The sequence below is a fragment of the Gymnogyps californianus genome, chromosome 22, assembly GCF_018139145.2.
Source record: "Gymnogyps californianus isolate 813 chromosome 22, ASM1813914v2, whole genome shotgun sequence".
Taxonomy (NCBI): Eukaryota; Metazoa; Chordata; class Aves; order Accipitriformes; family Cathartidae; genus Gymnogyps; species Gymnogyps californianus.
Genome location: NC_059492.1, coordinates 5,407,117 through 5,681,403, shown reverse-complemented (window position 1 = coordinate 5,681,403; position 274,287 = coordinate 5,407,117). Strand labels below are relative to the sequence as shown.

The window sequence follows — 274,287 nt, the reverse complement described above, 5'->3', positions numbered from 1 at the left end:
GCAGAGAGCTGTGAACCCACCACCGCTTTGCTCCACAGTTAGCTGGCTTTGAAACTGTGATCAGCACATGTGCAATGAATTTAGAGGGCTCAGCTCCCACCCAAGCGGTTTGCTGGAAAGCCCTGCGGCAGCAGAGCGGAGGGTCCGGGGCTGAGTGGGTCTGTGGTCCCTTGCTCCCAGAGCCTGGGGCTGCTGCTCCCACACAGGGATCCGGCTGTCGCAGGATGCCCTGGAGAAGAGGTGGAAGTTGGAGGAATATTTAAGCCCTGTCTGCAGCACGCCCTCAAAGCAGGCGGGAGCAGGGAGCTGTGCAGGCTCCTGGGGGCCGGGGAACCCAGGGACCTGCGTGGGAAATGAAGGGGCTCGGCCAGGGGCTGCGTGGCGGGGGGCTGCGTGGCCAGGGACCTTTCCCAGCGGGCACAAAGCAGGAGAGGCTCTTGCATGTGCTCAGGCGGCTCATTAAAAGCCCATCTTCTCTAATGAGCTGGGCACAGAAGTGCAGAGACAGGAGGGATGAGCCCGATGGGAGCCCTGGGGAAGGTCACCCTGGGGCTCCGTGGGCAGTGGAGGTCCCCGCACTGTCCCCTCTGCTCCGTCCTCGTTGCCACCCGAGTGCAGTAGCCAAAAATCAGGAGTCCCAGCTGCTGCCTTGGCTCACCGCTGTAACTGCATCCCCAATCTGTTGCCATGCGATGGGGACAACATTCTGCCATCTGCCTGCAACCCAGCCCTGTCCCCATGCTGCAGGGACGAGCCCACAGCCTCACCAACGCGTCGGCTCCGGAGCCGCTCATCCCTGCACCCTCCACAGGCACCTCCAGCCTGTCCCAGACGGAGTGGCCGGGGAACCGGTCCCCCCGTGCAAGTGTTCATCCCTAACCCAGCCTGACTGCGTTGCACAGGTGGTTTCCATCCATGCTGGAAAGCCCCGACGGGGCCAGCAGCCTGCGGGGAGCAACCGGCCTTGGTGACAAAGCAGCATCCCTGCCTGCCCCGGGACCCCCGGCCCAGCCACCCCACGGAGAAGGGAGATGAGCCTGGGGAGGACAGAGGGGTTTGATGCAGGGTAGAGCCAGGACTGGAGGAGGAGGAGGAGGAGGAGGAGAGGGCAGCCTGGCTCTTTCCCACGCTCCCTCCTCCCCACTGGCGACGCGGCAAAGGCAGCGGCAGCACTTGCACGTCCCAGCTCACCTTCCTGGGATGTTTGATCTTGGTGAAGCCTTGGACCGACGCAGCTCCCTCCTCCCACCACCCCTCCAGCTTTTCTTAGTTTAAACACATGGACGCATGAAAAATAAATGTTGCTCGGGAAAGACAGCGGCAGAGGGCTGGGAAGCAATTAGCATCCAAAGAGGCATAATTAGTGCTCAGAATGCAAGCGGCAGAGAAGAAATAAAGTAGCATTCGGATGCAATCAGGGTCGTGCCTGAATTACAAACCGTTAACTGAATTGCTAATTAAGCACAGTGTGTGAATCACGTCTTATTAAGGGCTCAGTGCCGTCTCTGCCATCCGGGACTGTGGTGGGATGGAGGGGCGATGCGGCTCATGCTGGAGGCTCGATGCCGAGGCGGGACGGCGCTTTCGCCGGCTGCCGGCTCTCCCTTGGCAGCAGCGCGGTGCGATCCTCGGTGACACGGTGCGATCCTCGGTGCTGCCGTTCGCCCAGGAGGGCAGATGCAATGTGCAGAGCACCAGGTTTTGGGGACAATCCCCACCGGGACGGCAGCGGCCACCGTGCTTGCTCTGAGCGTGAGCATGCCTGCGGCAGAGCCGTGGCATGCAGGGCAATGGCTGCCCACCTGGCAGTTAATTAGCTGTAATTAGCAGGATTCGCCTCATTTTAGCAGTCTGGGCAAATATTTGCCCAGAGAGCGCTGGCACGCCGGCTCCCCGCAGACCGTGCTGGCTCCTGTGGAGATGGAGCTGGATGAGCCGGCATGGGAAAAGGCAGGAGCCACATCTGGCCCCCAACGTCCCCCTGCGTCCCCTGTGGCCCCGCAGGCTGCCCTGGCTGTCACCTTCGCTTCCCCCCTTAGCGTGTGGGGGAAGGCAGGCTCCCACGTGGGGCTGCTTCCCTTGGGGGACCCCCCCAGGACACCCCCACACCCTGCAGCCCCAGACCTCGCATCCCCACAGCCTGCATCCTTGCATCCCGCATCCCCATGCCCTGCATCCTCACCTCCCACACCCCCACATCCCGCACGGGGCAGGGGCTCCCCCGTTTATCAGCCCAGCGGCAGCTCAGCACCCGCAGAAACACACGGTGCAGCAAGTGCACAGAGAGCCCAATCCACGGGGGGGGAAGGATGAATTATTCATATTTTATCATATTCAGACACATCGTTATAAAGGTCTAACAAGCTCTTGCTTTGCCCAGGGAGGCAGCTACCCTTGCTGCCTTCTCTTTTGCTTTCTAACCCTTTCTCTTTTGTTCCCCAGGATTGTTTTTATCTTCACCTTCTCATTTCCTTTCTGTTTTCCCCAGCGTTTCAGCAACGCTCCTCCCTGGCGCGTCTCTATATGCCCGTGCCCTTGCCGGGCGCCCCGATGTCCCTCTGCGATGGGTGCCGAGCTGCCAGGGATGTACCGCAGCCCCACTCCATCCATGCTGGGCTCACCAAGGGCCGGGATCCCCCAGCCTTTCCCTGGAAGGTGAGCGGCAGCTCCCGGTCTCCAGCCTGGTGAGCTCCTCATCGGCGCTGGGATGAAAGGCAGACGGCTTTGCTTGAAGCCTCGCAGTGGGGAAAGGTCTTCGGAGCACCGTGGCGATCAAAGGGAGCTCTTAATCTATTTTAATAAGTCTCCGCCGAGGCACTGCAGTCAGTTTGGCATGAGGAAGGGGCTTTCCAGAGATCAAAGCCCTGCGTGAGCGTTGAAGAAGCTGGGGGACTTGGAGGAAGGAGAGGAAGAGGAAGGAGGGGAGGAAGGGAGCAAGGGCTGGGAACAAAAGGAGATGGAGAGGCCAGAGATGTGGCTCCGAGCGCTGGTTGGAGACTCCACTTGGAGCTTCCCCGCTGCCTGGGCAGGAGCAGACCGTCGGGGGAAAGCAGTTGTGGGGCAGCGAAGGGCAGTCTGAGCCCCCCTGCCCTCGGCCACCATGGCAGCCAAGAAACATCCAGGCTGGTGCCTACCACCGCGCTCAGCACCTCCGCCCCGTCCCAGCCACCCCCGAATCCGGGCACCGCAGAGCAGCCTTAGGGCCAAGCAAAGGTGGAGAGGGACGGAGGGCTGAGGCTGGGCGAGAAGGGCAGCTGGTGAGGACACGGGAGGATGTCCCCACTTGCCACGCTGGCAGGAGGCAGAGAGCCAAGGGGATGCTCCTGGGAAGGGACAACCGAAGGGTGTCCCCGGGTGCAGGTGGAGGGAAGGTCCCTCCTGCTCATCAGCGCATCCCCGGGCACCAGGGCCACCCGTGGGTCCCCAAGCCCCTGCCAGCCCTGGCGCAGCCCAAACACCAAATCCTGGCTCGTGAGGGACACCAAAAACAGCAGCATGGCCTTGGGGCACAGCATCCCGCGGCCGGTCCCCAGGCTGGGATCTCTCTGCCAAGCTGCAATAGCAGGAAAAAAATACAGTGAGAACAAGAGTAAATGTGTGCAGCCCGGGCTCCCAGGGAGAAAACGTGCAGCAAATGAAGATGTGCAGTGCCGGAGCGTTTATCACTCATCAGCTCCAAGATGGGCCCTTTGGAGATGAAAGCTCTTTTTCTTTTACGAAGGATTTATCAAGTTTTGTTTAAAAATCACCAAGGAAGATTCCCTATTTGAATAAGCCTCTGGCTTGTGCTGGATTAATGTCCCGAGCCGGAGACTCGCGGCTGCCTGGGAACAAGATAATAAGCAACAGCAAACGGAGTGATAAGGCATGGCACACCACCGAGAAGTGCTCTCCCCGGCCGGGGCAGCAGCCATCTCTCCCCATGTGTGCCGGAGATACCGGGACGATGCTTGGCAGGGAAGCGCGTAGCCCCAGCTGCCCCTTGGCACAGGACGGGCACGATGCCGGATGCTGCAGCAAGTGCTCAGGTGCAGGCAAAGCCCAGGGACCGCTGGAGTAACGGAGATTTCTCAAGCGCTTGCAACTTTTGGATAGGGGATGGGTTTTAGTTTTTTTCAAAGGAGAGAAAACGCGATGAAACCCCCCCCCTCCCGTGCCGCAGGGCAGACACCTGGCTCTGCAGCAGCAGCAGCGCAGCGGAGCTTCCCAGCCAAGCGCTTGTCACGGCACAAGGCAACACGCGGCTGGTGTTCCCCCAGCCCGCCCTGGGAACGGCTCGGCTGCACGTCACTGCTGGCACAGCTCAGCCCGAGCAGAGACAGAGCCGCTCGAGCCTGGCAGGGCAATAAACAACCACAGACCGGCTCCCGCAGTGGGAAATCCTGGCGAGGGGCTCAGGCCGCTGCAGCAAAGGGGATGCACTGCACAGGGATGCTGCTCCTGGTCCCCATGTCTGGTGCATCAATTCATGAGAACATCCTAGGGCGCCTCTGGGAATTCCAGGGCTTCAGGTTGGTCCTCCATGAACGGAGCAGCTACACATCCCCAAGCGTGGGCTGGGGCACCAGTGATGCCCCACGTCCCTGCATCTCTTCCCAAAGCCAGCGGGAACATGCTCTCACCCCAGGGAGGAGCCGGCGGGGAGCCGGCTCTGCCCCATGGTCCTCGGCCTGGCAGCAGCGAGACCCTCCGCTCCCGGGGCTGTGGCCGTCACCCCTGCGAGCCCACGATGTGCGGCCTCGCTGACGGCTCAATTATCAGCATTCAGCTCCTGTTTGCCCGCGGATCCTGTAATCAACGTCTGCGTGTGTATTCTGGCAAAATTAATCATAATTGCTGAAAGCAAGACACATCGCACTTGTAACTTTGGTCCGTTAATTAGGATTCTGTAATTGGATACAGCACTCCCTGTAAATCCAATTACCTGGGATTAGAGCGGTGGCAGCAGGGCAGTGGTGCCTGGGCACCGGGAGAGGCACCACGGGGCCAGGGTGGCCATGCCAGGCTCCTTCCTACCCCTAAAACTTTGTCCCGGCCATTTTCTCCCCCCATGACAATGGGAGCTGGGAAGGTCTAGAAGAGCAAATGCCCCTAAATCAAGAGTCAGTGGAAGGCTGCTTCCCAGAGCCCCGAATCCCAGGGCAGCATAACCCGGAGCCATCCTTGCCCGGTTCAGCAAGAAGCGATGGCACTGACCCAGCCCGGAGCAGCTCCCATCCCAGCCGGCCGGCTCCGCACTGGAGCAGCTGAGGAGCGCTCACGGGCAGCAACGTGGCTCAGCAGCAGCCAGCCCAAACCCTGCTCCAAGCACCAGAGCAGCTTCCTCCAACAATGCCCAAATTTCAGTGGAAAGGCTCTGGAGGCACCCAGCAAGGAGCTGGAGCCCATCAGCCATGGTGCTGCAGGGGTACAGCCCCGGCACGGGTACAGGAGACAGCGATGCTCTGCCAGCCCCGAGGACGTGCATTGCCTGAGCTCTTCGGTGCCTCTCTGCCAGCTTGTTACTGCAGCCGTGCACCCCCAGACCTCCCCAAACCCCTTCTCCCCATCCCTTAGCCCCAGCTCGGGAGCCTCGCCAGCCCCCAGCGAGGCTGGCAGGGCAGCTGCACACCCGCTCTTCCTGGGTCCATAAAGATTAAATTATAAAAAAAGGAAAAGATTTTTTAACTACACTGAACAATCATCTCTTTTAATATCCATAGATAAAAACTGTAATTGTTTCGAGTGAGAGCTAGGTAATTTAGGCTCTGTTTTATGGTGTTTTGGACTATAAAGTCCCTGTGCTGAAATCTCCTGGCAGGCTGGTGCAAAAGGCTAGGTTTGTTGGGGGTTATTTTTATTATTTTATTTAAAGTTAGCTGGAAAATATGGAACAATTACCCTTTAATTCAAGGTGTCCCCAGGGCTTACTCTGCTCCCAGCTCTCAGAATACCTGAGGATCATTTGAAGCACAGAGAAAGCAGATACAGGGGCAGAAGCGGCTGCCCACCGCCCCGAGCCGATGCCCCGCTGTGCTCCCCCAACACCCCCATTTATTTAGGGCCTTTTCAGACTATGGCCAGGCCTCGCTCAGAGCAGAGCTGCTCCGGCCGGGTCCCAGCCCCAGGAAAGGATTTGCAGTCACTAGGCTCAAAATGAGCTTCAGCCCTGGAGGAAGCCACGCGCGGGGAGCGGATGGGCAAAGGGATGGCGCAGCCAGGGCTGCCCCAGGAAAAGGGCATGCCTGTACATGTGTGTACACACGCTGTACACGCCCATACGTGTGTGTACACAGGGCATGCATGCCCATACAGGTGTGTACACACGCTGTGCATGCCCGTACAGGCGTGTACGCAGGGCGTGCATGCCCGTGCATGCCTCCATGGGTACCACTGCCCATGCAGAGCAGAGCCCAGTGCCAGGGAAGAGCTGCAGCCAGCGCTGTGATGAACAAACAGGCGCTTCCCAGGTGGTGATGGATTTGTATCACTGCAAAAGACAAACTCACTCACTCACTCGCACGCTCTGAGCCCTGCAAGGTTTCCTAACAATATCTTCTCCCCTGTCAGGCTCTAAGTGTCAGCCCTAATCTTGACTGACAGTGGCCATTTAACACCCGGATTTGTGGCACTCGTGGAAGGAGCCTCCATTCATCTGCCTGTTAATAAGCTCCATCTTCCCCTCAGACCCAGTCCTGCCTCATTAAACTCCCCATCACACCAAGGTGCTGTTTGGTGAATCCCATTTCCACGCGAGCTCTTTGATCCTTCCCGCACGGATGGCACCGTCCCACGCGTCTGTCACAAATGCCACCTCCGTCCCCCAGCCCTGCCAGGAGCCCCACAGGTGACAGGGATGGTGACAGCCATCTGCACCCCATGGCAGAGTGTATTTTCCTCCCCGGGAAGGACAGGACCTTCCCAGCCACTCTCAGGAGGGGAACAGCTTCCCCTCTCAGCTTTCACCGCCCGTGCGTATCTGATGTCCTTGTCCTCGCGCTTCCCCGCGGGTCCCCGGAGGCCCGGAGGATAAAAGACCGTCAAGCAGGAGGAAAAAGCCGTGCCGGGTCCTCTCCCAGCCGGCACAGGCAGCCACAGAGCACCGGGAGCAGGGCAGGGGGGGTGGGCTGGCAGGGAAGACCCCAAGCCCCATCCTGGCCGTCCCCATCCCTGTCCCTGCTGCCAGAGCTGGGGATGCTGCTGCCTGCACGGGTGGAAAAGGGGAAAAAAGGAGGAAAGAAAGGGGAGGGCAGCGAGGGAGCGCGTTGGAGGTGCCAGCGGCATCCCCAGTGTCACCTGCCAGCCAAAGCCACTTGGTCCTTTGCTGGGGGCTCCCTGGGGATGCAACAGACTCTTCCTCATGGCACCGGGCTGCAAAGCCCATCTCGGCACCTGGATGGCCCCTGCACACATGCACAGATGCAGCACACACATGGTGTCAGAGGCCGGCAGGCACACAGCCCCCCGGCACATCCCACTGTGCCCGTGTCTCTCCTTGAGCAGAAAGGGGATGGATCAGAGCCCCAAGGGGAGAGCAGAGGGAAGCTCTAACTCTCATTTTTCTGCAGTGCTTCGCTCTCTAAGCTGAATTATTCACCTGCCACAAATCCCCTGTGCACCACTTCCAATGCTGGGCTTTGGAAACGCAAAACCCAGCGCATCTTGGGGCGCTCGCCCTGCGTCCCACAGCCTGCACAACACCCGAAACCCATTACACTGCGGGGTGCTGGCTCTGCACCCCAGGTAGGCGCAGCCTGCATGGCACCGCTGCAGCTGCATGCAGCGGGCACCGCCGTGCCAAGCCTGCTGCTGCCCTCTGCCGCCACGAAGCTGCTGCCAGGGAAATCCTCCTGCCAGGGCAGAGCTGCCCGCAATGGGCAGCTCTGCCTGAACCCCATGGGCAGCCTCAGCCTGCTCGTCATGGCCCTGCTCCTGTGTGAGCCCTGGGCTGGCTCCCCGTCCGGCAGCTGGCTCTGCACCCTGGGGCAGGGATGCTCTGGGGCTGGCTGCGAACATCAGCCACGGGGACGGGCAGGAGGGCTGGTGCTGCAGGACTCCCACTCCCGGTGCAGGCAGGAGAGCTGGTGTGGAGCACAGTGACGAGCTGCAAGGGGTAAGCCTGGGCTTGGGGCACCACGAGCAAGGAGATAAAACACCTTGGGGATGGGAAAACTCCCTCAGCTGAGATCCATTGGGATAGGGATGAGCATCCCCAGGCAGACACGATCAGGGCTGTGTCTGCACAGCCATGCAGCGGGCTAAGGACACCGGCCCCCGTGGCAGGAACGGGGGTCCCAGCCACATCCACGCTGCAGGGGAGCAGAGCTCAGCACACCCGGCCGAGGCAGGGCTGGACCACGCAGCCCCGCAGCCCCTCCGCTCCCAACCCCATGCCACGACCTGCTGTGCCGCGTCGCCGAGCCCCTGCAAGCCTTCACAGTGCAGGCGGCCCTATTAACATAATTAATTATATCAGGGACTTGTGGATTATCTAATTATAAATGTGCCTAGTTTTGATTTTCCTTTTAATTAATTTGTATTATTTACACGCAGCAACAGCTGCCCAGGCAGAAGTCATGGTAAACGTCTCCTCGCTGCTTGGCAAAGAGTAGGTCCCAAAGGAAAGGGGTGGCCAGGGCTGACACCTTGGTGACAGCACCCCGCAGCCCAGGGCACAGCGGGGAGACAAGGTGGGGTGCCACGAGGCCGTGGGAAAGGGGGACACAAGCCCAGCTGCTTTGGGGGACAATTAGCTTTAAGCTGGTGACTCGTCCTGCAGCAGGACATGGAGCAGCTACCCAGGGAGAGCAGCTCCCACCACAAAGTGCCACCATCCCTCAGGGACGTGCCCTGCCCTGGGGACCCCACAGGCTGTGCCCCCGCCGGAGGGGCCCCAAAGGGAGGTGTCGGGGCCATGGGGACCCCAAAGGGAGCCCGGCTGCCAGACCTCACTAGAGGGCAGCAAAATGCTGCCGTTCCCAGGGCTGGTGACAGGGGGCCACCGGTCCCAGGTGCTGGTAGCCACATCCTCCTTGGGGCCCCCCACCATTTGCCCCCCCTAGGAACTGGAGGCAGCTCTCCCCATCGCTCCTGGCCTCCACTGAACGGGGAACTGCAAACTCCTGGCTTTGCCTCTCCACCAGCCGGGGGGGATGCTTGGGAGAGGCTCGCTCACGGGCAGCCCGCCTGTGCGTGGCAGGCACGTAGACCCCAGCACGTTTGCTTGGTTGGGTGATGCTAAGGGTGACAGTGGCCCAGCAGCGTGCAGACAGCCAGCAGGTACTGCTGGGGAAACAGGCCAAAAGAGGGGCTCAGGACTCTGGGGACCAGACCTCAGCTCTGCCAGAGACCTGCCAAACCCTCCCTGAGGCTGCAAGTTTCACTCCAAATTCGTAATTTCATGCTCAAAAAGCAGGACCCGTGGCCGAACAAGACAGCGCTGGGTGCTGCCTGTGCCCTGCTCCCTTTGGCTCCCAGGAAAACCTCACCCATGCTGCAAAGCCCTCTGCCAGCAGCACCGGCAGCACCACACACACAAGTGGGACCAAGCGCCGGTCCCCGCCGGCCGGCGGGCTGCGGGTGCCAGGACCCCGGCTGCTCAGAGCAGCCCAGCCACGGGGTCACCGCTGCAGCCCCCAAAGAGGAGAGAGGCAAAGAAGACCAGGATCGACACGCCAAGGACTGCGGCCGAGAAGCACTGAACACCCGGTCAGAGCATTTCCAGCGCCGGCAGGCTGCCTGCTGTGTTTACTACGAGAGGACAGGGAGCCCTGTGCCATCTGGATCCTGTACAAGGAAATGAGATAAATTCAGAGGCGCAGAATTTCCCCAACACGTTCAAAGGCAGCTGGGCACCCGTGGGAAGGAGACGAAGCTCTGCCACTGCCGGAGCAGGACTCACCTCTCACCTCCCCACTCCCCACACGCAGCCCAGCTCTAAATTCAACGGTTACAGCAGCAAACCTCCAAGGCAATTCCAGGAAACACCTTGTCCAGACACAAATTCACCTCCTCCGCAGGAGCAATAAAAGGCTGCCAGATGCATCGTGCTCCAGGGAGCGATAAAAGGCAGCGGGAAAGTCTCTTTGGAGGGTGGGACAGGGCTTGCTGGGGGGGTGCTGGTGCAGACAGCACCCTGTTACACAGGAAGACAAGGGCAGAGCACGCGGGTGTGTGTCCCAGCAGGGTGGATGCATGCATGCAGGCGGGCGATGCAGCTTCACTGCTCCTGCGAGATGCAGGTCTGCGGCAGAGGAGCTGGAGGTGACGGTGCTTGGTCCGGGACAACACCAGGGAGAGGCCAGCCCAGCACCGGCAGCAAAAGCCGCATGTGTTTGGGGCTCGAACACCGGTTAGAAATGGGGAATGCTGTCCTGGGCAGCCCGGGCATCCTGCCCTGCAATCCCCCAGCACTGGCACAGCTTTTGGGTGCCCACCCAGAGCACCCAGCACCTTGCACTATGGTGCCCCGAGAGCCCAGGAGGGGGGAGAGTGAAGGGAGCGACTGGGAAACTCCGCACAGAGCCGGGGAGAGGAAGGGAATTTCCCACAGGCGGTTCATTAGGGCATCACGTGCCTGAGCTCCACGATGCGTGTCCTGCCCCGTGGGCTCTGACGTGGGTGGGCACCACTGTCACCCCACGTGCTCCCGCTCCCCCTCGGCTCCTCTCCTCGGCTCTCCCGGCAGCAGGGATGCCCCAGGACATGCACAGCTCAAAATATTTGGCAGGCACAGCAGCGGTCCCAGAGTTTTCTTCTAAAACCAGCTATTTTGAAGACTTCACAACCATGCAAGACCCACCACGTGCAGCCAGCCAGCCATCCCTCACGCGTGGGTCAAGGCACAGCCCTGCAAACCCCACGAGGATTCACCCCCGGGGTTTCCGTCGCGGCAGCTATCTGGTAAAGCCCCGTGGGCTCAGGCTGACCTTTCCCAGAGCCCTTGAGAGTCTGGCAGGTATTTCTGAGAAACACCGGCACTGCCAGTGCTGAGCAGCAGTGCCCGGCGCTGAGATGATCTGGGTTTTTTTTCCACCCACACCAAGATTTTAACAAAAAACAGCCCCCAGGTGGGAGAACTGCCAGGAAAGTGCTTTGCACTCAGTGACAGAGTTAAAACCTTCAGGGCTGTATCGCATTGCGCAAGTCAGCAAATCCACCTCTATCTGGTGTCTCTGCACTAAAACCATCATCGAAAAAACCTCTATTAAAAGCCCAAAACTTCAACCTGCACCCATGCCAGGTGTAATTAAAATTTAAATCCCTTCCTCTCAGCAGTCTGTTGTTTCCAAATGGGTACATAAGGTGCCTTCGCAGCAAGGCCACAGACTCCACCTGGTTAATGCAGGGAATTTTCCTGCCCTCCCGGGGAAACAGTCAATAGTTATTTTTCAGCTGCTGCAAAAAGCCGAGTGACCAGAAAGCATCCTGCTCCCCACCTCTCCTCGCGATCGGTACCTGGCCACCCACCCGTGATGGGCTCCAAGCCCTGCACGTTATTCCTGCTGTCTCGGGCTCGTGCAAAGCCTCTCACAAGCAAACACCCGACCCCAGGGCTGAGCCTTTATTTCCCCACGAGCCTGGCAAAGGCACGGGCTCAGTGGCCCAAAGAGCCAGCCTGGATCACCGGGAGGAGGTAAAAACACATCAGTCCTCTTTGCTCTCTTGCTCTTTGCTCCCTGTAAAGGGCATTTGCAGTAACAAGTGGGGACGACCCATCCACGTTCTATTAAACAGATGTATGGCATTAGCCTGTGTTCTCCGACCAGGATAACATTTTTTAGCTGCCATCCATCTCATTTGCTAAAGTCACGCCTTTGGCCTGGGGACAGCGGTGTTCCCCAGTGCCACCAGTATGGGATATGGAGCAAAGCCTACAAACCAGCTGAGGAGCTTGGCCACGCGGCCAGCGTTGCCCCGGTACCAGGGGAACACGACCTGCTGCCTTGTGCAGCGTGGTCCTGCCATCCCAGCTGCACGGTGTCCACGGGAGGGGATGCTGTGCCCCCACAGCCCCCCAACCCACGCTGGGTACCCTGCCCGCTCCCAGGCAGGCGGACAAATCCCCTGTGCCCAAAGCTGCAGCCACAGCTTCAAGCACTGCTGCTATTTTGGGGCTTTCTCCTGCTGTATCGGAAGAGCCCATCACTCCGGAGAGGGAATACTGTTTTCCTTCTCGAGTGACACACCAATGCTAATTGTATAAATCACTCCAAATGAGGAGACGTAGCTAATTCTGCATGCAAACATGTCACTGCAGCTCAGCTGTGACTTGAGGCTGACCACAGCTAAAAATAAGGCACCACTGCTGTGGATGGGCAGCAATCTTCAGTCATTGTGTGCTGTGGCAGGAATCACTGGCTGCTTGGAAAGACCAAAAACAAAGTCCAAGCCCTTTCCAATAACTCAGGCGACACCGTCCTTCCTTTTCCCAGCTGATGCTAAAAGGCCTTTGCTGCCCAAAACAGAATCACAACAGTAAATTGATTTTTCAGCCAGGGCTTGGGAGCAGAGGCAGGAGTCATCCCTGATGGGCACTGTCGATGTACAAAGTTGGTTCCGCCAACAGATGCTGCAGACTTGAGAGGTCAGCACCTCTCCGGGCTCTGCAGCCACCGAAAACCTCGGCCGTGCATTAACCACCAGTCACGTCCCTGGGTATTACGGGGAGCACCAGCCACCTCCTCCGCTCCCGTCACTGCCCCTTCTCCAAGGGGCTCCTCAGCACAGAAAGCAAGAGCCTTCGAAGGAATGCCTTGGCTTCGGCTGGCCCCACGCTCTCCAAATAATCCCAGGCGGCCTCAGGGAGAATACAGCCTCTTGACTGCATCTGCAGGGTAAAGCCTGCTTTAGAAAACCTTTTTAAAACCAGCTTTTAAAGCCAAAGGAGCAAAAATACACAAGATTATCATTATTATTTATTTGATAACCTTCAGATTTACTCAAGGCCTACGTATGCAACACGATACTGAGACTGTTATTGCTATTAATCTCTATTATTTACTTCTAACATTTATAAAGTGGCCTTCCTGCGGGCTAGGGCACATGCTTCACATTTCTCAGACCAGAAACAAACACTGGAAAGTGAAATGCTCTTAACCCAAACTGCCGGGAGACTTTTTCCAGCCCCTCTAAGCAAGGCACACAAGGGAAAAACCTCATACATGGGAAAACCCCTCCTCTAGCTCCTCGAGCTGAACCCCGTCTCCCCTGCGCCTCGGGAGCAGAGGTCGGCTTCGGTCCATATTCCCCCACTGCAGTGAAGCCGAAAGCTCATTAATGCCAAATATCCGAGCAGCTCCGTCAACATCGCACCGGGCTCCCGGCCTTGGTCTGCCCGCAGGCAGCGCGCAACCAGAGGGAGGACCGGGTTGCTGCAGAGCAAACCGGGGTGCGATGCCAACCCCCGAGCCCCGCTCCCAGCTCGCTGCCCGGTGCGGACATTCCCAGCCCTTCGCTCAGCAGAGCAGGGACACGCTGGATGTGTCCGTCCAGCTCTGGGAAAGGATGTTCAGCAGCAGTAAGACCGTCCCCGAGGACACCCAGTACAACAAGCAGTTCGGGCTGTATTGGCTTTCCTGACCCTCAAAGGTCCCACCTAACTGGGATCCCCAGCAAGGGACCCCGCTTTCAGCTCCCGGGGAGGGGGACAGGGCACAGACGGAGCAGGAGTTTTGCCTCATCCTCCAAGAAGAGGCGGCCGGAGGCTTCAGGGGAGTTTAAGGTACAGTAACTTCCCCGTGAAGCGAGCCGATTACCCAGAGAAAACACGAGTAGGTTTGTTGTGTTTCGGAACAGCTTGTTCCAAAGTGGCTCTCTCTGACAGCATGGCAATCACATCCAAAACAAGAGTTTCACTGCCTGCACGTTTAAGGAAAGAGGCATCAGACGTGAGAATTTGCCCGGTAATTGCATCCAGCTCATGGAAAACATCAGCACATTCCCCACGATTCTCACCCACGAGCCACGTTACCTTCTCCACACCATCCCTGGCAAAGCTGGTGCCCTTAATCCAACTTTCTTCTTCAGAGAGCCGCTGCTGATGGACAGACACCGAAGCTTCCTCAGAAGATGCCTCCCCCTCCTCTGCTCATCCTTACCATGTTACAAAAGACCAGCCCCGACGACCTCAGCCCCTCTTTCCGATAACGAGAAGGATGCAGGAGCACTGAGCATCCTCTGAGCAGGAGCACAGGGCCAAGGTGCTCTTCAGATCTCCTGCTGAAGGAACGTTTGAGTCTCAGCATCCAATTAAAAATTATTCTTTGCCTTCCCCAAACCTCTCTCCCATTTGTATTGATGTGGACAACAGAAGAAAATCATTTTCCGCCTGAAATCACTCTCAAAACACGAGGTGCAGACAATCATCTCGCCCTGTAAACGACACCGCCTTCTTATTAGTGGCACAAAGGGACCTCACTGTTGCACAAGGCAGCTATTTAATATGTGCACTTGCTGAAAACAGAGAACTTAGACCATCACCTGGCTAACCAAGCTGTGTTTGTCATTATTTTAATTCCTGCCTGTGCCGGCTTACTTAACTATTTCATTCCTCACCCTTGGCCCCAGCAGAAGGCTTTGCTGCGCCTAATGAACGGGCCGACCTGCGATTAACTCGAGTCTGTCTTTAAAGTTAGCACAGCACTCCCAGGATGATGACAGCTCGGGAAAAAGGCACAGGAAAAAAAAAAAAAAAAAATCATCGCTCTGCTAAATTATAAGGTTGTTAAAGTCAAATTCCACACGAAAGGAAACCTCACGTTGCGTAATGGCATTTCAAGGCAGCTGCAGCCTGTGGCAAACACAAGGCAGACTTTTATCTGCCGTGGATACGCATCCTTTCATATCTTTCCAGGTCAGCATATCCACCATCCACGAGCATCGCTGCACGTGACTGCAGAGCGTCCCACCGCCGGGTACCTGAGCCCCGCCGGGGTGTACCCTGGCGTCTCAGAGCACCACGTATGCTAATTACACTTAAAAGAACCAAATGCAGAGGGTGGATGCTCTGGGTCAGGAATAAAGGCTTCGTGTGACAACCCAGCAGCGGGACTGCCACGAAGCGGTGATGCTCGCCGCCTCCGTCCTCCCGCTCCACAGGCTGGAAAATTCCCCCCAACATCGCTTAATCTGCCTGAGTAGCAGCGCTGCTTTATCTTTTTAGGATTGAGGTCTAATCTATTTATAGCGAGCCAAAGCACTGCGCTTCAGGACAGGCCTGCTGCTCATCTGCTACCTGGGGAATTACGGAGCTGTGATCATAAATAAAACAAAGGTCACCTACCCATAGGCCGGGGTGCAAGCGACTGACTGCAGGAGCACTGCCAGCAAATTTGGCTCACCCCGGGCACTGTCACCGATCCCCCGTGGGGACTCCTTCCCCACTGCCAGACAGCTCAAATAAATGAAACAACTCCCCTCTGCACCGCCTGCTACACCAGCCAGCAGCCGAGGCGATGCAGACGCCCTCGCTGATGAAGGTCTGGGCGGCGGCGGTTCCTTCTCCCCTTGCCCAGCGCTGACAGGGAGCCCCGCTGAGCCGGGGGACCCCTTGCCACGAGGCAGGGCTGCAGAGCCGGACTCCAAATCAGCATTTTTATACCCATTTTCCCTGCAGAAGACAGAGGACGAGGGCAGGGTGGGCTGCACCGAAACCACTCGGCTCGCAGCATCTTTATTGTCGGCAATAAAACAGGGGCAGAGCTCGCGCTCAGAGCCGGGGTGAGATATCGGCCAGCAGAGAAATCCCCTTTTTGGCTCCTACACTGCTGCGGAGCTGCAGGAGCAAGAAGAAAAGCCCTCGGCTTGACCCGCCACCCCTTTCAGTATGTAATGGTGCTTGGAGAGTCCAGGAGCCCCAATGCACTTGCCCAGCATCGCGCCGGCACAGCGATAACGACCCGGCGGCACAAAGCCGCTGCCGGCTGGCGGGGAGTGCCAGGGCGGCACAGGTTCAGCCGCCGGCGCAGCGGCAGCGCTAACGAGGCCCTGCTAATTCAGAGGGACGGGAGCAGCGGGCAGAGGTGACGGGCTGCCTGCAGACTCCTCCGGTGATGTGCTGCAGCCGTCACAGCCGCCAAGCACAGGTCTTTGTCGGCAGAGCCGCCCCGGCGGGAGATCACTCGAGGCCAGACCGCAGGCTTTGCTCGGTGTGTCTCGGTTCACAAACCTCAGCCATGACCTGAAACGATGGCTGCTGCTCAGGGATGTTTTCAGCAGCTCCAAAGAGGGCTGGGAACAGGAGACTGTTACAGAGCCACTACATCCACCTTCCCCTGCCTACACCAGGCTAATCCACAACTTTGCAGGAGAAAAAGAGAGGGGCTGAAGAGCAGAAGGCTAAACTGCAGTGCTCTCCTAAGGTCCATCCCTACACCAAAATCCATCGCAGCACAGCACTCCCACAGAGACCTTCGTAATCCAATTGCCCCCTTCTCCCCTGTGCATGCTCATCAAAAGGAACTGAGGATCCGGACAGTTTGCCCAAAAAAAAAAAAAAAAAAAAAAAAAAAAAAAGAGAAGGGCAGTTCTCGCACCTCAGAGCTATTGCCTGGCACAGCTGCGTGCCCAAATACTGCTGCCCGATCAATAAACATTTCATGCTCCGAAAGTTAATATTTCAACCAGAAGGATCATAGACTGGATTGCACCAGCAGCCAGCTTCCCGGACACCAGAGAGTCCTACCAAGATAACAAAACCTGGTCCACCATGGCTCTCTGAGCTAGCGTTGCCCACCTTCACCGTCACATCTCCCCTGCAAGCAACCCCCTGCTCCAAGCCCAGCCTCAGTGGGGACTGACCCCCCTGGAAAAGGGATCCTCCTACGTGGGGGGGGTCGCAGCCACACCACGTTCGTCATCGGGGATACACGAGGTGCCCCCGAGTGCCAGGCGCCCTGGAGCAGAGCCAGCAGCACTGGGTCCCCAGGGCGGTATCACTTCCACCATCGCTAGCTGCTGATGGTGCTGTCCTGCAAAAAAAAAAAACCAGAAAGGGGAACACCGCGGGGAATTTCCACCCCGGCAGGCTCAGAGCAGCCTTCCACAGCCGACTGCAACAAGCAGCACGACCTGACACGGTGAGCATCAAAGGACAGCCGGGCTACCCAGACCCCTGTCCTCCGTCTAGAGGACATGACTGACCTGGGTGCTGCGCCATCTGCCCTGCCGCGCAGGCTGCAAAGGGCTGTGAATCTCTTTTACAGAGGGATGGATCAGTACAGCCAGAACTAGCCACGGTTTTGCACCCAAATCCCCATTAAAGCAAGATGCATTTTTCCAAGGTCAGTGCCCTGGAAAGTTCCCCTTTCAAGGTGACTTCTTAAGCTGTTGAGATCCAACATCTGCAGGATTTTCCCTTACGATAATCCTGCTGAGATTTACCTAATCTCCGAGTGACTCATTTGCGTCCCTGTATCCCCTGTCCTAATTACCACAACACTCCTCAGCCTCTCGCTCGTGGTATCTCTCTGTGCGTCCACATTTTGCATCAAACCATTCCAGCCCATTTTACTGCTTCCCCAGGCCTGGAAACACTCTCTCCCTCCCATTAATACCTCCCAAATACCTGGCCGGTGCATAGCACCCTTGCTATATACAGGGACATCCATCCCCTTGCAGAGCTGGGATTTCCCGGGCAGCTGTGCCGTGGGGCTCCCCGGCTGCTGGACCATGGGGGGCAGCCCCTCTGCCCCACTGCTTATGCAAGGCACTGTCCTGTGGGGGATCAAGATCATCCTCCATCTCATGCAGGAGCCAGCAGCTGGAAACCTTCAGATCTACATGGGACCTTGGACAGATTTGGATGAACCATCGTGAGGCAAAGGGCTCATTTATCCGCCCTCCAAATGCTTTCTCTGTTATTTCATATTCCCCGTTGGGAAGCGACCACCACGTCTTCCGCTGCGGATCACGTTGCTGCAAGGGACAAAGTACCCAAAATGCTTCAAAAATCAGCAAATCCCTCCCAGGGTAACTCATCCAGCACCTCCCAGCTCTGCATCTCAGGTGACTTCTGAATTCTCCTGCTAGGGGCAACCCGCTCTGCCTCAGGCACCTTCTGCTACAGCAAAAATTGCCAGCGATTAAGCTATCTTCAAGGCAGGAGATGAATGCTGAGCAAGGACCAAGCTTCAACCCGCAATTCCCCTGTAGCCAAACCCCACACAAAGCAATAGGCATTAACAACACTTGTTCGCTCGACATGAACCAAATGTGGCCAAACTCCCAGAAGAAGCTGCTGAAGCCAAGAAATTAGCAACACTCCAAGAAGAAGCATATGTTTATATGTGTAACAGTGAATCATCTTACAATAGTTAACTGAACACAGGAAAACAAAGGGAAAAATACCCTCATCCTTCCTGCTTTGGACAAATCTTTATCAGGGGTCAGGCTGAAACATTAACAGTGGGGTCTATCTAGTGGAGGGTCACTTCTTGTGGAGTTCTTGGTATGAACAACTGGAGATCAGACACGAGGGACAAATTCTTCCCATCCTACCACATGCATCTTTTAAAGACGGTAAAACATAACATGGTTAAAAATTCAGGCCCACAGAGATCTACATTTTCAACCATCGCCTCCTCACCCAGGGCACATCTTCCTCCTCGAGCGTGGGAAAAGGCAGGTCTCGAGCCTCGGGCTGGGGCCAGCTAAAAGGAAGTCTTGTTTATCTAAGGCACTGCCAGGCAGCCTCTTCCCCGTGTCCTCACTTCAACGGTGCCTTTCCAACCTCATTCTTTCACTGGCAAAAACAGGTCACCATCTGCTCTCCCTCCTGACGCTGGCTAAATGACAGCGCCTGCCTCTGCAGGAGATAAAACAACCACTCTGCAAAGCGCTTTCCCTAACGCACACTGGGGAGTACAAAGATTCACTCTCCAAACCAGATGACCAACAAGGACGCCAGGCGCAGGGATGATGGCTGTCACAAGGAGGCCTGCAGGCTATGAAATAATGACCAGGAACGTCTGCCACATTCATCAACATGCCCCCAGGAGACAGGAGATCTACAATTTCCACGTGCAAGGAAGGAATTCAACCTGCTCCACTTCCAGCTTTTATTTTCCATCCTAAAGTCCACAGCCACCTACTCCCGCAGCCACTCTGTGCTCCTGCGTGGCTGCACGGTGTACGGACACGAAGCACTCGAGCAGGCAGGTGACAGGCACAGACAAGACCTCCAGCCCTCCCAGGCTCTGCGATCGCCAGCCTCTGGAAGAGAAACCAGAAGGTTTTAACATGCAGAAAGGTTGCAAAAACAAGGGCCAGAGAAAAGCCGCCTTCCCTCTCAGGGATCCTCAAGGGCCTGGCTCAGTCCTGCTGCCCTCCCGGCCGTACCCACATCGTCCCGGGGCAGGGCAGGCAGGTCCAGGCTGGCACCCTTCCACCTCCTGCTGCTTCCCTGACAGCTCTTCCCTGGGAAGAAAGCTGTTCCTAAACCCTTTCCCTGCTTTACAAGGCAAGTCCCTCTCTCACCTAGCGACTATTTCATTGTGTCATGGTCCCCATCAGCGACGCTGCCCTGCCAGCCAAGGGCGACAGAAGCGAGTGTTGGGGTCTCATTCACAGGAGGGACTTCAATCCACATCCCAGACAAGTGCCCGATGCTCTTGGCTACCTGGCGTCAGATGACTGCTCTCGTTCACAGGGATACGATTTTAAAGTGCTGGGTTTCACCTCAAAGCACCACTGCCTGCTCTTCCTGGGGGTGGGGAAAAAAAAACCCAAACAAAAAAAGCCAAACGTCAGCAATGCACACGGGAGCTGTCAAATGCACGATCAACCAAAGGACTCTCTTCCTCCCTGGACAGAAAGGGAACAGAGATTATAACCTCACCGGTCTGCTGGCAGGTGTCTCGTATCCCCTGCTCAATCCTGCACAGTCTTTCAGCTGTAACCCGTGGGAGACAGCAGCCCACGGACCCGCTACCTGCGGTACCGACACAGCAGGCAGCCGAGTTGTGCCGAGCACACAGGTCTCTCCCTCTTCTGTTAGGATGGGACACACAGAGTGACAGCCACCACGATGAAAGAGCTGCTCTGCCATTGCCAGGCTGCTGCAAATTTAGCTCACCTAACCTTGTCCAGCTGCACTTTGCTGCTTTAAGCCTAAATCAATATTCCCCAGACCTCCACCCCTTCCCGGGCTAACCCGAACCTCTGCCGACGGGAGCAAGCCGTGGCAGCAGTGAACCCGTACACACGCCCCACCGCTTCTACGCTCGTTCTTCGCCTTGATGAAGCCATTTAATGCTGCCGCGCTTAAGGCGGCAGCCCTCCTCACAGTGACACTTTGCATCCATCCCTGCATCCTGGCATGTCACCCCGGTTGCCATGGCAATGGACCGTTTGGAGGAAGGAAGGTTTATTATCAGTTTCTCTATTGAATAAAACCTTGGACGAAATTTTGTTTTCTCCCTGCTGATGCAAAATGTCATGGATTTGTTTCTGACCCTGCTGAAGCTCCCTCTGTATTTATAGATTATCCGGGCCAATTTTCAAAGCATATTTTCTACCACTGCCGAGGGAGCCTAACGCACACACCCAGTCGGGGCAGTGTCTGAATCCCCATTAACAACTCGCCCAAGCCCTGGGGTAAACCACAGAGAGCAGCATCCTGGAACAAAGCTCATCTGGACACTTCCCAAACACTCAAGAAACATGCTAACTGTTGTTAATTAAATGGCAATCAGCTGTCGCCAAGTAAAAAACTTTTCTACAGACCAGGGGTCCCCGAGGTTAATCCTGTAAGGTGCAGAGCACTTTCTGCTGAGCTCTTCCATGTGCTCCACAATGGTACAGAGAGGCTGCAGAGCTACAAGACATCCAGCACCGCATGAATTAGGCCCTCAGGCTGAATATCAGAAATGCAGAGCAGCAGGTTTATGAGTCAGTTCTAGGAATGTGAGAAAACTGGGTAGGAAACAGCTAAACAAATTGCAAATTTTTTTTTTTAAAGCTCTCTGTGTTGCAGTGCCAAGGACCCTTCCTACGCAGGCCAATTCTCCTCTTTCCCCTCACATCAAAAGCTCTTCAAAATTTGTTCCCATCACGCTTTCAGGCTGACGCACTCTCCAGCATGTTCTCTGAAGTACAATGATGTGACTTGAGAAATGCTCCAGTGTTTTTAACAGGTTTTTTAAAAGTCAGTCAGGAAGCGGGAACACAGAGAAACCGGAGAGCTGCAGCACAGCACGGTAACACTGGCGAGTTGGACTCCTCTCTCTCAGGACAGGAGATTCCCAGAAACAGGCGTTAGCCTGAAAATCCCATTTCACTGCAGCCCAGCGAGCCCTGCCTCGGCAAAGAGCCCTTCCTGGAAAAGCAGGGAGAGCGTCATAAAATCCTCAGGTTTCATCCCCGCGGAGTTTTGCAAGCTATTTGCAAAGCAGTCTGCTCGAGCACACGGAAAAGCAGCCTGGCCTCCCTCGGATGGCATTTGGGAAGCACAGCCCACACTTTAGGAAAGGGCGGTTGTGTTTCTGCCCCAGGTCCGTGGCAAGCCCAGGGTGCACGTGCCAGGGTTGGAGAGGGCTCACAGCCTGGCCGCAGCAACGCCAAGGCGACCACCGGCGCGCACGTGCCTTCCCCGGTGCCGGCAGCGAGGGGACAGGGAGCAGAGCAGGGAAGCAGCAGCTCGTTGAGCCGCGGCACGTCACTTGCTCCCCGTCCCTGCTCCACGAGCCCAGGCACGTGCGGCTCCATCTGGCACGGAGCAGGAGAGCCGCTCCACCAGGACACAGCAAGAGACGCTGCCTTCGCAGCACACGTGCCAGTCAGCCCCGGCTCCTGCCAGTCATCGCTCATGATCCCCTTCCATCCCCTGGGATGAGTCGGTCCCTGTCTCTCCCAGAGCTGCTGGGATAAATCCCAGGGTACTGCACTATGGGAATCTGCTCTTCACTCCTTGGCAAGGCAAAGGCAGGTGCTCTACCAGATGGCAACAACTAAGCTGAACAGTAAAAGACGTATCCAGCATCAAACCCAAAGAAGTCTGAGCCCACAAGCCTCTCTGTTTGATATACACCATTTTGGACCATAACCAAGAAGGGAAGTTATTTATGGACATGCTCTTTTCGGCCAGGAACCCACCCGTGCTGGGCTTTGCCACCCCTACATCCATCTCGCTTCTCTTAGTTAGCAAAGACATCCCGCTAAGGAACATCTAGAGACCTCGGTGGTCTGGACCTGTCATGCTCAGCCAGGTGACAAATATGTCCCGTCCCCCTCTGGGACTGCATTCAGATTGCGCGAGGCAGGCAGCAGATGGGAGAGTCAGGCTGTAGCTGAACCTGGAATAGCATCTACATCGTTGGTAATCACAAAATATAGCTGCAGAATTCAGACAGGCTGGGATGTCAGCCGGCATACAGGGGATGGATTATATTTCTAATAATACTCTAAGTCTAAGGGCAACAAAGGCATCCAAGTTAAAATACCCTTTGCTCTGCAACACGTCTCCCGTGGCTTGTAAGGGGAGGTTTACAAAGATCAAGCCGTGGAGGAGTCAGCACCCCGGTGAAATGAGAAGGCGGCCTCCGAAACCTCTGCTCTAGCAGCAATAACATTCGGCTCCGGGGCTGCCCTGGGATGATCTCGCCAACACAGGCACGAGCTGATGCCATTTTAACAGTGAAAGTTTGCATTCTGCAAGCTTCTGTGAGGGGTAGTCTGCAACTGAGGGTCCCACTGCCTCAACTGCTAGGAATTACCATCGCTTCACCTCTCCCCAGCACTCTCGCTCCCATACGAGGTTACCGAAGAGCCCTGCCATACACAGCCTGACAACGGCAGAGCATCTCGCCCCGGCGTGCTTCGGGTCCCCACGTGCAACAGGTTCACGGCCTCGGTACAGCATCGCGAGCGACGGGACAGGGAGATGTCCGGCTGCGCAGCCCCATCGCTGCAGAGAGCGAGGAGCCAGAGCTCCTCATGAGCGTAACTTATGTGGAGCACGAGGGCTGCACATACCCGAGATGTTATAGTACAGATTTAGAAGGTCACTGTCCTCAGCATCACTAAGTGTCTGCCCTTGAAACATCCTTGTCAAGGGAACAAGAATCATCTCCTGCCTGAATTCTGCCAAGGCATCCATCTAAAATCCCTTCTTTGTCTCGCACCAAATGCAAAACACTCATTAAATCAACACCCCTGGTGTTTTATGACCCTTTTCTCACTAGAGAGGCAGTGCTGGACTCCAGGCGAGCGGGAGACATTCCCCCAGCCTTTCGCTCCCAGAGCCATTCTCATCCGTCTTCTGCCTCAGCTACACAGCAAACGTGAGGGAGACTCGAGTTTATAATGCAAGTCTCATGAAGCATGGAGATACGACGTAACGATGGGAACGTGGTGACGGGACGGGATTCAGAAGGCAGCGTTGCAGAGCTCCGTGCAGGCGCGTGCCCTGCCAGTCTCCAGCCGGGAAATGGCTTTACGGGACTGCAAATATATTTCTTCCACTTCCTATGGGAGGTCCTGAGAAGGTACAGATTTAATGCTGCTCCAATTTCTACCACGTATTGATCAGATATTGGTGTTCTGGAGCAGCAGAGAGCTCTCATCAATTAGGAAGACACTCCCTGCTGCATTAAGCCCTGCAGACAGCAGTCAGAAGCCCTCAAAGGCTGACTCAAAGAGCAATTGCTTTCTGTATTATGGCATTTTCAATATGAGACTGATCTCTAAGAGGTTACATTTATTCCCATCATCAAAAATTGCTAACGGGGTGAACGACAGCCCCAGCAGTCAAACAGCAAGGGCACCACGGGGATATCTGCAAATAACCCCAGCAAAATGGGACAGAGCAGCAGGGAGACCGTTGCTTTGCCCTAAGGACACGCTACACAAGAGGGAAGAGGCCGCTCTCTAGGGAGCTGCCAGACTCTAAGTTACAAAGCACATGATAAACACAGCCAGATAATAATTCCTGAGGAGGTGTCAAGAGAAGAAGATGGACCGAAGGAAGCTCTCGCATCCTGTGCTGCGTGACCGGCTACCATCAAAGACCATCCTCCAAAGAACCCACTCCCATCTTACCCATGCTGAGTTTCAGACTTTGGGAGGCTGGTTCACACCGCAGTACTCAGCCGGTGGAAATGCAAGAGATTCGTGATCCGAGGCCTCCATCTGCCTGGACTGACAATTTCCCCTGTCACCTGGGATTTTGCACGCTTATTGCAAGGAGTAAAACTGAAAAAGAACAAAAGAAACTCCGGGGAAGGGAAGGGATGGGTGTGAAGAGCAGGAGGGATGGGCATGCAGAGTGCCTTTGCAGAGAGAAGTGTCCTGAGACACAGGTCAGGAATCTCAGACTTTGGGAAGTGCTAAAAGCAATAATTCATCTCCTTTCAAAAACGAGTAAAGGGACAGCTGCAGATCCCACATCCCAGCTCCGGTTGTCAGCAGAATGGCCTGACCCAGCTCCTGCGCTTTGCAGGAAACCAGAAAACCAAAGGTGAGGCCTTGGTGGGTGACAGGAGAGGGTGCAGACAGCCAGAGAGAGAAAAGGCTGAGATATTCCTGCCTCCATCTCACAGCTCGCTGTTACCACCTTGCTGCCAGCAGAGACCACAGCTCCACTGACCTCAAAGGTCGCACGAATGCTCTTCACCCCACAAAATGACCCAGGCTAGCACCAGTCCTGCCTGCAGCTCACACACCGCCCGCCCAGCTCCTCCTGCAGAGCAGAGGTGCACACAGTGCGGCTGGAAGGGACCTGGGCAGCCGTCACCTCCATCAGTCAGGGACATCGTAATCCCCTGCGGCACTGCGCAGTGACTGTCCGAATCCTCTCTCTGACCCGAATCGCTCCCACTTGGCTTCAGTTTGGAAACCGGACCCAAGCTGAGGCCATTAAAGGAGATCAAGGTAAGAGCAGCGAAGGGCAGAACAGCTCACAGCCTGCCGTGGCATCCAGCCAGGACTTTGTGCCTGGCACCCGAACGCCGGTGCTTCAGAGGAAAGAAAAAGCTCCCCGTTCACGTGGGCTGCTCCACACGTTGCTTCCAAACAAACACGTTTCCAGAGCTGAAAGAGCCGAGCTGGAAGGGGCAGAAGGCGGCAGGGGAGGGTGCTCAAAGCAGGCAGGGTTGAAATCTGCTGGAGTGCTTTCTGATGCCTTGATCTACTGAGGCAAGCAGCACACACACGGACCGCCGAGACAGTAAAACAAATCTGCTCATTGCTGTCTAGCTAAGAGGCATTTCTTTCATGCTACAGCAACTGCTTCCTGTAATCAATTCACTGCTGAGGCCATGGGACAACAGAACATGGTTTTTTTCCCCCAAAACAAGGAGCTGATTTCAATTGATCTGAAGGCGGAAACAGCCTCCTGGTATCCCAGTGAGGCCAGGACCCCAGGAATTGCCAGGTAGCCCTCTGAGCCTCTCCTGCTCAGGGCCAGCTTTCTCTAGCCCCCGTGTTTCTGGACCAAGGAGGAATTGGCAGCAAGCACTGCTGTCAGAGGGAAAGCTGGCCCAGTAACTTGCTGAGCAAGCAGAGCCCTGGGTGGGTGCGAGGGAAAGTGCAAGCCGTGCTGCGGGGTGCCCGTGCTGAAGCCCAGATCCATTTGTATTCCACAGGATCCTCTCCAGATCCATTTGTATTCCACAGGATCCTCTCCTCTGCCTGCTAGCACAACAGATGACGGGGTCCCCCTCAGAAGCCGAGGCTGGGATGAACGCTCAGCACTTGCTCTGCTCAGCAGAAATGCTGCTTCTATTTGAGCTCCTGTAGCTATGCCCTCCTGCTGAGGATGGGTTTTGCCACAGCGCTGGTTTGTTAAGACTGCGGTGAGCAGGGTCTTACCAAGATTCGTCACAAGGAGGTGCAGGAGCATCACTTCATGAGCATCCTCTCCGGAGGACGCAGCTCTGCTCTGCAGACTGGAAACCCCAGGGCCTCCGAGGCAGCTGGGCAGCAGCCTGGCGTCAGGAGGCTGACGGCTGGTCACATCACGATATGATATTGCAGTAGGGACAGGTAGGTAGTAGTTTCTTGTCATAAAAGCTTGACAAAATTGCTTTTTAAATCCCTCCATTTTTGAGCTGATCTGATTTTTTTTAACCCTGCCACAATTTTCTCCCCCACAGGAGTGGTAATTTCTTCTTCAATGTCTCAGCAATCCCTCTAGAACAGAGCACAGCGGATTTCCCTAATTCACATTATCAGCACCATTTGCCTCATGAACAACAGAAGGACCACCTGAGATTAAAAGGAAAGCTGTTGCCCTTTGGGTTTTCCCCTCTCATAGGCTACACGATGTCTCTGCTTTTAGCCTCCTGCCTCAAGAGCCATACAGAGTTTAAATCCACTGCCCAGCAAATGAACAGTACATGCAAAACCTCTCTTAAAGAGCAGAAAATCTATTCCCTTCCTAGGCTGTTAGACGCCATGGATAATTGATACATGACTCCATGAGATAAAGAAATAAACCATTCTTCCTTCTGGAGGCCCCTTCTGCCTCCGACTCTCAGGGCTGGGTAGCCTTTGACCTTGAGTTCTTGCATTAATGCCTGCACACAGTCAGAACAGGGATATCGCACACGCACTCAGCTCATCTCCTGGGGTTTCGCTTTCTTCTGCCCCTGAATAATGGCAGCTTTGTCCTCTAGTAAATGAAGGAGCAGCCAGTTTATTGCAGGCCCAGCTTGTTCTCAAAGATAAACCCAGTGAAAAACGTCACCTGCTGATTTGGTCCGCCCCGTGTGCCACTTCAGCAGCTGCTCTATCCCAAACACCCATTACCATCAAACAGGTGGAATAATAGAAGTGTATACAGCATATATACGTAAACACGAGAGCTGGAGGAAAGATGGCATTTTGTCTCATAGCCCTGCAGGCCTGGCTTAGAAAGCTGCTTTGTTTAGGAGCGACAACAGCCCAGATTCACAACGAAGCTCCGTCACTGCCCCGTTGGCACCGCGGCATCCACGGGCAGAACTCACAGCAGCTGGACACCAGGTCCCCTGCAGACCACCCAGCTCAGGGCAGTGATGGGGGTCAGGAGGGAAGCGCCCCGGCAGCACGGCAGAGCTGCCTCGGACTTTGCTCCGGAGGAGTTTAATGCATGTCTGCACTGAGAGAAGCTGTGGGGGCTCTGGTGCTGTATCAGTTATTACAGAGCGACGGGGCAGGGGAAGGCAGAAAAGTCAAGTGCTGTTTGCAAAACAGCTGCCCAGAACCGCCTCCCATCCCAGCCATCACTAGCAGACTCGGCTCTGAGAGCACTAGAACTAATTTAAAGCCATTTCCAAGCAAAGGCAAACGGTTTCATTCTGCTGCCCTTTGGCAACCCTCCTTTGATTTCTTACTGAGGTCCTGAAATAAATGGAAGGCTTGGATTCAGCTTAGCAGAACACAAACAGGAAAGCCATATGATAAATTACCTTTGCAGGCACGAAGGATTCACCTGGGACAGTGCTATTACCTAGTAACCAGGAAGCAACCGCCGGTTATCAGCGTCACATCTAGCTTTTGCAAGTGCAGCTTTCGCCTATGATGTGAGTGTGTGGGAGACACCAGCGCTCTCATTACTCCTGGGCGAAGCAGCTCCAGCAGCCTCACCCGTGGGGTGATGTTAAAGGAGTCGTAGCAGCAGCATCCTGAGACTTGGCAGCTATCCGCAGCCCCCCTGGGGTGTTTAAATTTACTGTCATCATTAAGGACAAAGATGCAAATGTCAAAGGCAAGGCATCCCGTAATGGATTTAACGCAGGCTGGAGAGGAGTTAACTGAAATGCAGAGCATTCGTCTTGCTTTAAGTAATTATCCTTGCAGGAAGAATACTGCTACCAAAATCAAGTCCACTATAATTTCTGTCACCTTCCTCCTGACCCCTTCTCCTATTTAAAATTTCTGGCTAGCTTTACTGAAAGGAAAGCAAGACTGGCTCATTAACGAAGGTACAAAGAATAACTACAGCAGGTTGGGATGGAGTCCACACGGTAATCAAAACACGGCTTTGTAGTTAGCACTGAATTCCTGCTGTCTCAATTACGTTTGTGGAGCCTACCCCGTGCTGCACGCAGCTCTGCTGTGGGGAGACTTTTCTTTGTGCCTTATTGGCTGCGCGCAGTGGTACTGTGAGAGCAGTTTCCTTGACAACATTTTTTTTTTTTTTTTAATAGAATCTTTTTTTTCTTGCCCCACTCCATGGCTGCAAGATCAGGCCTGACTTTGAATCCCAGTTGCAAAGACACGAATTAGCGTTACACGACACGGAACACCCCAAAAGCCTGTCCGTAACGCGAGGTCCCTGTCCCTTGCAGCGAGATCAGTGGCGGAGGAGCTAAAGTAACAGTTGGGAAGATAGTGATGATCATTAAGTTGGGCATTATGCAGCTCTTCCTCCAGATTTTTTCCTGCTAGCCTAACAACATTTTGTTACCCTTCATCTTGTTTTCGGTGCCTAGGGAGGAGAGAAGGGAAGAAAATCTATGGTTTATACCCACCCCACCACGAGCTATTCCAGCACGGGTCACGCAGCAGGTGCTCTGCGGTACAATACACTCCTCCAATGCACCAGCCAGCCCCTCCATCCCCAGGGAGTCCATCAAATCTGCATTTTATCTCCCCTGATCTGACGGCAGGAGACCCACTGACTCACTCACTGCCCTCAAGCAACAGAAACAAAAAAAAGCACGTCTCTCGTTATTAGGACTAGTCAAAGATCTTCCAGCAAAACAGATGCTCCCCTCCCTGCCAAAAGCCGAAATGATGGGATTGAAGTGTTCTGCAGGAACGTATCGATCCCATCATAGTTCTCCAGAAAGCAGGAGGCTCTGCCTGCACTCCTAGCACTTCAAGCTCGCAGGCAGCAGGGCTGAGCAGCAGCGAGGACTGGATGTCAACAAGCTGCTGCTATTTTAACATTTCCCCAAAACCCCACTCAGCGCCAGCGCCCGACGGGTTCTGCTCCCTTTTCTCTAGGAAAATTTCTTATTTCAGACCTAAAGCCGTTTATATTCCATGCAAGAACGTCCTCTTCCCTTTTATTGTTGGAAATTGAAATTTGAAATTGAAATGGCAATAAATCACAAAGTAGCACAATAGTCTGCATGCAGAATTATCTGCTGCAAAAGGTACCCCAAAGCGCTAAGTCTAGTCAATTGGAATAACCAGCTCAGCAAGACCGTGCCACCCAGCAAGCTAATGATCCGACAGCTCTCTGGATAACAACAAGGACAATAAAAAACAGAAACAAAACAGTAGTCCAGGAAGGTCACAAGCTCCACACACACGGCCTTGCCAAAGACAGCACAAGGGCTTTCTGAATATTATTTCAGCCAGGGGTTCACGCTGTGCGCTCCATTCTCTGCAAAATACTGCAGATGTTAGTAGCCCCAGCCTCCCTGCTTTGCTGGGAGCAGGGGGCCTTTCACAACATCCTATCCTCCAACTCGCTGCATGCGCATCCCCTCAGGGTGCTTGTCAGTGAGAGAATTGTTTCAGTAAAGGACTCCAGTCATCAGCATTCAGCCCTGCTTCCCAGCAAAGTGGCTTCAGGAACCACAGAGGATGTCCCACATCCTGGGACCAGACTCGTTCCCTCTGTGCAGGACTTTGTGCAGCCCTAAAGGACTCGCGTTATTACTCAGTGCTTTTGGTTTCCCTTGCAGGACAGAGAAGCAGCAATTCCTTACCTGGTTCATTTCCCCCCCTTGAGCTCTTCTAATCCATCCACAGATTTGGATCAGGGATTTTCCTCTGGCGTTGGCTCCCGGTGTCCCTCGTTTGTCTCCATCTACAGAGTTAAGCCCTGTAAGAAAGGGCACAGACATAGCCACCTCAAATTCTAGCTATCCTCCCAGTATCACTGCAGCCACTGCCACAACAAAGCAGCTTCTCTCACAGCTTCTAAATCTCACCCACCGCCGTTTCTTCAAGAGGCAAGCTCCTTGCCAGTCACACCACTAGCCCCGCAAAGCGCTCAGGTGCTCAGTTACCTGGTACCAGCCACAACCCCGAAATAACAATCTGCTCAGTGGTTCAAAGAGAAGTGCAAAAGCCCAGGCAGGGGAGTTCCTGTCCTGGGTTGTGCAACTGCACCAACCAACAACTTGGTCAGATAGCCCCTAACTTCGTGACATAGCCTAGTTTTCTTTTTGATGTTGTCCCACCAACCAGTAGTAGCAGGACCTAGACTAAATATATGGCATGAAGAACAATTAAGACTTCACTTACATCACTACATTCTTGATGATGGTGATTTAAGTTCTGATGAAACAAGCAGTCAGAAGAAGGGAAGGTCCTAAGATTTAGCTCCATACCAAAGGTTCTGGGTTTTGCAAAAATATTTAACATAGGACTATCAAGGTAACGATGTCTACATAGCCCTTGGACAGCCTAAAATGAAAGGTGTTCCAGATACGCCTGCGAAGAGCATTACCTGTTATGTCCCTTTGGGACTTAATCAGACACAAATCCAGTTCTAGACAGTATTCTCTCACATCTCCATTTTCATAGAAGAGTCCAGGGACTACCTCACACCCCCAACTTTATACCTCTACAAATTCAGCCAAGCCAGCCTCCAGGACACACAGATGAATACAGCAGTCCATTTTTACCAGAGCCTAGTAACTTACTATAGAGCTCGGCTGCAAATAACTGCGTGCTCCGAGTGCCTTAGCCTAAGTATCTCCCTGTCTTTGTTAGGGAACGTCACAACCCAGAGCCAAGGCTCTGGCCATCTTTAGCACACACGTGAACATAGTTGTCTAGAGTGGTGACACTAGACAAATCTAGAGGGACAACAGGTCTGACAGTAACCTTAACATTTTACTTCAAGATCTGTTTACTGACAAAAAGCTATTCTTCCCCTCCCCCAAGAAACACGTACTTAAAATGCTCTCTGGAAGTGATTTGCAAGCATTAAGTTAAATGATTTATAATTTTTTAGTTAAAAGAACATACACTATTATAGAAGTGCCAACCACGATTCCTGCAGTTTCTTTCCCCATGCAGAGTCACTCCACTCTGCTTATCCTTCTTAACTGCTCCAAAAGTAGCATCTTAAGTGGTATAAATATGCATGTGATTAAGTGTTATCTCCAGTTAAAGTATCAGTACCTGAAGCCGCCTAGATGTTAGTGAAAAAAAATTAACAAGAGAAACAAGTAACTCGTATCATACAGGAATATCTCAGCTCCAATTAAGTGCATGATATTTTTCATACTGAGTAGCCTTTGATTAGCAAGACATTTCGCTTCTGTGCACAGTAACCAAAAAGGCAGAAACTTTGACAAACAAACAAAGCAAGAGTTTGGTGTTAAAAAAGCCAAAAAAACCATACAAATACAAAGAGGAGATCGAACTTCAGAGTTGCTGCTGCTGGTCTCACAGTCAAAGTGATTTATTATCTCATTCCCAACAGAGACTAAAAATTTGTTCTAGTACACTAGTGGGAAAAATCTGATAAATATTAGAAACACGATACTGATTTGCAAGTAACATATTTCTTTGATGGCAGCAAAGCAAAGCTGATTGGATTGTTATCTGTGAAGCCCAGAAAATAGCACCTTAGTATTATTTAAATGAATTATACAGATCAACGCAGTGGGATTCCACTACCAAGGAAGGGGAACTGACTGGGATCCAGGACTCCAGAAACTCGCCCCCGGTTACCCCCAAACAATAACCCCATTCAAGCTCTGCCAGGTGGCATGGTGTCTAGTCTCGTCCAGGGCAGAACAGAAAGTTTTGCCACAGATCTTTGACAGTTCTTGGGAAAGTTCAGAGCTGTTGTCTGCTTTGGGGGGTTGTTTTGTTTGTTTAAAGGTAAGTTTACAGGTTTTTAAACAGGTAAATTGAAAGGAAGAGAACTGTTCCTGTCTGCAGCACTGTTCCCTCTTCTCAAAGGTAGAACAGCCTTTCCCACCAGCAAATCCAAGCCACGTCGTACCCAATGGTGATTAGTAATACAAGGGGCATGGACAAACTTGTCCAAAGGCCTTTACAAATCAGATTACGGAAGAGCATTTAACGTTAATGAGCTGCAATAAATTCATCAAGAGCCAGAGGGAAGACATTTTACTGCAAGAACTTTATTGCACTACGTTCAAGTGCTGAACCAAGTATTGTGCCTACTGGACATCGGTCACAATTACACTCCCCCCGTTTGTGTCTACGCTGTATGACAGTCTGCACTGTTCACTATTTTTCCTCAATTAAGGCTGCAGAGTCATAGTATATGACAATTAGTACATTATAAATCAGAGTAAAACTAGGGGGACGAATGCAAAATTATACATATAGCACGTAAATTTTTTTTTTTATTGTTCTTCAGAAGGGCTTGGGGTTTGGTTTTTAATCCAGCTCAACACCTCCCCCTCCAATCTGACTTCCATCATTTGTCAAATCGGCTTTAACTACCAGTATCTCATTTTACTAAAAACATTGATTTTAATCTGCAGAAACAGTTAGAACATTAGGCTTCTAGTTTGCGAGGGGAAGGTAAAGGCCAGAATTAGGTAATTTCAGCATCATCTACCTTCCACGTGGACTCAAACATTACCAGATAGGTTATTTCCCTAATGTACGCATCGACATCACAAACACTTTCGCGTCTCCTTTATCTATTAATCAGAAACGTTACACATCTCAAAGGGAGGAAGGAACTTAGTACAACAATACAGCTTGAGTCAGGGTACAGACCGAGTTTTGTGGAGTTTTCTAGCCACAGACCTCAAACAGGTCTGTCAGCGTATCTGTGAAGTGAGGGGCTTGACAAGTACCATTATTTTTTGCTTCAATTTATAAATCCTTTCCAGGAATAGAATTCCACAAGTCCATTACCTGTGTTCTGAAAATGCTTGCACAGGTAAGCTGCAGACTAAAAGCAGAAGTCTAGAACAGGAAGAAATCCTGTGAAGGCAGTTCACACCACCAGCAACTGAGGTATCGGCAAAAGATGGGTACCAGTCTACACCTACTACAGGCACAGACCAACAAAAGCCTTTGGTGCTCCACAGCAAAAGATCACCGGAGAGTATGACCCTAAACCTGTATTCAAAGCCTTCAATGGCTGAATATTACAGACATAACATCAAGTTGAAAGCACATGAGGTCACTACTGGGGCAGGGCACTAAGTTAACATGTGTTTGGTAGAAATAGCCTGGCTGAAACTCCTTATTAGATGCCCTAAAATGACTTGTCTTGATTAATTCACTGACAACACCAACGGCCCTACAAAGAGAACGTGGTGCCAGTCCACACTCCAAAAATCAGCATATTTATGGTCTGCCAATGGTGAATACGATAGGCATGTTGGTGTGTAACTGGAGACTCTCCCTCCAAAAAAGCCTAATAAAAAAAATAAGAAGGCAATCAGTGGTTAAACTGAACTGTACATGAGGGCTAGTCTGGGAAAATACCCATACTAGGCATTTATTCATGGACCGCATTTCTGTGTGCATACCATCTTTACCTCAGGGATGAGACAAATGAGACCTTCCCCTCAAATCCTGCTTTACTGTGTTCAGCAAGGCAGAGAATCTGGACAGCAGCAAAAAGCCTTTTCTTCTTCCTTATGACAGATAAATTAATTTTAAGTCCTTGTCTGAATTGCCCCTTGCTCACCTAGGACACTTTTGAACATCAGTCTTCTGCCGGGATAGATTTTCTATCTAGCAACAGAAAGACAATTAACATTTCAGCCAAATTCTTTGGAAAAATAAGAGTGACATACACACACACAAAATCACGCACACATGCATACACACACAGCCCCTCACACAGTTAAAAGCACTATCTCCCACCAATCAGAAAAGGCCTTTAGCAGATTCACCAAAGATACCAGGCAGGGAGTCTTCTGTTAAAGCCCACCAGGAAGTTTTTTCACACCTGCAGAGTCTGAACACCACGTAGACATACAACACAGACATCACCGAATCTCTAGAATACGCCCAGGTTGGGCTTAAGGCTGTCAGACTGCTCCCATACAGCAACAACGGCTCCTCCTCATGTCTCTCTGCCAGGTCCCAGCAAGGTTAAAAAAAAAAAAAAAAAAGGCAACTCCATTTAAAAGAGTCCCATAGGATTAATGTATCAGGCCCTAACTGTGGGGTACTTTCCTCAAATCAAGAAAATAGTTTCTGCACAAGCCAATGCTCTGCTGGTTTTCCTTAGACATAAAATTTACTTTATTTCTTTTCTTAAAAAGTGAAAAATACAGAAGGTTCAGAAACTGATTTTCTCCTTGCAGGTGTTCAAACTGCAGCTTAAGGAGAAAACAATCCTTCACTGAAATGTTTCTCTTAATTTTTTTTTTATTTTTATTTTTTTTTTCAATCATCACCACCATTAGGACAGAGGTTGAGGAGCACTGACTCCACCACTAATTTGATGACGTAGTTTGATTCCAGATTCACATTTCCAGGTGCCAAGAGTCCAGAAAACAGCCATGCTAACTTCTGCCTTCGTTTGAGATTTTTTTTTTATTGAACACAGCAGTGACCGTTGGCATCTTTGAAGCGTAATCGCATCTTAGGTCGGTATTTCTCAAGGTAAAGCAGCTGTTTGGAATTGAAAGCTCCCCTCCTTTTCCTAAAACAAAGAGAATGAAGGCTAATATCAATGGAAAAAGTACTGCTTCAATCACCGTATATATTCTAAGGCAGATTAGTCCTCGTTTCAAAGCTTTTCTGTATCTACAAAACAGCATTTTGGCTAGGTTCCGTATCCACTGACACTTTGAGGAAGGATAAACCAGGCCAGCACATGCAGTTCATCACCTACATGCCAATATTAAAATCAAAATCCAGTTAGCAAATTTCAGCATATTTTCTTGGATTGGGAGAGTTTATTTCCATCACCAGCAGTAGTCACCGAACAACATCAAGGTCACCCTTTCCTTGCAGATGCATGTGCCACTTATTGTATCAGCTTAGTAAGACCATGACATTCAGATGCAAATATATAAGAGGTTCTCGGAAAAGAGCTTCTCGGTATAAAATGTACCGTACCCAGGAAAAGAAAAAAGGAATTTAAGAAAGGAAAAATTCAGAAAAATCTGTTGACAGCAATACAGTTTACAAAGATAACTGAAGACCCTGGGAATCCATAAAAGGATGAACGGCTTTTTTGGCAAAGCTCATTCAACATCATCTTACCTGCTGGGCTTCATTTCAAGATCTGATATTATCAGTGAATCAACAGAGCTCTGCAGTCTCATCCTTCACCAGTTTTGTTATTTTCCAGACAAGGTGGTTGCTGACAATTCCCGGGTGGATAATACACTCACCCACAACACCTGTAGGAGTGCTGGTGCTCACCTCCTTGCTGCAGAAATTCTGCTTGGGAGCCCAACACCACTAGAATTTTTTTTTTTTTTTTTTAATTAGGAGCATTTAGTCCGTGTTCAATTCATCCACGATTTTTACAGCCCCAGCCTAGACATTTTTTCCTCTCAAGTGAAAAAAAAAAAAATCTTTGCGTCTTAGGTCAATGGCTTAACATATAAACTCAGATTTAAAAAAAAAAAAAAAAAGAAAAAAAAGGAGGGATCACCTTTTAATCCTCATCTCTGAACAGAGGAAAGGGCACAAGCTTCAGCATTAATGTCAAAGTCATGCCCATTATGGTCAGGATATAGCTACTAGAAAACAAATCAGAAATCTAACAAACTTTGCTGAAGACACACGCTGTTCAAATACAACGTAAACGGAGAGATTTCTTGAGACTGGGGAAGTTTAACTTACTGCCTTATAAACTGAACTGCATCTTCGTACTTCATTCCACATTCAATGAGAGCAAGTGCAACCAGTACAGGAGCCCTAAAGGAGAAATCAATATTTAAGGAAGATCTAGAGAAACAATATATTGAACCCCTCAAAATACATCAAATTAATCTATAAACAGATAGCTTAACTATTTTCTCTATAAGCATTATCTACAGGAAGACACTTGCCTTCTGAGTACCTAATGTAAAATTTCTTTTAGTAGACAGCTCTGCTTCCAGCACACACACAAAAAAATAAAAATCAATAGCTCCTTAGTGTTTGGGGCGTGAAACAATAATTCTAGGTTTTTATGATTTCTCATTTCACTATAACCTAATTTTCTGCTTTGCTAAAACAAGTGTGTAATACCTCTTGCATGCATTTTGCTTCTTATGACACTGTAGATTTAGCTGTACGCGAGACAGATCTATGAAGCACTGAACAGATGACTTACATAGTTTTGGTTTGGGTTTTTTTTTTAATTATATGCTGTCCCTGGAACGCCCAGTTCCATGTACAAGAGAGTAAAACTTTCTACTTTGGGGTCCACATTTTGGAAATCGGTTAAGTGTAAAGAGCTGGCTTTTCAAACAAGCGGAAATCACAGTACACACTGACTTTCTCCTGGATTGATGTTCACCCCACTGAACACATGCAGTTGCAACAGGCACCTCTGACAGTAGAGTAGTGAAGGATAAAACAGGTGCTAGCAATTGGACAACTTGTACTCATGGCTTAATAAAAACCATAGCTCAGGAGAAACAACTCTCACTGTCACTGCTGTGCTGCACCTGCATAAACAGAATTATTCACTTTCCAAAGGAAAGAATTTGAAACTTCAAAAGTCACTTTAACAACAACAACAAAAAAAGCTGTCTCTCTTTACTATAGTTGAAGTTCAATTCCCTACTACAGGTAGACAGTTTTCCAGATTAAAGGAAAATCTGTAAAGCTCTTGCTTTTCCCTCTGCCAGAAGCAGTCTGAGAACAACAGCAAAAAGGTCTTCCATAAGGAATGGATACACAACATGTGTTCATGTGACATACAGAAGATGAGAAGCTTCTGATACCCTTTGGCCCAATATTATGCAAGAAACAGGAGAGTTGAAAAATCACTTGAGTTACACGTGGCCACCTTCCTAAAGGTGTTCCTCAGATAAAAACAGAGCAGAAATGGATAAACAAATGTTAATTGCCTTGGGTTTTTGGCTTTGTGTCTTTAAATATTGGCCGTTTCTCCCTCTACCTCTTCATTTCCCCCATCTCTTCTTCTCTAGAGGTGGAAATTTAAGAACTTGACACACTCCTACTCTGTGCTTACTTGACTTTTAATCCACCTTTCTTGCCCACTCATTCATATCCTTAAATATTAACAGTCCCGTGGTTATTGTAAGAATACTAACACTTAAGCTCCATTTCCTCCTAGCCCATAGCATGAACGTAACATTACATTTGGGAATATGAATGTAGCATTTAGCTTTCCCAAATCAGTCTTTTTTTTTTATTTCATCTTGAAAGGAAGTTCTTCCCAAAGAAGGAAGTTATATTTTGAGTGGTGAGGAGAGAAACATCAGTCTGCATGTGAGCAAGAAATACAAGCCTAACTTCTTGAAAATGAAGTGAAGCCACTTTAGAGTAAGAAAGTAATTGAACCAGTTTTTCTAAATGCTTTTTTTTATTACCAAATGCTTAATGGCATACCAGTTGAAAACAGGAGGAAATTAAAAAACCAACTGTACAGCCTCAGAAATTGTACTATACATGTATACTGCATTTGTCAAGAAGCACAAGAGATTTTATTGTTTTAGCAGAAAGACATATACTTTCAAATTAATAGCATCTCTAACTGCTCGTGTCGTTCATGACTGACAGAAGCGTTCTAAACAATCTCTCCAAGTTTTTCCTCTCATCCTTGATCAGAGTTATGAAATTACGGAAGATTTTTAAGCTGCAATAAGTCTCTCCTGCTTTAATGACACAAACTTGATGCTGCTGCTTTAAAGTGTTATTTGGGAGAAAACAGAGCAAGTGGCATTTACTTAACACCTTCCATGACCTACCTCCCAAACAAATAAATTAACTTTAAGTCCAGTATAAAAACAAGACAGCGGAATACTAACCTTCCCAACCCTGCAACACAGTGAACAGCGACACAGCATCCAGGCTCTTCACGAAATTTGGTTTTCAACAGGTTTAGCCAGTCGTCAACTATCTGATTTGGAGGTGGTGCTCCATCATCAAATGGCCAGTCCTTTGAAGGAAAGAAAAAAAAATTACATTAGCTATATAGATTTCAATCCATAATCAACAGGAAGGTAACCATAACTGGGAGAAGGAAAATACTGCATTCAGCAAGAAGTGCGTATTACACGAACAGTGGGTATTTTTCTGGTTGCACAGAAGTTTGCAAGTCAATATCATAATGCAACACTAAATGTTTAACCACCATGTAATTGCACTTTTTAATAAAATTTCAATAAAACTCTACACTAACTCCTTTGTAGTATAGAATTTTTAGAAAAATAGCTGCCCTTGAAATCTCATTTTATTAAAAACATGTAAAAATCAATAGACATTTCAAATAAACATTTGAAAGATGAGAACTCTGTAGACTTTTGCCTGTGGTTGTGTCAACCTTTTAAAATACTATTTGTACTTCAGACTCTGTAGAGGAGACACTACTTCATAACAATTCAAGGGGATCAGCAGAGGAGAAGGTACTTCATAACAACTCAAATGGATCAGCTTGTCCAGCTGCCATGAATCCAATAAGCAAGACAGTTAAAATTACCTGGGTATTTTCAAGTCAAAACAACACATTCACAAGCAAAAAAGAAGAGTGCTTAGGCAGAGGCAGAGTCAACAACTAAGCAACATTTACAATTACATTTCTGCCTATTAAAGGGGTAGCCGACATTTAAAACTTCCTAGGCCACATTTAATATCATCAACATGGCTGTCAATCAAAATTACATGTGAGAAGCTTCCCATTTTCTCGAGGTCACAGCTCTCTCCTGGAACTCGTGCTAAGTGGAGTACTACATGTCCTACATTTCACGACCAAGCACAATGTCACATGCTTTATAATCTTCTCAGACACAGGGAGTGCTGTAGAAAGAGCACTCCTAGATGCAAGGGAAAAAATAATACTTAGTAGTTATTTAGCACTTTTCATTAGACGAATGCAACGCATTTTACAAGAGAGACTCATAGCCAGAGTTTCATACTATTCAACCCCCTCTCCAAATAGTAAGGAAATTGCTTTGAAAGGAGCCGCCTTCTTCCCTATCGGCTAGAAACAAGTCTTTCATGTAGTATCTTGAGAACAGGTTAACACGAAGTAACATTCTCTGAAGCCTGAAAGCAGGACGCAGAAAATCAGAGCAAGTACAACTACAGGGAAAAACAGCCAGACTTTTCATTTTGAAATGCACTTATTCCTACCCTAATACTTCCCGAATAGCAAGTACAGCTTAGCACAGATCTCAGCCCAAGAGCACCTTATAAGCGTGTTAGCACTTAAAAAAAGCTGCAGGGTGGAAATCTGCATCTTGGAACTACAAAACCAAAAAGCTTGAAGTTACTGCAATAACTTTATATGCGATTAATTCAGAAAGATACACAAAGTCCGAAGAGCGCTGAGAACTCCTTTTCTAAAGCAAATGGGAAATTAAAAATATCTGGGACAACACCACAAAATAAAAGGCTATAGAAACAAGATCATAAAGTAAAACTTCTTTCTAATAAAAGGCTTTTACAAGATTTTCCACTCAATCACACACTGCTAGCTATATTATTTTAGGCCTAGTGTCATCCACTGTCCCAGGAAGAGGTGTATGGGCTGCCAAGAGAAGAGGCATTATCCATTGCAAGATGCTTTCTTTTGAAACTGCCTTGCAAAGAACAGGATTTACATGTCAGTTCTGTGTCCTAGTTTTAGATTAAATTAAATCCTTTCCTTCAGACCAAATACAGGAGCTTACTACATTTCTTTAACTTACATGTTAACCATCATGTCCACACAACTCTTGTGCTGGCCTGAATTAACCACAATCATCATTTCCCCACAGAGCATCACCTTCTCAGGAATGGTACACCACTGACACTAAATTAGCACTGATAAACCACTGCTGCATGCGACACTGCCCAGAACGAGGAACAAGAATAATTCTGGGACTAGAGGAGTAATTGCAGCAAAGTTCTGCAGTTTTTTTCCTGATTATGAGTTCTGCCAGCATCACCTCCAAATTCCTGTCGGACAGCATAGAAAACAAACTGCCAAGCTCCACGACCAAAACAGTCATTAATAACCACGATGATGCACTGAGATTGCACAAACAGAAAAATATAGCTCTTTTGTGCCACCCTGCAGTAGCTGGGAAGGATGACAGGCAAGAAAGGGTTATTCTTATTTACCCTTTATCTGGAGCAGCCTTGCTCAGCAGAACAGCTCTGGGTTTGTCAGTCAGCAATGAGTGCAGGATTGGCAATGCAGAACTGAGATGACCAAGAAGCAGTAACAGGACTTTAAGGTGACAAAGAACCCTTTCTTCAAAACCCATGAGCAACTCGCGCTGAAGTTACAGTGGCAGAACACTCCCAGAACTGCCTGCATCTGCGCAGGATACCAGCATGGAACTTTCCCACCTTCAGTACCAGAGCCCACGGCGATGCAGTAAACATCAAATGGCAATGAAGTCACATCTCTAACACGGGCACTCCTGACTGCCTGCTAGGATTCAGGTGGTGGCCATTCTGGAGGGCACAGAGTGTAAAGAAAGTCTGATCCAGGGATGAACAGTAAATGAAGGACTGATAGAAGCCAAACAATGAAATGTGTCTTCAATCCTGAAGATGAACAAAAGTACTGCAGCCTCCTTGGTTGCCAGCCAGTGCAAAATACTTCCAGAAAAAAACTACCAGTTTTTCTGATGTAACGTTTCTATGTTACAAGACCTTACACATGAACATAACTGTAAGAACGGCAGAAGCCCACAGAAACTAAATCCATCCCCGCCTCCTGTCTCCTGGATTTAATCTCTGTTGATAAACATGCGCATGCAATAGTACTACCTCAAGCATGGAACATCTAATTCTCTACTTTCTCACTGTGCCATCTGCCAAAGGAACTCTGTAGCTGCCACATTCTACCCATCTTGCCAGTACATGATCCTGTATCACAGCATGAGAGCAGGCTTTGCTAAAATGCTCTCATTTTCAGGGGTTTCACTACGCTTTTGACCTCAACAGTTTTAAAATAGACACTAATCTCTCTCAGGCTGTGTTTTTAATCTGAATGTTATTTTTGCAAGCAAATATTAGCTTTAAATAGTGACGTGTTATTTTCTCAGCCAGCTGGTAATTCAATACCATTTCTGAACAGCAACAGGACTCTGCTTTGAAAAAGCATGCATTTGTAGGAAGGAAAAGCTATACAAGAAGTGGTCGTGTCAGTGACTAGTTAAGCTTATCTCAAATAGCAAAACACTATTAGAATACAGTAAATTACAAGACAACCTCATGACTGGGATCATCAGGATCAGTGATGACATTAGCAGCAAACCTTCCCTGTCACCTCCTGCTTTCCGTTAGCCTTAACAGATGCCTGGTGGATTTATGCTCTCTCCTGTTTTGTCTTCTGCAGCAGCGGAATACTACAAACCGGTACATACCAAATGCAGAGAGGCTTGTTAGCCGAGGCAAATGTGTACAGGGACAAGACTCTCGCATGTGTTACTCAAAGTGAAAGGCTCTCCAACAGAACTGTGCTTAGCAGAGCTGGCGGAAACACTGTTTCCAGTTTTTAGAAAAGCTTCCTCAAAAAACTGCTTTCAGTTCAAACCTAGCCAACACCAAGTTTTTAAAATTTCTTGAGAACCAAAATCCCCGAACTATTTCAGAAGCGCAGGCTCCAGAGCACAGAGCACTCCCCGGCTCCTGCAGCTGCCCCGGGGGCCCCAGCCACGGACTGGGGAAGGTGGATTTCGCTCACAGCTGCAGGAGCCAAGGTCAGCTGGCCTCACAGGGCAGCCACCCCAGCAGAGCTGGACACCTGCAACACTGTCCTAAGTCTTCTAGGAAGAACTCAGATCTCTGCTCTGGCACAGGAACACAGAAATACTCCTAAGCCTCAGCTTAAATCAGGGCTCTGAAGGCTTCTACACCAGAAGTTTAATCCTTTCAGTCTGTGGCAACCTTAGGAGTATCGCAGCTAGAGGTTTCACAGCAGCGTGCCTGAAAACGCTGTGATGTCCAACTCCAAGACAGCACTAGAGTGAACAAAAATGCTATTCCAGAGTGCAGCCCTAGGAGCACTGGTAGCCCTGTAATGACTGATTTTTCCAACAACACTGAGGCACACGTGGCTGCCTGGAACTGGAGTAAATGCTTACTAGGGCCAGAAGCCAAGAAACCTGACTGACCTGTACGTGGAGTTTTCACAGATATGCCAGGATACAAGTTTTTCTCCTAATGGAAAACTGTAGAAGTTTTCCTCCAACTGAGCCATAAAAATTAAGAGGCAGTAGAAGACTGACCACCTGCAACAAGAAGGTAAGATGCAATTTCTGGCCTCACAACAGAGTATTACTCACTCCAGTAAAATAAACTGATTCTATCTGACACACTAGAATAATTCAGAAGTATTGCCTGGAAAAATACCGCCTGCAAGCTTAGTATGAGCACACACCTATTAAAAAAACCTCCCCTAAAACACCAAGCAATACTAGACGATCTAGTCAGTCATTGCATAATGTTAACTCTGAGTAGCAGTTAAGGAATTCCACCTGCTGAACAGGGAAGCCACCAGCAGCCAGGCTCCATTTAGAAGAGAGCAGTGATGAGGCCCTGCCACAGCCCGTCAATGGAAGCCTATATCAATGCGTCAGCCATAGTCTCAAAAGGTGGCACTTTTTGAAAGAGCGAGAGAAGGGAGTTTTATCTGCATCCTGAGAAGGTCAACAGTAAAGCCAAGAAGTGCTGTATCTAGAGAAAAGGACAAAAACGAGTTGTATGAACCACAAGGCTGAACACTGGATTAGTATCGAACTAGTCACTGAAAGGCCATCAAAATATCTCAACAAATCCAGAAATCCAGGAATAGACATTTCTATTCCAACTAAAGCACTGAGGCAAGAGTAATGAATCAGCAAGTACCTTTCACAACAGTACAGTGAGTTTCTCAAAACCAGCTTTAGCTGATGCTGGGGATGACGTTGCTTTTGGCCAATCTGAAACAGTCATAAACTCTTGCCCAAAACGTGAAGGTCATCCCCACCACTTCTAGACACGTAATTTTTCATTTTTAGACAGCTTTAAAGGCAACTCACTAGAACCTGGATTCCTTCTTTTTCGATAGGAGCTTGATCATAAGTGGCATCACAAACTCGCACCAAGGTTGTCACTCCATACTTCTTCAGCTCCTTTAAGAAAAAGGAAAACATGTGAGCACACTGACAAAGTTCTTTAATTCTTCACATCAGCTACAAAACTAAACATTTTACACAGAGTTAGCAGTACCGCAACTATCGCACAGCTCCAAGGTGACTACACAATGAAGGAGCAAGGGCCAACGCAGAAAGGGGGGTTTATGGCCTACATTAGGACAAGGGTTACAAGTGACAGGAATAAATGTGAAACTTCTGAATTCTTCTTCTCTAGGGAAATGCCAAGGTGGAAAAGAATTGCATATATAAGAGCAAAATTAAAATAGCTGCTTATATTCTCCAAGCAGCTTCTTCTTCTCTTTAAATAGAAGCCTGGAACTGTTTGCTTCAGCCAGTGTTGACATTTTGAGGCAGGGAGGAACAGAACACACACACACCACCATACTCTAGCTTCCTTGTAATGCACTATAAGTAGCACACTGTGCTAGATAAATAATCAGAACATCAAACAAAAGCTGTTCCAGTTCACTTTGAAGGTTCATACAGCAAGCAGAATTTCCTCTCCTGTTGGACTGAATCACTACAACTTCTAACAATTAGCAATAATATCTATTCCAGAGTCAAGACTCCTGAAAAAGGAAGACAGTCCACAATAATGGGGGGGGAAATACATAAAGACCAAAAGAATGTGGCTTTCAGACAAAATTAACCACTAATATCTGAGCAGATTCATGGTGAAGAGCACACTGCTAAATGATGAAGTCTGTTAATAGCCACAGTCAGACATCAGTATCAGATGACAGGATCTCTCTGGGATGAAAAAGACCTGCATACACAAAATAAAAGTCCTCTAAATATAAGACATAAGGGCACAAAGAAACAGCAGGTTTGGAGCAAACTAGAATGCAGAAATACACTGTACTACTACTTCTCTGTTGATACCATCTGTTACTTTTTCAGAAAACTGAATATTAAATTTTGCCGTATTAAAGATCTTATTGTGCCAGTAATAGCGTGCCCATCGTAACCGACTCTGCCCTTAGTTCGACCCAGGCAGATGTCATTTTTCATGGATAAATTCTGGCACCTGAAAGCTCTGACAGCTCTGGGATCGGTAGGGCAGTTTGATAACACATCCTGTAAACTAAAACATCCGTTTAAGTATTGCACTTAATCCTACTCTAAGGGAGAAGAAAGGTCAGAAACCAGTTACAATTCTGTTAACTACTTCTTTAAAAGCCAAAAGATGAACAATAGATCGATATATTAGAAGCATTGCATTATTTAATGAAAAATAAGATTTAGAATGGTAGAACATGCAGTCCTTCAGACACCAGGACAAGAACGATGGCAAGGGTGCGTGTTTGTATTCTAAAATGGAAGTTCATCCAGCCTCTTGCAATTAAAGGAATGCAAGACTTTTGGAAAAAGTAATCGGTGGATTCTCTTCTCGTACTGTCAAGAGAATGCGAACAATACGTTAAAGATAAAAACACCTTAAGTTTCAAGGAACATGTTAACATATTACAGCCAAAGCACTGAGCAACAGGTGTGAAGAATGACTGTTCAGTACTTCTACAGAAACTGTGAGCATATAAGGACAGAAGGATGATACTTTACCGGACTGCCTTACCTCTATGAACTTGCTGAGGGTTGCATTGGTTGGGTTGTGAGTGATCAGGAAACGCATATTCTCATAAGTAATTTCCACGGGGGCTGGACGGTTCATAATGGCAAACAAAATGTGTAAGGGGCCAAAAAAATAAAATTTAAAAAAAAAAATCAATAACCTTGGAAACGTTTCACAGCAGAAAACATTAAAAAGACCACTAAAATGCCTGGGATTGATCAGAGCTTGCTTTGACGTGTTTGTTCCTTAAAGAATTCGCTTCTAGAAAAGCAGGTTTGCTTCAGAATCCGCTTGAATTCAACTTCGGCCTCAATTACTGCAGGTGGTATCCTTCAGACTCCAAAAATTCTGACTACATGCAAGACTAGGCAGCCTGTTCTACATTTAGGCACTGGTGAGGCAAAAAAGTAAGGGCAGATTTTCTCTCCACTTTGTTTTCTTGATGCTTAGTTTTGCTAGAGTCAGTAAAAGGAATATGCTTCCAGTGTCCAGAAGATATCCCATATATTTGAGTGTGTTCGCTGTGTCTGGAGTCTGCAAGGCAAAGTAATTATGGCACGTAGAACCCCCTGCACTCAGCTCACTTGTCAGCCAGGATGCTGTGCTGGGCCTGGCAGAAGTCTGCCCTCACACTCAGAATCGCCATAAATGTACGACGTATATTCCAACAGAACACCTAAAGAGAAGAAAAATACAATGTAAGAGGATTTGTTGCTTCTGCTTCCAGAAACACCAAATATTGACCCTCCCAGAGGAACTCAAATCAGACTAGGTAAGACTATGTTTAAAAAGCAAACAAACAAACAAAAAAATAAATCAATCTTTACTGGAGTCCCAATAGTTGTAATCCCAAATATTCTTTTGGCACCAAGTATGCTCTAGCCCAGAGACACGGGACTTCTTGTAACTGCTGTTCCTGGCAGCCAGGCACCGGAACCAAGAACAAGGAAACCTTTCTGTGCTCTCTGCAGCCCCTCCCTCCCAACCAGGTGCCCTAGAAGAGGAGAAAATAGCACAAAGCCAAGTACATGCTTGAAAGTGTCTGTCGGTACAGTCATACCTGTTTGGCTTAAGCCCAAATATGTAAAAAATATTGTTGGTATGGCTTTATTTTCTGAACAAAATAAGCAGTACAAGCAGAAGTAAGAGTATAACTAAACTGCCATATATTCGAGCTTTTGCTAGCAGATAAATTTCACCAACACTGTTGTATCACCGAACTCCCAACAGTAGTAGGGACATACCCTCCAGAAATCAGTCATTTCAAAAGCAACCAAATGGTCATTTAGCAGTAATAACTTTTAGTTACTCTCAGTCTTATCTGTGTTTACAGACGAGGGCATTAAGACAGCAGCAGGTTCTAGTCCTAACACACAGGATTCAAAATATAGATGTTTCAGCAACAGCAACAGAAGATGGAACAATGCAATTCTACCATGAAGTTTAGGGGGATGAAAATGGAGCTAACCTAAACTAGCTCAACTCTTTTAAGGCTGAAATACTAAAAAAGCAACATGGCTTTTCACTGCTTTTAAAAAGCGTGAAGCCAAAGAATCACTACTGACACTTCTTTTTTAAGGAAAAACTTTTAAACCAGTTGAATAAAATCCGAACTAGCAGCCAGAAGTCACAAACCTGCAACTCAAGCGGAAAGGTCAACGTGGCATACTCAAGTGAATACAATTAGGGAAAAACACACATGCATGGAAGTTCACACCCCAAACTTATGGTGCACTCAGCATTTTAATGAGATCCTCACTTTGAAATAGTCAAATTAAGTACTACAAAATTACCTTTTTCACTGACATGAAGTAAAAAAATCACCCAAAGAACAGCAATTATTTCCTTAAAGAACAGCTTTCAATGCCAAAAAAATACATTAATTAGGTTGCCAGAGGCAAGAGCAAAGATGTTTTCAATAACCTCCCCCGACCTTAACATAGTTCTTTCTCTGAGTGACTGAAATACAAATTTCAAAAATGAATCCTGGAATATTTTATCAGTGTAATGACTATAGGATTAAGTCTCACCCCAGATGGAAGAGTCCCATCTAAACACATCATACTCAAGTCTTTACACTTGTCAACTCTTGCATATTTGTCACAACTCTCTCATATATACTACTGAATCTCAAAGCAAAGGATTTGTTAAAATGTATTACAGTCTGCTACGGCGATGATGTCCCAGGAACAGAATGACTAAAGTTACAGCATCCACATGTATCCAACACCTGTAAAACTTGATGCAAGAAAGTCTTTTTCCAGGCAAACACTGGCGTGTTTTTCCCCCCATTTGAACATGCACTCCAGTCATCTGACGTGTCCTGGAAAGTGACATGCAGACTCACATTACAGGAACAGTTTCAAAACTAACTTTTGAGGACCTAACAAGGTCATTTATATAAAAACAGTGGTCAAGAGATCTTGGCATAGGAGATCAAAACTTGGATCCAGAGTACCAGAGGCTTACAGCATTACAAAGTACGCTGTCGCGAGGGGAAGAGCTATTGCATCAAATCCTTTAAACATTTTTCTATTCAGCACCAATGATTTGGTTGGAAGAGCCTCATCCCATGCTATTTGCACTGCGAGTTGTATCAAATCAGGTCATTACAGTTACACTTCTCCTTCAAGCAAATCAAAGAGGGAATTTCAACCCTATTATTTTAAAAGTCTTTTGTAAAAACGATTTACCAAGTCATTAAGAAAGGACACATGGAGATGACATGTTCCAGTAAATTAAGTATGGTGGGGGAGTCACCAACTCAAGCCCTACTCTCAGATCTGCAGCTGCTCGTGGTCTGACCTTGGCCAAGCCACTGTCAGTAGCTCAACTCATCTGCGGAACAGGAATGACACCATCTTACCTTCCCCAAAGGAATATTACTGAAGCATTTAATTAGCTAATAGCTAAGGAGTGATTAAAAATGTAAAGTACTGTATTTAAGTCTGGAAAGTGATTTCCAGAAGGATAAGAAGTTTATGTAGCACACAACCCTATTTTTAAGAGTTTGGTTACTGACACATACATCCCTTCCTCCCATGACTTTCAACTGCTAACTGTTAAGCTAAAGTTTAAAAAGAAAAACCAGGCTTCTAATTAAGAAAATGAAAAACAGGAAAAACCCTATTGTCTACAGCTTCTGATCTCCCCAAGTAAATACTTTAAAATTTCTTCCTCCCTGTGTTAGCAAGCAAATTTGCACTTCAAAATCCCAAGAGAACTGAGCACTATTAAACTGACAACAATAAATAGCAACCAGTTCTATGCACAACATAAAACAAGAAATAATTTTTCAGCCAATTAACCTTCAACTTTTTATATGTAGAAAGTGAGATAGCACATGGAGAGAAACCAAAAAATTACAACATGTTTTATGTGGCTGGCCTCAGAAATGGAGCAGAAGTATCCAACACGTCAATGCTACGAATGAGGTGCAATAGCTCCATCAGGAACCAGAGGAGGAAAAAAAAGCAGAGACAGCAGGACAAACAAGCCAAGCAATAACCATTCATGCATCTGAAAAGAACTAGATATGCTTGGGAATCAGTTCCTGATGTTGTTTAACTTAATTATCAGGGAATAATCATCAATCAAGATGCCTATCTATACAACCAAGTTTAGTGAGCTGTGACAGTCTCTGCACCTACAGACATGACTAATTTAAGTTATAACTAACAGCACTGTGAGCTCCCCACCTCTCACGCTCACACAGCCATACACGCCGAGACAGCTTGATAAAGCCTAACGAGACCAATTTGAGAAGAATGTCTTTCAAAATACTATGAACGTGCAAGAATATGCTTAAAACATAAGCAAGGGGCAGTCGTATTAACTAGCATAAATAAATCAGGGTGATTAACTAATTAAGAGGGAACAGTCAAATGAATTCCTGACTTGATAGAAGCTTCACTTGAGATGGCCTTAAGTAAAAATCCAACACACCTACAATACTCACCTCCAGTGGCTGCCTCATCTAGCCTTGCATTGACTCCTAAATTAGATACTTCAATAGGGCAATTCGCTTGCTCTTCTGTATTGAGCCTCTACAAGGTCAGGGAGACAGGTCTAATGAAAAACAACTAATAACATCGTAAGGAATTCCTAGTTCCACCATCTACTTCAAAACACACCAGTAGAAGTGCTGCCTTAGCTACGCTGAGACAGTGAAACAGCTTGCAACAGCTGCAGCTTCCAGAGATTGCAAAACACAGATACCTTTGGAAAGGTCACTTGGATCACCCTTCAAAATAACCCAGTGCACAGGATGCACAGCAAAGCCCGCTAATTTGTCAGTCAGTATTAAAAGAATACTTCAGTGTTTTGAAGACCAGTATTTTCAAATCATCTCAACTAATTTTGTTCCTGTAAGTGGGAATCCACATTCAGTGTTAATGAAGTTAGGTCAAGAGCTGCTGAATTTTCCTCTTTTTCCTCTTCCATAAAACCTCATTCTTGTGGTTCGCACTTACACACGTGAAATCAGCACCACAGAACACTGACGGTGCGCAACTTGATCCCATAAAAATTGCCATCCTGATGGGACGCTGCAGCCCAGCCGGGCTTTTCCTGACATTCTGCATATGTCACATTTCACTTCTTCCTGCATTGCCCCGCTAAGTGACCCACACTCTGTCCATACACTATCAAAATGTCCTGTTTCGTCTGGAGCACAAGGTACTTTTCAAGTGAAAGAATTCACCAAGACCTTGAAAATGAGCCTTAAAACAGTGGAAACGCATGTTAGCAAGAACCGAAGCAACCATCTTTTCTAAAATATACTCTCCTAGTATACAGAGAAAAGAAACTCTGGAACTAACATTCTTGGAAAAAATTCTTGAATGCTCTCTGAAAGAAGCTTGCTCAGAATGACACGTGCCTAGAGAGGGGTGAGGTCAAAAATTTTACTGTTCCACCCTATCCACCCCCGCCGCGGAGCTCCCTCCCAGCCTGCTGACAAGTTCTGCGGGTGACTCATTCGTTTCCTTTTGCACTAACCCAGTCGCTCCGTCCGAGGCCGTAAAACCCACGGCAGCAGATAGAGATCTGTCTTAGCAAGAAAAAAAAAGTCCAGATTAAAGAAGCCTCAACTTAAAAGCGACACATCAGGAAACAGTAAGAATTGTCAAACGTACCGTGCAAGACCACTCAGCGAGAGAACAATCCTGCAGCAAAACTCAAAATTGAGTACTACGCAGAAAAAGTTTAGCTGCCATCCCTAAATTCGGGTGAGGTCAAGCCACTATATCCAACACAGACATCGATGCACAGAGATCATCATCCTGGCGAGAGCTCGGCAGTGGGAAGTCATTAGATACTGCATTAGCGCTCTCAGAAAGAACCGATAGGCATGCGTGCTTTTTGCTTCGGATCTTTTCTTTCCTGTGAAATAGAACCTGCTTCGTAGTTAAAAATGCTGTTCTGACACAGGATTTTTTGAACGCCTTCCCCACCCACCATTTAGTTTTTAAAAACCCTTCAGAGGACACATTTGAATGTTATTTACATATCATACCCAAAAAGTTTAAAGTTACTAAAAGTGTCTGAAGTCAAAACCAAAAGGCCCCGCTAAGAAAAAAAAATTTAAGCTATTATCCTGTTTAAGTCACAGAATTATTTTTAAGTAAAATCAAAAATTACTTTAGACAACAGTTCATGAGTATGTGACACTAATAACTCATTCCTAAACATCAGAATGCGGAGTTGTCTAAGCTGTATCAACTGTTGGTCTTTGAAAACACGGTCCTGCTAGATCATCAGCTCCCCCGATAACTCAGACTAAATAGTCTCGCACTTTAAGTATCAAAAAAAAACCCCAAAAAACCCATTAACAAGTTAAGCAGGACTTAAAAAGCAATTTCAAATCACACAGCAACAGGGGTATTATTCTATGAAGTTACAGAGTTGAATGACTTGCATCTTACTCATCTCACTTATTTGAATTTGCCATATACCTCTGCTGGAAAAATGACTTAGTGGAGAGTTGGCTCCTTTTCCATGCTCCTGTGGCAGTTAAATTCAGTCTGACAACTGAAACTGAAGCTTACTGATAAATTTCACTGCAGGTCCACAAAGTCTCAATTGTTAAAATCCACAGTCCATTATTTCAAGCAGAGCTAGACTTTCAGTGTAAGAGACCGAAAAGAATTTAACTTTTTAGTACAGAACAGAGAGAAACAAGGGGTAACAAAAAGGTGCACGTAACAGTGACCTGAATAGAGACAGCAACGCAGCATCTCAAGTGTTATAACTGAAAAAAGGATCAATTTAAGACTCCTTTACCCCTTCACAATTAGCAAAATGAGCCACAAGATGATACTGAAGTCAACAGCCACTATAAAGGTATTTTATACTCTCTTACGATATGCATCAGCCAGATACTCGCCTAAATAGGTGCCAGCCTGATCTAGCACTGCAATTCACATGCGTCAAAAAGAATAACTTCTAGCCCAGATTCTCAAGCCATTAGGTCTATTTTTCAATGTTTAGACAGAGCTGTTTTAAATCTCCAACTCTTTCACAGGCAAAGAAGCTGTCAAACTAATCCAACTACAACAGACAACACAGAGCTCCTCTCTGCTAGTTCAGTAATGGTACAACACTGACAACATGTTTTCTCCTCCAAAGATATCATCAAAATACACAACCTACACCAGTTACAAAAATTATCTGCTTGCAGTACAGTATCTCAAAAGCTACATTTTCAGCTGTGGATCGTCTTCCTTAAAGAGAGGACAGAAACGTGCCTTTCCGTGAGCCACGCATCACCCAGCTCTCCCCAGGGCCGCACATCAGCGCTCTCCCACCCAGGCCTCACAACAGTTAACCAACACGGCATGCCACCACGGGGCAAAGTCCAGCGGCAGGAGCGAGGAAACCGGCTGCGATCACAGTTCAGCTCCGCTCTGATAGAGGAAGAACGTTTGAGTTCTGCTGTGTGGAAAAGAATGACGGATATTTGCAGGTAATTAAACCTGAAGTCAATCACCTATGTTTATGAGAGACGTACGTAAAAACATCACAACTAGACCCTACGTAAGAAGACCAACATTTCTGCCTGTGCATCCATACGTACACAGATCGTTACTCCTACCTTAACTCCAACCAACCTTTTCTTTCCAACAGTTGAGTTCATTAAATCTAAGTATTTCTATGTGTTGAGTCATAAGGAGATAGAGTTTTCTCGCTGCTGCTAGCGGTGGGTTTATCTTTTTTCTTCTTTAAATACTAACTGCAGTTCTGAGTCAGAACCTGACTGGTTCATTTTGGGAGTTTTGAAGTGAGTTTCCATTTATACAGTAGCCTTTAAAAGCCAACTTTCTGCCTTACTCCTCCTCACGCTGAAACCAACAAGCACACAGCTGCCCTGAGAGAAAAAGCAGATCGTGACTAATCACACCAAGGCACCACGAGGAACCATCATCGCAACTGAGTGGAGGACACTTCTACGATCATCCCCGTACCGTAACACCTCCCAACCTGCAACCTCGCCTGCGCTCCAAATCCCAGACCTCCAGCTCTCAATAGCTAGGGTTCCTCACCCACCAAAGCATGCCCTAAGCAGCAAACCACAGCCATACCCAGTAAGTACACCACTCCCTGTCTCAGGCCTTCCTGCAGGTCACTCTTAGCACCCTCAGCAATACCAGTACTTTCTTTAGCCACTGCCCTGGCCAGGCCAGACTTCTTCAACTCTCCCTTCCAGCCCAGGCAGCTCCAAATCCCACAGGGCAGCCCTCTATCTACACAAACCGGCCTCGGCATTCACAACCCTGCCCCCACTCAAACCCCAGGAAAACCACCACATCCTGGACACCCTTCCTTTCCAGCTCCACATGCCCCCCTCCAGCCTGAGAAAGATCCCCCCCAACGATGCTCCCAGCCTTCCCCCTCCATTTTCCAGCCCAGATCCCAGAAAAATCCTTTACCCTTTACAGACCATCTCCAGGCCCCCCTTGCCCCAAAACAACCCTCCCATCCTCTCTCAAACTCTTCCTCCATCCGTACAGACACACAGGAATAAGCAACACCCCCTCCCCTCAAACAAACCCCTCCAAATGCCCCCCATACCGGGTACAAGACCCCCTCATTCACCCAGACCAACCCCTTTGCAGTCTCCTTATCCTCCCACTGTTGCAATCCCCCAGGCAATGACCTCCCCTCTTGAACACCCCCCCAAGCCCAGGTACAAGGCAGACTCCCTCCCCTACACCATCCCTTTGGGGTCCACTCATCTCAGCCCCACAGCTGGGGGGGGGACCCACACAAACCAGCCATACAGACCTGGGGGGTGGGCACTGTAAGTCAACCCCATCGCACAGGTGAGGGGAGGACCCTCCAAAGGAGCCTCGAAGGTACAAGGGACACCCCACAAAGCAGCCCAACACTGCAGGCAAGGGCTAATACCCTAAAACCAGCCTTACCGGCCATAGGGGTCCCTCGTACCAGTCCAACCCCACAGGCAGGGGGACCCCCAAAACCAAAGCACAGTAGGGACCCCACAGGCTAACAAGCTGCCCCCAAGCCTGCTCCTCAGGCCAAGGGAGCCCCCAAGGCCCGGAAGGATTCCCCAAACAAGCCCCACAGGTCAAGAAATCCCACCAGGCCAGGAAGGACCCCCCCGAACCAGCCCCTCAGACCAAAGAGAGACTCCTAGGCCAGCAAGGACCCCCCCAAACCAGACCCGCAGACCAGGCGGGACCCCTAGAGCACAAAAGACCCCTCTAAATCAGCCGCAGGGACCAAAGGAGACTCTCCAGGCCCGGGAGGTCCCCCCGGACCAGCTCCACAGGCCGGGGAATCCCCTCAAAACCTCCCAAGCAGCCGGGGGGGGACCCCACAGTCCGCCCCGGAGCCACTACCCCCCCTTCCTCCGCAGACCGGGCCCGCCCCGGGGCGGGGGCTCCAGCCTCCCGCGGTCCCTCCTCACCCGAAGCCCCCCGGCTCCTCCCTACCGCGGCCCCTCACCCTGGGCATTGAGCGCGTCGGCGTTCCTCCGAGCGGGCCCGGCGCCTCCCACACACCGGGCCGGGGGACGGGAAGGAGCGAGAAGGGGCGGGAGGGGGCGCGGCGGCGGGCCCGGCCCGGCGGCGGCGGGGCCCGTGACGGGGCTGGGGCTGCGCTGGACCCGGTCCGGCCCGGCCGCGCGGAGAGACCCGAGAGCCCGCGCGCCGCCAGACGGCTCCTCGCGCACAGGCCGCTCCCTCCCCGCCCGCGCCCCGTGGTACGGCCCGCCCGCCGCTGATTGGCACGGCCCGCCTCACACCCACATCCGGCATTGGTACGGTCCGCCCCCCCCCACCTACCGCCCCCGCCCCGGTTCAGCGCGTCGGGCGCGTCCACCCGAAGCGCCGCGGGGGTGCTCCCGGCATGCCGACGCGGCACAAGCGGCGCTGGGGCGGCCTCGCTCCCCATTGCCGCTTTCGTGCGACCAGCCAGGTCCCCCTCCCCGTGCCGCGGGGAACGGCTACCTCCATCCCGCTGCTGTTGGAACAGGCCCTTCCCCCCCCTCCAGAGGGAAGTGGCATTGGTACAGCCCGCTTCCCCCCCTTGGGCATTGGTATGGCCCGTCCCAGCGCGGCCGGAGAGCCCGAGGGCGGCTCGCCCTGCCCCGCCTGCCCGCCCCCGGCTGCCCTGCCGGCGGTGAGCACGGCCCGAAGCGAAACACGCCGCCCTGCTGTCCCCAGTCACCCTTAGTACGCCCCGACCCCCCCCGCCGCTCCGGCGCACTTGGACCGGCCCTCCGGCCGCACGTGCACGCGGGCCCTTCCACGCTAGCACCCCCCCCCTCCCGCAGCGCACAGCAGCAGTGGTACAGCCCGCTCCCCCCCACCACCCACCTGCTCCGTGGTTCGGCCCGCCCGGCGGTTCCCACGGCTTCCGCTTCCCCTGTCCGCACCGGGAGCGGGGCCGGGCCCTGCCCGCCGCCCCGGTAGAGACACGGGCCCGCCGCTCCCGGGCGGGCTGAACGTCCCAGGGGAAAGAGCACTGGTGCTTACAGCCCTGGAAGCACTGAGAGATCGCAGACGAAGTGGGTCCCGCGGGAAGGCCAGCTCACGGCGGAGGCTCCCCGGCTCCGCTCACGGTGAAACCGAAATAAATGAATGAGCCATTGATCCGGTTCCCTGCTCCGGGGTGGAGCACCGGATACGGTGACTCAGAGTTCGGTAGGAGCAGGATCCTGGCCCGCAGGAAAAGCCCCACGCTTGGCCGGAGTCTGTCCCGGCCACGTGGCGTTCAGTGACCCAAGGTGACAGCCCGGGGCCGGAGCGCGCCGTGCCCTGTGACATCCCCGCCTGACGTCACTTTTATCAGCAAGGATGTGACGGTGCTTGTGTAACACGGCTCCAGCACCTGCTTCCCGCCTCGGGGGGCCAGCTTCCTCATCCTGCCTGGAAGACGGGGTCCGTGCCTGTCGCCATCCTGCCGAGAGGCTGAAGGACCCGCTCAAAATCACCGGTCCCAGACGGGGCAACAAAACGCCGCGTGGAGCCGGCACGGAGAAACCCTTAGCTGGGCTGGGCTGCACCAGGCAAGGTCTTCCCCCAGCACGGGGTGACATTTTCTCCCCCAAAAGCTGCCCCGCTGATGGGGAGCGGCCGCGAGGACTGCGGCAGCCTGCCCAACGGCAGGCCAGACCCCGCTAGAGAGCATCGGGACGTGGCAGGGGGCTGTTCCCGGGGCTGCTCCAGCTTCCCGGGAGAAGGAAAGATGTAGCCGTGGGATGCAAATCACTTGAGGCTCCCAAAGGTCCCTAAGAACAGCAGGGTTGGTGTTTATTAATCCCCTGTAACAACAAGTACGTTCATTTGGAGCCACGGACTAACGCTTCCTTTTCTGCCAACCGAGATAAAAATACGAGAGCAAAGGACAGAGCCGCGGGACAGACGGACCGTTCCCGCAGGCATCGCTGCTGCTGCTGCCGGTCCAGCCCAGCGAGCGGCGGCCACGCTGGAAACGGCACCGGCGAGAGCTGGAACAAGAGCTCCTCTGTTCTCGGCTCCCGCGGGAAGCCCTCCACAGGGCCCCTCGCCCGAGCAGGCAGCCGAGCAGGCAGCGGAGCAGGCAGCAGCGGTGCCTCTGACGCACAGCCATTTGCATAACGCACAATATCGAGTGCTCCGGGCTGCCGGGCCTCTTCCTCTTCTGCAGCAAAACAAAGGCATTTTCTCCAAGAGCTGACGAACGGCCCCCTCAGAAGCGATTGCGTCCACACCAGCCATCAGCTGCTCCCAAAAGACGTTGACAGAGGAACCAAACGCTGGGAGGACAGAGCAGGGATGGCCCAAAACACACCCATCTCCTCTTTCAGCTAGAGGAAAGCACATCGCTCCTCTGCCCTCGGCCTGGCGCTATCTGGAAGGGAACCGCATCCATTTTAACACCCAGTGACTCTGTTTCTGAAGCAGCTGGAGACTGCGGCCAAGCTCAGGGCCGCGCTGCTCTCTCCGTAGGCTGCGTAAGGTGATAACAAAGGAATGTCTCGGCCCCTTCACACCCCGAGCAGATCAGACAATATGAAGAAAGAAGGTAGAAGTGGCTTAATTTACAGATGGTGAAGTGACTAGTTAAGCAAAGTGTCCAGGTTCACTCAGGAAGCCTGGGAAGTGTTGGAAACTGGTCCCCGATTTCCTCATTTCCAGTCCAGGGCCCCATCAGGCAACCTTCCTCTAAAAACTGAAACAAATTCTAAAGGAACCACACGCATCTCTTTTTTTGCTGAAGTTCTTTGAGGAATGGGTCCAAATCAAGCAGTTAACGACAGCTGCCACCCACGGCTCCATGAGCACAGCAGAGGCTGTGGGAAGATGGGAGCTGTGTGTGCTCAGGGAGGATGGCTGAGGCAGCAGGTGGAAACCCCGGGGCAATGACAGCCCGTTACCAGGAGCAGAGTTAGTTCATCCCAGCTCTGGGAAGGTGCCATGGCATTTACAAGTGACGCAGCTGTGAGTAAGGACGAGACAGGGATGGCAGGCAGGGAAAGAGAATCTCAATGGAAAATATGCACGAATGACATTGAAGATACACGACGGGGGTGAAGGAAAAAGAGACAGTACGTGAATGAGGAGGGAACTGACAGAGGAGGAGCAGACCAGGCACACGTATCGGGGAGACATGCAGCTCCAAAGCTATCAATAGCAGGAGCTCCCTTATACAGGCGAGATGTTTTGTGCAGCGGAACTGCGCAGCCACGGACCACCGAGTGACGGGTTTGCACAGGTTGAGGGGGGCTGTTTGGAAATGGCACCCTGGAGGCAAGAGGGACAGGACAAGGCTCAGGCTGTGTTACCTGATGACGTCGGAGGCTATGTCTGTCCATGAACATCAACTTCAGCTCTGCGCAGACGGGGCTGCTGCAGACAGCAGTCTGTCACAACATATTGAGAGATCAAATAAGAATCACGTGCTTCCTTAACAGGCTAAAGTATATGAATACTTAGTATATATACTAGGTATAATTTCACAAATTATAAAAGCTGTTGTCTTCCCCTGTTCTCGTGCTATGACTGTCAAATTATTAATAAAAGGCCATGTTTGACACTAAATTAAGGAGCTGCAGTGCCTGAAACACATCCTGTATGCTAGTTATTTAGCTGCTGCTTCCACAAGCCACAATAACAGAAACCCCTGCACACAAGGGTTTTCACATTTGCAATCATCCTGACTGAAAAATTGCTCAATGCCACTTTGCTGGGTTTCAAGACTGTGCAGACAAGCCATCCCCCACTTAGCTCCACCCCGGCACCTTTAACTGGAGTTCCTTAACCTCTGATAATTGTAGCCCGTAAGACTCTTTTTGTCCCTCTCCAACACCGTGTAACATCACCTGCCGCACAGGAGCTAATTGTTCTCTCCAAAGCCCCATACCACAGCACGGGGCCAACACGACAAGTACACCAAGGGCTTGCCTCCCCAGCGGGCACTGCCAAGGCCCTGTACCGCAGGGCAGGGCTGCGAAGGCAGGAGGGGGAAGGCTCAGCTCCCACACAGGCGCTGCCAAGGCCCGTACCGCTGGGCAGATCTGTGAGCACAGGCAGGCCGCGGGCTCAGCCCTTGAGGCAGGCTGTGCTGGCTTACCGTACCTGCGGAGGCCAGGCGGGGGTGGCTGCGCTGCCCCTCTCGCTCTCCAGCCGCAGCCCGGCCCAAGCCCCGCCACAGCCCGGCCCTGCAGCGCGCTTCGCGCCTCAGAGCTGCCGCCTCGAGGAAACGCTGAGAGCGCATGCGCAACAGCCGCTTCGGTCTGGCGCCGGCAGCCTCTACGCATGCGCAATGCGGCGCCTGCTCCTACGCAGGCGCCGTGAGTCCGCTGGAGGCCAATTCTCTCAGCAGCCTGTGACTAATGTCACGCCGGGAGGTTCGCGCGTGCGCAGTCGAAGCCGAGGGGGGGTGATGGCCACTCCCACACACGTGTCCCTTTCCCCTGTCGCCGGCCCGGCACTGCGCATGCGCCCGGGGAGAGCGACTCGGTCGAAGCCCGCCGTTGGCAGAGCGCGCGTGCGCGTCCTGGGGGCGGGCCGCGAGGAGCGCGGCCGGGGGTCGGCGCAAGCGCAGAGGCGCGCGGGGTGGTCGCGCGGGAGCCGGCGCGGGGGGGACAGGGGGCGGTCCTTCCGGCCCCTCACTTCCGGCCCTGGCGCTGCGGCGGACGGTGTGGCAGCGCCGCTCGGCCCGCTCCGCTCCGCGCCCGCCCGCCCCGCCGCCGCCCGCCCCCCTCCCCATGCAGCGCCGCGACGACCCCGCCGCCCGCCTGGGCCGGGGGCCGGGCCCCGGCGGCGCCCGGCAAGGAGCTCCCCCGCCTCGGCGGCCGCCCCGTGGCGGGGGGGGCCGCGGGGCCGCCACCGGGGCGCAGCCGCCGCCGCTCCTGCCGCCCAGCGCCACGGCCGCCGCCTCGGCCGCTCAGGCCCCCGCCGCCGCCCCCACCCCGCTGCTGCCCGGGGCCGCTGTCAAGATGGAGCCCGAGAACAAGTACCTGCCCGAGCTGATGGCCGAGAAGGACAGCCTCGACCCGTCCTTCACGCACGCCATGCAGCTCCTCACAGCAGGTACCGGGGGCAAGCGGGGCGGAGCGGGGGCTGGGCAGGGCGGGACCCCCGGACAGAGCCCCCCCCCTCCCGTGCTCGGTGGGGCGGGCAGGGTCGGAGGCAGCTCCTAGTGAACGCCTTGTGCGAGGAGCGGGGAGAGGGAGCTCCCCCCGGGTGGCTGATGCGGCGGCGGGCAGCTCCCGGCCGCCCCGGGTGAAGCGGCGGGGGGCGGCTGTTGTGCCGACCCGTTCTGGCTCCCCTGCCCGGTGCGAGATGCGACCCCGGGGTTTTGAAGATCAGATATTTCTCTTATTTAATCTCTGTTTAGCCCCGTGCTTAATCCAGGGCCCGGGCCGGATTAAACGCAGACCCAGAACTTTCTTTTTAAAACACGGTGTGCGGTCATATTGGCCCTTGTCATCCCTGGGGAGAGAGGGGGCCAAAGAGAAAGGTAAAAACTGGGGTTTTCCATGTAGCGTCTGCTTGAGTCCCTGTGAGGCATGGTTTGTGATCTCTTTTGATTTTTCCACTCTGGTAATCTGTATTAGAGCTTGTTTCATGCTTCTGATGAACCTCAATAGGGAATGGAAATGGCAGTCTTTGTTCTGTGCCCAGACTAGCCTTCTCCTTCCCCATCACCACTGTCCAATCGCCGGGCGGCTCTGATTTCTCCATATCTCCACAGTGCAGCTGCTGCACCCGCCGTCGGTGCCTCTGTCAAGTAGACTCGGCTGCCTCAAGACGCTGTAGTCAGCTTAAAAATTGGAATGAGTTAAAATATATGCTACCACTTACTGCTTTATGTGCGTGTAGTGGAGAGCTGGGAGGTACCCGGCGCGAGGATATACTCAGATTTAATCTGCAGATGAGCAGAGTGCTTAGCGCTCTGGTACTTATCATTCTGCTTTTAAATGATTCTTTTTTTCTAAGGTCTTTAAAACATATAGTATTGCCGTAGTTGGTGCAGTGCTAGAGATTTTATTGGCTCCTCCTTTAATGTAGGAAATAATTCTTAGGAATTGCTGTTTCCCATTGTGCAAGTAACTGAGGTATATCGTCATGGGTAACTTGGCATCACTCGCGGACATCTTGATCTAAATAAATTAGTTTTATAATCTGATTTGCCGTCAATTTAATGTTTTTCATTAATAAAACCCTTTAGCCAGCTGATGCTCGACAGCTCGGTGATAATGCCTTCCAGTGAAATGAAAGCTAAGGAGTTTGCTAATTCCCGCACAAAGAACAGCCTTCTCAGCCCACTTTGTAAAGCTTCGTTCACTGAGTGGTGTAACAAGGATTTATGAGTTTTTTTCATTAATTTAAAAATTGCTGATAATGGACTGCAGCTTTGTGAGACTTAAAATTGATCATTGGAAGAGCTCCAGATGCTTCCTGCTGGCTTTGGATATTTTGAAAATTGCTGTCCTTTGGGAGCATTCACTAGCAGTCCAAATTCAGGACGATCTGAGCAGGAAGCTCATGAGGCAGAATCCGAAGAAACAGTGGTTTTAGGCAAATAAATCGTTTTGCACAGATGACCCCAGACTGATCTGGATTGCTCAGAATTTCTCTACTGCTGTGGCACCCTTTGGGGATGTCATGTTGGAGAAGCTGCTGTAAAGCTTACTTTGGAATTTAGGTCTGGGCCAAAGACTGTAATGCGTACGGCCAGCACAACTTAAGCAAAATGACTTCCAGACAAAGAAATGACTGATTATTGAATGTCAGCGGTACTCCTATTCCAGTCTTTTTTCAGGAGTGGAAGTTGCTTGTCCTGCCTGCCTCTGGGAGGGAATCCTGCAGGAGTTCTGCATTGAAACTAAGACTTCTTCTTTAAAAACAATATGTAAAAGTAGTCTAAAATACTTCTGTGGTTCTAAAGCTGCTTAGCATTTCTAGAGGAAATTAGCATTATTTAGGAGCAAGGTGAAGGGCAACGCAGTGATGTAATACTGATTCTCGAACGATGTACTATGTGATGAAAAGGCAGTAAAGTGGCTAGATTAAAATCTGTTCTGTTACCCAGCACCCTGAAGAGAAACTGAAAACTGGGATTTCTTGCACCTTGGAATATGATCCACATTTCCTCACTCCTGTGAATCGGGGTCTGTGTGACCTTCCTCTTCCATAGGAACAAGAAAACCCTTTTTCCTCACTTTGATTTATGCCCTCCATCTGCTGCGGGGAGGGCAGGAGGAGATGCTGGTGTTTTGAAAGGCACAGTCCTCTCTGCTTGCGTGCATTGGGAAGACAGGAGACATCCACCAATGTGTTAGCTAGGCGTAGGTTTTTTCCCAAATTCTTGTGGTAATCTTAGCTATTTTTGTTTCATGGAGAAATTCCAAGTGAAAAGAGCTGGTCATCTCTGAGCTTCCTATGCTGCAAACAGATATGTGAGAGCTATGTCATTCCACTAGCAAGTCTCTGTATAGCTAGCATCTAGTCGATCCTTATGTTAAATGCAGCCCTGTACATCCCCAGAAGTGTGGAGCGGTGAGGAGGGATAGAGATGGGTGATGAGGGGTGGATTCAGAGCAGTGGGTAGGATATTAGAGCAGGACCCGTGAAGGGAGGGAGTGCCGAGCAATTGGGAGTTAGAGCAATGTATTGCAAAGGAGGGAGCAGCCTGAGGTGTTGGAGGACTCCTCGACAAAATCCCCTGCTGACCGTGCTGGTTCTCGTGCCAGGTTCACTCGGTCTGCGTGTATTCCTAGGAAGGGAAAAAAGGGGCTGTATGGGAAAGTCAGATGGATGGGCGGTGGCCTCGCTGGAGTGACTTGCTGAGGAACCAAACAGTGGGATTAGAGATGGGCTGAGGTCACGGGGGTGATGAGAAACTGTATGTAACCCAGAGCAATACAACGTCCTGAAGCTTGCTTCGTGTGGAGTTAAGGCTGTCCTGAAATGGAGAAGATTATCTGAATTTCTGTGTTTCCAAGTGTATGCCCTACCTCCCAAAGGAGCTGTAACTGCCGCCTTAAACTTGTGCCCAGATGTCGCAGGCTGTGATATGCTAATACCATTTCACTGTTGCATTTTTAAATGTATATATTGCTAAGCCATGCCAACATTATTAGATGCTGATGCTAGCCTGCCCGTCACTGCTGTGACTCTGCCTCCTCCCACTCCTCTCCCAGGAGTCTCTACTACCTGTGCCATTTCTCATAGCTCACCTCCAGGCTTCCTCCTCCCTGCCTCATGCTTCAGCAGTGTTTCTTTTCTTCCCCATGCCCCTTCTCCCTGTGCTAGTGGCAGTCCCCTCCCTTCTCAGCAAAGCTCCAAAGCAGAGCTGCCTCCATATGAATCCCAGCATACAGGCTGGAGGGTGGGGGGTGTATTTCAGCAGAAAGCGGGAGGGAAATGGTGGGGTTAGGCTTGCCAAATTCTGCAGCTTCCACTGTTGTCAGAGTCCATCCAGGAACAGGTCGCTGCTTCCTCTCCTCTGAAATCAAACCAGCTGGGGAGCAGTAGCGTAGGAGAGAGGGGGCTCTGCTTTCTTCCAGAGGCTCCCATCCCCAAACTCTTTTGGGTTTTTGGTGGTTTTTTGGTTGTTTTTTTGGGCACGGGGTCAGTATTATCATACTCTTAAGATAATACTGTCAGTATTATGAATAAACAGAATGTGTCTCTGCTTACAGAGCACAAGTGTGCTGCAGGACGATGTTTATTATGGTTTTTTTCTGTTAAGGAAGAGCTTGGGCTTAGATCAGGAGTAGCACTGTGGCTGCTTAGCCTCCTCCTTGTAAAGCAGCGGTGTTACCAACCCCCTTTACCTACCCCTTAGGATTTCTTCTGAGACAATGCAATCACTGCCCCACATGAAGTCCTGGAAACCACTGCCACACATGCCGCCAGACTGCTGACATTCCCCGTGGCAAGAAGGTAACCTTCTGCTGCACCTCTGACACGGCTTTAAAAAATCAGCACTGAAATGAGGCATGCTTAATCCCTCAAGGTATACGTACGCTTCTCCTTCATATCAGTAAGTGGTCTGACAAACTGCTACCACTCATCAGTTCATTCAGTACTGCTTCATGTTGCGTAGCTAATATGCCAGAATGCATACAGATAACGCTGGAATCCGGAGCAGTAGGACACGTCGCAAGTGGCATGTTTTTAGTCCTTCTTCACACCTATTTCCAGACTTGGAGTTTGTTCTGGAGGTGTGAAGGGGACTGCTAGGTCACCCGCGCTGACCTGAATTGCAAAAGCTAGAGAACTTAGAGTTGTTCTGCTGTGCAGGGTTTTTTCCTCTCCTATGTTTTGTATTTCATTTGAAGACGTGGTGATGGTGTATCTGATGGGGTTTTTTTAGCAAATGGTTAATTATTTGTTGCCCTCACAGACCGATTCCCAGATGTCGTTGCTACTGTTGCAGGAGGCAGAATGGATTTTGCCGTGTGGTTGATGCGAGCTGTGATTCACTGGTTTGCAGAGGCTTATGTCTGATTGCGTTGTTTTGACAAGGTAGAAGATGCCTCTGGGTGGTTTAATTTACATCAAGAAAGTTTTAGGGTGCTTTTATTCTTGATGTGTGCATAGAAAACACTTGTTAATATGCAGAATGCATTTTCAGAAATTCACTTACTGTTTTTGGAGAACCAAAATATTTGAGAAGTAATCGCATTGTAGTATAGGGTCTAAAGCTATGCCTAACCAGGGATAATCTTTAGTTTCCAAATCTTGATTCTCTGATCTGTTCTTCTAGCTAAAATTAAAAAACTATGTAAAACTAACCAAGGCAACCAGCTCTTTTGCTTATTTTATAAATTTGACAGTGCTTTTGACTTTTGCATAGTGTCTTCAGAAAATCGATTCTTTTTAAAGCAAAAATCAAGCTATCTTTTTCAAAGCGATTAGATCCGGTAATTTTTTTCGAACTAAGGAGTCATGGTAACACTTTTGTAAGGGAGCCAAGGTGCTGTTGCAAGTAGAAATACAAAATTTAGGCCTTTTTTTTTCGTAATTATGCAACACAATCTCCAAGTTCTATATTTAGACCTCTAAACTAAAATCCAGTTTATATTACTGTGTCCATAACTGAAAAGTTAAATTATTGCTCATTTGTGATCATGTTTTCTTAAGGTTTGGGGTTTTTTTTGGTTGCACATCTAGTTGCTTGACTTCCTTGTGGTCTGCACTGGTTGAAAGATGCTTCTCAGCCCATGAGGCTGTGGTTGCCTGTCCAGTCAGAAGGATGATGGTAACCCATTGTTCCTATTTCTGTTTGGATGATACGAGAATATTACTAGGTGGATAATATGTCAAGTATCTGATATGCCCATCTTCCAAAACTGTAAACGTGAACATTTAGTCTAAAGCTTATAGTTTCTGACATGGACAGAAATCACAGGAAACACAAGATATATATTGTGGCTGCCCTCTTTAAATTCTGGTAATGACTAAGCAGTCTTCAGTTTCAGTTTTGTCTTGCAGCTCTAATTCAGTTATGTGTATAATCTTGTGAAAGTGTCTCTCTTTCCCCTGAGATGTGAGAAGTTGTATTTAGAGCACTTTCGGCTCAGAAGAGGTATTTATAATTCTCGGGTTTGCTGATGAAATGGCACAATTTAACTTTTAAGGAAGGGTCATGCTCCTCCCCTGATAAGCATCTGTAAATAATAATTTGTGATGGCTATGCATGGTGTGACCAATTTTTTTTTTTGGTTGGACCAAATAGTGCATAATGGTTCATCAATAATTTGGGATTGTTAATAATTGATTGGCTTCAAATTTGGGGGAACTTGTCGTCTAGTTGTTGGCCATTAAATAAAAATTGTACTTGGCTGGACATCTCTGGAAAAGAAAAGCCAGTCAGCTGTGGGCTACATTCTTTTGAAAAACGTTGGGTGTTTTTCTTGTACAAGGGAAAGTGCATTAATGACTGTAAGAACCTATGCTAGAAATGCCTGCCTTGAAGATGATCTTCAGTCTTCTCCATTTGGGTCGTCTTTTGTGAGGTGACTGTCTCCTGCCATCTCTCAGCGAAAGTTTAATTTCTGGCCAGATTTGAGAAGGTGTTTGTGTACTAGTTCCGAATTGGCCTACCTTAATGACCTACTTTCAGAAGGTTTTTTGGACTTTGTTCCACATCCCCCTCAGGCTGCAGTATGCCTTCAGTTCAGTCAGGCCACCTCAGTGTTTTTCCAAGACTCTGTAATTCACAATATACAATTAAAAATCAGAATCTTATTTTGAGGTACAAAAATTTGTAGTTGCATTGCCTGAATCAAGTTAAGGACTTCTGACCCTCACTCTTACGGCTACAGGCGTGAGGCTTACAACTTAAAAACCAAGTTATGAATTGCTTGTGTGATAAAGGTGCATTCATTTAATGAAATGAAGCTTATAAGAATTTCATAAGCCAGACTACACTCTAGTGTGTCACTCATTCAGGCTTCTGTTTATTAGGAATGTTTTCAACTTAACTGAAATTCATAGTGTCAGTATGTGTTGGCACCACTAATTAAATTACAGATTGAAAATAGTGCATCAGCTTGAATGATAATAACTTGCCTGATTTGCTGATGGCTGCTGCATTATAGCAAGCATATGCAGTTAGTGCAGTTGGGGCTGGTTTCTTTGTAGGTTTAGGAGTCTGCACGTGGGTACTGCATTCACGGTGGAGGCGTGAGGTTGGGGACTGATAGAGGAAGGCACAGCAGAAGTGATATGCAAGACTGTACTTGCAGTTTCCTACTGTTATCTGTTGAAGTTATTTGTAGGGCATTCTCTGCTGTTCTTTCTTATTTTTGTTCGTTATCCCGTTTTTTGCCTTCTGGAATCCCTAGATGTGAAGGGAGGAAGAGGCAGGCTGGGCTAGCACTAAAGAGGTGGCCTGTCTGTCCAGATTCCATTAATGCAATTATAAGTGTTCATATGTTCACAGAGAATGAGGGTGGTATGTCCTGTCATAATTCCAACTCTAAAAATGATGCTTGTTTGAGGAATATAAGCAGCCCTATTTTTATCTTGTTTAGAAATTGAAAAAATTCAGAAGGGTGAAACAACAAAGAAGGATGAGGAAGAGAACTACCTGGATTTATTTTCCCACAAGAATATGAAACTGAAAGAACGAGTTCTGATACCTGTCAAACAGTACCCCAAGGTGAGGGCCAGAAAATAGCTTACTGAATCTCTGTGATTTGCTTATTTTCTATGGATTTTATGGCTGACTTTTAGAGATAGTAGCTGTCAAAGTGTCATCAGGAGTTATGCCAGTGTTCCACTATCGCTACGGAATTTTTCCTATGCAAGCTTGCAGGATCTTATTTCTAATATATTACATTTCTAGAATGTCTTGGGATAAAGCTAAATGGTGATGCATAGTTGTGATCTTTTATGACTAGAATAGACACTTTCATATGTAGAGCTTTGTGTTTTACAGTTAAGAACTCATTTAACTCTTAAGACTTGCTGCCTGTAAAACTAATGGAGAGTACATGTTAGAATTAAACGCTTTGTGTGAGTTAGTTTAGCTTGATTTTCTGGTGGAGCATTTTTTCATGAAAAGAATGTTCTGGAACTTAAATTTCCTGTGTATTTTTTTTGGTCTGTATTTTTTGATGAGGTGAAGAGAAAGTGGAGTGGCTAAATTTTTTGTCAGCCAGCATAACATTCAGAGAAGCTTTTATTAAGGCTACTGAGCTTTGGAGCTAATTTTTTTTTTTCTCTTTTTCCTTCATTTACAGTTCAACTTTGTTGGAAAGATTCTGGGACCTCAAGGCAACACCATCAAGAGACTTCAGGAAGAAACTGGTGCTAAGATATCTGTGCTTGGGAAGGGTTCAATGCGAGATAAAGCAAAGGTGAGGGCATCACACTTGAAAACATACATTAATGCCTTTCATATTGCTGTGGGAAGTAGTGGTTCTCAAAGCATTTTATAAAAGATTAAACTATTAAAATCCAAAAGCAAAGGCAGTAGGAAGTCACCCTTCCTCAATTGTTCTGTGCATGTTGGGAGCAATCTTGATTGGGGCATAAGTGTGATGCATGTTTTCTTTGTGAGCATGACTTACAGACCAGTCATCTTTTGATATCTGTACCCTTGGATGCAGAGATAGTTTGTATGAAAGGTGAAGTACAAAGTTTATAAAATAAGAACTAATTCCAGCTACTCTGTGAAAAGTCATTTGCTAAAGGAATATGTTTCCCCTCCAGAAAAAAAAAAGGGGGGGGGGAAATCCTTTTTCCAGCTGTTCCCTCTGAAATCCTTAAATTCTCATGGTTCACTGAAGATGTTGGAGCAGTATGTTCCTGGTAACCTTTAGTGAATCACAAAGTGCCAGGAGGTTTTTTTTGAGCACAAAAAAATGAAAATAATTTTTTTCTTCCTGCTTACTCCCAAAACTGAGCTAACAATCAACAGCGCTGTAACTTAATTCGGCTTTTTACTTCAGGAGCATGAAAAGCTTTTACGCTTCTAGCTTATTTGTAGCTTCTTAAAGCCATCTGAATAACACAGGTATCCAAGAGCAGAGTTAAAGAGCAAGCTTGTTTGAGGCATTAGACTTCCCTAGGTGGTAAAGAGCACCTCAGGCAGAAAGGTGGTGTAGAAGAGGAAGAGCACTGCTTGCATATGCTTAATCTTCTGGGAAAAAAAAGTGGCTGGCATCAATGCATTAGCAAAAATATCAGTCACCTGAAAAGGCAGCTATAAAAGGATGGAAGGTATAGATTGCATGTGGCTTTTTACAAAACTGTATACTCATGTGTATGTTATCATGATCTGTGTCCAGGCATGGCCAAAATGCTTTTACAGACATTTCCTGTTAAAGTGTACAAAACCAGATAAAAGTAGTTTCTCTGCATTTTATTTAGTTTTAGGAATCTCTGATCTGCTTTGTTTCAGGAGGAAGAACTGCGTAAAGGGGGAGATCCTAAATATGCTCATCTAAATATGGATTTGCATGTCTTCATTGAAGTTTTTGGACCCCCCTGTGAAGCGTATGCTCTGATGGCTCACGCCATGGAAGAAGTCAAGAAGTTCCTTGTTCCAGTATGTTTACTGATATTCTTTTCTTTTTGAAGGATGTAGATGGGTTGTGAATCTGGCTGTAAGGATGGGTAAGATTTGCACAGTGTAAGGCTCATGCTACAGGAATTGGTGTAGTTGGGGAAGCCTGGAGTATTAAGTGTGTGTGTGGCAGCTTAAGATGACCCCGTTAACCTTGCATGAAGGCATGTATTGTTCCCCTAACCATAATTAGAAAGACATACACTTACAGGGCAATTGCATAGAACGCTTGGAGTAGGTATTTCTCTCCCAGTACTAGCTGTGGACGCTGGGGTGGGTGGGTAGCTTGTCTAGCTCCATGTGCCAGTTTTAGCGGGAGAATAAGTTTAGCCATGCCTGGCATGGAAGAGACTTCTTGGATGGGTTCCTCTGACTTGGAACTGTAGCATAGAAATCTGGCTAGAAAACTTCATTGGTCAGATCAGAAACTGTAAGTATGGAGATGTTTGCCCTGCTCTAAAGGGGTGGTGTGAGGATGAGGAGGGTGACTGCCCAGGCAGCTCAGTAGTAGTATTCAGTGTTGTAGCTAGTTTCTGAGACACATCTGTTAAATCAATATTTCTGTTGCTTTAAATGTGTATGATGTGAAGGAACCTCTGTGCTAATCAGGCATTTATACAGGTGACACTTCGCTGTTTGTGGATGTCTTACTGGTGAACCTTATAAGACCTTTATGATCAGGTTCGTGTCAGCTTTGTGCCAGCTGGAGAATTGACTCCAAGAACTGTAGAATTTGAAGGAGTCTTTCACATGTTACTAAAATGATAGCATTGCTTGCTAAATTAGGAAAAAAACAAAATGGGAAAGGAGCATGCAGTGCTCCCTGCTTCTGGCTAGCTCAGCCGGTAATTCAGAGACCTGGCAGGTAGAGAGCTGAATATACCTGGCACCGTGTTCCACAGCTGAGACTGGGAGCTCAGATGTTCTGCCTGAATTACCAGGGGCGGGTGGAACCCAAGAGCAGCGGGTAGTAGGGAAGTGTGGAAAAGCATGTGGGTACTGTGTGATTTCTGTGAGTCTGACACAGAGAGGAGGAAAGATTGCTATGTGAAGTGTCTTTGAAGGAAAGAGGTCATCTTCAAGGAGCCCCTGGGATGTACAAAACCTCAGCTTGCTAAAGCAAGTGTGCAGCCTTGCTATTTAAAGTGTCTTATCTATCGCTGCCTTCAAACAATGTGTTAAACTTGTGAAAATTGACAGAGAAGTCACTATGGAAGCCAGCAGTGCTGTGAAGACACATCTGGTAGGAGACTCCTTGCTTTGTGGTGTTGCCATGGCATCGTGAAGATCCTCGGTGTGAGGCCCAGCCTGCCTGTGTGTTGAGGGGAGGGGTGGGGTACGATCACTTCTGCGGGGTCACCAGACATCTGTACTAATTCCTGAAGCTAGATCCCCTGAGGTGATAAAAATGCGTGGAGCCAGACACATACTGTGTTCCTAAGAATTTGAAAAGACAGCCTGGATTTGCAAATGGGTGTTTACTCTTTGTCAGGCTGCATCCTATCCTGTTCCTTCAGTGTGTCAGGAACACAGTAGTATTTTATGTTATGTGGGCTCACTGCCAGCCACTTGCCTTTAAATGGGAGCTGTAAGGTGCTTGAGGTGAGATATGTCTTGACTGACTTCACCTCTGAACTCTCCAACGTTTGCAAATAAATCTTGCCGACATCCCTGGGATCCCGAACACCTCCAGAACCCCTGTGAGAGAGGTCCTCTTCCCGGGGACCAGCTATAGTGCTGACTGCAGCTCCTGGACATGCAAGTGGTGTGCCCTTCTTGGCCGGTTTGGAGAAGGCTGGCAGTTGTGCACTGCTGCCTGCTGAGCAAATCCCAGTAAAACTAACCAGCAGATTTTAATTTAGGACTATCAGGTTATTTTTATTCCAGCACGGTAGCCTGTGATATCCTGGAGCACAGACTGGCTAGTTAGCCGTTCTTTGGAGTTGACTCTTTCCCCTCTTTAGGATATGATGGATGATATCTGTCAGGAGCAATTCTTGGAGCTCTCCTATCTGAACGGTGTACCGGAGCCAACTCGTGGCCGAGGAGTCCCTGTGCGGGGAAGGGGAGCAGCTCCACCACCGCCTCCACCGGTTCCAAGGTATCTTTACCAAAAGCACAGACCGGGAAATGCGGCATCTTGCTCAGAGTTGTCCTGTCAGATGAGGTTAAGCTACTTGTTCTCGCACATCAGCTGTTGGCCTTGACCTTGGCTTTTGGCCAAGGCTTTCTAGCCTTGTGTTGCAGGCTTGCTTTTAGCAAGCTGGCATCAAATGTTTTGTATGTTTTGAGGTGTAATCTAGTGCAGACAGAATGTCTGCTGTATTATTTTTGATGTCTGAAATCAGTAGCTTCGTAAAGTAACCTTTCTACACATGATTTTGTAGGCCAATTTTTGATGGATGTGTCATGTTTGCTTCTGTAGCCTTCAGCAGAATAAGCATTTTCAGTTTAAACCGACCATCCTTTGAAAGTTATAGGATGGCATTATTCTGTCATTGCTGTCAAGGCATTGGGATAAATTGGCGATAAAACTGTTACTATAGCTCTTGCTTTTCTACCTATTTCATGGGGGGAAAGTCTTTACTTCTGCGTGTTTAGCCCGGAAGTGTCCCTGCTCATCTCATCATTGATCTTTACAGTCCTGGAGGTCTGGCAGCCATTACAGGTTAGTGATAGTTAGTGATAGAGGGTTGTTTAAAATGAACTCTGAGAAATTACTTGCCCGAAGTTCTGTATCAGATTTATTTCTTTGTCTGTACAACATCTAATGCGGTAGGGTTCTCATCCCAGAAGAGGTTTTTGTAAATCCTGCAATACAACAACATTAACAATTCTTGTGCTTTCATTCTTGATAAAGAAGTCATGGCTTAGTAATGATGACTGTATTTATTTATCAAGCTATTGCATTTTAAAGGAGGTGTAAGAAGCGCGTGCGCTGCCCTCAGTATTCAGCACACGAAGCGGTACAGCAGTAGCTGTTCACAATCTTTTTTATCTCCTTCCCAGGGGGCGTGGTGTTGGTCCTCCCCCTCCTCCTCCTCCTCCTCGGGGGGCCCTTGTGCGAGGAGCCCCGGTGCGGGGTGCCATTGCCAGGGGAGCTGCTGTAGCCCGTGGAGTACCTCCTCCCCCAGCAGTACGGGGTGCTCCTGCACCCAGAGCACGTGCAGCCGGCATTCAGAGAATACCGCTTCCTCCTCCTCCCGCGCCAGAAACCTATGAGGAATATGTAAGAAACTATATATCTTTGGCTTTTTAATTCCAACTAGCTGGCCATGTATTAGATACTCAATGTTATTGAAATAAGGGCTAACAACAGTAAAATTGCTCTGGAGAAGTGACCACCAATGCAAACACTGGTGTGGTGCTGGGGGACCTGCTCTGCCTCTTTAGCCTTCAAAGGAGGGAACTGCTAGTGTCCTAAATGCAGGGTAAGGGGTGGTTTTTATAAAACTGAAATGTGCCCCCAAGACTGAAGTTTGCCGTAACTATCAGTGCACGTAGAAAAACTAGATCACAAAGATTGATGTAGTTTACATCACATTCTCTTTCTGCAAGAGAATTCTTTGAGCAAGAAACACCGAAGGTTTCTTACTTCCCCTAAAATCCTTAAAGTAAATACGTGAATGAACATGATGATGCTTCAAGTCACATAACTAAGCACTACCCTCCTGCCCAGCTTATCTTAGCATCTGTGCTCTTGGTGTTCTAAAGGAGAAACAAGACAACTGTTTTTGATGCACAACAGCATTTTCGGGAGTCATCACAAACATTGATACATCTAAAAAGTCTGTTTCTCCTCTCGGTAAAACTTCTCAATTTTTCCCCTGAAAGTAATCATAAGTTAATAGGTTGGGTTTTGTCTACCTGTAAATCTGTGTTTTGGATAACACAGTTCCAGGCCTCCTGGCACATGGATTTGTACTACAGACAAACTGCAGCCTTGGACATGTAAATGACTTTCAAAAGCATTGTAAATATTAGTATGGTTCATTCCTCCCAAGCCACAGGACACAAGCAGATCTTAGCTACCTGTCTTATGATTGAGCCCCTTCCCTGTGGCAGGCAAGGATTCACAGGCTCCTCTGAAAGCTGCTGTAGCCTGAATTCAGTTTTGCCATTACTCTTGGTCAGGCGTTAACCTTTGGTCCTTCCATTAACGCCGTTTATGTCATCATCCGTTTCAGGGCTATGATGATGCATATGCAGACCAGAGCTATGAGGGGTATGAAGGCTACTACAGCCAGGGCCAAGGGTAAGTTTGCTTGTCTCCTATCTGTTACTGAGAAAATTATGCATGATCTTTTTTATTTTTCTTTTTTCTTTTTTTCCTTTAAGGGAATGGAAACACTCATTTCTGAGTTTGAGCTGTAGGGAAAGTGCCCTATTCTGCTGGAATCCAGGAGTGCCTGGGAAATAACTTTTGGGAGTGTCCCAGTGTCCTTGACAATTCTGTAAAAGCAGTGATCAGACACACCACAGCCATGAGCAATATTGGGCATCTTTGCTTTTCAAGTGTTTGTGCAAGTTGTGTCAGTTTAGGAATACGATTTCAGCACTGTATGTAACCAACATAATTACTCTTCCAGGGACACAGAATACTATGATTATGGACACGGGGAGGCACAGGAAACCTATGAAGCTTATGGTATGTCTGGGAATACTGTTCTCTTGACAGGGAAGGGGCTGCACATAGTTGGGAATTGCTTGTGGTCGACCAGTTGTTTTCCAGTGCCACTCCACACTCTGAGCAAAAAGTTACTGAGGAGAACCTCAAGTAGTTTTCATGGTAGAATATTTATACCCTACAGATTATCCAGGTCTGAACAACTGAAGGCATTCTGTGGTTTTTAGATTCTTATCTAGTTAGATTGTCTCAAAGGTGACGCTTTTAAAATACCATTTTTTAACTATGGAAATATCTTTTAATTTCCTTGTAGCTTTAGAATATTTTAAGAGCTCTGGATTTCCACCCACAGCGCTACTTTTGCTGCAGTCTGGTTTTCACGGATTATATTTTGTTGAGCTGGATGAGCGCATAGTTCCATCTGCTTCCTTATCCTCAAAACCCCACTAGCTGATACTGACTCTGCACTATACATTTGCTTGAAAAATGGATTTAAATGTCTCATGAAGGTCTCCCTTTGACTAGGTGGAACAATTTTGATCAATATGACTTGTAAGTAGTCTGTGAAGTTTAGCTAATTTGAATTACGTAAAGCTATCAATTGAGGCTAGACTGAGGGGTGTGGGAGACCAACTTAACCACAACTGTGTAAATCAGCAACTGTTGAAAACAATAGGCCTTATATCTGAGGTGCCAGCAATAAAGGGTTGGGTGACTGCAGGTTTTTTTTTTAAGCTAGTTCATATATCCAAGCTCATGAATGGCATCTGCATGTGGCAATGACTAAGATTCATTTTCCTCTCTATGTAAACAAGCTGAACTATAAACAGTTACGAAAGCTATACAGCGAGCTGCTTAATGGCATGGAAATACGCTGTATGGAAAACAGTCCCTTTAGCAGAGCATCAGTTGCCTGAAGGTGTGAATGAATGCAGGTAGTGACGATAACGACCAGCTGGAGGGGCTTTCTGGGATCCTTGGGAACTGGGAATCCCCTGTGCCATGTCATGCCGGTATTAGGGAAGCGGAGTTGTTAATACGGTGGCTGTCTCCTGTGCTGGCCTCAGGGTGTTCCCTGCTCTGGGCTTAAGTTGTGAGAAGTTCAAATTCAGGTGCCTAACCAAGGATGCTTTTCCAGTCTAAGATGCATTTGAATAGACAGCTGCTGTCAGTAAAGTTGGCTGTCTTTCCTGCCTTCAATGGCTTGGTTTGTTGCCTGCGTTAGTCACGCAGCACAAAGAGGCTTTTGTGCCTCCTACTTGGTAGGAGAGCGGTGGTGTTGTCTGGGATATGAAGGCCAAAATGCTCATTGTATACTTGGCATGAAGTTGCCACGGCTAATCTGTTTATCCACAGTAATTTCCTTTGGTCTCTGCTTTCATGAAAACAGAATTAGAGAAATAAATTGTTGAGCCAGGCTGGAGACAGTTTTGAGAAAATGAGAACGTGCTCCATGGTGGTAGAAACAGGCTCGGCTGTCTTCCGGGCTTCGGACACTTGCTTCCATAAACTGGTGACCCTGGAGAGAATGGCAGGCATGCAAGTATGAATGTTGCAAGCACAAGCCATAATGAAAGCTGAGCTTGGATATTTGGGGCTTGAGCTAGCTCGGGAACAATGGGGATGTGAACTTCATTTGCTTCGATGGTGGTTGTATGTTGCAGAAGGGTTTGGGCTGTCCTGTCGAGTGCTTTGTCCCGTCAGCAGTTAGTGCTGGTGCAGCACTAGCAAGCGATGTCTGCTCCGAAGAGGTGAGCAGATGCTACGTGCGCTGCGGCTGTAAATTTTCCTGTATTGGTGGAGGGCAAGGAACAGCAAGTCACAGTCAGAAAGCAGACTGGTGTCTGGATGTTCAGTCAGACACGCTGCCATCCTACGGCAGCGTAGGAACTTAATTATTTTGGCATAATTATCCAGGAGCTGCCTTGCCTGGTGTCTGGGAAGGAGAGAAGCGCTACCTGTAGCAGTCCCCCCCCCAGCCAGACCCCAGGGTTATAATCGATGCTGCTGGCCGCCAGCCCGAGGGGCCGTGACTGCTGCGACCTTCGCCACGGCTGGCTGCCAGAGCTGCCCCGTGAATTGGCTTTGGCTCTGCTGAAATTAATTACTCCTAAAAGGCACCGGGTTTGTCCAAGTCGGCGCTTAGCCGGGCTGTCGGAGCTGCAGGCTTCCCGGGGATCCCGCGCAAGTGGCTTTTTCCCGTAATGTCGGAAGATGTGCTGCAAACGAGAGGTTTTGGTGGACCGCGGGGCGTTTTGCAGACCGGTTTTGGGGTGAAACCGCTGTGAAGATGCCCCGTGCCTCCGCGTCGACTCCGGAGGGGAGCCCGTCCATCCGGCACCGCCGGTCCCTCCGTGCCCCTTGGCTCGCAGCGCTCCGCCATCCTTGACATATCCCTCTCTTTTCCGCAGGGCAAGATGACTGGAACGGAACCAGGCCCTCCCTGAAGGCCCCGCCGGCCAGGCCAGTGAAGGGGGCCTACAGAGAGCACCCATACGGACGTTATTAAAAAACAAACATGAGGGAAAAATATCAGTTATGAGCAAACAGTTGTTACTGATTCTTGTATCTCCCGGGATTCCCGTTGCTTTACCCACACCAGACAAGTAATTGTCTAACTGTTTTTCTTCGTGGCCCTTTTTCTCCCACTCCATCCTCACCCTGCATTCTGGCTTCTGTACGTAGTATTTTAAAATGAGTTAAATAGATTTAGAGGACCGACTTTAATTTTTTTTTTTTAAGTGTGTAGATGGCTTTTCTTTCTTTGTTGTTTAGATAAACACAACTGTACCTTTTTTAATAAAAAAAAAAGTTGAGTTAAAAATGTTAGTTTCAAAAGTGACATGCTTTGCTTAGCAGTTATGAAATTAAGGTTTTGTTAACCTTTCAAGTTTGGTTTTAAGGAACCCATAAAAGTTGTAGTTGCAGAATCCCAAAGTAGGCTACATTTCAAAATTCAGGGCTGTTTTTAAGAATTAAAATCATAATGTAACGGTAGTAGCTGCCACCGTTTAAAAGTAACCTCAGATGTCAAACTTTCCTTAAAAGCAGATTGCTGGTGAATCTTAAGTTTAAATTTTAATACGAAGGATCCTCAAACAAATTAAATAGCATTTTTTAAAGGTAATTGACTTAAAAGAAAAAAAATTAGGTTTGTAAAATTGACTTTTCTTATGTGGGTTTTGAAATCTAGCCCCGAACATGCGGTGTTGAGAGATGCTTGGGAAGCAGATTTTCCAGTGTAAAGGGGTTCTTAGTTTGGTTCTATATGAAGAACTTTTAAGGGAAAAACAAATTAAAGCATGGCTCTAATTGCCCAGTGTTTGATATTAGAAAACAGAGTGTTACGTGAGTAGGTCTGAACTCTGTAAAATTACAGTCTTCTCATTTTTATAGTGCTTGGGGCAGATAATACAGTGCAAGTTTAAAACTGACAGAATTGTCAATATTAGCAATCCCATTGACTTGTTCAAGTGTATCTCAACACTAGCTTTGCATAAAAAGGGACACTGCAGCTGAAAAAATGAGGAAAAATTTCACTTTGTACATAGGATAAAGTCCTAATTGGATTTGTACACTGTCCTCCCACTCTGTTCTTGAAGATTAAATGCTACATGTGTAAGTCTGCCTAAATAGGTAGCTAAAACTTGTCAAAATGTCTGCCGCAGTTTGTCAATAAAGTTTAGTCCTTTTTTAATCAAAGTAAATGTGATGAATTGTCATTTTTTTTGTTGAGCAATAAAATAGCTATTTTTTTTCAAATAAATTTAAATTAATGCTAAAGCTAATTGTCTTTTTAAAACATGGAGACATTCTAAAAATGGTGTTTTTTGTAATTCTCACAAAAAGTTTTATCAAGCTCATTGAACGAGCTTAATTTTTTAAAAAAAAAAAGAAAGAAAAATTGTTTTTCACCCCCTGGAAGTTGTTGAAAGCAGTTTGATCCTGGACTACGGCAGAAATCTGACTTCAGTCTGCTGGAGAGTGTTTACGGTTCTTTGCTGAATTACTGATTCAGATTTCAGGTGGCCTCACAGAGTATTCCAGACTGCAGACTCCAGATTGAGTCTGAAATGGCTGGTTTAAATGTAGCGTGACAAAATGAATGCTGAAAAATCCCAGGCTTAGCTGCCACCAGGAGGAGAAGGAAGCTTGCTTTCTGCTTTATGTAAACACCCCTAACCCCCTTGGCTAAGATGATGCCCTTCCTACTTTACGGTAGCCCTTACTTGGAAAGCCACTTAAAAATGTATCTTTGTTTGAGAAGGGTGCTGCAGTTGCTCCTCATATCCTTCTGAGAGGGTGTGTATGTATAGATATATAATAAAGTAAACTGCTTCTTAGAGAGACATGAAAAATGGTTTGTATTTCCCATCTGCAAAATGAATCTGGCATTCTAGGGGGAGAGAATTAAACTGCTCGGGGGTGAAAAATAGAGCATTAGGAACCAAACTGCTTGTAGCAGTGCATGATTGAGGGGAATACTTTAAAACAAAAAGTTGTATTTGTAGATTGTTATTAAAGTGTAAATAACGGAATTTTCAACAATGGTTTGGAGTCAGCTTTCAGGGCATAATGTCTTGCTTGATGAAAAGATCACCCTATACCCCCCTTTTAAAGGAAAATTATCGCAGGAGAATCAGGATGTGTAAAGCTAACATGCATCGCAAAACCCAAAAGGTAACCTAAATGTCTGATTTTAATAGCACATTTCTCTTTTACATAAACTGTGACGGCAACTTGCATAAACTTTATTGAAACAATTCTTCAGATGTTAATTTTAATGTAAAAATTTGCAAAAAATGTTTAAAATAAACATTTAAAAAAAACCACATGCTTCTGCATAAATTAGCAATAACTTTAATAATGTGCCCTTTGAAAATGCACTGTAATGTAATGTGGGCAAAAAGGAATCGGCAAGCTTAAATATCAAAAGATGTAAAATGACAACGAATATAGATAGTCCTGCTACTGCCAAAAAAAAAATTCTGCTCAGTTTTTTAAAAATGTAAAATGATGGCCCTTTTTAGACCCCAGTATTGATATTTACTGTGAAATGTTCAAAGCTCAGCTTAAGTTGCATGTTTTCCTTCCTGTGTAATTGCATGCAGGAATCTTTTTCTTTTGATTTGTGCTTACGTTAAGGAGACTCACAAATGTCTTCAATTTGCAGGAGTCAAGAGTACATCGCTGTGAATCACTTGGGTGAAGATGAGCAGGGGCAACACGAAGTGGGTAAGTTTGTTTATTTTTGCAACCCGTTGCAAGCTGCTAACATGTTCTGTGTGGGAGGTGGGGGGCGGCACCATCTGAGCTGCTAAATTGAAGCCATTCTTTATATACCCACAAATGAATTACTCTTGCGAAAGGCCAGTTACATGACTGACGCTCTCGCAGAGGTCATGGTGTGGAGGAGGCTTCAGTATGTACCTGCATAGAGCTCTCCCACCGAGATCCCATGGAGAAGGAGGTTTAAGTGGATTTGAGGAGAGAGGGGAAATGTGGTAAGGAGATGTGTCTCTTGGAGCTGGTTCCCGGCTGAGATGCTGGCCTTCATGAGAGCGCTCTCAGCAGCAAGGTAGCGTTGAAGTTGTTACCCCATGCTCTAGAAACAGAGCAGCCCAGGGAGCGGCTCACTAGGAATTCCTGTATGAGTCCATAATGCATTAAAATTACAGACGGCAGATTTTAGACCAGATGCTGCCCGGCTAGACCTTGCTAGTTCTGCCCCTTCCACACCCCCGTCGATGGGCTCTGAAATGTGATCTGGCTGCTGGCTGTTCTTTTTTTTTTTTTTAATGGCTTTTTGTCTGATGTCATTGCCAGAGACGGCCGGGGCAGTGGTCCTGCCGGCCTGGCTGGGACACGTTTAGCTCGCAGCCCCGCAGGGCTGCACGCCTGGAGTCAGCGAGTGAATGCCCTGAGCCCTGGGGAGGGGTGATGGACCCCCAGCACCTTTGGGTGCTGGTGCCGGTCAGCACCCACGGTGGCGGGGCTCCCTCTGGCGGCTGCTCTCGCCCCCCTGGCTTGCTTGTTCTCCAATAAATACCTTAATAAATGCACGGAAGTGCTTGCAAACCGAGCGGTACCTTGGTTGGGGAGATTATCACGCATCAGTGGAGTGACCTGCTTACACAGCAAGGACACATCTCCCCCCAGGCCCAAAGGCAGCAGCCGTAAGCGTTTCCTTTGGGGACAGCTAATCGCTTTCTCTCAAATCTCGAGATCACTGGAAGTCTGAGCTCCATAAATAAAAGAACAAAGGAATAAACCCTTGCGATGCTGAAGAAGTCTAACGGCTTCAAAAGACAACCGTGAAAAGCCCTGGGCATGGGACATCGAAGGACATAAGTCTTATTTTATATGGAATTGTAAAGATACCAAACGAGCTTCTCTTATCTTAGGAGTATTACGAACAAGAAAGCAGTAATATGTGGAAATGCTGCAACAGAGTGAGATTACCCTCACTTCTTTGACTTTAACTTGAAAATTGGATCCGTAGTTTTCTGCTAGGGGAAATCATAACATGTCTGGATTTGTGGCCTGTTTATCGAATGCATCTTCATTTACAATGTAATTGGAACATCAATTTATATGGTGTTGTACCAATCTTTCCCATTTCTTTCTTAATAGGCACAGCTTTTATATCAAGTGGAAAAGATTTGATAGAGATCATCTATTATGATGCAGTTTTTTACCAGTAGAAGTGGATCTTGTGACACTGCCTTTGGAGTAATACAGCTTGCTTGTGCATTGCATTTGTTGCATGTTTATGTGAAAGATTTTAATGTTATGGGGGAATGTAAATCTTAATATATTGAAAATAACTGTATATGCTAGAAGTATTTTGAAACCATGCCCTGCGTCAAACATCTTCCTCCCTCTCATAGCATTACTACATTCAGATTTTAGCCTAGAGTCTGCAAAAGCTAATTTGAGATCCCAAAATAGCCATCAGCATCGGATGTGTCTCTCAAAGATGCTCTAATTAGCCAGACGTTCCGGGGGTGATACAGGACTCGCTGAAATTTGTGAGGGGTAGAGATTCCTTTGAGTACTGAAGTCTGAGTCACCTCAATAACCTTCCCTTTTATACCGACACGTAGCCACTGGAGGTAGCATTCTGCTGGCTGTGAGCTAACAAGCGCCAGTGATCTTTCATCTCCTGATTTCCCCAAAGGACTAATCCACATCTTATTATTTGTAGAATTTTGGTAAAGACCATAAACAAGATAAAGGCCCCCATTGTGCTTGGTACTGTACAGTGGGATGTACAGCAGCAGTCACGTCTCCTCTGTGGAAGTGTTTCCCAACAATACTGTTCTTTTCAAGAGAAGCTTGGCTCTAGAAACATCCTCCTGCTGCAGAGCGCTCCGTGCATCAGCAGTCCCATCTTCTCTGGCCCTTGCTCTGAGTGGCCGCAGCTTCTTCAGCCTCTGGTCCAGCCCTTTCCTATAAATACTCAGGCTGGCCTTGCTTGGAGCTGGTACAAACCTGGACTTTACACTTCCACGGCGAGGTCTCACCGTGCATAGTGGTTCATAGCCGGTATCTTGGACAGCAACAGGAGTGTGAAACTGAGCTTGCAGGAAGAACGCTCCAGCTGGTATTGCAGAGATGTCCCCGGCAGCTTTTCCTGGAAGGAGACTGTCATGCCCTGCCCGTTCCTGAACCCTGGTTTGAGGTTGCTGTTTGGATTATTAAATAAAGCAAATGGCTACAAGCTCTATTTTATAACTTACCTATGGTATTTTTATGTTTAACTTAAAAGGCTGTGCTTTCAGTGAGGCTAAGACGTTACCTTGATACGGTCCTCTGTAAAATTCCATATTTGGTAAGTTGGGTTTAAGAGCACAGCTGGATTCCCTGTTCGGCTGTTAAAGCAGATGATTCTTTTTGTACGGAATGAGTTTTTAAATTTGTATGAGAGCATCTGTCACGAACAGAGCCAACAAAAACAATTTAAATGTGCGCGTCTTCCCTTCCTCAACCCGTGCCGCTGCTCTCCTAAGGAACACTTGGGCTGAGGGCGATTCCTGCAGCCTGTGACAGACCCTCCGAATGGCCCCAGAGGAGAAGAGGCCAGCTTGTGACCTGTCTGCTGGGAGATGCAGGGGAGAACAGGCGGTGCTGCCAGCACAGCTCTTCTCTCTGCTGCGAGGAGCAAGTACATATGGTGCTTTTGGGGAGGAAGACAGGGCTTAGGGAAATTCTTCTTTAATTGATAAACCTATAACATCTTGGATGAGACGTTGGACACATGCCCCATTTGTAAGCTTTGAGGGGGAGGAATTTCTGCAGGCTAGTCAGGGCCCGTGGGAACTCCCATCTCGAATGTAGATGTTATTCCTCTTTTTCTACTCAGGAAGCTCAGTTCCCGTGAGCACAGAGCAGAAACCTTTGCTGTTATTGCTCAGTTGAGCCTTCCATTGCTACCATATGTTTTAATAGAAATGTTTGTTTCCGCGCTCATTTTGCTCCTTTTGCAAAGTGGGATGAATCTCCGACGAGCTGATTTCGGATCTGAGAAAGGGACCCGCTTAAGACGCCGTTCGCTTTGCTGTGGCTGGGAAATAGGAACCTGCCAGCTCTTGGTGAGTGTTGGAGAACACCAGAGCCTCCCTCGGCTGCCGCAAACGCTGGAGAGCAGCAACTGTGTGTTGGAGTACTGAAATATGACGTGTTTTCCAATGAAGCTGTTACTTTTACCGCTGGCTTTAGAACCAAATACGACCAAAGGCTTGTACGCGGTGTTACAGATGCAAACCTGTTTTTAACCAGACATCGGTACGTCCTACCTGTTAACTTTATAGTAGTTCCTGGAAGACTCTGTTAAAACCACAGGTGTCTGGATACTCCTGGGTTTTGATGGCTCTGCACAATGTAGGTTTCAAAACCAGTAAGATATTAAAGATTGGCCCTGTGAAAGTTCATTAATTTTGTAGCTGGCTTTGCCTCCAGCCCAGGCAGGGGTGGTTCTCAGGATTGTATAATGCTCTGTCTGTACTGAAGCATCAAACACCCACAAGTTAAGGAAATCAATGAAAAATACTGCAAGTGGTTGGTAAAGATGGTGAAAACCGATCAAGGTGAATCACAGCATTAAAATAACTTGTATAGGAAACTGGCAAGCTCTTCCGTGGCTGGTATTTAGCGAGAAGTGTTCAACAGATGTTGAAAGTGATTAGTCATTCCCTATAATAAAGGCCGAACGTTGAATTTTTTTTTTTTTTTTTTTTTGGCGTTCAAAGGCGTGAGGTTTTTCTCTTGTTTCTCTTCCTGCTGCAGCGTTGCCGTTTATGGGAAGATGGAGTTGGGGTGGGGGGGTGCTCTGCCCCAAGAGGGGGTGCTGGGGGGGGGGGGTGTTGAAGCAGGGTGGGTGATGGGGGTCCGGCGATGCCTCCCAATGCCCCGAGTGCTTCGGTGCCTGGTCCTCGGGGAGGGCGGGGCCGAGCCGGGGGGGCGGGGCCGAGCCGGGGAGGGCGGGGCCGGGCGGGCGGCGCGCGCGCCCGCTCGCCCGTCCGCCCCGCAGGAGGATTGTCCGCTGGCGGCCGCCATCGCGCCGCCGGCCCCGCCCGCCATATTGTACCCGGCGCAGGCTGAGCGGCGGCCGGAGATGGGTGAGGGGGACCGAGCGGCGGGACGGACCCGGGCACCGGGGAGGGGGAGCGGGGAAGGGGGGGCGGACGGGCGCGGGAGGGGGAGAGGGCGAGCCGGGAGCTGGGGGAGAGGGCCGAGCGGCGGGCGGGGCTGTGGAGAGCCCGCAGGTAGCCCCGCCCCGCCGCCGCCGTGAGGGGGGCGGTTCCCGGGCCGCGGCCTGGCCCGGAGCCCCCGGGGCCCACCGGAGCTGCCCGAGAGCCCCGTTCCTCCCTGCAGCCTCAGTGCGTGCTCCCGTAGCTCCCCTGTAGCTCCCCTAAAGCCCCTGGAGCCCCCCCGTGCCCCCTAATGCTGCCCTGCAGGTTTTTTGTATCCCGGTGAAGTCTCCAGAGCCCCCGGTGCTCTCCTGTGGCCCGTCCTGCGAGCCTACAGCCCCCGCGGCACGCCTGTAGCTCCCACTGCTCCACTACAGCCCCGGCCTGCACCCCGAGGGCCTTTATAGCCCCCATTACTCTCTCACAGCCCCAGCCTGTGCCCCCAGAGCCCTCATAGTTCCTACTGCTCCCCCAGAGCCCCTGTGGCCCCCACTGCTCTTCTGTAGTCCCCACTCGTGTCCCCAGATTTCCCGTTTCTCCCCTGTAGCCTCTGCCTGCACCCCTGGAGTGTTTGTGGCTCCTGCCTGCACCTCTGTAGACCCCATAGCCCCTGGCCTGTGCCCTCACAGCCGCCGCTGCACCTTCAGAGCCCCCATCTGAGCTCCCAGAGCTCCCACAGCCCCTGAACTGCACTCCTGTAGCTCCCAAGTGTGCCCCCCTGGGCTCCCCAGCTCTCTTCCTAGGCCCAACGCTTTCATCCTATCACTTTTCCCTCTCAGACTCTCTTGTCGTGGTGTCCTGGGCCTCAAACCCGCTGTCTTCACCTCCCCCTAAGGTCTTGTCCACCTAGTGCCCCCCACACAGCCCACGTGTTGTATCCTTGGGGGTCCCCGTGCACGGCCCCTCCGGTTCACCAGCAGTTACTCTGCGTCCCCAAGTCACAAGGACTCTGTGTGCCGTGGCACATACTGGGGTTTCTGCTCTTTGCTCTGTATCCCCCCAGTTCCCCCAGTGCTGCAGCCACCTCTGTGCCCCACTCGCCCATGGGATGGCACCCATCTCGGGGTGTCTTTGCTTTTCTTGGGTCTAGCCCCAGCCGCAGCCCGCTTGTGCCCTGTCCCTCGTTGTCCGGGACTAGTACAGCCGTTTGCTGGAGGACTTGGGAGCTCAACGTAAGCTTTAAAACTTGTTTAAGAGCCGTCTCCAAGCCTTCAGCAAATTTTTTTTACTCCAGATGCTAATTGGTAGGTGATGCAAACTGGAAATTAGCAATCAGAAAAAGAAATGTTAAGCAATTGATATGACCTGGTCCGAGTTTCTTCACAGCTCAGATTTCACTTCTAGTAAATGGTGTATTATCACCCTGTCCTTTCTCTGAGTTGTGTAGGTTCTCCTAAGGTTGAACAGGATCCAGAGAAGGTTTTTAAAACCTTGGTATTATTATTATCGTTTACACTGTGGCAAGCAAGCACTAGAAAAACTAACTTTGGGCTAACATCCCGTTGAGCTCTGTGCCATGCAAACATACAACAACAAATGCCCTAAAAACGCTAGTTATTTTTTTCCTGTCTTAAAGGAGCAAAAAAAAAAAAGCCAGTTTGTGTGATTTTGCAGTGTCCCTTTAAATGAGCTGTGACTCTTTGATTCCAGCACAAAATTGGGCAAAAGGGAACCTAGGTAATATCCCCAATTTACTGAATCCTTTGGGCGAATTGTTTAGCATCTCCGTAAGTGTATTGCTCTGCCTGTAAAACAGGGATAACACCACAGCGATGCAGATTAAATTCCTTGTAAACTGCCTTGGGTTGGGACAGAGGCATGAAAAGCTTCTTCCTCCTCCCGTGGAAGCCTGCATACGTTAGGCTTTAGACTCTAAGTGAATTCACAGCACCTTAACAAGCTGCTGCATGTCCTAGGAGCGTCGGGAGCTATCTGGGGCCGCATCTATAGCCTGTGGCAAATACAGGAGATGTAGAAAAGGGTTGAGCAAAGTTGCATTATCTTGCTTTGTGCTGCAAGCTGGCAGTGTGAGTGATCGGTTCCCGCTGGTCACCAGGGGCGTGGTAAGCAGATGAGCCTTAATTATAAATCTTTTCCTTTCAGTTTTAAGGACTGAAGACATCATCACGCAGTGAACAGCAGAGAAGCCACCTCGAAGAACAGCCCTCCGCACCCTCTGTTGTTATGGCAGGGGGAAGGCGGGGCCCTAACCGCACGTCCTACTGCCGAAATCCCCTCTGTGAACCTGGGGCCGCTGGCGGCTCCGGCCATTCCACGAGCTCCTCTGTCACGGGTGTGCGCTCACGCACCAGGTACGTCCCGCTCTCCACGTCTTCACATCTAGCCAGGCCAGCTGCTCCTCTCTGAGGCAGGCGTGAGTCTCCCCGTCTCGCACGCTGCTGATTTTCTTGTGGCTCAGCGATTTGTTAACTGCCGCTGTCTAGCTGAAATCCTTTTCTTACATGTGGCAGTGTCCATGCTACACATTGTAATTGGGATAGGTGGGTTCATATTTGCCCGAGAGTGTGAAGTGCTTTATCAGACCGTGACAGACTTCCAGGAGCGTTCAAAAGCCTTTAGTGACCATTGAATGAAAAGTAAGAATAGAGACACATTTTTATCCAAAGCCTGACTCTGGAGTTCAGGTTGTTGCGTCTCCTGTGCCCTGAAGTTTATGTCAGGTAAGGCATTTCTGGGGTAGAGTTTAGCTAGGTCAGGTGATGTGTAGGCTGCGGGGGTTTTTTTTCAGGTTCTAGCCTAGCTGGTTGGTTGCGTTTCTGCGACTGAGGTAGAGAGGAGGAACGAGAAGCGGAGCACCGACAGCAGCGCGTAAGCAGGAGGTGCCTTATGAACTCTCTGCAAAGAAAATGTTAGATCTGTCTTAACATACTCCCTGCTTACGGCCCTAGGCCAAGAAATTTATAGGGATACAGTTATTCAAACAAGTTATTGCAAGGCCACAGAAGGTGGAGCAATCCACCTTGTACATACTTCGCTGTGAGAGCATGCACAAAGCTCCTTATCACAGGTAGGTAATGCAGTACAAATCCACGCCCCAGCTTACCTCCAAGTGATTTGTCTCGGTAGCCATACCCTCTGATACCCATCACCCACATGGCAGTCCAGGCTGAGGAGTCCCAAAGTGCTTTATGTGTATGAGAGCCTTGTTGCTGCTCTTGCAAGAGCACCTTTAGGTCTCCTGTATCTGTTCAGAGCAGAACAGGCTTTGTGTTTATATTTAAAGCCCTTTTCTGGAGGACCAGAAGAGGAACTCCTGTTCTGTGTACAGGAACAGGGTTTATTGGTGGATTTATCAATGCTGAGGAGCTGAATCAGTCTTGTCAGCTTGGGAATCTGGGGATTTCAGAGAGACAGCTCGGGTTCCTAAAGTTTTCCCCTCATGCGTGGCCTTATTTTAGGCTGTCAGCCTTCTGTTCTAAAAAGCATGGACTGATCCACCTGCGTCCACCCCTGGGCTAGAAGTCTTTCTGCAGTCACACTCCGAGACTTTTGTGGTTTCGGTTTGGGATTTTCAATGGGAGTTTGTGCTCTGTAGTTCCTTTGAAACCCACACCCAGATTCCTTTGACTGTTGTTATTTAGAGATTGCAAATCAGGAGAGATATATCTAGTATATATTAATTCCCTTCCCTTTGATTAAAAGGGTTGCTGTCTGGGATTGTGTGCGTGCTCACACAGGAATATGCACCTCTGACTAAACTTGTTTTTCCTCCATAGTTGAACAGAAGTTGAAGAATGAGAAAGGGCTTGTGTTTAATTGCTCTGTATTTCATGTTCAAGCACTCTTAGAAATGTAAATAGCAACTCGAGGCCTAAAAGCTTCCAATTAATTAAGAGGGCCACTGGTTGCCCCTTGAATACAAAACACAGCCACGGCTTTTGAACCTGACTCAACGCAAGGGATTTAATATCAAAGGACCTGGTGCTGTAGGCTGGCCTGGTTCCAAATATTGCTTTCGCTGGGCAAATTCCTGCTCCCATCTGCCTGTAACAGTCGTCCTAGACATCTTTGGGGTGCTGACACTTCTGGTTTGTGGCAGCCGTTGACCATGATACTCAGCTTAGGATTCTTAGCCAATATTAAACCACCGACTTCTACAGTCTGAGTCTCTGGGCTGGAGGACAGCGCTGTGTTTATCTCGGGGAAGTGACTGCTGGCTTTTGGTTTACCTTGGCAGGAGCGGTTCAGGTACAGGCCTTTCCAGCCCGCCTTTGGCAACTCAGACAGTCGTCCCGCTCCGGCACTGTAAGATCCCAGAGCTGCCTGTGGAGAGGAGCGTGCTGTTTGAACTTCAGCTCTTCTTCTGTCATCTCGTTGCTCTGTTTGTCCACTACATCAACATCTACAAAACTGTGTGGTGGTACCCGCCCTCCCATCCGCCTTCGCACACGTCATTGGTAAGCACCAAAGGACAGCTGCTGTCCGGTGATATTCACAGACTGTCTCGTGGGTCGTTAGACATAAAGTTTTCTATATGTGTTTGATGCAAACTACATGTGACTCTACGGCCCTAGAGGGCTGCTCATGTGACTCTTACTTGGCAAATTTTGGGCGCTGGCTGTCTGCTTGGCATTCTCTTTCTGATCTTGGAAGAAAGAGTCCGAGGAGAAGAGAATAACTTGGGAGCTTCTCTGTTGAATGTCGGTTTCTGCTGCCTGATGGAAAGTGGAATCATTTTCTTTTTGTCACCACAGAACTTTCATCTTATTGACTTCAACGTGCTGACAGTGACAACAATCGTCCTGGCACGCCGGCTGATCGGTGCTATTGTGAAGGAGGTAACGTCCCCAAGCAGATCTCAGAACCGTTCTTTCCTCTCAGGCGAAATGTAAAGCTGTGTGTCCCTTTTGCAGTTCCAAACTCTTCTGTCCTTTTCTAAAGAACTTTGTGCTATGTCCAAGTCAGAAACCTAGGCATGGTTTCTAATGGCACGAACAGAGAACAGAATTGAGTGCCTCAAACCGTTGCTCGTGACTCTCTCTGTCCTTCTGTGATTGTTTCTGAATTACGGTCTCAACTAGACTGTAGTAATTCTGCTTTCTTCCTTGTGAAGAACAGTATTTGGCTCTTTTCCTGTTCTCTTAATTACTCCAGTTTTCTGCAAGGAGGAACCAGTGTAGGTCGGTTTCTGCTGACTGTGGAAGCTTTCTGTGGCGAGCAGGTCCAGGAGAGTGGGCTGGTCACACCGATAACTGCCAGACCTTAACAAGAAACTCTGAGAGCTCTCCTCATTCCAGCTTGAGGAATGAGGCCCTGGATTTTGGAGAGTCCAGATTCCAGCCTACAGAAGGCCTCCCCTTCCTGGTGGCAGTCAGACAGAGCCTATCGCTAGCTCTTCCTTCATGCGTGTGAAGTTGATTTTACAGATTGAGTGCTGCTCATTTACCCTTTGCTTCCTGTAGGAAGAGTGAGTAAGTCTTCCCTCTGCCCAGCTCTTTCTTCTCTCCCCGCAGGCTTCACAGAGTGGCAAAGTCTCCCTGCCACGCTCTATTTTCCTGGTGATCACTCGGTTTGCTGTTCTCACTGGCACAGGCTGGAGTTTGTGTCGATCAATAATTCACCTTTTCAGAACCTACTCTTTCCTTAATCTCCTGTTCCTGTGTTACCCGTAAGTATCTCTTCTGTCACTTGTGTGTGATTTCTAATGTTGCTTCAGTGCAGTGGGTGTTGCTCAGTTGAAATGAAGCCTGAAAGTAAATAAGCACTCGATTACCTCTAACGGAACTTAAACTACCCTTTTCCCTCTTGCTGTGTCACATTGCTTCTTGGTGGCAGGGCATAGCTTTAACATTTACCCATATTTCAGCTTTAATGTAAGTATTAATTATTAGATTGCTCGTGTCCTCTGAAAAGGATTGTATGCTTTTCTCGTGGTATTCGAAGAACCCAAGTCTTCGGTTTACCTTAGTTCTTGGGTGCCTCTGCCAGGTGGAGCGAATCGAAGAGCTTCCCTGGTTCATGTTAACTAACAAAAGGAAGCCAGTTCTATCTCCAGTCAAGTAGTGGAAACAGCTCCCTTCTCTCTGGTAGATGCAGGAGGAAGCATCTCATAAAGATCTGAGACTTGGTGCTTGTGTTTGAGATCAGATTAGTGAAGCTCTTTTCTGGAGTTTATGTAGATACTAGGTGCCACTGAGGAGGGGGATGTGGTCGTAATGCCGATCTACTGCCAGCGAAGGCATTGCGCAGGGAGCTCGTAAGGAAGTAACCAGCTTTCTGCACTTTGCTGCTCCAGGTTTGGCATGTACATTCCCTTCCTTCAGCTGAACTGTGACTTTCGGAAGACGGGCCTCTTCTCCCAGGTGGCCAACATCGGTCCCAGAGAGACCGGCGAGGTGAACTCCAGAGGCCGAGACTACCTGACCGTCCTAAAGGAAACCTGGAAGCAGCACACTCGACAGATGTACGGCATGGAAGCCATGCCCACTCATGCCTGCTGCCTCTCCCCAGATCTCATCCGCAATGAGGTGGAATACCTGAAAATGGACTTTAACTGGCGGATGAAAGAGGTGCTGGTGAGCTCCATGCTCAGTGCCTACTACGTGGCCTTTGTGCCGGTCTGGTTTGTGAAGGTGAGCGAGGGCCACCACTGCTCTCGCGGACGCCGCTGCTCCAGGCGTGGGCCTGGCTGGGGAGGGTTGTGGGGAGGTGGACGCTGGGTTATGGAGAAGGTCTGGTTCTCGCTTCTTGCCTAACTGGAACATGGGAGAGGTTAGTCTGAGGGCTGGTCTGTGTGCGCAGGCGGCTGTATCAAACCCGTTTACAGAGGCCCTGTGAAAAGTAAGAAGCAAAACCGTCTAGGTTTAGCTTTGCTTCAACTCCAGATAACAGAGGACAATATTGTGCTGGTAAAGTGTATTCTGACTGTTCGTGAGAGCGTGCATCCGCCTGTTGGGGAGCGGCGTCTCCCTCCTGCCTCCCCGTGATGCTAAGAGGATTCCAGGCCGACCGTTCCTTCGCACACTGACCTCCTGTGAGCACAGAGCTCCAGGACAAGGGGACTGACTTTAATAAGGGAGGCAGTATGAAGGAGGATGGACTTTATTAGGATTCCTAGCTGTTTTATTTAAGTTACTAATATCTTGTACAATGAGACAAATGTCTTGTAGTAAATCTGCCAGACCTCGGGGATGAGCCCAAGTCCCCTTCCCCTGAGGGGCTGGTGCTCCCTCCCATCGTCAGCTGAGCTAGGGGAGCATCAGGAACCATCTCCCTATTTTTGGTGATGGGTGATGATAGCATAAATGTTTTGCTGTGGTGTGTTCAGGAGTTGTACGGCAGCCATCCTATGTGGGCGCTTCTTTTTCAAGCGGGATTAATAGCTACGTGAAAAGCCCTCGTTTTACCTGCCTGAGTGCTTTGTGTTTTGATGGCTTTGTTAGGTGAGGCTGTCCAAACACGTTGTCACGCATTCTTCTTGTCCCCCCACAGAACACTCAGTACTATGACAAACGCTGGTCGTGCGAGCTCTTCCTTCTGGTTTCCATCAGCACGTCTGTGATCCTGATGCAGTACCTCTTACCTGCGCGCTACTGTGACCTGCTCCATAAAGCCGCGGCGCACCTGGGCTGCTGGCAGAAGGTGGATCCAGCCCTCTGCTCCAATGTGCTACAGCATCAGTAAGGAGCTCTCCCCTGGGGCTAGGGCTGGAGTTTTCTCTTAGCTGGCATGCCTCTTGGCGTGAACAGAGGCTGGATGGGGAGCTCAGCTTTCCAGCCATCTCTCCTCCTCCTCTTGTCACTTAAAAAAAAGAGAGAAAGAAAAACGAAAGCGGAGTTGTCGGCTGACACACCCGACAGCTTACAGACGCGATCTGTGCTGTCCACTTCCAGGCGCAGCGAGCAGATCTGATTCTTGGCCAGATGCCTGCTGCTTCTGGCCGCAGGTAACTGCCGTTTGTCACTGCCGTAGCTACGTGCCTCGGTGGGCCAAACCCTGCCCTCGCAAACGACGGCAGCTTACTGCTGCGGCCGACGCTGCGGGAGCAGCTCGTACGTTATCCCGGCTGATGGTGGGAAGGCAGCAGAACCCCCTTCGGCTGTGGAGGTAGAAAGAAGAGCTCTCTCCTTGTTTCCTGCAGGTGGACGGAGGAGTGCATGTGGCCACAGGGAGTGTTGGTGAAACACAGCAAGAATGTGTACAAAGCTGTGGGTCATTACAACGTGGCAGTGCCCTCGGACGTCTCGCACTTCCGCTTTCACGTAAGATCACGTCTCCTTTCCGGGGGACCGAGGTGTAAGCGCCTCGGCAGGATCGCGGTCCTCTCGTCCTGAACGCCTCACACTGCCTGAGCCGGCTCTCCGAGGAGGAGAGCTGCCCATGGGCTGTGCCGGGGCGGTGGAACGAGCGGGGTTCGGTACAGCGTCTCACGTTAGTCCCGCGTCCCCCGTCGGTGCTGCCAGAAGGGCGACTCCGGCCCCTGCAAACCGGGGCTCTGTCCAGAGCCGTTCACGGGTAGATGTTGTGTCTCCAGAGGGGAATCCCAGAGGAATCCTCACCGGTCTCTGCCTCGCACGTCCTGTCGAAAAAGCGACCCGAAGGGTCTGACCTTGCTCGGTGCCTTACTGCGCTCTCTCCTACAGTTCTTTTTCAGCAAACCACTGAGAATCCTCAACATCCTGATTCTGCTGGAAGGAGCTGTCATCTTCTACCAGCTTTACTCGCTGATTTCTTCGGAGAAGTGGCACCAGACTATCTCGCTGGCTCTGATCCTCTTCAGCAATTACTACGCCTTCTTCAAGCTGCTGCGTGACCGTCTGGTGCTGGGCAAAGCCTACTCATATTCTGCCAGCAGAGACTCAGAGCAGAAGTTAAATTAAAACAATTGCACTGATGCTCAGCTTATTACAAAACAAACAAAACAACAAACCCTCAGAGCTTTGTATTTTTGTTACCACTGCTTTTTTTCTTTGATAACTGATGTAATTAAAAGGAAAAAACATATTTTTTTACTCCCAACAGTTGTTTGTGTATTTGTTGTCTGGTAAAATCCCCCGAGAAGGCCTCCTCCTGTTTGTATTTGAGGAGTGATTTATTAACAACCGTGCGTAGTTTTGAGAGGCGCAAACACTGCTGCTTCTGCTGGCGTCGGAGCTCCAGCCGGCGCTGAGTGGGAAGATGAGAATCACAGGTATGTCAGAGCTCACAGCTTCCAGTCTGGGTTCCTTTCTAAGGGGGTGAGCCCTGATCCGCTCCTTTCCGGGGACCCCGAAGGAACTCCTGCAGCCCCCCGCCGATGCTCTGTGGCCGTAGGGGAAGGCTGCATTGTTTTCGCTACAATGCTTTTTAAATTGCTGCACCAGAACTGCTGCAACCCCTCGCTTGCAGCCCACGCAGGTGAAGGTTTGGGGTCTGCAGTGGTGCGAGGGGACCCGCCGTGGACCAGGGGGGAGCTCGGGGAGGGGGGGGGAGCTCCGGCTGCTCCCGCTTTGCCTTTCCACGAGTGGGTTGGGTGTTTCCCCCCTTGCCGCCTCTCCTGCCCGACCTGCCCGTCAGGTTCTGCCCAGGGCTGGGGCCCGGGAGGACGAGCGGGGTGACATCACCCGGGCGAGGAGGAGGAGGAGGAGGAGGGAGGAGGAAGGGGCGCAGCTCAGCGCCCGGGTGACTCGGGGCTGGGGGCAGCGGGGTCGTCCCGGAGCCGCCGCCGTCCCTGCTGCCGGGAGCACCGGCCGTGCCCGCCGCTGTGGCCGGGTCCAGGCTCGGGTCCCTGCCCGTGATGGGGCTCCCCGCCGCCGCCGCCGCCGCCGCCGGTGCCGGATGCGGCCTTTGTTCTGCTCGGGTCCCGCCGCCGCCAGGGGGCGCCCGGGCCGCGCGCGCGCTCCCGGTCCCGCTCTCGGTCCCGGTGCCGGTCCAGCCCCGGCGCGTCCCGGTAGCGCCGCCGGTCTCCGGGCCACGGGATCCCCATCCACCCCGGGGGAGATCGTTGCGAATGAAACCAGAAATCAAACACCGAACCGGGGCGGGCGGGCCCCGGGGACCGGGACCGGACCCTGCAACGCTCCGAACCGGCAGCAGCATCGTCCCAGGACACCGGGCAGGGACAGGGTGCCATGCCAGCGAGGTGACCCCGAGCAGCGAGGTGACCCACCGGGCATGGCGCAGGGGTCTCGGTGCCCGGCAAAGCCACGCAGCCAGCCCCGAGCATCCGACCCCGCGGCAAAGCATCGCCCCGGCCCTCGGCAGGGACGGCGGCGGGGACATGGCGGGGCCAAAGGCCACCGGGAGCAAGGCCACCGCCGCCGCCACTCGCCTGTTTGTTATCAGCCGCTGCATGTCAGCAGGGCGAAGGGCACGATGAGGAAGAGGAAGGAGGAGCGGGAAAAACGAGGGCCAGGGCCGGTGGGGAGCCCCGCCGGGCTGGGGTGCAGCTGAGCCCCGCGGGACTGTGCCCCCACACAGCCCCCGCAACCGCGACCAGCACCGGGGCAGCCCGGCATCGGCAGCGCGAGGGGACGGGGACGGAGCTGAGCCTCCCGCCCACGCACGGGGAAGCCGGCGGCCGAGGGGCAGAGGTGCTTCGCTGGCTCATGGCGTGGGAAGGCTGCAAGAAGCCCCCCGAGGACCCCTGGCAGGTCCTGCGGGGCTGGGGGGGGATGGAGAGGCCCCCCAGCCTGTCCCCTGGCTCTTGTATCGCCCCAGCCAGGGCCCGATCCAGTCTCTGGATGGGATTGCTAACTGGGACGGGGGGGTGATGTCGGGGAGCCGTGGGCGGGTGTGCCTGTGCCCGGACCCCCTCCCCACCGCGGCAGGAGGAAACAGCCGTGTCCAGCCTTTCCCGAGGATGAGGATTTCCTTCCTCCCATTGAGAGGGGACCCTGAGGTTAACACGCAGCCGTGGGGCTCTCGGCCCGCAGGACCCGGGGGGGGCCTGGCTGGGAGGTGGGGGGCAGAGACCCCACCCCAAAACACAGCCCCCACAGGGTGCAGCTCCCCACAGGACCCCCTTTTCTTCCCCCTGCCTGGCCAGGACCCTGTGCAGCCGCACAGGCAGGAGGAGGGCAGCTGCCTGCAGGGACAAGGGAGCTGGCTTTGTGGGGGCTCAGGGTGGAGACATGCGGCCATTTCCTTCTCTCCTTCCCCACAGCTTCACCCCCTCCCCTTTGCCCAGCCTGAGCTCACTCCTGATATTTTGGGGGCAAGAAGAAGCCGGGCAGAGCGGGCAGCCCTGGGGCAATGGAGCCCGTCCCCCCGCGGGGTGGCCTGACCGGGGCTGGCCGAGCTGCAGCCACCCTGGCTGCAATTTTTGGGCTCCCAGTCACGCCAGGAGGGCTTGGAGGTCTCCTTGGGTCCAGCAATGTGACCCTTAGCACTGGCCACCTCTGAGCAGAGCCTCCCAGCCCCGAAGGGGGGCCCAGGGAACCCCCAGCCCTCTCCTCCTTGCAGGGACCTGGCTGAGACATAGAGGTTACTGGATTCCCAGAAAAGGCTCTTCCTGCAGCTGGGAAGGGCTGTCGTGGGGAGCAGGGGACACTGCTCATTTCCCTTGAATCGTCTGACAGCGAGTGCACAGGGGCTTTCCCAGGGGGCCCCAGAGGGGATGACGTCCCAGGGGAGATCCCGGATGGGGAATTCCCCTGGGAGCAGCTGGGTGCTCCTTAGAGGTGACTTCATTTGGGACCCAGCTGCCTTGGTGACCCCAGGGGTCCCAGGTAACCCAAACGGTGCCCGGCCCACGGCCAGCGCTGTGCCCCGGGGTCCTGGCCTGGCCGGGCTCCATCTGCTCCCCTCCCTGCACCTGCTAATCCCGGGATTAACAGCCAGATGCCAGGCGCAGGTTTGCTGCAGGTAACAAGTATCCCTCCGGGAGGAGGTTACGGACATCAAAGTGCAGGCAATTATGGCTAATCCCACACAGGCATCCTGCCTGTGCCAAGCGGGACCGGGCAGCTGCTGGGAAGAAGCCGGCTGGCATCACGGTGGGTTCCGCAAGCCAGGAGGGCAGCGGGTACAGGGAGCTCATATGTTCTGGGGACCCATCCCGGGGTGCCCCCAAGCACGGGACCCCAGGATAATGGCCGTGTTGGTGGGTCACGGAGCAAGAAGCCAGGCAGAAATGCCCTCCACGGGGCTTGGCACTGCTGGGGGCACGGCTGAGCCCTCCCCTGTGCAGACCCAAAATGGGACATGTGCGCAGGGATAAGCTTCGGCCTCCCGCTGCCTGCCGGGAATCCCCTCACCGCTTCCCAGCGGACACAACTGATGGGAAGTGGCTGTTTTCCCCGAAGAGCCCATCCCAACATTCCTGGGAGGGCATGTCTGCTGCCCGCATCCCCATCCCCGGGACCGCCGTCCAGCTGGTTCCCTGCTGGTCCCACCCCAGCTCGCCGCAGATGGAGGACGCTGCAGGCTGCGGCTGCTCAGCACGGGGCTGCCGGCAGCCCCCGACCCACAAACCTGCACCCCGCTGAACTTCTGCCCCCAGCGTGGGGGGGGGACGGAAACAGCCAGCACAGATTTCACACTCAAGCCTGCAAATGCCTGTTTTCTCCCCCAATGCAGCAGGCGAAGCCGCTGCCGCCTTCCAGCGCCGACGCAGAGATGGTGTCGGTGCCCCTTGGGACACCGATGGTCCAGTCCCGGGGGGTCCTGGGTTGCTGGGTGAGCCTGCAGCAGTGATACCCCACCGGGAGCATGACAGACACCCCTCCAGCTCCTCCTCGTCCCCCCGAAAACACCAGCCAGTCCCTGGTTGGCGCACTGCCGAATCCAGCAGCCAGCAGCTGCTGATGTGGGGACCGGGGCAAGGGGGCAGGGGTGGGACAGGAGCACCCCACGAAGCCAAAGATCCCCAGCTTGGGCACGCAATGCATGCAGGTAATCCCAGCCGGGCCGTGTCGTCCTTTATCTGGAGGCTGGTAGCTTTAATTCTTCCTTAATAATCATTTATGTCATTAATAAAGCCAAATCCCTAAAGTAGCTAATTAAGGGTTCGTTCGCCCGCTGCCATCTCACACAGCGGCAGGTTTTGTGTGAGATCAAGGAGGGGAAAAAAATCACAGGGGGGTGGTGGGAGCACGTCCTCCCAGTGCCCATCCCGCCAGCATCCCTGCTCCCCCGGGATGGGGGCTGGGGACCGGGGACCCCTGAGCAGCACCCCAGGCCCTGCTCTCCCCCAGACCCAGAGCTGTGGGGGCTCCATGGGGCCCGGGCACCCGAATCCAGGAGATGCCAAGCCAAGCCGAGCCGAGCTGGCCACCGCTGCCCCCACCGCTGCCTGTCCTTGCCCGGGGCTCCCCTGGCCGAAACCGGGGCAGGACACAGCCCACGAGGCCCTGTCCCGAGCCAGCGAGACCTGCCATAATTGGCAGCCCTGAATTAGCATATGCACATCCTCATTAGCAATTACACACACACACACACACACGCGCGTCCTCATTTTCTCATCTGAACAAGTCCACGGTGGGGACCTGGGAGCCGGGGCGAGCAAGCATGGGGTGGTGGGACCAGACCCCGAGGCACCCAGCCTCTCCCGGTCCTCTGCTCATCACCCGAGACTGCTAAGCTCATTGCACTTGTGCAACGGAGCAGAGACAACGCCCGCGGCACCCACGGCCCCGCCGTACCGCTGCTTGGTCCCGGGTGGGGGCAGGCAGCAGCCCCCGCAGGGAGCAGATGGCGACTCGCAGCACTACATTGCATGGAGCAGCGCGGGGGCCAGATGGACCGGAGGGGAGCAGAGCCGTCCCGTCGTCCCCCCGCTCTGCTTCCGCTGCCATTTCACCCAACCGGCTCCAACAGCGGCTATAAATATTTAACAGCTCCATCCTCTGCTCCGCTGCTGAACCAAGAGCCGGAGGGACGGCGGCTCCCACCGCTCCAGCCCACTTTGCACCGCACTGGGGGCCACTGGGCTGAGACCCCTGCCACACGGGCACGGCCAAGGGCACGTCCCCGAGCCGCAGCATCGCTCTGGGTCTGAGCTAAATAACCCCAGCGAGGTGGGCTGGAAACGCTTGAGGACTGAAAGGCGGTGAATGGAGACTTTGGAGAGCGCGGGGACATATCCCAAGAGCTGGGGACGAGGGAGGAGCAGGCAGAGCTGGGCAGGTCACCCACCTCCCAGGTGGGTGTCAGGCTCTGCGGTGACCCCATCCTGGGCACCGTGCAGGCTGAGCACCCCTGAGCCCTCTTGGAGGTCCAAGGGGCCATAAGTACCCCCAAACCCACCCCTACACCCCCGGGGGACCCAGCTCCTTTGTCAGACCCCAGCCAGGAGCCCCGTGGGCAGCAGCACCGCCTCGCCGGCCGCCGCAGGGGGGTCCCAGGGGTCCTGCCCCCAGCACAGACGCGCTGGATTGTGTCCCCGGCCGACAGCGGAGCAGAGCCGGTTGCAGGATCTCCCACGCTGCGGCACGAGGCTGCGAGTCCTGGCGTGCGGCTGCTGCGGGGCATGCCGCAGCCTGCAGCCCCAAGGGCGGCAGAGAGGCGCTTGCAGCCAAAGGCTCGCCCAGGAAGGGCCCTTTCCCGGCACCGAGGGAGTTTCGGTCCCGTTGCGGGCACGGCGGGCACGGCCGGTGACTCTTCTTCCAGTGCCCAGGCACGGCTTCGGTGCCCCCGTGGGACACACGTGCGGCGGGGCAGCCCCTCGCCGGGGCCAGGCTTCCTCCCGCCGCCACCGTCACGGCCCCGAGCCTTTCCGCCGCTCTTCCGCCGACCCCGGGGGCCGCCGGCTGCCTTCCTGCTCCATCCCGTGCTGCCGCCCTGTTTCCTGCCCGCCGGCGCAGGGGCTGCCGCAGCCGCTCAGCCTCCTCCCCGGCCCCACATCCACCCCACGCACATCCCTGTTTCCACGCACCGAGCATTCCCAGCTTTCCCCGCCGTGCCAGCACCGTTCATCCTCCCTATTGCTCTTTCCCAATCCTCGGACAGGGGGACCTGGCCCTGTCGCAGTGTTCCCAACCGCTGTCCCGGGACCCTGTGCCCTCCTCGGGGGCTCGGGTCCCCAGCCTCTGCGTGGGATCCGGCCCCAACGCCGCTGCGGGAGCGACCCGGCTCGGTTGGGCGATTTCAGGGGGTCTGCGTTTCACCAGCCGTTTTCTTCCAGCTCAGTGATAAAGGTATCGAACGGAGCAAGTCTCCCCCAGGCTCCCCTGATTGCAATCACTTTTGGGGATCTACCACTGACCTAGTTTTTAATCCACTGCGCACGGGCGGCAGGGATTGCACGTAGGGCTGCCTTCGGCCGGTGGGAACGAGCGAGAGCTTTCCAGGAGCATCGATACGCCTCAGTGCAAAGCCCCCCCAACCCCCCACGTTGTTTTTGGGAGAAGAGCATCCCGCAGGCAGCTCGGCGGGGCTGGCCCCGGCTCCGTGCCGTGCTGCTGCTGAGGTCAGGCCGTTCCCACACTGAGCCCAAGGGTCTCCCCGAAACCGGTCGGACGTGCGGAGCCATGACTTAGCCCCGAGTCAGCCGGCGGGGAGCGGCATGCATCAGCAGGCCCGGGGGGGGGGGCCGGCGGAGGACACGGGGTGCGGCGGCAGGATGGGACCTGCACGGGGGCCCCCGCTTCCCGGGCAGCCGCACTGGAGCCCTTAGCAAAGAGGGAAACGAAAAATTTCCTTTTCCTTTCTCCTGCAGAGCGGGTGTCATCGTGCTGGGGTGACCTGCTCCTGCACCCTGCTCCCTAAAGCAGTCGTCCCGTCCCCCCCCCGCCTTGCCCTGGGCACCCCGCAGGGGTGAGGACTGGGAAGGGCTTTTAATCTTCCTTCCCGGTTGATGCAAGGTTTGCTCATCGCTGCTGCTCCCCGGGGCCACCCTGCTGCAGGGCGGGTGACACTGACGGTGTCACCTCCCCTTCCAGATTCAACTCTTCCTGCAGGGATGGAGCCAGGATGATGCCACCGTCCCTCCATGGCCCTTATATACATTTCACACACCCCCCCCCGGCATCACTCCTTACCCCATGGCTGCTCGGCTGAGACCATCGCAGTTTTCCCCGGCCCCGGCGCCTCCGGTTCCCGGGGCGGTCGGGGGGTCGGGGTACCCCGACCCCCGACCGCCCCGGGAACCGGAGGCGCCGGGGCCGGGGGGGGGTTCACCACACGCCAAGCATTGGAAGCAGGCTGTTGCCAGCTCTCTGTGCCAGCCAGGAATAAGTGGATTAGAAACCAATCTCGTTATCGCTGCTAGCAGCCTCGGCGAGGGCCGTGGGATGGGGACAGGGATGGGGACAGGGATGGGGACACTCCCGGTGGGGGGGAATCAGGGGTGGCCGGTGCCCGGCGTGGGGCAGAGTGTGGCTACGGTGCTTCGACAGCGAGGGATCGGCTGTCTGCTGTTCCCAGTGATGCGGCATCCGGGCTCTAATGAGCTGGGACGGTTAATTAGTCAGTGTCAATTTATGTTAATTAGTTGGAGGAGTCGAGAGACGGATTCCTCTGCCACCTGGCTGGCACCGGGATGCGCAGGGCCTGGCTGGGGGGGTGCACATGCGTGTGTGGGTGCACGCACCTGGGTGCATGTGCGTGCACATCTGGGCGCACGCCTGGGTGTGTGCACACAGACATGCGTCTGTGTGTGTGCATGGGTGTGTGCACGCACACAGCCACCCGTGCACTTGTGTACGCACGCACCCATGAATATGCACACCCACGCACACATGCACCCATGCACACATGCATCCACGCGCACGCACCCACGCACACGTGCACGTGCAGCTCCGGAAAGCTGAGCTCACGCCGACGCCACGGCTCGGGGAGCTGCCGCTCGGGCTGCCCCGAGCAGGCGAGGTGGGTGACGAGGGGACGGAGCAGCCACGTCCCCGGGGCAGAACAGGACGGCACGGTCCCCTGAGCCGCAGCGGGCAGCGTGGGCTCGGCCGTGGGCAAGCGACAGGACGAGCGATGCAAAGCTTCCTGCGGGTGATTCACGCTCTTCCTCGACTGTGCTGCCGTACGAGCAAGGGCTGAGACCCCAGAGGAAGCCGCAGGGATTTCCAAAAGGGCTCAGAAACACACACACACCCCCCACGCCGCCCGCTGTGATTTCCTCCCTCCGCCTGGGTCGAAAACGCAGCCGCTCTGGGGGGAAGGAGCCATGTGGGCAGCAGCACGGGGCAGCGAGGCCAGGAAGCTCCCGGCGATGGGAGCAGAGCTGGGCTCTGCTGCAAGGAGGGAAGAGGATGGGAAACGTTCTGTGGCCGGATCCAGCCAGGGAGCAAGCCCCTCTCCGGGCTGGGGAGCTGAGCAGGGGATGAAGCTGCTCCATCTCGTGCCACACCGTGGTTTATTCAATCCAGGCTAGTGGGCATCGCAGCTTGGGCTGCTGTTGGTTTCTGGGTTTTGTTTCTTCTTAAAACAGGATTGCAACCACAAAAAAAAAAAAAAAAAAAGGCAAAACCTTAATCCTGCAAATCCTCTGCTGCTCCCGCTGAAGGCCTCAGTGTGTGGCACGGGCTGGATGTGCCCGTCCCCCCCCAGGTACCCACGATGGGATGCTGGGGTCGGACGCTGCCCCAGGGCTGCTCGGGGCCGCCCAGCTCAAGCCCAGAGCAGCTAAAAATACACCCCCCCACCCCCCCACCGTGTCTTTACCGCGCCAGCCGAAGTGTTGCAGCCACCAAATCAACTATGCAAACGAGACCGAAATTAAATCAGCCGCATGCAAGAGAAATCCGTTAACCCCTGCCAGGGCGGCGGGGATGTGTCCACCCGCGGGCACCGGCACCCCCGGGGTGGCGAGGGCGACGCCGGGGCCAGGGATGCGCGGCACCCAGCGGGGCTGCAGCCTCGCCGGGGCGGTGGGCTGCCACCGAGTGCGGGGAGCGGGGAGCCATGCCCCCATGGGGGGGGCTGAGCCGCCATCCCCCCCCCCCCGCCGCCCCCAGCTCCCCCGGCTCGCAACCATCTGGCCGGGGTGTATTAAAGGCATGGAGAAGCCGGAGAGAAACGAGGTCAGGGCTGTGATGGCAGCCAGGGGACGGGGGGGAGCCTGCGCCTGCCTCGCCTTCCCCGGCAGCGGGACTCTGCCACCCGCCTCGTGTCTCCAGTGGGACCCAGTTGTGGCACCAGCCAGAGCGGGGGGAGCTCTTTGGGATGCCCTTGGACCCCCAACGGGACCCCAAAGCAAGTCCCGGCCCCGACCGCGGCAGCTGGCTCCTGGGTGCAGCGGGGGGACATGCCGGGTGGACTTTGCACCACCGCGGCGTTACCGCAGCCCGGCAGCACCGGCAGAGCTGAGCAGAAGGACTGCACCAGGCCTGAGCGTCTGCTGGGAAACCTGCCCGTGCCGCGGGCACGCAGCCCCTCGCCGGGGCTGGGGACATGCAGGGCATCAAACAGCACCAACAAAGGGAGAGTGAAGCCCCCCCTCTAGATACCCCAAAATCTGGGCAGCGAGTGCAGCGTTGCACCCCCAGGCTCCCCGAGGCTCACCCACTGCCGCTGCCCGACCCGGGCACGTGGGTGCCATGCCGAAAACGTGCCCCCGCCCGTGCGTGAGCGTGCGTGTGCGAGTCCCCGTAGGCAGCTGCCTGCATTTCATGCATTTTTAAGAAGAACAAGGTTAGTGGGTCACTCCAGCGCCAGAGGCTTTTCTCCAGCTGAGCTGCTTTGCTGCCAAACCCATCCAGGCTGGCGGCTGCCCGCACCACGGCGGCAAGGGGGCTGGGGCAGGCAGCGGTGCGGGCAGGCAGGCAGCGGCCGAGCCCGGCGTTGCGGCGGTGAGGTGCTGCGGCTGCAACTGCCCAGGGCTGCGATGGCCCCTGCCAGCTCCGGCCACCATTCACCCCCGGAGGCACCCGAGAAGCTGGCAGGAGCGGGATGCAGCCAGACCAGTCCCCGTCCTGCTGCCAACAGGCAGGGAGCAGGCAGGGAGCAGGCATGCACCATGCTGGGAGGGACTGCAGCCCCCCAGTAAGGCTGCCAGATGCTGGGGGTCAAGCACCCCGAGCCGCGGGGCCCTGGCGAGGCTGGCAGGGTGCGGTGGTGGCGGCGGAGAGGAAAAGCCGCCACGGTTAAAAGTTAACGTGGAGACAAAGCAGAGCCGGGACGGCAACGCCAGCGCGGCCGCACCAATGCAAACAGCCCCGGCTTTATGGCGGCCCAGCCCCGATAAAGGGGTGAGCGGCTCCGTCCCCACCCTGCCTGGCCTCTCCCCGTGGCGCTGCCCCCCCCTCGGCACCGTCACCCCAGGGAGAGCGTGTGCATCGGTGCAGCCACACCGGTGCCCGTGTCCATGCTTGCACACGTGTGTGCAAAGCAACACGCACACGCCGGTGTGCCGCGGACTGGGATACGCACCAGCATCGCTGCTGGGAATGGGGTGAACCCAAACCCGGGGTGAACCCAGACCCGGAGTGAAGCCAAGCCGTGGGGTGCAACGGCAGCGATGCAGCGCCGCGTCGCCGCGCAGCCCTGCGCCCGCAGCCCCCCGGCATCCCGCCGCCGCGCAGCCGTTGCCATGGCTACGGCCATGCAAGTCTGGGCGAAATGCATCTGCCGGTGCAGCCTGCCGAGCCGTGGGGGCGGGGAGGGCACCGCTGCTCCCCGCCGCTGCCGCCGGCCAGGGCCACGCCACCAGCCCCTCACCCGACAGATCCCCACCAAGCCGGTAACCGGCTGCCGTCCCCTCCCGGGACCTTTGCCGAGAGCGAGAGCCATCGCGGGAGGGTGGGGTGTGGATGGGGGGGTGCTGGTCCCCCGCCACAGAGGGGCTGCAAACCCCCTTTGCAGTGGGATGGGGTACATCACGGCGAGGGCCCACCACGCTCCCCTGAAAGGTTAGCCAGCGCCGGGCAAGCCTGGGCAGGGGGCTCAGAGAGCAGTGCCTGCCTCCGGCGGTGCAAAACCCCCACATGCCCCCCCCAGTGCATCCCACCAGCTCCCGGGAGGCAGAGAGCCGAACCGGCACGGCTAGGATGCCTGGGAGGCAAAGTGCTCCCCAATAACCTTAGCACCAGGCTGGGGCACAGAGCAGCCCCCCCCGGAGCCCATCGCCAGGATCTCTGGGCTCTGCCAGCTCTCGGGCTCCCGCCCAGCCCTGCCCACGGCTGTGGTGACCCAGGGGACTCTTTCGGTTTTGCTCTGAGACAGAGGGGAATTCTGTTCCTGGCAATTAAGCAATCCAGGCCGGGGACAGCAGGGGATAAGGGAAGGAGGGGATTTCTGATGGAAAGTTGCAGACAATCCCAGCGCTGCCGTGATTCCCCCGCCAAGCTCTCCTCCCGGCTCCCCGCCTCGCAGCCCACCCCAGCGGGGACCGAGCCCCTGCCCCATCCCACCTGCGTGGGATTTCAGGGAGAGGGTTTTCCTGGCACCCCAGGATTTACCGGGGGCGACAGGCACCCCTGGCTGCATGGCCCCAGTAAATCAGCTGGGATCTTCTGGTAGAGGGAGCAGCAGTGAAAAGGTTAATGGTATTGACACTTACAGGTTCCTAACGAGGCTTTAAAGTTAATAGTCCGTTAAGACGAGTGGGGCTGGAGGTTTGCATCTCTCAGGGCTGTTTTTCCAGGCTGTTTGGGTACCAGAAGATAACGGCCCCCCCCTCCAGCTCCCACACACACACCCCCGGCACCCAGCACCCGGCACCTCTCCGGCATTCCCCATCCCTCCCTCCAGCCCTTCATCCAGGCAAGCAGAAGCCAGGCCTGGCCTGGGTGTCCCTGTGTCTTTCCTGCTGCCTGTCTGTCCATCTCGGTCCCTTCCCCCACGGCCGTCCTCCGCACACACTGGCCTCTCTCTGCCTGGGCCCGTCAGATGTTGCTGAAAAGGAACAATGCGACGTATTGTCTCTCCCTGCTCGCAGGCATCAAAACCCAGCAGCGCAACAAAAAGACACATTGACTTGCAGGGAGAAAGAGGCCCATACATCCCCGGCTGCTTCCCGGGGGAGGGACCGCTGCCCCAAAGCATCCCAGCGCCGCTTTCCTGTCCTGGGTCCGGTAGCGCCGGCTGCCCGGCGATGCGATCGGCTGGCTGCCACCGGCCCCGGGGACTCGGGCAAAAGGGGTCACGGCGCTGGGCTGCGGGGGGCTGGCGGTAGAGATGATGGGCTGCCCGTGCCCCATCGCCGAGGGATGGCCTTGGGATCAGCATCACGGCTGTGCACGTGCAAGATGCTCGCTAGACCCACGCTGGTGTTTGTGCGTGGGCTGGGACCATGTTGGGTGTGCGTGCACGGGCTGGACCCACGCCGAGTTTGCACGCTCCCGCCAGCCATGCACCCACTCCTGCAACCCCAAGGAGACCCAGGGCTCACCCGTGACCGTACGTTCTGAGCGGGGAAGGAGCGTGGCTCTGCCTCACACTCACTCACACAGCCAGGGAAGGGACACACCATCCTCATCCATGCCAGAGGCCAAGGTGAGCTGCCATCATGCAGGCACAGCTCCGTGCGCTTGGCTGAGGCATTGCCCTGAGTAGGAGCAATGCCTGACCCTAACCCATGTCCCCGTGGCAGCGTGAGAGCCACCACGCGTCCCCAGCCCTACTGGGAGCTATGGCAGCCACCAGCAGCCCACCTGCACGGGAGCAACCCGGGCAGTGCGGCACAGCTCTGAGGTCCCTTTTGCAGCCGGTCACCGGGACAGGGCACAGGTGACCCCAGGGATGGAGGGAGCTGAGCCCACCCCGGGGACAACCACAGGCTCCCACTGCCTGGGGTTGTCCCCAAGGGAAGGGCAGCACCCCACGTCCACCTCGGCTCTGCCACAGCAGGATGCCGCTGCAGCCCGGCCGCGTTCCCCATGGCAAGGCTGGACCTGCTGAGCACCGTGCAGCAGGACAATGCCCAAAACACACATGCCCCCCAGCACGCTTCCCCGCCGTGCGCCCCGGCCGTGGCGTGCGGGCACGCTCCCGTGGCACCTCCGCAGGCAGCTCGGAGGAAACGGGACGGGAAAAGCTCCACTTGGACTGAGCATCGCTTTTGTTTCCATTATAAACTTCCCTTCTAACGAGGAAGGAGGCTTTGAAACACACTCCCTGCTCGGCCCCTGGCTGGGGGACCCTGCCAGCAGCCCCGGACGGGGCGGGAGGAAGCAGAGTCCGGTGTGTGGTAGCACCCGGCTGCCAGCTGGATGTTGCGGCCCCTTTTCTCTCCGGACACCCGCTGGCAGCCATCCTGCTCTCATAATGCAACCGAACCGGCAGCGCACGGCTTGCTCAGGGTCAGGGAGCCCTTTATCAGCACCAAAATGTAGCCTATGGCGGGGATGCGGAAGATAAGGAGCGTGGGACGAGCATCCCGCCTGGGCGAGGGCGTTGCGGTGGATTCCTGTTCTCCCGGGAGGAGTCGGGAGAGACCGGCAGGCTGGGAAAGGCGATGCGGGGCTCCCCGCAGGGTGTTGATCCCCAGCATGCAGTAACTCCCCCAGGACAGTGCCCGCGGGGAGGCACCCAGGACCCCTCGCGTCCCACTACCATCCCCATCTTCATCCCAGGGCGAAGAGGTGCTGGGGCCCCGGGCAGCACAGCCCAGCCCACGCCGGCCACCCCGCTGATGAGGTTGGAGGGTTTTAGGTTAGAGGGCTTGGCTTTGTTTGCAAATGCTCCAGCTCCCGGCTGAAAAGAAGGGCAGATGGTCTCCGAGATAAGAGACCGAGGGGATTGCTCTCTCTTTCCTCCGCCATGACTCACAGCTGCCAACCTCTGCCCTCGGCCGCCCCGACGCAAGCGGGGAAGGGGGTGACAGGGGGAGAAAGGTCCTGGGGTGGGAGAGCGGGGCTGGTCCTGCGGGGTGGGATGCGGGGAGGATGTTACCGGAGTGAAAAGCAAGCCCAGAAATAGCAAACGCAGTTACACAAGGCGCCGGTTGCCATGGGATCTTCACAACCAAAAATGACGGGGCTCTGGCAAATACAAGAACGGGCCCTTTCATGTGTTTCTATGGGAAGTCAGCGCCTCGCTGCAGCCTCCCGAGCTGGAGCCTTTCCCAGGGCAGGAAGGATTCGGGGACGCCGGTTGCGGCACTGGCACTGTGCAGGCGGCAGGGAGACCCCCGGCAAAGTCCCGGGCAGACCCTTGCTTGGGTCTGGGATGCTTTTTCCTGGTGCAAATGTCAGAGGGTCGCTTGGCACCAACTCGGCAGCCAGCCTGAGTGACGGCACAGCCATGAGCAGGTTCGGCAGCGACCAACTTCTGCTTAGGCAAAGGACTGGAAAGATCCCCTTGGCCACCACGCGACCCCACTCTTCCTCCTGCCTGCCCGGCCCCAGCCGGCCCTCGTCCCCGCAGAAATCCCCCGGCATGAAGCTCGGCGGATTTTCCTTCTGCAGCTGAGGACAGCCTCGCTCGGCACCTGCGGTCCCCCCCAGCCCTTTTGCCCCATCCCCTCGTGGGCTGCGCAGCCGGAGCATCACTTGCCCCAGGGACCGGGCAGGTGGCCACGTCCTGGTGCTGCACTGCAGGGCCCGGGAAAGCCGAACGGCAGGCAGGCACGGCTGGTGGACACGGCGGCACGGGCAGCACGGCAGAGGCAGACCCCAGACCCTAACCTGCGGCTACTATTTTTAGCTGAGGGCTGTTTGCAAGGGCCATTCCCGTGCCGGAGCTGCCGTGGTGGCAGAAGCCATTACCGTCCATCCCTGCATACAGCACAGCCTGGCCCCACACTCTCCCTGCTGGAATTCTCTCCCCAGAGAGATCTAATTAGCTAATTCCTTTGCTATTTATAAATCAATATGGAAATCCCTCTGCTTTATTCCCAGCGCCGTTGGTTGCCCTGGCTGGGCCCCCGCTAACTCGGTTAAAATCCTTGAGCAGATGATCAGAGGCTTGTGAATGGCTCTAGATACATGAATAAATAATTGCGTTAATTCTTCGTTAAGGGCTGGGGGAATACAGCGGGTGCCAGGAGCAGGGCAAGGGGCTGGGGACTGCTCCCTCCTGCCCCACTCCAACCCCCTGGCGCAGGGGCTGCGCTCGCCGCTCTGCCTTGCAGCCTGTCAGCGCTTAACACCTAATAAATTAATAATCAGCACGCAGTTTAAGTAGGTCTGGAAAGTGGAAAATAACATTCGCAAAGATCTTGCATCCCTGAGGCCTTTTAGGCAGGAGCAGCGCGCAGAGAGGCAGACAGATTTGGCTGCCTGTCCATCTGCTAGAGGAGCAGACAGACCTGTAATCTGTCCGTCTGCCTGCACCCTGAAAATCCCCATCGCTTCCCGACCAGCCAAAGCACCGGGAGCCAGCAGAGAGCCCGCACGGAGCCGGAGCATCCTCTGCCCCGCTCCAGTTCCCTGCCCAACACCTGGGGACGGAGGAGCCCGACCCACGGCCGAGGCAGCAGTGGAGGGATGGGACCCATGGCAAGCGGGCTGGTGGTCACATTGGTTTCCACTGGGAGAGTTTGGGTTGGTGTTCGGTTTATGCTGGGAACCCACCGCCGTGCGCAGCAGCCGGCTTCTGCCCTCCACTCGCTCTCCCGGTGTAACCACACCTGCCCCGGCGCCTGCGCGGCAGCACTGTCTGCTCTGTGCCACCAACACCCCCTGCGCCACGCAGAAGAGGGAAACAGCCTCTTCCCAGATTGAGAGCTGGAACAACCGGCCGTGGCTTTGCCCGGGGGGGAGCCACGCTCACCCTGCGGAGCGCCGGGGCTCCGGCACCAGTGGCAGCTGCCGGTGTGGCCGCACCAAGCACCACTCCCGAACCAGCTGAGCCCTTCTGGTGCTGCTGCCATCAGCGCAGGCAGGACAGACATCTGCAGCGGAGCCAGGCCTTGGAAGAGGAGGCACGCTCGGGAATGCACAGGGGAACATGTCTATTTATAAACACATCCCTTACGCAGCGCTGCAGAAGAGGGTTTTCAAGAAAAGCCGGGATCAAGAGAGATGTGGCAACTGGGGATTCCTCGGAGGTGAAAGCCACTAGAAAACTGCATGCGAGGTTTCCTGCATCGCCTCTGATGGTGATGGGGGGCTGCCCCCCCCCCAGTAGGTCTGCATCTTGACCTGTCTAATCCCGCTAAAGTTTGCCCTTTAGAGACATCACATCTGCCTGCCATCACTCCAGCGCTGCCCGCCGATCGCTGTGGCAGGGGAGCAGCGGGGTGTAAAGCACTTTCTCCCCTCCAGCAAAACATGGAAGAGACCTGGGCTTTGCATGGGGGTTGGCAGACCCGGGGGGGCCGAGCCGAGCAGCCCCGGCTGAGCCAGCGGCACAGAGCATGGCAGCAGCACCGCAGCCACCCTGCCAGCCCCAGCCCGATAAATCCCCTCCTGAATAAGCAAGCCCGGCCACTCATCCAGCCCATCGCTGAAGAAAACATCTTTCCAGCAAGCAGCCTGTTTCACAGCACGGGGTACACATTTACATCCCCAACCCAACAGACAGACAAAGCCACACCGGGGCTGCCACCGTCACCCCAAAGGCTGCACCCCCAGAGCCCCCTCCCAGCTCACAGTACCCGCAGCGGGATGGTGCAGATGGGTGGTGGGCTGCCGGTGCTGCCGACCTTAGCGGTTCCCCTGTGGCTTTGGTACAGGAGGACGGGAGCGCCTCGGGGCTGTTGCATGGATGCACGGTCTCGGACGGGCGCTGCGAAAGCCGGTGCTCGCTCAGGTTTGCTCGGCACGGCCAAAACGTGCTCTTGCTGCGGTGGTGGGGCAGCATGGTGGGATGGGGTGGGTCGGGATGGGATGAGACAACAGCATGAGGACTCTGCGTTCCTGCAGAGAAGAGCCAGGACAAAATGAACCTCAGCAGACAGCAAATCACTCCCAGAAGGTGGGGAGAAAAGTGTGGGGTTGGCACAGACGCTGCCCGACGCTGGATGGCTGCTGGGGCAGAGGGAAGGGCTCGCCAGCAGCGGCTCTGCCGGGTTTTGCTCCCCAGCAGGTAATGGTTGGGGACACTGGCCTGGAGCTCGCACTCGGGAACAAGTGGCAGAAGACAGAGCGTGTTTACTGACTAATTCACTACACTTGCTTAGACCGTTTGTCTTCCCAAAGCAAACAGCCTCGCTACGCTCTGAAAAGCGCGTGCTTTTAGATGGGGTACATCCTCCACGGCTCCTTTGCAGCCCTGACGACTGCTCGGGCGACTCTCGATCTTGCAGGCGGCCGAAGGCACGGGCGGACGGACCGGCAGCAGCCCGGCAGCCATTCAAAGGCTTTATCAACTGGCAACCAAAAGTCAATAAGGAAGATGCCGCCTGTTTTAATTAACAGAGAAATTTCACTCTAACGGGGGTGAGATGATGTGTGCCGGGGGGGAGGGAGGACAGAGACAAAACATGACCTTGTTGGCGGAGCGCACACAGCGGCACATTGTTTTCCCCTCGGAGACGCTGGCCTTGATCCTGCGCGGGCTCTGCGGCGCAGCTGGGTGCTGGGACCTGGGGGGGGCTCGCCTGCCCGCGGCAGCTCCGGGGCAGGTTTGGCAGGAGCGGGGTGCAGGGTGCCTGGAAGGTGCTGGGGCCACGGGGCTCAGGACACGGCACTCAGGAGCGTGGCCCACTGCGGCTGCCGGCGGGGTGCGGGCTGGCCAGGGAACGCTGGTGGCTTGGACAGGCACAAAAGGGTCTCGATTTTGGGAGCCCCCAGTGAAATCAGCTGTGCCTGGGTGCCAAGGGAGTGAGTCCCCTGCGGCCACTGCTGGCTTCACACTGCGGTGAGGCTGTGGCCGGCGGCCCTGGCAGCACGGGGAAACTGCAGGCCCCTCGCCAGCATTAGCATCCACTTTCGTTTAGTCCCTTTTTCGTTTCTCCTGAGCTCTCCTTTTCTTGGAAAGCAGAGAGGAGGAAGATGCAGAGGGGAAAAACCTACCGGTCTGCATGCCAGGGAGCAGAGCGAGGCAGGGAACCGGGGTGTGACCCATGGCACAACGTGTCCCCCACAGCAGGACCCTCCGGGAACTGATGGGGCTGGGGTGAACGGTACCCTGGGGTAAGCAGTACCCTGGGGTGAGGAGACTGAGGCAAGCTGCACCGTGACACTGTCCTGGGGGTGATGGGGCTGGGACGAGTGGTGCCATAGGACCCTCCCAGGGGTGGCTGGGGTGGGGTGAGCAGCACCCCAGGGGTGATGGGGCTGGGGGCAGAGGCACCCCAGGGGTGACAGGGCTGGGATGAGCAGCACCCCAGGGGTCAGGGGGCTGGGGGCAGAGGCACCCCAGGGGTGACGGGGCTGGGATGAGCAGCACCCCAGGGGTGAGGGGGCTGGGGGGGAGCAGCGCCCCGCTCCCCTTCCCCACCGCCTGCCCGCTGCCCGGCCTCGCCCCGCCCGGGGCTGCCCCGGCCCCCGAGGGCTCACAGCCGGGGCCGGGGAGCTGCGGCCGTCAGTACCCCCCGTCCCCGCCGGGGCGGTGGCTCCATCCCCGTCCCCCGCCCCCGGGGCGGGCTCGGCGGCGGCCCGCCCCCGCCCCGCGCCTTATTACCGGGGCGGCGGGGGGCTCTTACCCACTCCCTCTCGGCGCCGCTCGCCAGCCGAGCGCAGCCGCCGCGGCGGGGTCCGCCCGACGTGCCGCACCATGGGCAGCCAGGGCTCCAAGGCGGCCAAGGCGGAGGGCACCGCCCCGCCGGCCAGCCACGCCGCCGCCACCACCGAGCCCGCCAAGGCCAACGGGCAGGTAGGTACCGGAGGGACACCGGGGAGCCGGGCCGTGCGCCCCGCCGGGGCGGGCGGGCAGACAATAGGCGGCTGCGGCGGCAGCTCGGCGGGGAAGGGGGCGGGGGGGGGGGAAGGCGGGCGGTGGCGGCCCGGGGGACCCTCCTGCCCGGCGGGCACCGAGCGATGCGGCACCGCCCGCGCCGCGCCCCGGGCTCCCTCCCGGCACCGGGCGGGGGCTCCGTCCGCCGCCTCGCCCCGGTACCGGGCGTGGAGCGCGGGCGCCGCCCGGTGGCAGCGCACTGAACCCCCCCCTCAGTGCACCCCCTCGCCCAGGCTCGGTGCAACCCCCCCCCCCCCCCTCCGCCATGCCTGCTGCACCCCCTTTCCCCGGCTGGGTGCCCCCGTCCCAGCTGGGTGCGGGCTTTGGGGAGGGGGTGCCGAGTCCCGGCTGTGCCTAACCCGGTGCTCCGCTCCCCCCCCGCCTTCCCCCCCCCCCCCCCCCCCCCCCCCCCCCCCCCCCCCCCCAGGAGAACGGCCATTTGAGGCTCAACGGGGACATGACACCCAAGGCGGGCGGCGAGGTGGCACCCCTGAACGGGAACGGCTCGGCTGAACCCCTCAAGGAGGAGAGCAAGGGCGAGCCGGGCGGCGGGGACGCCATCGAGCCCGCTCCCCCCGCCGAAGGGGGGGATGCTAAACCCGAAGGTGCCGCGGCCCCCAAGGACACCCCCAAGAAGAAGAAGAAGTTCTCGTTCAAGAAGTCGTTCAAGCTGAGCGGGATCTCGTTTAGGAAGAACAAGAAAGAAGCTGGGGACTCCTCTGGGTCCTCTCCCACGGAGGACCAAGGCAAGGCAGAGGCCAAGGGAGAGGAGAACCCCGCTTGCTCGGCCAGCGGGACGGAGCCGTCGGCTCCCCCCGAGGAGGGGACAGCGGAGGAGCCAGGCAACCCTGGGGAGAGCAGTCCTGCTGCGGAGGGGCAGCAGGGAGCGGAGCCCAAGAGGGAGGATGCAGAAGCAGGGGGAAGCAAGGAGGAAGAGAAGCAGCAGCCAGGGGAAAGCCACGGGGATACAGCCAAACCAGAGGAGCCCTCAAACCCTGCGGGGCCTGAGCCTACAACAACTCCGCCGGCGGCGGAGCAGAAGGAAGACTAGAGCCCACTTGGCATCGTCCTAACTTAAGACTCTTACGCCATCCTCTCCATCCCGGTAACACCACGGACTCGCTGCCTTGCCCACACACCTCCCTAGGTCCCACCTAGAACTGACAACGCTTTCTAAAACCGACACACACACCCCCCCTCACCCCCCAAGTTATTTCTTCCCCTCCCTGTTAGAAAGCTGGTTTGGATTCCCACCACTGCCACCACAACTTGGAGTAGTTTTACCTGAATCCTTTAAAACTGTGGAGGAAGACTATCCTGGACATAACTGGAATTTACAGTTTGTAAGAACCCAGATCTCACATCCCGCTCTGGTATCTCTGCTGGCCTCCTGACTGTCCCCACTCTCCTCCCGGCAGCCTTCGAAGCCCAGCAAGCCAGTGACTGTTCAATGGATTCTTTTTTTTTTTTCTCAGTTTACATTCCTGGTTCTGACTTCATTTAAAGTATTTTGTGCTTTTTATAGAAATCAATGGTTTAAAAGCTAATCTGGTTAGTTTTTTATAATGTCTTACTATTGGCTTAAAACCATAAAGCTTGTAAGTCCGCTGTGTTTAATTCTGCTTCTAAGGGATAACTTTTAGGGTGTGGGGTGGAGGGAGGGGGCCTGCCAGCTGTATAATGTGAAGCAACATTGTTTTCTCTGTAAATAATTTTTTAATGGCCAAAACACTTGATTTGCAATTTTCTAACTTCTAAAAAAAAAAAAAGCTGTATGGGCTTTCTTGTAACATTTGAAAGGAATAAATGGTGACCCCTTTATGGGTGAGCTTGAGTCCTTCTTGTCCTGGATGCCAGACAAGGGCCAGGGAAGATAGCAGTTGCTTATTTAGTTCAACAGCTGCTGCATTTAATCACTCCAGCCCTGGCTCTGCTCGCAGTTAATTGACTTGCAGCAGATGTAGAGCTACAGCCACAAAGGACTTTCTCACACAAGCCTCTTGTCGCTACCTTAGGATCACTGTTCAGCTGGCTGCTCAGTACCTGTTTTCTTAGATCTAACCCATTTTTTCCTGGTGGGGAGGGGAAGAAAAGAAAAGTGTTTTCTTATAAGGAGGGGCCCAGGAGGGCTACTGGGTGAAAATCCCATTTTAAGCTTGGGTTCTTCAATTATAAATTTTTTTTTTAGTGGCTTTAGAATAGGATTGGCTCCCCTTTCCTGAAAAGCTAGAGCACAAGAACTATGCACTGGGAGCAAAGATTTACTTCCAAAGAGAAAATGAAGGCACAATGGGTGCCTCTATCATTTCTCCTGTTATCTGCACAGGGATAGAGGTGATTTTTTCCTGAGACAGGCGTGCAGCAGAAGGAAGGAGCGCTGCTCCTCTCCAGCAGCTCAGAGCCTGAAGGCTACAGCCTCCATAAGAGCTCCTTCCGCCAGCTTAGGCTGCAGCAGCAGCGCACAGCTCCTCCATTTAATGGCCTGCTCCTAATTCCCATCTAATCGCCTGCCCCTGCTGTTTTGGCTGGCAAAGAAGATGGAGAAAAGCAAGGACCATTGTTTGCCCAACTGGCACCACCCTGGCGAGGCAGGGCCTGGGGCAAGGCCCGTCACTGCTCTTCTGTAGCCCTTGAGGTAGGTGGAAATGGCCAAAACTCTTAGTTTTATGCAGCACATCCTCCTAGCAATAGCGGGAAGCTAAAGCAAGTGACCTGCTTCCAAATGCAGCAGGGTATTTATCCCTATTCATGGGGGGGAGCAAAAAAAGGGGTATTTTAAATGTAGGCGCTGTGGTCTGCAAATAATTTCTAAGATTGCTCACGGTCTGTCATGCGAGACACAGCTGCATTGTGCCCCAGCCGAGATCCGGGGCTCAGTGCATCTGCCAGGGAGCTGCCGTACAGCATCGCGGCAGCCATTTTAAGAAACACTGGAAGAGAGAAGGACTGCAGTTGCACATTGGCATGCGTGATCTGGCAGGGGTAACTTGAATTGTACGGTTGCTTTTGTTCAAGGAGGAGAGGATTTTAATTGTCTGCTATGGTGAAAAGGATAACTAAGTTTCCTGGAGTATTACCACAGCAATGAAAGTCAACTGTGCCACACAAAGCTTTTTCTTAGCTACATAAGCAGCAGATTTGGCTTATGAACCTTTTGTGTCCATTTCAAGCGCGATCACCACTCAGTTGCAGAATTAACCTGCTCCTAATTAACCTGCTCCTAATTAAAGAAATTTTTTTCACTTGAATACCAGATAAAATCCACTGAAGTTCATCCAAAAGATACTCCCTTCCCATAACTTATTATTCCTTTTCTAGATTAGCATTGCTTTCAGAGCATCAGCTGCATGAAGTACTGTAACTCCAAACAAACCGCAGACCCAATTAGCATCAGCAATGTTGCTGGATGAGAACCCAGCTGTAATTTAGGAGAGAGACAGAAAAACCACCCCAGTGACCCTTAGTAGAAAAGTTGTGAGCAAACAAAACCCATGGTATTTTGACTTACCTTTTCTGGAGAGAAGGGTCATGAGGAGAATTTCGAGGCTATTTTATAAAACACAGGGGAAAAGAAAAAGAAACAACAAACATCTACAAAAGGAACTAAAGCAATCTTTCACATGCAGCGTAGAGTATGTTCCAAACAAAATGCTTTGGTGGATGGCATTTAAACCAACACATCTAGCTCTCTTCCTGAAAGAGGAGGGAAAGTAATCGTGCCTCGCCTCACCTTTCTTTCCAAAGCCCTATTACAGCTGTCATCTTTTGTTGTTAGGACCTACATTACATCATGATCACGACCAAGCCGCTGCACCACTTCCAGCAATGGCTCTGAAAACAAACTGAACTCCCACTCTAACAGAGTGTTTCCTCTCAGCAGAAAGCAGTACAAGCTCACACCAACCATAGAAATGTACCAGTTTTATTACAAAGATTCTCAAAATTCAAAATAAAAGCATCTTTAAAAAACCACAATATATTTCCCCCCCAGACACAAAGATACACTGATCTCTCTCGCTTCACATACAAACACTGAAGAGCGGGAGTGACACGTCACTCAGATTCAAAGAGACTAAAAAACTCACGGTGGAAAAGGGAAAAGAAGTATTTAAAAAAATAAAACATTTAAAAAATAACCTGTGTTAAGTTAGCAGCATTATTAGAGTTGAAACCATCAGCAGCGCTCCGTGGGAGGTACAGATCCTCTTATGGACAGAGGAATCCCCCTGAGAAAGGAGAGCAGCGAGTCAAAACTGCCTGCAAAACTTCTGCAAAGCATTTCACCAAAAGCTCATCTAATGATCAGCTGTACAAAACCAGATGCAAAAGAAAGGCCAGTTCTGGTCACAAAAGACCTGTGGGTGTGAGATAATGCATGTGAGTAGGAAGAGGAGTAGTTATAAAAATGTACAGAGCCCCATCTGCTGTTCCCTTATAAAGATAACAGCTCAGACGGCTGATAAAAAGGTTCTCCGTATTTACTGGCCTTGAGAGCAAGAGAGAGGAAAGGTTCGATTTGAAAACATTTGTAACTTCACTTCAGAGAAGAGTTTTTCAGCGAGCGACACACATCAACAAGAGGTTTCAGCCGGGCTCTGTTCGGTCTGGCCTTTAGATGAGTTGGGAATTTCTGCAGTGGTTTCAGCCTAGGACACAGATCCGTACTGAGAAAGCACATTACGGCACGTGTAGCCAAGGGCAGAACAGGCAGGAAAAGCAAAGCAGGCTGCCAAATGGGCAGTAACTCACTTCTCCCCCCAAAGAGGGGCATAGGTATAGAAAAAAGGTATAAAAATTTCATCCCTTCTGTTACTCGAGATGCATAATGCTGCCACACTAACTGGATCTGCAAGATCTTGGAAAATGTTAACCACCACATTAGGGTGATTTTCATTTTGCATTTTCCAGATCTGCACCTGCAGGGCTCTCGGGCTGATTCACTAAAGCGCTTTTCAGATTGCTTTTAAGCTGCTTCATCTCTTTCCACAAGTTTGCTGCAGGGAGGTAGCCAACTCTATTCAAGAACTGCACTATTTGACCCTGAGAAGCGGCACCAGCTTGCAGTTACTTGCCATGGTGGAATCAAACTGAAGACCAAAGGAATAGTCAGTCTCTCACAGGCTTCATTTGGGAACTCATATTCTCCCACCAAAAAAAAAAAAAAAAAAAAGGGGAAAAAAAAAAAAGAAAATTGATGGCCATCTTTCCACCTAACCTGAAATGCAGATACTACTTCTACTTAAATTATTCTTTTCCAAGGATGGTTATTTCAGAGGAGAGAGTAAAGAAAGGAAGTGATTTTTTTTAAAGACACACTAAGGAGGCAGTGGAAGGCAAGAGTGAAACTTCCCAGTCACCAAATCTGGGCAGTGCAGGTCTGTCTACTCTGCAGAATCCTCCCTACCTGCTCCCAGCGGAGTGCAGCAAGGAATAATTTACAGTTCTCAAGTCATTTATATATTTATATAGAAATATATACAGAAACATATATAAAATATAAATCCTGTGGAATGGGAGGCAACCAGAGAAGCTAACCTATGACAACTACGCACTGACAGGTACTGTCCAGCTGCAGCCATCTTAGGTGGATTTCGTCTCTTCCTTCACCCTGTGGAAGCAAGCAGTGAAGAATTCAGTTTCAACAAGCAACTCGGGCTGTGCCCAAGCTTTAATAACAAGCCAGAGTTGCAACCCTAAAAATGGTGCTTGTATGGCCCATCTTCATCTAAAACCTGTAACATGTTACTGAATGAAGGCACAGTATCTTTAAGCCCTTTTCACCGAGGGCTCTGCTCTCACGGCGCTTTGTCAGGTGTGCTGTTCTACTCATGCAAACTTCTTCCCGTTAAGAGCCCGTGACAAAGCCAACCAAACTACCACGTCTCTCCTCCAACCCCTCAACTTGTGCAGCATCCCACTGGGGGCATGGGTAGATGGACAAGGAAGTACAGGCACAGCCATTTAATTGCCGTGCCAGGAGACAGGGCTCACCCTTTGGGTTCTGCTTTCTCCTCTTTTGCTTTTTCCTCTTCTTTCTCATCTAGGGAAAAAAAAAAAAAAAAAAAACAAAACCACAGAGTAGTGCAGTAGGAAAGTACATGCCAGGCAAAGTTCCACAGAGCTGGGAGGGCTTCTAGTCCTAGCTCTCATGCTTACCTTTCTTCTCCTCTTCCTCCTTTTCCTCTTCTGTTTTCACACGCTTAGCTTTCTTAAAGTTGGCAACATTTTTGCGCCCTCCTTCCCCTTCATCTTCCGAGTCAGAGAATTCTTCATCACAGGATATTCTCTTATCAGAATTGCGGACTGAGTGCGAAGAGGACAAGAGATTGTTTCAGCAGATTTAGAAGTCAGGAGACACCAAGCACTAACTTCTCCAAGTACATCTACACACTGGAATGAACTAACGAGCCTACGTAAGTCAGAATTAGGCCACAATAAAAACACTTTATCTTTCTACCTGCTGTATCTTTTAACTCATCACTCCTAACCGCTCATGCCTAAGATCCAAGATCACATGTACGACTTGGATTAGGTACAGTGTGATGTCTAGACTTGACAGCATAAGCAGGTTAACCAACCTCACACTCAGAAAATCTGTCTGCCAGATCTAAAGGCCATCAGCCAATCTGGATATAAACTAGCATTTTCACTGTGGAAGACAACTTCTGGGATCAAACCTGACAGTCTCCCAGAAAGTATTCTGTCATAGCACCTACATCACAGGAACTGTTTAAATTCTCACATTAAAGCCTAGGTTCTCCCATTATGGAAATCATCTGGCAAAAGTGCCACTTCTCCAAGGGAAAATAAATCTATCAGCCCTGCAGTGCTTAGCATCATTGCTTTAGCTTACAAAATCAATCAGAAAGGTGGGAACAGATTCAAACTGAAGGACTCCAGAATAGAGATTTATCTAAATCATATATCCTCCTCTCTTTACTAAGGTAACTCAGTTTAGAGCCTGCATGCTTCTCCAGCTAACTGATCCTGTTCAGCTTTGGCACCCACAGGCTCTGAACAGCACGCTTCCCAGCCGGGCAATGCAACTATGCAAGAGACAAGCACATACTTGAAATGCGTTTCTCAGGATCTTCCTCCTCTTCATCTCCACTGTCTTCCTGAACAGCATCTTCAGGAATTGGCTGCATCTGGACGCCAGGGGCATGAGGCAGCATGCGCAGATTCTCAAAGAGACGTTGCCTAGAGCCAGCCAGGAAAGAAACACCTCCGTCAGCAAGATGCCGCCCACGGCTGTGATGCCCCCAGTAGAAAGCGTCAGTCTCGCGAAGAGGAGCAAACACTTACTTGATCTTCTCGAGATACTCATTGGTATTCTGGTTAGTCATGTTCGAAGGACTGATGTGGAGCTTAAAGTCTGGTCCAAAGTACTCAAAATAGTCGTTATATGGAAGTTCTGCAAGCAAGTTAAAAAGGAATAAACACCAAATTACCACTGGACTGGTGACGAAATACCACAAACACACTGTACTTCTACAGAAAAGCACAACTGCGTTTACCTAGGCATAGGAGCCGAAGCTCTCCTAGCCCAAATTCAGATCAAAGCAGACAACTTAGCAACAGTGCAGTCAAAGCTTACTTGGCAGTTAAAGACTATCAGTGCACACAAAAGTTTTCAGTAGAAGGTCATCTCATGTCAGTAAGTTGGCAAGGCTGCTGGGTACCTTCTGCTGGAGGGGAGAGCTACAGGACTTGAATGCAAACAAGACCAGCTACTGCAAATCAGGGAATCCAAAAGCACTTCCACAGTAATAATCAAAAGCTAATGAAACATCTTAGGGTTGCTACCTCTCCCACAGCAACATCATTCCCTGAGCTCTGTTTCTAGAGTGTCATTGTCCCTTAGTCTTGCTTCAAAGGCGCCAGGGGGAGAATTACCATTGGGAATTTCAGTGTCCAAAGCCACAGCAGTCTCATAGGTCCAGCATCTAGCCACGTTGCGGATCGTATAGCCACCTCCTCCCAGCATCAGCATAGGCAAATTAAAACTTTTTACAAACTCCACACACTTGGCATGACCTGCAGCACAAGCAGTGGGGGAAAAGGTCATAGCCTCATGGCATAAGAACAACAAACTTTTCAGTGAAATCTAATTATATCAGTTATGCCAGTTCAACACAGGCACTGTACGGTACTCTTACCTTTGATGGTCAGATTGAAACAACCCAGCCTGTCCCCTGACAGAGAATCTGACCCACACTGCAAGACAACTGCGCTAGGCTGGAACGTCTCCATCACTTTAGATATCACCTAAACAAGAAACCCGTTGTTACACACTCTCCACAGGACAGTGTCACAGCAACACAGTAATGTCCATGTCAGCAAGTGACATGAAGACATCCCTAGTGTTCCCACAGCTGCTGACTCCCCGATATTGGTAACACTGAGGCTCTTACAAGAGAAGCTTACTGACGACAGGCTGCAATTGTCAGGGAGGAATACAGCCCCTGAAGAATCTTATCACAGAAGACTGAATCAATCTCCCCAAAGAACAGCTCCATGAGCCACCCAATGACACAGTATGATCCACAAAGAATCACTCAGCAAAGATGTCTTCACTTACTGGCTTGAATATTGCTTCATAGGACTCATCATCAATTCCGTCCCGGAGGGGATAGTTGACAGCGTAGTACTTGCCTTTGCCTGCACCAATATCCTATTAGAGTGAAAGACAGGAGAGACCACAAGTCACCAAAGAACCAACTGCAACACATAAATTGTGCTCCAAATGAGGAAGGGAAGTCTGGGATTCTATCAGTGTAATCCGAACGTAAGCCTAGGCTCTCACGGACAAATACTGTCCTGGCAGAAGGCAGCAAGAGTCAGCTGACTCCAACAGCAGCTTCTTTGGCATAAGTGGGTGCATTTGGCCCTCAGCGTTCAGAGAAGAAAGATCTACTACCACATGTTGCTCTGAGCACACAGGCTCTCATTTCACTGGCAAAAGCCACTCTCTTACACAGCAATAAAACTGACAGCCAAAATTCTAGTTCCAAACCTGTACACTGCAGAAATGCACACCCCAAAATACCAGTTTGGGCTGACCGTGCAGTTTAGTAACTGAAGGAATCTATTTTTACTTTAAAATAATATATATATTTTTACATTTCCATTATCCCTCTCATACTCAAGTGTTTTATTAAAAAAAATTATTTCATTTATGGTGCAGAGTGGCTACGCCAGGAAAGAATGCTGCAGCTGCACACATGTTCACATCACCAGCACCAAACTCTGGGCAGGGCTGAAAAAATACAACTCACAAGTGATAGACAAGAGAATTTAGATCAGAAAAATGTAATTCCACTAAAAAGCACGTAAAAAAAGGTAAAGAACCTTTCACCCCGCGAACAGCATTCTGGCAACGTCAGAAGTCACAAAGCGAACCACACCTGTATCTAACCTGAAAGAGTGCCACAGTTAACACCACGATTCATTAACATGAACTGACTCATAGGAGGAAACGCCAACAAGATAAACCAACACACACCGAAGTACTCCCTCAAACTTTCACCCAAAAGCTTGCGTGACCAAGCTTAGTTTGCAAGTAGCTACAGATGACCAACATGCCATCTTCAGAGTCACTTTTCTGAGCATAATCCCACCAGAAGGCTGCTAAGAGACTGATATCAAAGCCTTGTTTTTATTACTATACAGGCCATGACCACAGGCCTGTAAGCACCCACTCCAAGAGCCGAGCCAGCTGCCTCACATACACACCTTTGCCCTCAGGAAAAGGATACCACTTTGAGAGCAGGGAAACCCAGGAGAACAGTGATTTTAGTTAAATTAGTATGACAGCAAACAGATGGAAGAGACCAAATTTTAGGGTAATTTTCTGCTAAGCCTTCATTCTCACCCGTAGGTCCCCTGTTCCTGGGAAGTATTCTCCATACTTATGAAAGGACACGGTCATGACACGGTCTGTGGTATAAAAGGCTTCCTCCACGCCATCTCCATGGTGAATATCAATGTCAATATACAGCACTCTCTGGTGATACCTAGGATCAGAAAGGAGTCAAAATACTGCATTTCTTCAGAGCAGAAACTGCCTTCACTAGCAGAGCAAATGGGAGGAGAGCAAGGAATTTGGTGCTAATCCCCAGGCTGCACAGCTACCAGGCAGCTCTCTCTCCGGAGTCCACAAGCAAAAGAGCTGCAGGGAACAGACATGTGCCTTGGTCAGCAGTGGAACAGAACCACAGAGGAAAATAAAGTGGCTTTTGCTGCTGCAACTGATCTTTGAAGGCAGACTCAGTTTATTCAGATTCAGCCAATAGACTGCATTTTTATATCCAAGCCTCCCATTGAGGTTTGCCTTGAGCCAAAAGCTGTTAGATATTACAGCTGTGCCCCCTTTTCCAGGGTGTGTGGTAGAGACAAGGGCCTAAGAGCAACCGCACAACGCTCCAAGCCTTCTGCCTCCTCCATAGTGCCACTGTTAGACTGTTACCCTTCGGAGAGAGGGTACCGCATCCCAAAAGATAGCTGATTAAGCCCTCCTGGGAAAACACAGCTAAAAAAAGGCAACAAAAAGAAAAGACTGGGAAGAAAGCGCTAAGGACTCAGAGGACATGCAGCAGAACGGACAAACAAAAGGGGTAAGTAGTACTGCCCGTACTTTAGGAGCTCCAAGATAGCTAAGACGATATCGTTGACATAACAGAAGCCAGAAGCCTCTGACTTCTTAGCGTGGTGAAGGCCTCCCGCCCAGTTCACAGCAATATCTGTCTGTTGCTTGTTCAGCTTCACAGCACTGGCTGTTGGGAGAATTACAAAAAGTTAGCACGAGAGCAAAGGCCCCATGACAGAGACCGAGGGGTAAAGTACTGGTCCCTTACGATCACATCACTGCTTATGTGTGCGTTTGGGTACTTTACAAAGCACAAGCCCAAGGGTTTAACACTGGATGTCTCGACAAACTAACAAAGGGCAAGGGAAGAGAAACGCAGGCTCTCTTTTGTCTGCACACACTTTTCACCGCTTCCCACTTTTGCCTCAGAGCACGAGATCTGCACAAACAAGCCCACAGCACTCTAGCTGGGGTCACAGATGAAGACACTCTAGATTTCTCAGTGCCCCGAACAAAAGATTTTAATGAAAGGTTTTATCCAACATATATTTAGGTCATTCACTGAATATTCATTTAGGCAAAGGAAGTTCTCCTTCCCCAGCCCCTTCATAAACTTTCTGCAAGTCTCCCAGGACCAAAACAAATTATATATTCTGTGCAATCTACAGCCGTGGGACAAGAGAGCATAGAGCTACTTCAAAAAATGCTGCAGTCAGTACTTGTACATACTGCTGAACGACATTACAGGAAATAAAGACTTCTAGGTGTCATTGTGGGAGTAGCAGCCACAAAGCTTTAACGCCTATGCACAGTAACACAGTTCCGCAATACCAGTCTTTCTGCAACAAAGTATTTGAAAATAGTGAAAGTATTTTAAATGTTCCAGCTTTCAGGGAGCTTACTGAAACCTTTCAGGTTCTATTTTGCCTCATGGCCAGAGACAGTGGCTTTTTGTTAAAAACAACAGGTAAAGTAACCCTGTTCTTTCCTTTCCAGGTTATGCCTGCCCAGAGCAAGGTTTTTACAACTTTTTTTTTCCGTAAAGCTCACGCTGATTTTTTTATTAAACCCCTGTTCCTGCTGCGGTTTTGTTTTAACTCCATCACTGGCAATGTTGTTATACCACTTACAGAGTCCTTCACATATTCAGTGCAGTAATCCGGACTAGTGAAGATATGCTTAACAAATGTAGAGAGATCTGTCGATATGCAAGGCTTGAACTCTCACATGGGAAGAAATCTGGATCTAATTATTAAGGAAATCAGAAATAGGTTCACAAGGCTTCCCTACCACCACCTACAACAATTTATTTCCTAGACAGAACCACATTACATATATCTGCTTAAGAGAAAAAAAAAAAAAAAAAAAAAAGAACATACGACTTGTGAGCTTACCAACTGAGCCTCCAGCAGAGAGCTGACAGAACTCAAATAACCCATCAAACACAGGGCAGTCTTCCCCAACATTAACTTGAAAAGAATACAAAAGAGTTAGTAAGACAAAACTACAAATATATGGCAAAGCTTATACCACCACTCTGATTTAAAAAGCTAACCAGATAAGCGATAGAAAGTTTCAAACGACAAAATACCACGCACAAATAATAAAACATTAACATAATCAACCTGAGGATTGCCTGGTGAGGCAAAAAGGTTGTTGCTGTAGGGAAGATGCTCCTGACTTGTAAGAAAACAGGAAAGCAGGTCCCAGGAGCTCTGGCGAGAGCGGCACGCCATCTACCGGGGTGCGCTACGAGGGATCCCGAAACCAGTCAATCACGTCGGAAAATGAGTGGGCAGAGAGGAGATGCTATCAATAAGAGCTGTGTAATACCGATACACGTCCTCAGCAGCAACGCAAGCGGTGCTCGTTGAGGCGGCACATTTACAGTATTCTGCTCTGCTCCGGCAGCACATGCTGGTCACCACGGGCACACGCAGGCTGTGCAAAACGGGGGCCAGCACCCCTCGCTACCCCACACAGGCCATGCTGCAGCCCTGCTGCCCGAGCACCGTGCCTTCTGGGGGGAATAGTGCTGTTTCTGACTACAGAGCTGACAGTGAGCTCCATTACACAACCCCACAGCAAGTGGGAAAGATTTTTGCTCCTGTTTCCTGCTGTACTGCTGACGAGGAGTTCAGAAAGCAAACAGTGCCAGCGCTGCAGGAGAAACTTGGGAGATGGTAGATAGTGGTGTGTACTGGACGAGAAGTTTACATCCACATCTGTTTTGTTACACTTTGTACATTCCTTTTACTTCACATTGGACAGTCAGTTTTTAAGTTCTCAGAAGTACTGTAGTTTTGGCCTGGATAAATTTCTACTGTAAATAGTTCCACGATTAAAAATAAAAACAGTAACAACAGACTTGTATTGAATCTAGATTTTGCAAGATTTGCTTTTACAAACAAGCAAAAAAATCTGTATTTTTGTAACAACATCTGTAGAATGTTTTCTTCTGTGCTTAATGAGAAAGGCACAAACAGCACAGTTCTTGCAGCATTAGAAACTCATCAGCGCACAGTCTCCACAAAGACTGTGTGATAAGGAAGTCTGAATGGTCCCAGTTCGGGACAGGGATCTCTGAAAAGGACAACACCCATCAGGAGATCCAGAAGGAAGCAATTGTTCCCGCTATCCAATTGTTTCAGCAGGGCATGGCAACTGGCAGAGTTTGAATAATCAACTCAAAGGGGTGGCGGAAAGCTTTCCCTGATGAGTGAGAACTTAAGCCATCAATTTCTGCATGCTTCCCATTACAACAAATTAAACTTCTTGCCCTTTAGGTTACAGAGTAGCTTTCCCAAGTCTTCAGGCATGCAACACGGCATTAGCAGAATGAAATCAGAGACTGTTCATTACCCTCACTGCCCTCAGAAGTTTGTGGGCAGCACTGACAGTATTTGAGGGCATCCCTCTGCTATACCTGGCAAAGACAGGAGCTGCTGTGTAAAGAGAAGCCAGTTGGGCTTTTTCCCACCAGGAGACTCAAAGCAGCCAGGACTACTAAGGAGGGATATTAATAACAGGGGTCAATCACTTGACTATAGGCATAAAGCTCTAGTGGAAGATGAGAGGCACAGATGCTCCTTCTTCCTTGCAGTGGGTGGGTGAGAAGCTTCGTATCTGGGAGAGCACAACCAGAGAGAGCCCAGCATTAAAGGTGGAACCATCCTTTTGGAAATCATAGCAGCTATCCTTCCCTCAAAAGGAAAGTTGAAGCACCCAGCAGGCTACAGAGACCTGCCACTGTACTTTGGAGCAGTGACCCTGTCTCCTGTATCCCTAATCTCTGTTCTGAGCCTCCTGTGCTAGTTCTCTAGCTACACAGAGGCCACTATTTTACAGGTCTCGTTGAAGAAAAGCTCTGTCCTCCGCATGTTTAAGATTAATTTTCATATTTTGCCTCCTTCAGGTAAAAATAGTTCTGTGGAAGTACAGTACAGAAAATGTTGACTACCAGAAAGAGCAGAGTGGGTGTTTATGAGCTGTATCTGCTTCAGGGGTAAACAGTTCAGCTTGTGTAAATATGTACTTTGGTATATGTCATTTGGTACATTAAGACATATCATTTACTGCAGGAAGTCTTTCAATGTGTATTACTCATGAACCATATTACCCATTCCTCTTACATGCTCGTGCCTTAATATCTGTCCTCTTGAGCTCATACCAGATTTCAAAGTGCCTCTACTTCAGACTTGAGACCCATACTACTTCTAAATTGGAGATTACACTTACTCCTCATAAATAAACCCCATGGGCTAACAACTGTTTTCTGCTCTTGAGGATTGTGGTGTGCAAGACCAAAATACCGTTTAAACGAACCTTGAGCCTTCCCCACTATTTGTGTATACTTGCTAGAAATCTAGTTTGCCGCAGTCATTGCCAAAAAATATCAGCTCAGAGTTGCAGAGAGACCAAGAAAAGGTTTCTGTAACATTAAAGTCACCATTAAAGAGCCCTTCCATGGACTGGAGAGGTTAGAACAAGCTCACAAAATAAACCTTTCTAACACAAAGTGGACAGGTATTATTGCGCATCTCAACCGTCCCCAGCTTCCAAACTGCCATTGCCCTGAGACTCCTTCAGAGTTACTGCAGATTTTGGACACAATTGATGAGTTGGGGTTTCTCTGTTTGTTTGTTTTAAATTACACAATCCTTTCCCACCTCAATACCTCTGGTTAAAGATAAGCAATAACACAAAGTACATGCAGCTCATAAATGGAGTAGTTCAGTCATCTCTGAGCCAGGAAGGCAATTTAGAAGAGTTTCCATCAAAACACAAGACCAAAAAAAGACAGCCAGGTCGAAGGGTTTTCCTCAGCTCTTTTGGCATATCGGCTTGAGAGAGGGACCCATTTTTAAAATGCTTGATTTACCAGAAAAATCAAAAACAAAGTCAGGAGAAAGACAATTTCCCGTGGTTCTTCCTACTCTTTTTATCACAAACCTCTACAGCTGGCCTAGGATTCCCAGAACCACAAATTTTAACATTGGCAGGAACTACAGCACTACACACATAGCTTACATCTTTGCATCTGCTTGCTGTACTCAGACATGTTATCTGGGCGAATAGATCTCAGAAATTTTATGTAGTCATCACTGTGGTACTTGGTCATTTCTTCTGCATTTGCCTTGTGAGGGCGCTGCAAGGACAAAAAAAAAAGAGCAAGGCTTGTTTTGAAACACATCTCTCTCCCTAATTCCCATTTCCAATCTCAGATTTACTCCCAGGAACAGCAAAAAACTCAAAGCAGCAGCATTAAACAAGAGAAACTTATTTGCAAAGGCAAGAATGCCACTACCAGAGACTGGAATGTATTACATATCTAGACAAAGAAAATATTTAAGTTACAGGGAGAAAAGCAATTTTCCAGTCTCCAAAGCTTATCTGAAGCAAAGAACATCTCACTACAAGCAATCAAAAGAAAGCAGAAATACATCAGCACAACTGTTTATTATTTTTTTTCCTTTCCTCTTTGGCTCGTAAACAGAGAATTTACGAGTCTGAAGCATCAAAATTAAAACCCGACATGTAAACTAAGATCTTTCACATATATTTCTCTTCATGACCAGCCCTACACTTACATATATCTCCATCTTCCTGTAGAGGCCATAGTTCAGCAGTAGGTTGTGGGTCATCCGGATCCTGTGGGGTTTCATTGGATGTCCTTGGCCATAATAGTAGTTTCCAACATCACCTGGGAGCAGAAAGGATTTTGTTACAGCAGGGAAAACTATGAATTCCTTCAAAGAGAATCACAGCGGAGCCACAAGAGCCATCAGGTCATCTGTCATTTTATTTGTCCTTCAGCAGCACATCTGTTCACAGGGGATAGGGTCTCCCATCTTGTTTACGCAGGTATCTCCATGGATTCAGAAAAGTTTATCCTAGACTCAAATAAGACAGACATTTGGAAACTAGGGTATGGTCAGTCAAGGAATTTTTTAATGCCAGTTCTGGGAAAGGCAATCCAGGTAGAGTCTGAGCAACTAACATCACACTGCACAAGTTAAGAGGAGGGAGCTCCAGCCTTCTTGGGCAGGAGGAGCTTTAGGCACCACATTCGTGTGTCCTCACAGCTCTCCAATGTCCTCTCCAGGCGGTTCAGGTCCACTGTGATATCTCACATTTACAGAGCTCACAGGTTTCACTGAGAAATTCAACCACATTCTGAGCAGAAACCCGCACGCCAAGAGGCATGCAAGTTTAATCCCGGCTCAGACAATGACTCATCAGACGGAGCACGTAGCCTCTTTGCCTCCGTTTCTTACTATTTACTTAACAGAAACGAGATACAAAGCAGCTAATTCTGTCAATAAGCAAACACCAGTGCAGCTATAGTTTTACAGCTTCTCAATCATTTTCACTCTTTATTATTGCTTGAAATCCTTCAGAAGAATCCCAGTCCCTACCAAACGTAGACCCATGCAGATGCACCTGACAAGCTATCCTTCACTAACCAGCGTTAGTGAAGTTAGCTTCCTGCAAATATATCCCACGGGTCATCTCCCCACGTGGATTTTCTCCTACCTAGCAAAAGCTGAGCTCATGCTGCACTCTCCCACAGTAGGCACCGCTAACTGGTTTTTTCCCCCTCCTCTCCCAGGGTACTTATTTTCATGAAACTTACAGAAATTTAACTTTCAGATTTCTGCCTCCTGCCTGATTTGGCTGTGAGAGGCACAGACTCAAAAGCTGCCAACAGCCACATGCAGCAGCAGTATCGCACAAGCCTCATTTTCTTGGGAAACCAGACTAAGTTGTTCATGTAGCTGTACAACTCCTGATCAGTTTAGGAAGCAGGAGACCCAATCCGGTCTGGCTGGTGACTCAGTTCAGAGTATTAATATTTCACCTTAACATTCAGGAGAAACTGCTACTTCCTCACAGCACACAGCTGTAGTTTTTCCTCCTGTGGACATGGCCCTGTTTTCAGTCAAAGTAGATGCAAACGGTGCAAATCCCACACCCAAACAACTCTGTTGCTGGAGTTTACCTGGCCGTAGCACTACAGTGAAATGGGGTGTTCTTTGCATGAAGTTATTTTACTGGGGCAACTATCCCTACAGTAAAATCAGGTTAAATCAAGCTTTGGGGAACTCAGCAAGAGATGCTCAAGACCCTATCTAGAAAACACAAGCACAAAACTACATGAAGCTTTAAAAAATCATCATCATCTTCACCTCAGGCTGTCAGCAAAATGCCCTGGGCAAACCCTGACTTCCAGAGCCTGTTCGTGTTCACTCTGCTGAACACATCCCACCATGAGTCCTACAGAGCAGCAGACGAGCTTGTCTGCTCGTGGACGTCAGTGCAGATTACGAGTGTGTGAACTTAACAGATATCTCTTCCTGTCTGCTAGGGTTAAGCAAGTCTCTACATGGGGAGCTAATAAAGGAGAAGTTACTGTTCAAGTTCAAACCCTTGCACACACCCTCAGCACCCCTCAGGATTTCCATGAAGGACCCTTACGTTACCCGATTACCTTTTCCCCAACCTCTGCATCCCACCTAGACCCTTCCCTGCAGCTCAGGTTCCTTCTCCAGCACAGGATGCCTTCCTGCCATCTGAAATGTGTGGCTCAAGGAAGAGACCCGCACGCCATCTGAAACAGTGCCCAGGGACCTCCCTTCAGGGAATTACTGGACTAGATTGTGCTGCTCTAACCTCCCTGCATGGAAAATAAAAGACCCTAACAAACTGGCCTCCCACAACTGCAAATTATGCCTTCCCCGACAATAAAGGCACACTTTCACCCTAGGACACGCTGTGGATGTTTGCCAGCCGCTCGTAAAAGACCAGTGGAAAGAAAGCACTAAAACCTCACCACAGAGTAAATTAGTAAAGGCAACTATAGACAAGAGCGTATAACGCTAACTTCATATAGTTACCATGCAATAAAGACTACAAGGATAGCATCTCTGCTTAGCATTTTCAAACAAAATGACTGGTTATTTCATATTTAAGACATCATCGCATGCCTTTAAAGATTATAGCTTGTTCACAAACTGACAAGCTTCTTTGTGAACATGTTATATTCCAAGGACAGGGATAAGTTTGGACATAGAGACCATTTTTTTCCAACATCCAGGTCGTGCGCGCATGTAGGGCATTCTGGCACTCCCTGCAAGCACTCTAAGTTCAAACTAGGCATTTTAGGGCCCAGGGCTCCATCGTCCCCTTGTACACTTTGATATGACGGGTGTTGCACAGAGATCAGTTGTGTGGTGAAACCAGGCTCAGTTTCACTGCACCCAGAGCTCTAATCCAGACTCCTCCTCGCCCTGCCCTCCTGAAGACACTGGCTGAGTCAGAGACCCCGCAGGACTGTCATTACAGGTTGCAAACCTACCACTTAGATTTACTTTTCAAGAGAAATAAAAGCCCTCACTATATGCCTGACACATACAGCAGTTTAAAAAGAGCCCACTTTACTGCTTGAACACTGAGCACATCCACTTACCAGAAAAAAGTAGCGAGAAAAAGTTTTTATTTGATTTCACAGACTAAAAACCATGACGAAATAGAGAATTGCACAATACCTTTCACAGAGGGTGATCACAGACTCTATCAAAAATGAGCTTGCCCATCACTGAGGCACCAAGCCGTCCCTCCAAAGGGGAGGCGGTGGTGAATGTGCAGAGGCGACGTGACTGTGATTTCTCCCACAGGCTACGGGGTTGAAGTGGGGAAGCCGCACAAGATACCCAGCTTGGGATTTGGCCAGCTCTAACACCCCGTTACTTCCCTACCCCAATGGGATGATTATACAGCCCCAAAGCAGTGCTTCCCCAGCCACATAACAGAAAAAAAAAAGAAAAAAAAAAAAGCCAGTCTACAATCCAGCCAAGTTCAGAGCCAGAACTAAACAATGCTCCTAGACACAGGAACTCCCTACAAACAACCACGCAGTCGGCCTGGCTCCTAACGCCTTCGGATTTGTCCCTTGCTTGACAGCAACACCACTGACCCAAACGGGAGCTTCAAGAGTGCCTCTTCCTCTTAACATGGCTCAAGGAGGCTTCATCTCCCCACAACCCATCCTGTCCCCCAGCACCTCCCCAAGTGTTCTCCATCCTCCCAGAAACCTTCTTCAGCATCTCAGCATGGCTCCCAAAGCCTCTCTCGGCCTCATGCCCCTCTCCCCATCCTGGACCCTTCAGAGCCCTTCCCCACCTCCAAAGTCCCTAGATCTCCATACCTCCCCATCCTATTCTACCCTGCCATCTCCCCCCAATACTGCTTCCCGATCTTTCCCCCCCCTCTTCCCTTTCTCCGCTCCAGGGCTCCTCCATATCCTCCCTATGCCCTCCAGTGTCCCCCATTCCCCCCAACCCCGCTGCAGTGCCCACATAATCCTGCCCCCACCCATGCCCTGATCCCCACGACCCTATTGCTCCCTGCCCCCCCACTGCAGCCCCCAGCCCTCCCCCAGCCCTCAGTGCCCCCAATATCCATCCCTCCAGCCCCCAGTGCAGCTCCCAGGTCCTCCAGTGACCCCTATTACCCCTCCCACCACCCTCAGGGCAGCCCCCAGCCCCACCACATTTCCCAGTGACCCCCCACTACCCTTAGCCCCCCCTCAGAGCAGCCCCCACGTCCTCCAATGATCTCCATTACCCTCCCCAGCTAACCCCTCACCCCCCATCCCCAGTGACCCCCATTACCCCCCACTGCACCCCCCATTACCCCCCCACGGCCTCCCATTGCCCTCCTCAACCCCCGCCCCCTCCCCCACCCCCAGCACCGCCTCCCCTCCCCCCACCCCCGGTGCCCCCTCAGCCCCCCCGGCGCCCCCCGCCCCGGGACCGCCCCCACCCCCCGGCCCAGCGATCCCCGTGGCCAGCCCCGTCAGTGCCCCGCAGCCCCTCACCGTCGTAGTAGTAGCAGACTTTCCGCTTGGTCCCCTGCGTCAGCGCCATTTTCCTGCCTCCCCACAGCGACAGACCCTACCGCCGCCCCGCGCAACCCAACCCGGCCCGGCCCGCCCCGGGGCCCGGGCCCCGCCGCCCCACCTGCCCCGCCCCCGCACGGCTCCCGACCTATCGGGAAGGGGCGCTCCGCCCCCTCCCGTCCGCCGGCCAATAGAAAATCGCGGCGGCGGGAGAGAGCGGGCGCTGGGGTGCTAGCAGGCTAGGCGGAGCGGCGAGGTGCCTGGGCTGTACCACTGCCGCGGGGGCGGGGCTGCGCGGGCTGCACCATCGCTGGGGCGCGGGGGGGGGGGGAGAGGGGGCAAACGGGGAGAGGGTCCAGGTGGGCGGGGCGGAACCATTCGTGGGGAGTGGATGGGGGGAAAACGCCAGGCTGGGCCGAACCATCCCGGGGGGGGGGGGAATACACGCGGTAGAGGCCTCCACCAGCGCCCAGGCCCCGGCCCCGGCTTGTCGAGAGCAGGGCCGTGGGGGTCTCCCACAGCCGGGGTGGGCGTCAGAGGGGCCCGGGCCCCAGCAGCACCCCGGGGTGGGGTTGGTGTGAGTGGGGTCCGTCCCCTGAGGGCATCACCCCGCTTGCCCCATGGCGGCCTGGCCTCCCCCGGGGCCGCAGCGAGGCCCCACGGCCACCGCCGGTACAAAGGCCTTTATTTCCCCAAAACGTGATGGCGGTTACCAGACAGATCCTGCAAACACCACGGGGGGAGAAAGAGCAGCCAAGGCTTGGGGCGGCCATCACTTGCGGGGGGGTACCTGCCATCACTGGGGGGTGAAGGAGGAGGCGAGGCCCAGCCAGAGGAGGGTGAGGGGGCTGGCGTGGCCCCTGGGCAGCCGCGGCCCTGGATTTGCACCCAAGCGAGCACAAGGACAGTGCGGGTGAGCACCCACTGGGCCCCACACGGCTCCACCGGAGCCCCCCGCGCGCCAGCCCTCCACTCTTCGGAGTCACTTGTCGGCTTTGGCCATCCATCGCCTTCCGGGGGGGGTGTGTGTGTGTGAAATCTGCTGCTCCAAAGATTTGAAGCGCTTCAAATCTTTACTGCTGAGGTCCAGGCAGTGTTCGCCAATGCCCCGGGGGCGATGCGTATGGAGTCTGTGGGGACCTGGCGCGAGGGGGAGCGCCCCCAGGCACCCCAACACGAGGGTGTCCCAGCCGCTGCTGGGGTCCTCACGGCTGCTGCTGGTACTGGCCCTCGGTGGCGGTGAAGAAGTCCTCCAGCACGCTCTTCATGTACTCGAAGGTGGGACGTTCCTCGGGCCTCTCCTTCCAGCACTGCATCATCAGTTCGTACAGCTCCTGCGGGCAGTTGTCGGCTGTGGCATGCGGTAACCGCGCTCCAGGTTCTGTATCACCTCGGGGTTGGTCATCCCTGCGGGGATAAACACGCACGGCACTGAATTCGGGTCACCCCCACGTCGCAGGTAGCACCCTACGTTTGCAAATCCCATGGGGAAGCTTCCTTCCCCCTCTCCTGCCTCTGAAACCCCCCCCCCCATGGCTTTTGGGCCGTGGCTGGCCATGTGCATCAGGAAGCGGTCGAAACCATCGCGGGCTGGCAGGGAAGGGAGCCAGATGGGGCGGCTGGGAGCGTGTGTGCGTGCGGGACTGCATGCACACACTCATGGGTGTGCGCTTGCGTGCGTGTGTGCGAGCCCTTCTGCCGCGCAGCTGCTGGGAAATCCTGACCTGGATACGGGATCCGGCCGTAGGTGACGATCTCCGTGAGCAGGATGCCGAATGACCAGACGTCGGACTTAATCGTGAACGTCCCGTAATTAATAGCCTCCGGCGCCGTCCACTTGATGGGGAATTTAGCCCCTGAAAAACAGCAGGAGGGGAGAAAATAAAACGTTACGGCTGAGCTGGAAACGTCCCTCTGCTTAACCTGATGTGACAACCCCGAGTCAGCCTCTGTCCCTGCTGTACGCCTGGGGATGAGCTGGGTCTGGTAGCAGCCAGCACCCCCCCCCCCCCCCCCCCCCCCCCCGCTTCGCTGGCTACAGAGCCCCCCACACCGGCTGGCACCCCTGCAGCGGGCCAGCACGCCTGTTCCTGCAATAGCCACCAGATAGGGCTGTCACCCCACCGAAAGCAGGGTTGGGTGGGCATGCAGGGTCCTGCAGCCCTCCTCGGGCTGGGGGGAGAGAGATGGAGGGGGGGGAAAAGGACCTCTGCACCCCCCCCCACCTGCTCCCCTCTCCTGGGGCTGCACGCAGCCCTGCAGCTCCCGGGGCACCGTGGGGACCCCCAGAAGAGGCTGGGATGGGTGAGGGTTTCCTCCTCCGGTGGCCTCGAGCTGTGTGCACCCCAAGAGCGGGGCTCGATGGGGGCACGTGTGGGGCCGAGGCGGCGGGGGACGCACCCTCGCGAGCCGTGTACTCGTTGTCCTCGATGAGGCGGGCCAGCCCGAAGTCGGCGATTTTGCAGCACAGGGTGTCCGACACGAGGATGTTGGCGGCTCGCAGGTCGCGGTGGATGTAGTTCTTGGCCTCGATGAAGGCCATGCCTTCGGCGATCTGCGGTTTGGAGGAATTGCAATTAACAGCCGCCAGCCCGAGCAGAGCAGCCCCAGCTCCAGCCCCGGCAGAGCCCTCCCCACCAGCAGCCCCACGGCTCCGTCCCCCCTCACCTGCGCGGCCATGTCCAGCAGTTTGTTGATGCTGAGCTTGACTCCTTCCGAGGTCTTGAGGAAGTCCACGAGGCTGCCTGCAATGAAGGCGGCAGGTCTCAGCGGCAGGCAGGCACGCTGCCTCCCCCCCGACCCTGGCATCTGTTGGGGCTGGGTGTCATGGTGGTGGGGTCACCGGGCACTGTCCCCCACTGCAACGTGGGGCTGGGCAGCTCGCAGCCCCTGGAAAGGCAGGCAGGAGTGGATGGGCAGGAGACCACCCTGCCTGCAATGGTCTTTTTCCCCCTGCCAGGGTTGAGCCCTGAGCTCCCAACCAGTGGGAGAGTCGTGATGCAAAGGCAGAGCACAGGGAGGGAAAGGATGCTAAAAGCAGCTCAATAAACAAAAGCCAGCACTGACCGCTGGACAGGAACAGCCAAGAGCCGAAGGATCACGGCTCTTCACAGCCCCCCGCCACCCCCACCCACGGTGGGCAGCACCTGGGTGCCCTCACCCTTCTCCATATACTCCGTGATGATGTAGATGGGCTCCTTCGTCACTACGGCGTAGAGCCGCACCAGCCGCGGGTGCTGCAAGTTCTTCATGAGGTTGGCCTCTGCCAGGAAGGCGCTGGGTGACATGCTGCCCTGCTTCAGGTTTTTGATGGCCACCTTGGTGTGGCCGTTGTAGAAGCCTGCGGAGAGATGGGGCAGAGCGTGATGGGGGAGAGGGACCCCATCACCGAGCACGGGCGGGGGACGCGTGGCAATAGCGGTGCCGGTGGAGGAGGCAAGCGTGGGGGCTACTCTGTGGATCTCCGGCATCCCAACCCGAGACCACACAAGCAAGAGATGTTGGAGATTGCAAAGGCTGGCTGACGATGGGCAGAGGACCCTCGCCCCTGGAGGACTGTTGCAGCGGGGCCAGAGGACTTTTGGGGACAATCACAGCTCCGTGCTGGCCACCACCTGGCCAAAAACCTGTAACCGCATTTTAACCCACCGGGCAGGTATTTTTACCTGTGGCTTTCAGCCATCAGGAGGAAAGGAAGCTGTTGGTTGCTGGGCTTTTAACTGTAGGGGTGGCTGGGGGAGCCAGGCAGCGATGCCAAAGCCTGACTCCTCCTGGGTACCCGGAGGGGACTTTGTGGGACAGCCAGCACTCCTGGGAGCAAAGGCAGGGATGCTGCGCCGGGGCAGGATGGAGGGGAGCGGGGCAGCCCCAGTGCCTTCCCCACCATAGCACCCGGGGAGCAGGAGGTGCTTTTGTGGCTGGGTTGCAGCACGTTTGAGGCCCCGCGCTGCCTCCGAGCCCCCAGCTGCTCCCAGTGTCGTAGCGACAGCCACAACAAGGGCCGTTTCCCGTGCGGGGCCACGCACGGTGCTCGCGGGCCCCATGCCAAACCTGGCAGCTGCTCTCACGCTGAGCAGAGCCCAGCTCGACGAGGACATGGTGCAGCCCCCGTGCACCAGCACACCCATCCCAGTGGTGGGTGCCTGCCCGGACAGCGGTGCAGGGGTCTGGGGTGACCAGGGATGGGAGAAGGGAGAAGCTTGGGCTGCTCTGGGTAAATCAGAGCTGCCCCTGGGCGGCTCTAGTTGATGGTTTTCTTCCTTCTTCTGGGGCCCTTGTAAAAAGCCGAGGTCCCACGCTTGGGGCTGTGCTGGCTGCTCCATGTGAGACCCCAGCCGGACCCCTCCCTGGGTCGAGGATGCCGCGGGGCCCAGCTGACGCTGCCCACACCGGTGCCTTCATCCGGGAGGAAGCGCCTCAGTTTCACCCTGACTCACCCATCCAGACTTCTCCAAACTGCCCCGCTCCCAGCTTCTCCACCAGCTTCAGCGACTCCCGCGGCACCTCCCACTCGTCTTGCCACCACGGCTTCTGCGGCTTCTGGGTCCGGCAGGGCTTGCCGAGGCGGGTGCACAGCCCGTCGGAGCTGCCTGCGGCGCAGGGGGAGGCAGAGCCAGTGTCAATGCAGGCAGAGGGCACAGGGTACCCAGCACAAGCTAATGACTTTGCTGGGGCATGGGTAGCAGCGTGTCCTGCTCATCCCATCCCATCCCAATCCTATTCCATCCCAATCCCATCCCATTCCCATCCCGTCCCCTGCCTGCAGGCAGGACCAGCCCCTAGACGACACGTACGTGTGTAATACTCCACCAGCTCGTGCAAGCTGCTGAAGGTGACGCGGGGGGAGATGTAGTACCCCCCGTTGTCCATGTTGCGGATCTTGTAGTGCTTCACCATCTCACCCTGGTTCTGGTCGAAGTCCCTCACCGACAGTGAGTAGGAGCCTGGGGAGACAGGGGACCGTGTGGGTGCGGGACCACAGCACTCCTCCCGTGCTTCCCAGTGCCTTTCCCAGTGCCCGCAGCAGGAGATGCCGGCGGGACCCGCGGGACGGTACCTTTGGAGGTCTCGCTTTCCCGGATGAGGAAGGAGCCGTGCGTGTTGCCCGACGCCAGGAGCTGCCGCTCCGCATCCTTGCGGCTGATGTTTTTGAAGAACCACCTGGGGACACCCGGCAGGGTTAGGGCTGGGGGGGCTCAGGCCGCCTTCCCCCACCAGCGCTTCAGGGGATGCTCCTGGCACCTTCCCCCCCCCCCCGCCGCCGGCACAGCTCCTGCCGGGGCACAGCTCCTACTCAACCCCTACTCACGGTTCAGGCTCCAGACTGTTCACCATGGCCACAAAGTTGTAGGGGATCAAACCCTCCTGGCCGGTGGTGAGCGACTGCGCCTTCCACCACTCCCCGCTCCTGCAAGGACACAGTGAGGTGAGACAACCCCCCCGGGTGCCGGGACCCCGCACGGACCCCTCCGGCAGCACCAGGGTGCCGGCCGGGGAGCTGCGGGGTCATGCTGGTGCGGGTGCTGGGATGGCATCGGCGCTCGCTCACTCTTCCAAGATGCGGAGCTTCTCGCCCTTCCGCAGCCCCAGGTCCCCGTCATGCTTGGGCTCGTAGTTGTACAAGGCCACCACCAGCTTATCTGGGAGGACAAGTGGAGGGGCAGGGTGGCGGTGGCCAACTGGGGGGGTGTCCACGGCAGCCCCCTGCCATGGCTGGACCTTACCTTGCAGGGGGGAGCATGGCGGAGACGTGGCCTCGTAGGACACCAGGGGGTCTTGCATCTCGGAGCCATTGCGGATCAGCCTCTGCGAGGGGACGAGGAGCCCCGTGAGCCCTCGCCTTCCTGGGGTTTGGCCATCCCACGGCCACCTCCGGAGGCGTTCGGCCACCGGGACGGGGGGTCCGCTCGCCCCCTCCTCACCTGGCGCTTGCTGTCGGGCTCGATGGGGTAATTGCAGTGCTCACAAATGTCGATGTTCTCGATCCAGTCCTCGTCATAGTCCGAGCTGCAGCAGCCGCCCATGGTGGCTGCAGAGGGCAAGAGGCGGTGAGGGAAGCCTTCGCATCCTCAGCCCCAGCCTTGCCTCTCCTCCCGCTCCAGTGCATCCCCATCCCTGTGTCCGTCCGTCCGGCTTCCCGCATCGCATGGCCCGTCCCGCACACTCCCCAGGTCCTCAGCTGAACTGGGGGCATCCCCTCTGTCACCAGCTGTATTTCCTCCTAATTTTGTTCTGGCTTTGTTAATTAAAAATACTGAAGGCAATTAGTCCCCAGCCTGAGGCTCTCCTTTCCCACCAGCACAGCCTGGCCTTGCCTCCTTTGCCAGCTCCTTCCCACGCTGCAGCCCTTGGGCTGATCCCTGCATTCTCCATCTAGATGACAATCTAATCATTAATATCCCATTAGCAATTCATACGTCCTTGCACGGCCCTGCAGTGCGTGTTTTACAAGGTTTCACTGGACCAGGCACCTCCCCAGCCCTAAAAGCGGCTCCTGGGGTCAGAGGTGGATGCGAGCACTCACCCACCCACGCTGCATCACCTCCGATTTCCTTCTCCCCCAGGGCTCTCGTTAGCCTCCCCCCCCGTTCATTCGGCCCCATCGCTGTGCTCCTGTTTCTCCTGCATCAGGGATGTCCTTTAAACCCCCATCCCTGCTCGGGGGCCCCTTATCCTTGGCAGCTCACCCTGAAACGTCAAGAACCCCCTAACCTCACGCATCAGCCCTGGTCACGGTGATGCCAAGCCAGCATGGGGCTGCCCCCCAGGGTCCCCGGCACTGCAGCGTGGGCACCGGGGCAGCCTGGCAGCGATGCCACAAGTGTCGCGTGGGCTCTGAAAACCACCTGGGCAGCTCTCGCCTTCCCATGAAAGCAGCACGGAGCCGGGAGCCCCGGCAGTGCGTCACGTGGAAACAGCAGCCCACGGCCCTGGAAAAAGCTTTTCTGCAGAATCCCCCACGCCTACACCACCGGGATTTATCTTCACTAAGACCTAGCCCCCAAAACCCTCTTTTCCAAGCTCTGCCCAGCAGCTTTGGGGGCTCTTTGGGGGCCCCGGCACGGTTTCCGCAGGCGTGGGTGCCAACGGCAGGGCTGGGAGCCCCGTGCTGCCGAGAGCCAGCCCAGGTGTCTCTGCTCCCAGCACCCAAAACCAGCGGCCGCTTTGGCAAATGCCGAGCGGGAGCTCTTATCTGGCAGCGAGGCGGTGCAGCTGCGAGGGTCCCCATCCTCACCGTGCCCTGCAGCGAGCCAGGTACCCGGCAGGCCAGCTGAGCCCCGGGAACTGCTTTACTGGGAGATGCTGGCCGGCACCGTTTTCTCTTTGGTTTCCTACCCAGGAGCCATTGCACAGCTGCGTTTTCACAAGCACACACTTAAATCCACCTCTCTCCGTGCTGCCGAGGAGGGCAGGGCAGTGGGGGCTTCGTTTGAGTGTGTGCCACCATAGGCAGCTGGGGACACAGAGAAGAGCCTCGCAGGGGGTCCCCAGGGAGGGTGCGGGGTCCCCAGGGTGCTGCCAGCCCCTGGTGCCACCAGCCCCAGCCATCAGAGCCTGCTGCCAGCCAGAACCCCCCAGCCTGCGCTGCTAGGGCTGGCTTTGCAGACCCAGGAGCCCCCTCCCTCGGGGACAGGGTGCCAGCATCCACGGCAGGGACACGGGGGCCATCCCCACGGTGCCAGCTCGGGGTGCCCACCCCTACGGCAGCCATCAGGAGCAGTCAACAGGTAATTTTGGTGAGGAGAGGGCAGACGAGTGAGCCCCCCCCCATGCCGTGCAATGCTGCTTTGGGGACTCAAATGCTAAAAACCACCCTGGTGCCTTCAGCTTCTGGTGACGCCTATTTGGGGAAAAAAACTTTGGCACCCAAAAAGGGGTTCGGCCACACCGCAGCGCCCCGATGCAGGCAGGAGGAGCAGGCAAGGCCCCGGCGATGCCCAGGCAGCAGCAAATCCGATACCCAACCCCAAGTACAACCCTGGCCCTGCGGAGGAGAAGCCCCTGCTCTCCCAGATCTGCCCGCAGGCCTTCAAATGCCTTTACCAAAGGCGAGCGGTGCCAAGAGGTGTTTTTTCCTTCCTGCACGAAGCCGGGGTGGGGAGGGAGGTGCTGCTATTGTGCCTTTTTTTTTTTTTTTTTTCTTATGTACTCAAGCCACAGCGTAATTTCCACCGAGCAGCCGTTTCACCTGCGCGGTGCGAGGGCCATGCCGGTGAAACAGGGCGTTTGAAGTCAGGTTTTGTGACTGCATCTGTGCAACCGAATTTCTCGTGCGAAGGCTGCCTGGGAGGGATGTGTAGGCGCCCCTGCCCCGTGCCTCGCCGTGTCCCCGGGGAGGTGTCTGCGTGTGTGCATGGGTGTGCACGCCTGTCCTTGCACGGCCGTGTATGTGCCTCTCCCTGGCTTTGCTGGGGAGCGTGCCTGGACGCCCCGGCTCTTGCCAGAGGAGCTGCCCTGTGCTGGCCCTTCCACACACGCTTCTTCGGCCAAGTCTGGTTGGTTTGTTCACAAGCGTGGGCGGGCGTGAGGAGGGCTGAAGGCTGGGCTGACCCTGTCCCTGAGGCTCTTCAAGGCTCGCCGGGGTGTCCTGGACGTCCCCAAACCAGCTGTGACCCAGCTGGACGGTCAGCCCCACGCTGGCACAGCCTCGCAGAGACGCAAAGGACCATGGCCCCAAAGCTGCCATTGCGGCAGGGAGGTGTTTGCATTGAGACAGCACCGAAAACAGGCGTATCCCAGTGTCTGAACCCCCGAAACTGGGCAGTGGACCCCAACAGACCGGCACTAAACTGCTGCCTGTCCCTAAGCTGCTCTTGCCCACAGCCAGGTGGGCAAGAGCCTGGCGTTGGGGACAAAACTTCCACTTTGCCCTGGAAATGGGGGCTCGGGGAGAGCCCTGCAAGGGGGCCGGTGCTCCCACCCTTGGCAGGCCCCCCAGGCAGGCAGAGGGCATCGAGGCAGAGGCTTTCACCCCAAATGGGAGACCACCGAGGAATGGGGAGCACAGCCCTGCTCCCCCCATCCCTCGCCTGGGCACCAGCGCTCACATCCCCCCCGCAGCGACGAGCCTGAACCCCCATTTCCATCCTTCCCAGGGGCAACCTCAGAGAGTTGCAACGGGACCCCCCCACCCTCCGCAGGCACCCGAGCGGTCCCCAGCTCCCGTCTGGAGGGTGCAAACCCTCTCGCCCCCGGGTCCCCGTTACCTGTTGGCAGCGAAGCGAGGACCAGCTGCTCTCAGACTCCCATGGCCCGGCAGCAAGAGCGAAGGCGCCGTCCCCGCTCACGTCCTCTCCATCCCCGGCAGGAGCACGGCGACCCTCTGGGGAGCAGAGACGAGCCCCCCGCACACGGGCGCGCGCTCCTCGCCGCCACCACTCGCTCTTGCTCACCGCCTGCCCTGGTTTCCTGCCTCATGAGCAAACTCTAGAGAAGCTGGTTCACAGCTCGCGCACGACCGCAAGAGCTAGTGACAAACCCCGATGGCTTCCTGCCATCCCCGGCATGGAGGGTCCCTGCTCTGGGTGCCCCCGGCCACCAATCCTCAGGGACAGGATGGGCAAGGGGATGCTGAGCCCCTCGGCTGGTGGCAGAGCGGGGTCCCACAGGCTGGGAGATGTGCTGCGAGGGGCCAGCGATGGGCAGGGGATTGTCACCCACTGCCCAGGCAGTCCTGGCTAGCCAAGCCCCCCGGTCCCCTGTGCTGTCCCCTCTCCGGTGCTCGGTGTGGGCAGGCTGGCGGTGCCATGCACCCGCTGCCCCTGACCCTGTCGGACCCTACGCAGGCTGTGGGACTCATCCTGCACCCCGCAGCCCCCGCTTTGGCCGTCACCACCAGGTCACCCCAGACCCTGGCACCCCAAAAGCCACGGTAACAGGGGCTGAAGCCAAGGGGACACGTTGTGCCCCAGCCAGGCTGCCAGCCCTGTGTTTTTGGAGACAGCTCAGAGCACAGCAACCACAACGCTATTGTCTTGGCTTTTGTGATCAAACATGAAGCCGCAGGTACCTGCCGGCTGCTCTGCGGAGGCACGAGCAGGAAGCCCAGCTGTGTCAGGGGGGCCGCGGCAGCCTGGGGCGGGGGCACCATGGTGGCAGCACCGGACGCAGCATCCACCCTGTCAGGGACATTTCCCGGGGGCAGCCGCGCAGCCCCGTTCCCCATCGTGCTCGCCAACGCCATGGGTGCCCCAGGCAAGGGGTAGCGGGGGACGCTGCCAGGCCCTGGGGTGCACATCGGGTTCTCCCCATGTCCTGCTGCTACCCTGGGAAGGAGAAGCAGCCCTTGAAATTGTCCCTGGGTCACCCCACGGCTTCCCCAGGTCACCCCACACTGCTTGCAAAAAGCGTTCTGTGAAAGTCACGTCCCCAAACGGCAACTTCTTTTGTAAAGGGTTTGGTGTTAATGGAGGAAGGGACAAAGCCAAAAACAAACCCCTCTGGTGAGGGCAGCGTTGTCAGCCCTGGCTGGCACTACGCCCAGCATCCCTCCTGCTCCTGGCGCAGTGCTGCAGGGGGTCGGAGACGGGGCAGGATGGGGGCACGGGGACTGCCGAACCCTGAGTGCGGCCCCCAGCACCTCCTGGCCTCAAGCCTCAAAAACAACCCCTCCATTCGCAGCCAGTTCGGTGACAAAAGCATTTCCTGCAACGGTGCAGCCCGAGCACCCACCCACTGCCAGGGGCACCCGGCGAGAGGCTGGCAACAAGGTCCCCAAAGCGGAGACACCTTTTCTCCGGCACAGCGCTGTCCTGCAGCAGAAACCAGTGAGAAACCGCCCAACCCTGCGAGCCAGAGCCCTGGGAGCGGCTGGGGAAGGGGCGATGGCAGCACAGTCCCCCCTGCCGTCCCCAGGTCCCCCACAGCAAAGGGCTGGCAGCCACATCTGGAGGCACAGGCAGGTGCCCGGGTGCATGCAAAAAAAAGGAAAAAACATCAGCTCTTGCTTTCACCTCCTTTTATTCCTCCTCAAAGAGCTGCTCCCCACATTTTGCACTGTGGTTGACCCTGCCTATCCCTTAGGGATAGGGCACTGGGTGCCCCAAAACACCCTGTGCCCGATGGGGGTGGTGGCTTTTCCCATGCCACCGTGGCATGGCATTGCCCCCGGGGCAGGGCTGGCAGCACCATGGCTCAGCACCGCCTGCCCTGAGGGAGCTCAGCCCCAGCAGCAGCTCCGCAGTCCCCGAGGCATTTTGGTAGGGATCCTTGAGCCCTATCAGGTCCGGATGCACCCATGGGTGCCTGCGAGGCTCCCATCCGGGCTCGATGCCGAGCACTCCGTGGGGTCCCGCTGCGCTCAGCAGAGGGAGAACCGTCGGGAGTTGATGTTCATGCGGGTGACGCCGATGTGCTTGAGCGGCATGGAGAGCAGGAAGGCGGCCTTGGGTGGGATGTTGCAGAGCAGGTCCGAGTCTTCCTCGCAGCCCTCGAGGCCGAAGGTAGCGTCGTCCAGCATCTCCTTGTGCTGGTGGCAGGCCTGCTCCACCTTCAGCCGGTGCAGCTGTGCCCGCAGGCGCATCAGCTGCTGCGCCAGGCGCTGGTCTGCAGCCTGCATCTCCCGCTGCATGGGGAGACAGGCATCAGGGCCGGGGCGGGACCGGCTGCCAGGTCAGCGGGGATGCTGGGGCAGCAGGGCTGGGGCTTGGCCAGGGCACAAACCCACCGGGGACTACGGGCACACGTGGCCGTGGGATCAGCACAGAGCCCACGCACACAGTCCTGGGGTCAGCACAGGGTCTGTGCCGGGGTCACAGCCTGGGATCAGCTCAGATGCCCGTGGGTTTGTACCCGCATGGCTGTTGCTGCCTGTGCCACCCCACGAAGGTTACTACGGCTGTGCCACACCAATGAAGTCCACCACAGCCACGCCACAGCCATGCCACCAGCAGAGCAGACAGGAGGGGGTGACAAGCGCAGACCCTGACAGAGCCGTGTCCCCTGGTGCTGTGCAGGGTCACGGACAGAGCTGCAGCACCGCAAAGCCACACGCACCTTGCAAAAATCCACGTACACTGGCCGTGCTGGGCAAAGGAGGAAAGCACGGCACCGCAGCTGGAGCACCCTGGCCCTGGCACATGCTGCGTCAGGTCAAGCTCAAGCGTTCCCTCCGCACAGAGAAGCCCCGTGGCCCCAACCCTGCCTTGAGGCTCAGTCCTTACCCACCCCTCATGCCCCCCATCCCACCGGCAGCTACTCACCAGCTCCATCCTGAGCCACTCCAGAGCCGCCTCCATAGTGGCGAAGCCACAGATGCCACCATCCCGCTCATCCTCGGGGTGCCCAGGGCCCGGCTCTGCCCCCCGTGCCTCCCCAGGGGTCTGGCTGTGCCAGGGCTGCCCCCGCACCCGGGCTTCCCACTCCAGGTAGGAAGGTCTCCGCGTCTGCAGCTTCAGCTTGGCCGTCAGCGCCTTCACGCTGTCCAGGCTCTCCTCCTCCCAGGTGGGCTCCTCCTCACCCAGCTCCTTGAAGTTCAGCTGGCCAAAGGACATGGTGGCACCCACCAGAGCCCCCCAAAACCCTTGCGGTGACCTCTCCCCCCTCAAAGCCCCCGTGCAAACAGAGCCTCTACCCCACTGCACCCACAGGGTGAGGAGCACCCTAGCCACAGACACCCATCCACTCCCTCCCAGCTGCACCCAAGTCCTGGCTATTTATTCACCCCCAGAACAATAAAGGTTGGGGACGCTGAGGACAACTCTAACGGGCAGGAACTTTCCTTATCCAGAGGAGTGCAAAGGAGGGGTTTTTTTGGTTTTGTTCAGTGGCGGTTTTGTTGGTTTGGTTTTTTTTTTTTCCTTTTTCTTTTCTTTTTTAGCATTATTGTCTCCAGCTGGGAGGAGACTCCCTGTTCCCCGGGAGGAAGCCTTCACCGGGACATACTGGCAAGGAGGAGCGGGGATGATTTATCTCCGGGTGCAGCCGCCCTCCCGCACCCGGCCGGGGCCGGGGGGGGGGGGGGAGCCAAAAAAAGCCCAAGGAAGGAAAAAGAAACCGACGGGGGCTGCGGGGGGGACGGGGCGGGCGAGGAGCCGGGGCAGCTGAGGTCCCGCATCCCGGCCGGGCCGTTAAGGTGGAACCGGGTCAGGCTCCGGCCGCTGCCCTCCCTCCCCTGCCCCGCCCGGCGGTGCAAGCCGCCCCGGGGCCGGGCCACCTTAAACCCGACATCCGCCGGGCGCGGAGCCCTGCGCCGAGCCGCCGTCCCCGCCGGTATGGCAGGGCTGTGCGGGGCATCGCCCCGCTCCCCGCTTGCACCCTGAGCTCCCCCGCTTGCTTGCACCCCGAGGTCCCCTGCTTATGCCCGACAGTTCCCTGTTTGCACTCTGAGGTCCCCTGCTTGCACCCCAGGATCCCTGCTGCACCCCACAGTCTCCCGCTTGCACCCTGAGATTCTTGCTTGTGCCCCAAGGTCCCCTGCTTGCACCCCGAGACCCCTGCTTGCACGCTGAGGTCCCCTGCTTATGCCCAGCACTTCCCTGTTTGCACTCTGAGGTCCTCTGCTTGCACCCCCCCAGTCCCCCGCTCGCACCCCGAGATCCCCACTCGCACCCCGAGGTCCCTCGCTTGCACCCCGAGGTTCCCGCCTGCCGCCGAGCCCAAGCAGGTAAGCACAGGGGTGGCCGGGGCAGGCAGTGCTGCCAGCCTCTCACCCTCCTTCTCCTCCTCCTCCTCACCCAGGGCACTTGGCAGCAGCTCCTGCTCCATTCCCAGGCCCGGGGGTGCCTGTGGGTGCAGGCAGAGGCCGTGGGGCCGTGGGAGCCGGGGTCAGGCTGGTGCTGGGGGTCTGGCAGCGGTCGACGCAACTCCGTACAGCCCCAGCATGGCAGGCCCCGCCGCAGGCAGGAAAGGACCCAGAGCTGCTCCCTGCAAGGCAGCAGTTGCATTTTCACCAGCTGCCAAAAATCCCTCCCCTGCAGCGCAGCCGGCACTGGGCGTGGGGCACCCGGCGTGGGGTCTGGGCACTGCTGGGGAGCCTGGAGCCAGCTCAGCCCCCTCTGCTCTGTGCCTCAGTTTCCCCATCTGCAACGACAGCATTGCCAGGAGAGGAAATGTCACACTCCCCTGCATTTTGCAGCGAGGAAGCTCCATATGCTATAGGTGACAATGTAAACACGAAGAGGGGGGTGACGCTATAGGGCCCAGCGTGACGCAGAGGGAAGAGAGGGTTTCCAGGCTGGGCCGTGCCGCTGCAGGATTTCCCCTTTCTCCCTCCAGCCCCGCGGCAGCCGCCGGCGGCAGGTCCCTGTGCCTGGCAGAGGCAGGCTACGCCGGGGCTCGGCAGCCGCCGGCACCGCCATGGAGTTCTCCGAGCTGATCAAGACGGCGACGGTTGAGAGCGTGCTGCTGTCGTGCGCGGGGCTGCCGGTGGTGAAGGGCACCCTGTGCATCACCAGCCACCACTTGCTCCTCTCCTCCTGCCCCGGGGGGGACGGCCAGCCCGGCACCGTGGAGCTCTGGCTGCTCATCCGCAACGTGGATGCCGTGGAGAAGAGGTGAGTCTCTCCCCACGGCTGGCCCCACGTTCCCTTCTAGCAGCGTCACCCCTGCCTTAGCTGGAAGAGATTCCCCGCTGCTCTCCCGGCGCCCGCGGCAGAGCACGGCTGCCCCACGGCGCTGCCCGCCCAGCCTCGTCCCTCCTCTTCCCCACGGCCCATGCCGGGGGCTGCTCACGGCGCCGGGCATTGACCTCCTCTTCTCCTCCGTGCCTCAGAGTGCAGAATTTAGGCTGGTACCAGCCCCCCCGGACTAATGGCTCCCCGCGAGACACCAGGTTTGGCTTTTAACACTCTCTCGGCTCTGCTAACCCACCCAGCAGTGCCCGGCTTTGTGCTAACCACTGCGGCACCCACCGTGCCCCGGCCAGGGCAGGGAGATGGTGGAAATCCCAGCTTCAGACAGGCGTGCCACTGGTGCCAGATGAGAGCCAGCGATTCAGCACCCACACCGGCACAGCCCTCCCGCTTTGCCCCGCTCAGCTCTCTCAGGGGGAGAGGGCAGCTCGGTGCTGTCGGCGTGTCTGTCTGCATGTCTGTGTGCACGGACCTACGGACAGCCCTGACCCTCCTCCTGCCTCCCCCAGGCTCGCCGGCTCCTCCGGCACCATCACGCTCCGGTGCAAAGACCTGAAGGTGCTGCAGCTGGAGATCCCGGGCATGGAGGAATGTCTCAACATCGCCAGCTCCATCGAGGTGAGCTGCGGGCGGCCAGAGAGCCTGGCCCGAGCCACGCCGGGGTGCAAAGGGTTGGCAGGAGAAAGCGGGCGCCTGCAGTGTTTGCTCTCGGTCTGTCATTAACGTGGGTAAACACTCAGCTCCCGGACAGCGTTGGTACGGGGTGCCCGCGGGGCTGGTGGTGCCAGCGCCTGCCTGCCCAGCCCTCGCTTGCGGCTGGGACGCGGTATGGCAAGGAGCGGGGAACAGGGATGGGGTTTGCAGAGCCCTGGGCACACGGCGGGGACTTTCTCAGCCACCTCCGTGCTCTGGTCCACACCCCCCGCCCGTGACCAGCTCCACCTTTGCTCCCACTCCAGGCCCTCTCCTCAGTGGACTCCGTGATGATGATGTACCCGTTCTTCTACAGACCCCAGAGCCTGAAGCTCGAGGAAGGATGGCAGCTTTTCCCCCTCGAGCCGTACTTCCAACAGATCGCCTCGCAGGTGAGCCTGGAAGGGAGAGACCCGGCTGGGCTGGGGAGGAGACGCGACTCCCCCCACCCGTGCCGTGCTGCCTGCTGGGGCTCACGCTGCCAGGGAGGCACCCGAGGCAGCCCCCCACCCCGCGTCTCCCCCAGACGAGCCAGTGGCGGCTGAGCGACGTGAACCGGGATTTCACCACCTGCCCCACGTACCCTCCCGCCGTCATCGTGCCAGCGGCGGTGGACGATGATGCCTTACGGAAGGCTGCCCGTTTCCGGCAGGGCGGGCGATTCCCCGTCCTCAGCTATTACCACCCCAAGAACGGCACTGTGAGTCCATCTCCCCGTCCTGCCCCTCATCCCCTCTCCTGCCACTGCCAGCCCTCGGGCAAAGGTGGTTTGAAGCCCCCCTCCCCATCCTGTGGGGTTCCCCCGGTGCCCCCCGGCTCTCGCTGCCTGCCATCCCTCACCCCACAGGCAATGCTCCGCAGCAGCCAGCCGCTGACGGGCCCCAACCGAAAGCGCTGCCGCGAGGACGAGATGCTGCTGGGGACAGTCCTGGATGAGGGGGAACGGGGCTTTATCATTGATACGCGGTCGGCCCAGGCGGCAAAGCAGGCTCGGATGACGGGGGGAGGCACGGAGCCCAAGTCCTCCTACCCGCAGTGGAGGAGGCTGCACAGGCCCCTGGAGAGGTGAGGGGCTGTGCTGAGGCCTTACGCTCTCATGACACGGGTGATCGCACTACCCTGCCAATGGCACGGGGACTCCAGCCCCCCAAAAAAAGACTCACCAAGTCCCTGACACCACTTTCCTCCCCTCCCAGAGGCCGCCCGCTGCAGGAGAGCTTTGTTAAGCTGGTGGAAGCCTGCAACGACACCTCGATCAACATGGACCGGTGGCTGAGCCGGCTGGAGAGCTGCCGCTGGCTGAGCCACGTCAAGGCGGCCCTGAGCACGGCCTGCCTGGCCGCACAGTGCATGGACAGGTAAGGGGGGGACTGCCACCCCGTGGCCCCCGCTTTCGCCCTTTCAAAGCTCTCAGTGTGGCACAAACCTCGGGCATCATCCCGGGCTCGCCGGCACAGCCGGCATCGCCCCGACTGCCTGCGCTTGCCCGCAGGGAGGAGGCCAGCGTGCTGGTGCACGGGGCAGAGGGGACGGACACGACGCTGCTGGTGACGGCGCTGGCCCAGGTGATCCTGGACCCATCCTGCCGCACGCTGGCGGGCTTCCAGGGGCTGCTGGAGCGGGAGTGGATCAAGGTGAGACCAGCAGTCCTGAGGGGATTAGGGACACCAGTCCGGCTGGGCACCCCCCACTCCCCTTCACCCCCATTATTCCCCCTCGGGGGTCCCGCAGGCCGGCCATCCCTTCCACCTCCGCTGCGCCCGCTCTGCCTACTCCCACGCCCGGCTGAAGCAGGAGGCGCCGCTTTTCCTCCTCTTCCTCGACTGCGTGTGGCAGCTGAGCCGCCAGTTCCCCTTCTCCCTGGAGTTTGGCGAGCGCCTCCTCCTCACCCTCTTCGACAACGCCTACGCCTCTGCCTACGGCACCTTCCTCTGCAACAGCGAGAAAGAGAGGCGAGTGGGGCGGGAGGTGGGGACAGCACTGTCCCTTAGCAATGCCGCGGTCACCGCCATGCCCTTGGGGCAGACCCTGCCGTGGCCAGGGCAGGGGCTGACCCTGCCTTCACGCTGCCAGATAGGGCAGAGCAAAGCCCTCCCGGTCACAGCTTGCGTCAAACTTGGCCCCCCGCAGGGACTGAAACGCGTCTCGACTCTCCCGTAGGAGCCTGTGTAAAGTGAAGGAGAGCACGCACTCCCTCTGGGCCTGGCTGAACCAGCCCGGGGAGAAGAAGAAGTACCTGAACCCTCTCTACTCGCACAACGCACTGGTCATCTGGCCCTCCGTCGAGCCCCAGAGCATCCAGCTCTGGCAGGGTAAGCTGGGTCCAGCGCTCTCCAAACCCATCTTCAGCTCCGAGCTGGGCTGGGTGAGGAAAGCTGCTCGGCTTTTCCCTCTCTCAACAGAGCTACGGCACGGCTGAAATAACGCACAGCCCCTTCTCTCCTAGGTTTATTCTTCCGATGGATCCGTTCGTCCCAGTACCTGGACGAGGCCTGGGCAGAGATCCAACGGTTAGTAGAGGGTAACGACCCCCCCGTCAAGGAGAGCGCGGGGAACAGGCTGAGCCGGTCCCTCTCCGACCCCGCTGCCCAGACGGAGAATGGAAGATGAACGGCAGAGTGGTCAACTCGGTCCCTGCGGGCTGCCGGGCCAAGGTGACGCTGCAGCTTTCCGTGGGAAGCACTGTGCAGGACACAGGCCCCGCGGAGCCCGGAGGACAGCTCTGGGAGGCGAGGACAAACTCCCTTTCGCAGCCTCTGGGCTGCGCAGACTGAACTTGTTTCAGTAAAGTGCTCTCTCTCGCAGCCCACGCCTGCTTTTCCGCTCTTACGTAGGGGCAGGAGCGGCCCCGCTCCCTCGCAAGCGGGGCTCCTTCCCGCTCTCTTCCCCAGCAGGATTTCAGCAGCGCTTGTACCTGGACCACCGGCGGAGCAGAAGGGCAGGAGGCAGCGGGAGGTCGATGTGCCCAGCAGCATCGGCCTCCGGCAGCGCCCGCCGTGGCGTGCCTGGCTCGCAGCCCCTGCCCGGCTGCCAGGCACGGTCGGGCACAGCAAGAACTAAGCGGCAGAACACACTAAACCCGCGACACCCTCTCCACAAAGGGCACGCTGGCTGCAGTTTAAGTGTTGCGTCAGTTGCTCGGAGTCAGCCCGGAAAATCTGCCCTTGAACCCAGTTTCGAGGAAGGAAAGAGATACAAACCACCCCTCCAGACAGACAGACACAGGGCGAGAGGGCTGGAAGGATGAGGATTTGCAACACAAGCGTACTAGCGCAGGAAATAACTGTTCCATGAGGAAAGTTGGCTCAGGGTCAGTCCAGCAAATAAACAAAGCACCAGAACTGGGCGCGTGCGTGTCATCTGGAAAACAATGACTGGCTGCTGCGCTTCCAGCCTGTTCACACTTCAGGGCCGGACCTGAACCATAGCTGCAGATCCTCCCCGGGAAAGAGTTAACCTGGGGCGGACAGAGGCCCCAGGAGGAACAGCACTGCTGCTGCCCCTGGGTGGGGAACAAGGCACCGCCAACAGAGCCAGGAAAGCAAAGCGCTCGGGATAATTTCGTTCCAGACCAAAAAAAAAAAAACCACCAACAACCCCCAAAAAACCCCACAGAGGTGCTTTTCCTTGTGTTTAGAAAAGATTTCTATTTATTTCCTGATGATTATTTTTTTCTCCCCTGATGTATAAATATGCCCAGCAGGGCAGGAAGCTAGCATCCCCAGGGGCAGGCAGGCAGGCAGGCAGGCAGGCAGGCAGGCAGGCAGGCAGCCCAACTCCCTCCCTTGCCTTCACCCTACCTCCTGTGAAAGCCAGCCCTGCCCTTTTGAGCCGGTCGGGTTTCTAGTTCCCCACCTTCACACAGCCCCCGAGTTTGCTGCTAACTGCTTCCCCTCCTGTGGAGCAGACTAACTTCAGGCCTTACAACAGTTCTGCGCAGGAGCCGATGGACTGGGCAATGGGTTGGAGGAGGAAAGAGAAGAGGAGAGTCCTCCTTTAAGCTTCAAATTCAAATTCAAAGTACTGGGGATCGAAGTAATGGATGCGAACGTAGCCGTCCTCACCCCCGCTGCTGTAACTGTACGGGAGGAAAGAGAAGATAAAGTCACCGATGTTGTGAGGAGCTCACTGCCTCTAGGTTTATGCCAAACAGTGGTGAAGTCTGTTCTCACAATCCCCTCCAAAAACTAATAAAGGAGTCGCAGGACAGAAAAAATATCAGGGACGCAGCCAAAATGTGCAACAGGGCGTAAGTGACCCCCGCCCCGGAGAGCATGGGGGGAGGCAGCAGGGCTGGAATGGGAGAATTAAGGAAGGTGCTGGCTCCATTCTCACTGCGGAGCTCCTGTGAGCCCAGCCGTATCCTAACTAAAAGGTGGGCTTGGCTTGACTGGGGCACGCTGCAAGACCCGCAGAGATCCTCACCTCTTCCCGTCGGGGTGAAAAGCAACGCTATTTATCGGACCAAAGTGACCCTTCACTCTGCCAAACTCTTCTTCAAAAGCCAAGTGGAAGAACCTGGGAGAAGGAAGAAGATTTCAATTATCACAAGAAGTCGGGAGCCTGGTTAGGGACACAATGAGGGTTTCCTCAAAAAAGCTCTGCAAGTTTAATGACTCCTCCAACACTGTCAGGAGAAGGATGCTCTGGGACGAGCACCCCTGGGCTGCCAGGAGTCCACCAGGTGAGGACTCGACCCTGCCAGAGGAAAAGGACCAACCTCGCCTCAAATTTGCCAATCCTGGTAGAGGTTGTGGTCACATCCATGGCCTCTTGCCCACCACCAAGCACGACCTGCAAAGGAGAGAAGCCACAACATTTCAGTCCTGCTTACACCACACGCTCAGCGGCAGCCAGGAGAGGAGGGAGCCGAGCCTTGGGGAAGCCTCCTACTAACTCAGCAGATCCCACAAATTCATGAGCAGGCCTGACTCCAGCCCCAGAGAAGTTCCCGCCTCCCAGACACACTCGTTTGAAGATCAGAGGACGCAAAGCCTTGTTCCCTGCATCAGACCGCAGTAAAGTTCCCCAGACCCATCCCACAGTCATGTTTTTTAGCTGGACTGGCAACACTCTGTCTTCCAGCTACCCGGGACAACGCAGGAGTCACAGTAAGACCGTTACAACGAGCAAGCTGATTCTTACGTGATCAAAAATGGGGGAGAGCGCGGCAGAGTTCACTGGTCGCTCCGTCCGGAACGTCTTCAAATGCTCGAGTGTCGTGCAATCAAATAGCTAGGAGGCAAAAGGGAGAGAGTTATTCTGCAAGAGGGCTGGCAGTCCAATTAACTCACACAAAGCTGGCTGCTAGGCCTCACCTGGGCAGATGTTAGCTCTGCAGTCACTCATGGGCACCCAAATCCCAAAAACGTTTCCCCAGAATCCCAAAATACCGGCCTAAGGTGAATCTCACCTCTGTCACCTTCCGGAGGTAGCAAACCGCAGATTTATTTTGGCAATGTTGTTTTCAATGCCTGGCCGTTAATTTAACGTGGTGGCACCTCCCCTTTCTCACTGAGCTTTCCCACTAAGCTTTGACTTTCCACTTACTCAAATTTCTAAGGAGCAAACCTCTGCGATAGCCACGGCTCTGAGCAGAGGTCCTGCAAGCAAATATCAAGAGTGCACTGCATTTTCGACAGGAGGCCTCACCTTGGCTGTGTTGTCCTTGGAGGCAGTGATGAACATGGTCATGTCCCTGGAGGTCTGAATATCGTTGATTTGCTTGGTGTGCTCCTTGATGTTTGAAAGCTGCTCCCCTGACTGAAGGGTAAAGGAGGCAGTTTCAGCGTGCTGGCAAGTGAAGTGAGCGTACACGCGACTTCCCCATTAAAAACAAATTAGGAGATGTCGCTGTCAGCACCGGGGCAGACATTGGTACATCAGCCTTGCTCAAGGGAGCCGCGTATTTTAACTATCCTTCCATGAGGCTACTGGTTTGAGCCAAAAAGCCCATATTCTGTCCCATGACCACAACAGGAATGCTGTGATATCCTCCCCCAGGCACTGCTGCCCGAGGGAGATGCTGTTCCTTATCAGACTGACCTTGGCACTGAACTGGTTTAGCTCTCCGCTCTCGTGTCCTGCGATGATGAACTCTCCCAGAGGGCCCCACACAGCACTAGTGATTTTAGAGTCGCTGCAGGGGATTTTCATGTAAGGCTCGTTGTTCTCTGCAGGAAGGAAGGAAGGAGACAGACAGACAGACACAGTGGCACCGGCAACGCTTCCCCTTATTCCCTGGTGCAGGCACCGGTCTGGATTCCTCACCGATCTGGCTGGGGTCCCGGAGGTCAAAGAAGCTCACAAAACACTGATATCCCATCTGCTTGTCCGTGGAAAACATGATGATGTTTCCTCCAAAGTCGAAGCCACACGTCCTCACCGCTGAGCTGGTCTTCACCAGGGCGAGCTGCTTTCCTGAACACAGAGCAGAAACCGTCACTTCACCGGGTATTTTATTGCAAGGTTAATGAAAAAGATCAGCTGAACGGCAGGGTCAGAGGGAGGATGAGAGCACCGGGTGTAGCTGACAAGCAGGTTCAGTGACCTGCAAGCTCTAACCGCACGTTTTGACTACTTGGGAGGTAAAGCGAGTAAATTCACGAAATATTCACTAGAAACTAGGCACATACACAAACCCTCCCCTCCAGCAGTCTGAGTTAGGATTCAGACCTCTTTCAGGGGGGCGAACAAGCACACCTTGCGCTGCCACCACGCCCTCCAAGCTTAGCAGACTTCACGGCAGGACAGAGCCGTGACTCAAACGCAGCTACGTGGGAAGAGAAGAGTCTTACCCGTTTCACAGTCCCAGAGCCGACAGCTGTTATCCGCAGAGCCGGTGAGCACGTGTCGTGTGTCCCCTAGGTCACCAGTTAGGGAACATCAGCACTTTTTCAGCCCCAAAAAGCTACTGTCTAAATACCCAGAGAATATTTATATACATGATTAAAAAGCCGTATTACACAGACATTGGGCAACGTCTATTCTAGGACCAGCAATACTCCAGTACAGGCAGACACGGAGTCCAAGTGTTCCCATTACAAAATCCACAACTTTCCTCTTGAAATGTTAAAGAAAAAGGCTCCAGCTCTTGCATTAACACAACCATTGCACATTTTTGTCTCCGCTACCTCCTGCCCACATTGGAGATGGAAGACCTTTTGCAACTCAGACGCCTTCCCAGGGCCACCACAGCAAAAGCAATGATGCACAAACGAGAGCAGACGGGGCAACGCTGCACATGTTATTCCAAACAACAGCCCGGGAAGAAAAATACCCAAAGGGAAAGACAGCGGAAGAGTTAAACGCGCTGTATTGCCCCTATGCTCCTCTTCAAGAGGAAACAGTGCAGCAGTTGGCAGGAATCAGCTCAAGTGAATCACTGTAAAGAAAATATACAGGACAGACAAAACCTGGTTTCCGCGATCAAAGGATACAGTCCGCATCCACGCACCAGACAGCTCCTGTGTGGCCGTTGTAGGTGCCGAGCCTCTCTCCATTCACTGAATACCAAACGTTAACAATCTGGGAGAAGAAAACAAACGAGCACCCCTCTTACCAGACGGATTAATTAATGGGATTGATGAACAGCCGGACAATTATCGCGGTGGGGGCTGGTTTTCACCCCGGGGAAGGGGGGGGAATTGACGGGCAGGGCCCGCGCACTCACGGGATCCTTGGCCACGGTGAAAAGCAGGTCTCCCTCCCGGTTGTACTTGATCTGCGTGATGGAGCGCTCATGGCCCTGCAGCAGGATCGGCTTCTGCGAGGGGGGAGACGCCATTTAATGCCTCAGGCGAAGCGCTGCCTTGGCCCCCGGGCCGGGGCTCCTGGGCCGCGGGGGGTGGGGGGCGGCGGTCCGCCGCCCCCCACCCCCCGCGGCCCAGGAGCCCCGGCCCGGGGGCCCTACATCGCCCGACCACCGGTCACTACCCCCGGCCCGGTGCCGGCCCCGCTCTCACCATGGCGGCAGCGCTGAGGCGAGAGAACGGCGTGATCGCTTCCGGGTCAGAGGGTGAGCGGGACGGAAACGCGTCACCGTCGCTATGGCACCCGTGGGTGAGCTTCCGGGGTTTGAGGAGATGGCCGCTGACGGGTGGGGAAGGGGTCTGCCCTGAGCGGGGAAGGGGGCTTTCCCTTGGGAAGGGAAATAGCCACCGGCTGGACCTTTGTGGGGGCTTCCCTGGTGGGGGGGGGAATGTGGCGGCAAGCTGGGCCCCCGGGGGGGGGGGGGCCTTCCCTGAGGGTGGAACAGGGCCACGGCCTGGACCCCTGTGGGGCCTTCTCTGAGGGGGGGATGTGGCCGTGGGTTTGGTCTGCTGTGAGGCCTTCCATGAAGGGAGAACATGGCCACAGGCCGGGCCTGCGGTGGGGCCTTTCCTGCGTGGGGGGAACGTGGCCACGGGCTCGTCTGGCTCTGGTGCTTTCGTTGAGGGAGTGTGGCCGCAGGCCGGGCCCTGTGAGGGGCCTTCCCTGAGGGGGATGCAGCAGCAGGCCCAGAGTGGGGTCATTCACGATGGGAGAGAGCAGTGAGCTGCGCTGGTGAAGGCTGTCCCTGACAGGGGATGGCAGTGGGCCAGGCCAGGCCCTCTGTGGGGAGATGAGGATGGGCTGATGTGGTACAAGGTCTCTGAGGGCAGTGATGGCGGACCGGGTCGGCATTCACCTGGGGCCATCAGGCCGCTGAGCCCAGGCTGTGCCGCAGGAGAGGCAGCGGCGCTGGTGCTGGTGGCCGTGCTGTGGGGCAGCACCGGGCCGTTCCTGCGGACAGGCGCGGCGGGGCTGGAGGAGGTGCAGCGCCGGGGCCGCCTGCAGCAGCTGCTGGCCGAGATCCGCTTCCTGGGCCTCAACTACAAGGTGCGACCCCGTCCGGGCTCCCGGGCCAGGGAGGTAGCAGGGTGTCAAACTGCCTTTGGGATCATTCCTACCTGTTTACTTCTGGACTCGATACTTTTATTTAAACTGCTTAATATTCCGTCTATCATCAGAATTATTTATCCTCAGTAATATTTCATTTACTTGCCTGTAGCACTGCTCTTCCCATGCAGAATTGAGACCGCTTTTGTAGACAGCAGGTCATTAACCCGCATATTTTACATGAAATAAGCACAGCCTGCCTTTTGCAGATTGGGGAACTAAGACGTTGTGCAGCTTGTGACTGGCAGCAGAATTGCCAGCGTGCCGCACTTCCGCTGACAAACACGCACAGGGCATGCGGTTCTGGGCTCCTTCGCTGCCCACTCACTGGGGGGGGGTGCACAGGGGGTTTGCAAGCAGCAACTGACAGGCCTGTGTTCTTCCTGCAGTACATGGTGCCGTTTCTGCTCAATGAAGGTGGATCTCTCCTCTTCTACCTCACCTTGGCATCCGCAGGTTAGTTCTCGTCGCTTTCATGGAGCGGACTGATTGGGATTTTGGGAGGATCAGTGCTATTGATTACTCTGACTCAGCTAAACATCAAGCAGCTGTCTTGTAGTAATCACAAATAAAACAAGTGTCTTACGATTTGTACAAGATTATCCATTTTAAACTGTTTGCGTTAAAACTGTTCAATTTCAGATCTGTCCCTGGCAGTACCGCTCTGTAACTCCCTGGCTTTGATAGTCACGCTGGTGACTGGGAGGATTCTGGGAGAGGACATCGGTGGTAAAAGTAAGTTACACTTAAAACAGTTCCTCACATTGTCTCCTGCATCTATGTGCTGACTTAATAGCGTGGGCTACCTTCTGGTCTCCTGAAAAACAGCAAATACCCACACAAGGGCTTTAGGTAGTTAAGTAGTAGTTCTTGCTACAGAACTGAAAGGGAAGTGAAACGGACTTGTGGGCAGGGCTAGTAAATCTGAAGATAGAACTGGCTATTCTAAGCTAACAGACTTTACAGGCCTGAGCCTTTACCTAACTAGATATTTAACCATAAAAGAAGCACTAAATAATATGCCCACTATGGAAAAGGAGTGCCCCATAAGCCCCCAAATGTCAACACCCATCCTTCTTTCCTTCCCTTACATCCTACAATAACATTACCCTCCTCAGAAAGTCAGAAAATGGCAGGAAACTTGAAAGCTTAAAAACACCAGGACCTGGCACAAGAGCTGTAGGAATACACTAAAGTGTCTCTCTGTTGTTTAAGCCTGGTTCTCGCTAGCCAGACATACAGCATCAGCAATGTTTTCTTAGAAACATGCTTTGCTCAACGTACACAGGCAGCCCAAACATCCAAACCCCTTCAGAACTTGCCTGATCCAGGTCGTATCTGTCCAGACATTTATGCTATCCTATTTACCATGACATCTGAGCATCATGTATTTAGCAATGAGAAGATCCAACTAGTGTTGAACTGTGTAAGTTCCCAACGTATTGTTCATTTCTGCAGGAGCTGCAGCAGGAATGCTGCTCACTGTCCTAGGAGTCACGCTCTGTGTAGCTGGTTCGTGAACGAGACGCAGTGAGAAGCAGAGCAAGAGAACCTGTTCAAAGGTAACCCTCGTGGCTGAAGCAGGGGCTTCTGGCTCAGCAGCAGACCGTTTGGCTCAGTTGGACCTGGGAAGCTGTATTTTGACACACGGATGTCAAAAAACGTGAAAACATGGACTGTATTCCCTGAGCACCAGGGTGGAACAAGGCATGTTGCATGGACATCCTATGTAATGTCTTGAGTTAAGGAATTTTTTGTCTGCGGGTGTTTCAAGGCAGGGATGATTGAATTGTCTTGTTCAGCACTGGAGGGATAATAAATGGTTAATAAATAGTTCAAAGGGAGCTTCTGGGACCAAGTGGTTTTTCTGTAGAAGGAATCTATTTAGGAACTCCCCCTTTTCGTGGCCAAGCACGTGAAGGTGGCTTCCGCCACTGTGCTCGGCTGCAACGTACCAGGTCACGCTGCACAGCCCCTTACACTGAGGTTACCACATGGCTTTTCTCCACTGGAGTCTTGTAGAGCGCCTCATCTGTAAAATAACAACAGTGTGGTTTGGCCCTAGGGAAGGAAGGGTGTTTTTCTTTTCAGTGAAATTATCAGTCCAAAATATCAGATAGATCACAGAAGAAAAAAAAATCTTTGTTACCCTTGTAATTAATCAGAAAGACTAGGGAGGGAAATACAGAAAGCCTTGCACAAAGAGGGTTAATACAAGAGCTCTTTATTACTATGACTTTTCCTAAATCAGGCAGATGCTCCTAAAACAAGTTAACAGAAATAAAATTTATATAGTTTTGGGAACAGGTTTGATTGCTGCAAACATTATCCAAGCATTCCAAATCAGAGGGACAATGATGCGATAAAATCTCTTTATAAGAAGTATCTGACATAGAACAAACTTCCTGGCAGACATTTTGTTATAAAGGCGTGTACTCTATTTGGTAATTCTCCCTTCCCAAGTTCAGATACAAACCAGCTTAATTAGAATTCAGAAAAGCAGCCATCTCCTCTGCCACATCATCACACCATAGAGATGAGGAAAGGGGGAAGATCTTCATTTTTTAACAGCATTGTGCATCTGATTCATTGCTCACCGATACTCTGCTTCTCAAGCCTAGATGATGAGGATGTTACAGAAATCTAGGATTCACATGCTTTTGTTATCTGGAGCTGTGCAGATAGCTGTGTACCTAACCGTCCCTCTTCTCCCATCACACTCCCTTTGTGCACTCTTCAGAGCTCTTTGCTGCCAAGGGCAACATCGTTCGGTGCTTTTCATCCTCAGAGTCACTGGCATCCCTTTTCTTTGCCACAGTCTTTTGTGATTTGTCTGTAGACTGTGCCTTTTGGCGGTGAGAAAGAAATACAGTTATTAATGTAGCGCTTCACTATTAGAGAAAGATTCTGGGACTAAATTCCTGGATTCCGTTTCCAGTCTTACCATGGCTTTGGTATGCAAACTTGGGTCTCTACGTTAAATTCAAAGGCAATTTATTTAATGCCTAATGATTCTCTTCCACTGCAGAGGGGAGCTGTGACACTCAAATAATAACAACTGTATAGCAGTGTTGATCTGGGCGGGGGGAGCGGAAAGGCCAACGGAAAGCAGCGGCATCAGAGTGCCCACCCCATTGAGAAATACCGGCCCAGCCTCTAAAGCAAACACAGCATGCCAGGCTCCCCACTGAGCCAAGGAGTCAGGAACCATTAGCTAATTCTTTACTAGGGCTTTCTCTAATTTAAGTTCAAAGGATTTGTTTTCCTTTGAAGTTCTAATTAATCCAAAGAGACTCCCTAGGCAGAACTGTGAATCACCTACAATATAATGCATGTCATCCCATTATATCAATTCTAAATGTCCTTATGAAAGGTTTAAAACATTAATACCCCACAAACAATAAGCATCTTGCAAACATTTTTCACACAGAATTTTGCTTTAAAAAGAACTACTTTTTTTCCCTTTTAAAAAAAAAGGGTTTAAACTTGTTACTATCCAATAAATGTGTTCAGTCATTTTAGGAATTACATGTTTATTCCATGCCAGCTTCTAAGCTTCACCTGGCTACAGGCAAGTTCCGCTTAACCAGTTATATTTGGGGGTACTGAATTTTAGTGTAAGAAATCTGAACACAGCCAGGAAGGATCTTACACACTTCATAGAACCATTAAGTAGAATAAATACCTTACTGTGGTGTATCATTTTGGCTTTGGTATAAGTTCTTCTGCAACTCTCTGGAACAGGAGTAAGGATAGAAGTAGTACACACAAAAAAATCCAGGAAAGCCTTTGATATCCTTACTGCAGTGGGAAGCTGTAACTCTCACATTCCAGAAGGGAAAATGTTCATTACCCAGATGACAATCTCTCGGCTTTCTAAAATGCAAAGCCCTGCAGTTACACACTGTCCTCTGGTTTCTGAAGTTCCCCCTGGTGGTTACTTTCATCTTTACACATCGTAGAGAGAAGTGCAGTGCTTTGTAAACCTAACAAATAGGACTTAAGTGAGAAAACTGAAGGACTTTGGCCAGCAATTGCTATAAACTATTGTGTTCTCACAGGCTGTCTCTGAAGGGCTGGCACTTGGAGTTGGCCTCCCTGCTGTGCAAAACCTGGAGCACCAATAGATTCTAGTGGGACCATGAGTACTTCCCTGCAGCAGTGAGACTCCTAACAGGGCAGAAAATCATTTCTCAGACCTGATCAATGGGTACGTCCACCCTTGTGTGTTCGTCCTCTTTTACTTCCTGGGCACCTCGCATCTCCTTCCTGGGATCTCTGGTTTTATAAACACTTCCTTCTGCGAGGAGAAGGAAAGAAAAAAGCTGTTCAGTGGGTACTGCAGATAGCCATGGCCTGGTCTTGCTGAGGCTACAGAAAGGTCCTCGTATGTGCCCAGAGGAGGAGAGGAAAGAAGCAGAAAGAAGCAGCAGTTACTGGATGCATCACTGCTTTCTTTCAGTGCATCTGCAGGTATTTTGTCCTGTAGCGTCAAAGTAAAGCCAGTCTTCCTCTACGCTTATAGCGGTGTCCTTTACCTTGATCAGGCCGGTGCTGCACATTCCTGTTGCTCCTTCTGTTTTGTCCTGCCCAGGCAGGTTTAGCATGGAAAATGGACTCTTCCTCTTTGAGGTGAGATTTCCTGGCTTGCCTTTGCAGTTGCGGAAAAGCAGCTGGGATCTTGTCTTTCTCTGCAGCTCGTGTGGTCTGCACCCTGTGACTGTCCAGCTGAAAGTATTCATCACGCACTTCTGATAGGCCTTCTTGATAAAACAGTTTATAAAACAAGAGAAGTTTTGCAGGGCAATCCCCTAAACCCTGCAGCTTTCCCCTCTGACCCTTGATCCTGACTGGTACAAAGCTGTAACCCTGCATTCTCTGACTGGGGTTTTAAGTTGATACTACAAGTGAAACAGATACAGGGAACACATAAAACACTTTTTGCAGTCACTACTACCTGTTGAGGTGGTTCAGCAAGAGCAGAGTCACCAGCTCTGTCCTGGGAGGTGGCACAGAGTTCACCAAACTGAAAACAAACAAAAAAAAGGAAAAGGAAATTTTAAAAGCAAATAGAACAGATAGCACAGATGCACATTTCAATGGACAATCTAGGACAGCCCAGCTGCTGTATCTGTAGTCTCTGTTGGGCATTTTACCTACACAGTGAGCAGGAAAGGTATCCTAGCTCCAGGATGAATTCTCCCTGCCCATCAGCCAAAAAGGAGAAGAGCTAAGTGAGGCCACCTTGAGGAGTTTTTCTTCAGGCAGTGAGATTTAATTCAAGTGTGATCTGGCCACATCGCTGTCGCTAGCTCCTCTCCATCGGGAATGGTGCCAAGCAAGGATGCCGTAGCCATGGCAATTGGGAATGGAGTTTGCTGTACACATCCACTGCTTATGGAGGGATGCCCGCACAAAAGCAACCGTGATCGTAGCACAAACAGTCCTGCGCCAGCTGAGCCACCTACCCTTCTGCGGTATTTTTTGCGCCTGCTATTTGGGTGGTTCCTGTAACGAAGAAGCAGATTCTCAGCATCAGGCAGAAGTCAGCTGTAGGAGGACACAATCTCCCCTTTTCCCATAAGAGAGGGCCCCTGGAGGTGTTTTTTTCTCAGCGCAAGCAGAGCACACTCCACAGCGGATCACATTCCCGTTACATCGCACTGCCCACCACAGGCCCGTGAAATTCAATGCCCGGCCTAGTGGGCAGGTTCTCCTCCGTGCTTCATGAACACTTAACTGAGAAACAGCCAAACCACTTGCTTTCTCTGGCGCTGAACTCTGGATTTCAGGGGCTAACCCTTACACCGAAAGCTTTGAAAACACATTCTTTCTTCCTAAACTTCCAACACATGAAGCAGAACTCAAGCCCTGAAGCAGACAGCACTGAACAGGAGGGCTACAAAAAGGATGGCTTTAGCTGAAGACCACCATGGAGAGGATTCTTTAAGCCACTCGGCCACAGTCTACATACCACAGAGTCCTGCATGGAGAATCCTGGGGCACCAGCAGCTCAAAGTAAGGCAGTCTTTTGTACTCCTCATTTCCCACTGCCACGTAGTAATCGCCATTCACCAGCTCCTCCCCACCGGACACCTGGGTTCCGTCCAGCCTGCAGAGCCTCAAGGAAGAGACAGCAAAGGGTTCAGAGCTATCACAAGACCCTGAACAACCCCTCAGCGTGGAAGCAGTCGAACAAGTGCAAATTGGTAAACAGGACTGAGACAAGGCAGAGAGGATCAATCATTCTTAGTATTACTCCGAGGAAGTACACAGAAATATTACACCCAGTGATCAGTGAGATGCAGTAGATCTCAGCTTTCTTCCTGGGTGTCAGTAAATAGATGTGTGAGGAGAAGGTAGGCTGTATTTGTTGGATAAAAGCCCCTTCCTCTAGACATAAACTCCTTTTTACGCCATGCTTTACTGCTTGCTTATTGCTTTTTCACCAGACCACCAGCAACATCAGCCCTCCTCACAAAGCACCCAGGACATTAGGGTTATCCCTGATTTAAAGTCGGGAAAACCTGAAAAGCAAATGAGTTTGCAAAAGCAGACTAGAAGGGGCTGTCTGAACTCCCAGTCCTCTGTGCTAATCAGAGCTGCTTATGCTCTGGACATAAGGAAAGGGGAGCCAGCAGTGCCTTATCTGGATACCCACTTGTTAACAGCTCCGCTGCGCAGGTCAGCTTTCTCTGTCAGCGTGGCCAGGAGTGTGTCCCACTGCAGTGGAGTGCTCTTGGAGAGCGGCAGTGGGAAAGGAGGGCTCAGCAAATCCCCATTCCGGAAAACACTGTAGTAGAAACAACCCAAAGCATGCGATGAGCCAGTATTCCTGCAGCTGTGGAAGACGGGGAAAAAAAGCCAGCCACTGGTGCCTGGACAACATTTACAACAAATACTTCTGGTAGAAGCTGGGAATTGTCCCTGTGGGGCAGCATTCCCAGGATCTCACAGAGAAATTCCCTCCTCCAGCCTCTGAAAACATTCCCAGAGACCCTCCAAGGAGAAGACACCAAGGCACTTACTGTATTGTGCAGGGCAGGTGAGTGTGCTTCTGCCGTCGCGCCAAGACGTTCGACTTCGAGGGAGCTACAGTGCGGAACTAGAGACCGAGTTCAGTGCACAAGAACAGGGACAGCCCTGGCACAGAGCCTCCCAGGGCTGTTCCCTTTTCTCCATCAGGAGCTGCCTGCCCCGGGGACACCGCCTGCCCGCTTTCAGGCTTGCTGCTGCTAGGTGGGGTTTGTTGTCAGCAACACCAAGGCTGGAGAGGCTCTTCACATAGCTGAGCGCATTCCAGAATTGCCAGCGAACCCCTGAGCGCAGATCCTTCCCCTGCACCGTTAAGGGGGACAAAGGTACGCAGCAGCAGCCTCCGCGCTGTCTCACGCGTCCTACCGATTCCTGTGGCACTTTTGCCTGATCTCCACTGGGCACCTCGCAGCCTTAAATCTCAACTTCAGTTTCATCAGTGCCAGCCCTAACGTCTCACACGCCTCCCCGCTCATTCTGCGCTCCCGCCTACCCCACTCAGCTCAGGGACTCACCTGCAGACCCTCGCGGTTCCTTCTCCCACGGAGCTCCTTCCCTCCGTGATTTAAATAGCTGTTGAGAAAAAGACAGCAGCGTTGCCACATACCAACTGGGCCATGAGCAGTGAGGAAACGACCGACTGCTCTGCCTTGGTGCATCGCCACCAGATGCGTGCGTCACTTCTGAAATGATTCTCCAGGTGCCTCACCTCATGGTCTCCCAGAACTTCAGTCAAAATTAAGAAGTCTGCTACATTTAAGAAATTCCCAGCCAAATACAGACTATTTCAGATTCCCTGCTAAAGACACCCAGAACATTTTATTCCTTTGTGTTACTCACTGATCAAGGCTCCACAGGCTGACCGGTGTTAATGCAGCCTGGACCACCACCTCCTCAACAAAATGCAATACGCACCAGGGAGCCAAATTCACCTGGCACACACACATCTCAAGGGTCAAGCGATGCCACAAAAACTTCTTTAACCCTCTGTATTTCAGGATGAACCAAAACAGCTCTACTTTGTGTGGGATTAGAAAACAAAAAACCTTCATCAAACCAAAGCAAAAGTATTTGTCAGTGGAGACAGTGTGACTGCCAGCTCTGCCAGGGAAGCGGGCAGCAGAACCTCCCACACGCCACAAAACAAGGTGCACGGGCGGCAGAGCAGCACCGATCACAACATCCTGCCACAGAACGCATGCCTCCCTCAAGGCGTTTTCTTCTGAGAGTCAAGTGACCTATTCCTTATTAGGAATATTTGCATTTTCCATGTGATCTGGAATATGTCCAGTAGTTCCCAGTAGGAAAAGAAATTAATCTGTCTCTGTTTTTTGTTGGGTTTCTACCCCTCTTACCTCTTTTTTCCATTCACACCCCAGTACCTTCCCCACAGAGGTGATCTAAAGCTGCTTACCAAACCCAGAGACCAAAGTTCCGTCTACTCACTTGAGCTTTTTGAACTTTTCAAAGCCCGCAGCCACGTACTGGCACCCATCCTGCAGGTCCCCCAGCTCAGCGACGCGGTGGCCGTGCCTGGGTGTGTAGAGGTTCCTCACAGCCAAGGGCGCGCGAATGCTCTTGGTCACCTCGTTCAGAAACGCCTCAAAGGTCAGAAACCGCCGCTGGTTCACTACAAACTTCCTCCCGGGGAAGAAGGGGTCACCGTTGCGATACACCACCACATTCTTGGCTGGAGGTGTCAGAGCTAAGCCACAGCAGCTCATCCCCCGTGGGTCAAGCAAGCCCCACTGACCACAGAGGCAAAGAGACCAACGTGGGGAGCGGAGGAGAGCTCCGGCCAGCCTCCCGCTGAGCCCAAACCCTTCCGACCAGCCACTCTCGTGCTCTGCCGTCCCTTCCCAGCGCAGCCCGGCGCGACTGGCTGTCTCCATGGATGCAGGCCCAGCAGGAGGAAGTTGTGGGCCCGTCTGGAGGCCACATCAAACAACCTGCAGAGCACCTTTCTCTTTGAGAACCAGGAACCACACAGCTCTTTAATCTTCAAACGCCAAGTACTGCGAGCTCCCTCACCAGCCACTGCGGCCACCAGGCTCAGATTAACAAGCTTGAAGGTACAGTAACTGCCAGTATCTTTATGGCAGCAGCTCACATCCCATCCAGAGCAGCGCTATCCAGAAGCTGTCACTCCCTCGCCATCGCTTGCTACCTGCGTGAGAATTGCAACGGGTTTCCGTCCTGTGTGTATTGGACAAACATCCACATCCTGGCGCACACACCGCCCTTTGCACTGAACAGGCTGCCATGGGTCGAAGAGGGCCGTGGACTCACTTGGCTCTGCCCAGGAGAAGGTGGCAAGGCAGACAGGAACAGACAGATTCAGAGATGAGCTTCAGGAAGGCTTTTTATTCACAAACAAGTCAGCATCATCAGGAACAGAAAGATACATCTGCCGTATGGCAAGAGCGCCCGTTCAATCAGCAGGAACGCAGGGCGTTTGCACAGAAGACTCGGGGTCACAGTAGGGGACCACAGCACCACATGGAAAGTCCCTTTCTGAGGGACCTCGAATGCCCCTGAACTAGAGCAACGTATAGACGAAGCCCAAACCCGTAAGTCCTTACTTGCTCCCTCAAGCACGAGTCCACACGACTCTGCCACACAGAGAGAGATTACCACAGCCAGAGACGTGCAAATCGGGAACGAAGCCTCATCTCCTGAAGGTCAGGTTTGATGTGTCATCACTCCTCACCAACTGCACAGGAAAGTTAGGCAACTCTCCTCCTAACTTAGTACTTCACCTAGGTGTTCCCCAAAGCCTACCACAAGCGCTTGGAGATCCCAGATATTGCAGAGCTGTGACGTGCAGAGCCATCCCAAATGCACAGCTCGGATGCCGATATGGATCTCGCACAGTTCGGTGGAGAAGAGCTTGTTCCTGCAGGTTCAAAGCACTTGCTACCTTCAGGCACTTTAGTTCCACCACAAGCAATCAGCTGGTCAGAAAGCGCTTTCTGTATGTGACAGTCTTCCCAGCATCGATTTTCCCCTACGATCGTCCAGCTTAGCCAACAGAAACAGGGTTCTTGTGGAAGGAGGCCTCCCTGGGACTCCCTCCAGGACACACAACCACCTCCCTGGCTTCACAGCGATGTTTAATCCTTGCTTTGACCAAATATTCACATTTAAAAGAAATAAAAGGCTTTCTTGCCACGTTCATCTGAAGTGGAAAACGTCAACCCACAGAGCTGGAGTTCCCTAAGCTGCTGCTGTCCATGAGGTCATGTCACGACTGCGGTGCCGCAGCTCCACTGCTTCTCCACACCCATACAAGTGCCCCACGTGCTCGGGAATGCCCTCCTACGGGTCAGGAGTCCCCAGCCTCCGTTTCAGCATCAAGTACTGCAAAAGAAAGAAAACCAAGCGTTAACGATTAAATCCCAGAGACCTACAAGTAGGAAAGCACCCACCCTTGCAGATCAGCCAGCAAAATCATTGCGCTTGGCCAGAAGACGCACGAGTCTCACCTTTCAAGCAATGCAAATAGCAGCTCGCTACGCGAGCCAGTGCCTAAGTATATACTGCTGCGTTGTACAGACAGGAGAGTTACCAAAGTAGCAGGGTCCCTGTAGCAGGCCAGGAGCAAAGTTTGTAACCAGATCTAAACAGCTCCTGTTTTCCTTCATCATTCCCTTTTTTCTTTTTTCCGCCCCTCCCAGAGAAGGAAAAAAAAGGGCACAGCCATCATCCCACCCAATCCTTGGGTAACTGAACCGTCACTGTTCAACCCCAGTCCCACCACAGGCAGCACCGCTCTGGCTGCAGACAGGCACTGGTCTGACCCACTGTTTTGGAAGAGGCAGGGTCAGGCCCGTACGTTTTTACGGCTGACAATAGCTTGTTGCAACCACAGCAACTCCATGATCAAGTGATTTCTGTAGGACTGGAGACCAGACCGAGTTCGAGGAAGCTCCTTTATGTCCTCAAGTGGAATTTCTGCGAAGAAATGGAAGAATATTATTAGAACAAAGATTCAGATTGCACCTACTGTCTCTCCCGCGCTGAATTGTTCTAACCTCTCGAGGATATTCTCAAGGTTTTGGTACTCCAAGGACCTACCGTGCCCCCCGCACTCACCACCGGCTCACCCAGACCACGCAGGAGAGCGCGCGCTGCGTGCCGGCTCCCATCTCTTACCCAGGCAGGCTTCAAGGGACTCTGCCTCCAGGATAGCGCTGTCCCACACAGAGGATACGTTGCTGTCGTTCTGCCAGTCCTCGCTCTCTGCTGGGGCACTGCACCCCTTTTCAGCGTGTTTATCGGCATCAGCCCCGAGATTTGGGGGGCTCGCTACATCGCCTTCACCCACGGAGTTCAGTTCTTCCTCACTTTGCAGACGAGCTCTAGGTTTCACGCTGCTGCAGCCCCAGTCCCGTTCTGGTTCAGAGGCGTCCAGCTCCTCCTGCGGTTTTTCCGCGCTGGCCTCATCGCTCGGTACGGCCTCCCGCGGACCTGAACACTTCCCTGGCGTTGGCTTCTAAAGGGGCAACATGCGAGAGATCGAAATATAAGGAAAAGAAAATACAAAGATCTGAAAGGCGGCTCTGCTGCGGGCCAGAGGCTCTGTCCCAGCCGGAGCTCTGCCGTTAACAGCACTCCTGCCACGACACCGACGTGCTCTGGTTTGAACCGTTACAAACTTTTTAAAGGGCTTTCCTTCCAGAAGTGGTAAAAACATTAGAGAGCGGTGCTCAGCCGCCGCAGGAGCCGGTCCAGCCGTTCAGTACGACCGGGTGAGGTGGGTGCCCAGGGACAAGACCCACAGGAGTCACCTGCACAGGTCGGGCGTTTGACTTGAGGCTGAGCTTCACCCGAAGGAAGAAATCCTCAGTCGGGGACGCGGGGGCACAAGTCAGGGGGAGTCTTACAGGCTGGGGCTATGTAATTATCGTTTTTAATTCGGCAGAAATACAGATTCCTGGGACTATGCTGCAAAAGTATCGTCTGCCCAGTCCGCCAGGCCGCACCACCCGCCGTGCCCCCGTGCTCCCCCCCTCAGACGGGGCTGCGGAAGCCCCCGCCCGTCCTGACGCACGGACCTCGGGGACAAACACGGGCCGCGGCAGGAACCGTCCCCTCCACTCCAGCTGGCTCAGGTCTCCTTCGATCTCCCGCACCACCTCCTCGTACTCTGCCCGCAGGCTCCGAAAGCGCTTCCGCAGCAGGTAACCCCTGACGCAGGCCTGCGGGCACGGGGCGGAGGTGCTGCTGGAGCCAGCCAGAGCCCCCCCCCACCCCCCGCAGCCCCCCAGCCGTTCCCCCCGCCGCCCCTGCCCCCCAGCCGTTCCCCCCCCCCCCCCCCCCAGCCGTTCCCCCCACCGCCCCCGGCCTGGCGCACAAGGAGCAAACGCGTCCCACGTCTGGAACCGAGGCAGGTTTTAATGAGGCAGCGCCGGCTGGAGCAGGGCCCCCGCCACCCCCTCTCTGCCCCCCAAAAGACACACATCCCCCGCCGGGAATCCCCATCCGGCTGTGCACCCCCAAGGGCCCCTTCCAGCTGTGCAGCCCCCCCCCTTTCTCCGTGATGTCCCTTCCCAGCCCCACGGGAACCCCCCTCAGCCGTGTTCCCCCTCAGCCATGTTCCCCCCTCAGCCTGTTCCCCCCACGGGAACCCCCTCCCAGCCAGCCCCCCCCCAGTCGGGCCCCACCGCGTCCTCCCACGGGCCCCCGCCCATCCGGGCCCTACCCAAGAACCCCCGTCCCGGGCGGGTCCCCACCTGCAGGCGGGTCACGGCGCGGAGCAGCCGCCGCCACCCCTCCGCCTCCGCCTGCGGTCCCAGCACCGCTGCCATGACCGCCGGCAACCGGGCGCTGGCTGATGGCGTCATCCGGCCGCGACGGCGCGGCGGGGGCGGGCACGCGCGCCGCCAAGCCCCGCCCCCCCGCCGCCGCCACCCGTCACTGTGGGTCCCATCAAAATGGCGGCGGGGAGCGGGAAGGGCGGCGGGAGGTGATCGCCTCGCAGGGCCCGGCCGGCCCCGCTGTCCCCGCGTTGCGTGACCGGTGTCGCCTCCATCGGCCCTTCCGCGGGGGGCTGCCCCCGGTGTGGGGCTCCCGTGGGGTCTCCTGGTGGCGGCTGTCCCCCAGCCGGGCCGGGCGCAGGGTCAGGCCGCCATGTCCTCCGGGTCGGGGCTCTCCGCCAAGTGCAGCTTCTGTCTGAGCGCGGGTCAAGGGAAAGCGCCGCGGGGATGCGCCGTCCTCCCCCCCACCGCCATCACCGCCATCACTGCCACCACCCCCATGCCGCGCCTGGCCCAGGATACATGGAGCTGCTGAGCTCCTCCAGCTGCGGGAGGCAAAGGCAGAGGCTGAGGCGCTGGCGGGGAGGCCAGGGCCGGTGGGGATGCCGGCCATGGCAGCGGGGCCGGGCAGGGGGCGAGGGGGGCCACACTCACGTGTGCCAGCAGCTGGTCCAGGTTCCTGTCGGCCGCTGCTTTCTTCTGCTCCTCGGGGAGCTCCTCCACGCAGACATCGAGGCCGAAGTGAAGCCGCGCCAGCTTCTCCTGCATCTCCCGCACGTGCTCCAGCTGCTGGAAGGAGCACTCCTTCCCTGCGCCCACGGGTGGGAGCCGTCACGGCCCGCCAGCCCCAGACACCCCCCTCCCAGAACCCCCCCAATTCCCCCTGGCCCCCCAGCCCCTCACCGAAGGCCTGCAGCTTTCCCGAGTGGAAGTCACTGAGGAGGCTGAGCAGCCCTCCCTCCATCTCGCAGACGTCGGAGACGTCGGTGAGGAAGCTGTGCTGCAGCGGGGCCCCCCGTGCTGCCCCCGCGCCGCCCGCCCGCACCCGCTCCTTGCTCGTCCTGCACGGGGAACAGAGAGGCTGGTGTCGCCCAGACCCCGCCTGGCCCCTGCACCGGAGAGGCCACGGGGGGCTGGCAGTCACCCCCCACGCCGGCACTGACCGCCTGAACCGGGCACGCTGCCTGGGCGAGGGCAGGGTGGGCAGCGGCAGCGTGAAGGACATGCTCTTGCTGGGGGCAGCGGCCGTGGGGCCCCGGCGGGCACTGGCTGAGCCAGGCAGGCCTTGGGGCTCCGCTTCTTCCTCCGGTCCTCCATGCTGAAGGGTGCGGGAGTACCGGAGCCACCGGGCAGGGACCCTGCGTGGGACAGACACAGCTCTTGGTGGTTCCTTCCCCCTGTGGGGCCTCTCGTCCCCGGAGAGGACGCGTCTGCCCCGAGCTGGCGGAGATTGGGGTCCCCCCGGGGAGCAGCGCCGGGGTGGTGCCACCCCTCCTGCCTCAGCCCATGGCGCAGCGGAGGGGCCCCAGGACCCTCAGTGCAGCAGCGTGCCGGCCACGGCCACGGGTGAGCCGCAGCAGGGCTCCACGGGCTGCGCCGCGGCTCTGTGGCAGCGGGAGGGCTGAAGCCGGGACCTCGAACCCCCCTCCCCGGGCGCCGGCAGCTACGCTCAGGCTGCGTTATCCCGGCGTCCGCGCTGGAGCATCGCGGCACGGAGCAAAGCCGGGGCCTGAACAGCGGCTGGGAGCTGCCGGCCTGGCCTCGGCTTTCAGCGTCTTCCCCAGCGCTGCAGAAAAGAGGATTTCGGCCACGCGTGCCCCTCGGGCCGAGCGACCCCAGCTGCGCTCAGCAAGAGTGGGGCAGAGACCCCAGGGGGACCCGTCACCCCCGAGGGACCCGCCAAGCACCCCCGCGCCTCGGGGCCCTTCGTGGCACGGACCCGGCGGGGGCTGTGGGAGCCCCTTTGTCCGCAGCCTCCGGCCGCCCTCCCAGAGTGCCACGGCCGCGCGGGGGGGACTGACCTGCGCCAGGCCCCGGTCCGGCCTGCAGTGCCGACCCGACCTCGTCCCCGAGCCCACCGGACACCCCAGCCCACCGGACACCCGTCCTGCAGCCCCGGAGCTGGGATTTGCATTTAAAGGGAAAGGGAACTTCCTCCGGCTCCGGCGTGTCCCCAGGGCGGTGGCACTGCCGGACACCGGCTGCCCGAGCAGCCCGTGGCGTGCAGGATGGCTGGGCCTGGCCCCGACCGCAGCACCGGCAATCAGCTTCGTGCGGGCATGGAGGAGAGGGCAGGATCCGGCCCACGGTCCCGCACAGCTGGAGCAGGCGCAGCGGCTGCGTTGGCGCAGCGAGGGTCTGGCGTGGGTGACAGGGTCCGCTCCCGCGTGTTTTCCCCAGGAGTGGCCCGGCAGACCTGGGGTCACCGCCGGGATTTACCCTGAGTGTCCCCCCCCCCCGGCGTCACCAGACTCGTGTGATCGCAGGATCCGCCTCTGGAACCAGCCGCCAGCCCTCACGCAGGGGCAAGATTAGACAAGTCCCGTCCTCCCAGCGTACACAGAACTGAACGCGGCCGCTTATTTAAATCATTGCAGGACTTTAAGCCAAGCTTAAGAGATTTTGGAGCCGATGCAGACGCCGGGGGCTGGCCTGTCGGGGGTTTGATACCACCAGGGCCCAGATCCCCGAGGCAGGGAGGTCTGACCCGGCTCACGGGGAGGGAGAGCCGCAGGGGCTGGGGGTCCCGGGGACAGATCCACCCGACCTTCCCCACTGCCCCAGCAGCGACGTCCCAGCGCCATCGCAGCAGAAGGTCCCTCCTTGCCTCTCCCACCTCGGCCCGCTGGGAACGCGGGGCCAGAGCCCCTGGGAGAGAGGGAAGCCGTGCCCAGCAGAGGCTGATGTGGCCGCCCCGCTCCCGCCCCACAGCCCAGCACCCCAAATCTTCACTCCCAAACGTGGCCTAATGAACGAGAAACAACAGAGGCAGCAGCAGCGAGGTTGGGTTCTATTGGATACAAAGATACATACAATAGCCCCCGCAGAGGTTATCTGTACCATAACAGGGAAAAGAAAAAAAAAAGGGGGGGGTTTGGTGACTTTCTAAGAGGTTTTTCTTTTACGGAAAGAGCGGGAAGAGAAGTCCAGAGCCCGGCTGCAGCCCTCGCTCAACCCGGCTGCTGGGAATGGGGTGGTCCCACCAGGCCAGAGCTACAATCGCTTGCTCGGGGGCTCCTGCTGGCTCCTTCCAGAGGCAAACGCGTCCCTGCGCTGGAGGAAGCAACGCTGACGGCGAGGGGCCAGAAGACAAAGCCACGCTGAGCTCCAGGGAACACTCCCCATGGATGTTCAAGACTGTGGCTCTGCGGAGACTCGTCAGACCCTGTCTCTGCGGCAGCTAGCCACCTTCGTTAGACCTGAACTCGCTGGAGTCCCCGCGGAGGAAAGGGGGACGTGGAGGCGGCTCCCGCGGGCTGCTCCCCCGGCAGCGAGGCAGGTCCTTCACGAGGGCACCGTACAATGGCGGAGAGAAGATGCAAGAGTAGCTGCGTTGCCGGAAGAGAAACCAAAGCTGTTCCAGTGAACGCATCCACGGCGAGGAATGGCTCCGGCCAGCTCGCTTCAGCTTCAAGCAAAAGGAAGGCAATGCTGAAAATAAAGTCTGCTGTAAAGAGAAGCTGCAGCAAGGAGGTTTCCAAGCAAGCAGAGGTCTCCCAAAAGAATAGCGAAAAGAGAAAGTCTTGAGAAACTAAGGAGAAATCCCCCAAGCCCTGTGCCAGCAGGCCCCACGTCTGTCCACAAACGCCCTCCCAGCACAACAGGGTCCTTCGGGCGAGCGCTTCACCCTGCGGGCAGAGGCCGCCGGGACCCTCCCAGACACAGCGGCGCTTGGGAGATGCTCTTCTGAGAAAGCAGAGAGGGAAGGGAGGAAGGGGGGGCTGTGAGAGCACCAGCACGGCCGGACTGGAGGGCCCGCGGGGTCTGATGCTGCGGGAGGGACCAGCCCACAGCATGGTCCTTGTACTGGTCTCGGCGATTCGGCTTAAGCAGCAGGTCGTGGAGCAGACGCAGGTTTTATCCTCCTGGAGCCCCAGCTCCGTGGACGCCTCCGAGACCGCCCGCTCGGCCCCGAGGGATGGGCCGGGGAGGTCCTGACACGGGGGCAGAGGAGCTCAGGTGAAACCTCCCCGTCCCCTTGCACAACTGATGACACGCGCTTGTGCAAAACACTTGGGAGTTAGACCTTTGGATTAACTGTTTAATACACTTGTGCACATGTGCGTATAGCAAAGAGGCAACTGTGAATCATAAGGCTATTGAGACATTGGCAGGTTCCGGGAAGAGCAAAGGCCCCGCGGGAGGCCTGGGTGAACCGCGCACCCCCAGTTTCTCTGCTTCTTTTTGTCCCCGTTCAATACACAAAACCCACGCAGAGGAGGGGAAACGGCCTCTTTCGCCCTCGTTTGCTCAGCTCACACGCGAGAGAGCTGCCAGCCAGGGCAGGAGAAAAGAAGAGCAAGTCCGGGAGCTCCCTCCTGCCTGAGGCAGAGGAGGGAAGGAGAATCCAGCGCTGGGAAACGCTTCGGTTCTCCCCTGCTCAGCTCGTTTGCTTTCACTCCACGCGAGTGTCGCTGCGAAGGCGGAGGCGGCGACACATCCAGCCGTCCCAGCGCCGCGTGCCGGGGCAGATCCACGCGCCTGCTTTCCTGAGCTGCGCTCGATTTTAGGGGAGTCGCAGCCTGCCAATGACAAGGTCTTTTAGTGAAAGGGACGATCAGTTGAGTCTCCATATATTAGTTATTCACGCACACGCAGGGAGGTGGGTCGTTCTAGTTTTCATGTATATCCATATATAAAGTGTACGTTGCCCTGCACATATTTTATATATCATATATATATCATATATATATATATATAAAATTTTAAAAACCCTCCAAAACCCTAAGCTAGGAAATCTCAAATCTCCAGGAGGGCCGTCCTCTCGCGCCTGTCCAAGGACCAGGAGAGGGGCATCAGGTCGAGTCTACGGAAACATCCACGTTACCCTCCCTCGCCCTACCTCTGCCTACCGCACAAGGGGCTCAGTCGGCGCCCTCAGCGCCGCCCTCAGTCCCGCTCTGCCCCAAGGCTCCTATGCTCAGTTCTCCCAGGCTCTCCGCAGGATCCGTGCCGTGCGTCGGCTTTCCCGAGTGAAGGCAATCCTCAGCCAGGCGCTGCTCTGCTGGGGCACCTCCCGCCGCCTCGGAGCCGTCCCGAGATGGGTCCTTCAAAGGCTCCAACAGGTCCGTGTCTGCCCGGGGCGCGTGGGCACACAGGTCCTGCACCTTCTTATTGAGGTCGTTGCGCTCCGTTTGCAGGGCTCGGCACAGTTTCTCCAAGCGCTGGATTTTCACCTGAAGCCCCTCTAACTCTTTGTCCCGAAGGGTTTTCTGCAAATAGAGAGGCAGTTCAGACTCTGCCACGCTGGGGACAGAGAGGCAGAAAGGGAGAGAGATGAAACCTCAAAGGGAAGCTCAAGGGGAAAATACTTGTGACCAAGCAAACATTTGGCATTCAAAGAACCTGATGCTATCGGCACTGCTTCTTTCTTCCTTTGCCCCCCCAGAGGCCAAGTGCCGCCGAGACTGTCTGACTTCTTCCGCGCACCTCTGCACGAATTAACCGTCGCTTCTGCCACGTGGCAGAGGGTTCCTACCACCACGTACAGGGAAGGAAATCAAGCTGAAGGGAAAAACACAACCCGCCCCCCCCCAGCCTGCCTGCCATAAGACAGGAGCTGTCCTGCCGTCCCTCAGCTCCAGCCCAACGCCGCGCAACACATCACCACGCTGCTCCAGCTGCCTGCCTCAGCACAGAAGGACAGCCAGAGCCTCCTCACCTCTTCAGCCATTTCCAAGAGAGCCTTGTTGCTGCTCTCCCAGCGAGAGCGGTACATAGTGGTCTCTTTCTCCAGCTTCTTGATTTTCTTAGTCATCTACAGAATCACAGTGACAAAAAGGGAACAAATAAGCCACAGGCAGAGCGCTGCAGTCAGTTCCATCTCATCTGTCCTTAAAAACGGGCACCCGCTATCCCAGCGCAGACAGCGAGGTTCTGCTGTCCTGGGAAACGTCTCCTTGTCTCGCTGCAGTCAGCTTCACCCGTGGGAAGCACTGACCAGGTAACGACAAACCAGGAGACAGGGCTAGCGCTGCTTGTTCTGACGCAGGTGGGGCACAGCAAGGATGGTATCCATCTTCTACGAGCAGCCAGCTCGTGGCTGATTTCATGGTATCAATCTTCTACGAGCAGCCAGCTCGTGGCTGATTTCAATACCAGCAAAACCAAACAAAACTACAGAGCTGCGGCTCTTCCAGCTCGCAGAAGCAGTGAGGAGAGACAGACAGGCAGCGCCTCCAACCCACGCAAGCTCTGCTGGGCAGCAAAAGTGTTACCCACCTTCTCCATCTCCTGTTTAAATGTCGTGAACACTTCGCTGCTTTTGGAAAGGGTGTTCTGGAATTCTTCAAACTTCTCTGTGTAGAGAGCCAGCTGCGGGGAGAGACAGCGTTACAGCTCCTCCCTGCTCACCGCGGCACCTCCTGACAGCCTTCCTCAGGAGAGGGGAGATGTCAGCCAAGAACTGAGCTGGTTATCTTGTGACTGGACTTTATGACAAACAAACTGGCAGCACGGAGCTGCTCTGCCAACTTTAGGTACCGGGGAACGTGGAAAAATTCTTTCCTAGGGAAACATCCTCAGAGACGGATGTGTTCTGCAAACATCTCCCGGCCTTGGCAGGAGGCACTTGCTGGCTCTGATTCAGCAAGGTACGATCACACCACTGCTCCCAGCACTGGGAAACGCACTGGTAAAAACCAAGGCCCCTTTCTCCCAGAAGGCAGAATTGCTGAAGGAAGTCTCAGCTCACATCGTGCTGACACAGGCTCACCAATACCGAACCCAGGAGCAATCCTGCCCCTGTGTTTTCCAGATTAAGGAACTTTGGGTTGTTCCCTGCTTAGGGAGGAAGGAAAAAAAATCCCCAAACAAATAGCCAGGCTGAGCACACAGACCAGCTAACTCACCTGCTGCTTGAGATGGGTCTCCTGCTGCTTCATCAGCTCACACATCCTCTGCGATTCCACAGCTTCCTTCAGCAGCTAGGGAAGAGCAAAAGCAGTTACCCGGCTGCCACCAGGGAAGGCTCCCAACACGTCCCTGCACGGCTGGCGCTCGGCCCGGAGACGGGAGCGGGCTGGGAGAAACGCAAAGAGCAGAGCAGGGCTCCAGCCTCGCTCCTGAAGGCGCCGGGGGAGCGGTCACTGCTGGGCGTGCAGGAGGCCTGGGATCGCCCGATCCGATCTGGGCTCTGCACTCAGGGCTCCAACGGTAACAAGCCTCCACGGAGGGAGAAGGCAAAAAGCAAGGTGCTCGCAACCATTAGAGAACTGCTCTAAGACTTACAAAGTCTTTCTCCCGCTGGTGTCTCTCCTCTGCCTCCTTCAGCATTTCCTGCGCCTGCTGGAGCTTGGCGTCCACCAGCTGCTGCTGCAGGTCCTTGTGTTTGAACACCTTATCAATGTGCTGCCAAGGGAACAGCACCAGTCACTGACATGCTCAGCCCAGTCCTTGCTGCCCAGGCAGCGATCCCAAGGGAAGATCCCAGAGCCCAGAGGCCCCTTCTCCCCTCCAACAGCAGAAACACGCTTCACTGGGCAGACTGGCTGCACCGGAGCAGCCCTACACCAGGTCTCCCGCCCTGACCCACCTCCTCCCGCAGCTCGTACTGCTCGATGAGCTTCTTGAGCCGCTCTGCCAGCTCCATGTTCTCCTGGCGCAGCTTGGAGTTCCTCTCGTTGTGCTGCTCCATCTGGAGCTGGATGTCGTTCAGCGTCACCTGGAAGTGGGATGTCACCTCCTTCCGCTTCTCCTCTTCCTCCCGTGCACGCTGGACACCCTCCTCCTGCGTGAGGAGGGCAGAGACGGCAGGGACGTGTCAGCCTCTGTGCTGGGCAGGGAGGTGAGCAAACTGCCCAAACTGCGACGCTCTGAACCCGCCCAGCCTCCCACTATTGCTTCTGTCAACCAGGAAGGGACTTTGGGCCTTTCCCCTCCCTTTCTCCAGTGAATAAACCCTGAAATAACGCTCGGGTGCTGTGGATAATGATGGCTTAACAGCAAAATTAAAGCACTCTGCCCTACTGTGGGCAATCACTGGTAAAGGTAAGTTTGCCAAAACGGCTCACAGCAAGTGATCCAAGTGCTTGGGATGCAGCAGCTCTCGGAGCAGCGCCCAGGAGACACTTGCCTTGAGGGTGCGGTTGTGTCTCTGGAGCTCGCGGCACAGGCTCTCCAGCTTGCTGCGGGCCAGGATGGCCTTGCTGTGCTCACTCTGCAGGTGATCCTTCTCTTGCACCAGCTGCGTCTGCTTCTTCTGCAAGATCTTCATCTGTTTCTGGGAGTTACGGTGCTCTTCCAGCTAGGACAGGGGAGCAAAGGGCACGGATGCAGCAAGACTGACCAAGGCAAATACACTGTGTCCCGATGAGGGGACACGGGGATCAAAGAAGTGCTCTCTGTGCTCTGAGAGGAGGACAAGAGCTTTATAACACAAAAGATGCCACTTTTGAGCGGAGCGGGAGCCCAACGTCCCCTGGACAGGGCCTTTCTCCTTCCTGAATTCCTGTCCTGCTGGAATCTGAAAGACTTGCACATTCATCCAGCACCTCCGCGCACGTGTTGCTCAAATGGAGCAGAGCTCCGAGCACAGAAACCTGCACACGTCCACTTTGGACATGCACAGGCAGTCCCACACCTCTCCTCTGTACCAGATCCATGCACAGAACTAGATCTGTGCCTAGAACTAGCTCTGGTTAAACATGGCATCGGACTTTGTGTGTGTTGTACGGCTGAATGTGCACACGCAGCAGCATGGCGACTCTGCCAAACACACGTTTCTTGCTAGGAAATGATTAAAAGAAATGGAGTGGCTGAGTGGTGGAGACGGCAGAGGTATCTGTGCGGTCTTCTGTCACAGCTGGGCCTGCCAACTCACAGCTCAGCCCTGCCTGCAGAGAGATCAGGACACGCAGGCTCAGCAGAACAGACCTGGCCACAATACACTCCTGGGACAGGACGGGCAAGAGATGCAGCTTCCACGTGAGAGGAGCAGAGAGAAAACAGATCCGAAGTCCTCTTACACGCAGATTTGCCAAAAATACTCCTGTCCACGCTTACGCTTCTGCAAACAACAACGCCTGGCTGGACCAAGCAACACCTATCCTCTAATATTTGGATATCCAGCACTGCAGAGATCCCAGAACATACGCTGCAAAGCTACACGTGTGTTCCTGGACTGTCCCTCTCAACGTCAAGATAAAAAAATCTACAGCCATCTTCTGCCTCCTCAAGCAGCTCCCGTGCTCACTGCTGCAGTGTCCTCCCCAGCCCCAGAGCCCGGAACAAAGAAATAAGCACTCACCAGCTCAGCGTATTTCTTGCACAGTGCTGCTAGTTTCTCCTCTGGCGTGCTCAGGGTGTTCAGCGTCTGCATCAGCAAAGTGATTTCTTTGCCTGGAATGAGACACAGAATTGAAATAAATAAATACATAAAACAAAATCACTTACACCCGAGTTCTGGCTCATAAGGGCAAAGACAGGAGAGACAAACCAGGTCTCGCAGCCGTGCCCGCCCTGGGCCACAGCTACCGTCTCCAGTGCCTTCTCAGGGCTCAGCCCCACAGATTTCACCACGTACAGTGGGTGAACAACTGAAGCAGCTGGGGAGGGACCCGGTTTTCAGAGGGGGAAACCACCACTGGGCTGGCTAGAGAGAGTTGTGTCCAGCAGAAGAGAAATCCACGGAATTCAGAGGCTGCAGCAGCACCCAGGAGCAGTCAGTGCCTTTGCAGCACTCGAGGCATTTCCTCACGCACCACAAAACACGATGCTGTATCGTTCCCAAACACTGCTGCACATCACGCACCCAAGGCGCTTACTTCACCGCGGGCAATTAGCGCAGTATAAAATCAACGTCTGCACCGAAGCTCTCAGGCTGGCAGCACAACCAGAGCAGGGAACCTCTTACCTAGGCCCTTCGCCTTCTTCTTTTCCTGAGCCTTCTTCTGATCCCGCTCCCCACACTCCTCGCCGGGTCGAAACTCTTCGGTACCCTTCGTGCTTTCCTTCTCGCCGTTCATCTCGGGGCCGCCCGTCTCCTGGTCACCGTTCCTCGGGGACTCGCTACGACACTTCTCGGCTTCTTCTGGCTCTGCGGGCTCGCTCTGCCCGCCGTCCTCGCCTGGACCCTCCTGGCTGGCATCCACACAGTATGTGTTCAAGATGTCCTCAAGCTGTCTGCTTAGCTCTTCGGAGACGTCACGCACGGCAGGCCGGGAGGACTTGGTGTCCTCCTGTGCAAGAGGAGCTGTGGGAGACGGGAACACAAAAGCCTGAGACTTCCCCCACATCGCCTATTCTCTGGTCTCCATAAACACACGGCAAAGGGAAGGTTTCCCGAGCACCCCACCGCACCAAGGCTGGCTAAACTTCCAGCAACATAAGCTGCTTTGTTCTGGCGGCGTCTCCAGCCAGCTGCCCTGACAACGGAGGTGCATTCCTAACAGCCTCTCTTTTGATCACGAGAGCATGACCAAGCCCCTGACATCTGTCAAGAGCAAAGATTCCCCCCCCTCCCCACCATCCTTTAACGAAAGCAGGTTGCGTGTGTGCTTTCCCTCGTAGGAACTGCCTGCTAACATCCCCAGAGCCAGGCTTTTTTACATTACAATAGATTTTGAAACCTGAGTTAGCCTCTCTCCTCACATATAAGAGCAGCTGTACTGTCTCAGATCAAACGTATCTTGTCCCCAGCAGCGGACACTTAGGGAAAGAGCAGGCAACACATCCTTCAGTACGCTGCCTTGCTTCCAAAGTTCCTCCACATGAGAGACTTACAGCGGGTGGTTATTAAACTCACTCTACTCGCTGTGCGTTTCCTACATCCCGCCTTTACTAGGCATCAGAATACAAGGCAGGGTTCATTTTAACCAAGCACCTACTCAATTAGACCTGGTTTTCATCTTCCAGAGAATAATTTTTATGAAGTGCCAGTAACAGGGCAGGTCACTCAACGTAACGCCGCCCCAAGGAAAGAGTTATCTGACACATTCTGAATGGGACCCTTAACATCTAAGCAACGATAAACAAGCCATCGTTTTCAGGTGAGAATCAACTCCACGCTTTGGTCAGGAAGCGGTAACTACTTCAGAACTGTACACACACACAGAAACAGGAAGAAACCAGGATTTTCTGCCCCGGAAATCACAGCTGCTCTTATAAAAGTAAAAAGAGCTGGATACAGCTGCCCACCCTCACACAGAGAAAGCAACACCCTGACTCTTTCCAGGCTCGAAACCCACCCTCACGCGTTTCCTGCGCCTCGCTGCTCGGGCTGCCAGCACTGCCATCAGCCGCGGGCAGGGAGCGGCGCGCCCCAGGCCCTGGGGACTCCCCACCTTCCAGGGGTGCTGCGGCCTCCGGCGAGTCGCCCTCCTCCAGCACCAGACCGCTGCTCATTTTGGAAGAGCTAGCAGGCCGCGGGGCTGCTTTGGTCTCCCCACCTTGGTTCTTCATCTCGACCTTTCTCCCCGCTCGGTCTCGACAAACCCTAGAGAAAGCGAAACAGCAACTATGCTTAATTTTAAGCAGTAACAGTCTGGAGGATTTTAGGAGTCATCAACCTGGACTGGGAAGGAACTTGTTCTCGGCAGCGGCTGCCATCCGCGGCTCCGTGCCGAGGAAAGCATCATTTCGTTTTCAATTTGCACCTCACCGCAAAGGTCTCCGTATCAGGATAACTCCTCTTCCAGCTGAGGAGAGCTGGAAGCAGCCCCTCCTAGAGCAAAGCAGCATCTCCCGACTCACAGACGGCACGCAGTTTTCCTAATCTGCTGGGCAGAACCTTCTCAGCCCCGGCTGTCCTTCCCCCTCGCCCCCACTGTGTTTTACTCTTGGATTTCAAAACTCGGAGCAGTCTGTGCACGCCGACAGAGAAACCCCCTCCCTGCGGCGGGGGACCCGGAGCCCAGAACCTCAACAGCAGAAAGGCAAACACCTACTAAAACCGCACAGCCGGCTGAGGAAAGCCCGCAGCTCCACGGCAGAGCTGGTGCTCAGCACTGAAAAGATCACCCGGCATCGCCGTGAGCCAACGCTAACAGATCGAGCCCAAATCCTGGCTGCTCTCTCCTCATCCTCTCTCCCTCCGCAGGGTATTTATGTTCTCACCCTTCCCACCCGCACCCTCTGCTCTAGTTATGACGCTAATTACGGAGCAGAGGCAGCCGATGCTCCTAGTCTAGAGGCCACGGATCGTTCCACGAGAAGTGGAGAACAGCTTTTCTTGCCATTTTGCAGCAGTCACACAGAGACCTCGGCTCTTCCTCAGAGAACAGCCCAGGACAGGGCTTATGAAGGAAAAAACGCAAGAGAAAATTAGCAGCGGCAGCAGCCAAGCACATGTGTCATCCACCCACGTGCAGGCTGGAGGCCGTGCCCCCTCCCACGGCGGCCCTGGCAGCACCGCTTCACGCCGCACACATGCCCCAGAGCCTCGGGCGCTCTTTTTCCTCCGCTGCTGTAAATAGCGCAACTCCTGTGCGCTTCCCGAGGCTCTGATGGACGATAACCGGCTCCGCAGCACCCCACGCGCCCTCCGCACCCCAGCCCCGGGGCGAGAGGCAGCCGCTCTGACCCTGCCTCGGCCCTCGCCCCCACCCTGGCTCCCCCCGGCAGCCCCCTGCCCCCTCGCCCCCAGCCCACCGCCCCTGACGTGGCCTCCTCAGCAGCCCCTGCCCTTGACACTGGCACCCCTGGCCCGGCCAAAACCCTCTCCGCGCCCCCCCCGAGCCGATGCCCCTGCTCCTGCCCTACCCCCCTCGTTGCTATTTTTGCCCCATCCCTAATTAACACCGACCTCCCAGTCCGTACCCCCCCCCCCCCCCCCCATCCCGGGACCCCCGTGCCCCCCGGTGCAGCGCTCCCACCCTGCCCCCGTTAGCGCCCCTGCCTTCAGCCCCGTATGACCTCCCTCCCCCATGACGTTAAAAGCAGACACACGTCTCCCCCCCCTCAGCACCGCAGTGACGTCATGCACGCATCCCCGTGTCGTCAGCTCCAGAGGTCTGACGCAAGTCTCCCCTCTCTCCTCAGCCAATCAGCGCGCAAGACCCGGCGGCACCCCGGTACCTCGGAGGGAAGGGGGAGGGGAGGGAGGACGGAGCGGCCCCCTCCCCGTGCGGCGCGGCCTCGCCGGTGCCGGTGCCCGGTGCCGGTGCCGGTGCCCGCGGCGCCCCGCCCGGCTCCCCCCGCCTCCCGCCGGCCTCCGCGCTGAGGGAAGCGGCTCCGGCCCGGGCCTCCCAGCGGCCGCGCACTGCGCATGCGCCGGGTCTCGCCGCCACCCAATCAGCGACGGGGCGCCGCGGGGCCTGCCGGGAAAGACCGGAGAAAAGCGGCAGCCGCGGCGGGCTGCCCCCGCGGACTACAGCTCCCAGCATGCCCTGCGTGGAGCCGCCCCCGGGACTACAACTCCCAGCGCGCCCCGCGCCAACTCCACCTCCCAGCCTGCCCCGCGCCCCCCCTCCTCCCGCCGTTAGCAGCCGCGGGGAGCTCCGCGTTCCCGCCAACGGGAAGCCTCGCCTGAGGCACCGGGGAGCCCTCCCGCCGCCCCTGAAGGACGGGGAGCCACGGCAGAGCCGCCTCCCGCCTCCACCGGAGAGGGGAAGCTGTCCCAGCCGCCCCCCACCCTCCTCCCCTTCACCCAGCCCAGCAAAGGTGCCCGCACCGAGAGACTTCTGCCACAGCCACGCCTCAGTCAACTGCACAGATGTAGTTTATTCGTTTCACAATCAAGGACTCCTCACACCGGAGCTCTGGCCGCCGTGCGAGCAGCACCGCGCCCCGCTTCTCAACCCCCCCCCCCCGAAGGCCTCCACCACAGGCAGCGGCGAGGGGCTCGCACCCACCAGCGGCCGGCTCCCCCCCTGCACCCCAAAAGTGTTTTTGTTCTCCGCAGCCTAGCGTGTTCGCTTTTGTTTAATGAAATCTTGGCTAAGTAACTCAAATCCGGTAGAGAAGTTTAAGACAGCTCTATGCTCGCTTATACAGTACGTGAGTAAACAGAGGAAAAGCAGGACAACCAGTGAGTGAGTTGGGGCCGTCGTTTCCAGGTGCGCCTGCCTCACAGTGCTCTATTTACATAAATTACAGAAATTTCATATATATTTTTCTCTGCAGCCCAATTAGACAAATATCTACCTATATATAATATAAAAAATACAGAGATTTGACTTTTTTTTTTTGAAGTAAAATGTACACGATCCAACTGTGAGCAGGAGGTAAACCTGAAAACTCAGGCCTGTTGCTACTGAAGTTAACACCGCACACAACACTGCTGTCAAGTGTAGCTACATCCTCTTCCTCCAACCCATAAAATGATCCACCCCTACCCAAGTCAGAAAAAAAAAAAACCCCAGAACTCAAAACATGTTCTCATGGAAAAAAAAAATAATAAGTATTTCAAGTAAAGATGAAGATGGGTTTTCACCATTTCAACAGTTCTGTGACTTCAGTCAGTAGCAATGCAAACAAAGCCTGTGCAACGGCCGCTGTGCTTCCTGTTTCAAAAACCACCCAAGCATCCTGCCCTCTTCATAGTTACCATCTTTGGGGTCTTGTTGCCTTTTTTTTTTTCCTTGTAAATACCACTAGCAGTTCTTCAAAAAAAACAACCAAAAAAAAAAATCTAGGCAAAGGGAAGAAGCCTTCCCCCTAGAAAAATCTTCCCAGGAGCGGGAGAACTTCCCATTTCTCTGTCCATTTACAGTATATTTCAGGGGAACTTGGCCCAGGTTCAACAGGACTGTCCGCTGAAGGAGGGTCGCAGAAAGGCCAGGGCTAAACTTTGCTCTTGGCAAATTAGAGTCTTTAATAAAGAGTAACATGTGCAAAAAAATTAAATAGATCAACCCAGGTTTCCAGAATTATTGTTGTCAGAATGCTTACTTTCTATTTGTGTTCTTACCCAACCCAATGCTGAAATCTCAATTAAGTACCCGAGGTAAGAAGTGACATTTGGGAGAGATCACCACAAAGAAAAAAAAACCAAGAGGTGCAATCTGTTACCTCAGTGTCCTTCCTCCACCCAGATGCCTGCTTTAAAGACATGTACGCAGCAGCAAAAAGAAAAAAAGTGTAAGAATATCCCCTTCTCTCCGTGAGGACAAAGCACTGTTTCTAGTTGTTTGAAGGAAGAATTGTTTCCTAACAGGTGGAGTGGGTGTTTAGCCTTCCATTTGCAAGGAGGGGATGAGACTATCAGCTGCTCCCAGATGCTTTCCAGCACATTTGTGGTGGTTTTTTTTTTTTTCCCCCAGGCACATTATAGCTGGAAACCTTCCATGGGGGCTTCAGGTTGCTGGAAGATGAATTGCTGCTGGTTCTCATCTACCTGGGGAGCTAGAGCGGAGTCATCTTCTACTCCAAAGTAGTGCTCAATCAGGTCAAAGGCCTTCTGGTAGATCTCTTGGTTCTCATGGCTCTGTAGGAACTCTATCTTATCCAAACCTTGGAGAAAAAAGTGGAATGCAATGAAACAAGGAGATCCTGATATTTACTCTGTCCCACATCCATCCTCCACCCTTGCCCCTATTCACTGCGAGACCTTCCTCTCTGTTAGATTTGCATTTTGTGAGCAGCACTGACATCTAAAGCTAACTATTCCAGAGCTGCTTGTGGATTTCATCTGTATCAGGCAGCATTAATGTCTTTTCAACAGCAGGTTTAGCTGAGACAGCTAAAGCAGATGTGCTCCCAGCAATCTGCTGGAGACTAAACCAGATTTCAGTGAAATTAAAACAACTGGCTGTGAACAGTTTGGTAGTTGCAGGGGGTAGGGAGGGGAAGGAAGCAGGGCCTGTCCCAGTAGCCTCCAGCAGAAGGGCAGCAACAGCTTTAGCTGTCCTAATTAAATCCACTGCTGAACAGAAAGCATCCAAGCACAATATACTCTCAAGAATTTCAAGAATTATTCTTACTGGGAGAATCAGGACACACAATGTAACAGTCAGTGAGAGGGCAAATCAGACACTGGCAGTATACAGGGAGTTTCAGACCAAAATAGGAACTGCTCCTCAAAGCATTAAGAGCAGGACAAAAAACCCCACCAAATTAAGTCACTCCAGGGAAAAGCTAAGTCCCTCTGGATTTCCACTACACAGCTACAGTGTACAACTGGGTACAGTTAGAGCAATCTGAGCCCCAGAAGTGACATTTTTAACTTAGCTCAGCTTATTTCAGATTAATACTCCCAACCCGGTGCGAGCCACAATTATCAGCTTGGCCTCCGGGTCTAGGAAGCTTGCATCAGAAGTATGATAGTTGTTACTTCCAAGTATTTTGTCCTATGCCCCATCATAAGAGTCTAAAAAACCAGACTATTGGAACAAATATTGGCTAGTTTGGAATATCCTAAATCCCTTAACACAGCAGAAAAGCAACCAACAAGACTAGCAGACACCTTTCAATACATCCTACGGTGTTAAAGCCAATAGCACCAAGGCCGCCAGCCACAACCTACCATAGGCCTCCTCAATCAGGCTACAGTACGGGTTGATGCCTGTCCCGCTCTGGTTGGCTTCCTGCTCGCCAAGCCTCAGTATGTTCTCCAGGCCGTTCAAGGCCACCTGAACAATCTTGGAGTCCATGACAGTCAGCAGGTCACAAAGAGGCTTGATGCAACCCAAGTTAACCAAGTACCTGAAGAGAGAGCACCAACAACATACACTTCTTGTTCAGGATCTAGCAAGCATCACCTTCGCTCAGTTAGAAAAAGCACGGGAAATGAGTCAAACTAAAATACAAAAAGTTACCTTAAAATATATATGTGCTGTTCTGCAGGGTTAATTTTTATCCACTTATTTGCATTTGTATACACACCCCCTCTTTTAAGAAACCTGCTAACTCCCTTTGAAATGCAGCTGCTACTCAAATTAAGTCCACACTGGAATTTAATTGGTCATCAAGTTTGGACATTTAGCCTAGTCTAAGCTATGTAAAGTGGGAGGGGGGAAATAGTTCGGACTAGCTTATCCGTATTCAGGAGGAAGCCACAATTTACAGCACAGTATACGACCCAGCTATAGCTTTGCCTGTGTCTCGGGTACTCTCCCGGAGGTTCTCCAAATTACTCCCTTGCCACTTGTCTTCCAGTTCCCATACCATCCATTCAGACAGATTTCCCCTAGGAGGAGCCACAGGGAGTACCTGATCTGTTCGGGAGTTCCTCCTGACGTTGCGTTTGTAATAGCCCATGCTGCCTCTTTCCTTGTGCGGAATTCTGCTTTCTGCAAGATTTCTATCAGTACCGGGAAAATGTTTGCATCTATGACTGCCTGGGGAGAGAGAGCAGTAAGAAGTGTTTGAATTGGCAACGCAGCTTCTAAAAGGCTATTAAGCACCTGAAAGAAACCTCTACCTCCATTTTCCAATGCAAAAGAACTTTCCGAGCTGTACCCTTCAGCGATTCCTCCGTTTTATTCCTCAGCCAAATCCTATTAACATGAGATATCTAATTCCATAACTAGCATGGCAGACAATCCCTATTATTGCATCAATACTGTAGGAATGCTTTCATCACTTATCTGCCTTTGTATGTAGGTCATTAAAAGGATAATTAAAACTCAACAAGCTCCAGCTTTTCAAAGGGGTATCTCTAAGCATGGAGAAATAGGGGCTGTATCTCCTCTTATTCCAGTGATCCAACCTGTGGGACCCATTTCAGGCTAGTCTTTGTTGGTACAATTAGCAGGCTTTTTTTAGCTCGTTTGGCAGATGGCTAGGAGCAGCAAATTTGCAAATTGCTGCAGAATAAGAGATGTGAACAAAACCAGCCTCTAAGTGTCAGATAAGAAAAAAAGATGCAAGTCCTTAACACTGAGCTTGGAATCCAGGATCATTACAGGTGGGCTGGAGAAGACCGTACCTGTATTTGTGCTCTGTTCCCTGCTGTGATGTTAGATATAGTCCAGCAGGCTTCTTTCCTGATTGACTCCTTGGGACTACTTAATAAATGAAGGAGACAAGGCAGGGCTGAACAGTTCAGAATCACCTTTTGAGAAAGAAAGGAGAAGTGAGCTCACCCGTACCAGGTACAGAGCTGGCGGGCACTGCATTTCCCTGCAAGACAGTCATTGCCCCTCACCTGGGTCTGGATGTCATCCCCTGTCACGATGTTGCCAACTGCTCGCAAAGCTGGGGAGGCCACTTTGTAGTCATTGTGCCTGCAGGAAAAATGGTGCAAGGACAAAAACAAATCTATCAGATCACACGCACCTGGATATTCAGAAGATTCTCTCTCCAGTATCTCCTCTGCATTACTTAGAATTCCATCCCCTAGCATATAGAAACATACATTACATTAAGTTGACCATATCACCACTGGATAAGCGGACTGAAAAACAAAGTTGCAATGCAGACGTTTTCATCCTTTACATCCTAACTCCATCGTCTTCAGCTTAATTACAGATCTCACCTTTTACATACCCTTCCTGAACAAAGATGTTGTTAACCCAATGAGAACACCCAGAATTTTTCAGGATAATTTTGGAAGCAAGTACCTCACAGTTCTACCAATTCTGAAGGTGTTAAAGAGATGAGGCTCATTCAAACTGCAAACATTTTTGTCCAAGTTTCCACATAGATATCAGAGAAACAAAGCCAAGCTGACTTTTGCTAAACACTATTCTTGTCATCTTTGATTTGCCTGGTAACTAGGCTTCCATAAGCACATTTGAAGTTTGAAAGCACAAGACACTCTGCAGTCCTCTTTCCTTTCACAGACTAGAAGCGTCAGTCCGACCTCTCTTTAATAAGTTCTTCCTAGCGTACAGTATTAACCGGCATTCCAGCACTAGAAAATACTCAGCTTCTCTCAGAAAGAAAAGCCAGTAAACTACAGCTCTCAACCTGCTTCAGACCTTCCTACATAACTGCTCCAAAGTCAGCTAAGGTACCCATTACCTGGATCCTGTGCGCACGAGAGGCGTGAAGAGTGCTCTGATGGGTTTTGATATGAGCTCATGCTCAGTCACGTGCTTCCCAGTCTCACTGGGCTGAAGCAGCAAGACAAGATACTTACATTAACAGCTCCACCAGTCGCCGACACACTCCCGAGTCAATAACTGCTTGAATTTTCTCATTGGGGCCATCTGATAAGTAGGAAAGAGCCCAGCACGCATCGGCCAGCAAGTCAGAGTCGCTGTTGAATAACAATCGGGACAACACTGGCAGGCAGGGAGATACCTACAACAACAGCCACCACCCCAGGAGGTTAGTCACGTTCTGTCAAGGACCACCACGCTTGCACGCAAACACCATCTGGCTATGCTGACTGGCAAGATAACAAGTCTTGAATGTCCACAGTTTCCTTCCCCAAAGTCAGCAGCTTCCTTGTTGGTTCACATACCTCATAATCACAGTGTCTAAAGTTACCTCAACAGCTTTATTGCTAAACTCAAATTACATCCCTTCCTCTTGGACCAAGTCTAGACTCCTGAGACAAGTGCTACTGTGCATGCTACTGTTTGGAAGCTCCTTACACATCTTATGTAAGAGCACTGCTCCATTTCTTACTCTTAATAACCCTAAATAGCTCAGTATTCAGAGCAGCAACCATCAATACTTACAGCTCTGAGTACTTCAATCATTTATAAGTGGTTTTATACCTACACTCAATTCAGATTTCACCCCTCACCACAGGCTTCCCAGCTTTGACACGCAAGCTTTCATTTAAAACAAGTGAAAACACATTGATCTTAAAACATTTTTGTTCTACCAAAGAAGGCCAGCAGACCCTTTTGTTAGTGCCAGTAGCACACCAGGAAAGAGGAAAGCTATCACAGCTCCCATGTAGCTACAGGAGTCCTGTTCTGTAGCATTTAGAGGTCTCAGAATCAAGTTTTTAGTCACAATTTGAGTGAAATCTCAGAATTCCAGAGTTCATAACAAAAGGGTTTAGAGAAGCCCACAGCGTATGCTACCTTGCAGGGAAGCCTGGGCTTGCCCCTTACTTGAGGGGTCCAGCTGACGAGCTGCCAATAGAGCCGGGCAGAAAGGTTGGCAGAAAATTAAACAGGCACTCAAACATCTGCTGAACAGTAAGATCAACCTCAGCAGGAAGAACCTCGCCCTGTTCCCTCCCGGAATGACTTACAGAAGTCCAACAGCCAAAAATGATTTAGACAAACATCTTAACTGGGTGTCTCCCCATCACCTGTCTGCCAACAAGGCATTTATTCTCACCTTATCAAATTCAGGTGGCGGACTCTTTCCTCTGCACAAGTTTGACAAGGCCCAGACAGCATTTCGTGTCATTGTCAACCTGGTGGACTTCGTAAGGAGCCTAGAGAGACAATTACCATGAATTATAAACCTTGATGTGGAAGCCAGCAACAGACTCAAAAGAAGAAAAACTAGTATGATTTTAAGGAAGGCAAACCACTATTCCGCTTGCTGTAGCTCAAGCCATGCTGCTTGTCACTTGAGCCTCTCAATAAGCAAGAAGAGAAGTGACATGCAACTACTTCTTAGGATAAATAGCTATTATTTCTAACAACGTCAAGCGACATGGGTCAGGAAGGCAAGTTCCACATTAGACAAGTTGCAGAAGGAAGGGTAAGTTAGTCGCATGCAGTTCCAAGTTCAAATTCAGCCCAGGCAGACACTCGCACCCCTATCCGAGGTCAGATAGTTCTCACTAGAGACCAGCTGACACAAACTGCTGTCTCTCAACTGGAATGAGGACAGCGAGTCCTGTGGGCCGAGGACTTCAGTCAGCAATCACTGCTGACAAGTGACTGACAGAAGTAGCAGTATAACAAACCAAGTCACTTGTGACAAAGCATCAGTTTGCCAGGGACAGGATAGAGTAAAGATTAATTCTTTCCAGAGCAGCGAGAACACACGCCTGACAGACAGATCTTCTGACTATGGTGGGTTTGCACCACACTTAAGAGCTGCAGAGGCAAGGTGGTGTACAGAGACCTGCTCCCTCTCCTCAGTCCTAGAGGAGACCACTCAGACAAGCACCTGAAATCCACAGCATAAGCACACAGAGCAGACATCTGGAGGGACACACAGTGAAACAGCAAGCCCTGTGACTTCAGAAAGACAAGCACACTGCAACAGCACCCGCTTCAGATTCAGAGCACTGTAAAGGTTTGTGAGAAGGCATGTTATCTACCAAGTCCCACTCTATTTATCAGATACTTGTCTGAACTGCCAGTTTATCTGGTACCAATGGTTTGATTCCCAGTGAACGTCACCACACATCGCTAGGGAATCTATTCGCCCAGCTCAAATATTGCTCTGCTGTAGTACAATGGGACTTCAAGAACTATATTGGCAAGTATTCATGGCTACTCACATTAATAAGGGAGGAAGAATAGCGCAGTTAAGGACATAATCTCTACACACAGAGCTGTCTCCAGCAATGTTCCCCAATGCCCAGACAGCCTGAAAGGAAACAGCAACAGTTTTAGCATTCACGCAGTTTCTGAACAGAGGAAGAAAAGGGTAGTGTGCTAAGAAAGCATCTTCCCGTAATTCCAGGCAAACAATACTTCAATTTGTGGTCTGAAGCCAGTTGTTAGGCACTGGTCACTCTTTTTAAACGCTGCATTTTAATCGTGTGCAATCCACTATGGTTCTCTCCCTAACCCCAAAGTAAGAAGTGAACCTTACCTGTTCTTGAACATCCTCAAAGTCAGAGTTTAACAGCTCTATAAATATAGGAACTGCCCCAGCCTCAATTACTATTTTTGTTTGTTGGGAAGTTCCTGATGCAATATTCGTCAGTGCCCACGCTGCTTCAAACTGAAACAAGCAAATAAAGGACAAAAGTATAAATAAAGTAATCCTGATTTAGCAAAATATTTGCCATTAAATTTGGCTATAATTCTTTTAACTTCTACTAAAAAGGTTGTGAGAGAAAGAAAGCACATCACAACAGAACACCTCAATACTCAAAGGAAAGGATTTTATTTTCTTGAGCAATGAAAAAGGCCACATCTGCTAACTGCCTTCTCAGAGGCTATAGCTTCTCAAAGGATTAACAAGTGAAGACATCACTGTCAGTCACACCACATCATTTCACCTATACAAAAGTTTTCCAGCAAGAAAAGTGAAGACACATAGTGCATAAACACACGTTGAGTAGAAAGTCTTCTGTATCTACTGCAGACTACCCAGTTCTAGCCCACCCTCTCATCTGGCTAACACCACAAAGATGCCTTGGGTTCAAGTGAAGCTGAGCAGCAAGTTCCCTGCTTTTGCCACCCATTCTTTGGTTTAAAAAGAGACTTCCATTCAGTTCTTCTTGAAAGTAAGTCCCTATGATACATGGCCTTGGGCCAGAGGGCAGGAAGAAAGATGAAGGCAGTCATCAACTCGGATCCAATTCCATGTATGGAAGTATCTTTAACCCCTACAAAGTAACTATAGTTATTACCAAGCTGGAAGGAATCTCAAGAAGCCATCTAGGCCATCCCTCTGCCCCACGGCAGGATCAGCACTACCTAACCCATTTCTAACAGACTCTTAGCCTGTACTTAAAAGCCTCCAATAATGGAGGTTTTTCCTCACACAATTTCTTCCCACACATTTATTCCGTGGCTCCACTAGCTCCCAGCAGAAATATCAGACACAGAAAGGCCAAATTCTCTTCTGCTGCAGCTGAACTATTTTTGCCAGCATTCTTCCAAGAATTTAGTTTAGAGCAATTTATAATTCCTTTTTTGCCTAAGCATTACAGGCTACCTTTGCCTTCTCCTGTACATCATATAACATGCATCTTTTGGGTTCAAGACATCATTTTTCCCTGATAGCACCTGTAGGTTCACGTCGCTAAGCTGTGAAGGTTAAACAGCTACACGCCATGAAGAATTCATAACACAATCTCCTTTACCTGTAGCGTGCAATTTTCACTTCTTTTCAGGAATTCAACAAATCTGTCCACCACTCCCTGAGTGTTTATCACTTCATCTATTGGAGGATTCGGCTCTGAAATAGCAAGGCAGTGTCAAAACAGTATATAGGTCTAATGCAGAGGAATAACAAGCATGAACTATTACTGAATTGAATGATCAAGCTGTACTGAACTCAGCAGGACAACTCTCCAGAATCACTTTCTGTACAGTTCATACAACTGTAAATCATTAGCAATATACTAGATTATCAAGTTTCTAGATTATAACTTACTTTCCCCAAGCTCAAAGCTGCTCAGCTTCTGTACAGCAATATACATGCACAAATGCTTGCAAAAGAAAGGCTACGTCAGATCCTACGGCAGGGATAAGAGGAGTTATTTTTACCTTTGGAGAGTAACTTCCTGAATTTCTGAGTGGTTGCTAGCTGTAGATCAGGGTCATCTGAGAAAAGCATCTCTACCATCTCTCTTGTGATCACTCCCTCCTGAAAAGATGCAAAGGAGACAGAACAATGCTTCCATTTCACACTAAGATTATTTAAGGCATCACAGTCATGACAGCCTACCAGGATTTCGTGCTTAGCTAGTAATCCAAAGATTCAAAATTTGAGATTACAGCACACTATTTACTTCCTGGCAGACTTTTCCAGCTCACTGTAGTAACTTCTGCAACATTCTCAAAAGCAAGAAAACAAAAACATTGAAGTTTGTCAGTTCTATGCAGTCCACAGCATTAAATCTATCTGAAGGCACGACTGCAACAAGGAAAGGCACCTTACCCCACATGTTGTGGAACTAACATAGGAATCCACAAGGAGACTATCAAACATGGAGGCATCTTCATTGATCAACTCCACATTTCTTCTTTTAAAGAGCTGGCAGGGAACAAAACAGGAGTCATTATTAGAAAGCAATGATGAACAGTCTTCATAACTAGATATTCTTGTTCCTCACACAAGATACCGTCAGCTAGACTGAACGCAACCTGAATAGAAAAGTAGTCATTAATAACAGCTCTGCACTCTGAAGACTAGTTTGGCACACAAACCCCAATAATAAAACATGCTAAGTCTTGCCCTCAGATATGCAAATGCCCAAGTCACTGAGACACTGGTACAGGCAAGTGCAGAATTTGACCTAACAAGTTAGAGAAACTGGGGAGAAGGCAGCTTGCAGATGATGCACTAATAGAGCAAACATTTAGTCTGAGCCACATACATCACCTGGGAATCACCTCTTACTTTCATAGACCTCCAAGCCAAAAAAAAAAAGAACAGCTCAGAATTAAGAAATATGTGCAGCCCACACTTTCACTTGCTCTTCCTGCTTCTTGAGGAAATAACCCCATTCACTAATTAATAAAAAAAAAAAAAAAATCAAAAAACCTTTAAAAACAAGGATCTGTGAACAAAAACCTCCAGTACCCCAAGGACAAAGTGCTTGGAGAGCTCTTGATGTGAGCTACGCTCTGTACCAGGTACAAAGAAAGAGAAAAGCAAGATCTCAGTTAGAACAGGAAAAATAAGAGGACTGCCAACGAACCTTAATGCACAGATCCTTGAAGATTCCAGTTTGGCAGCAGCACAATCCTGGTTGTGTTAAGGCTGTACACAAGCTAGTCAAGATGACAGTTACCTGTTGCTCTCGTTTCTGTTTGCGCAGTTGAATTCCTTCCTCTTCTCTTCTCCGACGCATTTCCTCAGGATTTAGGGCTTTGTTCTTGTAACTCTTCATTCGATAGTTATCCTTCGCAGGACTCGCCATGGTTTCTGTGAAGAGAAAAAAAAATCTGCCTCAGATTTCTTGTCACTCTCTGCTCCTTTACCCACATGTCCTTTCTGACAAGAAAGTCTGTGCACATGAAGCATGGAATAGCCAGGTTAAACAGACTTATTTGCAAGAGCTGTGCTCAAACACTAAAGTAGAAGCTTCAAGTTAGAATGTGATCCTAACTTTAGTTCATGTGATATGCTGTTATGGCAAGAGTGTTACAAAGTTTCTAGGAAGCATAAGAATAGATTTACTGTTCCAAAAGAAACCTGGACCCAACTTCACAATCTTGAGCACATTACCCATATGAAAGGCTTCTACTCAAACAGCTTCACTGTCCTCAGGAGGTGCATTCTACTTTGGTTTTCAGCAGAAATTATTTCCCTTGTATCATCATGGCATAAACCACACCTTGACATTTTTTTCCCCAGATTGAGAGGTTCACTGTGTATGCATGGCAAAAATCCAACAGAACTCACAGCAAACCAAGGCCCTGATTTTATAATAACAATAAAAAAATCTTGCAAAAAGCAGAACTGTACGTAACGTATAGGCCATGTTTGTCCCACCAGGTTACTGCAAGTGTTCAGTACCTGACCTACTTATTTTGCTGCTTCATATCTGACTAATGCAGTACTTCAAACTTGATTACTTGTGTATTTGCCTCCTAGTCAGGGAAGTGACACTCCACTATTTGGCACAGTTAAAGGCAACCAGGGCCAAGCAGTAACAAGAGTACAGAAGGCTACCAATTCCTCAGCTGCGTCCAGCTGTAATCCACTGCTTTGATCATGTCGACTTCTTTTTGCATCTTTCCAAACTCTCCCTCTCTCCCATTTATGATACAGATTGTTTGCTTAACGTCTGTGCCTTTCTCAGGACAGGAAAGAAGCAATCATGATACACAACATCAGAGTGCCAATTAACCCTGAGACCAACTCACTCTTCTCCAGAAGTCTGCTGGACACCAATATCTTTGTTTTCTTCCAACTGCTAAGGGCAGGTGGAAGAAGCGTCCTGTGAAAGTTTGCAGCGCTATCTCCTTAACCTTCCTCTTTCAAGCTTTAAGCACTCCTCAGCCACATTGCTTACAGAAAGTTTCAGTCCCGCTTATCGACTGCCTCCAGCCTTTCTGGAGCCCCTCCAAGATCAGCTGGAGAAGTTTCAGACCCTCCTACTAGGAAAGCCCACAGCCAAGCCAAGAAAAGACATATACAACATACAAACAGCCAACATTTCATTGCTATGGAAAGAGGAAACAACTGGAAAAATTCATATTTTAACAGGAGAGAAAACAAAATACTTTCAGTTCTATGATGTCCCAAAACCAGCTAAAAAGACACCAAACATTGGGAAAAAGTCAGACTCCATTTCACAGCATCTGCTTTCTAAGAGGGCACTCTCTTCCCTAGCCAAAACATCAAGTGGACAGTCTTCTGAAAAGCAATAAAGAAAAAAAAACCCACCAAACCCCAAGCTTCTGTGGTCATTTACACTGTAATAGAGATGCATGTCCCCAGCAAACAGCCCTGACCCCATGCTGTCCAGAGTTGTGAAACAGTTTTGAAGCTCAGCAACCAACAGCTGCACCCCGAAACAACACCGGGCTTGAAGAGGTGCAGCATGATGGGTTGCAAGTTTATTGGCACCTCTGAAGCTAAAAAAACCACCAACCACAACTCATCATCTGTAAAAGCAGTATTCCAGTGCCAGGTTAGAAAGCCTTTTTCAGTAACTTGCTTAGGGCACAGTAAGTGGCCAGAAGTTACAAGAAAAAGGGACTACGTCATGCTGAACACCACCAAGGAAAAGGTATATAGCCTCAAAACTGATTGTAGGATTGAAGCAATCAAATTACAGTACATCTTGCAAGATCCTGAACCTTACAGAAGTTTACCTTTAGTCCCTTTTCTAAGTACCCCATTTTATAAGGTCCGTCCTCAATAAAACCAAGGCAAGAAACCTGCTTACAATATGGCAGTTGGACTATACCTTGCTGACAGCCTCACTGTGAAGCCTGTATTAAACCATTAATTTTTTGCCTGAGTTTATTTTTCATGAGTCAGAGGTTCAGAGGAATAGCTGGCCTGTTTCTAAAGGTATTTGACAGCACTTTCCTCATTCTAAAAGACCATTTACATGGCAAAGAAAAGCAGAGATTGAAGATCACAGGAACTATGCAACTGCTCTCACTTATCCATCCCTCTTCGCAGCAGCACTGTATGCCAGGAACAGAGGGAAGAATTTTATTACTATTAACTGAAAAGCAGCTAATTCAGAAGACTTTAAAAAAATCTACAGGCTTTAGGGGTTTGTACCTGATCTTACAGCAGCAAGGTGTGTCATCTACATATAGATTTTAATTCAGAAAAATGTATTTAACTACCACTGTTATGTCAGTGTATTCATATTACTACCCCAATGCTAATCGCTGATCAGCCACATAAAAGAGTAAGAGTTGATAGCTTAATTCTGAAGATTACAACAGAATCCCTAACAAAGACAAATTTGTTACCTCCCTTTGGAAAGCAAAGTCTCCAATTAAAAGGTAGTTTAAGAAAAGGAGGAGGGAAAAGTGATTAAATGACTTAACACTATACGCAGGATTACCAGCCAGTTAGTCATATAAATAGCTAAGTGACACATGACAGTTCAGCTGCCTCCAAACTTGCACAACCCCACTCAGCTAGGCACGCCCTGGACCCTGCTCTGGGTGTCCAGAAAACAGCCAGAGACTCTCAGCCGTGCTGTGAGGTCTCAGAGCACACTCCAGAGCACCAAGAACACTGTTATGCTGCAAGAAAAACCCAAAGATACAACTAGCCCCTGAAGAGTGATTTTTCACATCAGCTGTGTAACAGCACATCACTGTGCAACAGTCTCTGCGGCACTTAATTTTCTATTTTCTCTCGTACATATTTACCTCTTCAGATGATTTCCATCAGCATCATCTGTGTCAATACTTTAATGACATTAGAATGCTAATTTGTTACATTACACCCCATTTCCATGGCAATGGATGAATGCCACAAATGCAGGATTACGACTTCACTGTGAGCTCAGTAGATGCTGCAGGCAACACAGACTGCAGCAAGCCCAAACACATGAAAAAACAGACAGCGGGATGCCAGGCACGTACAAATTCTTTACTTGTAGTGTTTCAGTATAAAACATCTAGCTCATCCAGTGTATCTGCAAGTCAGGCTTTGTCGTTAACTATTAACTCAAATTCTATCAGTGTGAATACCAGCAAAACAATCCCACTAAATCAGACTATTGGAGTAACCTGGACTGTCAGGTTAGGGAAAGCAATCATCTGCTCATAGATGAGTGATGCATAGAAGATACTCAAGCCACAGATTTTCACTTTGCATCTTAATATTGTTGCTCTGAGAAGTTTTGCTTTTACAGAAAAGCTCTCAACTGTAAAGTGGCAGTGGAAACTTAACCAGAGCAAGTTTCTTTAGCTGCTCTAAAGTTTTAGCTGCTGCATTTAGGCAGCCACCCTAACCTCTACAAAATGCTGTCCTACTAGGACAGTACCTTGCTCTGCACCTCTCCTAGGAAAGGTTTTTCTTCTGTAAGAACCAGCTAAGCCCTGCCTTAAGTGAAGATAGTATCAGCTCACACCCTAGAATTACAAAATTGTTCTGATGTTGTTCCAGCCAGAACTCCGGGGCTCCAAGCTTACCTGCAGCACTCCAAGGAAGCTGGGCAATAAGGCTTTTTCCTTCTATACCACAGCAGCTCACCCGGAGCAATTTGTGCAGCCTGCAGCTGCTCCAGGTACCCCTTTTTCCTGAGACCACACCAAACAAACTGTACACCAGATAAACTGTTCTGGCAGTGCCTGCAGCCTCCTCACCACTTATCTCTCCCCAGAAGCCACCTCCCTGACCGTCCTTCTGGCACGACAGGTACAGGTACCCATTCATGTGATGGGGAAAGGTTGGCAGCACCAAAGCACAGGTGCCTGGGGCACAGTGCTGTGAGCTCATCTAACAACCTGCCAAAGGAAGAGGACAGGAATGTCTTCAAAATATCTCAGTACATGGCAATGCAAGAAGGGTATGCAGGCATTTGGATAGTATGGCCAGACGCCACAGTCACAGCATCGGCCCTTCACAACAGGCGTAAAACCATATTTTCACCCCCAGAGCTGCTCAGGCAACAAGCTAAGCTCAACCCTGTCTGCCCAGGTGCAGAAGCGTGCCTGTGTGGGAGCAGGACTGTTAGGCAAGGGCCAGAGCTTGCCCTGTTCTACTAGAATATCAGCACAGCATGAGTATGTTGTTAGAAAAGAAAGGAAAATAACAAGAATTAGGACAGAATTAGAATGAGGCACCTCCCCCACCAGTGGAAACAGTAACATAGCTTTTTCCAAAAACAGCAAAAGCCAGTCCAGCTACTTATGTTTCAGGCCCTTGCTTATACTTCATTCCTACCATCCTAGCCTCCTGCTGCAACAGCCAGCCTAGTTTTCTAGGAACCTGGTTTCCTCCAAGCTCAGCATCCCTTGGATTACCCTGGAACAGTACAATCCCTACCTTTTCCTTTTTCACTGGTCAATTAGAACTGACTACTGGAAGTCCCTTTGAAGTACCTGTGTTTCCTCAGCGGTATATTGCCATTCCTGACCACTGGTTACAGAAGGGCTCAGTGTGCATCACCCTTACCTCAACCTCTTCAGTCCAATTCACCTTCCCTAGGGCAGAATTAAAAACTGCACAGGTAAAAGCTTGTACTGAGTGTTACAAAACTGAGTCTGCACAGCTTTCAACCCATCTTCTCTTCCCAACACCTCTGCAGACCAAACGGTGCCACAAATCTACAAGAGTTTTAACACTGTTTCCAAATATGAAGAACACTTGAGGATCTGCTATTTACACCAAAACCTCACAGAGTTCACTCAAGAAAACCGTAAACTTAGATTTGCAAGATTGACTCCATTTAAAACAGCATTCTGACCGAGCTTGGACAAAATATCACTTCTGCTCTAGGAATCCCCTGACCTCACGCAGTTCCCCAAGTCAGTGCCTTTTGTAGCCAAGTACCTCCCTGCATTAGTGAACTTTATTCACAGCAGCTCCACAGAAAAAGTGACAGTATTTGCATTTCAATAGTTCTCCTGTTGAACATCCAAGCTCTGCACCTCCAATCAAGTCTGCCAACTATTGGCCCCAAGATGCCAAATCAGACGTTAAATTCAGTGCTAACATGACACATTAAATAGATCTAAGGATCATCAGCCTGCTTATATAAAGATTTATTTCTATATCCTGAACACATAACAGCAGGTAACCCTGGCTCTGCAGGACAAATTTTGAAATCCATTTGTACATGTTTGATGACCTGCTTTAATAAGGCACAGCTATGTAAAGCTTTGCTCAGGCACCTCAGAGACCAGGCAGACGTAACGCTCACTAAAAAGCAAAACACTTGCTAGCCCTGGCTCAGAGGGACTCCTCTGTCCTGAGGAAAACAGTAGCAATTGGAAAACTTGGCAGAAAGGCCAAAAGGGAACACGTACTAAGCATCAGAAGCATTAGCTTTCATTTCTTAGCTACGCGAGTGGCTATGCATGGTGACATGCTCAAGGGAAGTCTGTAACTCCGGTTTAGTGAGAGCTGATGAAGCCACCACCTGACCAGCTACAAACAAGGACCGAGATTGAAATAGCAACACCAGTTTAGATGCATCTCCAACATCCTGAGCCAGAAAGAGAGATAAGGCCAATATCAGACACGTAACTGCTCACTATTAACCAGGCATGAGTAAGTTGCTGCAGTGATCTGCTAAGGCCATTTCAGAGCATGAAGCAATTAGCTGCCTTTCCAGGTCCATATTAAACATACATGTAAGCCCAATACTGATACACCTTTCAGGATTGCAAAGCATCAATGAGTTAAAACACATTTTTATAACTTCTTTTCTAAGTCTGTTTGCCTATATCCTCAAACTACTAAAAGCCCGCATGAAACCAATCAACTTCTCCATTATTCTTCCTTAGTATCCCCAGAGAGAGAAATTGCCTAAGTGGGATTTTAAAGCCACTGTGAGATCGTGCCTCCTAGCATACAGCACATCTTTGGCATAAACATTAAAAAGTCCCCATGCCAACAACTTCTGAATGCTAACACCTTTGGAATCAAATTATTGATAACAATTGGTCCATTAAAACCAAAGCAAGGCTTTATTAAGCTAATAATTCATACTGGGAATGACTTCAGATGTTCTGTGAGCTGAGAATGCTCTTACAAGAGCTACAGGAGCAGTCAAACTTCGGGATGAAGCTTAACTGAACAATACCTTTTCAATTCCTTGTGCAAAGGAAACCCCCTCAGGAGATGGAAGAAATTTGGCTCCTGCTGTAGGTTTTGTTGGCAATGGTTGGCTTTGCTGAGGAAAAAAAAAATCCTCCAGTTGTCATGTAAACCAAAGAATTGCTAGTACAGGCTGCCACACTCATCCTTATATATCGAACGATGAGAAGGTATTTACCACTTAAAAGAAAGGAAAAAGTGTGAAAGTTTGACTTTGGAGACTCAGCAGAGCACTCAAATCCTGTAAGCATCTGTGTAAAAGCCAACATAAGCTACAGCAGTTCAGCCAGAAAACTGTAATTCCAGGGTCATTACTGCCACACCAAGATTATAACGGTTTCTTAATGTTACTGGATCAGAAACCCAACCTTGCTTCTTTCCAGATGACGCTACTCCCATTTCTCTGCATTACAAAAAGCATTTGCTTCAAACATTTTTTTCAGCTGCTGATTAAAGCCTCCAAGCTGAGTCACTGCAGGGACTCACATGTCTAAATCAGGACTTGTGCTGCTGAGTCAGACCGAAGTGACAGAGCAGAGAAACAGTTACACTGACAGCTCTGACAAGGCCTTTTTTAAGCCAAAACACCCTTTCACAAAGGCAATCTTCATAAGATATCTATTACAGTTCTATTGCTGGGCATAAGACACATACCTAAGGCAAAGCCTGGCCAGCCAAGAAGGCTGACAGCTTCATGTTTGGAGTGGAGAAGGGTAGTAGAATTAGGCAAGTGTAAATGAATACACTTGATGAACTCCATCAGCACTGATCTGCCAATTAGCGCCCACTGGGTACGTTTCAAAGCTTCCCACCTCTAGCAAGCACTGGGCCAGATGACCTCCAAAGGCCCCTTCCAACCTAAGTTCTCCCTGTGATAGTATAATTTTGGTCAGTTACAATTAAACCCTCCCTAAATTTGACAAGTAGTAGCAAAACACACTCAGTAAACTACTACGTTTAATTCCATAAGCCTTACTGACTATATTCTTTGGGTTTCTCCTACACAGGAGAAAGTTTCTCCATTTCATACACTTACCTGAAAACCCAGAGGAACCTCCCATCTCCTCCTGCCTCCCTGTTTGCACAGGCTCCGAGCTAAATACATATTCCTACAGCAGCACACTCCCGCTGCAAGAAAATCTACCACCAGCACAGGAATGGTTACTGCTCTTTGCTGCCCTTGGTCTCCTTGTATTTTCTCAGACTGACCGAGTTGCAGGGAGAGAGAGATAAACCACATCAAATTCACATCAGTCACCGCCCCCCCCGGGGGTGCCAAGGAGGTTCAGACACTGAAGAGGAAACACAGGACTCTTCTGCAACAGTCACCAGGACAGTAAGCTTGGTAGGTGTCTTTCTCTGCAGGATCTGCGTTCAACAAAATGCCTGTGCTTTCAACACTATGCCCTCCAGGAACAGGAGACAGTTGAAGTAAACTGATTTAGTAGTAGTAGACATCAGAGCAGTTCGGATCACACAAAAGATGAACCTTACCTTTACAAGAACAAGCTAGCAGTGCTCAATCAGAGGTTTAAGAATCTAGTCACCTCCCCTGACAATGTTAAAAACTACATGCGATATTCAAGCTATCTCCAATTACAGTTACTGAGGCATTTCTTTAAAAAACACAATCAAAGCATTTGTGACATTTTTGGATCTGGAGAGGAGAGGCCTGTAAGAATATGCCGATCATCTTCCGAGGCTGCACACACGAGTCAATAGTGGGCAGTGGACATTAGGCTGACTACATGTTATCGCTTCATGATCCCACATTTCTCCAGAAGGCTTAATAGTTAACATTTGTAACTCAAACCCTCTTATTTCTGCAGTCAGCTACTCAATACAGCTCACAAGAACACACTGACAGTGAAACCCTGGAAACTTGATTCAGCATTTAGGTATGGCATGTCAGTTTTGAACATAGTTTCTTATTGCTATCACCCGCTTACAACTGAAAAGAAAATATCTGGCCACTTCTATGTTCATCCTCTCATTGACTCTTACTTTCTCAAACTATCACCAAAGCCACTGCTTTAAGTGAACAAAAAATATTCAATGCAAGAGACAAGAAAACAGCGTCAGGCATTTCTGAAGTCTCTCTCTTCATCTAGCCAAGTATATCAGCATTAATCGCTGGTTTCCTTGGAAATGTAAAAGGCATCACTTTACAATTAGCAGTGCTTACGTGAAATTTGTTCCTTCTATCTCCCATTTGTGAAGGAGTTCCTTAACTTTGAGAACAGAAACAAAAATTCTTCTGAAACTCAGATATGTAATGCACTTTACAGCACTCTATAGACATGTCTTCAGTCAATTCTTAAGAGCTTAAGCATTCGCTTTACAACACAGCATAAAGGTTCTTCCTGACAGAAGCTACAGATACGGACCTATTAACATCTCTAGAGGATTCTCTTCTAGAAAAAGTGTGTCCAGGACAACTTTATGATTTCAGTTGAAACCATAGAAAGAGAAGCCTAAATAATCTGTACTTATTAAATACAAATTCAAGTTGGTTACAATAAATACATAAAAGTAGTTGAATTACTTGTACACACTGCATAAAAAGACAGCTCTGAACTGCTACCAGAAATCAGCCAAGAACAGATTCTTATATTGAACATGTCACTTTGATAGTTTTGCAGTGAATAAAAAGAAAAAAAAATCACTTCATTTGCTCAGAAGACAACAGAGAGAAAAGGAAGCTAAACAGTCATGCTTACAGGAGAAAAACAACTACCTAAGAAGTCCTGTCAAATAAGCAGCAACTCAAGGCTTTTCTTCTACAGCCCTGGAATTACTCCAGCTGCTGTTAAACCCTGGAAAAGCAGCCAAGTTCTGTCGTCCTGTCACTTGTGCAGGTCTGTTTTGCATGTTTGCTCTGCTGCTTTTATGTTCTCACACAGGTTATTCGAGTGTTTACTACAAATAAGCACACGCAGAGCCAGTTCTCTTTCAGAGCTGTCTTAAACCCAGTCTGCCACCGTCCCCTGGCTGGGCATTTCACACACAGTACAGGCTGTGCTAGTAAAACGCTTATCCATGCAGCTATTTGGCTGTCTGGTGCAGCAGCCACCATTGGCTTGTTCCCTTCTGGTTTAGCTACCAAGAGTCAGTGATGTGATATCACTACTGGAATGTGCAACAGCTTCGCTGATGGTGCTGGCTGTGAAGGGGGAAGGGAAAAGTAAAAATTCTCTTTGAGGAAAATTAACAGTCCTACAGCATACTTGTCCTTCACTAGGGTCAGTCTAAGATTAGGATTCCTTTTAGGCTATCCATGCCCTGATGTAAAAAGAACCCACCTATTCCTCAGTTTAGTTCTCAAAACACATTAATTTCAACTCTACCTCCTCCTGATCTTTTCACCCCCCAAAAAAATCAGAGGTTTGGGGGCTTCAAGTCCTCTTCAACCTGATTTACATATTCTGAGACATTCAGATTTCCTTAAGAGTGGACTGATCAAGTACAACAGTCTGTCACCTGAGGTCAGAGAGTCCTTTGTAACAGTTCTTAAAACAGGGATTAGCTCTTCGACTAAGTCAACTCAAACTCGACCCACGAGAGTTATAGGAGGTTAAAAACAACCAGAAATAGTCAGAGACAGTTACAGAGGGCTATAAAATTCCAACAAGCTCATCCTTCCCAACATGTGCTTTGCTCCAGAAACAAACAGCACTGTCTGATTTGGTAAGCAAATTTGAGTTTATCTGGACCTCACTAGCAAAACAGCTTAAAGCTGAAAGGCTGAAGGAATTAGTACTTTCACTGTTACACTATTTTAATGATCAAGCTCCCCTTTACAAAGTTCATGTTTGCTCTCCTGAACACAAGCAAACAAAGCAAAATAGCCAAATAACTAGTTAAATTCATCAGCCACAAAAGTTTTATTAAGAATCGAGCATTACATACTGCTCCACAGGCTAAATAGCACTATAAAGGCATTTAGACATGCCATTTGTATAGCAAACGAAGAACAATCTGATGAGCATTTCTAACAACACAGGCAAGACCAACATCACAACTGCTTATAAACACTACGGCACCCTCAACCTGCACCATACAGGAAGGGGTAACAACATTATGCTGCCACCATTCAGTCCTATTAACCTAGAACTATGAAAAAACAGTCTTAGTTTATTTAAAAAGTTAAGAAAAAGTTACATTAGGATAATTCAAATGCGAGGAATATTAAATTCTTGCTGTCAGAAGAATGCCTGCTTCAAACTCCAAGAAGAAATGGGGAAGCGGTGGGGAAGGATGGGAAGCTCCTTTGCATGAATGTCCTCAGCTCCAGATAAGCCAGGCAGTTTTCAGACATTCACCAACAGGCCCGAGGACATTTTTCTACTCAAAGTTGCCAGTCAAGATTTTACATCTCAAGCTATAAATTAAGTTTTAAAAGCTGTTCTGGACTGGGAGGTGCTGCAGCCATTGCATACACAGACTCGCGGCCACTAACTTTTCCTGGAACATCACAGGAGGGGTTTGAAGACAGCAGGAGAGTTTCTGACGAGATCTTTTTGATCAAGCAGCATCCCACCCCAAAGGGCATTTTTAAGACTTCTGAAGGCAAGTCTGGTTAAAAGACAATATTGCAGGTGAAAATTGATAAGACCTTAATCCTTACTTCCCAGAGGATCCTTACTCTGCTTTATAGACAATATGCCTGCTAGAGGCTTGGCTTCCCCATTCACCTCACCCATTCAAACCCCATCTTACTACTTGAAGCCTCAAGAAAAAGACAACTCTCCTCCCTGAGGAGGGAGCTTCAAGTTCAGGCTACATCAAAAGTGAGATAAGAAGTCTGCTGTTATTAAAGTACCTTTTGAAGGGCAATACTCAATTATGATTTATTTGTAGCTAACAGAAAGAGCTATCTGGTACCTCTCTGAACCTTTAAGTATATTTAGTGGTATTGCTTATAAAAATGCAAGCAAACTCCTCCACTACACTCCTCTCCTGCACAGTGTCAGGAGACATATTTGCTTATATTGTCCATGGTGACGTGCTGCACAGGGACAGCCTCGGTAAGTTTATGTTGACACTGCTGCTAAAGTTTTATTTTATGAAAGCTACAACAGCCAAGGCCCTGCTGGGTTATTAGAACAGTGAACAGTTTAGCAGGGTCTCCCTTGAGCTTGGTCCTAAACTCTTACAAACTTCAGAATTTAAATTAACCAAAGATCAGAGATGTGACAGTACACCACAGACACTTTGATGAAGCTTCAATCACAGCAGTTCCTTTCCACCACCACTGCCTCTGAAGGCTTTTACTTTGGTGCCTGCAGCAGAAACAGTCCCCAATACCCAAGAACCAGAATATTACAGCATTAAATAACCCCCGCTGCTCCCCTTACTCCACCCTGGAGCAGCCCAAAGACCGAGCTGGGGACCACCGACTCCCTGTTAGCAACAAAACCCCCCAGCAACACCCCTGTTCCAGCGGCCTGCCTACTCGGCTGGGGCAGAACCCGGCCCCTGCCCCGAAAAACCCCCTCAGCAAGAGCCCCTCCCGCCGCAGGGTCCCCCCGAGGGGCCGCCCCGAGCCCCGGCTCCGCCGCCAGGCCGCAGACAGCGGGCTCCCAGGGCCCTTCCCGAGGAAAACCCCACCGTGCCGGGGCCGGCGGCGGGATGACTCAGCGGCGGCGGCCGGGCCCGCAGCCCCCCGCCCCACCAGGCCGGCTCGTCGCCGCTGAGGGGAGGCGCCCGGAGCCCCGGTGAGGGGCGCGGGCGGCACCAGGACGGGCCGTCCCCCCCTGCCCGGCCCGGCCTGCGGGACGGCTTCTCTTCTCCTCCCCTCTCCGCGCCCCTCACCCCCGCCCGCCCGCTGCCGGGGCGCCCCGGCCAACGGGACCGCGCCCGCCCTCACCCATCGCGGCTCCTCAGGCGGCGGCTCCCGAGCTGCGGCGGCCACAATATGGCGGGCTCAGGGAGAGGGAGGGCGAGGGGAACGGACGGCGGCCAGAACGGGACAAACCTCCTCCGCGCGGCGGGCGCCCCGCCCCTTAAGGCGGCAGGGGCGGGGCGAGGCGGGGCGGGGCCGCTCTCTCCTGCGGGGCCCGCGGCGCTCGGGCGCCCCCAGCGGGCGGGGGCGGCGGGGCGGACCTGGCCTGGCCGCCGCGTCCCGTCACTCGCGTCCCGTCACTCGTGTCCCGTCACTCGTGTCCTGGCCCTCACGTCCCATCCCCTCGTGTCCCATCCCCTCGTGTCCTGTCCCTCGTGCCCCATCCCTTCGCACCCTGTCCCCTCACGTCCGGTCCCCCCATGTCCCCTCTCACCCCACGACCCTCCATGGCCGACACACCACACGTGGGTTTTGAGCACAGAAACGCTCTAAGGTGTCCTTTTATTATAAAGTCCGTCACCAATCTGTGTCCTTGGCAGCTCCACAGCTCCAGGGCTGGCTGTGGCCGGCGCAGCGCTGGCGCGGGGGCCATTAGGTGGTGCGAGGTCTGCCGCTCCCTCCCATGGCGATGAACACGTCAATGGGGACGTTGGGCAGCGTCAGGCAGTGGCTGCCGGGGCATCGCCGCAGCTGCCTGTGGGGAGAGAACAGCGTGAGCCCAGCGGCACGGCACGGCACGGCACGGCACGGCACGGCACAGCACATCTCAGGACGCTGCCTGCCCCAATAAAGCCTGCTGGCAGCAGCAGGCAGGGAAGCAGGGAGCCAGCCTGCCCTGTCCCAGGGCAAGGAGGGGTGTAAGCCATCAGACGATGCTTTTGGGAGCAAAACAAGCCGCGTTTGCCAGAGCAGGGACCTGGCCTGTGTGATCAGGACACGGCGTGGCTGTGCCAGGGCCAGACCCTGCACCCCACAGGGTGTCCTGGCCCTCCTTACCTTCCTACGGACCGCTCGGCGCCTACCGGCTCCTGCGTTTCGGGAGGCACAGCTGAGGTGGGACAGTCGCCTGCCTCGATGGGGAACCTCCGAGCCTGCGGTGTCTGCTGGGAGCTCATGTCCGGGTCCTGGATGCGTCTGACCGGAGAGGAGTGGGTGGGTGAGCCAGGCGAGCACAAACCCCCCAGCAATGGCGAAAACACAGAGGGAACACGGGGGGACTCCAGCCAGCCCCGTAACCTCCGCACTGCCCACCCCAAGAGCCCCCACTCACCAAGAGAGCGTTCCAGCCTGTCCTCCACCTCACCGTGCATCCGCCACTCGACTGACGCAGCGTCGGCTGCATCACAATAGCACCCCCGGGTTTTAAAAGGTCCCTCTGTGCCCCCCCGGGGTGCTGCAGGTGCCCCCGGGTGCTGAGATGCCGTTGTGGAGTCGCTGCGGATGAACTGAGGGAGCGAAGGGTCCCAGCCCGCGAGAGGACATGGAGCGGTTTTTGCTTGCCAACGGCTACCAGCTCGGCAGGACCATTGGGGAGGGGATGTACTCCAAAGTGAAGGAGGCTTTTTCCCAAAAGCACCAGAAGAAAGTGGCAATTAAAATAATTGATAAGAAGGAAGGCCCAGAAGGTAAGAGGTGACCCCGAAAGGGCTCCAGGCTGAGGCACCGTCCCTCCTTGGAGGCTTTTAATTCCCAGCAGAAAACTAGTTTCCCACACTTGCCACCTGAGAGCGGACGTGGAGGGGGGAGCGGTGCTGGGGGGTCCAGTGGAACAGCTCAGGGCCACGGCCTGAGGAGCAGGACCTGTTTAGGTGGCCACCCCTCTGACCACAAGGATGGTGAAGTGCTGGCGGAGCCCAGCATCCCCTCTCGACAAGCATCCCTCAGGGAATGGTGCCAGGCCATAAGGAACCAGGCACCCCGGGAACAACCTTCCCTCCCTCTACCCATCCCCGCTGCCGAGTGTCAGAGGGGTGCCCGGAGCCAGCAGCTCAGGGACTTCCCCGTGAGCAAACCCGCCTCCTCTCTCGGCAGAGTTTATTCACAGATTCCTGCCCCGGGAGCTCCAGATCGTCACGCACTTGGACCACAGGAACATCATCCGCGTGCACGAGATGCTGGAATCCGCAGAGGGGAAGATCTGCCTCGTGATGGAGCTGGCGGAGGACGGGGATATCTTTGACTATGTGCTCCACGAGGGTCCCCTGCCCGAGCCCCGTGCCAGGGCGCTCTTCCGCCAGCTGGTAGAGGCCATCCGGTACTGCCACGACTGCGGGGTGGCCCACCGCGACCTCAAATGCGAGAACGCCCTGCTGCAGGGCCGCACCTTGAAGCTGACGGATTTTGGCTTCGCCAAACTGCTCCCCAGGGACCGCAGGGAGCTGAGCTGGACCTTCTGCGGCAGCACAGCCTACGCGGCGCCCGAGGTGCTGCAGGGCGTACCCCACGACAGCCGCAAGGGCGATGTCTGGAGCATGGGCGTCATCCTCTACGTCCTGCTCTGCGCCCGCCTGCCCTTCGACGACACCGACATCCCCAAGATGCTGCACCAGCAGCAGAAAGGCATCTCCGTCCCCAGGCACCTGGGGATCTCCAAGGAGTGCCAGAACCTCCTGAAAACCCTCCTGGAACCGGACATGACCCTGAGACCCTCCATCGAGGGGGTCAGCAGGCACCCATGGCTGACTAACCCCTGAGGACTCACCCCGCCCTCCCCAAATGGAACAGATTGTTTCTAAAATGATGATAAATTTGGAGGTCAGTGTTTCCCCATCTATTCAGCCTCGCAGGTGGTGTGCCAGGCCTCCGGCTGGCAGAGACTCTGGTTCATACTCGGGCATTTTTATCGGCTCACCCAAAGCCCTCGGCCCTCAGCTGTGGGGAACGGGGCAGACATGACCTCGGGGCAGTGCGGGGCCACCTTCCCCAGTTAAACAAACCTCCCCTGAGGCGGGCGGGAGGAAAGGGAAGTTTAAAGCAGGCGACACTCAGACCCTCTTGAGGCAGCCATCCCCATCCCACAGGCAAAGGAAATGAGAACACCCGACACAGGCAGAGAGTCTGTAGAATTCCTTTAATTGCTGTTAACTGCAAGTCTGTAAAAGGTTTGGAGAAAGTCATCGTTACAAAACTACCAGCTGTTAGAATTGTTCCTGGTTTTCACCCCAGCTAGAAAAGGCTCAGGGAGATGCAGGAATAGTTCAGAACAGAGAATATTGCACAGACAACCAAATGGTTAATTTGACTAAAGAAGGAGAGAAAAAAAAAAAAAAGTGACACAGATGAGAGCACTGCACCCTCAGAGCTCTGCTGCAGGCCCAGGGATCCAGCCGCGACTCATGCCATCAAACCCCGAGGGAACACAGCCCCGAGCCCCCCACCCTGACACCCCCACTGGTGTCACCTCCCCACAACAGGTTTTCCTGCTACAGCTAAATTTGAGCCCAGGACAGGGTGAGGCTGCAGCACTTTTCAGAGGCTCTGCTGGGCCCACCGTGCACCAAGCGGGAGCAGAGTTGTAGCTCAGTCCCCGGCCCTCGTGGGTTTTGCAGGACAGACATGCTCTCGTGTAAGTGCCTAAAGTCACCGCTGCCACCAATCCACCCGTGTGGGCAGCTGCAATCGAGAATCTCTCCAAAGGAGAGGGGAAAAAAAACCCAAAACAAACCCCAAACCCCAACTCTTCCAAGTGCACCTAGGTTAACCAAACCTAGCTATCCGAAACCAGAAGGAAACCCACAGCTCCAATGAGGCAGCCCTGGAAGGGGCAGAAGGACAAAGGCAGCACGTATAAAACCACCACCCGAAAGGCCAGAGACAGCAGCCAGGGCTCTGTCCCTTTACGATAACTGTGTATTAGCAACATCCACCGAGGAGCATCTCGTGACATTAGAAGGGAACCGCCCCAAAAAGAGAGGCCGTGGGTCCGACGGAAGCATTGCAAGCAGTCACAGGGGGCTTAAGCGAAGGAACCCAAGTGAGCACAGGAAAGCTCGTGACCCTGGTGGCCGTGAGGCCTGGCGCGGGTGGGACACGAGGGGAGCCAGAGGAGCGGACAGACACAGCCTCAGCCAAGTGGTACCACCCGTGCTCGGGCACTTCTGCCTCCCCCCGGGCTGGGAGAGGGAAGGGCTGAGCCTCGGTGCCAAGGCAGAGGTTAAAGTGGTCACTGGGCCAGACTGGGGCTTTGCAAGGGCTGAACTGGGCACCACAACAGAGGAGTTCTGCTCCCAGGGTGACCCAAATCACTGCTTGCCCCGAAGGGCTCAAGTAAGAGCAAGCCACAAGTACTTTGCTTGGAGAATTTAACTAGAAGTACACAAAACCCAGCAGAGGAAGGCAGTGCAGCTGCAAAGGGGGAAGCAGCAGGCCTCGGCTCTTAGAGGAGCTGCTGCTCTTGCAGCAGGAAACGGGAGTTTCCATTAGAAAAAGCTTCCAAGATGAAAAGCCAGGCAGAAGCTCAGGGTTGGGCAGGGAGTTTGGCTCCTTTCAGCATGGCCCAGCTTTGGGTCAAAGCCACAAGCCAACTGCCTTTCTTCGCAGCAACGAGCGGCACAGCAGAAGGGGCTTCTACAGCAGCATCTCCAGCTCCCGGCCATTCCCTGCACGGGGGCTTTCTCCAGGGATGGCCTGGCCAGCAGCGCCGAGCAGCGAGCGAGCAGGCACAGCTTGCATCCGAGAGCCTTTGAACTGCTGTACTGTAGGTTACGCGCGCGCACACAAGCAAACAATCAGCCAGCTGGCAGTCTGGCGGCACCAAGCAATCCTGCTAGGTGTCCGAGTGCCCAGCTCGCCCCGGGGACCCCTCACTGCGTCGCATCTGCCTCTACCCGACACTTTCGGGGCAGTCGGTTTTGGCTTGGCCAGTCTCTAGGACCTACTGAGAAGATGGGCTCCCTAGCAGCTAAGTGTACGAGTGAACTCCTGCTTCCTCCTCCTCCAGGTCTGAAGGAGTCACTTGAGTTGCCCACAGGATTTAGCAGGAATGAAACTCCTCCAGCCTGGAACTGCAATCCCCAGCACAGTTACACACAAAGGAACAGCCGGTCCCTGATTTAATTCACATTCGATGGTGGAAATGAGCCTGTGACACACACTGGAAGCAGTCGCTTTATTCCCAGTCTTCCCATTCTTCATCTTCCAGCTGCAAACAAGAGTAACATCCCTCAGTTTGTTTCTGTAACTCAACAGCCATCTGTGAGCAGATCCTCCCGCCCAGGGCACCTGACTCAGCACAAAGCCTGACATATCCTCACGCTCCCACACCCTCACAACAGGGATTTGCTTGCTCTGTTCCCCTTGGGGAACTTGCACACTCATCCCTCTTTAAGCACGTCCTCAAAGAGGGAGTCACGCCTTTGAGAAGCCTCCTGCGAGCTGCTCTAGGCAGGCAGCTGCCTGCTGCAGCGCTGCCCTTCCAGGCCAGCAGCAGCCACACCTCGCTGCGATGTGCTGCACAGCCCTGGCTCCAGCACAGGGGCTGGAAGCGGAGCTCAAGCCGAGGGATTCGCCCTCTTGCTCTGAGGCACTGCAGTCTCTCTCCGCCTCCCAGGGGAAGCACCCAGCAACGGCAGAGCTCACGCAGCATCACCCCAAGGCGTTGCTGATGGTTCCTGGGAGCAACCTTCTTGCCTATTTGAGTGAGCACCTCCCCTCGACTCACCTCCCCAGACACTTCCACCTTCGAGAGCGCCAGCTGCACCTCCTCTTCAGTCATGTCCAAATCAAAGTCCTTTTCCCAGTCCTCACTGATATCAGTGCTGGAGCCTGTAACCACAAACATCACGACTGAGCCATCAGAGCTGCACGTGCTCTCCAGAGGCTCTGGCCAAAGCACACAGCTGCCCAAGCAGGCCCACAAAACCCTGGCATTCGTGAGGCTCAGATTTACTGCAGCCTGCCCAAGGAGAGAAATCCTCCCCATTCCCAACACCAGGCTGTCAGCTCGCTAACAGAGACAGGATGGACTGAACCGCACTTCCCTCACAGCAAGGGCTGGTTCAGAACAAGTGGGAGAGGTGAACGCTGAAACATGTTCTCCTCTGGCCTGGGAGAACTAGGATGTGTCACGTTTCAGTCACACAGAAAATACAACAGATAAGGAACGACAGGAGTGGCTTAGATATGGGAACTGTCATAGTGCCCAACAGAAAGAACAACCTCCTGAGGCAGAGGAGCAGCAGGGACACTCCTAGGGGTGACATGCAGAGGGAAGGAAACACCACATTCCCTACACAGACCACAGCCTTGCCCTGGCACCCAGCAGGCCAGGGACCAAAGGCCTACTCTGTTCAGCCAGCAGACTTTTGACTTCTTGTCTAATTTCATTCTGCTCACAGACCCAGTTCATGATACTTGGTCCCCTTGCTGGATCTTGGGTTGCTTCCAGTGTCTTTATAATCCTATAACCAACATAACCATTATTCTGGGAGACCTGCAGCAGACTTTGCTAAAGGTGGTATCCCCTGCAATAAAAGGTTTGTAAATAGTGTCAGCCAGAGCTGCAACACGTCCCTAGTCAGGGTCCTGGAGGAGTCTCGCCCTCCGTTCTCCTGAGGGAGCACAGGAACGGGGCTCAGGAGAGGGCTCAGGCCAGAGCCAGCTGCGGCACTGGCCCAGCCGCCTGCTGAGAGCAGATTGTCACCATCTGATGTGACACACTTGACCCTGCCCAACAGCACAAGGAGTTGCTTCCGCTTCAGTTTCGGCCTTAGATCTAACCTTCCTGGGTGATTTTGGCAAAACCTCTGTCCTCCTCCTCCACCATCACAAAATCAGGCCCTTTCCCCAAAAGCTGCCACCTCCAGCAGGTTTCCAGGCCCTGTGCTGGCCCCATACACGCACCTTTCTTGCCGTTGTTGGAGGGAGTGGATTTCCCACTATCCGAGTTCAGCTCAAAGACTCGTAGATCTGTCGGTCCTTCCTCTTTCAGAGTCTCTGTCCTGCCCTGGGCTTTGCTCTCCACCTCTTTGAGCTCTGTAACAGCCGCTTGCTCTGAGGATGCTGCTGACTCCCGGGCAGGTGCAGAAGGATGACCAGGTTCTGGGGGCTTTGGCAGGGAGCTCTGCTCTTCCGAGGTGGCCTCCAGCAGCCTCTGGGAGAGGTCTCCGGTCCCAGCTGGTTGTGCTCCAGTCTGTAGCTGCGCAGCAGGCACAGAGGCAGGGTTTGCAATCTGAGTCACAAGGGAGATGCTCTCACTGCTCTCAGAGGGGCTCCCCTCTGCTGGGGCCGGCTCCGGAGGGAGGACGGCCCAGCTTTCCTCTGAGGGTCCCTTGTGAGCAGTGAGGTGGCTTCCCTCCAGGGCTGCAGGGGCAGATTCTTTCTCTGCTGCTTCTGGAAATTTCACGTTTGCACAAGGCAGGGGTGACATCCCCAAGAACTCCTCTGTAGGAAGGCAGAAGAGAAGCGAGAGATATTTCAGCAAGCGCAGCAGCAGCTGACAGTGCAGCAGGGTTGGCTGCAGCTGGGCTGGGAGCTGAATTTGTGGGAGCGAGGAGGAGCCACCACCCTCTCTAACTGAGACCTGCCGAGGTCTGCACGAGCCCTCCCGCAGATCCCCAACCATCTGACCCACCTTCATCCTCTTCCCAGCCTGGCTCCTCTTGGTGAATGCTCTGCTCCGCTCGCTGCTTCAGAGCCTCCCTCCGGGCTTCATCCTGCAAGGAATTCAATGTCAGCAGTGACTCACGTCCCCAGTCCTTTCTTCCCCCAGGCATCTCAGCGTCAGTGACAACAAGGACACAGACAAGGCAGCCCAGATCCCTGCTTTTCCAGGAAAAAGCACCTTCTACCTCTTTGGTCTGCATTAGAGAGCTCCTTGGCTGGAGTGCCCACCCACTGGGGGAGACACCCACCTCCTGACCTACCTGCTCCAGGCGATGCACTTTATAGAAGTAGCGCTGCCAGAATTCAGAATGGGAAACAGCCACAGGGACCTGGAGAGCGACACGGGAAATGCGATGAGTCACTTCAGAGGGAGGGCTGCGGTTGCTGCCTGGCTCCTCTCTCCTCCCGAGCCTTGCAGCTACCCTCGTAACCTGCGTAAGGCACCTGCATTTTCAGGTGCAGAGACTTGGGACCAAGCCTCAGGTACACATGGGCAGATGCTCCGACACACACTCGATAGCTACAGAGGAACTTCTGCTCCAGGCCCGTGATAAACAAGCAGGGAAGAAGAATACACATGCTGCCTGACATCCCTATGCCAGTTTACCATGCAACCACAGTCCTTTCTACAACCAGCTCCGGGGCCCAAGCAGCTCAGGGCTTCCCTGCACCATACCCCAAGTCAGAAGTTGCCCACTACAGGAGCCAGGCAGGGCCTTACCATTTTGGTGTAGAGAGCCCGGATGGAAGGGCTGGTTGCCAGCAGCTCCGCGATCTCCCCTTTCTTCTCCTCTAGGTTAAACTGAGAGAGCCAGGCCTCAAGGAGCTCAGCAGGGCCTGTACAGGACAAGCACAGAGATAACAGTCCTTGGCACAAACAAGGCAGGAACAGTTTTGGGAAGTTTCATTGGAAAGATGCTACAGACCAGACCAGCTGGGGTGAGCAAGGGGCAAAGAAGGAGGCAGACACGGGTCTCTGAGCCCACTCAATGTCGTGCATCCTCTGCCAGCACAAGGCCGCATAGCGCTAGCTGTAGCAGCAGTTTAAACTGGCCCAGCAAACTCTCAATCTAAGCTAGTCCCCAATGCAACAGACACATCTCTCCATAAACAGTGACCCCATCTACAGTCAAGCCAGCAGGCCCGCTGGCGAAAGGCTCTGGGCAATTCAGGACAGCCCACAGACCCCACGCAAGGGCCAGCTTGGCTCAGCAGCACCGCCGAGCCCCCCGTACCATCAGGTTCGTTGCAGTAGGTGGCTGGGTCTGACTGGAGGCTGTAGAGGCGAGCCTAGAGGAGAAGGCACACAGGGCAGAGCTGTTAGCGGAGGGGCAGCAGCAGAGCCCCGAGAGGACAGGGCTCGGGACTCCACATCCCAGAAAGAAGCTCCGGGAACGGGCACTCACCTTGGCACTGTCATAGGGCTCCGTGGTACCTGTGGGTGTTGCCATCAGTGTTATGACATCGCAGTCAATGGTCTTATCCGGCGAGGGAGCAAATGTGTCCGAGATGACACCCAGGAAGTCAGAGAGCCCTTTCCTCACCTTTTCAGTCGCACCTGAGGAAGCTTCTGCCCTCTTGAAGAGAAAAAGCAGCACAGTGTAAGTAATAGCGCCTGCAGCAGCAGAACAAGTCTCAGTCTTTTCTGGATAGGTTCCTTCAAGGAAGCAGAATGTCTCTCCCTACAAAAAAGTGCTAATGAGGCGATTGTCCAGCCAGGGCTGGCCTAGGAGAAGGGTGTGGTGGCAAGCACTAGCCTCAGGTGGCAGTGGGGCAGGCCAGCCTTGTAACAGGTTTGTGGGGAACTGAGCCTAGGCTTTGCGGGGAAGGACACAGCCAGGTTCAGGGACTGGCTGGTTTGGGGGTCAGACTGCCACAGCGGCAGCTGTGCAGGGCTAAGGCTGACAGCTTGTGTGAAGATCCGATGTCATACTACAGTGACACTGCCAGTATCCCACCTACACAGAACACAGGGAGACAGAAAGCACAGGGAGCCTTTCTCTGCTCATCTCCAGAGGTTCCTCACCACTACAGCAAGGAAATCCCACACAGTGCTCAGCACCAAACAGGCATTGGGGAGAAAGTCTGAAACCTGAAGCTCACGGTTACACGTTGGGGTTTGTTCAGAGGATCGTGTCCTTAGAGGCAGGTACCTCCTATTCACCCCCGCTTTGCTTTCTGCAAGAAGAATCCCAGCTCTCTTACTGCTATACTCACTGCCAGCTTGTCCTTGACCACGCTGGCTGTAGCAGCGATAGTGCAGGCTGTGTCATGCTGCACTACTTGAGTGAACTCAGCCAGGTCCCGTTTCATGAATTCCAAAGCTTCTGTGGACTGTAAGAAGACGACAGATATATTGTGTAATCTTTTTGCTCTCCAACAAAGCCACGGTCACTCTGGGAACACCTGGCACATTACAAAGATTAAAGTGCAAGAGCCTTTAACCCAGCTGAGCCCTTACCCCAACTTGTGCAATAGGTAAGACCATAATAACCAGAATAAAAACGGGAAACAGCTATGCCCAAAACACGTTACAGTGGGGGTTTTTTTAAGCTAAGAATGGAAAAAGACAGGTTAGGAAAAGCCTTGTTCTGAGTTTTGTATATAATTAACATAAGCAATGCTGTCACAGGCAGGAAATTACACATCAGAAAGCGATGCTGCAAGCACATGCCCTCCCTGCTCAAGTGGTGATTTTCACATCAACAGAGCCCAACGCTGCTCCGCTGAGCCGTAAGATCCCAGCGCAGCGGTCAGGTCCCTGGCTCCCAGAGTTGTAACAAATACATCCGAACCCCCTCTACGCGTACCTAGGTCCCCTTCCCGGGATCACGGGCTGTGCTACACCCGCACACCCTCGCTGGGCATCAGGCAGTCACTAAGGCCAGGCTCAGAAGGCATGAGAGCCGTTGCTGACAAAGCCACTGTTGCAGCTACAGCCCAGCCGGCGCCGCAGCCCGCAGGGAGCGCGGAGCAGCGCTCGCAGGGACCCGGCCAGCGCCGCGGCTCCCTCAGCCCACCGACCCCCGGGGGCAGCGGGTCCCGGGGCCGCCCCACAGGCCCGACCCGCCGCCTCCTACCTTCTCCTTGACGGCTTGGTAGCTCTGCTGCAGCCAGCTCCGCCACCAGCCCGCGTCCTCCCTGCCACGGGAGAGGCGCGTCAGGCAGACCCCAGCCCCGCCACGGCCCTGCCCCGCGCCCAGCCCGCTCCCCCGCCTGACCCGACCCGCTGCCCGGGCCCCACCGCGCCGCCCTCCCGAGGCCTGCCCCTCTCCCACCGCCCCGGGCCTGGGCCTGGACCCGGCCCGTTCCCCGCCGCCACCCCCCCAGCCCCGGCCCGGCCGCCCCCTCCGCGATACCGAACTCACCCCTCCGCCATCTTGGCGGCCTGACGTCACCAATATTTACCGACCCCTCACCCCGCCGGCCCCGCCTACGTGGGGGCCATGACTCCCCACCAACGTCACTTCCTCCTCCTCCTCCTGCCGGGAGGACGGCCGGCGGTACGGCGGCCGGGCGGGAGCGACCGGGCGGCCGGCGGCAGCGGAGGAGGTGAGGGGCGAGCGGCCCTCGGGGCGGAGGGCGGGGACGCGGACGCGTTCCGGGGGACGCCCGGTATCGGGAAGGAAGAACCTTGGTGCAGCGGTGATGCCTCCCGGGGGTGGGGAAGGGCCGGGGGGGGGGGGTCTGCGCGGCGGCGGGTTACCCGCGGGAGGCGGCGGCGGCGGGTCCCCGGGAGCTGGGCGGGAGCCGTCCTGCTGACGGTGCCTTCTCGTTGACTCTGGCAGCGAGCAGAGGCGGCGGCGGCGGGAGCCATGGAGATGCAGTCGTACTACACCAAGCTTTTGGGAGAGCTCAACGAGCAACGCAAGAGGGACTTCTTCTGCGACTGCAGCATTATCGTGGAGGGGAGGATCTTCAAAGCCCACAAAAACATTTTGTTCGCCAACAGCGGCTATTTCCGAGCCCTGCTGATTCACTACATCCAAGACAGCGGACGCCACAGCACCGCCTCTCTGGACATTGTCACCTCGGAGGCCTTCTCCATCATCCTCGATTTCCTTTATTCCGGGAAGCTAGATCTCTGTGGGGAAAATGTTATTGAGGTGATGTCTGCGGCTAGCTATTTGCAGATGACCGATGTGGTCAACTTCTGCAAAACGTATATAAGGTCATCGTTAGATATTTGCAGGAAAATAGAGAGAGAAGCTGCTTTCTATCAGGCTGATAGTGGGAGCGCTAGCTCTGCGAGAGAGGGCACCTCGTACAGCTCAAAGAGCCAGTGCTCTGCCTCTGTCTCTTCCCTGCAGGAAAAGGAAAGGATTTCGGATTGCCAGAGGGATCCTCCCTGTGGTGAATGCAGCAGCTGCCATCCCCTGGAGCTTGTGGTCAGAGACCCCGTAAGCAGCGACTCTCCAGACGACGTGAATTCTTCGCTGCCCAAGGGGGTGGAACCCAAAGTAGAGTTTGACTCGGATGAAGTAGAGGTGGAAGTGGGTGAACGGCTGCCGCAGTATCCGACTCCGTTGTCCCTCGAGCAGATGGAAGAGGGGCTGCACAGCGGGCAGGCGATGGACCTGGCCTGCAATAACTATCATATGAAACAATTCCTAGAGGCCCTGTTGCGCAACAGCTCAGCTCAGAGAAAGGATGACGTGGTTCATCACTTTGTCCGGGGCTTTGAGGGTAGGCCAGAGGATGCAGGGGTAGCCATGAGTTCCATGATGGACATTCACAGCGACTGGTATGGTGAGGACACAGGTGAGAGGACTCCGGGGGGGTGTAGTCTGTATAATTGAGGAGGAAACTGCTTAGTTGTGCGACTTCCTTTGTTACTCTCGCTCTTGTTCAGGAATATATTGCTGAATATTATGCCGTAGCAAAATAAACTATTGTTCTGGACTTGAAAAGAAAGCTGTACTCATTTATTCAGTGCAGCATTTGGGAGGTAAGTATTTCTAACAGCTTTTACAGTCTCGTTGAAACAGATCCTGGAGCTTGGTGTTGGTGACACTGCTTTAATAAATAATCTCATTTGGGACCTTGTTGAATGGCAGGCGAGTTTTTAAAAAGAAGCTTCCTCTCATCATGCTAGTGTTATGAAGAGCGATCAGAAAGATAAGTTGAGCTGCCACAAGAGGGATCTGCTGTAGAAGCTCCTGACAGAGCAGAAGTAGCGTAATCCACTGGAGCTCCTGCCAGCGCATCGGTTGCTGGATGATAGTCGGTTTGCTATTACTTTGAACTTCAAAAGGGCAGAAATCAGTTTTATTCAATACTGAGTGATACCTGGAAATTCTTTAAGAGCACTGCAAGCTTTAAACTCTGTGGTGTTGCATAAAGACGAGACTTAACTTTTACCTCTAGAGGCAGACTTGCTTTTCAGCTGGTGGTCACCTGAGGTTCCGCTGCTTTCCCAAGCCCAGCGCCTGTCGGGATGTCTCACGCTGGCAGGAATATCTTCTAGCAGCAGTGTCAGGGACCTGGAGAAGAAGAAGGTCATGTCCACATGCATTTCTCCTGAAGTGGACAATACGGATTTGCGTATTTTATCTGCTTACGGTAATGTTAGCACACAACTTGCCTCATCCAAACTGCCTTACAGAGATGGGAGGTGGCTCTGACAAACACTGCAAGTGCCATAGCTGTTCAGGATGTGACAAATGCAATAATGGTGTGGGCAGCAGAGAGGAAATCTTTCACTGAATATTCTACTTTAGATAGCAAGCTTACATTCATGTCATTTCCAGCTCAAGCACGCATGTGTGACCTTAAAGCCAATAAACCCAATATTATCTCTCACTGCGTTAAAATAAGGAATCTGATAAAATCACAAATCTAGTCTTACAGTCACCAAAAGACGAAAGTTATCAGAACAATCGGAACGGAGTGCTGTCACCAGATCATGCCTATGGTTTTTGACGTGTAGCGAGGCAAGAGCATCTAACACACAAACTTTGCTTACTTTTTTTTCTCTTAAAATCTTCAGACTGCTAATGAATCACTAAAAGGGAAATGCTTCTAGAATTTGAGAGAGAACATCAGGTGTTATGGCAAGGTATTAGAAATGTTAATGGTAGATGTGCTTTAAATAGGAGGGAGGAAAAAAAGCCTTGCATTCAGTTATGTTTTTCTGCTGAAACTGAACATCGAAAGCGTTTAGTAGAATGGAAGTATCTCTTCTCAGCTTTTAGTGGTCCTGCTATCTTAGCATTTCCACAAGACACCAGGAATGAGAAACACAAAGTCCTGACAAAAGAATGGTTCTCTCATGCATTCAGGCTGGCAGATGAGATAAATACCACTTACTTTCAAGTGTCCACATCTGTTCCAGTCATCCTGGTCCCCTTCACAGCTGATGGAGGGTAAACAGGTGCCTCTGGAGAGCCTGGAATGGAAGGAAGGCAGGTCTAAGAACTGCTTTTCTTTTTTTAAACAGAGCTCTAAATGTCCAGCAGGGATTAGCAATACCTTGTGAAGGTCCAAAATGGGGTGAGAGGAATTTCACTTGATAGCCACACGTTAATACTAGACGCAAACCTTAGTACAAGCCTCACCTACTTTGGTGTAACCATTAAAGAGCTCAAGGCTTGATATGCAAACACTTTCCTGAATCAGTACCTGCAACAGGGAAAACGAATCTTTTAGTATAGCATCTCAACCTTTATGCTGGAAAGGAAGCTCGTATCTGGGCTGATACTGAAAAACTTGGCGATACCCATGTTTATGTAAAATGTGATCTTCAAATTTAATTCTCTCTTTTGGCATCTGACTTCATAAATTACATGTTACTTGTGTGCTTATAGTTTGATTTTAGGAAAAGTAAAAGCAATATCATCAGCGAATGTATTGGAGTCCTTCATCTTGTTATTACCAATAGAAAGGCTAAAGTGAATGGCAGTAGAAACAAGCATTCATATTTTTATATGGGTTCCCCACATCTAAATTTGTGCACTTTATAAAAGCACATGGGAAACATTGCACTACTTCTACCTGCAATTTCTGTTAAAGATTTTAGATTCTAATGCTGTTTAACGCTAATGGTATCTTAAAGAAAAAAGAAAGTAGGAGACTTTCTATGGCTGAGATAGTGCAGAAACCCCACTGCACTAAAAGCAAATTTTTGGCACTTAATTAAATGGCTTCTTAAAATAAAATTAATTTGTTTTTTCTGTTGTGAGCCAACTCCCTTAGAGTATCAGCTATGTAAGTATGGGCAGGCTGATTTTCAAGGGGCTTGATCATCTGCAGCTGCATGAATGTCTTCTGAAATTGCACGACCTACAGAAATTCCAGGTAAGCCAAATACAAAGAGAGCGGAAGGTGCGATTATCTTGACTCAGATTTGCAGCAAGGAGGATAAGAAGCCAACACAGCTAACGCTGGTGAACTGCCTAATCTAATGCATTGTGTTTTTTTTTCCAAAAGGTGATGTGTTAGTTGTGCCAATCAAGCTTCACAAATGTCCGTTCTGTCCCTACACGGCTAAACAGAAAGGAATACTAAAACGGCACATTCGCTCTCACACAGGTGAGAGACCCTACCCCTGTGAGACGTGTGGGAAACGTTTCACGCGGCAGGAACACCTTCGGAGTCACGCTTTAAGTGTAAGTTTGAAAGCTTATATCTATCAGGAAATTTTTTTAAAGTTTTTGGCATTTCCCCATCGTATTTCCCAAAATATGTTGGACAAAATGATTGTTGCCAATGTGAGAGAAACTTTTCTAATAATAAGTGTAAGCCCCTGATGTTTGGTTCATTAGTACTTATGTAGCCCCAAATCTTTGTCGCTGGGAATGTGACGGGATCATCTGCCCTTCAGCTTCAGTGTCGATGTTTTTCTCTTCTAGGAGTATATGCAAACCAGCACCCCAGAAAGAGCTAAAGCAAAGAGGTAGATTGCCTTTTTTACCATAGTGTTTTATTTTTAACTTCAGGTGCATCGATCAAACAAGCCAATTATCTGTAAAGGTTGCAGGAGAACATTCACAAGTAGCCTGTCTCAAGGATTACGACGCTTTGGCTTGTGCGATAGCTGCACCTGCGTGACCACTACCCATGAGGACTCGATGCCCATTAACCTCAGCCTAATGGAACCTTCATCAGAAGGCCAAGAGAAGGGCGATGCCGATAACGATTGGCCCATATATGTGGAGTCCGGAGAGGAAAATGATCCGGCTGATGATGATGATGGCGATGGTGATGACAAGCAGGAAATCCACAGGAGCTTATCAGACCGAGAAACACTTATGTAGCAGTGAGAGGAGAGTGGGAGCATTTAAAGTGTCTCCCTGACAGTGGTTGGTCTGCAACAGAAAACTGCGTGTTTGCCCAATTAGTGAGACTGTGCTGGTTTTTATTATTCCGTTTTTTAATAGAAGAGTGGGGAGGATTGGAATTTTTAATACTTTTAAGTTTTCAGTGCTGTGCACCAGAAATCTGTGAAGAATCTTCTGTCTGAGGTTCACAGAGGTTGTACTTGAGCAATTTCCAGTGGTGTCTCTGCCTCCTAGTTTTCATTTTGCAGGTGGAACATCTCTGTTTTGTTTTGATAACAGGTTTCTTCAAATAATGCTGTCATGGTCCTTAATCCCTGATCTGAAAGGGGCACCGTCTTCTCTCTGAAGATTACATTAAAAGAAATGTAGTTTTCATTGATTACCTTGGACTTCTCTAAACTGTTGTGATCCTTCTGTATTAGGACAGTATTATCTAAATTGTAAACCTTAAGTGTTTGCTCAGACTGGATTTGACCTGGAAACCAGGGCAGACAAACCAGGATAACAAAAATATGCTGCTGCTGAAAGCATAGACAGTAAGAATAAATATATTTCATGTGTCCTTAATTGCAGGTATTTAGAGAACAAGCTTCTCTTTCTGAATTGTTTTTACTGCATCTTCCTCTCTCAAGAGCTCGGACTACAGATCTTCAGATGTGTCTTTAATGTCGTTTAGACATTAGCAGTCTTGGCTTAAGAAATATTAAGCACACATTATGGTGTCTAGTGTCCTGGTCTCTCAGTTTAGACTAAGCGAACTGCCCAATTTTCTTCAGCTTTTTACAGTAGAAGTTAAAAGCTGTCAATCAGGTTACTTGGGAATTCTGATTCTGGTAGATTAAATAGCCAGATTCACAGTTGATGTAGCTGAGGAGCGGTTAAATACAAATATCTGAGCTATGCATATAAAACAGCTCTGAATACCCTTTTTGAAGCAATTGGGTAGGAAATCTCAGACATTTTTACTAGCTTCTTTGTATGCAAATCCTTTTCTTTCTCTTTTACTATATTTTCTTTTAGTCTTTGGTGATCTTTCTCATGGTTTATGTTGTTGTGTGAATTTATCCAAGTACTGTTTTTTGGTTTTTTTTTTAAAAAAACTTCAGTGTGGACCTCATGTTTCTTTGCTGGGATAGATGAAGGTTGGCTTTCAAAGGAGGTGAGATTTTTTTACCTTTCCAGTTGATATAAGCTATCAAAAATCAAGCTGGGAAGCTTTAGAAGAAAATGCACCACCAACAGAAAGCCTGTTTGCTTATGGGTAACCTACTGTTTCCCAATGAAGAGACAAAACTGAAATATACTGTGAAATAAGACTGTTAATGCTTCTTTACTAGGTTGTTTGTCAGTGTTTCATGAAAAGGCAAACGGTATGAGTCTTTCTAGCTGGAGTAAGTGCTAGATCAGAAGCCTGTAGACAGACACGGCTGACAAAGAATGAGCGGTTCCTCCCACTTAACAAGACAGTCCTTCTCAAGGTTTTTAGGGTAAAGACTTTACACTTGGCAAACATTAGATGGAACCTAAAAAACAAAGAGCCCTCTGATTTAACCAGGTGTTTGGGGTTTTTTTTGCATACCTTGTGTTTTTATTTTACATACTGAAAAAGAACAATTCAGCTTCTCTATCTGCTTCATTGTACGGTGAAAGAGTAGTCCTACAGTGATGTCGCAGTTTACTTGTGAGAGGTGATTCTGATATTACAAATGCAGTTAAGAATTCATTGCCAGATCAGGTAGGATGAGGGAAGAACAGACGAGCTTCTTTTTAAAGAAGTCACTTTGCTAGTGATTCCTGAAAACAGCAGAACGTAGAGAGACTTGTTTTGAAATGTTCTGGTCTAAGTTCTTGATGAGTGCCACCTTCGCAAGAAGATACTGGCATCACATGCTACATTATTTTCTGTAACTGAAGTCGCATAAGCTTTCAGTAGTCCCTGTTCCAGGTCATCTGTAAATTTGAGTTCGTAGTAGCTGAACGGTATCATAGTGACACACACCATCATAGAAAAATCTCACTGGGACAGGATCTTTAAAAAATTCAGGGCTCTATAGCCCCTATTTTAGTCATCTAAATTAAGACCATAAAAGAGACAACTCATGTAGATGCCAGATTTGGAGCTGAGCTCCTTTGAAAATCCTGCTGTCGTTTTGGGTCCTTAGCACTTTTGAAAATCTGAGCAAAACGTGGGCTTGTAAATCTTGCCAGCACATTTGAAAATGCCACCTCCAGCCTACCAGGGCTAGTCTTTTGGACTACTACTCTATTTTTGTTGAGTCCATCCAACATCAGAGGGTATTTTTTTGATATCTGCTTATCTGATAAAGGACGGACTTCTGCACGTGAGAACACCTGAAAAAGAGTCACGGATTATCTGTGTTTGTTGGGAGACTAACTTGCTAATGAAAGTGGGGTAAGAATGTAAATAGGGATCCAAAATGGTATTTAGTGACCAGGCATCCCAATTTCTGGTCATTCTAGCATAAAGATGCCACCTCATTGTAAATATTGGTAGAAGCCACGAGACATGGAATATCAGCTGAGCATGGTTCTGGCTAGCGCACCACAATTAAACTGTCAGAAGATTTAGCTTCTCGGACGGCTGAGCTGTGCTGAGGTGCGGGCTAGCTAACTCTGAAACTGTGAAGACACTCAGAGTAGGGAAAATTAACCTCTTGCAAAAGTCTGTATGTAGTAAGAGCTGCAGGAATGACTGCAGAGACCTTCGGCGATTTTACTTCAACCTGCTTTCTTTGGTCTTAGAGATTGTTCTTGTGTGTCTTGTGCATAGAGAATGGAGCTGTGTTAAGGTTTGTGTCACGCTGGGTAAGGGGTGCGGGTGGGGGGTACGCCGTTCACATTCCAGATTGAAAGTGACCACCAAAATCGATGTTTCCTGTTGAACTGTCATATTGTGCTGCTTTGTTTTCAATGGAGTCCTTCAGCCTTTGTATTTAGAAGAGGATGTAGTTTATCCACATTCTTGTGACCAGATGTTCACGTAAATCTGTTTGCTGTGCTTTCCACTTAGTTTTTGGATGTTTTTCCTGAAATCTTCCATTGCAGATCCAGCCTCTACAAGCTTTGAGAAAATGATGTAGCTGTTTTAAAATATTCATATGGTGCTTAATGAAGAATCAAAAATAATGTTTTTAGGAAAGTTATTTCTAATATAATCTCTTTCTCAAAGTTTTTTAAAGGCCATGCAGACTACGTATCTTAAAGTCTTAGCTCTATGTAATTGACTTTGTTTAGGAGTATACGTTTTAACGTACTTTTGCACATAATTGCACTGTATTTCGCTAAAGGAATACATGCTGCACTGGTATTCGTAGCGCATTTAACCTCTTGGTGCAAGACCTTGTAAATCTTCCAAATGTGGTCATTTAATTTACTGATGTTTTGTAAGGCAGTTTCATAACTGAAGTCCTTTAGTCTAGTTTAAATGACAAATTCTTATAAACCGAACCTTATTTGTAGAAGTGACTTAACTATATTTGTGGATCTTGGAGCATTCTGGAGCTTTTTGATTGTCTAGAAAATAAAACTCTCTGAGAGGGTTGCTTTGATTTTTTTTACCGTTTAAAAGTTGACTGAGGAAACCTGAGAGTGTCTAGATTAAGGCTCACATTTCAATTTCTGGGAATTAAAAATGAATATATCCATTTCTGGTGACAGACAGTTTGCAAGCAAGAATCAGGTTCTTGGTAGGAAAGGATTAAAAGGATGCTGTCGACTTGAAGCCCAGCCAACTGGGGTTTTTTTAGAAAATCTTTTATATTATTAACACTGACTTTGTTTCCTTACCAATTTTTGTAGTTTTATAATCATCTTAACTTTTGAAACTCTTTTTAAAGCTTTTCATTTTTCATGCTGGGTGAGAAAAATCCATGCAGCTGGGAAGCAGTCACTGATCCTAGCTAGAAGAAAATGCTGTCAAATGCCTACAATAAAATGCATGCGGGTGGGGGGAACAGACTCCCAAATATTCTTTCTCGATAATTTTGAATTATATTTCACAAACAGACTTTTTTAAACCTGCTTTTACAGACTATCCTATTTGAAACCTGTATTTACCTGTTGATTTAGAATATCCTGAATCAATGGAAAATTTAATAACCACTTCTTTCTTTTCACTGTTTGAATGAAAACAGTGAAATCTGTTCACTTTTATTGGGATTTTAGGTTTATACATTTTTGTTTCAGAAGTGCCTGGGAATTACTCATATTTCAAAACTTGTTTATTTTTGTGTTTTTTTTTTTAAATCATTAAAACATTTTTGTTAGTATTAAAGATTTTTGGATCCAACTTAAGTTGACAGTGCCCTTTAATGTGCACATAAAAATTGCATTTCTTCTCTTAAAGGCCACTGTTAACATGTCAGCCAAATAACTGAAGACAGTCTGGTTTTTGCCTTTTGTTGGATTGTTTGAAATTCAGATTTTCTACATGTCTAGAAAATTACTTACTAGCATGTATGAGAACATAAAGGGCATGAAGTTGTTAAAACCTTGCCAGCGGCTCCATTTATACACATACGTGTGGTGTGCATGCCCACACAGAGCTGCTTTTAGGTCTGGAGTTACAGTTAGGATGTCATCACCTCTGCCATGCAGGCCAGCAGAGCATTTTTAGTAAAACACAACCAGTGAATATAGCAACTTCTTTGGTTTTTATTAAATAGTTATAGGCAGGTGTCTGGATACTAGTAAATTAAAAAGAAAGGAAAAAAAAAATCAAAACACAACAAACACCACCCCCACCCCCCCAAAACCCTTCTTAAAACAACGTGCTGTACACAGCAGCTTTAAATGCCATCCCCAAATATCCAAAGGCAATATACTAGACTTTAAACTTTAGACTGCCAGTCAAGATGCAAAATATTTTAACTGTCAAAATATATGACTCCGTACTTCTTACATGCTTTTAGCATAACCAGCTAAGTCTCCAGTCCTTTGCAGGCTTAGACACACAATTGGTCCCATTGATCACGAGACTAGTTATAAGGGTAAAATTTAAGCATACACTGACAGTTTTGCAGAATTAGAAACCAAATCAGGTCTTAGAAGTTCTTAAAGTTCTTCAGTGGCAAGGCTTATCTTAATTTTTAGCTGCTGGCTTCTTTTTGGGTTGGAGGGGAATTATGTGAACACAAATTTAATTATAGAGCCAATGACTGTGCTGTTGATTTTTCAAATTCTGTCTTGTTGTTTGGTTGTTAACAACCAAGACGTGAGCTCTGACCCAAACTAGTGTGTATTACTCAAACAAAAATAGGAAGCTTGCTTTGAAATTGTTTTCTTCTTGTAGTTGTGTTTCTAATACTAGACAGAGATCTTTTGTTGGTAAATAACAGCTATTGGTAGCTATAACAGCTATTTCTAGATCACAAACAATTTTGAATACCTCAGTCTTTGGAGACTTGGATGATTCTTCTCTCCTCCTGTATGAAAGTGAAAACTAGAATACTTACTAAACTAAACAAGAGTTAACACTTTGGGGAGATGCCCTGATTGTGGAACCTGCTTATTTTAGATGCCATCATGCAGACGGATTTATGGGTAGATTCAAGGACCTTCATAAATCTCCAAGCCCGTTCCAGGATCTGTCCAAGTGAAAGCCAGTGCAGTAATAGCACTGTATTGTTAAACAAGATATTTCTTGAGGCAGGAGAGGAAGATTCTCACTTTTGAAAACCAATATGTGAATGTTGCCAATTAATGCAGTATCTCCGGACAGATCAGTGGAGGAGTTCAATCAGAAGTAAATTGTCCTAAAATACTAATTGGTACAATAACATTTTCATTTGTACCATCTGAATCTGATGTATGTGAAGTTCAGTTGCCCCGGCTTTCTCTGAATGTCCATCATCTTTTACATTTTTTACTGTTTTAACTCTTCTTTTGTTGTTTACTGAACTTTTAAACATAGCAGATTATGACTTTTTTAAAAAGTGCTCCAGTACAAGCAAAATAAGGGTACTTAAAAAACCAACAAAGAAGAAACAGTATCCAATGTTAAGCAGATTATTTTGATGAGAAAGAGGAGTGCTAGGAAGTGAAAGAAGGGACTGATACCCAGTGCTCTGCTTCCCCAGGTATTTGGGATCAATAGTTCTATGTGGGAAAAAGATCACATAAAGTTCTGAATTGTGGGTTTTTATGGTATTTTACAAAAGATAGCTTGGCAGCGTTCACAGACAATTCAGAGTACAATCTGGGCAGCAGTGTGAACCCAGCAGACCTTTCCAGATTTAATAACTGGATGTTTTCCGCAGATCAGTAATGGAGAAGTTGCACTGATGTTTTACCGCAAGCTGCCGGATCTGCAAGTGTACCTGTCCTGATGCTGAGATGTCTGTGAGTGTATGTATCAGGGTGGAAGACAGAAAACCAAATTGAACCAAAGTTGAGAATTAATGTGCATCACCACCGTACAGGCAATTTACCCTTTTTAAGGGGTGGGGATCAAATCTTTAAGTGCTTTTTGTACCGTTTTTTCTACAGTGGTGCATTACTGAATTTGTCTTTATTGTATGTTAAATTGTGTATGTACTATATATGTTTATATTATTGTATGTAGTCTGGTTCTTTTATAGCTAAAGAACAGAAAACATTAAATAAATACTAATCTCACAGTAAGTATACATTATTTCCATTTTTTCCATGAAAGATGTGGGGCACTGAAGCACTCATCCCCGCTCTTGTCTCCCTGGCTCTGAGGGCCACGGTGTTGTCACCATCCTTGGTGAAAAGGACTCACTGTGGGAGAAGGAAAGCAGGAGTGCAGGGCAATCAAGGGAGATGAGACTTTGTCAAAGAGCTTGCTAATGATTTGGGGAGAATGAATTGTTTAGATCAAGGTCTAAGTCATCAACGCTCACAATTTTAGGTGTTAAGGGAAGCTGGGTTGAAGATAAGAATAGGTCTAACAAGTATTTAATTTAATTCTTTTGGTACAGGATTAGGACTGAGTTCCTAGTATAGATGAAGCTACTGGCCAGTTCTGCTGAGATGCTTGTACAGGTGCTGCCTCTGTTAACACTGCCATCAAACCTCAGACCTTTCCGAAGTTGTAAACTTTGTTTAGAAGATGGCCTGCGCGGTTACTGTTAGGCGTACTGGCAGATGGAAGATTCCTCCCCGTACTCAACGTTTTAGGACAGTGTATTATGATTTCCTTTTCATTTTGAAAAATGAAGCGATCTCCTGTGACCTGGAGGCTGAACAAGCATTTGTATTTGTACTAGAAGACAACAAGGATGCAGCTCAGGATCTTCGTGAAGACAACTGAACTACAGAAATCGTGGGTGAGTCTACTGGCTTTGTCACGCGGAAAGCTGATGACAGTAAAGGTGATGCTGACACAAATGAACTAAAGCCAAATATAAGCTGGCAGTGTATTAGATGAAAATTGTAATCTCATTCTTAATCAATTTCTAGTGTCTTGCTTATTCCCCTATCTCCAGACCATGTCTGCAGAACTTAAAAAGCTCTTTGACGGGGATATGGTCTCACCTTGCATACTTTGTACTCCTCAAGGCATTAGGTCCTGTAACACTGAAAAGTTTTCTGACATGGAACGATTAGCAACTCACCTATGAACTACTAAAAAATATATATTTTTATGTCACACAAAGTTTCTCAAAAGCTTTTAAACAAACAAAATGTTCTCAGAAAATTACTTTTCCTTTAAGAAGTATAACACTATTTTAAAAGCAGCAATTTTTGCAAGAGCATGGATTAAAATTCCTGCTGTTCACATTTTCTCATTAAATGCATTTTTAGATCCAGCGCAAAAAAAAAAAGGCAACTAATTAATTCCCCAATTATGTTACATTTCTGATCCAGTGGAAAAAAAAATGCAGCTATTTCTTCAATGGTAGAAAAAGGAAAGAAGTTGTGTTGCTTTATAGCCCAAGGTATATATTAATATAATTTTACTTATATTTTCTTATATCTTATATCTATTTTCTTTACTTATGTTTTCAAAATTCAAAATAAAACCCTTGGTAAATACATATTACTTTACTCACACATTTGGGAAAAATCCATTGCAACTCAAATCTTGTGAATCAATGCATGTCAGTCTTTGAACTATGGTACTTCAGTTGTTCTAGTATACGCTCTTGAGTTTTCTTTGGGAAGAAATATCACTATATACTTAAAAGTCAGAAAATAGAATAACTGAAGTCTGTGATTTTTTAGAAACATTTATTTTAAGGAAAACTGAACTCTTTTCACTGGTGTTACTGTTAATTATATTTGGTTACCAAAACCCAAATAAGACAATGCAAAATTTATGTTAATAATTTTTCTATCAGCACTAACAGTGTAATTTTTAAAAGTAATTTGTGAATTGTTCTCTGAAAAGCAGACTATTAGTCTTGCTTTGCAACACTCCTCCTGTTGCTGTGAGAAGCACCTCCTCCACATAGCTGCCAAGTTTATTCCCATTGGATAACCTCTCCAAACAGTATCTCAACTTCAAGTGGAACTTTCTTGGGTGGAAACAGCGACTCTAAAATTTAGAAATACAAAAAAACCAAACCTAGATTAAACAACTAAATACATTTCTGGAATCAGTGGGTTGTTTGTGATGTGTTAGTGTGCAAAACAGGACAAAATCAGTCCCTATGTATGAGAAAACCAAAGTCTGTTCCATGGCCGTTCCTAGCTGCACTGCGCAGACTCCTGGGCAAGGTTTCTGAAGTATTCTGAGTAAAGCACTTGCAACACCTTTAAAAATTCTGGTTAAGCTACTCTAGATACCACTGCATTTTTTTTTCTACTTTTTAAATTCTATTACCTGTTCCTAGCAGATGGAGAACCCTTGAGGTCCTATTGATACTGATACAAACTATCAAGCGGAGCACTCTCTGATATACAAGTGAAAGTACCAACTACCTGAAAAGTCAGCTAAGTCAAAGAGAGCAAATACCTACAAATAGTTCTTTTCAAAAGGAAGTTTTCAGCAGATGAAATAATTTGGGCATGGATCTGAAAAAATATGTAGAATGTTACATAAAAAGAGGTGCTACTGAGTTGAATTGACAGGCAAAATCAAACTTTAAAGGAATGAATTCAAGAAGTATTAAAACCTGATACTGCAAATAAATTTTCTGGTTTATATTAAACAATCTAAGTGATTGTTTAGTTGTTTGTCATCTTTATTTCTCAATACCGGAATCAGTAGCTGAAAGTTTATGTTAGTTGGCAATAAACTAAACTCTGTGAAATTCCCCAACTCAAGACTTTCGAGTCAAAATCAGTTGCTCTATGGAAGAATACAACAAGCAATATTTTTACCTGAATACTCTTCCAGTCTCCTACAATTTGTGACCTGGGGACTTCTGACGGCATGGGACACTTCTATATATAGCTCTCAAGTCTCTCTCACGACCATGTCTAGTATACCCTTGTAACAGTCACAGACATTTTGCATCTCCAACAGCCTATGGCAAGCAGTTCCAGTGCCTAACTACATGCTATGCAAAAAAACACGTCCTCTTCTTTGCTCTGACCCTCCCACCTTCTAGCTTCATTTGCTATCGCCTTCCTGTTATCGTGGAATAAGCAGTGAACAATCAGTCCCTACTGATCCTCTCAGGATTTTATAGATTTCCATTTATCTCACCTGCTTCATTTTTTTCCTAGTGTGGACATCTCTCTCTACAGATGTTTGTACAAAGCTGTGCCAGACTTTTATAATTTCTCTCTTCCTTCCCTGAACCATTACAGGTTCCCATATACACTCTTTGAAATGAGTGACCCCAGGGTAGCATACAGTATTCAAGATGTAGGTGTGCACTATTAATTAATGGTAAGAGCTGTGAGAAGTTGGGTGCTAGGGTTGCGTTGCCTTACCCTGAAAGGGGAACGATGATGACAAAGATGCTAATGGTCCTCCAGGCTGACTTTGGAATCAGTTCTGCTAATACACTCTTTAGACTTTGATGTAAAAGCAAGATAAATTACATGATATTCGCAGGTGACACTGACCAGAGGATGACTACGGACCGCCAATGAGACATGGCTGGAAAAGGCTGGTCAGTTGTAGGTACATCAGATTGAAATGTTCTCAGTTGTTAATTAACACCATTGCCCAGCGGACTGAAAAGATTCAGGCGAAATACTGTGTAAATTCCAATCGCTTTCATGTTCAAGAATGATTAATTTAAGCTGGTCAGGTACAGAGTGGAGTCTTACGCAAGCAGAATGGGTCTCATGAAAGATTTTAAAAGTATGGCCTGCACTTGAAAAGAGACGGAATCTGCAAAACTATGGATGTTTATTAAAAAGGGGGAATTAAGCTGGTGAAAAATATTGTTACAATATAAATGGATATAAATTGAATATGAATAAATGTATATGATATACTGGGAGAATGTTTCTAACTATCAGAGGAAAGAGTCTTTAGATGTCTTTCCCATTTTGCTAGAGTGGGGAAAAGAACGTAAATTGTTTCAAGATGGAATGTCTTAAGTTTATGGAAGGGAAGGCTAAAAAGGACACAAAGGATACGGTTAAGGCAGAATGGCTCCCATGGGAAAATAAGTATTTATGAGAAATAACTGGGGTGTCAAGGGCACGGTAAAGACCCTGGTGGCAAGAAGAGGAAGGAGAAAGATACCAAACTTCGAGTGAGAGAAGGTGAGAGGTTCAGGTACTAGGATTTCAGATGTGTTTTTTTCAGAAGATAACAGATATGAACAGAAAAAAAAAGATGTTACATCTGCTTTTGAGGAAGCTGCAGGCGCGTTAAAGAAGGATTTGGGTCATCAAGGCCCCTGCTATACATAAAGGTGTGAGAAGGCAGCATCTAGGGCATCACATCCCCTCCCGGGCAGCATGTGGGTGTGGGAAGAAGCGAGCAGCCCGGAGTGCAGGGCGATCAGGCAGAGGAAGCCGCTGGGCTGCGCCTGCAATCGGTGCGTTGCCCCTTTAATTGTGTCCCCAGCCCTCGGGCGTCTCTGTCCAACGCCCACGTCAGCAAATACCTTTTGTTTCTCTCACGTTCGGGCTTCCAGGGCTCGGGGCTGCGGGACCAGCGCGTCGCCTTCAGCCACCGCGAGCCCCGACGCGGGGCCGGGGACCCCGCATCCACCGCCCGCTCGCCTCGCCTCGGCGGCAGCCGCCCGCAGGACCCAGCCGGTGAGTGGCGGCTCTAGCACGCCGGCAGGCCAGACAGGGCGTTGGGATTTGGGGGCGGAAACGGTCCCGGAGCGAGCCTTGCTGCGAGGGGCAGCGAGGGACAGCGAGGGACGTCCCCGGGCTCCGCAGTCTCCGAGGGCGCCGGGGCCCGTGTGCGACGGCCCGCTGGCAGCTGCCCCTCGGAGGCGATCGTTACTCGGGCTGCACAGCGTCCTACGCGGGCGCCATTTGCAGCCCCGGGCGCGGCTGTGAGGAGCCAGGCGCGGCAACAAAGGGCTGCGCGGGAGTAGGAGCGGGCGGCGGGTGCGCGGCGAGAGGGGCCGCGCAAGGGGGCGGCTGGGGCGCTGCCAGCGCGGGGAGGCTGCGGGCAGCCGGGGCGGGAGCGGCTCGGGCCACGCCGGGCGCCCGGCACCGGGCGGCGGCAGCGTGGCGGCGAGCTCCCGCGGAGCCGGCGGAGCGGCAGCCGGGGCTCCGCTAACGCGGGCGGCTCCGGGCTGCACGCCCGGCCCGGCCCGGCCCGGCCCGGCGGAGGGGGAGCACGCAGCCGCCCGGAGCGCTGGCGGGCGCCGGTGCCGCGGTCCCGGCGGCGGGAGCGGGGGCGGCAGCCCGCGAAGGCAGGAGGCGCCTCCGCGCTTTGGCGGGCGGGTCCGGCGCCGTCGGGCGTCCCGGGCTCCCGATAGTCGAGCGACCAATTCGGCCGGGCGTGCGGGTGAGTGACGGCGGCCTCCGCCAATGCCGGGGGAGCCCGGGCCGGGAGGGCTGCGGCCGCCGGGGCTCTGCCGCCGAGTCCCATTTCTGGTCCCTTCGGCGGCGAGGGCTTGAGCCCGGCCGGAGCGGGGCGATGCGGTAACGTCGGCTCAAGGCACGGACACGGTCCTCAGCCGCAGCTGCTGGAGCGCTCCTCGTCTCGTTGGCGAATGTCTGAAGGCTGTGCAGCTGCCAGCGGGTTGCACACATCCTGTCCTGCATCCTTAGGAAGGAGATGCTCTAGCTGTAGCACACACATCTCCGCCAAATAACATGTACTGATTTGGCTTTTTCATCACTCTGTTCTTTTTCCAAGAAGAAAATATGGTTGTGCATATTGTAATTTAAATATATTTATAGATTTAAATAAATGAGATTATTTGTAAAGATGTCTGTAAAATTGGGTCTGACGTCTTTGGCTGAGTTGCACGACGCTGAAGTCAAGAGCCTAATTATTTTCGTTATTTTTTAGAGCGACGCTTCATTTCATCTTTTCTGGAATGGAGATTTCTTCTCACCAGTTTCACCTCTTGCAGCAACTAAATGAGCAGCGCAGGCAAGACTTATTCTGTGACTGCAATATCCTGGTTGAGGGAAAAGTCTTTAAAGCACATCGCAATGTGCTGTTTGCCAGCAGCGGCTATTTCAAAATGCTCCTCTCGCAGAGCTCAAAGGAGACGAGTCAGCCGACGACAGCTACTTTCCAGGCATTTTCTCCTGACACGTTTACAGTTATTCTAGATTTTGTGTATTCAGGCAAACTGTCTCTCACTGGTCAGAATGTCATCGAAGTCATGTCAGCTGCTAGCTATCTGCAGATGACCGATGTTATCAGTGTGTGTAAAACGTTCATTAAGTCATCGCTGGACATCAGTGAGAAGGAGAAGGATCGCTACTTCAGTCTGTCAGACAAAGATGTAAATTCAAACGGCGTGGACCGATCCTGCTTGTACAGCGCAGGCTGGAGGGCAGAAAGCAGCCCCCCACATTCGCACTTAAGTCCAGACCAAGGGACGTGTATGATGGGTGGAAACGCTTGGAGCAATTTCAGCTACTATCCGACTTCTCAAAGAAATGCCCAGCAGCAGCTGTCCAAACATGAGCAACGGCAGGATTCCATCAAGAAATCCCGGCACCTGGGACTGCAGCAACCTTCTGACATTCCTCACTATAAATCAAGCAAACTGGAGGACAGGGCTGCCGAGCCCGCTGGCCATATCGCTCAGTCTGAGGAGCAGGTTCAGATTGAAACAGAAGTTGAGTCTCCTCACGTGGGATACCAGTACGGCCAAGGGTCTGACGTGATACCGAGGAGTTTGGCTGTGTCACAGCAGGAGCACGAATCACCCCGTTCTTCTAGTAAATCGAAGTCTTCAAAAGCAGACGAGCAGTACGCGAGCATGCCCTCCATTCTAGGCGTCATGGGAAGCTGGGCTGAAGGTAAGAGTTAGTTTTAATGCTGTAGATGCACAGTCATCTGTGAATCGTCTGTTCTGTGAGAAAATGTACTTTTCTGAATGAGTGTACAGTTGCCAAAAAGACATCTGTATTGTCCAGAAATGTAAGTTTGGAAAGTTTAACTCTTATTTTTTAATAATTGTGAATGATTGAAGTACCTGATTTATTAAAACTAGCCTATCAAAATACACAATCTTTAGTGTCTCTACAGCTTCATCTTGCAAATTTAAGTCGTGATCTTTTGGGATATTTTTAAGCTCATTTTAATATAGCTAACGGTCCATTCCTTTTCCTTTGTTGCACTCCTGTGTAATTTACAGGAAAACACAAGATCTTTGTGCTTGAAAAGACCTATGATAATATTTTTCTTAATAAAAGTGATTTGCTATTCTGCTCATAGAATGCCTTTTCCTAGAACATTACATGACTAGACATGTTATGACTTAATTTTTTTAATCACATTATTTTCTAACAGATGATCTGCCCAGGATGAGGTTCAAGTGCCCATTCTGCACTCATGTGGTGAAAAGAAAAGCAGACCTAAAGCGTCACCTTCGCTGTCATACAGGAGAGCGCCCTTACCCTTGTGAGGCATGTGGGAAAAGATTTAGCAGGCTAGATCACCTAAGTAGCCATTTTCGAACAGTATGTATTTTTAGTAACTGCATGATTTGTTTAATGTGTGAATCTGTCTCAGTATAATTAAACACAGTACAAGTGTATCGGGTTGATATATTGACTCCCGTAAAGAAGAGGTAATAGAAAATTAATCTGGTTTTGTTGAAGTCAATTTGAAGCATAATTTGTATGAAAGGGGATGAATTTCTTTGTTAATTGACGTCTCGCAAAGGTACTGCTCTATGCAAGTCCTGTAGTAGAGCTTAAGTGGGCAATTACAGCGCCTGTGATGGGTTCATTTTTAACGTTTGATGACTGTCTCTCAAAATGAGTTAACGCTACCATTTGACGCTACTCCAGCCCTACTTTTTGTCACCTTAAAAAACGCTTCTTTGTGGATACATTATCAAATTTGTTCATTTCGATTTTCCCAGATTCATCAGGCTTGTAAGCCTATCTGCAGAAAGTGTAAACGCCACGTGACGGAGCTAACAGGACAAGTGGTGCAGGAGGGGACAAGACGTTACAGACTCTGTAATGAGTGTTTGGCTGAAGCTGGCATAGACAGTATTCGCATTGACTTGGAGGCTGAAGCACCCCTTGAATTTCCACAAGATGGGGATAAGGATTCCAGGTGGCACTATGGGGAAGACAACAGATCCGATGTGGAGATTGTGGAGGATGGGTCAACCGACTTGGTCATTCAGCAAGTTGATGACAGTGAGGATGAAGCAGACGAAAAGGAAGTAAAACCAAATATTAGGTAGTTGCAAGACAAGAATTAGGAATTCTGTGTAAGAGGGAGAATGTACTGTCTTGACCATAAGCCCTCCACCAGCCTGTTGTTAATCGTACAGAGACGTACTGGTTTCTCTTGAACAGGTCCAGACTTGCATGTATTTATGGACATGCCATTGAGTCAGTTCTGAGTTTTGTTATCAGAATACCCATACTTTGCTTCATTAGAAAGAATCCATCCTTAAATGAAATAACGGATGAACAAGGACACTGAAGTACTACATGGATAACTTTTTATAGTAGACAATGGGTCACTTCTCAAAACCTCTTTCAAGGGAGTGAGGTCTAAATACTTTAAAAAAAAAAAAAGTCACACAGCACTATAAATTGCCCACTTTTTAAACTTCTAGAGATGTGGGTTTGGTATGTAATATCATCTGGCGATAAACAAAGTATAAATACCCCACACACCAGAATATAACGAAAACCTCTCTTCAGTATTCAGAAACGAAGATAATCTTCCACAGAATTTCATGAAGTCTTCATAATATGATAAAGAAAAAAGGCAGCTAATTAAGAAAAAGCATATAGAAATGTTTTAGCACATTCGTCTGGAAAAAGCACTTTCTTGTAAAATTTATTAGAATAAGGAGAATCTTTAGCAGATCATTCAAGACCTATTTCTTTACAAGAAAATAAACACATGAATGCTAGTCCTAGTCAACCCATCAGAGATAAAATGATTACAAATATGGATCATTAATTGATGCCAATAGATGTTTTATTCATTCTGAAAATTGGGAACTCAGACTGGGTATGTTTTAATAAGCACTAGTAAAATACTCTCTTTTTTTTTTTAAACCTCTCAAAAGTGCCAGACTGACGTGACTGGTAGCCCTGCATCCACAGCATTGCCAATGGCAGTGTCAGCTTCTCCATGCCAACGTGAAGGAAACAATCCTTACAAGGGTACTTTAGCTGTTGTTTTCTCTCTTTGTCCCCCATTTTATTTGCCAATAACAGTGGCAGAACAATTTGTACAGTATATATACTATATCATTAGAAATGGAACTGATGAGATTTTACATCTGAAACCATTGACTATTGTTTGTATTGACCTGTACTCAATTTAAACTGATGAGTTTTAAGATGGAGTCATTATCAATTTCTATATTCCCAAAGTCATTTGATCACCAAGAGAACATACTTTAACCTTTTTCAGTCTGTACTATATGCCAGTGAGAACAAGATGTACTGGAAGTTCTAGACATCATATTTGTGTCATTTTACCTACAATTAGTCTACAAGAGATGAGATACCTAATGGTGAAGAAAGTTTACTTCTATAACAAAATAAGCCACTTTGTTTTGTTACTTAGTGAGTTTATCTTAACCAGCACTGTAAACAGGACAGGAGCAGAAGTGTGCTCCTGGGGTGCTTTTACTCCGCATTTTTTTGGACAGACCTGAGTATTAATACAGTCTTCATCCTGTGATCATTGAACACAATGGGTATAGGCTTAGAAAACTTTTTTTTTTTCTTTTTTACAACTTTGTAAGCATGTTTGGCTGAAACCCGGGATTAATTACAGAACAATCCCATATATATACTATATAATCTCTTTCCCAGGGACAGCTAAAAAGTCACTATTTTATTTTTATTTGTGTAAAAACTGTATAGCCTTGTTAGTATCATCATTACCAGAGAGTGCAGCATTTTCATTCCAGGCTGCAGATGGCCAGCCTACAGGTCTCTTAAATGACAGCTCAAGCGCTTCCTACTAAGTCCACAGTGTAAGCATTAAGCGCCCTTCCCCTCAAACGTGCCAGGCTGTCAAGAAGCAGCCTGCTTCTATGTTCTAAGGAGACGAGAAGTGGTATTTTATTGTTCCTACAAAAATTATCGTCCATTGGCTTAGGCTTGGGGAAGGGGGTGGAAGGGGGGAACTTACAGAACTTTTTGATGACCCATATGAAAACATCTTTTCCAAACAAGACTTACACTTGCCTCTATTTTATGTTACACTCTGGTCAGCAGTCCACAAAATGAACTTGATGTGAAAACAGCTGGTTAATTTCTTGGAGCTTATTACTCCTAAAATGCGTATTATTAAATGGTTAAGAAATATTCCTGAGCAACCTTAACTAAATCAAATATAGAACAAAGAAATATATAAAAGAATATGGAATGACTTTGATCAAATTTCAAGAGAAAATGCTTGCTGAAATCAAATTTAATAGATTTTTCCGTTTCCCTTTACATTAAACAGTATGCGCAATAAATTCTAGGTATCGGTGCCTGCTGTCCCAGAATACAAAGTGGCTGGGATTAGTCTGTGTGTGTGTTTGGGGATGGATTAAGGGGAGGGGAAAATAAAGTGTCACTGTAGGCCTGAAATCTTAACTGCCAACTGTAAAGGTGAGACTATTAAGTGTTTCTGTATACTTGGGGGCGTTTTTAGAAGCAAAGGGATTTTTAGATCAATAAATACTCAATCTAATTAGATACCATAAATCCAAGAATACTGAGGACCAGATGCTTCAGAAAAAGATGTGGCTATAAATGGGCAAATAGGCCAATCTATCCATATGAAGACATTTACTTTTTAAATATAGGCAGATTAATTGTTGATTTGCCTGGCAAATAAGGGTTTTTACTGTTTTTATATGTTATTGTTATTCTCAGTAGCATAACTAGATATCTGTAGTCATTTTAAAAGTATCTGATTAAGCTTGGAGTTTTAGCTCAAGACTGCGATTCCCACAGGTCAATTATGTTTTGTATTTTAAAAAGGCTACCATTTTTACATTTGTTGCCTTAATTTCAGTTGTTGTTCCCTTATTTTTGTATTGCAAGACGAGATAAATGTTAAGTGCCTTCTATTTTCTACGTCCTTCATTTTACATAGCCAGTCATGTATTTTGCTTGTTTTTCTCTTAACTGAAAGTAATCCTATTTGTTTTCTTTTCACCTCCTTGCATTGCTTCTGATGACTGTCTTCGTATTTCTGTTAGGATCACATACCACTCATCAGCAGAAGGAACATTTTCTTTCTTTTCAAGGAGGAAAGTAAAGACCATATAGGGTTGTTCCCACAGAGTTTAATTTACCTTACAATAACTGATTTGAATGTGTTGCCAGGTCACAAGTAGGACACTTGGTTTTATCTTTAAATGCTAGAGAAGGCTGTATAGAACTGTATTGACTTCTGCTAATATCGATCCATTCAGATTCCATTTCTGTGCTGCCTCTGTACATCCAAATCACAGCTTGAGAGTTTTAAATTGTAGTGCGGTATTGGAACGGGCTGTTCAGAAAGCACCCTCAGAGATGGTTGTCCTCGAAGGTGTTCAAGACTTGGCTAGACAAAGCCATGGCTGATCTGATCTTGGTGCTGGCCTTCTTCCTGTGGGAGGTGAGACTACAGACATTCACAGCTCGCCTATGACCAACACTTCTATGATTCCTCTCAAATTGGTTTTTGCTTTTTTTAAATTATTTTTTTCTTGTACTTTTTTCATCTTCATGTTGCTTTGAATGCTCTTAAATACTACTTCTTAATGCATGGTTTGATTATTCACTGGTTTTCAGTACATCATTCTCTTGTCTGCTTTTCCATTCCCTGTTTCATCTAACATTGGAGGGACGTCCACTTCAAGAGACAATCCTCTTGTATACCTCTGCTTTCTGTGCAATCCTAATGTCTTTGTCCTTTTCTCTCCTCTGTCCGTCCTTTGTCACTGAAAGCCTGCCTCTTAGGGACATGGTTTAGTGGTGGACTTGGCAGTGCTAGGTTAACGGTTGGACTTGATGATCTTAAAGGGCTTTTCCAACCTAAACAATTCTATGATTCTGTGATTCTTTTTGCTTGGCTTGTTTATCATTGTGTTCACAAAACCACAGTCAAGAGTGAAGACATAGATTCATTATCCTCTGCTTAGTGTCTCACCTTTAACTATCCTTATTTTCTGACAACTATCTTGCCATCCTTTCCAAGGCTGAAACACTGAATTAAAAAACATTTCTCTTTCCCCCTTTTCAGGTATTTCTGACAGAATTCTACCTGCCACATAAACCTATGACTTGTGTGGTACTTGATTAGTTTTTCTCCTTCACATCATATCCCACTTTTTTGTTTTCCATTAAATTATCTAAACTTCCGTATTTACTATCTCAAAAAATGACACTTGTCCTTATCTTAAAGGTTCAACTGTTGGTTTGGTTTTGGTTGGGGTTTTTTTTTCCAAATTAATAAAAAAAGCAGACCCCAAAACCCCCCCTCAGAATGCATCTCCCTTTCCAACCTTTTGGTATATATTCTACTCCAGTTCTAAAGAACTGAGATGAAAAAAAAAAAAAAAGCAAAAATACTGATTTAGTGTGAGCTTTGAAAATATCTGTAAACCCACAGATTGCTAGCGGAGGACTGACACTGACTGCTACATGTATCATCCTTCCTTTACTCCTGGCTCTTCAGAAGAAATACTCCATCCTTCAGAGTTCTGGGATCCCTCTCAATTTTTCAGTAACTTAGAAAAAAAAAAAAAATCTCTGTTGGATATGAAATATGGAATATACTACATTCCTTCCCTGAAGCATCTGGTCGCTGTCAGAGGTTATCCCATTACCTAGCCATGCCAATGTCTACTTTTCTTACATTTTGGTCTCTCAGTCTGCAGAAATACATGGCTTTGAACTTCAGATAGCCTACACAGGGGCTAATAGCACTATCTTCAGCCCCATTTATTATTTACATGGACCTTAATTTAGCTGAAAAATGCCTGACCTACCATCTGGCTACAGCTGAGTCAATGACTGTGCCCAGATCCCAGGATCCCTCTCTGACAATCATTAGCATCTGTCAGCATAACAACAATGCTATATAGCTGAATGTCTATCTAAAACCTTAACTGCTGAGGGCTAGCAGAGTCGAGATTTGCATTGAGGATTACAGCTAAACTAAACTTGTTTAGTTGAATTTATCCTAAAAAAAGGCTTTTTAAAATTATATTTTAATCAAAGCCTTGAGGCTAAAGATAGCAGCAGTCAGACTGGAATAAGCACACGCGTTTAGGCTTTCTTTAAGGAGTTTACAAATTCATAAGGAACTACTTCAGTGGACTGCTGAGGCCAGTATCTATGTGATCTGGTCAAGCTGGCACTGGGGACTTCTAACCATTTGCAAGGTAGAGAAATGTAAATTATAATCCAAAAAGAGTCCAAATAGTTAATTCTGTATTCCTTTTATTGTTTCTACATGAATAAGTACAGCAGAATTGTAAGAGTAGTTCAATATTCTAGTACAGGCATTCCAACACTCGCTTCTTGAATTTTCTGGAACATCTCAGGAAAGTCAGAAGTTAATTAGAAGGTTACTATTAGTTGGAAGGCAACATGTATGAGAATGAAATAGAAGGAAATTTCTCTAATTCTGGCCAAAAGGTTGGGTTTTGAAGAAAAGGATCTTATAATCATCCAGTCCTTGCCTCGAGACCTCCTGTGTACTTTTCCCGTTAGGTATAAATCTTTACCAACAGTCTGTATGTCTGTTGAGTGATGGGTGTAATTTGATAAGCTACTAAGAAAAGCTTATACCACCATTTAGTTAAATATTTTGTATACTGTTTAACTTAAAAAACCTCCCACATTGGAGTTAGCATAACCTTTCATCATATTTAACTCTTGAAATGCAGAGAGGCATCTTATTTGATGCATCAAAAATTTTAAACGTAGTAGCAACACAGAACAAAAATTTTTGTAAGGAAAAACTAGGAGGAGTGGCAGGAAAAAGATTTCCATATCTTGGCTTAGCTGTTGTACTAAATTAAACACTAATGAAGTTCTCTGCTACACCCCGACCTGACACTTTTTACTGTGCAAATGGGAACTGTTTTTTTTACCGTGTTCTAACTGAGCCTGCTTTGAGGAGGGGACTGTACCAGATGACCTGCAGAGGTTCCTTCTCAAAACTATTCAATGATCTCAAGGAACAAGATTGAAAGTGTCTCATCTTCTATCAGACACAAGATTGAAAGTGTCTTGTCTTCTAACGGGCATCCTGATTTGATTTTCCACACAGAAGGGAAAAAAAGGACAACCTGTCGTATTGCACTCCGACTTGCAGTACTTTGGTTTAGGATTATCTCCATTGTTTGAATACAAAACTTCCCTGTTATAAAAATCCTGCTATACTGAGTAACATAATATATCCTACGCCACAGAACTACAGATATTTCCCATTCAGACGGCGCCTTCCTTCCACGTACAAAGATATCTAGACTGGCCTTTAACAATAGCAATGCATTGTCTGCGGTAAGGTAGTGGGCCTCCCGGGCAGCATGTGGGTGTGGGAAGAGGCGAGCAGCCCGGAGCGCAGGGCGATCAGGCAGAGGAAGCCGCTGGGCTGCGCCTGCAATCGGTGCGTTGCCCCTTTAATTGTGTCCCCAGCCCTCGGGCGTCTCTGTCCAACGCCCACGTCAGCAAATACCTTTTGTTTCTCTCACGTTCGGGCTTCCAGGGCTCGGGGCTGCGGGACCAGCGCGTCGCCTTCAGCCACCGCGAGCCCCGACGCGGGGCCGGGGACCCCGCATCCACCGCCCGCTCGCCTCGCCTCGGCGGCAGCCGCCCGCAGGACCCAGCCGGTGAGTGGCGGTTGTGCTGTACACCGACAGGTCGGACGGGGCGTCGGGCCTGAAGGCGGCTAGGAGCGGGCTGCTGCGGGGACGTCCCGGGGCTCCGCAGTCTCCGAGAGCGCCAGGGCCCGTGTGCGACGGCCCGCTGGCAGCTGCCCCTCGGAGGCGATCGTTACTCGGGCTGCTACGCGGGCGCCATTTGCAGCCCCGGGCGCGGCAACAAAGGGCTGCGCGGGAGTAGGAGCGGGCGGCGGGTGCGCGGCGAGAGGGGCCGCGCAAGGGGGCGGCTGGGGCGCTGCCAGCGCGGGGAGGCTGCGGGCAGCCGGGGCGGGAGCGGCTCGGGCCACGCCGGGCGCCCGGCACCGGGCGGCGGCAGCGTGGCGGCGAGCTCCCGCGGATCCGGCGGAGCGGCAGCCGGGGCTCCGCTAACGCGGGCGGCTCCGGGCTGCACGCCCGGCCCGGCCCGGCCCGGCGGAGGGGGAGCACGCAGCCGCCCGGAGCGCTGGCGGGCGCCGGTGCCGCGGTCCCGGCGGCGGGAGCGGGGGCGGCAGCCCGCGAAGGCAGGAGGCGCCTCCGCGCTTTGGCGGGCGGGTCCGGCGCCGTCGGGCGTCCCGGGCTCCCGATAGTCGAGCGACCAATTCGGCCGGGCGTGCGGGTGAGTGACGGCGGCCTCCGCCAATGCCGGGGGAGCCCGGGCCGGGAGGGCTGCGGCCGCCGGGGCTCTGCCGCCGCCTTCATGCGCGGCCCTGATGCGCTCTGGCAGGGGCTGTGCCCACAGCGAACTCGCTTAAGGCGCGGAGTCGCCCGTCAGCGTAGCACTCCCCACGGCGGAAGGGCCGAGTTCTTTTTCCTCAGTCTGTGAACCGTTCACGTCGTCGTCGATGTAATCTTAATTCTTCTAGGATATGCAGTAATCCTGCTGAGGCATCTTTTCACCTCTTTTAGAGTTGTTGAGTTTCTTCTCTCATGTTGTTATGCGGCGTTGGGGCTGCAGGGAGGTTGGAGATATATTGGGAATGTGGCAACATGCATGATGTTCATGTTTTTAAAAATAGAGCTCAGCTCTTTAAAATAGGATTCAGCAACATTATACTTGTTTTTTTTACTTTAGAGCAAGCCTTCGTCTTACTCCCTGACTGGAATGGAGATTTCTTCCCACCAGTTTCACCTCCTCGAGCAGCTAAACGAACAACGGAAGCAAGACTTGTTCTGTGACTGCAGTATCCTGGTGGAGGGAAAGGTCTTTAAAGCACATCGCAATGTGCTGTTTGCCAGCAGCGGCTATTTCAAAATGCTCCTCTCGCAGAGCTCGAAGGAGACGAGTCAGCCGACAATAGCTACTTTTGAGGTCTTCTCTCCAGAGACATTTATGGTTATCCTGGACTTCGTGTATTCGGGCATATTGTCTTTAACCGGTCAAAATGTGATCGAAGTCATGTCAGCTGCTAGCTATCTGCAGATGACAGATATTCTTAATGTCTGTAAGACATTCATCAAGTCCTCACTGGATATTAACGAAAAGGAAAAGGATCATTACCTCAGCCTTTCGGCCAAAAGTACAAAGAGTGAACCTGCCCATCCATCTCTTTATCGGTCAAGAAGGAAAGCAAAGAGCAACCCCAGGCGTTCCTATTCGACCCCGGATGAAAAGGCTAATACGGTGAATGAAAATTCCTGGAGTAGTTACAGCAGCTACCTGTCCTCACAGGTGATTCTTCAGCGGGCAGAAACACAGCTATCGAAGAGAGGCAGAAAACAGGGCTCAACGAGAAAGCGCCGAAAGCACCTCGGACTGTCACAGACCCGTGATTTTGTGCAGTGTAAATCGAGCAAGGCTGAGCGGGCCAGCGGAGGTTGCAGCGCGTCAGATTCCAGCCACATCTCTCGGGTTAGAGAGGAGGTTGAACTTGATGCCGAGAACAATGTTGATCACGATGATTACAGATATAATCACGAATCGGAAGTGATACCGAAGAGGTGGTCTGTTGCTCAGCTAGAACAAGAACTTTCAAGAACTCCTGAGTTCATGGAATTAAAGGCAGAGGAACTGTACACCTCAATGCCCACAATTTTAGGTGTAATGAGTAGTTGGAACGAAGGTAAAAAATATATATGGTTTTGCAAAGTTTGTCTTTATTTGGAAGAATTCAGATGATCTTTTGGAGAGAATTTGTATGGCTGCATGAAACCCAAAATGATGCCTAGACTTGCAGATTATTTTCTTGATCTACTTGATTATAGTGCCTAACAGAATGAGAGACTTTGAAGCCAGAACAGGGCATGAGAATTGGAATCAGAGAGCTTGACTCAGGTATTCTGTAAAGTTAAAACAATACATGCCAGATTATTTGGACCCAAGTGGAGTTTAAGGAAGCCTCAAGAGCTGTAATTGACTTGGGGACCTGAAGGACTGAATTTCTCTTGTCAGCTCCCCAATACCTGGCAGTAATAGAGGCATTCAACCTAAATCCAACCTAAGTCCTTCACAAGAGAAGGTCCTGTCACTGGCGGGATGCTGCATTTCCCGTGAGGTCCAAACCAGCCCCAACTTCATGACTCTTTGGCCACACTACATAAAGCACCTAAGCTCTTGATGGACTGACAGCATATGCCTGAGATGGTGGAATAAAGTTGACAAGTGTATTCTTAAGTGCATTCCTGTGGAAACTAATGTACCTATAGTTTATTATAATCGCATATTTTTAAGACTTTCGGCATCCCAGTATATTACATAGAGATTATAAATGTCAAAGCTATGAACTGTTAGCTGACAGAAGAGTCAGATATGATGACTATATATAATAGCTATGTATTTATGATCATCTGTATGTCTAAAAAAATACCCTGAGTAAGAAAGAATACACTATCAAATGGCTGTTTAATGTGTTCAATAAGAAATATTGGGTTTGGGGGATTATATTTTGGGATTTTTCCTATTTAGTGACAGACCAGAGGAAAAATGAACGGCTGCTTATTTAAGCTGAAAAGTAATCAAACTACTACATAAAGAGAGACTACTGCCGTTTGACATTTTACCTGTGTTTCTCTGTAACAGATGACCTACCTCGGATGCGATTCAAATGCCCCTTCTGTACGCACACAGTGAAACGACGCGCAGACCTGAAGCGACATCTTCGGTGTCACACAGGGGAGCGACCGTACCCGTGCGAAGTGTGTGGGAAAAGGTTCACCCGACTAGAGCATTTACGTAACCACTTCCAAACGGTACGCCACTTCCATCGGGGAGTCAGCCTAGCAAAAAACCACAAGATGTCATTGGTACCAGCTGTTCGGTCATTTCCAGAACTAATACCAGAAAAGCTTCCTAGCTGCACATCAACGTTAATTATTCATTAATTGGCAAATTGTATTTTAAATTTCATTTTTTAGAATGATTCAGTGAATTTTCTTTTTCTAAAAAATAAATAAATTTAAAAGTCTGCTTTTGGATGAACACTGACATTTTCAAATTTTAAATCTCTTTAGATACATCAAGCTGGCAAACTGATCTGCAGAAAATGCAAGCGTCACGTAACTGAACTAACAGGATGTGTTGTTCAGCAAGGAACAAGACGCTACAGACTGTGCCATAAGTGTCTAGCAGAAGCTAATTTTGACAGCATCCCTGACGATTTAGATGCAGAACATTCTCCTGTCTCCTCCACGGGAAACAAACGTTCCAAATGGGCTTTGGAAGAGGAACAGAAATCAGATGAAGAGACAATGGAGGAGGAACCATATAATTTGGTTGTCCGACACGTTAATGATGATGCTGCAGATGACGTAGATGAAAAGGTGAAACCAAATCTTAGGTAGACATATTTGTGTATTTGTTACTGTTGTATTCAAGATTAAATTACTTGTGTCCTACCAACTAATGCTGGTTTATTACTTTCATTAAAATTACATATTGCTAAAAATCTATTATGAGAAGCAAAATATGGACTACAAACAAGTTGTTTTGTACTTACAGCCATGCAACAGTGTAACTGCTTCTAAATATCATCCAGAAAGTACTTATTATCTGGAAACTATTTAGAAGAATTGGTTTCTATTTCATCAAAGACTTGCTCAGAGCTCCTGTTCATAATGAAAGTGTGAACCAATTTACAGTTCTACAACGATTCCATATTATATAGATTTTTAAAAAGCAAATAGTGGTAATTTGCTTTGAAAAAGTCTTACTAAAGCAAGCAGCTAAGAAATGTAGAACACATTTTTGTTGACACTGTAATTAACATGTATATACACTTCAGAAACTTCAGAAGAGTAAAGAAAACAAGCAGAATTCTTCCTGCTGAAGAACCTATTTATGAGAGCTGTTTTCTGAGTGAGCTTACTGCATCTTACAGTTCAGAAAAGCGTGATTAGTTTTAAAGAGTACACACAGCCATACAGAGTAGAATAACGAACAGAGCATCTGTAGTGCACTTGGATAGCATGAGTTTGCCTTTCAGATATGCAGTGGTTTTGTACTGTGAATTTTAAAGAAAGATACACTAACATGGTTCCAAGCAAATAAAAGTGCAATCACTGGAAGTACAGTTGTCAGGTTTTTTCCATTTTTTTTCAGGACTGGTGCAAGATTTGCTTAAACTCCTGTCTATCTTATGCTAAGATAATAAAAAGGACAAGTCCCTTTAATTTCAGTGGGACACTTGTGACTTAGATCATGGAGCTACTTTAGAAAGGCTTTCCTGCTCATATAAATTTAGGATGCTTAACGGCTGCTTGACAGTCAGCACAAAAACATTTGTTTATAAGGACAACTTCCCTTAGAGTTTAAGCAACCTTTGTAATTCTGGAGTCTCTTCAGCTTTTTTAGTAATCGTATTTTTTTCCCCAGTCATTTGGGTCAGAGAACCTCCACTTGCTAGAGAAACTGAAAATGCTCAGTGCTAAAATGATAAAAAAAAAAAAATCTCAGGGAGAATGTTTAGAAGAAACATTCTGCCTGAGAGCAGAGAATGGCACTCCCAGTAGGTACCCTTGATAAAGAGCCACTGTTTGGTCTCCTGTCTCATTTTATGCTATGTTTCCTTTCCCGTTAGCAGAATCTGTAGCCTGAGGTTACTGCCAAGCAAGCAAAAATTCCCTGTAGAGAATTTGAGAACAGCCATATTGAGTCACATCAAGGTTCTCCCTGTCTCCAATAGCTGCCATTAACAGACACCTAGGGAAAAGTGAGAACAGGGCAAGCCTGTATAATTATTCCCTAATGCTCTCCCAAACTCCAGCCATTTTCAGTTTAGGGTATCCTCTTAACTCCGGATTTGTACATTTAGTAACCACCAATGCATGTCTTTTCCAAGCACTTCACCACTCTACCCTTAAACTCATCTAAACTTCTTGCATCAATAGTAAGTATCCTTTGGCAAATGCCTCCACAAGCCCAGTGTGCCCTGTGAGTCCCATCTCCTTTGACTCTGGCTCGTAGAACAGCCACTACCGCGTCTAGCTGATCCCACAGAGATGCATACAAACTCACTACAGAACTTGCTCAACTAACAGCAAGAAAAGAAGGGTTTGCAGTTTAAGCATGTTTTTTAATTAACCACTTTCAGGTAATTAATTGTCTCAGTGGGCCTCAGCTCAGTGAGACTACAGCCAGCCATGGGGCTCCTGTAACGCACTGGGAGAACAGGACTTCCAATAAACACACTACTAGCTGAAACCTGTCACTCCCGCAGCTTTGGAAATGGAACAAGGCAAATTTAAGGCCTGTTTTATAGTAAGTACTTAATAAATAGAGAAGAAAAAAAAAGATGACTAACACGTACCTAGTTAATTCCAAATGTTTTTCCAGCAAGTTCCTGTCATCATTTCTAAAAGCGGAGCACCTTACTGAGTTACTACAGCCTGTCACTGATGGTATACACAGAGCATCTCGGCACTTCTACAGAGTTAAATTTTAACTACATAAATTTCTCTTCTCCCATTTTAGAGGGCTGGGGAAAAGGAAAGGACCCCCCCAGCCGCCGTCCTTCAGCCCCGACGCCCACCTCCCCAGCCGTCCCAGCTGCCTCCTCAGGCTCTGTGGAGAACAAAGCCGCCTCAACTCGACGCCTGATTGGCTAACCCCGGTCACCTGACCCAACCAGCCAATGAGGTGTCAAAGCCGCTGCTGAGGGGCGGTAGCCGCGCTCTGCCGCGGTGAGGGGCCGTGGCGGCGGCAGTGCGTGCCCGCCCGTCATAGCTCTCACCTCCCGGTGGGTCCAGGCGGTTTCCGTGGCGAGGGAAGGCCCTGGAACCGTTCATTTCGAGCAGTGTCAGCAGGCGGGCCCAGGCTTCGCTCTCCCTCCACAGCGCTGCTGTGTCCGGCCTGTTGCTGTAGCGGGCATGTGCTGGAACCCTGGGGCTGCTCCTGAGGAGGGAAGAAAACCCAGTGTGTGAAAATCATACTTATTTTCAACTAGGTATATTGTCATTCTTATTTACAAAAAAGTCTGCTCACCTTAGCAGAGAACAAAGCACAAATGTAATTCATTGGTGTTAAAAATCCACTGGCCAAAATTATTCACACACAAATCCATGAATTCTTTCGGTCCAAGTTTTATTTCAGCATTGAAACTTTCTCAAAAAATAAAAGGGATTTTATCCCTCAATCTTCACAATATAGAAATAAAACCAGATCTATTTAAGATGACTTTACAAAAAAATAAAGATGAGACTACCTCCAGAGGTGAGGCACTTGTAGCATTTACAATAAAAAAAGCACATCAGGCCAGTACCGACCGTCCCTTACTCACTGTGCCCCTCTCTCATGTTTAAATAGCAGTGGCAAGTAACGCATGTTTGCTGTCCTATAATTTAAAACAAAACACACTTTTGATTATTTTTTATTAATTTTGATTCAGTGAACTGAAGTCCATAATCCTTTGACATGAAAGGATTGTCTGTATTGTCCTTGCTAAAGGAAGAAATGGAAGCTGATCCGAATCGTCTGCTTTTTCTAAAAGAAGAGAATCAGCTTTTGCAAGACACAGTTGGAAGTGAACCCACAGAGAGTCTGGTGCATCCCCTTCTACCGCAGCAGCAAAGCTGCCTACTTTTTAGAGTGATAATAGTGCTATTAGGATTCCATGGACACAGTCACATGCCTTAGGATTTCATCTGGAAATTTATTTACAGCAATTCAGCACCACCTGCTGGCATGACTTTTTTTTTTTTTAAATAGTCTAGAAGGTGTGGTGGTTTGGTTTTTGAATTGGTATACCTTCTTAGGTGTCCTTTGAACAGTCAGAAATTTTTCTACATTAAATCTGACCCACTGCAGATATTTTGGACCCTTTATATAATATGGAGGAGGGATGTCACCTCAGAATTAGAATATTTAAATCTGCAAATGAAATCATGTCGATGAACATTACTCCTGCCACCCTACAAAAGGTAGTATTTTAGCTAGCAGCTCCACTAATTTCTCTATGTAGTTCATATAGCACCTAACACATGTATCAGCCTTAAGAGCTGACTGCTAGCATTCCTGAGAGACTTTCAACCTCTACAACTCTCTTTCTTCTTCTTAACAACTAGTTCTTTTTTTCCTGGCATGCAGATATTTCTCTGTCTCACCATTCTCAAGTCAAAACAGAGGCTGACGTTCCCCGCAATTACTCCCTTCAATTTATGACTTGAATTGGCCAATTCCTTAGTTACTTCCACCGGGATTACAGTTTTCAAGGGACTTTTGCCAGTCAATGACAAGCATCCACTCGACCACACTTTTCTTGCTTTAAATATCAATGATGACAAAGACTTCCGGCTTTTCGTCTTCACAGATCTGCATTGCCGAGTAAGTTATGGCTTTGACCTCTGTGCCCTAGAGAGAAAAGATACAAAAGCATGGATTTTCTAAATGACATCCCTTGTAGCAGTTCATGATAATACACAGTACTTACCACCTTCTACAAATGCTATCCAGTTTAATAGTTTTTCTCCCCCAAAAGCTGTAACTATATTTGTTCTGATGAATAAGAAAGTTGGGATACTAACGGTAAGGACTTGGCCAGGCCAAATAGTGAATAAGTAACTCTTCCCTTATTTTATTGCCTCTTGAATACTACAAATTCCTCCTCTTACCTCTGACAGAACATCAACATTTGCTATGCTAATACTGACACAGCTAAAGAGCTGGCAGGGAGATAAGGATTTGCTTCTAGCAATTCTTCAGGGGAGAAAAAAAAAGCAGCAAAAACTGACTAAGCAAAAAGCTGTGATAATAGTGTGAAAACCAAACTCATGCACACATTCTGAATGTGGATTGGTTTCCTGTGTTATCAGCATCACAAAAAGGAAGCCAACTGTTGAGTTTTGCTAGTGCTGAGGAAACATCAGATGCTCAGGTCAACAGTTTCAGGAACGCATTCACAAAAAGCAAGCAGAAAGTGAGATCTTCAGTTTAGTGCCTGTGATACCATTCAGACATGTTTATACTTGGATCTCTTGAGAACTTAAGAGGTCTCATTTAAAAGGCACCACACCTCCCCATCCTACCCCTAAAATGTAAAAGATGTACAGATGAACCACTGCATACCTGAGGGTGTTTGGGTAACGAGAACTCTTCTCCCCACCTTTAAAGGCAAAAAGAAGAGAGGTGGTTGGAATTTTGGTAATATTTACCAAATGTTATAATTAGTTTCATTGATGAGCACAGGACAGTGAGATTGTCATTTAAAGCCTTGAAGGAAGAAAAAAAGAAGTCCACAATCCACTTTTTAGAAAGCATCAGTGAACTCCAGCACATCACAGTATTGCAGAGTGCTTACTCTGAAGGCAATATGTGCGTTTTCAGTAAAGATATTCATTACTCAACCGTTCATTTAAGCTCACCCAATTGATCTTATTTTGAATTGCATTCGGTCAATGTAAAGCACTTTCACCTCCTGCAAAGAAAGTGAGAGGAGAAATATGTCAGTAACATCTTCTATCTTCAGGCAGAAATTCCCGGTAAATCCCATTTACAAGGGTTATATTCCACTGTTTAGATGGAATCTAAGACCAGAGAATCTGAGCAGCCTCAAAAGGGATACACTGCTGCTTGGAACACGAAGGCAGCAGAGCTGCCCCTACCATATAATAGCAGCTAATAATTGGTGTTTGTGGTAACAAAGCTTAACAATTTCTTTCTCAAGTCTTTCTACCCTGGTATTTTCAAGTCTCCATGTGTTGTGCTTAAGTGATCTGTTGTGTCCCTTTTTGTCCTAAAGTAACATTGCATTCAGAGCTGGTATTATCAGGGGAATAGCTTCAACCTACAAATGGAAAAAGATCAAAACAGAACACTTACCCTGGGTATAAAGAACTCATTAGCACTGAATTTATACAGCCACTCATCCAGGAAGTGGAAGAGAAGAGACAACATGTCATGTCCTGCATGGTTGAAGCAGAGAAGATAAGTCAGTTGATTGTCTCAGCAAGAACACCCAAACGTTTTTAAGAGTACGTCAGATGTACAGCTTCTGCACTATTAGAAAATTCAGATTAGTGATGCTTAATTAGATTTTAATTAACTGCAACAACACTACATGTAAAGATTCAAAATTTTGCTACCCTTCTCCCTCAGGGTTCATACAGTTCCAATATAAAAAGTCAACGCAGCCTTACCTTCTGCCTCTACCTCTACTGTATCCACAGGTTCCACGGTCTCTGTATCAGTCATGTAGCCAAACATGGCCATAACGCACTGCTCAAATGCTTCTTCCAAAGTGTCTCCCCAGGCATGTAGCCTAAAAAGACATGGGATAATTTACCGGTCTGTAACGAAAAAAAATAATCCCAAAGTAATATACAGGTCAGCAATCAGAACACGAGAATTAATGCAGAGGAAGTGAATGAACAAAAATACTTGCTTTTCTATACCTATGCATTTGGGCAGATTACAGAGATTTTCCTTCTTGCGGTTTGTGAGAAGAGTTTCTTGGGAGAATATGGAAATTAAATGTTTTACCAGTCAACAAGAAAGTTCTTTCCTAATACGGCTAATTGATGTCTATAAACATGAACTACTCAGAAGAAATTTGGTTTAAGAGGAAGAGATTAAAAGGAGATTTCAAAAGACATTTCCAAATGAGAGAGGCTTAATCAGAAGCACCATAGGAATATTGCATTAGAAAAGAAACCAAACACGTGGCTCTGTGCTCTCCCAAGAGTAGAAACAAAATTGACCATCAAAAAACCCAGTGTGTGACATTTCATAGTTCCATAAGGGGTACATCTGCAACCAGTCTTCGACAGTTACTCCAGACTTAAAGCAGTGTAAGAAATAATCAGTTTGTCATACTGAGAAATCCCAGCTGCCATACTTACTGCACATCTGCTGTGTGATCCAGATCTGAGGGGGAAGGAAAAAGAAACGGCATGACATCACCAAACATATTTAAAGAATGAGGATTAAAAAAAAGAAAATCAGATATTGTTGTTAGAACAAGAACCTTTTGCATTCATTTTCAGATGTGAAACAGTGATAATCTGTTTTGTAGTATATTAGAATAAGTTAGCACAGGTGAAATCTTGGATTATTTCTGCCAAGCAGAAAACCAGTGTTTAATGTAATTATGTCAGTGCCCTACGTGTACAGCACTGTGTGCAAGGTATGGCTGTTGTAACACAACAGGCTTCTACAAGTTAACTGCAATAAAAAGAAACTTTAACCAGGAGTAAAGAGTTTTTGCTGAAGTCTGCAGGACTGAAAATTATTCATGCAGAGGATGAGATTTGCAAGTATTTCCAGCTCAGTGAAGAAATATACCTGTCCACACCCAAAAACACCCATTATGCAAAAAAAGAGAATTAAAAAAAAAAAGTATGTAATACAAAATAGCAGGCAATCTTCACTAATAAGGTAGGATTAACATCCCAAGCATGTATCAAGTTTTACATGAACATCATTTATACTCATTCAGAGGAATGAGAGAAATGCAAAATATACCAGGTTGGCAGAAACAGAGCTAACTTAGGATATAAAATAAATGCTACACCATGATCACTCTAACTGAAAGATTGTTCTAATGCTGTTTAGATCATTCACACACTATTAATGGATTCTCAACAACGGTCTCTAAAGCAAACAAATTCCAGTGGATGTAAAAGAAGAGTAAAACCTCTTCCAGTTATGGAAACAGCATGACTATTGTAATATGTCACCATATTTCTGCACTGCTATCAAATAAAGATCTGAATGCATCCTAAAATATGTATTCTAACAGAGTAATAGATGCTGTCCCTCCAGACAGACACCACTGAAATAGAAAACAGTCAGACACTGAATAGTCTCCTGCAAACACCTTAAGCTAGCCCTTGGGCTGCCACCCACTCGCTTGACATGTTCTTAGAAGACATTCCAGGGGTGGGGATAGGGCGAGATAATGATCTTTAAGTAGCGCATGTAGGAGAAAAAACACCACACAGACGACCAACACACTCTTGAATGTCTCTTCCTATATAAGAGAGGTAGAAAAATGTCCTGCCTTGCTAAGAAATAGCTTGAAAGGGGAAAGTTTTCAAGGTGAAACTTAACTAATTTATTTCTATCATGATTTCTTTAGCACCCGTAACAAGAAACGCATTTATCTGTGATAAAGAAAATTGTAGATATCTCATCTCTATTAATTCAACTACAGACGCATCCCACAGTCTAAACACGTACGATACCAGCATATTAAGAAACCCCACATGTGCCTAAAAAGCATATCCTGCTATCTTCCTTCCCCTCCCTCCCCCTCACGATTGCACTGTCACACATACGCTGCATCAGGACAGCGTTAAAAATACTCACATTCATATTTCTTATTAAGCGGTGGGTACTTGGCTTTGATAGCCTTCTGCTCCTCCGTCAGGTTGTAGTCCCTCTCATCGGCTGCCATAGCTGCTGGGCTTGAGCAACACTCACTCACTTCCTGGTGGTAGGAAACATGGCGATCTCCGCGAGTGCTTCAACCCTGCCCGGCTTCCCATGTGATGCTGCGGTAGAAAAGGGAGAATTGCCTCTCAGTTCGGTTTTTTACTTGGTATCAGTTTGGTAACACTTGTACACAGGCTCAGGTGTTCGAAACAAGATACTAAATGCATGTCATTTAAGTTGTTTGCTGTTAAAACTGTCACTGGGAGATGAGGGAAGTTCAGAGTTCAATCCTACACCACTTGCCTCATTAACCGATACGAGTTACGTTCAGCCAGTGAAGCCAAGGGATTACAGTCCTTACAGAAAGCGTTATATTTGGCCTCTTCTGGGAAGAACCATGTTTCTTCCTCCTTGTTGTGTACACCACCAAGCATTTCATTCATCCTCAAATAACAAAATACAGTAATAATGAAAAATAATGAAAACAGCTGTAAAGTGAATTAAACTTTCATGCTTCAGGTAACTACTACTAAATTTTACAGCTGAGGGTACTCAGCCCACTGGTACATTACACAGCAAGCTGAAATATGCATTGCCTCCAAACACCTAGATGTGACCTTACACATGATTTTTCTTTAGGAAAAAAAGTCTAGTTTTCTCTTAGGACAGAGATTGTACTTCAGCCTTCTATCTAAACCAATGAACTGATCAAATCCCCATTTAAAAGTCTAACTCTCAGTCCAGATCTTAGTAGTTGCTGTTTCATGCAAGCTTTCATTTGTAAATCTAACAGACACAAATTGTAGAACCTGATTAACTTCAGGCTAATTAATTTTCCTCAGACAAGACCTCTCCAGATTTCCAGATATAGTAACCATTCTCACTCTTTTTTTGTGCATTATAAGATTCATCCGCAGCTGAGCCCAAGACTTCCCCAAATAATGCAAATGATAGATTTATAGATAGCACATAACATCATCAAGACTACTTTTAAACAGGAGTGGTTCTTATTCCAAGGCTTAGAAACTGGACTACACAGGATTTCCAGTTTCTATTTTCAGGTAAGCGTCTAGGTATGTTGCAAAGAGAAGTCTGAAATTGAGAAGCCAGTGCTCCTCTTAGGGAATAAACCCAGATGAACACGCATTTTGATGTTAAGCTTGTTAAGGCTTGACTGCGGACGGTCAGATCCACGACTGATCACCCCCGGTTACCCACAGCAGGCCGATCAGAACCAGCTACACACTAAGGAGGGCTGTCTGTAAAGCTCACCACTGCACTGAACTAGGGAAAAAGGCTAGTTATTGGTGATTACAGACAATTAATAACCCAAGAGCAAGCTGAGGATACTCCAAAGGTGTCTGGGCAGCCCTGTGAGGAGGGAAGGCCGTGAGGGCCGGGCCTCGGTCCCACACACGCACCAGTCCAGTCCGGTCCGGTCCCGACACGGTCTGCCCACAGCTGTGGCGACCGGAAGAACCCGCGGCCGCAGCCACGGGCCTTCCCGCTCCCCAACCGGGGCCTCACCCAAGAGACACCCCCGGCCGCGCCCGCAGCAAACCTGGCCCTCAGCGCGGGGCGCTGCCGCTTTAAGAGTGAGCGAGGGGCGCGCGCCGCCCTCCCCTTCCTCTCCGGAAAATGGCGGCTCCCAGGGGAGCTTCAGCAGCGCCCTCCTCCCCCCGCCTGTCTTCCCGGCCGCCCTCCCACGTGACCGCCGAGCGCGCTCGCCTGCCCCGTTTCCCCGCCCCGTGCCTCTCGTCGATTGGCGGCCGCGACCCGGCGGCGGGCGGCGATTGGCCGGCGTTGGCGCGCGAAGGGGTGCGCGGCGCACGGATCGGCACGCAGCGGGGGCAGGAAACAATAGAGCCGCGGCCGGAGGGGTCCGAGCAGGGAGCGGAGGAGCCGGCCGCCCGCCTCGCGCAGCCTCGCCCGCCCCGCCTCGCGCCCCGCAGCCGCCCCGCTCCCCCCTCCCCCCCCCCCCCCCCCCGCCATGGCGGACAAGGAAGGTAGGGCTCGCGGCGCGGCGTGGCGCGGTGTAGGCCTCGCGGCGCGGCCTCCTCCGCTCAGGGCTCCGTGAAGCGCGGGGTTCACCCCCCCCCGCCCGCAACGGCCGCCGGTCTGAGGGGAGCGGGGCCGGCTCCGCCAGGGGGCGCGGGGGGCGGGGCCTACGGGCCTCCCCCGGGCCGTGCCGCCCGCCGGTCCCCGCGGGCATGGCCCGCCGGGCCGCGCGGCCGCCGCCTCCCCTCGCCCCCGGGCCGGGCGGGCGAGGTCTGTGGCCCAACGCGTCGAGGTGGCGACACCGCGGGGGGGGGGGGACACACGACTCTGCCCGGGGCCGGGACCCTCCGCCCGCCCCCCCCCCCTTCGCCTTTTGATCCGTTTATATCCGCGCCCGAAGGAGGGAGTTGGTGTTTTCCGAGCAGAGGCCGGTGTGCCGGTAGCCGGGTGGGCCGGTGTAAGCGGGGAGGGCGGCAGAAATGCCGTGCCCTGCGAGGGGTGTGGGCAGCTGCCCGCCTAGTGCAGACAAAGAGATGTCACCGGCCACACTGCCATGTTCCGTGGGTGTGCTCCCGAAGGTCTGGCTGCGCTCGTTTTCTTTCTCTAGCGGAGGAGGCTGGGAGCAGATGGTACGAGACAGCGTGCGAGGGAAACAAGGCAACAGAAGGAGCCTTGGAAAACTGGATTTTGGGAACTGGTGGTTCAAGGCTGCGCCTAGACCGCTCTGTTGAACAGCAGTTGCTGGACCTCCTGTGTTTAAACATCTTTACAATCCAAGTTTTTGTCTCCACGGTATCCTGTGGCAACAAGTTTCAGAATTTTATTATGCTGCTTCTGTTGAGATGATGTAATTTGACATAGATAATATTAATTCCCAGCCTTATATCCAGGAACAAGGATTAGCATAGGCAACAGAGGATTTTTAATCATCTAGCGACTACTCCAATAGACTAGTCTGACAGCAAACCAGGGTGTGATGTAGTTGGCTCTTTATTCAATTGCCCACTCACAGTGTTGTGCACATGTTGTAAATATATTTATAAAGGCTAATTGTATGCTTTTTTTTTTTTTTAAACTTTAGCAGCCTTTGATGATGCGGTGGAAGAACGTGTGATCAATGAAGAGTATAAAATATGGAAAAAGAATACCCCCTTCCTATACGATTTGGTAATGACCCATGCTCTGGAATGGCCCAGCTTGACTGCTCAGTGGCTTCCTGATGTAACAAGGTAAACTGATCCCTTTGCTTTTTTTTGTTATTTTTTTTAAAGCAGAATAAACAGCAAATCTAGGATCACTTTTTGTTAAAGTAAGACAGTATGTGATTCCTTTCTGTCTTAATCGCTTTTTGTACCCTTGCCTTGCCAACAGCAAGTTGAGGACTATGAACACTAGAGAGAGAATCAGTAGACATTTTTAATTTGGGAAAATGTCTTCTGTTACTGAGAAGATATTGTCACACATTTGATTTCCATGGTTTTCTTCTTCCAGCTTCACCCTCCCCTTCAATAAGCAAAAAAATACTCAAAAATAGAACCAGATATAATTTCTGTATAACCACCACTTTGTCCTAAGCTTCCGTAACAATGTTCTGCCTGCAGCGAACGTTCATGGCCCTCAGAGTTGTACTCAGGAGGAGCTGCTAAGGTCTCTTAAAGGAAGGCATGGGAATGGTGGTCTGTCAGAGTGTTGTGCTGTGAGAATTTTAGGTTGAGATCTTGAGTTACAATAAGAGATTTCCTCTGGAGGAAGTGAGTTTGGTGTTGGAGCAGAAAAGCAACGATAACTTTAAAAAGTGTTATTAATGTTAGAAGCTGTCATCAAAAAACGTTGTAATGAGCTCAGTATTTGTATAAACCCCTTCTTTTGTTTCTCATATAACTCTCTTCCTTTGCAGACCTGAAGGCAAAGATTTCAGTATTCACCGGTTAGTCCTGGGGACCCATACTTCAGATGAACAAAATCATCTTGTGATAGCTAGTGTGCAGTTGCCTAATGATGATGCACAGTTTGATGCTTCTCACTATGATAGTGAGAAAGGAGGTAAGAGACCAAAGGTGTGGGCCAGGGGGAGTTTTAACCATTTTTTCCTTTCCTTCTCAAAAGAATATTTGTCTTTCCTTAAAGTTCAGGCAGCGAAGTTCAGATATTACATCTAAACTAATCAATTTATTTCTAAGTGGTACCCTTACTTAATAGACAAATACTATGTTAATAATACAATGGTGAAAAAAGAAGGTGACAGGCTTATTGCAAAAGTATGTGTGTGTGGGAAAACCTCACCCCTCCCTATTTCTTATCAGGAATTGACATGGAATTTCACGGAGTACTGCTTATTGGTATTTTTATTATCACTTTTGCATTACATAAACTCTTCCAGTGAGACAGTCACTCATGTAAAAGGATATTTTATTTCAGAGCAGTGTAACATTTCAAATGTTCTTTTCTTGTCTGAATTCTGCTGCCTGATAGTTGTGCCAGCCCCTCTTGGATAAAGAGATTATTGTGTTTTGTTTGGTGTATCAGACTTGAATTCTATGCTTTCTGTAATCTCAATTGGCTGTCAGCATTGCTACAGGTTGGACATTTCTCATTTTTACTTGGATGAATCAATCTTTCTACCTGGTGAAAGTCCTTTATGATCCAATGTTTGCTCTTCTTTTTGCTGGAAGCCTGGATTGTGCAATTAGTGTTTTGATCTTTGGGCTTCTTAGCATTGTTCATGAACACAATGTTGTCTAATAAATACTTTGTTTCTATTCTATTTTAGTGTTTCTCAAAAATATACTACTCCAATTTAAAAACAAAACAAACAAAAAACCTCCCTCTTTTTGCCAGAGCAGTGCTGTGCAATTTTGTGAAATACTAAGTTACTGTGACTTCTAAAGATAAGGTAGCTTTAGCAAGTTATATTAGAGTCCCGTATCTTAAACGTGGTGCAGCAATTTGTTTTTACCAGAACTTTATCTATTCTGCAATGCTGATTTTTGTTGTGTTTGAAAGTGCAGTTACAGCACATCTGTTTCAAATGTACGACCCATGTTCATTACAGATAAGAGTTTTAGATATGATAAATTTGGGGCTTGTGTTGTTAAATTTGAAATAGTAAAAAATTTCCGGGAAGAAATGATCTTTAACTTAGTCAAAGTCCTGATATTTTGATGTTACAAATACGGATGTTTAAAACAACATGCCATTTGAAAACCGGGTTCTTTCACTTACAGTTGTTCTTGTCACTGTCTTTCAAAAGAAGTGCTTGGTAGTACCAGTAATTGCGTCTGGATCTTTGTGTCTTGATCTGAAACTGGCTAATTATTTAAAACTACTAAATTTTTATTTCCAGAGTTTGGAGGCTTTGGGTCAGTTAGTGGAAAAATTGAAATTGAAATCAAGATAAATCACGAGGGAGAAGTGAACAGAGCGCGTTACATGCCACAGAACCCATGTATCATTGCTACGAAGACTCCATCCAGCGATGTCCTTGTCTTTGATTACACCAAACACCCTTCTAAACCAGGTGTCTGCTTCTTTGTTGTGTCTGTGCTTCGGAGATCAGCCAGCCCTTCCTTAAGAAAAGGTTGATGTAGTGAAGAAGAGGTTAAAACATTTTGGGGATTGCATATAATTTGTGATTTTAGGGGAAAGTGGGTATTTAGTATAAAAGGTTATTTTGTATGAAGCCTAAACATATGTATCCAATATGTATCAATAGAAAGGTATACTTTTTTCCTTCCGCTGTTTTACTGCATGTTTTATCACGTCACTGTATGTGTTGGTATTTGGGGTGGTGGAACATGGCTTTTTGGAAACTGTGTGATTTGCTGGGTAGCTGAGCTGTTGTCCTGATATCCTCTAAGGATATTAACAGTCATTTACCACTGAACTCGTCAAGATCCTATAGAGTAACTAGTTTTGCCACTTGCGTGGAGGATCAGAAGTGCCTTTCTCACTTTCAAAGTGCAGTTGGAGATGAGAGAAAGAAAAATATTGCACCAGCAGAGTGTTTAGGAAGGGTTTTTTGAGCAGTAACTGAGATGAGCTGCTGTTCCTCCATCCAGCTAGACCAGGTGACTCATGCCAAAGCATGGAGGTGGCTGCTGGGCTTCTTTGACTCTTCAGTGGGTACTGTAGCGCTAATTTAGAATGGACCACTGCTAGGCCATCCAGCCAAAAAAAAAAAAAAAAAAGCAGCTTGGAAAAATCTGCAAAGTGCTTTTATTAAGCTAAGAAGACAAACTACTCTGTGTTGTCTCAGTGCATTCTGTTTTAATGAGGTGATTCTTCAGTTGGGGAAAATGCCTAAAAGGATAGAGAGGGATCCTGTTGACAATGTCAAAGCAAAGTTTAGTAAAGCACAGTAAAACTTGATGCCAGGTATTCCAGGATGTGCTGGAAATTATACTAGGCACTGGAGTCCTTACACCACCTCTTTACAGACCCTTCTGGAGAGTGTAACCCTGATCTGCGTCTTCGTGGACACCAGAAGGAAGGTTATGGGCTGTCATGGAACCCAAACTTGAGCGGACATTTGCTTAGTGCTTCTGATGATCATGTGAGTACTTTAAATATAGCTGGGGTACAATCTGCACTTTGTGTCCCTTGGCAAAGGTCAGAAATGAGGGTTTTTTTGAGGGGGAGGAGGTAGGGGAGGTAAAGAGAGTATCTGTCTAAAGATGCAATTTTTAAAAATTTTTATTTTTTTAAAGACCATTTGCTTGTGGGATATTAGTGCTGTGCCAAAAGAAGGCAAAGTGGTGGATGCAAAGACCATCTTCACAGGGCATACAGCAGTAGTGGAAGATGTATCTTGGCACCTGCTCCATGAATCTCTTTTTGGATCTGTTGCTGATGATCAGAAGCTCATGATGTAAGTGGGGTGATGTCTTCAGAAACCGAGTGCTTTTGTCCCTCTTGCTTTCTCATCTGCTCCTTAGTCCCTCAGTAAAATGGGATATAAACCTTCATTTCAATTCCATGTTTTCCCCTTACAGTTGGGATACTCGGTCAAACAACACCTCCAAACCTAGTCATTCAGTGGATGCTCACACCGCTGAAGTCAACTGCCTCTCTTTCAATCCCTATAGTGAGTTTATCCTGGCTACAGGATCAGCTGATAAGGTACATCTACCTTGAACTCGGAACATACTTGTTTAGTTTCTGATGTGTAAGTGCGGATGTATGTATTGGTTACTTCAACAAAAAATGTTTTTATATTTTTTTCCTAGACTGTTGCTCTATGGGACTTGAGGAACCTAAAACTGAAGTTGCACTCCTTTGAATCACATAAAGATGAAATATTTCAGGTATAACAAAATGTCTTTATCTTTTATGCACGTAGACTTAGTTCTACTTAGCTGTCTGGAAAAAATGAAAAACATTCTTTTCCACTCTACGTTTTTATTAAATGTACTTGCACTTAAAAACTCATGTATTCTTTTCTCTCATCTGCTTATAATTTTCTGGCTTATTGCTGTGCCGCTGTATAGTGCTCTGTGTGGGGTAGAGCTCCAGCACAGATAAGAGTGTCCAGAAAGCCAGGGACAGAACCTAACAAGCAAACGGTCGAGAGCTTTAACCACAACAGAAGGGTGAAATGCTAGCAGTACAGAGTAAATGTAAATTATTCATGGCAGCAGATTGAAGCGGGGAGGCACAATGAAATGGCTGCAGTGTTTTCATCTCCTCGGCTTGGTCCTGTAGGAAGGCTTTAGCCGGTACCCATTAAAGGGAATCACCGGAACATCCTGTGACAACGAACAATTGCTAACTTTGCTGATGTAAATATAGAATGTTAACATCATGGGTAGCATGTGCTTAACAGATACAATATTTCCATCTCCAACTCATGCCTTACTCAGAAGAAAAATATGTAGAAGAAAAATCCTTTTGTAGAAGGATTACTAGTTAAGACTGTAGTTACCTCTACATAAAATTACACATGGAATCTTGAAATGTCAGGTTAGTGTGCAGAATTATGTGTTCTTTTCTAATCCTGTGATCCTATTAAGTGGTATGTTTTGGAGAGATTTATCTCCAGCAGAAGTAGTAAATGTGAGCCTTTGGGCAGTTAAGCTTAATTACAGTGATTTCTTTTCATGTGTAAACCATACCTACTACTTAAGGAATCCATAGTTTATATTTGCGCAATCCTTATTAAGGTAAGGAAAAGCTAATATCCTTGAGAGCTGTTTGCACTTCATAACACGTGGTCTTTGTTAGAGGGAAGGTTACGTGTGGTACCTTTCTGGTGCTCAGATGCCTTGTTAGTGTATGAGTGTTCACAAACCTACGTACTGTGTTAGAATGTTATTATTGGGCATATTCATATTTCAAGTTAATATCAATTTGAATTCCCATAGAGCTTTCATGATACAAAATACAGTGGTGTTTTTTGTGAATGTCTGTCATATTACAGCTTCTTAAAACTAACTTCCTTTCTAAATTCATCCTTGTCTGTAGGTTCAGTGGTCTCCCCATAATGAAACTATATTGGCCTCCAGTGGCACTGACCGCAGGCTAAATGTTTGGGACTTGAGGTAAATCCCAAATCAGTCACGTTGTCCTGAAAAAATATTACTGATGAATTGCATCACACTTCAAAAAACCAAACCAACCCCCACCTTTTCATTTTTCTTCAGTAAAATTGGAGAAGAGCAATCCCCTGAAGATGCTGAGGATGGTCCCCCAGAGCTGTTGGTAAGTCTTTTGAATCTCAGTGATTGTTTTGACCTATTATTCATCTCTGCGATGTAGATTTGAAAACATTGCCCTTTTTGTTTCCCCAATACTAGTTTATTCATGGTGGTCATACTGCGAAGATATCCGATTTCTCCTGGAATCCCAATGAACCCTGGGTAATTTGTTCTGTATCAGAAGATAATATCATGCAAGTCTGGCAAATGGTAAGTTGTTTGGGAAGGTGCAGGAAATGGCAGATGAGAGATGGTGTTGAACTGCCTGGATTTCAGCATTCCTGGTTTTATTTACAGCTCTCAGAATTACTCACTTTGTAGCACTGCTTAAATCTCAAAGGGATAGTGAAATCCACTTTAGGTTTGGTCGAAACAATGGTTTACAAATACTCAGAAGCTGTTTTGTGTTTCTTATGATTCAAAAAAAAAAAAAAGCACTGGTGCAGAAGCAATTTTTTCCCTTCTATGTTTGAATGAAAACAGTGTGTGAGAACCAAAGATGAAATTGAGGTTTCTGTTAGTTACTGTCTTAAAGAATGAAATCTTTGCAAATGATGTAAATGTCCTCCTGAAGATGGAGACGGGTGGTGGTGAATAGGAGAAGTTTGCTGGCCCTAAATTACCAGCTGTTGAAGGTTTTGGAAAACAATCTTGTATTGTTTGAATAACCTTTGACAAGACCATACTCCTAATTTTTGTTTATCGATAAATTGCTTCACAGGGGCTTTGTTCTTAGCAGCCTTCCATATAGTTCTTTTGGAAGGTGCTGCTGCAAAGTAGAGGATGTACTAAATGTACACAAAAGAGTCTGTTAATTGAAGTAAGTCTTGCAGTGGTCTCTAACAAGGCAGATTTCCATAAGCTACGGTAACTTACAGGGTACTTACGAAATGTTTTGGCGACATGGCTGTTATGAAAAAGGTCGTTTGTGTTGCTTCTTTAATGTTAAGTGGCCTTGAGGGATCAGGGCTGGGTGATACGTATCTGCAGATGAGAAACTGCCAGAACTTTTTGAAGTGTTCTAGCAGATGGAATCCTGCTCAGTGTGGTAAATGCTTCTTCCGTTCCTCCATCTCTGTCTTGCAGGCGGAGAACATATATAACGATGAAGACCCTGAAGGAAGTGTGGATCCAGAAGGTCAAGGATCCTAGATGACAACCTTTCCCTGTTTTTAGTCTTTTTCCTTCTCTTCCCTCTCAACCATGATATTGACTTAACACTGGTTTTGAGACACACGTAGACTTTGTGTTCAGCCATCCTTCTGTAGATACCATCAACAGGCTTTTTAACCCAGACAGTGAGTACTCCCTGAGTAAAGGGCTTAGCCCGACTCAGCTGGTACCGTGCTGTAGCTCCTTGGTCAGATTCCCTACAGCAACCTCTTGCGTATAGGGCTGGCTGTCCCATTTTAGCTGCCTTCATCGCACAGAGCAAACTTGGTTTTGTTGTTTTTTTTCTTTTGTCTTTAGCTTGCTACAGCTGCGGGCTTTTGCCTAATTTAAATAAAAATTAAATCGGTAGAGCTGCCAGAGTATGCTTGAGCCAATGGAGATGATACAAGTGTTAATCCACTGGCAGTTCAGAAATGGAGTGTGGAAGGTCTTGTCCTCTTCAGTACAACTCAGAAGTCTTGGGATTCCTTTAGTTAATCTGTACCTTGTGGATTTTTCTGCCTCTGCGGTTACCAAACAGACTTGCAGATTCTGACTCAACTGAAATTAAATTTCTTTCTATTTTTTTGTCTCTACTGGTAATTCTGGGTTTTTCATTCCTTCCTTCCTTCCTTTCCCTTTTCTCCCGTCTGCTGGGTGACAGCAGTTTGGATTCGTTAGCTATTCCTGCAGAGCATTGTTCACCTTCCATGTCTTTTGCTCTATTGTGTGTTTCTTGAGCTGTGTTTTCACATATATTTCTTTCCTTTCTGTGAAATGGTTTTTAAAACTTGGGGCCACCAAGTTGTAAAGGTGTATGTTTTTACCAACTGATGTACCACAGATGGCATGCCCGGTAACCTAAAACAGCATTGGTAGCTGGTATCTGTAAAGCAAATTAAATGTGGATGAACTACTTTTTTTAGGAGTTAGTCCTTGACCACTAGTTCCTGCACATCTTCCACTAGGGTGTCCTCTTCCACCAGCAACCTGTTACTCTCCATGCTCCTCATGACTAATTGCGTGTAAGTGCTTCAGATGGAATAAATTTTTTCTACGTAAATGCTGTGTAGCTTTGTGATTTTTTGTGTTGATGTTCTCCTCCTGCATTAACTGCTTTGTCGAGAGGAAACTGTACCTCTTCAGAAAGCAGAGAAAGCAAGGGCAGAGTCTCTACCCACATATGTCCTATGAGACTAGGTGCTGGTATAGATATTCCTTAGTTTGTAACACGTGGATGCTTCTCCCCCTCTTGTTTCTGCTCCTTTCTTTGTGAAATGAGTACTTAATATCCCCAAGCAGTCAACAGTGCACTGAAGTGTGCCTGCCTCTGAAGTGGGCTGCTGTCTGGGTTCGGGTCTGCCTTTAGCACTTGCCACAGAACTATTTTTTTTTTTTTTGCTAGTCTGCAGCATGAATAGTTGGATACCTTACAAGTACCTTGGTTTGACGCACGAGCTTGTTGTTTTCTCTTTGAGACACAGCTTTGAGAATTAAAAGGACCCTTAAACTCCGACCTTTATTTTCAGTGTGAGACTTTATATAAAGTGGAAACCTATTATCCACAAACTAGTTTCTGTGGCCCATGGTGGAGCATAGAATCATTTAGGCTGGAAAGGACCTTTAAGCATGTCACAATACAGCAGAGACCCTTGAAATACAAAAGAAAATCCTGTTAAAAGGATAAAGCTTCTCTTGCATGTAAACTTTAAAAATCAAACCCCCCAACACTGGCTTCCAGAACAATACTTTCTGTGCAGGCTTATACAATCCGCCAATGGAGCAAGACAAGATAAATTTTCCAAACACAGCAAAACATACATCTGTTATTCTTCATATACGTCCATTGTTCAGTGCAAGTATTATTTTTCTCTGCTCCTCTGTGGAACAGCAGTTTTACTACGCGATCGACAGCAGCACCTGGAGAAATACACACAAGCAAACGATTGTCTGGTATCCCTGACTTCAGGGAGCTGCTGCGCGTCAGGTAGGATAAGCAGCAAGAGGAGATGTCCCCTGCAGATGCCTCTGTCCTTTCCTTTTGCTACAACGAGGAAAAATCCATCATTCCTAACAGTCCTGGTCTGCTTTTTCTTCCGATTTGCAAAGGTGTCCGTAGATTTCTAAGCAGCTCCTGTATGGGTAGAAAGTAAATTTAGGCTGCTGAATATTTACATGAAGTACTCTGGCTGGAGAAAACAGGGGAGGGGGACGTGCTATTTCTGAAAAACATTCTTTCTTTTCACAGTATGGAAGAAAAGTAATTGGGAAACACTTAAACTGGCTCAGTACATGGTCTTGTGAGGGTGCGGACCTAGCCCAGCCCTTCCAGAGCCCTTGGCAAACAAACTAGCTTGAACAGAAGGGAATGTAATTTTTGGTGTGAGCTATGGGAGACGGCAGCTCGGAGCCGTACTTAACTCTGAGGTCCCCGGTGCAAACGTGAAACTTAATGAGGTGTGCTGACATACGAGAAGCCTTGCACGCTATCGATTCCAGGGATGGCAATTTGTAGATTGCCAGGAGTTAAGAGACTGCGCTGCTGCACCCAGGCTTAAATATTGGTCTGTGATTTAGACGTGTCACTTAGAAGGACCTCAAGCAGCAAAGACACGGTGGTGTTGGGATCTGGTCTGAATCGTAAATGCAGTTAACTCTCGTTAATACATCTTGGAATGGCTGGTGACATGACAGGCTGAAACAGAGATCTCTTCCCCTGTGCTTACCGTGCTAAAGTCTTACCTGGATAAAAGAAAACTCTGCCTATTTGTGGTAGGGAATATCCTCCCGTGGTGCGCTTGCATGGGGAGGTTTGAGTGGAGAAGGGGAAAAAAGAATACTAAAGTAACCGTGAAGCTACAGAAAATGGTTAAGAGTGTGTACAGCTGAGACTGGAGTAACACATAACAGCACAGAGTTTGGTGAGTAAAATAGTCCACAAACTTATGGACATTTTCTGGAGCTTTAAAAAATCCCGTGTAATAAAGAAGACCCGAGTGAAACCAGCAGCAGAGAGTGATAAGCAGAAGATAGTTCTCTCTCATTGAAGAGCATCCACAACAGTGTTTTCCAAACCTAAACCTCAGCTCCTTTCCACATATTCCTAAGGAAACCGGCACTTTAAGTTGCCACACCTGCTTCTTGGACAGCAGCCTCCACTCCTCTTGCCTACAGGAATTTCCAGCAAATCCCTATTTGCTGTTCGGCAAAGGGTCTGGAGTTCCCCCTGTGCTGCCCCACCAGACCCCTTGCTCACACACCGGCCACGTGCCCAGGAACCAGGAGCAAAAGCCCGTGGTGTCCAATGATAGCTGGGTGACCACCACGCAGCGCCCCAGCCTCTTCTCCACCATCCTCCTCCTCCCAGCCCCTACCCAGCCCCTCCGCACCGCCGGGACGAGACACAAACGGACTTGTAGATGGAGAGCTCCCGGTGGAGGCTGGTCCTCAGCTCCTCCAGTTCCTGATTCTTGCGCTGCTGGAGCTGGACCCCGTTCTTCAGCTCCTTCAGCCTGTCTTCCAGCTCCTCAACCTGTTCCTGGGGAGTAAGAAGACAAGAGTGGATTAGCTGGGGGAGGAAGGCTGTCTCGGTGCTTGCGCTGAGCTGCTGCCCACGCTCTCATGGCAGGATCTGCCTGTCGATGGTGTCGGTCTGGACAAAGCGCAGCCCGGCTGATGGCTGGCCAACCACTGTCTTAAAAAACCTCTGCAAAAAAGCTTTGTTTTATTGCAAAGGTGGGAGCTTGGGCTGGGGTGTGATGCGTTGGGTCCTCAGGCTTCTCTCGGCTGGTTGGTTTTGTCCCCTAGACTACTTTGTGTGCGTTTTGAGAAGCTGTCGGAACTGTATAAACCCGTGAGTCAGGAGAAGATAAACAAGGAATTTGGGAAAAAGAAAATGTGGAGGCACATCAGGGATGCCCCAAAAGCCTGTCCTCCAAGGGAGAGCGGACGCTGAAATCCAAGATGAGCAGTGTCGTGGGTGCTGGTGACCTGGTCCCCAGCTCAGGAGGGAGGAGAAGCGATGGAGGGGAGACACCAGCTTCCAGAAGCTGCTCAGAGCCAGGCTGGGAAGAGGCAGCGATTATGAGCCGAGAACAGGGAGTGTTGAAAAGTGGGAGATTAATTGTGGAGCCTCTTTGCCAAATGTGCTCTTGTAGATATTGAATTGCCTTCTCCCTCAGGGCAAGGTGCCGGGGGGGAGGATGCCTGGCGCAGCCAGAAATAACCCTCTCGGGAGGCAGCCCAGCCCCTGGGCTGCAGGCACAGGAGGTGAGACCCTTCCTGGCAGCGGGAAGGGCAGGATCTGCCCTGGCAGGGCTGAGCTTTTACAGAAAAGCCACCTTTATTTAAAACTGACTTTTCCAAGCGCCTTAGCTCAGCCCCCATGCTAGTACAAGCTGCGGGAAGTCTGCGGTGCCTGTGCTCAGCAGCATCGCTCAGCTCTGCCGCCGGCCCGCTCTGGGAAGGAAATCCCTGTCCGTCCCCTCTGCCTCGTCCCTGCTCGCTGGGGCCATTTCTGAGGGGCAGGTCAAAACTGAGTGAGAAGATAATCGGGAGAAACCTTTTTTCCGGAAGCTTATCGGGTGAAGCCCCAGCACTTTCCCACCGCATCCCTGTAACCTCGGGTTTGCCCTACGCCCAGGGGCTGCTGCTTCGCCTGGCCCGTGCCAGGGCGGGGGATGCTTTTGACTTCAACCAGCAGGAGATATTCCATCTCCTTACCCTCCTCATCCACCCCGCTCCTCCCCTTGGCCCTACGAGCAAGACCTTCAGCATCGGCATTTCACCAGCTGCAAAGAACGACTCCCACTCTCTAAACAAAAGGGTGCGAGGGGTGCCCAGCCGGGGCACGTACCCGATACTGCCCGACCTCTTCATCCCGCTTCTGCTTGATGAGGACGATCTGCTCCTCCAGGCTCCGGTTCTGCAGCCGCAGCCGGCTGACCTCCCCCTGCAAGGGCCGCAGGGCTTCCTTCATCCCCTGGATCTCCCCCTGCATCTCCTGCAGCGCCTTCGCCCCTGCCTCGCGTCTCTCCAGCAGCCGCAGCAGTTGGGGCTCGTAGTGCTCCTCCAGACCCCGCCGGCTCTCCGCCACGAAGCTCTCGAACTCCATGGAGAGCCGGCGGCTCTCCTGCAGGTACAGGTTATCCTGCCGACACGGCGGAGTCTCCAACCGTTGCCTCAAAACCTCCTTCTCCTTCTCGCAGGTCTCCTTCAGCCGGGACAGTTCGCCAGAGAGCTGCCCAGCCTGGGTCTCCAGCTCGCCCCGGTAAGCAGCGTGCTGGGAGAGGTCGTGCCGCCGGCTCTCCAGCTGGTACTGGCAAGCCACACAATCCTTCGTCACCTTGAACAGCTTCTGCTTGATCTGCCGGATCTCATCCTTCAGGTTGTCCCTCTCCAGCTCCACCTTGGCCAGCAGCCGGCAGGCTGCCTGGATCTCCTCGTGGGCATGGCGGATCTCCTGCAGTGCTGGCTCCCGGAGCTGGGCGAGCTCCACGATCAGGCTGTCTCTCTCTTTCTCCAACTGCTCGACGGCTTCAATGCACTCTTGGAAGTAGTCCCCCAGCTCTTCCAGGGTCAGGCACTGATGCTCCGTGCCATCCGCATCCAGGGGGCTGCCCGCCCCCTCTGCATCCATGTCCAGCGGGATCCCTGCCCCGTTTGCGTCCGCGTCGGCTGGGATCCCTGCCCCGTCTGTGTCCATGTACAGCGGGATCCCTATTCCATCTGCATCCACGTCCAGCGCGATCCCCGTCCCACCTGCATCCACATCCAGCGGGATCCCTGCCCCATCCACATCCAGTGGGATCTCTACTCCATCTGCATCCACGTCCAGCGGGATTCCTGCCACATCCACGTCCAGAGGGGTCCCGGCCCCGGCCGCATCCTCGTCCAGCTGGGGCCCTGGCATGTTTAGCTCCAAGGAAGCATCCCCGCCGTCTGCCTGCAGCTCCTGGCGGGCATCTGGGCTGCCCCCGTGCAGGGGTGTCACCCCCACACCCACCGCTGGGTCTAATGGGCTGCGTGAAAGGTCCGGGTGCGGAGCAGCGCCTGCAGCCACTCCCTGCGGGGCTGAGGATGCTCCGGCTTCATCCAGCTGCAGCTCTGGAGGGGGCTCGGGCTCTGCCATCAGGTCCCTGGAAAGGAGAGGAGACATGAACCAGAGCAATGAGTGTAACAGGTCTCAGCCCTTCCTCTCTGCCCTGTGAGTGCCTCGCAGCAGGCAGAGCTGGGGGTGCTCTCACCGTGGCCCCACTGCCGTGACCGTCCCCGTGTCACCCACAGGCTGTGCAAACTGGGCAGGGCTGCGCTTGCACGCTCTGATGATAACTTCGACCCAAACTGTCGGCTTTGGCATGGGCCAAAACAAGGGTAGAAAACCCTCTTAAAGTGACTGACTGCCCAGGAGAAAGAGCAAGGGATGCAAACCCGGACCCCAAAACCAAGAGCTCCTCCGGTGCCGATGGGAATTGCTACCGTGTCACAGCTGATCTCCCCCAGCGGCACCGGTGTGACCGGTGTGGGCACTCCCAGTAAAACTTGCCGGGATTTTAGCAATGTGGCATAACCTCACGGCAAGGGAATGTGCTGCTAAAGCGCAGGCAGGCTCCGAGATGGCTGAGATGGAGTAAAGCACCGCACGCACAGCGCCGGAGCGAGCGGCAGCTTCTGCAGCAGGAGCCCAGCGACCTCCTCTTTGCAGAGTCATCCGATCCCAGCATTATCCCCAGCCCCAGTACCTGCAGCTGCCACCACCAAATACTCGCGTCTCACATTTGCCCGGGTGCTATTTGGGGTAGGATGGAGAGGACAACCCTCGGGGACGAGCCAGGGCTTTTCCTGCTGCTTCCAGGAGCCGGGGCCGGTGGGTTCGGCAGGAGGATGCTCTCACCTCCTGGCCACGCCGCTGTGCTCATGTCTAGTCATCCTCCAAGGAATGAGCGCAGGCTGGCACTCGCAGGCAGCCCTCGGCTCGCAGCAATGGCTTTAAGGAAAGAACTGATTTTCACCGATACTTTCTCTCCTAATAAGGTAGTTTTCGGCAGTGATGACACATCGCAGCCTCGGACTCAACGGCCCACGGGCTGGAGAGGGGGCAGCGCCTGGAAAGGTGGGGAAAGGGCTCCGCTTCATTTTTCCTTGCCCTCCTCTGGTGCCAGCGCTTATTTTTCAAAGTTCTCGGCTCTGCTTTGCGTCGGTGGGGCAGGAGGGGAGGACGGCCGTCCCACCCTCGCAGCCGGGCGCGGGGGCTCGCTCCCACCTGCCACCCCTCATCCCAGGGTCCCCCAAGCAGGCAGCACTCCTGGGTACCCCGGAGGGGCTGTTCCCCCCTCCACCCCCCCGACTCCTGAGGGTCCAGGGATGCTCCCCGGGTGCTGAACCTTAGATCCCCCCACCCCATCCCTACACCCCAGGCTTTGGCAGCCCCCTCGCCTGCCCCACGCCTCCCCACCTCACCAAGGATCCCGCACCCATAGGACCCCCCCGGCAGACACTAGCCTCTTCTCCGTTCCCCCCTGCTCGCCCCGGGTGGGCTCTTACCTTCCTCCTCTGGAGCCCAGCGCCTCCGGCTCTGCGCTGCACATGGGCTTAGCATGGGGCGGGGGGGGTTATTAATAAACAGGGCTGGAAATCAGACTCCCCGGAGCAGCCGCTTCACCCGGCCGCCGCCTGCAGTGCCAGCTGCGGGCGGCTGCCTCCCTCCGCCCCGGGGAGGAGGAGGAGGAGGAGGAAGAGGAGGAGGAGGGCGGGGAAGGCCAAGCCGCCTGCATCCCTGGCAGAGGCAGCCGCAGGGGCTGGTTACAGCCAGCCCTCATCCCTGGGGAGCATCCCTCACAGCCCCCCATCCCGCTCCGGCTGTCCCCACCCGTGATTTAAGGTGGAGGTTTGCTTTGTGCAGCCTCAAAGCCGCCCCTTCCCGCAGTGCTGGGGGCTCCTTCCCGGGAGCCATGGGGTCCCATCCCACCGGGGTCCCGGGTAGGATGCGGGGGGGCCAGGATGGGGACAGCGGGGTGCCCGGGCGGTGTCCCTTGGGGCTGCGCAGGGTTCGCCCCCGATGCGGGCGGCTGGAAGGGGAAATGCCGGAGGATGCAGCACATGGCCGCCAAATGCTGCGACCTCATCCTGTGCACAGAGCGGGGTGCTTGGCTGGGCGCTGGCAGCCCTTGGTATTTATTAAAGCATACTGATGTATTAAATACCAATAACTCCGGGGTCTTTAGGTGCCCCAGCTCGGCCCTACAAACACCCCAGTAACGGCAGAACACAGCCTCCGCTTCCCCTTCCACCCATAACCCCATCCCTGCCTCCCCTTCCCCCTCTCTTTTGGGGATGGAGAAGGCGGTATTTCGCTCTGCAAAACCCCGTAGTGGCCATGGCCGCGCTCCCAGGTGCCCGGCAGTGACGCTGCCCTCACTGCTGCCCTCACCGCTGCCCTCGCTGCCCACAGATGTGGTTTTCCACTTCTGCTCACCCACCGTCCCCGCAGCTCTGCTTTCCCGCAGTGCCTATCCCCATCCTCCCCACCCCGCGGCACCCGAAACCAGCCCTTCGGCGGTTATATTATTAGCATATCTTTATATAAAATACATATTTTGGATATATTGCCGCGTTGGCATGGGTGCAACAGCCCAGGGTGGTGGCACGGCCAGTGGGCGCTTGGCCCGGCCACTCCCTGCGGTATTAGAGCCAACCGAGCCTACCTCTGCCAGGGCCCGATCCTGCCCGCTGCCGCCGCGGCTCAGGAAGTCGGCACTCGTTGTTCAGGAAGTCGCCAGCTTACGTGCCCCGAAATCGCCCAGCAACGCGCACCACAGCTTGCAACATCGCCCAGTGCCACCCTGTCCCCGCGTCACCGACGCCGTCACCGACACCTTGCCCATGCCTTGCTCGCCGCCGGGCTGCTGAAATCAGGTTTAAAATAACTGTGCTTGTCCATCTCCTGGGAACAGAGCTTTAAAAGGAAAAGGGAGATTTGGGTGGGTTTTTTTTCTTCTTCTTTTTTTTTTTTTTTTGATCCTGTTGCTTTTTTCAGCACGACCCACCTTTTTTTTGTCTCTTTTTTTTCCATGAAGCGCCTCTATTTGTGCTGAGACTTTTGACTCAATAGGAGAGGAATGCTGTTAGTTCGCACAAGTTGCACGTATAAATATCTATCTAGAGCTAAAACTGCCAAGGGGAGAAACCTGCGGGTCGTGCGGGCCGGGTCCAACAAACCCTTGTAGGGGATGGAGGGGACGATGGCAGCGGCGCTGCCGAGCCCCGGCTGGGGTTTATCTGATGAGCTGCCAAGGGCAGGGTGGGGATTGAAGAGGTTCAGCTGTTCTCTGCTCCGAAAGAGGATACCCCGGCCCCGGCCCCGGTGCGGGGCTGTTTTGTGGATATAACCAGGCAACGGCCGGCTCGGGTGTCAGCGGTCGGACCCTGACACGCTCGGCAGAGCCCGGCCGGCTGCGGGCACGCACTGGGTTCGGCCGATGCGGAGAGACGCCGTCGTCTGCGAACCGGCGTGGACTTTGCTCCGGTAAACAGAGCTGGCGGGGAGTTATCGGCGGCGCTGCTGGAGGGGAAAAGCAAAAGGCAGGAGAGTATTTCAGAGACAAAATGTTCCGGCCGTTAGAATAAATGGCGGCAGCTCCGGTCGCTGCCCTGCTGCCGTGGCATCACCGGCACAGACCCGGCAAGCAGCTGAAGGGGGTCATGGGGACCAAAGAGCAGTTGTGGGTCACTTTGCCTCCCCTCCGGTGTCCTGGTGCTGGTGCTGCCGTCCCCCTTCCCGGTGGATTTTTCCTTTCCGTCACGCATGGCAGGTCTGTCCCGAGGGCAGGGAAGGAGCTGGCACCGCGGCCTCGCCACCCTGGCACCACCATCTTGGCACTGCCACGGCAGCTCTGGCTCTGTCCCCATGCTGTCTCCCCACAGTCTTTAGGGACAGGCTTGAGGTACCGGGGAGGCTTGCCCAACTTTGGGGCCTCCTCGGCCAGAGGCTCCGGCAGTGCCGGCGGCACCGCGGGGTGCCCAGCCTGCCCAAACCCCAGCACCGATGGGATTTAGCAGCGGCGAACCTGGGTGAGGCTGCCAACCCAGTGCCCTCCGCATACGGCTCACGGCGGCTCTGTTTGCCGAGGGCGCGGGGGGGTCCGGCTGCGGCAGGGTTAGCGGTGCGGATCCGGCCCCCCATGCGCAGGAGCTGCAATCTGATCTCAGGGGGAAAGTGTGATTCATCGCTGGAGCCGGGAACGCTTCCAGGGACGGATCCTGGCTCGGAGGGCGGCGGCGGCGGCACCGTGTGCCTGCGCCTGCCCTGCCCTCGCAAGGTGGTCCGTTCGCCCCGGCCGGGTGGGGGGTCCCCGGATGAAGCCGAAGCGGCCGTGGCTGCGTGGGGATGGCACACGGGGGCATTCGCCCGAGCCTGGAGGGTTGGATGCCACTGGCCCCTTGGCAACAGCCTGGCTTGCTTCGCCTCCTGCCTCAGTTTCCCCAGCTGAGAGCTGGGGGTGGCCCTGTGATGCCGGGGTGCCGTGGGGATGCCACTGTGGGAGCGGCACAGGGTGAGCACCACGGTTGAGTCCCAGGAGCTGGCACCTGGGGGCTCATCACGTGCCCACCATGGAGATGCCAGACCCGTCCCAAAAGTCCCGGTGCACCAGCCGGGCAAAGAGGCTCAGGATAGATCCTGCGAGAGGGAGGCGAGGTCGTGTAGCAGGGCCAGAGGAGGAGGAAGAAGAGGAGGAAGAAGAGGAGGAGGAAGAAGAGGGCAGCGTGGGCATGTGCCCAGCTAGGGCAGAGATGAAAGGGGGAGCCCGAAGGCGCCGTCCACCCCGCAGGGACCTTGGGAGCGGGGCCAGACCCTGCCCCCAGGCCACAGGCGCCGGCGGCTCCCGCTTATCTGGGTGCCGGGTCCCGCTCTGCCCTGCGGCGAGGGGGGACGAGGAAAGCGCCATTCCTGCCATAGCCGCTCCCGAGGGAGACGCCGGCCCAGCCAGGGGAGCACAGCGGGGACGGGTGGGGGGTCCGGCTGCAGGGACCAAGCACTGGAGCCCCCGCCAGCATGCCCGCTCCTGCATCGCACTCCTTCGGCTTTATCTTTGCTCAGCCCAGATACCGGGCTTTAAACGTTTGCGTCAAGGCTGCCTGTGCCGGCAGCTCCCACGGCAGCCCCTGCGTGTGTGTGTGCCACCCCGTGCCACAGGCTTATGGGTGCCCCAAGCAGCGCTCGGCCACACTCCTGCAATGCCCACCATGGTGTGTGCGTGTGCATGTGTCCGTGTGCGTCTGCATGTGTCCGTGTGTGTGTGCATGTGTCCGTGTGCGTGTGCACACGCGTGCACGTGCACGTGTGTGCACAGCTCAGCGTGCACGAACAGCCCCATAGCAAGCAGCCATGGCAACAAGTGACCCACGGTATTAGCAGCCTGTGTGCTTGTGCGACAGAGCAGGCAGGGGCCGACGTGGCAGGGTCAGGCCTGAAGGCGCCTTTGAAGCAGCGGTGATGGACACCCGGTTTTGGTGACATCCCCCTCTTCCCCCAGCTGCCTCCCGGAGCTGCCGGCTGCCAGCCACGCTGGGGCTGTGCCAGGGATTTCACGCCCCAGGTCCTGGGCTGCCACGTACCATCAGCCCCATCGAGCGCCTGCCGCCAGCCCACGGGGCACTTATGGGGCAAATCAGCCGACATATCCATGACACCCCACACAGCACCCTGTGTCCGTCGGGCACCGAGGCTGTGCCGACTTCCCCGTGGGCTTTCCCTTTACATGGAATCCGGACG

The 274,287-nt window shown here is 51.2% G+C and overlaps 22 protein-coding genes across 38 annotated transcripts; 9 read left to right on the top strand and 13 right to left on the bottom strand.

Moving 5' to 3' along the window:
* Positions 1–34,000: 34,000 nt before the first annotated feature.
* PTP4A2 (protein tyrosine phosphatase 4A2) lies at positions 34,001–57,831 on the bottom strand. 2 transcript variants are annotated; one of them, XM_050909752.1, is made up of 7 exons: positions 57,795–57,831; positions 57,002–57,079; positions 44,716–45,388; positions 43,026–43,118; positions 37,818–37,948; positions 35,677–35,751; positions 34,001–34,522 (listed from the first exon to the last, which is right to left on the bottom strand). In XM_050909752.1, exons 3-7 carry the CDS (start codon positions 44,809–44,811, stop codon positions 34,414–34,416), a joined length of 504 nt encoding a protein of 167 aa, XP_050765709.1. In that variant the 5' UTR covers positions 44,812–45,388; positions 57,002–57,079; positions 57,795–57,831; the 3' UTR covers positions 34,001–34,413. The 2 variants fall into 2 exon arrangements, with proteins under 2 accessions (XP_050765709.1, XP_050765708.1); XM_050909751.1 differs by lacking the exons at positions 57,002–57,079; positions 57,795–57,831 and adding an exon at positions 53,680–53,817.
* Positions 57,832–58,394: 563 nt separating this feature from the next.
* Positions 58,395–76,143, top strand: KHDRBS1 (KH RNA binding domain containing, signal transduction associated 1). 2 transcript variants are annotated; one of them, XM_050909743.1, is made up of 9 exons: positions 58,395–58,751; positions 65,711–65,838; positions 66,422–66,538; positions 67,585–67,731; positions 69,714–69,850; positions 70,759–70,978; positions 71,937–72,004; positions 72,339–72,397; positions 74,788–76,143. In XM_050909743.1, exons 1-9 carry the CDS (start codon positions 58,427–58,429, stop codon positions 74,883–74,885), a joined length of 1,299 nt encoding a protein of 432 aa, XP_050765700.1. In that variant the 5' UTR covers positions 58,395–58,426; the 3' UTR covers positions 74,886–76,143. The 2 variants fall into 2 exon arrangements, with proteins under 2 accessions (XP_050765700.1, XP_050765701.1); XM_050909744.1 differs by lacking the exon at positions 58,395–58,751 and adding an exon at positions 62,695–62,712 and having other exon boundaries at positions 74,788–76,142.
* Positions 76,144–81,966: 5,823 nt separating this feature from the next.
* Positions 81,967–91,047, top strand: TMEM39B (transmembrane protein 39B). The gene is made up of 9 exons (XM_050909741.1): positions 81,967–81,996; positions 84,172–84,380; positions 86,267–86,486; positions 86,784–86,867; positions 87,543–87,697; positions 88,325–88,661; positions 89,521–89,708; positions 90,170–90,290; positions 90,672–91,047. Exons 2-9 carry the CDS (start codon positions 84,253–84,255, stop codon positions 90,906–90,908), a joined length of 1,470 nt encoding a protein of 489 aa, XP_050765698.1. The 5' UTR covers positions 81,967–81,996; positions 84,172–84,252; the 3' UTR covers positions 90,909–91,047.
* Positions 91,048–109,469: 18,422 nt separating this feature from the next.
* MARCKSL1 (MARCKS like 1) lies at positions 109,470–111,501 on the top strand. The gene is made up of 2 exons (XM_050909749.1): positions 109,470–109,599; positions 110,108–111,501. The coding sequence occupies exons 1-2, from the start codon at positions 109,501–109,503 to the stop codon at positions 110,729–110,731; spliced, it is 723 nt and encodes a 240-aa protein (XP_050765706.1). The 5' UTR covers positions 109,470–109,500; the 3' UTR covers positions 110,732–111,501.
* A 2,085-nt stretch (positions 111,502–113,586) lies between these two features.
* HDAC1 (histone deacetylase 1) lies at positions 113,587–129,696 on the bottom strand. Of its 2 annotated transcripts, XM_050909853.1 has the most exons (15): positions 129,648–129,696; positions 125,359–125,471; positions 124,799–124,916; positions 121,663–121,737; positions 120,317–120,455; positions 119,555–119,696; positions 118,262–118,354; positions 117,840–117,948; positions 117,577–117,717; positions 116,986–117,094; positions 116,750–116,880; positions 115,837–115,983; positions 115,672–115,720; positions 115,216–115,288; positions 113,587–113,906 (listed from the first exon to the last, which is right to left on the bottom strand). In XM_050909853.1, exons 1-14 carry the CDS (start codon positions 129,694–129,696, stop codon positions 115,261–115,263), a joined length of 1,443 nt encoding a protein of 480 aa, XP_050765810.1. In that variant the 3' UTR covers positions 113,587–113,906; positions 115,216–115,260. The 2 variants fall into 2 exon arrangements, with proteins under 2 accessions (XP_050765810.1, XP_050765809.1); XM_050909852.1 differs by lacking the exon at positions 113,587–113,906 and having other exon boundaries at positions 115,122–115,288.
* Positions 129,697–130,873: 1,177 nt separating this feature from the next.
* On the bottom strand, positions 130,874–135,691 carry LCK (LCK proto-oncogene, Src family tyrosine kinase). Its single transcript, XM_050909778.1, is given in 13 exon segments — positions 130,874–131,019; positions 131,022–131,075; positions 131,393–131,524; positions 132,069–132,222; positions 132,336–132,412; positions 132,829–133,008; positions 134,105–134,257; positions 134,462–134,611; positions 134,725–134,828; positions 134,977–135,075; positions 135,217–135,307; positions 135,392–135,473; positions 135,590–135,691. Coding segments are annotated over 13 exon segments (1,524 nt in total).
* Positions 135,692–140,624: 4,933 nt separating this feature from the next.
* On the bottom strand, positions 140,625–142,159 carry FAM167B (family with sequence similarity 167 member B). Its single transcript, XM_050909951.1, has 2 exons — positions 141,869–142,159; positions 140,625–141,231 (listed from the first exon to the last, which is right to left on the bottom strand). Exons 1-2 carry the CDS (start codon positions 142,157–142,159, stop codon positions 140,968–140,970), a joined length of 555 nt encoding a protein of 184 aa, XP_050765908.1. The 3' UTR covers positions 140,625–140,967.
* A 1,561-nt stretch (positions 142,160–143,720) lies between these two features.
* LOC127025052 (myotubularin-related protein 9-like) lies at positions 143,721–147,877 on the top strand. Its single transcript, XM_050909845.1, has 11 exons — positions 143,721–143,765; positions 143,883–144,160; positions 144,748–144,856; positions 145,198–145,323; positions 145,458–145,631; positions 145,779–145,996; positions 146,128–146,289; positions 146,424–146,565; positions 146,663–146,883; positions 147,092–147,243; positions 147,378–147,877. Exons 2-11 carry the CDS (start codon positions 143,964–143,966, stop codon positions 147,539–147,541), a joined length of 1,665 nt encoding a protein of 554 aa, XP_050765802.1. The 5' UTR covers positions 143,721–143,765; positions 143,883–143,963; the 3' UTR covers positions 147,542–147,877.
* A 685-nt stretch (positions 147,878–148,562) lies between these two features.
* On the bottom strand, positions 148,563–152,932 carry EIF3I (eukaryotic translation initiation factor 3 subunit I). The gene is made up of 11 exons (XM_050909846.1): positions 152,896–152,932; positions 152,604–152,696; positions 152,371–152,458; positions 151,729–151,794; positions 151,202–151,351; positions 150,977–151,104; positions 150,584–150,694; positions 150,077–150,166; positions 149,652–149,725; positions 149,357–149,449; positions 148,563–149,009 (listed from the first exon to the last, which is right to left on the bottom strand). The coding sequence occupies exons 1-11, from the start codon at positions 152,896–152,898 to the stop codon at positions 148,928–148,930; spliced, it is 978 nt and encodes a 325-aa protein (XP_050765803.1). The 5' UTR covers positions 152,899–152,932; the 3' UTR covers positions 148,563–148,927.
* Positions 152,933–153,356: 424 nt separating this feature from the next.
* TMEM234 (transmembrane protein 234) lies at positions 153,357–155,688 on the top strand. The gene is made up of 4 exons (XM_050909979.1): positions 153,357–153,790; positions 154,240–154,306; positions 154,493–154,585; positions 155,309–155,688. The coding sequence occupies exons 1-4, from the start codon at positions 153,548–153,550 to the stop codon at positions 155,368–155,370; spliced, it is 465 nt and encodes a 154-aa protein (XP_050765936.1). The 5' UTR covers positions 153,357–153,547; the 3' UTR covers positions 155,371–155,688.
* Positions 155,689–156,058: 370 nt separating this feature from the next.
* Positions 156,059–162,646, bottom strand: DCDC2B (doublecortin domain containing 2B). Its single transcript, XM_050909908.1, has 6 exons — positions 162,332–162,646; positions 161,401–161,458; positions 160,879–160,955; positions 160,512–160,643; positions 159,825–159,971; positions 156,059–156,696 (listed from the first exon to the last, which is right to left on the bottom strand). The coding sequence occupies exons 1-6, from the start codon at positions 162,607–162,609 to the stop codon at positions 156,501–156,503; spliced, it is 888 nt and encodes a 295-aa protein (XP_050765865.1). The 5' UTR covers positions 162,610–162,646; the 3' UTR covers positions 156,059–156,500.
* Positions 162,647–162,814: 168 nt separating this feature from the next.
* On the bottom strand, positions 162,815–166,784 carry IQCC (IQ motif containing C). Of its 3 annotated transcripts, none has more exons than XM_050910046.1 (5): positions 166,621–166,784; positions 165,943–166,086; positions 165,041–165,380; positions 164,721–164,839; positions 162,815–164,245 (listed from the first exon to the last, which is right to left on the bottom strand). In XM_050910046.1, exons 1-5 carry the CDS (start codon positions 166,729–166,731, stop codon positions 164,204–164,206), a joined length of 756 nt encoding a protein of 251 aa, XP_050766003.1. In that variant the 5' UTR covers positions 166,732–166,784; the 3' UTR covers positions 162,815–164,203. The 3 variants fall into 3 exon arrangements, with proteins under 3 accessions (XP_050766003.1, XP_050766004.1, XP_050766005.1); XM_050910047.1 differs by having other exon boundaries at positions 165,041–165,377; XM_050910048.1 differs by lacking the exon at positions 165,943–166,086.
* A 209-nt stretch (positions 166,785–166,993) lies between these two features.
* Positions 166,994–168,469, bottom strand: CCDC28B (coiled-coil domain containing 28B). Its single transcript, XM_050910049.1, is given in 6 exon segments — positions 166,994–167,059; positions 167,167–167,189; positions 167,299–167,453; positions 167,548–167,705; positions 167,808–167,880; positions 167,883–168,469. Coding segments are annotated over 6 exon segments (540 nt in total). The 5' UTR covers positions 167,962–168,469; the 3' UTR covers positions 166,994–167,007.
* A 2,352-nt stretch (positions 168,470–170,821) lies between these two features.
* On the bottom strand, positions 170,822–179,799 carry TXLNA (taxilin alpha). Its single transcript, XM_050909999.1, has 11 exons — positions 179,768–179,799; positions 178,146–178,297; positions 176,717–177,055; positions 176,111–176,202; positions 174,938–175,108; positions 174,398–174,592; positions 174,094–174,213; positions 173,715–173,789; positions 173,086–173,178; positions 172,526–172,621; positions 170,822–172,076 (listed from the first exon to the last, which is right to left on the bottom strand). The coding sequence occupies exons 1-11, from the start codon at positions 179,779–179,781 to the stop codon at positions 171,729–171,731; spliced, it is 1,695 nt and encodes a 564-aa protein (XP_050765956.1). The 5' UTR covers positions 179,782–179,799; the 3' UTR covers positions 170,822–171,728.
* A 1,798-nt stretch (positions 179,800–181,597) lies between these two features.
* KPNA6 (karyopherin subunit alpha 6) lies at positions 181,598–203,694 on the bottom strand. Of its 2 annotated transcripts, none has more exons than XM_050909784.1 (14): positions 203,633–203,694; positions 191,213–191,439; positions 190,450–190,545; positions 190,056–190,155; positions 189,650–189,744; positions 188,428–188,559; positions 188,111–188,199; positions 186,988–187,087; positions 185,825–185,988; positions 184,889–184,967; positions 184,670–184,795; positions 183,952–184,079; positions 183,266–183,444; positions 181,598–182,253 (listed from the first exon to the last, which is right to left on the bottom strand). In XM_050909784.1, the coding sequence occupies exons 1-14, from the start codon at positions 203,634–203,636 to the stop codon at positions 182,069–182,071; spliced, it is 1,704 nt and encodes a 567-aa protein (XP_050765741.1). In that variant the 5' UTR covers positions 203,637–203,694; the 3' UTR covers positions 181,598–182,068. The 2 variants fall into 2 exon arrangements, with proteins under 2 accessions (XP_050765741.1, XP_050765742.1); XM_050909785.1 differs by having other exon boundaries at positions 191,306–191,439.
* A 1,394-nt stretch (positions 203,695–205,088) lies between these two features.
* TSSK3 (testis specific serine kinase 3) lies at positions 205,089–206,301 on the top strand. Its single transcript, XM_050910031.1, has 2 exons — positions 205,089–205,233; positions 205,640–206,301. Exons 1-2 carry the CDS (start codon positions 205,089–205,091, stop codon positions 206,299–206,301), a joined length of 807 nt encoding a protein of 268 aa, XP_050765988.1.
* Positions 206,302–208,642: 2,341 nt separating this feature from the next.
* On the bottom strand, positions 208,643–214,589 carry BSDC1 (BSD domain containing 1). Its single transcript, XM_050910002.1, has 10 exons — positions 214,579–214,589; positions 214,291–214,351; positions 212,446–212,500; positions 211,932–212,047; positions 211,471–211,539; positions 211,179–211,260; positions 210,588–210,988; positions 210,449–210,551; positions 209,268–209,371; positions 208,643–208,748 (listed from the first exon to the last, which is right to left on the bottom strand). Exons 1-10 carry the CDS (start codon positions 214,587–214,589, stop codon positions 208,716–208,718), a joined length of 1,035 nt encoding a protein of 344 aa, XP_050765959.1. The 3' UTR covers positions 208,643–208,715.
* Positions 214,590–214,723: 134 nt separating this feature from the next.
* On the top strand, positions 214,724–220,059 carry ZBTB8B (zinc finger and BTB domain containing 8B). Its single transcript, XM_050910051.1, has 4 exons — positions 214,724–214,762; positions 214,999–215,971; positions 218,639–218,817; positions 219,148–220,059. The coding sequence occupies exons 2-4, from the start codon at positions 215,026–215,028 to the stop codon at positions 219,463–219,465; spliced, it is 1,443 nt and encodes a 480-aa protein (XP_050766008.1). The 5' UTR covers positions 214,724–214,762; positions 214,999–215,025; the 3' UTR covers positions 219,466–220,059.
* A 10,507-nt stretch (positions 220,060–230,566) lies between these two features.
* Positions 230,567–244,822, top strand: ZBTB8A (zinc finger and BTB domain containing 8A). 3 transcript variants are annotated; one of them, XM_050909825.1, is made up of 4 exons: positions 230,567–230,643; positions 241,948–242,935; positions 243,892–244,061; positions 244,323–244,822. In XM_050909825.1, the coding sequence occupies exons 2-4, from the start codon at positions 241,978–241,980 to the stop codon at positions 244,650–244,652; spliced, it is 1,458 nt and encodes a 485-aa protein (XP_050765782.1). In that variant the 5' UTR covers positions 230,567–230,643; positions 241,948–241,977; the 3' UTR covers positions 244,653–244,822. The 3 variants fall into 3 exon arrangements, with proteins under 3 accessions (XP_050765782.1, XP_050765780.1, XP_050765781.1); XM_050909823.1 differs by lacking the exons at positions 241,948–242,935; positions 243,892–244,061; positions 244,323–244,822 and adding exons at positions 231,863–232,830; positions 233,324–233,493; positions 233,901–234,971 and having other exon boundaries at positions 230,616–230,643; XM_050909824.1 differs by lacking the exon at positions 230,567–230,643 and adding an exon at positions 240,769–240,845.
* Positions 244,823–247,368: 2,546 nt separating this feature from the next.
* On the bottom strand, positions 247,369–254,299 carry ZBTB8OS (zinc finger and BTB domain containing 8 opposite strand). 8 transcript variants are annotated; one of them, XM_050910008.1, is made up of 8 exons: positions 254,237–254,299; positions 252,610–252,794; positions 251,142–251,166; positions 250,440–250,561; positions 250,123–250,205; positions 249,666–249,718; positions 249,370–249,406; positions 247,369–248,655 (listed from the first exon to the last, which is right to left on the bottom strand). In XM_050910008.1, the coding sequence occupies exons 2-8, from the start codon at positions 252,695–252,697 to the stop codon at positions 248,569–248,571; spliced, it is 495 nt and encodes a 164-aa protein (XP_050765965.1). In that variant the 5' UTR covers positions 252,698–252,794; positions 254,237–254,299; the 3' UTR covers positions 247,369–248,568. The 8 variants fall into 8 exon arrangements, with proteins under 8 accessions (XP_050765965.1, XP_050765964.1, XP_050765967.1 ...); XM_050910007.1 differs by lacking the exon at positions 254,237–254,299 and adding an exon at positions 254,097–254,209; XM_050910010.1 differs by lacking the exons at positions 251,142–251,166; positions 254,237–254,299 and having other exon boundaries at positions 252,606–252,753.
* A 315-nt stretch (positions 254,300–254,614) lies between these two features.
* Positions 254,615–263,574, top strand: RBBP4 (RB binding protein 4, chromatin remodeling factor). 2 transcript variants are annotated; one of them, XM_050909768.1, is made up of 12 exons: positions 254,615–254,681; positions 255,755–255,902; positions 256,571–256,716; positions 258,017–258,190; positions 259,110–259,225; positions 259,380–259,540; positions 259,665–259,791; positions 259,899–259,976; positions 261,133–261,209; positions 261,312–261,369; positions 261,465–261,575; positions 262,452–263,574. In XM_050909768.1, the coding sequence occupies exons 1-12, from the start codon at positions 254,666–254,668 to the stop codon at positions 262,515–262,517; spliced, it is 1,278 nt and encodes a 425-aa protein (XP_050765725.1). In that variant the 5' UTR covers positions 254,615–254,665; the 3' UTR covers positions 262,518–263,574. The 2 variants fall into 2 exon arrangements, with proteins under 2 accessions (XP_050765725.1, XP_050765726.1); XM_050909769.1 differs by having other exon boundaries at positions 254,666–254,681; positions 255,758–255,902.
* A 443-nt stretch (positions 263,575–264,017) lies between these two features.
* SYNC (syncoilin, intermediate filament protein) lies at positions 264,018–269,464 on the bottom strand. Its single transcript, XM_050909942.1, has 4 exons — positions 269,410–269,464; positions 267,373–268,654; positions 265,931–266,055; positions 264,018–264,651 (listed from the first exon to the last, which is right to left on the bottom strand). Exons 1-4 carry the CDS (start codon positions 269,442–269,444, stop codon positions 264,588–264,590), a joined length of 1,506 nt encoding a protein of 501 aa, XP_050765899.1. The 5' UTR covers positions 269,445–269,464; the 3' UTR covers positions 264,018–264,587.
* Between the last annotated feature and the right edge of the window lie 4,823 nt (positions 269,465–274,287).

Coding starts and splice junctions, on each gene's coding strand:
- KPNA6 (XM_050909784.1), bottom strand. Junction 190,546..191,212: donor TCAAGGATCTGTGCATTAAG/GTTCGTTGGCAG, acceptor GTTCCCTGCCAG/CTCTTTAAAAGAAGAAATGT. Junction 184,968..185,824: donor CGACTGGTGGAGCTGTTAAT/GTAAGTATCTTG, acceptor TTTTTCCTGCAG/GCACAATGACTACAAAGTGG.
- TMEM234 (XM_050909979.1), top strand. CDS start 153,548: ATGTGGTACAAGGTCTCTGAGGGCAGTGATGGCGGACCGGGTCGGCAT. Junction 153,791..154,239: donor TCCTGGGCCTCAACTACAAG/GTGCGACCCCGT, acceptor TTCTTCCTGCAG/TACATGGTGCCGTTTCTGCT. Junction 154,307..154,492: donor CCTCACCTTGGCATCCGCAG/GTTAGTTCTCGT, acceptor GTTCAATTTCAG/ATCTGTCCCTGGCAGTACCG.
- MARCKSL1 (XM_050909749.1), top strand. CDS start 109,501: ATGGGCAGCCAGGGCTCCAAGGCGGCCAAGGCGGAGGGCACCGCCCCG. Junction 109,600..110,107: donor CCGCCAAGGCCAACGGGCAG/GTAGGTACCGGA, acceptor CCCCCCCCCCAG/GAGAACGGCCATTTGAGGCT.
- BSDC1 (XM_050910002.1), bottom strand. Junction 209,372..210,448: donor CTCCAACAACGGCAAGAAAG/GTGCGTGTATGG, acceptor TTGTGGTTACAG/GCTCCAGCACTGATATCAGT. Junction 208,749..209,267: donor AGGTGGAAGTGTCTGGGGAG/GTGAGTCGAGGG, acceptor TCTTGTTTGCAG/CTGGAAGATGAAGAATGGGA.
- TMEM39B (XM_050909741.1), top strand. CDS start 84,253: ATGGCAGGGGGAAGGCGGGGCCCTAACCGCACGTCCTACTGCCGAAAT. Junction 84,381..86,266: donor GGTGTGCGCTCACGCACCAG/GTACGTCCCGCT, acceptor TTACCTTGGCAG/GAGCGGTTCAGGTACAGGCC. Junction 86,868..87,542: donor TCGGTGCTATTGTGAAGGAG/GTAACGTCCCCA, acceptor CTCTCCCCGCAG/GCTTCACAGAGTGGCAAAGT.
- FAM167B (XM_050909951.1), bottom strand. CDS start 142,159: ATGTCCTTTGGCCAGCTGAACTTCAAGGAGCTGGGTGAGGAGGAGCCC. Junction 141,232..141,868: donor AGTGGCTCAGGATGGAGCTG/GTGAGTAGCTGC, acceptor CTCCCCATGCAG/CGGGAGATGCAGGCTGCAGA.
- SYNC (XM_050909942.1), bottom strand. CDS start 269,444: ATGACTAGACATGAGCACAGCGGCGTGGCCAGGAG. Junction 266,056..267,372: donor AAGAGGTCGGGCAGTATCGG/GTACGTGCCCCG, acceptor CTTACTCCCCAG/GAACAGGTTGAGGAGCTGGA. Junction 264,652..265,930: donor CGGGAGCTCTCCATCTACAA/GTCCGTTTGTGT, acceptor CTACCCATACAG/GAGCTGCTTAGAAATCTACG.
- TXLNA (XM_050909999.1), bottom strand. Junction 173,179..173,714: donor AGACCCATCTCAAGCAGCAG/GTGAGTTAGCTG, acceptor CTCTCCCCGCAG/CTGGCTCTCTACACAGAGAA. Junction 172,077..172,525: donor TCTTGGAAATGGCTGAAGAG/GTGAGGAGGCTC, acceptor CTCTATTTGCAG/AAAACCCTTCGGGACAAAGA.
- RBBP4 (XM_050909768.1), top strand. Junction 256,717..258,016: donor CTATGATAGTGAGAAAGGAG/GTAAGAGACCAA, acceptor TTTTATTTCCAG/AGTTTGGAGGCTTTGGGTCA. Junction 258,191..259,109: donor CAAACACCCTTCTAAACCAG/GTGTCTGCTTCT, acceptor ACCTCTTTACAG/ACCCTTCTGGAGAGTGTAAC.
- DCDC2B (XM_050909908.1), bottom strand. CDS start 162,609: ATGAGCTGCTGTGGCTTAGCTCTGACACCTCCAGCCAAGAATGTGGTG. Junction 159,972..160,511: donor CGCAGCGGAGCTGTTAACAA/GTGGGTATCCAG, acceptor CTCTTCCTTGAG/GCTCTGCAGGCTGGACGGAA. Junction 156,697..159,824: donor TCTCCATGCAGGACTCTGTG/GTATGTAGACTG, acceptor CACCGCCAAAAG/GCACAGTCTACAGACAAATC.
- TSSK3 (XM_050910031.1), top strand. CDS start 205,089: ATGGAGCGGTTTTTGCTTGCCAACGGCTACCAGCTCGGCAGGACCATT. Junction 205,234..205,639: donor TAAGAAGGAAGGCCCAGAAG/GTAAGAGGTGAC, acceptor CTCTCTCGGCAG/AGTTTATTCACAGATTCCTG.
- PTP4A2 (XM_050909752.1), bottom strand. CDS start 44,811: ATGAACCGTCCAGCCCCCGTGGAAATTACTTATGAGAATATGCGTTTC. Junction 37,949..43,025: donor AAGAAGGAATCCAGGTTCTA/GTGAGTTGCCTT, acceptor TTTCCTTCAAAG/GACTGGCCATTTGATGATGG. Junction 34,523..35,676: donor GCAGTTCAGTTTATAAGGCA/GTAAGTTAAACT, acceptor TCTTTGTTTTAG/GAAAAGGAGGGGAGCTTTCA.
- HDAC1 (XM_050909853.1), bottom strand. CDS start 129,696: ATGGCGCTGACGCAGGGGACCAAGCGGAAAGTCTGCTACTACTACGAC. Junction 125,472..129,647: donor AGTCTGCTACTACTACGACG/GTGAGGGGCTGC, acceptor TTCTGCTCCCAG/GTGATGTTGGAAACTACTAT. Junction 124,917..125,358: donor ACAGGAAGATGGAGATATAT/GTAAGTGTAGGG, acceptor TTGTCCTTGCAG/CGCCCTCACAAGGCAAATGC.
- ZBTB8B (XM_050910051.1), top strand. CDS start 215,026: ATGGAGATGCAGTCGTACTACACCAAGCTTTTGGGAGAGCTCAACGAG. Junction 215,972..218,638: donor CTGGTATGGTGAGGACACAG/GTGAGAGGACTC, acceptor TTTTTCCAAAAG/GTGATGTGTTAGTTGTGCCA. Junction 218,818..219,147: donor TTCGGAGTCACGCTTTAAGT/GTAAGTTTGAAA, acceptor TTTTAACTTCAG/GTGCATCGATCAAACAAGCC.
- ZBTB8OS (XM_050910008.1), bottom strand. CDS start 252,697: ATGGCAGCCGATGAGAGGGACTACAACCTGACGGAGGAGCAGAAGGCT. Junction 251,167..252,609: donor GCTTAATAAGAAATATGAAT/GTGAGTATTTTT, acceptor CTTCCCCCTCAG/ATCTGGATCACACAGCAGAT. Junction 248,656..249,369: donor CGTTACCCAAACACCCTCAG/GTATGCAGTGGT, acceptor TTTTCTCTCTAG/GGCACAGAGGTCAAAGCCAT.
- KHDRBS1 (XM_050909743.1), top strand. CDS start 58,427: ATGCAGCGCCGCGACGACCCCGCCGCCCGCCTGGGCCGGGGGCCGGGC. Junction 67,732..69,713: donor TCAAGAAGTTCCTTGTTCCA/GTATGTTTACTG, acceptor TCCCCTCTTTAG/GATATGATGGATGATATCTG. Junction 70,979..71,936: donor CAGAAACCTATGAGGAATAT/GTAAGAAACTAT, acceptor CATCCGTTTCAG/GGCTATGATGATGCATATGC.
- ZBTB8A (XM_050909825.1), top strand. CDS start 241,978: ATGGAGATTTCTTCCCACCAGTTTCACCTCCTCGAGCAGCTAAACGAA. Junction 242,936..243,891: donor AATGAGTAGTTGGAACGAAG/GTAAAAAATATA, acceptor TCTCTGTAACAG/ATGACCTACCTCGGATGCGA. Junction 244,062..244,322: donor TACGTAACCACTTCCAAACG/GTACGCCACTTC, acceptor AAATCTCTTTAG/ATACATCAAGCTGGCAAACT.
- EIF3I (XM_050909846.1), bottom strand. Junction 150,695..150,976: donor TAAACCAGTTCAGTGCCAAG/GTCAGTCTGATA, acceptor TTTACCCTTCAG/TCAGGGGAGCAGCTTTCAAA. Junction 149,010..149,356: donor TTTCACCCCGACGGGAAGAG/GTGAGGATCTCT, acceptor CCTCCCGTACAG/TTACAGCAGCGGGGGTGAGG.
- LOC127025052 (XM_050909845.1), top strand. CDS start 143,964: ATGGAGTTCTCCGAGCTGATCAAGACGGCGACGGTTGAGAGCGTGCTG. Junction 145,324..145,457: donor TCCAACAGATCGCCTCGCAG/GTGAGCCTGGAA, acceptor CGTCTCCCCCAG/ACGAGCCAGTGGCGGCTGAG. Junction 145,632..145,778: donor ACCACCCCAAGAACGGCACT/GTGAGTCCATCT, acceptor CTCACCCCACAG/GCAATGCTCCGCAGCAGCCA.
- IQCC (XM_050910046.1), bottom strand. CDS start 166,731: ATGACGCCATCAGCCAGCGCCCGGTTGCCGGCGGTCATGGCAGCGGTG. Junction 166,087..166,620: donor GCGCCGTGACCCGCCTGCAG/GTGGGGACCCGC, acceptor CCGTGCCCGCAG/GCCTGCGTCAGGGGTTACCT. Junction 164,246..164,720: donor CTATTGTCAGCCGTAAAAAC/GTACGGGCCTGA, acceptor TTTCTTTTGCAG/TACTTGATGCTGAAACGGAG.